At 40.8% G+C, this 281,992-nt stretch overlaps 1 protein-coding gene and 2 long non-coding RNA genes across 5 annotated transcripts in view; 1 reads left to right on the top strand and 2 right to left on the bottom strand.

Moving 5' to 3' along the window:
* Positions 1–110,749: 110,749 nt before the first annotated feature.
* On the bottom strand, positions 110,750–172,233 carry LOC140706826 (uncharacterized). Of its 3 annotated transcripts, XR_012086703.2 has the most exons (4): positions 172,131–172,233; positions 130,339–130,469; positions 115,412–115,480; positions 110,750–113,161 (listed from the first exon to the last, which is right to left on the bottom strand). It is a non-coding gene; the product is annotated as an uncharacterized LOC140706826 (long non-coding RNA). The 3 variants fall into 3 exon arrangements; XR_013544230.1 differs by lacking the exons at positions 130,339–130,469; positions 172,131–172,233 and adding an exon at positions 124,975–125,059; XR_012086704.2 differs by lacking the exons at positions 130,339–130,469; positions 172,131–172,233 and adding an exon at positions 118,686–120,542.
* Positions 112,544–258,071, top strand: MYO10 (myosin X). The gene is given in 42 exon segments (XM_078391709.1): positions 112,544–112,582; positions 112,584–112,607; positions 112,913–113,011; positions 152,109–152,267; positions 167,218–167,405; positions 175,819–175,953; positions 178,227–178,351; positions 178,779–178,792; positions 178,888–178,972; positions 180,636–180,739; positions 181,628–181,757; positions 182,147–182,265; positions 183,904–184,050; positions 184,182–184,282; positions 184,501–184,567; positions 186,193–186,285; positions 187,597–187,665; positions 187,862–187,944; positions 190,522–190,630; positions 190,993–191,073; positions 223,750–223,874; positions 224,026–224,140; positions 224,876–224,982; positions 226,516–226,728; positions 226,985–227,024; positions 227,673–228,572; positions 229,732–229,855; positions 230,454–230,697; positions 232,146–232,241; positions 236,249–236,342; positions 237,794–237,849; positions 239,141–239,283; positions 240,433–240,627; positions 241,069–241,226; positions 242,114–242,237; positions 243,063–243,360; positions 246,130–246,337; positions 248,327–248,463; positions 251,052–251,172; positions 253,962–254,417; positions 255,677–255,868; positions 256,993–258,071. Coding segments are annotated over 42 exon segments (6,228 nt in total). The 3' UTR covers positions 257,104–258,071.
* Positions 258,072–277,250: 19,179 nt separating this feature from the next.
* Positions 277,251–281,992, bottom strand: part of LOC144588608 (uncharacterized) — a 5,841-nt gene continuing 1,099 nt past the window's right edge. The window contains exon 2 of the long non-coding RNA XR_013544229.1: positions 277,251–277,867. This is a non-coding gene — a long non-coding RNA (uncharacterized LOC144588608). The remainder of the gene's footprint in view (positions 277,868–281,992) is intronic.

Below are 281,992 nucleotides of genomic sequence, written 5' to 3'. Positions count from 1 at the left end.
CCAGGTGCTAAGCCCAGGGCCCTATGCCTGTCCCCCATGCCTTCCCTTGCAAGGGTACTCTCTTCCTTCCTCCCAGTCTGACAGTCCAAAATTTCATTCTCTAGAAATTCGCAGAGGGGAAGACAGTGAGCAGAAAAATCAGTGGGCTGAAACCAGTGTAGCGGAGCGGCCTAGGGTGAATAGGGGAACCCCCAAGCTAGGAAGTACTTCTCAGATGCCCTTTTTAGAGCCTGCTGTCGCCTGCCATAAACCACAGGATTTACCATTGACTGATGCAGCAGAAGTTGAGGGGTGGCAAGGAAACCCACCAGCTCATGCAGCTGCAGGTACTAAAGCCACAGCAACCTCTGAGGGACAGGAAAAGGCAGGATGGACAGTGCTGACCGCAAGGCGAGACAATGCCCCTGAGTCAGAATTCTACAAGGCAACCAGGGGAAGCCCCAAGCAACCCATAACTGGTCAGCCACCTTTTTTTAGACTCAGAGTTCAGGTGCCACAATCAGCAGGAATTGCCGTGCCTTACTGAGGTACAAAAAGAGAGCCACCAGTTTGTGGAGCTGCTCCCCAGGCCTCAGTGCCTGGCTCATACCATGGTAGAGTCTCTGGATAAGGAACAAGGACTGTTGCAGTTGCTAATGGGACAGAGTGAGAAAGGAAATGAGATAAAAAGCTATTGGGTAGAGAAGCTATTGGGCAAATCAGAAGACGAGCTACCAGAGACCTGGGCCTAGATAGTAATAGAATCATTCAATAGTGAAACTGGAAGGGGCCTATAAGGCCATCAAGTCCAACCCCTGCTCGATGCAGGAATACAAATCAAAAAATATATGCCAGGTGGTTGTCTAGGTTTCTCTTGAATGCCTCCAGTGTTGGAGCACTCTCCACCTCTCTAGGTAATTGGTTCCACTGTCTTACTGCTCTAACAGTTAGGAAGTTTTTCCTGATATTCAGTCGAAATCTAGCTTCCTGCAACTTGAGCCCATTGTTGCATGTCCTGCTCTCTGGGATGATCAAGAACAGATCCTGCCCCTCCTCTGTATGACAGGCCTTTCAAGTTTTTGGAAAGTGTTATCAGATCACCCCTGTCTCTTCTTTTCTCAAGACTAAACATGCCAGTTCTTTCAGTCTTTCCTCATAAGGCTTGGTTTCCAGCCCCCTAGTTAAAGAAGATCCTTGGTTCAGAGAATGAGTACAGATAAAAGCACCTAAAGAGGTGAAAGAACAAGAATGGCATAGTAAAACCCCTCACAAACCACCATACCGGGGAGAAACAGAAGAGTGGGGAAAATGGAAGAAGGGAAAACAGAGAGAGAGAGAGAGAGAGCTCCAAAATATATGGAAACAAGAATGGTCTGTTTACTCTGAAATATATTCTGGACAAAGAAGCTTCTCTCTCAAATCCCACAGGGCCTCAGGCAAGAAGGTATGGGAGACCTATGGGGCTGGGTCTATTATACCTAAAACCTCCTGTGTTAGAAGGAGGTACCTTTACTTCTATGCCCTTCCATGTGCTCACAAACTTATATAGAAAACAGTTTCCATTAGATCAGTGGTTCTTAACCTTGGGTTACTCAGGTGTTTTCGAACTGCAACTCCCAGAAACCCCAGCCAGCACAGCTGGTGGTGAAGGTTTCTGGGAGTTGCAGTCCAACAACACCTGAGTAACCCAAGGTTAAGAACCACTGCATTAGATGTAGAACCTGGAAAATAACAAACTATCAAAGTAAATCAAGAGAGAGAATTAATGTTGAAGAAGACCAATTGCCCATAATAACTGTTGAACCAAAGAAAGCGTTGTCATCTGATTTATCCACTCAGAGAGAGGACAAGAAAGAGGTGAAAGATCCAGAAAAGGATTACACATCTGTATTTGGTTCTGTTTGCCAATAGATGTGATACCATCCACTATGCATTTTGTAGTACTACCTCTTCAGCAAAACACATTCCCTTTTGTCAAAAGACCATGGATATGGCAAAGCCAGGTTCCTGAAAGACAGAGAAATTGCAGCCACTGGTGTCTCTGCACTTAACATGGTTTTCCAGAGGACTCACAGATATGCAAAGGAGAATTTGGCTGCATATTTCTGGATATAATGTCTTGAGCTATTTTTAAATTTCCAGAAGGGAGGTTCACAAATATTGTCTTTGGCCCTGGCTCTTTTAAAAGTTACCACCCATTCCATTCTGTTGGGCCATTTATAGATTTTGGATATTAGCTGATTAATTAAGAACCTTTAATGGAAACATCCCATGCAGAATATAAAAATAATGTATTTATTGTTATTGTAAAACCGTATTCCTAGCAAATTAAAACAGTAGGCTTCTGTCCAGGCCTGAAAAATTATCTGTTTGTCCCAAGGCATGCTGCCTACCAGTTTCTTCATCCTTCCCTTTGCTGTGACTTGAATTTCCCTTTGTATTTAATCTGGAATCAACAGGATGCTGCATCATTATTATTATCCCCTTCCTGGTAGCGGTTTCCTTTGATTGCTAAGGACTTTTCTAGTGCCATAAGAATTTGTCATTCCAGTTCTGCAGCCCTTCCTTTATTTGTTACTTTGCTTTTAACAATATGCCTATTCACCCCGTATATGGTAATATAAATTTAGTCTTCAAAGCTGTTTACAGACATACACAGTTCTAAATCAATCCACTTGTGAGCAAGGCTCTCATTCTTTGTCTGAGGAGATGAGTCCAACTGAATCACCTCGCAGCCAGTGATTCTAAATTCACCCCATTTCCTGATGAATTTTGTGACCTTATTCTTTATTTAATCTTATTTATGTATTTATAAGATGTCTGTATCATTCAACTTAGAGAAAGCCACTTCTCTGGACAGTTTACGGAAATATGTTAGTGTCGCCAATTCACCAAAAATTGGCAAACCGTAGTAGGCATCCTTCAGTCTCGAGAGACTATGCTAACGTGCTCCATATGGAGGTCTTGGAACAGTGTCTTGTGTGGCAGAGAAGGCCAATTCGACAATGACAATCTCTTCCACATTGAAGACAAATACAATCTGTCCCCTGTCCAGCTCCCTGGTTTAGCTGGTTTCGGGACTGCCTCTTTGCCTCGGCCTGCTGTACAAGTGTCTCTTCAAATTGGGAGAGGCCATGATGCACCGCCTGCCTCCAGGCTGAACACTCAGACGTCAAGGTTTCCCATCTGTTGAGGTCCATTCCTAAGGCCTTCAGATCCCGCTTGCAGATGTCCTTGTATTGCAGCAGTGGTCTCCCTCAGGGGTGGCTTCCTTGCATTAATTCTCCATACAGGAGATCTTTTGGAATCCGACCATCAGCCATTCTCACAACGTGCCCAAGCCAACGTAGACGGCGCTGTTTCATTAATGTATACATGCTGAAAATTCCAGCTTGTTCTAGGACTGCTCTGTTTGGAACTTTGTCCTGCCAGGTGATGCCAAAAATGCGTTGGAGACAATGCATATGGAAGGTGTTCAACTTCCTCTCCTGCCGTGCACAAAGGGTCCAGGACTCACTGCAGTACAGGAGTGTGCTCAGGACACAGGCTCTATAGACCTGGATTTTGGTGTATGTCGTCAACTTCTTATTAAGGCATACTCTCTTTGTGAGTCTAGAGAACATGGTAGCTGCTTTCCCAATGTGTTTATCCAGCTCGACATCTAGAGAGAGTGTGTCAGAGATTGTTGAGCCAAGGTACACAGATCCATGAACAACCTCCAATTCTTGCATGGAGATAGTAATAGATGGAGTCCATGCCCTGGCACATTACTTGTGTTTTCTTCAGGCTGATAGTTAGTCCAAAGTCTTGGCAGGCCTTGCTAAAACGATTTATGAGTTGTTGGAGGTCTTCAGCAGAGTGGGCAGCAATGGCTGCATCATCGGCAAAGAGGAAGTCCTGTGTGCATTTCAGTTGGACTTTGGTCTTTGCTCTCAATCTAGTGAAATTAAATAGCTTTCCATCTGATCTACTCCAGAGATAGACACCTTCTGCTGCAGTTCCAAAGGCCTGCTTCAGCATGACAGCAAAGAAGATCCCAAACAGGGTCAGCGTGAGGACACAGCCTTGTTTTACTCCGCTTCGGATGTCAAAGGGATCTGATGTTGAGCCATCAAAAACTACAGTGTCCTTCATATCCTCATGAAAGGACCTGATGATATTAAGGAGTTGAGGTGGACATCCAATCTTGGGAAGTATTTTAAAAAGTCCGTCCCTGCTAACCAAGTCAAAGGCCTTTGTGATATCTATGAAGGCCACAAAGAGTGGCTGTTGTTGTTCCCTGCATTTCTCCTGCAACTGTCTGAGGGAAAATACCATGTCGGTGATGGATCTATTAGCTTGAAATCCACACTGTGATTCTGGATAGACTCTGTCTGCAAGCACCTGGAATCTCTTCAGCACAACACAGGCCAGCAGCTTCCCTACAATGCTGAGAAGAGAGATGCCATGGTAGTTTTTGCAGTCACCCCATCGCCTTTGTTCTTATACAATGTGATGATGTTTGCGTCCTTCATGTCCTGTGGTACTCCACCTTCCATCCAGCAAAGACAAAAGACTTCGTACAGCTTGGTGGTGGTGATCTCTTTACAGCACTTCAAAACTTCAACGGGGATGTTGTCTTTTCCAGGTGCCTTGCCAGAGGCAAGGGAATCCAAGGCCGCTTTTATTTCTGCTAAAGTTGGTTCACTGTCCAGCTCTTCCAAGACAAGCAGGCACTCAATGTTATTTAATGCCTCTTCAGTTACTACATTCTCTCTGGAATATAGCTCAGAGTAGTGCTGCACCCAGCGTTCCATCTGCTGTGCTCGGTCCTGGATGATCACGCCTGTAGCAGACTTCAAGGGAGCAGATTTCTTCTGTATTGGACCTAAAGCCTGCTTGATACCGTCATACATTCCTTTGATGTTACCTGTGTCCGCTGCTATCTGTATCTGAGAGCACAGCTGAAGCCAATAATCATTGGAACATCTCCTGGCAGTCTGTTGGACTTGGCTACGAGCAGCTCGAAGAGCCTGCAAGTTGTACTCAATAGGACAGGCTTTGTATGCTGCTAGAGCTCTCCTCTTATCCTCAATGGCTGGAATCAACTCCTCCGAATGGGCTTTGAACCAGTCGGCCATCTTTTTGGTCTTCTTGCCAAATGTGGACAAGGCAGTGTTATAAACAGTGTTTTTTAAATGTTCCCATCATTCAGGTGCATTTGCATCAGCCGAGCCTGGAACGGTTTCCTGAAGCGCTTGGGCAAATTCCTCCACTTTTCTTTGATTGCGAATCTTGTCAATGTCAATACGTGGTTTTCCTTCCTTTTTAGTGTGATGCAATTTCTTTGTTCGCAGTTTTATTCTACTACACACCAGGGAGTGATCAGTATCACAATCAGCACTCTGGTAACTGCATGTGATCGTAATACTAGGAAGGCTAGGATGTCTAGTGAGGATCAAATCAAGCTGATGCCAATGCTTCGATCTTGGATGTCTCCAGGAAACTCTGTGTTGAGGCTTTGTATTAAAGAACGTGTTGGTGACACAAAGACCATAATAACAGGAAAACTTCAGCAAGTGTTGGCCATTTTCATTCATCTTCCCAATGCCAAAACAGCCTAGACAGGTGGGCCAAGAGTTGTGATCAGCACCAACTCCAGCGTTAAAGTCTCCGAGAATGAACAGCGGCTCTCTCTCAGGGACTTTTTTGATAGTAGCCGCCAAATCGTCATAGAATTTGTCTTTGACTTCTGTTGTGGATGACAGTGTTGGTGCATATGCACTGATGAGGGTGACCAGTCCCACTGATGAGTGGAGCTGCAGAGACAGGATTCTTTCACTCCCCACAGTAGGTGGAACAATGGATCTCAGCAGAGTATTTTTGACCGCAAAGCCAACACCATATTCCCTGGTCTGGTTCAATGGTTTTCCCTGCCAGAAGAATGAGAAGTTTTTTTCTTTGACAGATCCCATGTCTGGCAATCTCATCTCTTGCAGGGCAACAATGTCCATCCGCAGTCTACTCAGTTCAATGTCGATGACAGCTGTCTTGCGCACGTCGTCTATTTCCTGCAGGTTGTCAGAAAAGCCGGAAAAGCCTGGCTTTTCTGGCAAACCGTATGGTGACATGTAATATAGCACATTGATTATTGTTCATGAATTAATCTCAGGGGAGCATGTTATTAAAAGTCTCTCTCTGTAACTCACCAGGATCCTCAAAATCTGTAGGGAGGAGCCTGCCATACCTCTAACAGAAGTCCATTCCACAGGAAAGGGGTCACCACCAAGAAGACTTGCTTCCTAGTAGACTTTCTTCTTACCTCTCTCAGTGTGGCTACTCTCAATAGTGAGGCTTGGGAGAACTGAGTGACAATGGGTAACTCTTCTTTGAGAGAGATTGCCTGACCGGTATCAAGGTCCTAAACCATTAAGGGCTTTGTGTGTCAAAATCAGCACCTTGAATCTGGCATGGAAAGCAACGCAAGCAAGCCAGGATTGAGGAGACATGGTGAAATTTTCTTCCTCCAGAAATCAGTCTAGCTGCCACATTCTGGACCAGCTGAAATTTCCATACCATCTGCAAGGGCAGCCCCACACAGAGAGCATTTACGTATGTCTAAGAGAATCAGCTTAGACAGGGATAAATGCTGCGACACTTGTTAGGAGAATTATTCTCAAAAGGGGACCAAGACCTATCATTAAGTAAGTTTATGAGTGGGGATAAGTGGGCATCCTATACCCTTTGGAGAGCACAATGTCTAAACAGCCTTCTCAGAGTTCAAAAAATTTACTTCTCAGGGACAGCAAATCCAGTTGCTAATTATTTTCAGCCAAAGAATGAGAATTCAGAGGCATCTCGTGTTGCCCACCAGGCTTCCACACTGTTTCACAGGGTGTTTCCCAGTAAAAAATCAATCGCTTGGGCCTATACAAGAAATAGTACTTTGTTTTCACCAATTTCCAACTCCTCGTTATCTCTGTCCCTCCTGTTCTGTCTCCTTATAGGTGTGTTGAGTGTGAATGTCCCTAGAAAATGAAAATCCTTAAGTGCCAAAAACGATGCCATAGCAGGAGCTTTGCGCATGTCCAACAATCCTCAAATCAGACTGCTTTGCTTATTTTTGATCTTTGAGAAAGAAGGCTTTGTCTGCAAACATCATAGCTTGGTCACAAGTGGTGCCTGAAGCTCATCTTGGAAACATGGAAGCTTTGTTCAGGTGCTCAAAAATGGATTTATTTGAAAGCGTGAGCCAGGAGGAAGAAGCAGTCTGCTCCCACTTGTTGCTGTCTCTACGCAGAGAAAGAGAAGCTGTCTGAAGGGGAAAGCTTCTGCTATGCACAGGTCTGTCCACACAGTTGGAGATCCTCAAAAATCAACATTCCTGGTTGCATTGAGAGGATTTTCTCTCAACAGGCTGTCTCCTCTTCATCCTGTCCTTCTTGTCACAACAGCAACAGACAAGAGGCGGAGCTACACACCTCTTTCCTTCCCCCCCCCACATATGCCTGAACAGGGTTTATAAGATTTCAGCTTCTAAGAGGTCATCAGTAATGTACAGTGTTGCCCTCCTCTGCTAATTCAACTCTGCTCCCTAATTCCACATTGAGTCATTCATTTTAAGTGCTCAGTGCTTCACAAAATAAGGTGGGGAAGATTGTTGCCAGAGACAGGCCAATCACAAGCGCCTTATGAGCTATGCCTGAACTTTTGGGAGCGTCAGTATGGCTTAAAATGGAAGGGTATTGGGGATATCAGAGGAATTGGACAAATCATCTCAAAACTTTCATCAACAACACAGGCAAAATTTCCAAAGTTTCATCAGTATTTCATTAGCTGCCATTATATTCCATTTTTGTCCTTCTATTCCTTTTGCATGGCAGGACAAAGTTCCAAATAGAGTAGTCCTAGAATGAGCTGGAATTTTTAGCATGTATACATTAGGCTTGGGCATGTTGTGAGAATGGCTGGTGGTCAGATTCCAAAGGATCTCCTGTATGGAGAATTAGTGCAGGGAAATCATCCCAGAGGGAGACCACAGCTGCAATACAAGGATATCTGCAAGCAGGATCTGAAGGCCTTAGGAATAGACCTCAACAGATGGGAAACCTTGACATCTGAGTGTTCAGTCTGGAGGCAGGCGGTGCATCACAGCCTCTCCCAGTTTGAAGAGACCCTTGTCCAGCAGGCTGAGGCAAAGAGGCAGTCCTGAAACCAGAAAAATCAGGGAGTTGGATGGGGGCAGATTGTATTTGTCTTCAGTGTGGAAGGGACTGTCACTCTCAAATTGGCCTCCTTAGCCACACTAGACGCTGTCCCAAGTCCTCCATACAGAGCACGTTACCATAGTCTCTCGAGCCTGAAGGATGCCTAATCTAATCTCTAATTCCTTCTGGTCCTCCCAATTACAATCCCCCACCCATTAGAGTTCACCTAGAAGTTTAACTGTTTTATACAGTATTCAGATTGGACCATGGTTTTCATCTTCCTACGTATATTTTACTCTGCTTATCTTTGCTGGGATGTCTTTATCATCTCCCAATGTCTATTTAAATGACCATTCTTAAACTCATGATCAATGTCTGTATCTTTTGCATCACTATATCCTTACATCACCCTTCCAACCAAGTATGTCATATCCATCTGCCCCAGGAAGTGAGAATCCATAGCACTTCTGTTGCTGCCTTTGTAGGTTCAGGAAAGCTTATGCCAAATAAAATAATTTCTTTCTTTGCTGCAACAAAACAAGGCTACCCACTTACCACCTAGTATACTAATAATCTATAATCTCAGAGCTGGGAGGGGCCCTATGAATCATCAAATCCAGCCCCTTTCAAGGAAGCACAGTGGGGAATTGAACTCCCAACCTCTGGCTTTGCAGCCAGAGACCTAAACCATTGCTTTCTAGGAAACGATAGAGGCCATGGTCTCAAAGGACAGAGAATGGGAAAGGTTTAAGTAACAGGGAAGAAAAGTGGGACAAAGCCAACATGTTTGGGAAGCAGATTTTGACATACAGCCTGCTCAAGATACATACCAAAAGCCATGTTTCCAGTACACATTTTACCACTCATCTATTGCACTTCTGTTGCTGCCTCTGTAGGTAGTGCTTCATAATGGTGCTGTATGTGAATTATGAAACTAACAAGGACTGCAGTGGTGTGCAAGGAACAGCAAAACAAATAAATGGGAACAACCCAGGCTAGAAAAACACCTGAGCCCTTGCTTAAACATCCACTTCGGAGCAAAAAACTCCAAGTGAAAACATTCCCATTATCTTCCTCCTGTACTTCTACATTTTAGTTAATGTATCCCTCCAGCACAAGTGGAATAAATGAAAACAATTTCATTGAATGAAATCACTGAATTAAGTAAGAAGGTCCTTTTTCTTTGGCACTTAATTAAGGACTTCAACATTACATACCCATCCAGCACATCTGAAAGTTGGAAACTGTTAATATTTGAAATCTATTGCTTCTTGGTGTGCTATCCAAAGTCATTTGGAACAGCATATCGCTCCCATTGCATCATTGTAGTATAGAACAAATCCTACAGTTGAGCTTGTTTACTTAAAAGTATTTAACTGGTTCCAAGCTTCAGTGGTTTCATTAGAGAGACATGTCTCTTTTATGACTATGTAAAGAGGAACACCATTAGCCTGACTTGCACAGGTATTATTGAAATGTATTTGGGAAACCTGCATGATTGTCAGGTCAGGGATTCTGATGTCCGAACATCTCCCTAAGAGCTGTACAGAACTTTGTACACCTTTAGGGAAAAATCAGGAGCCTGTTTTCATCTCAGCTGGCATTTATCCTAATTAAGGATTAATTTAGAATGAATTCAGACAATTGTTTCCAATCAATATCAAAATTCTCCTGAGTATCAAGGTATAAGTCTTTTCATTGTTGCAATAATTTCAGGCAACATCAGCCTGTCTAATTTTACAAGCTTTATTTCTTCATTGCTTCTACTGTGTGTTCCATAAGCAGAAAAATATTTCCCAAATATTGAAAACATCTAAAAGTCTTAAAACTATGAAAAAAACTTAGGCACAAATGCTTAAAAATATAAGAAAACTAAGCTTAAATTGCAGGCAATACAGTAGCATAAAATATTATAAAGATATCAGAAAGTATGTTTTAAGTTACGTTCTAAAATTGCAAAAGCTTATATTCTAAGAAGGCATATTTAATAACATCAAAGTTATCATTGTTAAAAATCTATGAAAGTAAACTATATTACTTAGCATTCTCAGTGCTCAGTGCTTATCTAACTGAAGCAGTTTGACTCTACAGAGGAAAATCTATGTGGATTGTGTTGTTGACTTCTGGAAATGAAACCTGCTGCTGCACTGCTACATGATTGTTGTTGGTTTCCTATGTGTGTGGCATGGCTTGGAGTTGCGTTCTAGTGTTGAATGCTTAATTCATGTGTATGTATGTCTTATCTCCCTATATTTATAATTCTTTCAGTTATTTACCTTTCCATTCAGACTATAAACAATCCTTTTCCCAGGGGCCTCAAGCACCAAGAAAAACATTTTAATAGAAAATTCTATTTTTGTTGCACCTACTGTAACTTTAAAGGCTTGTAACTTAGAATCTGGCAAGTTACGACTATGACAGTAATGTCATTATTTTAATTATAATTTTGCAAGGCTTGGAGGAATAAAGGCCTGTCATACCACGGTGTTGTAAAACCAAAATATTGTAACATCAAGGTATTGGATCTAAAAAGAGTGCAAGCTCTAAGACCTGCATGCACCACCTTCATATTTATACATTGCAACAGAAGCATGTTCAGCTATCAGGATTGTTATGATATAGTGACCTTGCTTGGCTAGAGAGCTGGCTAATTGTTTTGCATTGACAATAGTAAACAATTGTTCAAGGCTCAATTTTAAAAGCACTTTCATTTTCAGGGCTACTTCAATATCCTCCTTTATTTTAACACTGTATATAAACAAAATTTTGTTTAAGAATATGCATGGAACTGCTGTATATAAAACCACTAATCTTGCAACAGCAGTTAGCAACTAGCTGATCACAAGGTAATTCTGGATGACAAGAAGAAGCATTTAGCCTCATATTTGCCAACCTTCCATTATGATACCCTATTACCCATACGAGGGACCTGCAATAAAATGTTGTAGTGTGGAGCACCCCAATCAGTGCTCTCATCAGTCAGCTAGCCACACTGTCTTCTGTAATGTGCTATTCCACCATCACCACCACGCTACAACCACTCAGCTTTTCATGCTTTTTTCCCCCTCCCTAAGTGACATTCAGTATTCTGTGACCAGTGAGTGTGCTCTGATCTCAATTATGCTGTTTTGGGAAGTGTTTGTCCCTTCAGATCATCTTTTTACATTTCTCCTCTTTGTAGTTGCTCCTGAGTAATGCTGATGCCTCCCACCTGTTTGCCAGAGGCCCCATTTTGTCTTTGATCCTGTTGGCACTTGCTACCTGACTGTTATTTGAAGGAGTGATATGCTTCACTGAAACTAAGCTGTCCTTTGGTGAATTGAGCATTATTGTGAGACTGTATGAGAAAGCTGTACATCAGTTCAGCTGAAGTCAACAAATCTGCTCTGTAATAAGTGGCTTAAGTTATGCTGGTATTTCTATTTGCCAAACATTGACTGAATCTCAAAACACACATTTTACCGAATGCACTCTGCATGTTTTGTTTTCTTCCTCCTTCCTTTTCTTTTCTAAGCCCTCGTGGATTATGAATATTGAGTTTGGGTTTACAATAATTACTTAATATGAAAAATGGTTTTACTTGGTTGAAAAGGCATCTATGCCTGATAAGAGACTTTCCTTGTGAGGGATTCTATTCATAATGAAATCAAGGAAACAGAGTGTTTAAACAGCTTGTTATTTGCAAATGCTACCTTTTTATTTTCTAATGACAAGGTTTATTTTCCTTTTATGGAGATTTAAATCAGCCCTAAAACAAAATACAAGGGATGTTTGCTAAGAGAGAAGGAAATCTCTTGATGTACTGAGTGCGGCTAAAGCCACTGTGTGAAATTCTTAAGAGAGAATTTTATATGAAGGCAGATATAGCATTTGAAGAGGATGGGTTTCAGGATACTGCCACTTTCTTCAAACTACACATATATTTTCTTGCCCTAGAGCAAGGATCAGAGGTCAGGCCTTGGCCTGGCTCCAGTCCTGCCTGGAGGACCGTCCTCAGAGAGTGCAGCTTGGGGAGATGTTGTCCACCCCATGGACTCTCAACTGTAGAGTCTCACAGGGTTTAATCATCTCCCCAATGCTGTTTAATATCTACGTGAGGCCGCTGGGGAAGGTCATCAAGGGTTTTGGAGCCTTGTGCTATTAATATGCAGATGACACCCAGCTCTATATCTCCTTTCACCCTTCTGCAGTGGATGCTCTCCCATCCCTTGAGTGCTACGTGGACACCATGCTGGGATGGATGAAGGACAATAGACTGAGGCTGAACCCAGACAAGACAGAAATCCTGCTGGTGGGGGCCCCTAGTATCCACAGTCTGGGTGCCTCCCTTTCTTTTGGGGCAGTTTCTCTTGCCGCAAAGGATGAGGTGTGCAGCTTGGGCATACTTCAATGGAATCTAAGATAGCATCTGTGGTCTGCACCACCTATTTCTATCTAAGGCGGATCGCTCAGCTGTGTCCCTACCTTGACACTGTGTCCCTCACCATGCTGGTCCATGCACTAGTGGTCTTGAGATTAGACTAATGCAATACTCCTTATGTGGGGCTGCCCTTGGTGCTGTCCAGAACTCGGCCACCAGACTACTAAGTGGGGCGAGAAGGCATTAACATACCTCCCCCACCCTGGTCACTCTGCATTGGTTACCTGCTTGTTTCTGTGCCAACATCAAAGTAATGGTGTTAACATACAAAGTCCTAAATGGTTTGGGACCTCATTATCTCCTTCCAACCAGATCTGCCCATCCTGTGAGATCTTCCCAGGCTGGACGGCTGAGAGTTTTGACCCAGAGAGGCCCGAAAAATAGTAACCAGAAACTGGGCCTTCTCAGCAGTAGCCCCACAATTATGCAATGCTTCCCGCCTGATATTCGCTTACCACCTTCATTGGGAACCTTTAAGCAATTATTTAAAACATTTCTATTTGGACAGGCCTTCCTGGACTCTATAACATTTGATACAATAGCACTAAAATAACCAGAATTCGCTAATATTCAACCTCCACCATGCTTTATTTATTTTATTTTAATGTTCTATTGATATTGTTTTCACGTGTCGATACTGTATTGTTTATTTTATTTTATTCTCTGCTTTTGCATTGTTTGTCTTTATACTTTGCTTTATGGTATTATGTAAACCGCCCAGAGTGGCCGGGGTTGCCAAATGGGTGGTATAGAAATTAAATAAATAAAATAAATTATAAAATAAAGAAAATAAGATGGAATTTTATATGAGGGCATACGTGGCATTTTAAGAGGATGGGTTTCAGGATGCTGCCACCTTCTTCCAACTACACACATTTTCCTGCCCTTGAGCAAGGATCTGTAGGTCTTCCATGCAATTGTATTTGAACTGGGGAAACTATTGCCTTGAATCTCTGATGTAAACAAAAGAGATACAGGTATGTACAATTCCCAGAGCAATTTAACAATTACATCTAAAATTTTGGATGGAGGGACTGGTAAAGGAAGAACAAAATTGCTCTTAAAATAGATTGAGGCAAAAAAAATCCATCTGGATCACAAGGGGGCACTTACTATTGATGTGCTTCATTAGTGTGAGATATAAATCAATGCAATCATGGTTGACTTGCCTAGTTACTGACAATTTTGAGTTTACATCATAGACTGGCAAAGAATTTGGGGCAGCTACTTTTTGAGTGATGTATTGGTCTTCACCTTCACACCCTGTAAGGTAAAGTCATGTGTCAGCTAAATGATAGAGTACTGATAAATCAGACAGTGATATTTCAGAACAACATAAGTTATTGTCCATTGGTAGTTTTTCTAAGTATGTTCTAGGTGTGTTAGAGTGTCCACCAGGAAAAGGCAGCTTTTTCATTCCTTTTAGAAGAGTAGGATCCTGTGACAGCTGAAAATCTTCAGCCGGACACTCCATAAAGCTACTGGACAAACTGATATATTTGTTGTATTAGGCAGCTTGTGTAGAATGTGAACAGATGAAATATGTATTTCTAAATGTGCAGTGGATACAATCTAGGATCTCCCAGCCAACTATATCACTTCCTTGTCTCTAAGCAGTGGAAGACCTACATTTATTTTCTTGCTTTAGATGTGTATAGTAGCAGACATACTAGTATGACTTATTAAGAAGCTAATGGCATATACCAAGATCCAGGTCTATAGAACCTGTGTCCTGAGTACACTCCTGTACTGCAGTGAGTCCTGGACCCTGTGCACAGCAGGAGAGGAAGTTGAACATGTTCCATGTGCGTTGTCTCTGACACATTTTTGGTATCACCTGGCAGGACAAAGTTCCAAATAGAGTAGTCCTAGAATGAGCTGGAATTTTTAGCATGTATACATTACTGAAACAGTGGCATCTACGTTGGCTTGGACATGTTGTGAGAATGGCTGACAGTCAGATTCTAAAAGATCTCCTGTATGGAGAATTAGTGCAGGGAAAGTGCCCCAGAGGGAGACCACAGCTGTGATACAAGGATGTCTGCAAGAGGGATCTGAAGACCTTAGGAATGGACCTCAACAGATGGGAAACTTTGACATTTGAGCGTTCAGCCTGGAGGCAGGCGGTGCAGCATGGCCTCTCCCAATTTGAAGAGACACTTGTTCAGCAGGCCAGGGCAAAGAGGCAGTCCCGAAACCAGAAAAATCAGGGAGCTGGACAGGGGACAGATTGTATTTGTTTTCATTGTGGAAGAAATTGTCACTCTCAAATTGGCCTTCTCAGCCACACTAGACACTGTTCCAAGACCTCTATTCAGAGCACATTACTATAGTCTCTAGAGACTGAAGGATGACTACCATCCATGAACCCACTGTTGACTGTACCATCAGAAGTGGGAAAGGAGGTCTGAAATAACATTCAGCGCAAGCCTCTTCTGTTTCCCACAACCACAAAGCTCAATTTTAATTAAGCAAACATTTGGTTAATTTAAGGGACCACAGTACCCAGAATCTCTGACAGAGCAGGATTTGGAATTTGTATTCTAAAGACAGTAATGCTTTGAAAGTGTGGAATGATGTTTTTGCCCATAGTTAAAGATCTAGCTAGGGCAACAAGATGTTGCCATTCTACCTCTTTCTCTCTATTCTCTGCAATGTTTATTTGCAGAAATAATGGGAATATTTGGTTTATGGAATAGAATGCCCTTGGAACTAGGAAAGAATTCAAATCTGCTAATCTGCAGACAATGTAAGATTTAAACCATCGTTTTTTCCTCTTTTAAATATTGTCATGAAAATGTGTTTTCCAGTCTTTCCTGGTGACACTTATTTCATCAAGAATTGGGGAAACGGTGCAATTATATCATAGCATGCACGGTGTTAAACGACTCAAGCATGTAGATGTAAACGCATGTTGCCACTGGAAGCAGCAAATTTGCACCTTCCTCTGCTCCATCCCTCCACCTCAAGCTCCAGGTCTGATTTGTGCTGGTTCTGTGCAAATGTTTTAATGTATAGATTGTTGTGCACATTTTTCAAAGAGCTACACCAGTTGAAGCATGCTCTCACTGACAAGCATAGGGTTGTGCACCTTTCACAAACACAAACCATGCTTCTTCCATATTTTTCAAATGCATATATTGTGGAACATTTTTCTTTTCTTTTTGTAGAGCCCATCATGATCCCCACAATGGGAATGTTTTTAACCCTGGTAAATAAAAACATTCCCATTGTTTTTAGGAGTAACTTTTGCAGGAACATAAGACTATAGTTAAGATATGATTCTTCACTGCATGCAAGCAGAGATCCAATATAAGATCTAAAATCATTCTGTTCATTCATTGTCATATTAGGAACTGCTTTAAGAAAAGCAGAACCCGGCTGTTTAGCATCAATGGTTTCCTGGAGCGTGATCTTGTGCTTTATATTTAATTATAATGCATATCAGGCAGGGGTGTTTTCCCCCCACCTGATATTACTTCCTATTAAGAGACACAAGCTGTAAACCACCTTGAAAAATATAAAATCTTCTGTTTTTCCTCTCCTACTGGAGCTATTCTGACTTTGGATGTGGCAGCTTTAAACAAGGATGTTGTGTTTCATCCACATCAGTCTCTAAAATATTCCTACCGAGAAGGTCTTCTCCTTTCTGCACTACTTTTCCCAGTTACTTCACTTTGAATGATTCGCTGTAACAATCTGTACGTTTCATTTCTCATTATGTGATCAAAGTATCTTCACTTTTTGTATTTCATCTGATTCCTTGGTCTTCATTCACTTGTGAAAATACTTATATTCGTATCCACAAACCATTTATTGGCAGGAAACACACTGATTTCAGGGTTATGAAAAGGTACTTGTATCCTAACTGGAACATATCCAGTAGCAAAATCACACTATTTAGAGCTATGTCATATGAAATTAGCAATTGCCATCATACAGGCACTGAAGAGAAACATTGCATACAGTGAAATCTTCAATATGATAATATATAATATAATACAATCTTAGAACTGCAGAATTAGAAAAGAGCCTATAGATCGAACCAAGCCCCTGTCAGAGAGACAATGTGGGGAACTCCCAACCTTTGACTCTGATGATCACCTAAAAGTGAATTTGTGATAAAAATCCTAAATCTAGAAAAAAAAAAAACTATTTCATCTATCAGCTGTAGATCTATAGATGGACAGATAAAAATGAAGTCCTATCCAATCTCTAGTAAAACTAGAAAAATATAAAAAGCCTCCTTTAAAAAAAAAACATTTCATGAACATGCATGCTGACCTTTAAAAAAAAATCAAGTCCTAAAGCATTTACAATTAGACAACTAGACTCCAGAGGAAAAGAAGATTTCCAGACAAGCTTTGCTCCTCTGAAACACTCTGAGGCTCACAAGAGGTCTACTGGAGTTTGGCCTTGTGTAAGCAATTATGCCTGGCACTCAAAAATGCAGCAGGTCGGGGGGGAGAAATTAGACACATTCTTGACCTTGCACTTTTAAAAATACTGCATTCAGTTCATTTTACAATTAGGGCTCTCTGGGGATTTTTTTAAAAAGGCCTGACCAGATGTCCATTCCTAAAGATGAGTAGGATGGCTGAGGTTTCACAGACTCTTACTTGATATTTTATACTTGCAGGTATAAATCCTTGACTAGGAAACACCATCCATTCCAAAAAGTTAGGGGCATCTATCAATCCTTTCAGGGCCAAGACACCCACATTTGTTAAAGGAGAGCAGACCTATTTACATACATACTGCATGACACTGATTACTAACAGGATGTATTAAGTGGACCTCAATCCAGAAAAGGCTCATCACTTTTGAATCCCTTTAAAAGGAATGGAACATATTGTTTAAGTGATATATTTATTTATGACTTTTCTCCAGTGAGTTGAAGGCAGTGGATATGGTTCCCTTCCTCCCTACTTTTAACCTCACAATAACTCTGAGAAGCAGGTCATGCTAAGAGACCTGAGGACAAATCAACTTCAGGAATCAACTGAGCTTCATGGCACAGTGGGCCTTTTGCACCTGGATCTCCAGAATCCCAATCCAACACAATGGCCATTGAACTACATTGGATACAACAACTCAGTGCTTTCTTTCAATGGGATGGAGTAAAAAATGGTCAACTTTTACTGGCTCAGCACGTAAAGGTAGCTTAATGAGGCAGAATCATAAAATAATTGAGTTGGAAGGCCATTGAATCCACACACACACACACACTCAATGCAGGAATCCAAATCAAAGCAGATCTGACAGTCTTCGTCTTGGCCTTAAGAGCCACTTGTTTCGCCAAAAAGTGACTGATCCCATTTGCTCTTGGTGGAGATGAAAAGAGGTGGAAAAGAGGTGTGGATGTGGAGCAAGCCAACTGCCTGCATTTTTGGAACCTCACAGGACTCTCATGAAGGCTGCCTGCACTTCAAATTTTACCACTGTGTCTATTCATAGTAATGTAATTGCTTTTACTTCAGAATGTTTGGAATTTAATTCAATGAGGGAGCAGGATACAATTTCTCTACAAGATCTTTAGTTTCCTTCCCTCCTATTAGTAGATTTTCCAGAGTTTTCAGGTAATGAGGCATGGACTTATCCTGATGGCAGCTTCTCTCTCAGGGCAAATACCTAAGACATATGGTATCTCTCAGATACTAAATACCAGCTTTGAGGAGGTAGAATATACCAAGACTTCAGCATGAGAGAGAGCTCTATGCATTGCACTCAGAGTGCTGATTGCCCCTCACCGCTGCTTTAAGAAAGATCATGAAATGTAATCATGAATTTACATATGGCCCAGTTTGGCCCTATGTAATCAAAAGTTTGTTAGTATTGTGTGCAGTTCTGGATGTCTTTGGAGAGAAGAATGGCGTATAAATAAATATAAAATGAAATGAAATAGCATACTGTTTTAAAAATTTGAAGTCCATCAGTACTCTTGAACCTCCCAGCACCTCCAGAGATCAATTACAACAGAGAACTCATTTGCATGCATTGCCTCCAGAACTAGTTAGGGCCTGCCTGGAACATCTCAGTCAGCTGAAGCAGGTGGTCAGAACCTCTTACTATACTATTAGGTGCTGAGCCAAGGATTTCTGAGTTGAGTCCCAGTTTCATAACTCTAGAGTTCTGACCTGAATTAGTAAACAGGTGATACAGATGTGTATGAGTCCCAGATTTGAAAAATGTTTGCTTTTGTCTGGTCCTTATGGAATCCATATTGATAAAACCAAATCTAGCTTTTCATGTTAAGGATGATCAAGGCATTCATTAATAATCATCTCAAAGTGGTGGCACTGATTAATAATGAAAGCTCAGGAAAGAACAACATTTCTAAGGTCAAAGCCAGATATATATTGGACACATGTTAATGCTTAACAACATGTACTGTGCTAATGTGATAATTACTGCAAGTTTGTGCAAATTTTCACAGAAGGTTTGAAGGAACTCATGACCAAAAACAGCCATTCAAAGGTTACAGTCTTCACATTCAAAGTGACGTGTTGAAGGCTATTCTGGATAGACTTAAAAGTCTTATCCTTACGCCCTCCCCACCTCATACATGGTAGAACTACTACCCTGAGAAGTTACAAAGAATGGAGGTCATCAATTCACCCGTGTTAAGTTTACTTCTTGTAGAGCTGAAGTATTCAAGACAGAGGTGGGATAAGGTAACCGAAAGGATATCTAAGACATTTGGGATCAGAATGTTCACCTCCTCCATTTTTCCTAGTGTGTTTTGCATCAATAGGTTCAATTCATTTTAGCTTGACTGCTATGATTTTTGTCTCACTTTTCAAGCAAGTACAGCCTTTAATACCAAAAGCTGATATGTTCTATATTTATATAATTTTTAAAATAAAGTATTTTATAAAATGTTTTTGGTGATCTCATTCCTGATTAGGGGCACCTAGTGTGGTGTAGAGTGACAGACTAGAACTCTGGAGACCAGGGTTCAAATTGCCACTCAGTCATGGAAACTCACTAGGGGAGCGAACTGGTAAAACCACTCCTTAAACATCTCACTTACCTTGAAAACCCTATTAGGATTACTATAAATTGTTTCTGACTTGACACCTAGCAAAAACAATGATTCCTGAGGTGGTCACCAGAACCATATTGGTGATTTATGCTTATATAAGTTAAATAGCATAGAATACCATGGTGAATTTCTGCTGACTAAACTAGGTGGTGATTGTATTTAGGAGACATGCTTGTGATTATGCAACAGCTTCACACCTAGTAATGCAAGCAGTACCATACTTGTTAGCAGCAATTTGTCACAGTATGTGTTGCAATTTAATCTACACATATATAAATCACTAACAGGACTCATGCAGAGATAAATATATTATTGAACATGCTTAGTAACACTTCATTTTGCTGAAGACTTGGAGTAAAACAAATACTAGGCAAACAAACATGAAACCAGAACTTACAAATAGCTGCCTAGAGTGGTCTTAATTGACTAGATAGGCGAGATATAAATAAAATAAATAAATAAAATAACACTGCTGTAACACTACACACTTCCTTGGCTTTTGGCCTTATCCATTAGCTTGTTAAAAAGGTTCTTGGAAAAGAATGGAGCAAAACAGGAGCTGGATTTGCATCCAATGTGGGTAAGCTGTGAGTAAATAAAAAGAAATTTGGGATGGATGGTTTATATACATGAACATTGTAAAAACTGAAGGGTTCATTCAGGGACTTCTAGTGGAAGGATTCTACTTGCAAAATGTCCCGCTGGCTGGTTTAAGGTAGGGTGGGACTCTTTCCTTTTCCTGCTGACCTCAGCTGCCCAGTTCCATGGTGTAGCGTTTCTGGGGGCTGCTAGAAGGAGGAAGGGAGCAGAACTGACTACTTCTTCCCACTGAGTTTCATATACTTGAATTGTGGTTCAAACAAAACTCAAAAAAAGTTACTTTTTTGGACTAGGGTTCCCAGAATCCCCAAGACCAGTTTTGGAATTTGTAGTTGCCAAATTAATGTTTGTAGGTTTTAGATCCAACCCCAATATTTGAGATCCTTGGGGTATGGAGCAGCCAGCAGCACAGCTACCATTCCTTCACTCTTTTCTGGAACTGATGCAGTTGAGATTCCAGAAGAAAGAGTTAATAGCAATCGATAGTGTTCCAACAGTCCTAATAGTATCTCCTTCCTTTGTCTGTAATTGCTCTTTTTAAGCACTAGACCTTTTATCAACAGAAAGAGGAAACAAAGACTTCCTTCCTTTAACTGACCTGGTTTCAACCAGGATCTGAGATTAACTTCTAAAAAAAAAACCTTCTCAGTCACATCCACTTCATGTCTTTAAAAATAGTTTGGTGAAAACAGCTTCCTACAATATTAGAGGAAATATTCAGCAAAAAGTTAACACATGTTCATGTTCACATACGCAGGTGGCAGTGCTGAGGACAAACATTGCTTCATTCTCATAGAAGCTTCAGAAAGATTTCCGGACTTTGGCTACCAGTACTGTTATTGCCACTGGATCCACTTCACTAGCAACTCCAATCTTGTGGTCCGGACACAAATCACTTTGTACATTTGCTCAGGAACCAGCTCTTGCCATTACACTTCAATCTCATACAAATTAATTAATTAGGCAAATAATTTAGGATGTATGAAAATCCAGTGCACAATCCTGGTAAGGTAAAGGTAAAGGTTCCTCTTGACATTTAGTCCAGTCGTGTCCGACTCTAGGGGGCAGTGTTCATCCCCGTTTCCAAGCCATACAGCCAGTGTTTGTCCAAAGACAGTTTTCGTGGTCACGTGGCCAGCACGACTAGACACGGAACACAGTTTCCTTCCCAGCGTGCTGGTACCTATTTATCTACTTGCACTTATATGCTTTCAAACTGCTAGGTTGGCAGGAGCTGGGAGAAGCGACGGAAGCTCACTCCGTTGTGTGGATTTGATCTTGTGACTACTGGTCTTCTGACCTTGCAGCACAGAGGCTTCTGCGATTTAACCCGCAGTGCCACCACATCCCTGGTAAAGGTAAAGGTTCCCCTTGACAATTTTTGTCCAGTCATGTCCGACTCTAGGGGGCGGCGCTCATCCCGCTCTTCAAGCCATAGAGCCAGCATTTGTCTGAAGACAATCTTTCCGTGGTCACATGGCCAGTGTGATTTAGACACGGAACGCTGTTTACCTTCCCACCGAGGTGGTCCCTATTTATCTACTCGCATTTGCATGCTTTCGAACCGCTAGGCTGGCGGGAGCTGGGACAAGCGACGGGTGCTCATTCCGTTGCGTGGATTCGATCTTACGACTGCCGGATCTTCTGACCCTGCAGCACAGGCTTCTGCGGTTTAGCCCACAGCGCCACCACGTCCTTGGTACCAGACCTTAAAAGGCACTGCTCTACTTTTCAATATAAGAGCATCAACCAGACCAGGCCATGGTGACACATGCCTTCATTATGTCTAGCACTAGATCATTGCAATACTTTTTGCCTTACAAAAAACATTGAATAATTTTCCAAAGCAGCAATTGTCCCACCAGGCAACAATAAGAATGCTGGCAGATAGGTGCTCCTTTTAAAGGAATACATTATATCACCAATCTTGTAAGAATTGCCCTGAGTACAGTTTGACTTAAGGCACAATTCAGAATGTTGATGTTAACCCTGAAAATCCTAACTGGCTCAAGCATAGGATACCTTAGGGCTGCCTCTTCCCACAATTCCTTGCTTAAGCTTGAAGGTCAGATATTTATTATATTTGCATTATTTATATTATTTATTATTCATATTATTTAAATGTTATGACATTTTGTTATTTTATTCATATGCTTTTAAACAGTGGAAGCCACATGAATGATCTGAAACCAGTGGGGTAGGGAGAGACCTAATTTCTAAAATGAATAAAATAAAATGCAACCTATGAAACAGAACCTCAATTGTAGGCTAGAGATGAGAAGATGCCCTCAGCTTAGAAACCTCATGTGCATCAGAAAAGCTGGAAGCTTTGGTTGTGCCCAGAGTGTGAGGAAATTACTTTTTGGACCACATATCTGCTAAGCTATAGTAAAATGCCCCAGTGACCCAGGCTGTTTTTGAAAATGAGACGAAAAGGTTTGATGGCCAACGTTCAGATCTTGATAAAGGATTTCCAAAGGGCAGCCTTCCTCTGTATTTAAAGGAACAAAACAGACACACTTTATCCAGACAAGATAATGCAGATGTTTATGTAGTATTGTTATTTTTCTTGGAAATATGGGGGTGGGGAGGCAAATTCAGTAACACAGATCTAAGGTGGTGGAAGGCACTTGCAAAGAGAAACTAAGACGTCAAATTGATGCTTATAACAATGTTTCCACACACAAAAATGGCTAGATTTCTTTCAAGCTCATGGTATTAATTCCACTTTTACAAAGTGATTATTTAGTCCAAACACAATCAAATGTTGGCTAATGTTAAATTTTGTCAGTCTGGTGGAACAAATCAGTTTTTTATTATTGTCCATATTTTCTTTATGACTAGCGACTAGTAATGGGCATATAATAATAACTATGTCCCTTCAGGTCAATTCTGACTTATGATGACCCTATCTCAGGATTTTTCAGATGGAGAATACTCAGAAGTGGTTTCCCATTCTCTTTTTCTTGGGGCATCCTGGGATTGTGCAGTTTGGCCAAGGCCATACAGGCTGGTTCTATTCATAGGAGGCCCTGTAATTGCTGCAGACTAGTAATTGGTATAATCTGGACCAATTACGTGGTTATTTCTGCATTCTTCTTGCTACTTGTGCACTATTTTCTAGTCATTTAAAGGGACAGTGTACTTGCACCAATAGATACTTAGTTCTTGAGGCCAAGGGTGGCTTTGAGGGAGTGGATGAGGATTTTCCCAGGACCACAGCAAGAGGAGGGATAAACTTCATGTGTTCCCTGATCCTGACTTCCCTGACTGCAACGTGAAAGAAGGAAAAACTGACACATTAATGCATTTTCATGCATTACTTTGACCTTTAGAAAAAAGTCTACTTCGGCCTTTAGAAAAAGCATAACAAGATTACCTGTACCTTCTGCTATTGTAGCAAAAAATGATTCAATGTCAGATGCAGAGTTCGATGTCTGATAAGAAGAGTGAGATGTCTTGTTCTGACTCTTATCTTACCCTTTGCCTTCCACATATCTCAATATTGGTTGGATGGTGTGCATATGTGCATATTCAATGTGCTCCATCATTTTAGAGCACGGTTTTCTTCTTCTTTTCACATTTTATACATCTCAGCAGTCCTGAGCCGCCTCTGCTAACACTACTTTTTCAGCTATTACCTCTCTCCTCACACTGGATTACTGATTGTGAATACTGCCACATGTTTCTTGGTGGATTTCTTTACCTTAGATTTAGAGAGAATAAAAAGGGGGAAAGAAAGAGGTTAAATAAAAATAAATCAATAAAGGAAACACACAAGTGGCTTGGCCCCTACACCAGCTTCCAGTCTGTTTTCAGGACCAGTTCCAGGCTGGTATACGTAAATCTTTTAAAGCATAAAGCCCTGAACGTCTTAGGATCAGGTTACCTGAAGGAGCATTTCCTTCCATATATTCCTGCCTGGGCTCAGAGATAATCTACTGATATCCTCTGAGTGAAGACATCTCATTCTTCTGGGCTTTTTTAGAGCGTACTTTAGTTTTTTTTTCAGCATTTCAAAACACTGCTGTTACAATTGGTTTCTAGTTTTGTTTCAGCTGTACATGTGCTGTTTTGTTCCGATTTTTATTCTGTTTGCCATTCTTACTTACAGCTTTACTTGGGAGGTGGTGATATCACTAAACCAAGATAGAGGTTTTATAATCATCTCTAATTAACTAGTACTGGACACAAGCACTGAAAATATTACCATACATTAGTGCTAAGCAGTGCTAACATGAAGAATTTACTAAAAGAAAACCTCAGCATTACACACTGGAATGTCCAAGGACCCCAATTCATGGTTCATTTCAATACACTTTGCACTCTCCACACATTTAAAGAAGATAAAGTTATCATAGGAGGTGATCTGAACAGACTAAACGACAAATTAAAAACCAGCGGTCCAGGACACTGGAACAAAGGCAAAGGCAAACGAAATCAATTGGAGATGGATTGGGCAATAATACTTGATGCAATTTTTGCTAATCATCAGAATCTCCCATTGGGATAATGGACTGATTCGTTTTTAGAAATTTCAGTCTAAAACAATTAACTGGAGAACATAAAACCCTCCTTCGTCATTCTCTCACACCCAGAGAGCTGCATCAGGCCACTCAAAATTGGACCCCAGGGCCAGATGGATTTCCAGAGAGATTTCATAAACTATTCAAGCGACAATTGTTTCATCCTCCAGTTGTCTTTACTGAACTCGATTTTGAGAGATAACCCTAGTTAAGAAACGGTCTGAGTGATTTTTAGTCACAAGCCAGATAAAAGTGCTGAAGATCTGCGCTCATCCCATCCCATCAGGCTGTTAAACCGTGCTGCAGGAATACTTATAAAGATCCTGGCAAATGAATTAAGCTGTATTGCTGATGACTATACTGGGACTGAACGATATGGTTTCCTTATGGAAAGCCACATGAAAGATCCAGAGCATAAATGTCTACCATTATAGCACCAGCAGCAACGTTAAACAAATAGTAGTGACCTCATTTGATTTGATCCAAGCAATGGGTAAGATTAAACTGAGTTTTCTTTTATAAACATGGGAGTCTCCTTCTACACAGTACTAAGAAGCCTCTTTTTGGTGGCACATTCTGTCTTAGCCATCTTGTCTGTGCTGCCATTTGTGCATTTCCAGTTATTTGTGGGGAAAAACATTCCTGAAAACTGGGAAATGCAAGCAGCAGGGTCACATCACAGGCTGAATGGTACAGACACAACAGAAGGGCTTCTGGTTGGCAGCAGTTGGCAGAACTGGATATCCTGTTTTGATTTTACTTTCCCCCCCCCCCTTCTTTTTTCCCTAGTCATTAGGAGAAAGCCCTAGTGCTAAACCATAGGGAAGAGAGGGAGGGAAGGAGGCACTTCCTAGTCCATGTACCTGAAATTAGGGATGCTGTGGCCACAAGCTTTGGATCATATGAATATGATCAGTGGTGTTGCAACAGGAAAAGAAAGGTAAGGTAAGGTAAGAGCACACAGTTTCTTCATTGCCACCAACTAAGAAGGTACCTTAAGTTTTTCTTTATCTTTATCTTCTTTATCTTTTCCCATTTCTATTCATGAGGCATGAATGTTGGGAAGGAGCCAAGGGGGTGCCACTCACAATGGTCCCAGCAGTCAAAGAAAAAGAAACGTGATCACAAGAGCCTCGCCTTTGATAATATCAGATAGCCAGAAGGGGCTTACATCCAAATTATATAGACTCCTAAATTATATTATTTTCAGGGCTACTTCAGGTGCTACTGTAGATTCACCTGGGAAGAAAGTACAAATATACCCATTAATTATGTCATCTGAAATTCCTAGAACAAATTTCCCTGTCTCTATTTTCACCCAAATTAAGGAACATAGCTATAAATGATTATAAAGCTTGTACCTTATTCATGGGTGAATGAATCAAATTGATCAGATGGTTTCTCCAGATGTTGGAAAGGATGTCAGGAAACTGGATCTTATCTCCATAAGTGGTGGGCATGTTCAAAAAGTGTGCTCTTTGGGGAATCAGTATTTAAATATACTGAAGATGTAACAATCCAGAAAGTTCTCTGGTACAATCATTAAGTCTTTTATCTTTCTTTAATAAAAGAGAATGTGCCTCTGTTACCCCAAACACTCATCAATACTGTGCATAGCAGCCACACAGGTAATTGCAAAGTCCTAGAAAGCACTAGAAAATTTAACTGTTTCATGGTGATACACAACCAGAACCACTGTTCGCACATATTGACAAGAGTGAACAAATCTGTATTCTGAGGGCAAAACCCAAGCAATGGATTGTTACGACTCATGGTTCCCCCTCATCAGCTGCATCAACACAAGCAGTGGAATTCCATGGCTACTGGCAACACGCACAGACTTGTTTAATAAATATTCTTTAATAGGACGCAAACGATGTTTCTCATATAATTTTGATTTTCGCCCCATGTATTGATGTTGTTATTTGCTATATTGTTACTTTGTTGTTTTATGTTCTTTGTTGCAAACCACCCAGAGTGGCCTTGGCTGCCAGATGGGCGGTATATAAATCAAATAAATAAATCAAATAATTAATAAATATAATCCGCTCTGATCCTAATGTTAGTTGGTTATTTGTTATCAGATACTGTTAAAATTCAGTTTCAAAAATAAAGGTGGATACTTTGAGTTTTAATACTTGCAATAAGATGCTCATAGAATAATGGTTCTTGAGGTGAGCTTGTTACTTTGAGACGATAACTCCCAGAAACTCCCAAGCCAGCATGGCCATTGGAGGATTCTAGGATCTGGAGTCCAAAAACCTATTTTTTTCTGTTATTAAGTTACACAAAATGACAGACAGACAGACAGACAGAAAGACAGATTGACTGATTGATTGATTGATTGATTACAAATGTTGTGCATTTCAAAGGGCATTGGGACCTCCCAGCAATGCAAAAACCACCCTGTTTAAGACAGAAAAGTTTGTAGGTATTACAAGACATAGCTCACATTTTGCTGCCTCCAAAATTGGGTTACTTGCAGCAACTTGAACATTTGCATCTAATCTTTCATGAGCAATTACGTATGTGTCGCTCAGTTACAGCACAACCACAATTGATCAACCTTTCTGTTGGAGTTTTATTTGTAATTTTGCATGCTATCTCTAGCTTGAATGACTGGGAGGGACTTTGTTGGGCTGGGGTGATTATCCAGCTTGAACCAATCATTCCTTTCAGCCTTTGAATTCAAAAAGAGTCCTATTTCTCTGCCGAGTGTTCTTTCCCTCTCTTTGGAAATTAGGTTATTTGCAGTGCCTTGAGCAATTGGAGCCAATGTGTCATCATGAGCAAGTTGTTTGTTTGCTATTGATCTCTTCAGTGGGTTGCTAAATATATGTGCAATAAAGAAAGCAGCATGCTCAAGTCTGTAATTTCAAGCAACTATAAGTAAAGAAATGGTTTTTATTCTTTCTCCTACAAGTGTCTCAGAGTGAGAGACCTTAAGTGCCAGTTAATGAGAAGGAAGTGGACTCTGGGGAACTTAAAGACCTCTGTTGGTCTCTCTGTTTCTACTGTGTAACAAAAAGGGAATTCGATCAGAAATTCAAAACTCTGCAACACTTTCTGTCTATCCTTCTTGATAAGGGTATGCCCTTTGTTCCTTCTCTTCTAGCAGTCCTCATTTCCCTCTTCTTCCAACTGCCACTTAGATGCCAACTTCCATGTTATTTGTCTGTGCTCAGAACAAATGTTTGCTGCTCGTCAGTCTTTAGCACACTTTCGTTCTTTTCCTTTTTAAAAAGTACTTTTCTGCCTCAGCCTACAGCATCTTGAGGTCCTACCCATCTTCATCCTTTTATTCCTGAAGTTCTGCTGGCTCGTTTCATGGTGATTTTGCTAGAATTCGGGAAGCAATTCACAATTCACTCCACAATGGGTGCCACCTAAAGAACTAAAAGTGACAACAACATTGACAGCAGCAACGGCAGCAATAATGGTATTTACACAAACTGAAAGAGAGATGGAAGATGGAGTTCCTACAGATTACATTGTGACATACTTCTACTGTACAGCAGAACAATACAAATCTCCATCAACATTATCCAGAAAAACAATACCACTTGTCATTACTGACGTGGAGCATTACTGTAAAAAAAGCGTAACCTAAAAGCTAGAAATGTTTTTTTTTTCCCTGGGAATCAAGTCACGGACACAATTAAGGGTGGGTGGGGTCTGAGGCTAGCTGCTTTTTTCAAAAGACGGAAAAGCCCTAACGAGCGGTGATAACGTTTCCCACAGGCTTGGGCCTCATTGTTTCAAAGTTATGTTACGGGTATACTGTTTCAAGAAAATAATGGGATTTCAAGAGTATTGAGTCTGCATTGTTTTTAGTAATGCACACATACCTCATCACATAGCACCATTGCTGTAACAAAGCTTTGTTGCACAGAGCCTTGTAAACGGGAGTTTCGGATTGACTGTCTGAGCAGATCAACACTCAGCGTCCTGCCACAAATTTTCAGCAAATGAAATTAAAGTAGAACTGTTTTGAAGTAGCCATAAAATAGCGAGTGGCAGGCTAGAAAATGGGAAAATCAATCTGTATACAGTACATGTATATTTATGTATTCAATAGTTAATGTCTATGTGCTGTGTTTCTTCCAGTGATCTCAAGATGGATATACATAGTTCTCCTCCTGCACACTTTATTTTTAACAACTCTGTGAAGTACTCTAACCTCTTTTAGTAAAAAATCTATAGCACTAATATAGAAACATTAATCAGAACAATTCCCTTGTTTGTTCCCCACTGCCCAAAGTCTCCTACAAATTCCACAAGTCTCAGCAAGAGGCTAAGCCTTCTGGGCACCCCTTTTAGGAAGCACTGTCCTGATATTTCACACATTCATGGAATACAGTTTCAGCATCCACCCTGCTGTATAATCCTCAGGGAACAGTGAGAGTTCTGAAAGGTGGAATGAACACAATACTAGGTACGTTAAAGTAAAAGTTTTAGCCAACTTATTGCCATTGGCATTTAAAAAATAGTCTGAGGGTGTGATCAGATGGGCTTTGTTCATGCAGTTTGATCCAGGTTGAGGATGACCTGGTTCACTTCTTTTCCTGGGAACCACATGACATTATGAGCCATTGCAAACCAGCCTGCCTGATACTGCTTACCTGTACTTTTTGTTAGAGTTAACTTACTGGGCTGCTTTTAATAGGTTTGGCAGGAAAGGACCTTTCTGGGCTCAGGTTACTGTCAATCAACCCAGCAGTAACCAATTGTTTCTTCTCTGCCTTGGATTTCAGAGAGAGCCATGCCCTCTACCTAAGTGTCTTTTCCCTTCTCTTTTAATCTGCTGGCAATTAGCAATTATGTGAGTGTAATCTGCAGGAGCCTGCTAGAAGCAGGCTATGTAACCTGTTGAGGTCTGTTGCTATAAGCAGTCATTTTTATACAGTACAGTGGTGCCTTGCATTACGACGTTAATTCGTTCCAGTGAAATCACTGTAGAACGAAAATATTGCAAAGCGATTTTTAAAAGCCCATAGAAACGCATTAAAACCCGGTTAATGCATTCCTATGGGCTGGAAACTCACTGTCCAGCGAAGATCCTCCATAGTGCGGCCATTTTCACTGCCTGTGCAGCGAGGAATCTGTCCCAGAAAACAGCGGGTGGCCGTTTTGTTTACCCAGCGGCCATTTTGAAACGGCCAATCAGCTGTTAAAAAATCATTACTTTGCAAGAATTGGTTCCCGAAGCAGGGAACCGATCATCGCAAAGCAAAATTCCCCCATAGGGAACATCGTTTTGCGATCGCTTTTGTGATTGCAAAAGCATTGATGTCAAGCGGTTTCGTCGTTAAATGGAGCGCCCGTCTTGCGGGGCACCACTCTATGTTGTTTTTTATCTGTTCAACTGTGAGTAAATAAAAGGTTTTATTTTCACCAGAGCACAGAGTGCTGTTCTCTGAAGATGCCGGCCACAGAGACTGGCGAAATGTCAGGAAGAACAACCTTCAGAACTTGGCCAAAGAGCCCGAAAAACCCACAACAACCATTAGATCCCAGCCATGAAAGCCTTCGCGAATACAAAAGGTTTTATTCTTTTTATCTTACCAATGTATCAGAGTGAGTTGTTGGGAAATGGACCGCTTCCTTTCTGCTCACCCCCAGAGGGGAACCAAAAGGAAGTTTTGCATTTATTTTTAATTGTTGCTAACACATTAGCAAGGCTTTGAAAGAAATTTTAATGGCCTTTCAAAGAAGCACTGATGTGTTCTGTTGGTTAGCAAAAATTACAAAGAAATTGACAATTTGTCTCCTTCCCCCTCCATAGGTGAGAGGAAAAGAAGCTTCCTATTCCCCATTTTAAAGGAAAGGGGGGGAATCGTCCTCCTGTCTCCTCCTCTGTGCTTTGTCTAAGCCATTTAAGGATCTCGGAAAAATGGAAAACTTCCTTTCCCTTGAAAGGAAAAGAAGATCAATCTTGATAATGTTAAACAGGGTTGCTTGAGGTACACAGTGGCCAGTCCTTGCATGTGGATGGAAGGATCATCCCAAGTGACGTATCACACCTCAGAGCAACTCTGCTTATCCTCTGAATTATCCCAGGCCAGGTGGTCTAGTTGCACCCCGAGACTTACTCCTGCTCCAACTCAGAATTCTGCTTCTTTTACCTGGGTTTTTAAAAATACCTCAATAGCCAGAACACAAGTAACAAGTAACAATAACCAGAACACATCCCCTGAACAAATGAAAATTAAAATTAAAAGGGGTATACAGAGTGAACACCACAGTGGCTCAATGTGCTTTGAATCTGCTACTAGGTTCCAGGCTTCAGATTAATAAAATAGGAGATGTTCCTTCCTTCCTTCTGTCTGTGAGTCTGTGTTGGTGGAAAGGAAGGCGCCAGATTGCTGGCCAACTCTGCCTATTCATCACTTGATTACTCAACATTTGATGACAGGCAGCTGAATTAATGAAGTGCCTCTGTTGAAAAGTATTGGGCTTGAGCTGACAAGGGCAAGATGACCATGGTATCTGGAGTGGCGATGGTTCTGTGATGGCTCATTCACACATTGCATGTCAGCACTCGATTGGGTAGTAGTCAGCAGGGAATTAATTCCCGCCTTCATCAAAGAAGCACAAGAATCTGCTGCAATCCGATGTTTTAACTCAACCAACGCGAAACTGCCTGTGGTAGGTCTGTGTTGCACAAACCAGGATAGCAGCAGATGCCAAACCGGCAGCTTTTACTTACATTCAAATATATATTCCAAACTCTGAGAACAAAAACTGGACATTTTAGGCAGCACTGTATGTAGGCTAAAACATGGTATCTGCTTGCAACCTTTCCACTATAATCCTGAAGTAAGACTTTTTATGCTGACTAATAGCTTCCTTGAATTTAAAGCAGTCTGTGAATCCTGACACAGGAAGAAGACTTATGCCACAGAGCCTGTTTTATCACAAGACCACATGAGTTGTGTTTAATCATTCATTCCAGCCTATCTGGAAGATTTACCATCTCCTTTAAAAACCCTGCAAGGAATGGTAAGATTTGAAGACTTGAGCTATTTCTCCCATGGGATTCATCAGCTCTTGGAAGATATGATATCTTTACCAGATATTTTGAAAAGTTGGCTCTACTGCTAAAACACCTGGGGTTCACTTTATCTGGGACATTTCCATGCCAAAAGTGGTGCTTCCATTTGGCTCACAGCACAGTTTCTTCTGCAAAGCAAGAAAATTTAATTCCCTGTCTATCTCACAGAAAGATTCAGTAAAATTAGATTGCATTACATACGTATATTTACTAAAGTTCATTTCTAAGCCTGTGATCCTGCATTTGCCCAATAAAACTTTCAATTGAAAACAGTGGCATGTGCTTAACCACACAAGCATCCTGCATACTGAATTTAGTTTTCAGCTACCAAATATTGTGTGTGTGTGGGGGGGGGGAGTTAGCCCTTGAAAAACCTGCAAAATCCTTTTAACCTTTAAGCACCAGGATGCTTTAGTCACCAAGGGGCTAGCTGCAGAATTAACACTAGATTAGGTCTGTGATTTAGGCCTTCTGCAGCATTGTCACCTGTACAATTGTAAGCAGTTGCTCCATATTGCAGCCACTTTCAGCGTAGAATTATAAACAAAAAATGCCCATGACAAAAACAGGCCACAACCATTTTAATGCTTTTTGCCTTTGGGATACTTCTTTATCCCAGTGAATGTTCCATAGTGTTCTTCACCAAACCATTATGTAGAAGAAAAGGAATTATATAGTTTGGAATGGCATTGGAATCTTCCGTGGTGTGAGGAAATATAAAATGTTTACATGCAACTCCAATCATGTGTTTAATCCCAACTGCAATCCTAATCCTAAAACTTAATACACTGGGATTCTCATTGTAGTCAAAAATACTCCACAACTCACTCAATGAAGTGTTGTACATTGTCTCATCTTGCCTTTTGTTTCAAGAAGTGGGGCAGAAGAAAAGTGTAAGCTTGCCACAATAAACTGATCACACTGTCTCCATGTATCTTCATAAATATTGCCTACTTTCATCCTTGGGGGATAAAAGTCTCATGTGAAAGTACTCTTGGTCTCAACCAATCTTATGCAAGTTTCCCTTCCTGGACTGCAAACCAATTTGCTGAGCAACCAAACATTCAAGGCTCATCCAGACAAAGTAAAACAAGCAAAAACACTACTGTGGGCTTTGTTCAACACTTATTTCTAAATCAGTGTAAGAAATCAGGACCATCTTTTGAAACAGCTCACAAATATTGAAGAAGTGGTTTAAAAATAATCTTCTATGCCAGATTTTTGTTCTTCCTTTAAGTAGTATTACCATCAAAAGCTTTCTCTCTGAGCCCTTTTCAGTGGAGGCTCACCCCACTGCTAATCCACTTTGGAAATCAGCTATATTTCACTATTTTTTTTCAAAAAAAAAGGTGATGGGATTCTTTAAAGAATTATCTATTGAGATGGGTTAAAAAAATATAGGTGAGCACTATCACTGAAAATGTGGTACCCAGGAGATTCTTGCCAACTGAAGCCCACAACAATAAAAAACATATCTACAGGAAGTGTTAAGAAAACACAGAAAGCCACATTTTTGTCACTGTTGGTACTGATTTAAGCCTTGCAACATCCGGATGGCAGGAAAAATATCCATACCACCAGTAATGAAACACAGAAAGGAAAACAAATGCTTTGTGGGGCTGAGCCCTCAGTCAGTTCTAAGCCGAGACTGGTTTTCCCATTGGATGCAGTAAGGCATCTGCCTCAGGCGGAGGAGAGTGAAGGGTGGAGAGGAGTGAACGTCTGCCGGAAAATATAGTTCTGGGTGCCATCCATCCTGTCCCATGGCTTCAGTTAGCCTACTTTTCTCTGGCATGGTAGAAAATGATGTCCTGTCAGTGGTATTGGTGTAAGATTCAACAACTAATCCAGTCATCTTCTGTAAAAGGAGTCGTGGGTGCCATCATATCCTTTGTTTAAAAATGGAACATGTCATGGGCCAGGCCTGTCGGAACTGTTTTCTGCCTCAAGGACATGATGATATAGCTACAACTCCAAATAAAGTATTTGGAAAAGAGTAAACAAGGATGAATGTCTACCAATAGTTCCTAACACACTGAAGTGCTAGCTTGCTCTCATCCTGGAAATGTGACTTTGTAAGAACTACCTCAGAAGCAGCTGAAGCGGAAGCATATCATGAGTAATAACTCCCCAATGCGTTGGCTTCCTGGCTACATTTTGACATAAAAACTGGCAAGGATCAAGGTATTGTGCTGTGGAAATCTGCTACACTTCCAAGCCACTTGGAACTACAGCACATTTGAGGGATGGACTCTAGGCCCTTTGCATACATCTTGCTGTCAACACATCTCCATGGATGGAGAATATATACATAATATTTAAAAACTTTTTTTGGTTTAAATTTTTCATATATTCTTTTTTTCCAAATCCACAGTGATGAAATATGGAGAAATATGACTGTGTGGGATGGTTCTCCTTTGTAGTGGTTGATTCAGCTACTGGGGTGTAATGGAATGTTTATCAACATTCAAACAATTTAAAACAGACGTCATTACAGTGCCATTAAATAAGCATAGATATTAGAAAGGTTTCAGATTATAAGTACAGAATCTGTGTTAGCAAGGCGTTAGCACATGGCTTGATTATGCAACTGATGTATGTATCACCAGTTATTTTACACAAAAACTATGCTGCTGTTTTATGTTATGGTTGTTGAAATAATGAATTCTTAAATATATCGGTGCAGTAAGATATATTCAGTAGCATATACAATATGTATGTATACAGATATAAACTAAAGTATTATGTAAATTATAAATGTAAATATTAATAACCAGGTCACAATCACATGGGAAGATTCCAATGTTTTTTTATCACAGGAAATGCATGACAGGGTCGCCACTGGTGAAAGGACTTTAATTTTCAATTAAAGAAAAGCCATATGAAAGTGTGTGTGTGTGTGTGTGTGTGTGTGTGTGTGTGTGTGTGTGTGTGTGCGTGCGTGCGTGCGTTGTTGTTGTTGTGGTGGTGGTGGTGGTATTTTATCTGTTTTATTACAATGAAAGAGGGAGACATAAATGCTAACATTTTAGCATTTCTTTCACCGGGTGCCTGTCAAATTACCAAGAAGATTTTCCATCCAATTGTGTTACAACTTACAAGAGCTGCCGTCAATAGAACTGTATGTAGAACAGCGTTGTACACACCATGGATCTGCTCGACACCATGGGTATGAGTTCCATGTTGACATCATCCATCTTGTGCTACCTTTTGCCTGGCTATGCCTTTGGGGCCTTTTCTTTTTCTTTTTTCTTAATTTTTGTATATTATTTTTGCCACCTGCCTGCTGCTACACTGAACTGAGATTAATTAATCTACTCCAAAAGCAAGCAACAGTCCATGAAAAAGAACAGAGCCCCCCCCCACAAAAAAAAACGGTTTTATAAAAAATCAGTCAAATAGAAATCACATAGACACGCACAAATATGAAGAGATGGAGAGATTGAATAGCAAAATAACAAACACACCAGCCCCTCAATAGGAATTTGAAAACAAAATCCCAAGGAGACACACTACCATGGGCAGCAAATATAAAGCAAAGAAATGAGGGTGGGGAACAAAATCAAGGAAAAAAGGCAGAAGGTGGAAGGATCCATGGAGGCACTGGCTGGCACTGGATTCTAACCTGTCCTGGCCCTTCTGCAGATTCACAGTTCCCACCCCACCTACCCCTGCGCAGTCTGATTTGCTGCTGGCAGCAGCACTCGCTACCCTATCAGGTGAAAAACTTTGCATGTGATAAAGAAAGGGTTAAAGAAACAATAAATTGAAAGTGGAAACATGAGAGAACACAAGACATTCAAGTACCCACTTTTATTTATACAAATCATTCATGTTTAAGAACTGCTTTGGGGGAATTGATGAAAGCACACCAAAATGAAAAAAAAGACAACATCTTCTAAGTTTGTTCCCCCCCCCCCAAATACACACGCTTTTGTGCAGACACAAAAGGCCCATTCCTTGCTCCACTCTACATATGACACCATCTCCAGGTATGATCTCCTTATGAGAAAACTAAAGACTGAATCATAAAAAGGTTAACTAGCTTTGTCTAATGGTTAGATTACTAATTGCAACTAACTGGAAATCCAAAGACCACCTCATGCTCTCACAGTGGCTGTTAAGAGATTGACACGTGGCTCTGTGGAAAAGCTGAACTTCCAGGTTCACTCACTGAGAAGCACTAAAATTAGAAACATATTTTTGGACACTTGGTTCCCTTTATTTCTTATGTCTTTGGATCATTCCATTTCATGGCCAGTGTCACATGTGAGTCTCTGGACTGACTAATGTAACTTAATTTTCATTTTGTTTCTGAGATGGACTCATCTACTCTCAGCATTCCGATTGCTAGTTGGTTAGTGTGTTGTGGTTTAATACTGTAGTCCTTATTCCTTCCTTTCATCTTTGCTTAAATTCCATTAATGTGTTTACTTAGTGATGAGGGAATGTTGTGATACTTATCACTGGTCTTTTTCCTCTTAATAAAAATCATTATTTTAACAGGAAATGTTGATAAAATATTATCATTGAACCAGGATCTTCGTTCAGTGAGGTGCTGCCCTCATATTTTTTAAATTTTTTAATTAACTAAAACATAAACATAAACATGAAATACACAAATCAAAATACAATTTAACTCTGTTCCCCACCACCATAGATGGGACCTCTTGATATAATCTTCTTCTTCCTCCATCTATATTCTTCCTCTTCTTTTATTGTTCTCTTCTCCAGAACTGCATTGATTCTTGATTTGGAGCTTTCCCTTTTCCTCTTATTAATACATATTCCAAGAATCTGCCCCATATTTTATAAACAAAAATATTCTTTTTTAACTCTCGTTTCTTAACCTTTAGATTGCAAGTTAATTTATTATTTGTATTCGCAAAGGCTTTCACAGCTAGGATCTAATGGTTGTTGTGGGTTTTTCAGGCTCTTTGGCCATGTTCTCAAGGTTGTTCTTCCTAATGTTTCACCAGTCTCTGTGCTACTCCTGTCCTCTGAAGATGCCGGCCACAGAGACTGGCGAAACATTAGGAAGAACAACCTTCAGAACACGGCCAAAGAGCCTGAAAAACCCACAACAACTAATTTATTATTTATATGCCCTCATATTTTTTTATAGGTACCACCTATACAACAAGAGCTTTTAGGTCATGATGACCTATAAGTCCAGGCCCACTCACTGGGACACTACTAATACTGATACAAACTTGAGGTTTCTGTGGCTTTGTTTCAAGGTTACTGAAGGCCTAAGGAAACAGGCAGTGCATGGAAATAACAGCAGATGGACACAGTCCGGAGGTTAATGAAGACTACAAAGTGTTGATAAATTGAACTGATGACCTGGAAAACAGGCTCAGATCGAGCTGTTAGATTAGCAGAAGGTTGCTGAAGGCATGATAGCTGCTATAATCATACTATTATTATTTGTCAAAATAGATTAATGGGTTCCATGGATGAGTGCTCCAAGATGCTTTTTGTTTGCTTGTTCCAACTGATTGGACACAGCAACTGTCCATTATCTGCCACTGTTCCCAGGTGGTACAGTGTGGGCTCAGTTTCAAGCAATGGGAACATGTTTGTTCTCTAACTGGGCAGAACTTGAACCACTGGGCACAGGTACAATCAAGAGAAATGCTGGAATGACACAAATTGGCTTTCAGGAAATATCAATATAAAAGAGCTCAAGAGTGTCCCTGCAGATGGAGAATCTTGGATTTTAAAAAATTACAATTAATATTTTAATTCTATTTTAAAATTTATAATAAACAGTAAATTAATCCATCTCATTAAACTTGTCCAAGAAAATATACATATCTCCAGTCAAATATATGTTAAACAATGCATAACAAAATCGAAGTATTCCGAGTACAATAGGGAAAACCCATCCATATTGAGAGGGTTACTTGCTTGAATGTCCTATGGTAGGGTTGGGGGAGCCCTGACAACAACTAACTTGTATCTATCCATGTTTGCCAATGGAAAAATAAATTTTAAAGCCAAACGGAAGTCACTTCAGAAGTCTATTTACATACTTGTGTTGGCATCTGCAGACTCCCCTCCAATCGGCCAATTTCAGAGTTGTGTTGCATTCTTCCAGCAGCAGCCATGCAATTGCTTGAGCTATGACATCAGGGGCCAATCTAAGAGCCTTTGGGACTCAAACTCAAGAATACACCTATGACCAAGTCAGACTACACCACAGTGCCAAACATCTAACAATAAAAAACAAACCAGTGGTATCAAATGCACTGTCAAGGCCTCTAAAGACTTTTGTTGTTTAGTCGTTAAGTCGTGTCCAACTCTTCATGACCCCATGGACCACAATTCAATCTTACGACTGCTAGTCTTCTGACCCTGCAGCACAGAGGCTTATGTGGTTTAACCCGCAGTGCACCACATCCTTCAAATATTTATATATGCCATCAAAATATAGATATCAAATACAGAGATCATAGTTGCTTGGTGGGAAATCAGTGAGTGTCTTTGATACGCACTGCACTGCACTGTAAAGGATTCTTAAAAGTAATAAGGCTGTATCATTAGAGACCAAAGCCAAGATAATTTATATTATGACACTCACAATTACTAAGAACAGATGTGAAAGGAGGTTAATGAAGAAAGCTGACAAGGAAAAAAATCAATTCATTCAAAAGGTGGTGCTTAAAGACAGCTTATGGATCTCATATAGAGCACCAGAGAGATAAATACTGTAAGTGGGTGGTAGATGGCTGGACAACACTGTGAGTTAGACACATGGCTGCAATGCCAAAGGTCAGGATATCAATTCCCCACTGGACCTCCTGGAAGAAGAGCTGGATCCTGTAGCTTGGGCAAGCCACGTGGTCTCAGGGCATCTCTAGAAGAAATGAATGGTAAACTATTTCTAAGCATTTTAGACTTAGGAAAACCCTGGAAAGAGTCAATGTCTGAATTGACTTGATGGCTTATAATTATTATTATTAAATAAAATTAAGCCTGAACTCTACCTAGAAGCTAAATGACTATACTGAGACTGTGGTACTTTGGGCAGATGATGAGAAGATAAGATTCATAAGAAAAGGAAATAATGCTAGGAAAATAATGAAGGCAGCAGGAAAAGAGGAAGACTGAACATAATGGGGCTTGACTCAAGAAAGGAAGCCAAGGCCATTAGTTTGCGAGATCTGAGCAGGGCTGTTTCTAAAAGCAAACCATGGAGGTAATTAATTGTCATAAGTGACTTAATGATGCACAGCAGCAGCAATGTATTCTGATACTGATATATAACTGAACAATGTACCCCCAGTCAATTATACGAGGCGGGAAAATGTGACAAATAGCAGATTAAGTTAATTGAATTGATTTATTTTATTTTATATTTTATTTTTTGTAAAATCTGCTGTATTTTATTCAGTTGAACTCTTTTTGTACATTTTTTCCATGTCCAAATCCTTCAGGCATAACTGAAAAAGGCCATACCCGGACACGTAGTTAAAGACGTTTAACCTAGTGAAATAATTGGGTCAGAATTGCTTTAACTATCTACTTAATTGTTGACTTTTTGTTTACCTTCTGAACACACACAGCACCTTTACAAATATAGAACTGCTTGAGACTATGCATGTTTATATTTTTATTTTTATTACAAAAGCCTGAATACCTCCTGCTTGAAAAAAAAAAACCTCCTGCAGGTTTTTTTCCTTTTCTTTCATACCTTGCACAAGCTGGCCAGAGGCTGGTAAAAGGTACATAAGCTGTAAACACCAACATTGATAGGTTGGTAGATTTTTGATCAATTAGCAAATCACATCTCATACCTCACAACAGCAGTTCCCTCTTCTTCTTCTTCTTCTTCTTCTTCTTCTTCTTCTTCTTCTTCTTCTTCTTCTTCTTCTTCTTCTTCGTAGTAGTAGTAGTAGTAGTAGTAGTAGTAGTAGTAGTAGTAGTAGTAGTAGTATTTTGTTTGTTTAACTTTAGAGCTAGTACATCAACAATGAGGGATCCCTCAGCCCATGCTTTTTTTCTCCCTTTACTGGTATGTCTCAGTTCATAAAACACATTGGTAGAATTAATGGTTGACGTTGTGTGCTGTATCATCCTTGGGTATTGTGTATGGATACTATTTCCAAAAAAATACATCAATACATTCTCCTTTTGAGATGAGCATGAGCTAAATGAGTTGCTGTATGCTAGATAGTCTTTATTTATTGCCAAGTTAAACTCTGCTTATTTGCATTTTTAAGCCACATCAGTAACTTTTAGGGGTAAGTAATAAGGCATAATCATGCAATCTTCAATTGCCGGTTTTGTAAGGTCAACATAAAGGCTCAGCAACAGGGAATCCTGTGGGAATACTTTGTTACAATCACATGAAACCAGTGATGCATCTGCTGCTGATTTTCCCATTGTGTATGTAGTTAAACGTAATATACATGCTCTCTGACAGCAGAGAATTATGGGTAAGCTTACCCAAATTTGGACAATAATCTCTTTGTTGGTCTGTTCTGTAACTGAGAACTATCCAGTCTCCATGTTGTTTCCTGCTGGCATTGGTCTATTTTTTAAAAATCAATTCAGCCTTTGTTAATTTTCTTTTAGAAATTATAAGAAAGTACTAAGAATGGGATGGTTCTGTGAATAGATTGGATGCAGAAGCCTTTGGAAGGGAAAGGGCAATGGAGAGAGAAAAAAATGCCTGAGGCTTCATGTCACACATTTGAGGGTTAGGGGAATTTAAGGTCACATAAAATACCAGGCTGTGATTTCTGTTAAGAGTTTTCTTTTCTTTCATTCTGTGTTTAACTGTATTCTGTATCAGGGCACAGAAATGAATTAGTGTTACGTTGATTCTCTTTTTATAGGGAGTGTGCCATTTTGTTCTCAATGGCAGAGGTGGGTTGTTTGATGTGCTTGTAAATCGTGTATAGTTGCGATTTCTCTGTCCATTCTCTGAGGGAGGTCTCAGTGGTGGATTCACTCAGGACCTCTTTGTCATACTGGTACACTTCTCCCTTCAACAATCACAGAGCAAGGGGTATTCAAAATCTGTGTAGTTCAAAATCCATGTACCCCTAACCATAGCTACAAAGCATAAAAATCACTTGCACTCACATTCTCACACACATACAAAGAAAGAGAGTACAGTTAAAGATGTTATGTTTGGGGGCAAGTAGACCACTTTGATGCCTTCAGTGTTGAATTCATGGGGTTCTGGGTAGCTAGAGGTATAGCATGTACTGAATATTTGTTTCTCTGTTTGAAAAAAAATCCATGTATAATCAAAGCCAGACTACTCAGACTTGTACAATTCAAGGGAGACGTGTAGAGTGGTCCTGCTGGCTGAGGATTCAGGGAGTTGTGGTTCAAAAAACTGACTTTCCCTAACTCTTTTCCTCAGTCAAAATGAAGGAGCAGGCCTTTTGCTTGATTGTTTAGTGGTCTAATACAATCACCTGCTTCTGCATTTGTTTTGTATCTGGAGATCACACAGCCTTTTCCTAATTTTTCCTGACTCTCACTCTATATGTATTTGATGTCAGATTTGAAATTCCTGACTTACGATGTTGAATTCAGAATATTTTGCTCCAAAAGAAGGAAGTGCTCTTCTGCCCACCACAAGTCTATCTTCCAGACTCTGCCTAGGAGCCTGCTTGTCAGAATGCTAGTACTGTACCTTTACACAATAAAAGTTTAGTTTAACATAGGAGTATTGTGAAACCAGGGCTAACAGGCAGAACTTTGTTTTTTGGTCTGCAATTGGACACACAATATCCAGTTGCAGGGAGCAAATCATAAAGTTGGAAATTGATTGATGTGCAGTTGGAGAAATGGCAACAGACAATAGGTTATGACTACCTTTTTATTGAGAGCTTAAACAATAGTTAGTGACATATAACACAGTTTGTATAAGGATTAGGAAGTGCCTGGTTTCTACACTTGAATCTAGTGGCCCAAACATTGTATTCGCGAAGGCTACAATGTTTTGGGCCCAGAACTTCCATTAGTTTTACAAAAGACCAGTTCCTAATTCGATGATGTAGACCACTGGTTCTTAACCTTGGGTTACTCAGGAGTTTTGGACTGCAACTCCCAGAAGCCTTCACCACCAGCTGTGCTGACTGGGGTTTCTGGGAGTTGCAGTTCAAAAGCATATGAGTAACAAAGGTTAAGAACCACTGATGTAGACAATCCAGCAACCTGCATTTTGGCAGTCTTCTATGGAAAGATGGTTATAGAGACTGTAATGATGAGCATTTCTACTTCCACATTTATCATTACACCACCAGTTTTTAGAATTCACTTTGTTGTTTTGCTGTTGTTTGTTCTTACTTTTGAGGGGTGTGTTTTTTTTAATGCACACTATTCTTATCTCCATAGGGACGAAGAGTGGAATTATAATGTTAAAGACAGACAGACAAACAATTTAATAAGCACATTTCATTTTTTGCCTTAAGAGCATTTTAAACAAAATTTTACTACTTTTTCATTAAGGTGATTGTGCTAGCAGTCGAGTCCAAGGGCCAGATTGTCATCTGACAAATGAAATGATCCTTTGGCCAATTGGTGGGTGAATGAAATACAAAATCCGGGGTAATCCCTCCATGTATATCCGCCCTTTCCTCCAACATGTGTCCCTTTCCCCCACTTTATCCTCTGTAGGAAATAGGTCAGACAGAGAGTGATGCAGGTCAAAAGAAGTGAGAGTGGTTGCATTCTGCCTGTTTAACATAATGCATACCTTGATTTTCTGTTGGGTATAAGGCACACAACCCTCCTGCAAGTCAGCCTTCCTCAGCTTGGCTCCACTGAGCTGTAACAGATTGAAATGGTCATCACTGCCCATATTTGTTGGAAAGGGTGGGAACTGTAACCCAACCGATGTGAAGGGGATGAGTGTTCAATAGAAGGATGCATCTAACAACATTTGCGTTGGCTTCTGCATGTGCTTCAAGCTAATGCATGAAGCTTCATTTTGCTTTCCCCCCCCTTTTTTTTTTAAGGCAGATTGTTTCTCAGTGGCATTCAAAACTAGGTCATTAATTAGATCACACTTACTGTTGACAATATGGTCAAAAACTGGGTGACTGCAGCCTGTCCTTGGAGTAACCATAAAAGGATACCTCTGTTTATGGGGTGGTGGGGCGGGATGTGTAATTGGCCTGGGTGAAAGTCTGAAATAATTCTAAACAGCTGTCATAATGACTAGCCCCAAGGTAAGAGACTAATATACGTGCTGTAGACATCCTTTCTCAACCATGACCTTCCGGCATAGCAGAGGCATTGAACCAGTCCCACGACCTATTAATCTGCCTTTGGTTTTAACTTTAAGGGGCCCTGAGCAGCACAGACTAACTGCTCCCTCCTCTTTTCTTTTCTTTTTTAAAGTCCATTCTGTGTAATGTGACTGTCAATTAGTTGGGCACAGTCCACAAGCAAAATAGTGCAAATGAATATAAATTGGTGTTAGGGAAGCTACATATGTTGGCATGGCATGGATTAGGGAGATTAAAGGAATCCCACTAATCCATACCAGCACATGTTACTCCCACTAAAGAAGAAAGCCAGATGGATTCCCCCTTGACACATCAGAGGCTGATATACTAAGATGACAGCAGCTGCACCAATCCAAATAATACTTCTAGAGGTAAAATGGATTATTTCCTGTTCCCAGGTCCCCCTCTGCCCACGTCTGATGATGCTCCAGGCTGATGCAGGATTTGGCTAATTTGGCGGATAATTTTAGTGGAAATACTACACCTTCTTAAGCACAGGAATTGTGCAAGCAAACCCCATCATTTTGAAAGTCCATTCAAGAACTATGTTCAGCTCATGACAAAAGAGAGCTGAATGGGTGAGGCCATGATTACTTTTCAGAAATATTCCCAGCCACAAATGCACCAGTCATTCTTTGAGTCAGTGTAGTCTTAACCACTAACAGTACTGGAATAATAGCATGTGCAATACATATTTAGGAGGCATTCACATAATAACTGCACTCATTTTAAATTTACTGTAAATTTCATTTTATACTTAACTTTAAGGGCCCCATAATCTATTTCCTGGCCAGCTTTTTGGAAGGAAGACCTCACCTTTTTCATTTCCGAGAGCTGAAACTTCAAAAACCAAACCAAATGAAAAAGGAAACAAAATAAAACCCAATACAGTCAAAATAGAATAATCTACAATCAACTTAGGGAAACTGACCATTTCCAGACGTCTGCTTGGCACTTCTCTGAAACTGCCCTCCCTCTAATTACCAAGCATTTTCTCAACACCAAATCCAGTACAGTACTATATTTCTATCCCCATAGCTAATTTGTTTGATTCCCTTCATACTCTAGGTTTCCATGACTATAGTAGTGCTTTCTTCCTCTACTGTGCTATGTCCACTTTGAAAAGAGATTTTGAGTGAATCCTGGAACAGGAAGAAGGAGTTATTTGCACTGTTTCAGGGAAAAGAAAGAGAGCTATGATTTGTCTGTCTGTCAATTTTTACCCCACCCATCTAGTGGCCAGGCCACTACTCTGGATGACTTACAATAAGAACATCAACAACATAAACTAAGATTCAATAATAAACAACAAATAAGACATTAAACAAGGGAAGCTGCCAAACCTAACCTGCAAAGGGCTTCTTAACTTTTTTCCCTTTAAAAGCCTCCAGCACCCAGGGAAGGAAAGTTGTAGCTTAATTACTGGTGTACTATTTAAGTTCTTAGTGGAGCTCAGACCTTTTAGTTTAATTTAAATTTTTTAAAGAAAAAAAAAGGTTAGAGTGCCTACCTCTTGCCACTACAATCCACCTCTCTCCATGAACCTATCTAAGAGTTTTCTCCAAATGAGTCCCAAACTTCTGCACATTTTAATACCTGTGACTAGATTACTTGATGAAGACGTAACAATTGTGGTTCATTGCTACTTTTTCATTGAGTACAGAGCATTTGAGCTCAGATAGGATGGAAGTAGCTTTGAGTTTACTGTTGAGTTTTGTATGATCTAAGAGGAAGAACCATTTTATTCATTCATTCATTCATTCATTTGTTTATTTTAGCTTTCTAGCTCACTGCAAAAGTACTGCTGCATCTCTTGATGGGCCCCTCTTGATAGAGATGGTATTCTATCCCCATAGAGATGGGGATACAGTATTCGTATTCATGAACAAATATGAATATTGCCATCCCAGCTGGAGTGGCCAGCCGAGTAGGGAGGCAGCGGAGCTCCTGGTACTCCCAGGGTCTGGACCCTCATTAGGTCCTGCTGGGATGACAATATTCATATTTGTTTACAAATGTGAATATCGCCATCTCTAGTCTCAAGACACTATGAAAACTGCTTGAATTTAACACTAAGTCTCTTTTTGGCCATCTCTCTTATTTACACTTATGTAATATCTTGTCTGATGCAGAGAGCAGTGTTCTTGAAAGCTTGCACACTTTTTTCTGCTTTTGTAGTTGTCCTAATATAAGTATCACCCCAGTATGTATTTTGGAATTTGGTTTATTGACAAATTCAGGGTTTGGTTTTTTGTTTTTCATTTCTCAAGACATTTTCTTCCCATCTGGCAGTAAAGCCTGTTGCTTAGTGTAATAAGTTACACTAGAGTAGGCCCATAGAATCAGTGGAGATGACAAGCCACCTCCTCCCTTACATTCCTTTGATTCAAATGGGCCTCCTTTAGTTGTGACTCATTTTATAATAAACAGAGTTGGATTCCCCACTGTGTCTCTTAAGAGAAGACTGTTCCGTCTTGGGCTAGCTGCATAGTCCCAGGGTAGATCCTGAAGAAGGGAATGGTAAACTTCTGAATACTGACGACCTAGAAAACCCTGAAAAGGGTTGCCATAAAGAAAAATTATTAATTACGGTTGTGACCCAGCCCCACAGCCCCTTCCATGATGACACCAACAGCAGTTGCAGAAACAAGCTCTTTTATAGAGCAACAAAACTTTTAAGGAGCCAGCAGGGCCATTAACTTAAAACATGTAACTCTGGATGCCAGGGAATTAACTTCACCCCACTAGTCATCAGGGCATTGCCCCTGTAAAGTCCTCACAGGGAGAAGTGGAGCCCCGCCTCCTCTACCAGGTTGAGGACCCTTTGCAGATGGGCCGGGCATGGGGGTCCCACAGCAGAGGTGCTGGATACATGCCATCAAGTGTCCCTGGAAGTGGGCAGCAAAGCCTCCTTCCCCAGCCACTCACCCTAAGTCTCCACCGGCTCATAGTTATAATCCCCTCATTCAGCCCATCTGAACTCCACACAGACCTGGCATAGTGGGGTGGATGGTGGGGAGGAGAAGAATGCTGACCTTCATGGAACCCAAAGAGAGGCTGGCAAGGGGGCTTCTCCACCGATGCTGCTTGCCCCAGTGCTTCTTGTGCTGGTGGCAAGTCTGCCATTGTGGTTTGCCTGACCCAGGAGGCTTCTCTGGTGGCACAAGCAGCTATACCCTAATAGCCAGTTTTGGGATCATGTCTGCAGACTGTCTCCCAGCCAGCCTTTGATTTCTGCAGAAGCAAAGGCACTTCCTGGGCCTTGTATATGCCTGTCTATGGCATCTGCCTAGCGGTTCTCCTCTCCTGTCTCCTGCTCATCCTTAAATCTGAGTTCTCCAATGGCCATACCTGTGGCCTTGAAAGCATCATCCACCTCTTCCTCACCAACCCGCCATCCACAGGTGAGCTGCGGATAGGGAATCCAGCTATGGCTCTCCGAGAGGTGGAGAGTACACTCTTGAGGCCGAGGGGACCTTTGCTGGTCCCACAATGGTTCATTGGCTCTGACCCTGCTCACTTCTGGCATTCCATCCCCACCACCATGGCTAATTATCGCCAAGGTTCCTCAACCTAGTTTTCCATCTCTACATTTAACGTTAAGTACAGATTGTTGGGCTACAGTAAAAGAATCCCACAAAAGTTGGCAAGGGAAAGGAAATGTAAGCAAAACACTGTTTTCTATAGGCTGAGCTACAGTTTGCAGGCAACTTGCCACCAGAAGGAGGGAATTCTTTAACATAGGAGAGTGTCACAGCCATTCTTTTCAACTCATGTGACCTGCAAAGCAGCTTGCTATGTTTTATGATTGCTTTTGAAGACCTAGTCTTAGCTTCATTGCAGGATTTGTTTCTCAGGCAGGAAACTGTGCCTGAATCACATCCCTAGCATCCTAACATGAATTCAGCTATGATGGTGAGTTATGTGTAACATACAGTTTGGCCCTGATCACAAATAAAGACCCGACATGTCATTTATTTATTTGTTTGTTTATTGGACTTAACTGCCATGCAGTGATTGTGCCATCTTTAGCTGGTGACAGGAACAGATGCAGGAACAGAGTTATGATTGCTTGGGGAAACAACTGAATTATCTGAACTTTAAAATCTGGTTATGGGTTTAACCAAGTGATAATCAAGGAAGGGCAAGAACACAAAAAATGTACAACTCAAGGAGTAATTGGCAGTAAAGCAGGACGTCAGCTGTTTGACTTTCCTCCCAGCAAATTACTAACCAATGGCCTATCCCATAATCTCTCAGCATTATGGGAATAATTGTACAAGGTCACTATAGAAAGTAATTAGACACTGGGAAATTTACACCATGGTGTTAACAGCCAAAGACTGCAAATCAGAGTTGAGTTAAAATGACAAACCATTCTCTGTATATTCTGTCATCTAAAGACAAGAAACACAAATGGGGAAAGACAACACACACACACACACACAGAGAGAGAGAAAGAGAGAGAGAGAGAGAGAGAACAGATCAGAAGCTGGAACTAGGTCATGCATCTTCTAGCAAACACCATGACCTGTTTTCAGGAATAGCTAGACATGATTAAATGGTTTCCAAACATTTGGATGTAGGATAATCAACATCCCCTATGTTGTTTAACATTTATGTAAAGTCATTGGAGGGGGGGGGGGTCATCAGGAGTTTTTCATCAGTATGCTGATGACACACAACTCCATCTTTCTGTTACCATTTCTGTGTGATGCCATCCAGACGCTTAAGCACTGCTTGGCTTCAGTACCAGAAGGGACTAGAGCTAACAGGCTCAAAATGAACCCGGATGGACAAAGGTTTTGCTCTTGAAAAGCTCTGAAAGATTTGGGGGGAATCATACCTAGGCTGAATGGCTTTGCCCCCCCCCTTTTGAGACCAAGTTTGTAATTTGGGCATTCCTCTAGACCCGGTTGTTTCTGGGGAATCCCAGATTGCAGCCTTATCCAGATCAGCCTTTAACCAACTTAGGCTAATAGCCCAACTCCACCCCTACCTAGGTGGAGCTCCCTCAGGACCTTGGTGTAGGCGCTGGTCATGTCCTGGGTCAACTACTGCAATGCTCTCTATGTGGGGCTTTCCTTGAGGCTGATCTTGAGACTACAGTGGATCCAGAATGCAGCGGCCAGACTGATGGTTGGTGCAAGCAAGTTTGACCATTTCATCCTGGCTCTGGCTTGCCTCTACTGATTACCATTTGTGTCCTGGATGAGATTCAAGGTTTTTGACACTTACATCCAAAGCTCTCCATGGTTTGGAACCATGTTACTTGTCAGAGCGTCTTTCCCTTACATCATTTGCCCGACCACTAGATCATCATAGGAACATTCCTTTGGATGGCCACCCTAAAGGAGGCCTATAAATTATATACTAGAAATAGGGCCTTTTTTGTGGTGGCCCCCAAACTTGTGGAATCAGCTTCTAGAGAAGCTTCTCCTGGCTCCCTCCCTCTGGACATTCAGGAGGAAAATCAAGATGTGGTTTTCAGGGAGGCATTCTACACGTTTTTGCCCACCATTTTGTTGTTCTATAGTTTTAGTACCATATGATTTTATTAGTTAGTTGCTATTTTGGTTTTAATCAGTTTTAGTTTTACTTTGGTTTATTACTGTAAACCTTCCAGAGTAGTGCTTTGGCACTAATGAGGAGCGGTATACAAATTTAAGAAACAAACAAACGAACGAACGAACAAACAAACGAATGAATGATCAGTTTCAGTTATAACCTTCCCCATTCTGGTGTCCTCCATACATTTTGAACTAAAACTTTCATCGCTCCAATCAATGGCTGTGCTTGCTAAGGCTGATGGAGTTTTAGTTGGGGAAGGAGAAGACATGCTTCTCATGATTCAAGATGAGGTGTCTTCTATTTATAAAGCTTCAGGCTTTGTTCAGATAAAAGAAAGAAGGCACTTATCACACATTTCTTCTTGGTTTACATTCCGTTGGTTTCACTCACAGCATCCTGGAGCATATATTTCAAGGATCCAGTGGACCACTTCCCATTTAAATTGGCTGCTCAGAGTGGTCGATTTGATCAGATGAGCGGGATATAAATAAATAAATAAATAAATAAATAAATAAATAAATAAATAAATAAATAAATAGATAGATAAATAAATAAATAAATAAATACATTAAGACACATTTAGGTGCTGAATAATATTGTGTGGCAATAATCTACAATTGCAATTTTAACAGGCCCTGTTTTAAACTAGCACTCTTTGCCAGCCACAAATCAATCCCATTAAACAGGTATTTAAAAAAGAAAGAGTGTCTAGACAAAGAGGTTATCATGGGGTGTAACTACTGCTGAAGTGTATCACTGCAAGACAAGTAAATGATTGTACGAGTGATTGTTCCATCTGCATGTAGGAAATTAGATGTCTGAAAATGGCCATTCTAGTTTTCTCTCTGGCAATGGTGTGGTTTGTTGTTGTTGTTGTTGTTGTTGTTGTTGTTTTTTGGTAGCCAGAAACTTTCAGTCATATGAGTTCTCACTTGCAGACCTCATATGACTGAAGTGATAAAGTCCATACATCAGCTGATCTAGCCCAAGGCCCTAAGAGGTCTCGCACATTTTTAACACAAAATATTAGTTCAATGTCTTTTGCTTTTTATATTAAGCTATTGCTGGATTCTAAAAAGTGACACTTCAGAAATAAGTTGTAAGTCATCAATTCAAGGAACTTGCCAAGGGAACTACAGTGGTGCCTTGAGTTGCGAACTTTATTCGTTCCGGATGATGGTTGTAACTCAAGTTGGTCATAACTCAAAGCACCATTTCCCATAGGAATACACTGAAAAGCAATTAATCAATTCCAGCCGTTTTTTGGTTGTATCTCAAAGCATTAGTTCCCATAGGATCTAATGCAAAAGCAGTTAATCCGGCCACTAGGGGGAGACTTTTTTAACCTAAAATGACCTCTAAGGTTAAAAAAGGGCAGGAAAGGAGGGAGGGAGGGAACAATGGGGAAAAGAGGCCTTTTTTCCAGTTGTAACTCAAAGTGCCAGTTGCAAGTCAAAGCAAAATGTTGTGACCAGAGCTGGTTGTAACTCAAACTGGTTGCAAGTCAAGACGGCTGTAAGTCAAGGCACCACTGTGCATGGTTGTGAGAGACTACATTTGAGACTTACCAGCTGCTATTTAATTAATAATAGCATTTCTATCTCGGCTGCAGTCCAGCGTACAGCTAGGTATGGTTAGGTCAACCAGCCTAATGCACCATCAGTACTCACACACATTCACTGATCTTGCTCCTTCATATTGGCTTGCTTTGGCCAGTGAACCACTGGCTCTGTGGACTAGATTACACTGGACCACCATAGTTGCCACATAGCTGTACAACATACTGTCCACTTAAAGGATGCTGACATCCAATTTCTAATCTGTCTCATTTCCTCCTTTCCAACAGATTTTCTATTGGTTGTTCTGGGTTTTTCGGGCTCTTTGGCCGTGTTCTGAAGGTTGTTCTTCCTTTGACCTTAAAAACCCAGAACAACCATTAGATCCCGGCCGTGAAAGCCTTCACAAATAGATTTTCTATTATTTTAGATTAACAGGAGTTGTTGTTCTTCCCTTCTTGTTCTTTGATCATCTGCTATTAAAGTTACAAATCCTGAAGGCAATTTGCATTATAGCTTCTGATGAACAACTTGAGGCTCAGTGGCGACTGTAAAGCCTTGAAAAGGTCAGTCAGTCAGTCAGATGTGAGCAAAATGTGAAATCTTGCAATGAAGACATTTACAAGAGTTATATAACATCAGTAAAAACCCTCAGTAAATAATCTGTTTTAAGTATATCCCACACACAGAAAGAAGCCAGAAGCATATTCAACAGTAAGTTGTAGCCGAATTCAGGCTCTATTGAATGCAGGGATGTGATAAAAATTTCAAATCATGTATTTTATTCTTTCCCACCTTTGAGTTTTAAAATTAACTTCAGAATGTGATATCTGAATCAGCCATGGGATTTTGGTATTTCACTACCTGGAATAACTTCCTAAACTCTTCTCTTCTGCTTCTCTTGAGTGGACAAATGTCTTCACATAAAAATGCATGTCTTCCTGTGTCTAAGGACAACATTCCTCATCTGGCACTGATAACAAATTCTTCTGGGATCTCAAAAGGAGACACTAACCTTGGCACTGAATTAGCATAATATCCTTTGTCCTTAGAAGAGATTCAGAAACTACAGCTGGCACAGGATGTTGTAGTAAGTCCGCTGAGTGAATGCATACAGCACTGCACTGGAAGAACTATACTAGTTGCATATTTGGTACCAGGTCAGATTCAGCATCTTATTATTGAAAAGTAAAGCCCACACAGTGTCCCCTCTTACTGGGAGAAGGAAGAGGAGGGGAGGGCAGCCTAGCCTGGCCAGTTAGGCAAGTAGTGCCTTGGTCTCTAGGGGCATAGACACTATGCAGAGGTGTGCCCCCCAGAATTGCCTGTGTGCAGATGAAGTTTTTGACCACCTTTCTCCATAAAACCTAGGCCCTGAGAATTCTTGTGGTTGAGCCAAGGAGCAGCTGAGGTATATAGTTGGACAGTGGATTCAAAGAGACTGGTGGTAGGGGCCAGCTCTGGCAACAGAGTGGGTGAAGATGGCATCTCTGCTGTTGACCTCAGCATTCTTCTTCCTGAGCTAAACACCTCAGTTTGACTAATGGCCAGCCAATACCTGAACCCTAAACAATTTGGGGAAAACTATTGTTTGCTTCTATGCAGACCAGTTAGATCACTACACTTCTTGGAAGAGTAGACTGGGTGTTCATGCCATCTGCTACAGAGCTTCATTTGATAGCAATATGTCAACAGGCCTTCTCTGTGGTGGCACCCACCATCTGGAATGGCTTCTCCTCCATGGTACCTCAGCCACCAACAAACATGTGCTTTCACATTATATTAAAGCAAATTTGTTCATCCTAACTTTGTCCAACCCAAAACTGATTTTTGGTTGATTTGTCCAACCAAAAACTGATTAAAACTTTGTTTTATTGGACCTTATTGCAATTTGGAATATTGTTGTGTTTTGTGGTTTCACAATTTGTTGCAATCTCCTTTTACATAAAAAAAAATGAAATGTGATATATAAATATTTTAAACATACAAAATAAAGTAGTTGCAGCTTCTTCACTGTTTCACAGTGTGAATGCAAATCTCATCCACTCAGCAACTATAACATGGAACGTGCAATAGACAAGTAGTGATTTATGATCTTTGTCATCTGGTGAGACCACATGCAAATAAACATAAGCCTAATTGCTAGGCTGTTTCAAAACATGATCCAACAATAACAAAGCTATTGCTACAAAATCTTTATGGGGACGTTTTAGGAAAACATTAAAAACATCTGTATTCTAAAATGCCTGATCAGGGATACTGGCTTATGAGGGGAGAGTGGGGCAAGTTTAGAATGGCAGCTATGCTAAAAGTAAAACACTTCACATGTGGCAAATTAATGTCTCCTCTGAGAAACCTTCTGCAGGGAGGATGGCAGGTTATACTGCTTGCAGGTTGTCTCATGTTATCTTCACAGTAAATCCATGACACACGTTGTTGGGACAGCCTTCCAGATATCCTGAACAAAAAAGAAATCGCCATTGTGCCTTGTCAGGCTGTACTGGGACAGGATGATGGGAATTATAGTCCATCATATCTGGAAGGTGGCACGTTGGGACAGATTGATTTAGATGCAAAGATGCTGATTGACCTAGGGCTATTCAGTGACTTTCACTGTTGACCATGAATTTGAACTCTGGCTGTCTACTCTAAGTACATTGCTCTCCCCTCAGAGTGTGCTAACTCCCAGGAACACAATGCATCAGGAGTATCTACTAATCTTCAGAGTCACCTCTATCACTAACCAAAATTCACTTGTGTTGATAACCTTACTAGGATTCTGAGAATTATACTGTAGTCCAAAAAGGTAATGTTTCCACACTCTGAGAAGGATATAAAAGACAACATGATTATATTTACATAGCAGGAAGGATCCTGTGGTAACCTATCTAAGAGACCTGACTGAGCAACTCTCCTTTCTCTTAGCAGGGCAGGTATGGCCTTCCATGATTCAGTCAAAACTTTTTCAGTTCAGTCTGTATAGCAAACCCATGCTACTTTATTGCCTATTTGAATATTTTATTTCATGAATGAAAAAGGTTCTTGAAGTTACACTGTCTTCTATTGCTTCTTGGTGTTAAGGCAGCCGAGTTAAAAGATCCTTTCACACAGTGAATCCTCTTAACCAAATCCACACAACAAAGCTAGGCCATGCCACACCCTCTTTGCAGCTCTCTTCTGAAACCCAAGTCTAATATTCTGGTCCTTATCAACTTACTAGGATATTGGGATACCACACCTCTGGTATGTATCTGTGTCCCTATAACATATTAAAATGGGTGGGTGATCTCAGGCTACATGTACCCCACTTCAGCATCAGATTATAGCCAAGACTGAACCTGCTGCTGGGTTTAAATACACACACCAATGAGGGGCTTCTATATTTAGGGGAAAAAGTAGTTTTACACAATTATTAGACTAATACACATTTTAGTCATGATCTTAAACCTGATACACTGTTGGCCCTCAGCATTTCTTAATGTTGTTCCAACTCAGCTTTTAATTAACCCTTGCTGAGGTTCCTGACCCTATCTCATCTGAAATGATATCCCACTGAGAAAGATGCATTCACTATATCTGACAGGGCCAGCCCTATCACTAGGCAAATTAAGGCAGTCTCCTCAGGCAAAGATGCTGTGGGATGAGAAATAGACAGAGATGTGTTTGGCAAGCAGCCTCCTTGTCCCTCCTCTGTAAGCCTCCTGCCCTCTGGGGCAGTGAAGAATGCCATACCGTTGCCAGTGCTGGAATTAGATTCAGCTGTCTATCTGGCTGGTTGGCTTTTATAGATGAAATGGGGTGGGTGGGGGAATTTCATCATTATCTTGTCTTTTACCTTGGTCAGCATAAACTCTTGGGTTGGCCCTGTCGGCTGAAATTATTTTCTATCTGGATTAGTGCTCCTATAAACTGTGATTATTTCCATTTATTTTTCTTTTATCAAATACATACTGCTTTTCTATAATCAGGCCAGCCCTCCAGAAAGTTGACCCAAGTACTAGATTAATCTAGTATTAGTAAGAAGATTTTACTTGTGTTTAAGCATTTCTAAATGTTGGCACACAGATGGTGTACAGTACAGTTTCATCACACTTTAAAGATTATTAGAAAGGAAAAAGAGGATAGACTGCCCACACATCCAGGTGTATTATGGGATAATTCCATACACTTTCAGTTACATGGTGTGTAGACCATAGTGCAAGTTCCCTGATGCCATATGGTCATGGTTAAACTGAAGATTAAAATAAATCCTCACAAATTCTTCTGCAAAACAGCAGAGTAGCCATCTTCATATTAACCCATATTGCACATGACATTTGGAATAATTTTGGCACAATTTCCTTTTCTTGGCCAAATCCTACTGACACAGTATACCTGTGGAGCCTTTAAACCCTATGAACAGAAGCTCTGTCATTCTAGGCAAGGCTGTAGGGGCAATAGAAGACCATTTGTTGCCTGAGGGACAGATGGCCTATCCCTTTTCTGTGTGTAGTTGCAAATAGAGCTGGTGGTTGAACATTTCTTCAAAACTAGTGAGAGGACATAATCCACTGTGCTTGAGGACAGTCATCTTGCTTAAATTTTTCAAAAGATGCTGCATGATAGAAATAGGAATAAGAGAATTCTCCTGATCCTAGCCCTGAACAATATTACAGTTTATTCTTATGTGCTGGATTCATTTTTGTGCAATAAGAGAGATAGATTTTAAATGAATAAGTGTTTTCTTTTTTTCAGTTTGTGCTTGAGCATATAGTTTGTTCTTTACATTATTTTGCTCCTTTCCTCATCCTGACCTTGTTTTTGTTTTTGGACCTTTTCCATTTGTTTTCATGCTACCCTTTTCTTTTTCTCTGTCTTTCCCCTCCCCTCCTTCTTTCTGCTGCAAAATGCTTCAGGAAACAGGTCTTCATAGGCTTTGAGGGCTGCATTTGATATTTGTGCAGGGTCAGGCAGAGTAGCTTAGAATAAACTTTAAACCACTGATAGCTGGTGGTTGGGCTGGAAAGAACAAGCAACATACCAAACCAACTGACAAGCAGGAAGCTTGGACTGTGACCCCAGCATTGCTCTATAGACAGCCAAGGGTTCGAGGAATTCCAGAGAGGAATGTGTGTGCCATTGCCCTACCATGTGCTAGGGGAGGAAGGCAATGTTCAAGGATTACAGAGACTACATTCTGACCCACAAGTGTGAGCTTCAGTGGGGCTGGAATGCCTCCCACAGCTTCTAGGCTTGGTTGAGGGTGGCCAAATTTTATGAGGAGAATTTATTAAAGAAGATAGGCAGAACTACTCTCAAATATAAGAAATGGAAGCCTGACTATCCATACGTGGCTACGTGGATTCTCTCTTATAATGTACCAGCTAAGACTTCTCTAGCCTGAGAGCTTTTGTGGTAAGGACAGGCCAAGGTATTCTGCCATCTGATGGGACTGGCAGTGAATCTTATTTTAACATAACAGCAAGAAAAGTTAGAGAGAACAACAGAAGGTTACATGCCTTTCCACATCCCCAGCACCTTCTGCTTGAAGTGGTTCTTTCATTACCTCATGTCAGCGCCAGCCCTGTTAATATGTATTATGTTGGGCAGGAAAAGAGCTCTTTTTAAAAATCCGCATTTAAAAATCCTCCATTAGCTAAGTTCATTACTCATTCACTGGAGCACAGGGACTGATTTCAAAATCAGTCACTGGACAACTATCAAAGATATTTCATGTTTTTAAAAGGGCCCTGTCTGCACAGTTTCAGTGCTTGGATAAGAAATCACATACCTTGGCTGGAATCATTTGCAAATGTTGTTCTTTAACCAGCTGGCTGGAATAAGGTGATTAACACTGCAATTCAATAGGTTTACTCAGACATACTACACAGAGAAAGAAATTCAAATTCACTCCCTATTGAAGTTTCACTGGGGAATTAGAGTTTCCCCATGTCTGTTCATGTTAACTGGCCACACAGGGAGGAGGAAATTGGTCGAACAGCCCTGTTTGCAGCTTGTTAATGTAGTTCTCCTATAGCCCTGCATGAGGTGCAATTACAGGAAAACTATCTTAATAAATTGTAAACAAGGATTAAGTGGCAATTTTCCCCCTTTGCTTCCTCCTTTCATTTTCTATCTTGCTCTTACGTACTTACGTACGTACATACTTACTTATGTCTTTCCTTTCCTTTCTTTTCTTTGTGTGTATGTGTGTAGGTGTTTTAAATACCAAGCTGATAAAAAAAAAGAGAGAATGGTATTATTTGCCCCTCCCTGCTCAATCAAGTCAACTACAGAACACACTTTTCTGCCTTGATTCAAGCAATCACACCACAATCAATGCAAATGGGTTTGCTATGGAAAAAGCAAAAACCCCAGCAACAGGGAAAAAGCTACAGACTGAGGTTCGGGTGATGACTCTGGGCTGATTTGCACCTGCTTTTGTACTCAAGTTAATAAATGCAAGTCAAACCATACCAATCCTGTACACTTCCCAGTTTTTGTTTTGTTTTTGTAGCCTTGCTGAGACAGATTACAAGGCAGAGATTGGGAGATTATTTTAAGAATAGAAAAACTTGTCAAAACTCATTCACGATTGAGCAGTGCTAGGATTATGCTCTTGATACAATTACATATACTCATTCTTCTTAAAAGTAACTTTCCAAGTGCTGCTTGCAGCCAAATATGTATTGCAGCCCCACTGTTAACTTTGCAAAAATTCCAATTCTAATTCAATTCTTTTTCAAGAAACCCTTCCACTTTCAGAGGTTTAGGAATATGGGATACTGGGCTTCTGTACTGCAATTCAAACTGCCAGAAATGGCCCAATATTGATGCACAATGTTGTGCCCATGAGAAAGAAAGAATGTCAAACTTTACATGGCAAAGGGCAGCCTTAATATTGACAATAATAATGGCAGCAGACAAGATGGTCTACAGCAATGGTTCCCAACATTGGGTAACCCAGGTGTTCTTGGGCTGCAGCTCCCAGAAGTGTTCACCACTAGCTGTGCTGGCTGTAGTTTCTGGAAGCTGCAGTCCAAGAACACTTGGGTTACCCAAGATTGGAAGCCACTAGCTTACAGTATACCCTCTTGTGCTCACTACTATTCACCAAGTGACACCAAGCAAGGCAAAATCCAGAAGCTGACTCCTTTTTTCATCGGTTAACCCAAACACAAAGCAATTGTCAGGGCTGTGTTTTAACAAGTGTGAATGGTGTGTGTGTGTGTTTGTGTGTGTGTGTGTGTATGTGTGTATATATCTATCTTTAATAGTATATATGGTAGTTATATATATATATACACACAGTGGTGCCTCGCGTTCCTATGGCTTTAAAACTCACAGTTAAGCGATGTTCCTCCATAGCGCCGCCATTTTCGCACCCTCGGTAAGCGAGGGCAGGGCGCAAAAATGTGGCACGGACCTTCCGGCGGCCATTTTGGAACCGCCGATCAGCTGTTCTCCCCCGCTTCGTTATGTGATATTCGCTAAGCGAATCGCTTAGCGAATATCGCAAAGCGAAAAAACGCCATGGGGCCATCGCTGAGCGAATGCTCCAGCGATGGCCCAGAGCCCCTTGTTAAGCGATTTCATCGCTCAGCGAGGCGCTCGTTAAGCGAGGCAGCACTGTGTATATATATATATATATGTATATATATGTATGTATATATATGTATATGTATATATAAAACTACCATATATACTATTAAAGATAGTCATTTTCTCACTATAGAAATACAATACTTTATGTATTTCTTCCATTGAGTAAACAGATGTAAAACACATCTGCAAGTAGGCAATATTTATTGTCATCCTGTTGCCACTTTTGAGCCCTTCCCACCTTAGTTTAAGCATTCCCTGAAAGCAATGATGTGGCAACACTGAAGTCTGTACAGTATTTTAAACATTTTGCTCTATTCCTTCATTATCTCTGTACCCGATCTGTCTTTACTGTCTGCATAGCAGCTGGTCTGTTGCTTTGTTCCCGTACCTATCCTGTTACAAAGAGCTCTCCAGGTGTGATGTCATTGCCAGCGGGGACCACACCTGTTGCAACTGTTGTTGTTTTTGTTTTCCTCTTGGGAGAGCATTTTTATTTCTTTGTTCCTAAACTCCAAAGCTATGCCATTGTTTTGTTTTGGATTGAAAGTAGAACACGTGTTTCCTTCTCCTTCTCTTTCCTCTGGGATCAGCTACACCACAGCTGGCAAAAAGTCACTAATATTACACAGCCCACTCCTCATGGAATGTGCCACCTTTTAGGTTGCCTCTACAGAAAGAAAGGTAAATCTATGTTTGAAATTCCAAGAAACATGCGGTCAAGGAGACTTTAAGCTCGAGTTTCCTGAACCGCCATCCCCAATGGGAAACTGATCTTGATGTGGAATGGAGTTGTAAAAGCAGCTTGTGACATGGCATGGTTGTGATAACACTGTGAAATCCCCTGATGCTGAAAGGGTCTGCTCTGGTAGAATTACAGTATCTACTTCCATCCCTCTACATTTTAAGCACCCATATTGCTGTGGTTTTATTAATTTTCAGTACAGTACTCGTTTTAAAGAGGAGTGATGCAGTTTGTTTTGACTTCGTGTTTTTCTATATTATTATGCGTTGCTATGGAATTTACTATATACCCCTTTATGAGGAACATTTTGCCCTGAAAGATAATTTTTAAAACTTTTACTAAACAAATGGCACAAATTCCACAGAGTTAGGACAAGCCCCTTGCACCAATCTAAGTGGATCTTATGTCTAGAAGAGGGACAAACAAAGAGCATATGTAGACCATATGCATCCCTCTGCATTCCCAGCATATACTAAAAAAAATGCCCTCACCCTGGAAGTACATGGCAACATGTACTTCCAGAGCCACCCAGCTTAATTTTAAAGGAGAACTTCAAAAAAGCTTTTTTGTGTGCCTTCTAGGGTATGTAGGAGGCAATTTTGACATGCACTGAGGGAATCCAAGCACTTGTGCCCTGAAATATGTTTACATATCCAATAAAATAAAATAAAATAAAATAAAATAAAATAAAATAAAATAAAATAAAATAATAAAATAAAATAAAATAAAGGGCCACCAGGGGATTTTATAACAAGATACTTTAATATTTTTGGCTGGGTTATTACAGCAGTTGGTACAATCCTCTCAAGTCTAGGGATGAGCATTTACAGCCCAACCTCTGAGGATCACCCAACTTTACTCTAGATGTGAGGAAATTTGGGGGAAGGGTAAAAATAAATTCAGGGGTGCATTGGTATGGGGGCTGTGAAACCTCCCAGACCTTGTAGCCCACTAAAGTCTAGAGGTGGGGTTCACAGCCTCCACATCTTTAGAAAAAGTCTGCATTTGCTTGGAAGTAAACATCTGGTTGAGGAAATACATTGGACATTTCCATTAGCCACATAGTTTAACACATTACATAAATTTAATTAACAAGCTGCCTTAGGTTCTTTTTTAGGGAAAAGGTGGGGTAAATTATTTTAAACAAACAAACAAACAAACAAACAAACAGGAAAGCAGAAGGCAGGAGAGGATATAAAGCACAGGATTGTAGAAGAAATGTTGGTAACTTTAGTTGCTACCAACGAAAATATGAAAAACAAGAAGAAAGAAAAGCAAGGTATTTCAGGAGGTTATTTGAATATTAATTACCATGACAACTACTTTACTGTTTAGACTTGCATTAGCATATACATTATAGTTATCCACAGTATACCTTGTGAGGTAGCTGGGCTGAGAAATGCCCACCTGAATCTCCACAGCTGCTTTTGCTGCTTTCATATTCATTTTAATGGAAAGAAAATAGACATAAATCTATCTCCTTCATATGTGCTGGCCTTATTTTTTCTAGGAAAATGCAGCCTGTGAGCAGATTGCAGTGTTAGTTGGGTTCAGTCAAGATTGCAATGACTGGCTGATGGCTCCCTAGAGAGGTTATACCTAAGCAAGAATATGAACTGAAGTTACCAACATGCAAATCAAATACCTCATTGGGTGCAAAACAGTGCATGTTAGTAATTCTGACCGTGCCATGCTCATTAGGCATACACATACCACCACACACACAAACAGAGACAAGGCCAGCTCAAGACCTATTTCTGCCAGTGGCACCCTCTCTCTCATGCATCTAAGTTAAGGCACATACTGTAGGCCAGAATACTACTGGGGACTTACACCAGTGTTAATGTAATTGTGTAAACCACAGCAGCAAACTGCTGCTAATTAACAAGATGCCACTCGCATTCTTGGCCATGTGCCAGTTTTGCAAGCTATGCACGTAACCAAGAATGCAAGTAGCAATTTGTTAATTATGTTAGCATATATCCCCAATTGGATTACGGTTACAGAATCTAAAGCCAGCTAAATTATTTTGACACACAAGGCAGCAGATCCTACAAGAACCTTCCCCTTCCCTTGAAGTATTTATTTGCTCATTTGTTTGGTTTGTACCCTGCCTTTCTTGTAGAAACTGTGACCCAAGGTGATGTACAGTATATTTTAAAGAGTAAATAAGTAAAAATAAGACATGATAAATGTTAACACACAATGAAATCAGTTTTAATATTAGAACAGAATAAACTTTAACACTTTTCCAAAACCTTTTAGTTAAAACAATTACCGTTAACAACAGAAAAGTGCAGCACATCCTTAAAAATCCTTATCCTTATCAGTTAGTTAGTTGCCAAAGGCCTGTTTAAACAAAAAGGTTTCAGTCTGCTGGGGGAAAGACATCAAGAAGCAAGGTGTTCCATAGTGTGGGAGCAGCCACTGAAAAGGTCTTCTTCTGCATCCTCAGCAAGCAGATCTCTGGAGGTGGCAGGACTAACAAGAGGGTCTTTGCCACTGATTGCAAAGCTCTGGCATGGCCTTTCAGACAGCCTGGATTCAAGCTGTGTAGGGCTTTAAAGGTCACAGGCAGCATTTTGAACTCAGCCTGGAACTGGATCAGTAACCAATGAAGCTGCTGCAGCAGGGGAATTATACACTCTCTATAACTGACAAAAATTATAGGGCAATATATACAAATCAAACACTTAAGATGCAGCCGTCCTTTCATGACACTCAAAGTGGGCAGCCTGAAGTGACCACCTCAATCTTTGCCTATTGGTAAGGCTGGGCCTGCCCACTCTCACTAAAAACAATTCTTTTACAGTGGACCCTCTACTTATGGAATTAATCAAGATTGGAACGGTGGCTGCAGGTCGAAAAGTCTGTAGGTCGAGTCTCCATTGACCTACAATGCATTGAAAACTGATTAATCCCATAACCGGCCGTTTTTGTTCTATTTTTGTTCCATTTTGTGTTTTTTTCTGGTCTGTAGGTCGATTCTCCGGCTGCAAGTTGAATCTGAATTTTGCGGCCAGAGAAGTCTGTAACTCGAAAATGCTGTAAGTCGAGCCGTCTGTAAGTTGAGGGTCCACTGTATTTGCTTCAGTTTGCTTATATCTTTACTTAACAGTGGTGTATAAGTTCACATTGAATTATTTCAGTCTGAAACACAGGGGTGTGCTCACAAGTCAAACTGGTTCCAGCAGGATTATTTTCCTTTAAAATGTGCAGCCTGCACAGAACTAGATTATAAAGAACTGAAACAAAAATGAAATTAAATGACAATCAGTGGTCAGGAGTCCCAAGCTGTTCCCTCCCTCCATCATTTATCTTGTGTGTTTCTTTTAATCCCTTTTTATTGCCCTCTGGAGTGATTTTTTAACTGCTCTTTGAGACTGCCATGTGAAATCAATTTCTAGTGACCTTCTGGGTGCAAAGTAGGACTGTAAAACAAGGGTGGGCAGGCTACGTACAAGTTGATTGTTTTGTCTACCTTTAAAATAAAAATGAAAACACTAAAATCTATCAGTTGGGGCCAAGTGCAAAAGATATGCACATAGAAGAGGGCAGATTCTAAGCCCAAGAATTTTCTTTCGCTATTATACTTGAAAAACACTCCCAATCCATTGACAGAAAAAGTCTGCTCTAATTATCACATACTTTCTTCATTTCAGTTGCCTAGATAATTTAACTAAATATGCAGGGGGAGAATCATTTTGCAGATCCTGTTGATAAAAAATTGGGAGTCAGAAACCCTGATACTGTACTTCTATAGCAGATCACTCTGAGAAATGTTGGTACCAGTGCTACATAAGCTCTCCCGCTGCCTGGGGCTAGAAGAGAAGCACTGCAACCATGTACCCTATGCTGCCCCCTAGCCCCACAATACTCACCAGGAGTGGAAGCAGGGAGAGCAATGCTGATACTGGCGCCTTTCTCTGCACTGCTATGCCTCCGTAACCCAGAAGTTCTTTAATCAGTTCTAGGAATAATGTCTCGACCCCAAGCATTCTCAGCAAGGAAACAGAGAGTAGTGGCAATGGCAGTGACTGGCTCAGGTATCAGAGGCTCTGCCACTTCCCCCAGAGTTCCACTGTCTGAGGTAACTACCCCCATTTGGCTAAAAATCAAGCCGTCCCTGATCATTAGATGCTTTAACTAGTTCCCATCTGTCACTGCTGGTTGAACATGTAGTGGCATCTGATGATATAACAGACATTCCCATTTTAGATTGTAGGCCAAGTGTGTGCAACCTCCAGGGGTCTGACAGGTGCACATGCGCACCACCAGAATTTGGTTAAACTGCAGAAGCCTCTGAACTGCAAGGTCAGAAGACCAGCAGCCGTAAGATCGAATCCACGCAATGGAGTGAGCTCCCGTTGCTTGTCCCAGCTCCTGCCAACCTAGCAGTTTGAAAGTACGCAGATGTGAGTAGATAAATAGGTACCACCTCGGTGGGAAGGTAATAGTGTTCTGTGTCTAGTTGTGCTGGTCATGTGACTACGGAAACTGTCTACAGACAAACACTGACTCTACAGCTTGGAAATGGGGATGAGCACCACCCCCTAGAGTTGGACACGACTGAACATTTGTCAAGGGGAACCTTTACCTTTATCTTACCCACTCCTGTTTCTCCCCCATCTTTCAAAATAGATTCCCCCCCCTCTGAAAAATTTCCTTCCAAATGACTACAATAATAATGATTATTATAAATACATTGTGGACGCTGGGTGCCCAGGGATCTTAGGGACTGAAAAATATTCCCAGAGGGCACAACAGTACTTCTTAGGGCAATGTGAGAAAAATTTGGGAATGGTTGGAAAGAGGTTGAGTAGCTACTGTTTGCATTTGGGGCACTGAGGGATGCACACAACCTGTAGGCCACACTTTTTTTGCTCCACCCTAGGATGTAATTTTTGAATGCTAACTCTCTGTAGACACCCCACTACTGAGCAGAAAATTAGCACAATAGAAAGTGCTACCTCTTTATTTTCCTTCTTTTTACATGGAGAACATTCAAAACCATATTTCCTACCAGCAGTCTAAAGTGGTATCATCCCCTTTTTTATCATCTTATTCTTTCATCTTATTCATAGTCATATTTCAATACAATCCAGTTTTGATTGGATAAATGAAAAAACAGGAGAAAATACAATAGTTATACTGTGGCAAATGTTTGTTGGTTCCATATAATGTTGCTTGCTATGAAATTCAGGAAAAGAAAATTAAAGCCAACTGTAAAATCAAATGAGGCATATTGCTACATTTCTGACTGCTTCAATATGCTCTGGTATTGGCAGACAGCAGTGCAGACTGGCTGATATGTTTTATACATATTTGAAGTGTATCTGCTTTTGGATGTTGTTTAAAACAGCTAATAAAATGACATATACAATGAAAATGCTTTATCCAGATGAGGTACTAAAAACAATTTACTGCACTCATCTAGTAAAACTGTTGGGGTTTTGGTTCAATATGGTTGACCGTTGACACAAAAAGGAGGAAAAATTGAGTCTTGACATGCAGCAAGCACCTCTAAATATAATTTCAGACAGGCTTATCCTATTGCTCATGAAATAAAAGTTCATCATAAGATGTGATTTCAATAAGCCTAAGACTTTTGAACTCCTGTAAGCAATTCTTTTAAACCCACTCATTCCTGCAGCAGTAACATAAAATCACACCTTTTAAAAAGATAATTTATAGAACCTGAATCTCTTTTATCTATACTGGGTATGTTCACTCCAGCATTACATTTCAAGTGGTATGCTTGAGCCTTCAAATATACTTGTTATTGCATTTCTTGAATCCTAAAATATATGAAAAGCAACTGTTACAAAAGAACACAACTGATCATATGCTAAATAAGATGAATGGAACATGTGATGCACTCCAGAATTATCACCACACAACAATGCATAACAGAATTTCTGGGCAGCTGTCATCAGAGTACCTCTCCTCTCGACTGAGTAACCAAATTCAGTTCCCACACACTTTGCATTAAGCTGGAAGAATTCCATGACATATGATTTATTGTTCAGTTAGGGCTAAAACTCAGGACTTCGCCCACCCCCCCCCCAAATTATGCAATGATCCAATTATGAAAAAATGGTAGATTCAACTTATAACTTCAAATCTATGTTGACTGTAGAAATAAATAATGGCAGGCATGCACCTAGACCAGCCTGCACTTGTCTAAGGTATCTGGCTTCAGAGTCAAAGGTTGGGAGTTTGATTCTCCCCTGTGCCTCCTTGACAGAAGCTCAACTTGATGATCCATAGGGTCCTTTCCTGCTCTGCAGTTCTAAGATTAATGTTATTATTTAAAAGGTTGTGTGGTTGCCACACATACAAGCTGTTCTGTCGACTACTTGAGAGACTGAGGCTCTTACAACACCTCAGGTAATTAACACCTCAAGTAATTGGCAGGAAGTCTGAGTCAGAGCCACTTAATGAGTCTCATCCAGAGTGGCAGGATGGTCACAATATACCTTGTTTTCCCTGACCTTTGAAAGAAATTCTCTGCCCTGACATATTGCAAAATGTGAATGAATCTCTTCCTGGAACAATGACATGCTTTTCACATAGGAGGCAAAATCCAAAGCAAATACAAAAACACATGGCATCTTAAAGACTATTACAACTATGACGTTTTAATGTGAGCTTCAGTGGACATGTCCACCCTCAGACTGCTTTTCGCAGTCGCCATACCTTGATTATAACTTTTCTCAATTTGTGGTGACCTCCGCTGGCAGTGACTGCAAGCTGTACATTTCCTACACACTTCTGTACAGGGAGGAGAAAATAAAGCAGATGTGTGCAGGAGCTATAGCTGCCTTTCACTCAACAGAGAAAAGCTGGAAAGTACTGCAAGCATTGAAGAACCCAAGAGTGAAATTGGTCTGAGGGTGCCCGGCTGCATCTTGGGCAGTTGCCTTCCATACTAGGAAAACCTTCAACATGGGATCTAACGGAGGAAGACACCGGGAAGCTTCCAAACATTAAGAGCCCTCCTGGATCACGCCAAAGACTGGCCGCCAACCAGCTGCCTCAGAGAAGGTGCGTCTCCCCTGCCTCCTCGTCTGTCCTCTGAACATCCCGTTATTAGATTTACCGCCTAGTAGTTCTAATAATTATTAGAGTTATTAGAATTACTATTGGAATTAACCACCAGGCGGGCAGGTAGGTAGGCGTTTCGCAGCATGGCGGGAGGGAAGAGCAGGTAGAGAAAAAAGCGCGGCTGCCTTCGCAGCGCAAAACTGCCTCGCGAGCCCGCCTTCTGCAGTCAAAACGTGGGGGGGGGGAGGAGCAGAGAGAGAAAAGGTGTGCAGCGGGGGGGAGGAGACCCAGCCTCGCGCGCCTCCTGGGTCAAGATTCCAAAGAGGAGCTTGTCCCGGGATTGGTTCAAGCGCGCTCTTTAGGGCGGGGATTTGCAAATCTGAGAGGGAGCCCGCCGTGGCCCGACCGAGCCCTTGAGGAGGAGGAGCAGCAGCAGCAGCAACAGCAGGGAGGCTGGCGAAGTGGCGTTCGTGGCCGGATAGGTGAGCGCGCGCGCCTCCGTTTGCGCGCGCCTCCTCCCCAGCGGGTCGCCGGCAGGCGCTGCAGAGAGAGAGAGAGAAAGAGGGAGAAGTGAGGGAAGTCCACGGCTTTGGGAAACCGCAGCGTGCCGGGTTTAATCGCTGGACTTCCCCGCGCCCTCCCCCTTCTCCCCGCTTGGCCCGGCGTGGATCTCGCGGCCGGCTTTTAGTCTCGAGCTGCCCAAGTCCCCCGGCTTTGGTGCGGGCTCGCGAGGGCGGGCAGCCATGTGGCACCGGGATCCCTCCTCGTGCCGGTGCCGCCGCCGCCGCCACCGCCGCTGCTGCCTGCTCCGGCTGTGAAGAGTCCGGGGCGGAGAGACAAAAGGCGGGCGCTGCGCGTCTGAATGACCGCGCGGGTGGCCGCTTGGCCGGAGGGGAGCGAGGGCAAGCGCCGGAGGAAGAGGCCGAGGGGATGGCAGCCGTGGCAGAGGAGGCGTGACGGACTGCAGCCCCTCAGCCTGGTGTGGAATAAGAATCGCCCGCTTGGCGACAGACACATGGTCGCTCGCTGAAGGCGCCCTGCTCGGGACCGGACGCCTCCGAGCCTCGCCGCAATGGAGCACTTCGCCGAGGTGAGTAGCGCAGGCGGGGGAGGCGATCGGGCCAGTGCTGCCGGCTAGGTGTGTGTGTGTGTGGGGGGGCGATCACCCTGGACCTGAGCGTTTTACCTGGAAGTAATTCCCCTGACGAGCTGTATCCCCTACGGAGGCTCCGGTCCTGGACATTGCGCCGAAGTGTCAGCTCTTGCAGGGAATCGAGCCCCCCCCCCCCGCGGAAAGCGTCGTGGTTTTCTCCCGAGCAAACGTGCTGGGAAAATGAGCCTGCCGTTGCTCTTTCGCCCTCCCTTCGGGTCGAAAGAAGGCATGCTCGAAGAGGACCGGTTGAAAGGGTCGCTTTTCAGTTTTTGCCGGTGGCTTGGCCCAAAGTTTGTTCTCTCGATGCGCGATCCGGTTCTGGTGGAAGAAGCCCTTAGGAAAGTTGGAAGCGCGGGCTTGACTCTCGCCTTGGGTGTGAATGAATAAATGAACTTTCCCTGCTAAACATGCCCCCTCGAAATTAAAATCGGAGTTCGGTGAAAACTTACTCTCAAGTATAGGCAAGCGGAGGGAGGGCTGGAGCTTAATCTGGATCTTGCCGTGGGTGAGAGAAGTGTATGTAGTTTTGTGTGTGTGCTTTTTTAGAGATGCGAAAAGAGACCGGAGGGGATGAAATACCTGATTCCCCCCTCCTCCTCTGTAGGTGAATCTGGGACGGATCTGCCTCGGGTGGATGCATGCAGTCCACAAGGTATTAAAACCGGTAGGAAATGGAGTGTTGCCTGTAGTGGGATGTGGATTAAGGCGCTCGCTTTAATCCACATTAGGCGTTTTGTCTGTGTGTCTTTCCGCGTTGACCCTTTCATCCAGGATGTACGGAGCGGAGGTGAGCTCCCTTTTGTGTGCCTTCGCCTTGCTGGCGTGACTCGCTCGTTCCTTTGTGCGGCGGCGGGTTGCATTTAGGTCAGCAAACCGGGAAGGCAGATTCTCCCACCACCACCCGCCGCCCCCCCGACTTGGCCCACTGAACACATCTGGGAGCGGAGTGCCAGAAAAAGGAGAGGGGGGGGAGAGAGAAAAGAAAGCCACCGCTTTTTGCAAGACTGCCCTTGTGCAGAAAAGTCGGCTGAAAAGTTTGTTTTAAAACAGGGACCTTGGCTAGGCGCCTGGTTCCTCGCAGAGCGATCTGGAATTTCCTTTCGAAAAACTCGCTGGACTTCCGGCGGGCGGCGGCGGGGGGGGGGAAGGCGGGCGAGGGGGGGGGCAGGCCGCCGCAGGGCTTCGGGGGGGGCGCTTCTTTGCCCAGAGAGCAGAAGGAAAGAGCAGATGGGGGGGTGGAGTGGGGGGGAAGAGAGGGAGGATTTATTTAATTTTGGTCCATTTCCTCTTTTGTCTTCGGCTCTCCCCTCCGTAATGTTGCCCAGATGTTGTTCCCCTTTTGGCATGGCAACTTAACGACCAACCATGCTGGAACAATCGGATCCCCGAAGTCTGAAATTCAGATCGCATCTTGTTAGTGGCCGCTCAGATCAAAAGCATTTCCGAAATGGTGCGTAGTATTCGTTACGTGATTATTCCTTGGAAAGGACGCCAAGAAAGGTTGGGCGTGGAAATAAAGCCGTTTGGGTTTCTTGGCTACAGACATCGGGGGCTGTGGGTTAGCTTTTTAAAAAAGACATGATCCACACAGAATGAAGTTAAGTGAGGAATATCTCCTTTTAAAACTCCTAGTTGATTGTGCACAAGTGATCTTCAGGTACTTTGGGTTCACAAATGTGTCACGCCAGAAGTACCTTCTAGGTTTATTCTCCCAGAGAAAGCGTTGTCGTTTAGTCGTGTCCGACTCTTCATGACCCCATGGACCAGAGCACACCAAGCCCTCCTGTCTTCCACTGCCTCCCGGAGTTGGGTCAAATTCATGTTGGTAGCTTTGATGACACTGTCCAACCATCTCATCCTCTGTCGTCCCCTTCTCCTCTTGCCTTCACACTTTCCCAACATCAGGGTCATTTCCAGTTAGTCTTCTCTTCTCATGAGATGGCCAAAATACTGGAGCCTCATCTTCAAGATCTGTCCTTCCAGTGAGCACTCAGGGTTGATTTCCTTTAGAAAGCAGTGCTACCTAAAAATGCCCACTTTTGCCTATCTTTCCCTCATAGCACACTTTTACAAGGAATGATGTTGAAAGTAAAATGATCATTCCTTTTGTGTTAAGTGTTTATTAAAATGTAATAAAAATTAAAATACAGGGTATATATAAAGTAAGGTTGGGTTTGCATTTGTGTGATTTTACTCCTGAAGGTGGCCTTTTTTTAAGGCTTTTACTTGCAAGGCTAGTGGTCTCATGAAAGTGGTAATACACTAAATCTTTTTCATTCATTGGGTCCATCATCGTAGGAATTAAAAGCTGCCTTTCATCTCTTAGAATCTCTTTAACTGTAAAACCTGAAACCTACTCGATCACAATGACCTTGAGATGGATTCAGATCAGTAACTTCTCACCTTGTACGGGATCAGGTGTAAAACATAGGATGATCATTTCTCTAAGCTGGTAACCTTGTATTGCACTCTGTCAAGGTAGAGATAGGCATGTTTGATTAAACATTAGCCTTTCGTTTCTAGTTACCTACTAGAGCCTTGGAGAAGTTGATATTCTTGAGCAATGCCTCAGCAGGTGATTAAGCAGTCAGTAACTGTAGCATGTGACATTTTGTCATTCTTTCCAGTGCAATTTTCAGTTTTATGATTTTTCGGAGATTAAGACCAAGGGCACACACAGACATCATGCCGAAGTGGGATTTGGGCTTTTGGGGGAGGGAAGATTAAATGAATTTATCTGTCCAAAAAGTTATGCATTGCTCTGGTGATCTTCTTTCATCCTGGAATTAAAGTCTCATTTCACAAATATGTAAATTTAGAGTAAGAGATAAATGGTTTTGTGAACAACCTACGTACATGGCTGGTGGTGAGGAAAAGTGGTACTACAACCCTTCCTGATATTGCCATTGGTGAAAAATCATTATTTAAATCAATTTCACTTTTAAAAATAATTGGTTTTTATCCACCCTGCAGAGAAGTTGTCTTGCAGGACTGGATGTCTTGCTGTCAATGGAACTGTAAAAAATTTTGGGGATATGAGAGTTAATTTTGTAAAAAATGAGCCAGAATACTGGAGAATGAAGATTTTTGAAATTATTCCCCACTTCCCTAATGTATTCATTTGTGGGAAGATATTTGTTTGAAATAAGAGACAGCAGGAATTTAAAAATAAGGAAATAAGCAATTGCTTTGAACTGATAGTGAGACATAAGTTATAATTAAGGGGAAATATAATTTAAAAGATTTTTAGCAATAGGAAACATATTTAAGGTGTTGGTTTTCCAAGGGAGGTTGGACAGAGCTTTCTTAGGTAGATTTTGGATACCAGAGAAATCTATCTTGGTGTAGGAGACAGACTCATGATACTGTCCTTTTTTAAAAAACAAATTGATATATATGTTGAATTTTCAATATTTTTATTTTGCTTTACAATTAATATCTTCCACAACTCTGTAAATGTTGTTGGTTTTTTAGTTAGGAATTTACATGTCCTGGTAACTTAAATTTAGCTTACTTTAATCTGTGAACTGAACCACACCTTCAGAAGTATGATTTGACATGACCTGAAAAATGATCTATTTTATTTAGACGTTTGCTTGCATTAAATATACTCTGCCTGCGGAAGATTTGGAAGGACTGGGTTTGAGTCTTTCACCTTGACATGCTAGGTTTCCATTACTGTATAGAGGTGCAAATGATGTCCTGTCTGGAATGTTGATATCAGTACAAGAGGGTTGTACACTATATATGTAATTTGGTTCTTTATGTAGAAATGTAGAGCTATGCGGTTCTAGTTTTAGATACTCTCAGATGCCTTTCTTGCTCATTCAGTTACTATGGAACAAACTTGATTTCTTGAATAAGAGGAATTTCCCAGTGCTGAAAATTATTTGGACAAGCAACTCTGTTTGTGTGGTTAGGCTGTTAAAAAGATAAAGAAAACAGTGGCTTCATGGTATTGGATTTGGTATTTGCAGGTCTGGGAATCTTGCAAGCCCTGTCATCCATCAATTTACTGCATGACCTTGAACGAATTGCCTAATTTTTCTATTTCTTTTTTTTTCCTCCTGGGAAGGTCATGTATCCTCTCTCTTTGCAGTGCAAGATATTTGGTGTCTGTTGCTACATGTTTATTATTAGCACATATTCTTAAAAATTGTCCATGAGGTGTACATGTTTTTCAGGTGTGTTGTATCTTGAAATGAAGGATATTAAATAAAAGCAGTTTGAATTGCTGGAAGACTTACAGAAGTGTAATGACTGCTTAGCACACTTCTAGTTGATAAGGAGGATGAATCACAGTAGCCTAAGGTGGTAGGAAACATCACTGTTGGCTCAGAGTTTCATCCCCACCCTCTTTGCTGATGCCGTATTGCAAAACTTCTCAACACAACATACTAGTTTTTAACCAATTCCCTGTCAGAACCCCTTTCTTTTTGCATTCTATGGCATACTCTCATGTTTTGTCGCATCCACCCTTTACATATTGTCCTATTATCTCCCTCATCTCTATCCTTGAGTGCTGGGCTTGGCAGAAACAGTTTACAAAGTTTTCATTCTCCCAGCAGGTTTACACATCTCTTTACACAAAAAGTGTATTTTAAAAAATAAGTTTCCAGAAACAGTTCATAGTTGGCTCATGGATCTTTGGTTGTGATGCATGTCCGGGTTAAATCTTAGGGAGCTTCACAACGATTTTGCCGTGTGTTATTAAACTGAGTATATGGACACTCTTTTGCAGGTTTAAAAGACTGGATTATATTTCCTTCTTCTTTTAGTCACACAATTAACCATTTCCCATCTAAAGGAACCTCTTCATATTCATACAACCCTTGCCACTCCCATGAGAAAAGACAGCAGCGTGGCCTAAAATGGCAATTAGTGTAAATACAGCAAGGTTTTCTGTGGAAACTCTAGAAAGCAAGTCAATTACAGTACCAGTGTGGTAGCAGTTTCTTTCAAAGGCACATATGCTAAAATGTTTAGTGCTTTGTTAGTTAATAAATAAACATGAAATCATTTTGAATGTTGCCTTTTTAGTACGCCCCATTGCAGTCATCTTACAACAACCAGGTAAGAGGCAGGCCATCATTTTCATTCCCATGTCACTCATATACAAATGAAGGACTGAGGCTGAGAGAATAATGACTTGCATGAGGCGATCTGTGGCTGAGTTCTGAAGCAAACTGTTTATGGCTCACAGCTCATGTTCTTCGCTACTTTCCTACACCACATTTCTCTGTTGTGTGTTTATCTTCCCATTCAATGTGTGTGAGCCCTGGCCTGCATACATCTGCTCGACACAAATCAGTCAAGGGAAAACATTTTCCCTGGTGATTCTGGTGAGTTAAGTTTATGCCCAGGCTTCTAACTCTTTCAATGAAATCAGAAAACTTAAAAGTACATGTTTTTGGCTGAATTCTACTTGTAGTTCTTTGCAAGGGCCAGGATCCTGTTGAGGTGAACAATTTATGCAGTAGACATAGCATTATGTTTAGAGTTTCAGGGATATATCTAGTATATCTGTAAATATAAGGCAAATTTGTGTAATAGGAAACACCACTTGCACATCGGCACTGTGTACAAAAATGGAAGATCCAATGTTACAATGCCTAATATGATCCCAATTTAGGTGTTCATCCTTATTAAGGTTTAGGGTGAGTAATTCTGCACATTCTCCCAGTAGATGTAGTATGTCCAAACTCAGAAGGTTCTCTTGTAACTTTGAGTCACGTGAAAAGAAGGATTTCATCTGGTATGGCTTTTCCCAATAATGAAGCAAAGGAGGGAATAAAAACTGCAGCTCATAGCATTCTCCTTTTGGTGGTCCACCAGTTCTCACCTGGGCCCCCTCTTTTCACATACAGGGTTGTTTATTTGTGTGATATAATACTCACTGATACCTCTTGGTGCACTAATGGAAATCACTCACCTGAGGCAAAGTTTGGTAACCTTTCAACATAAATGTTAATTTGTTGCTTTTGAATATGGCTTTGATGTCAGCTAAGATCTTTTAGGCCTTCCAACATGTTGATATTAATTTGATCTCTCTCCTCTCCTCTCTCTCTCTCTCTGTTCGTGTGTGTGTGTTTTCATATGGAGATCTTGCTTTTAATCTGTATCCAAAGTTCCACTACCAAATATAAACATTTTCCTTCCTCAAACAGACATGCAAAGATATTGAACTTTTGGGGGGGGGGGAAACAGCAGTGCCCAAACGGCAGAAGCATAATTGCTCTCAGGTGTGTCCTTTCCTAGGTCTTGTGTGCTGACGAAAAAAGCAGCTTTAGCTGGCTCTTGGCTGCCTCATACCAAGTTTTGGAATCCTATTCAGAGTGGATTTGATTTAAATCAAATTGATTTAGATCATAATTTAAACTTTTTAAAAAGCTGATTTTTTGACAGTTTAGCCCTCAGCCTGGTTCCTGATTCAGACTTTGGGAACGAGTCACCAGTTTTTTTTCTGTAAGTCACCCCAGTGAATTCTGTGGGGCTTTCAGCAGTATTATTCTGAACAAGGAATGAATCATATTCTCTTGCTGAAGAAGTGAAAAATCTGGGGTGTTCCTTCCACAATTGAGTTACTGTTTTGTGGCAGCCAATACAGCTTTTCTTAATTCCTTTCAGCAACTGCAATCGTTATGGCCATATGTGAGAGTCTTTGGCCACATATTTAATTTTTTTCCTTTAGTGATTTATAACTCTCCTTTAAAAAATTGCCCTAGGCATAACAACTAATATAAGAAGCTCTGTCTTAAGGAACATTTTACAGGTCTGCTTATTTGAAACCATACCTGATTTCAGGAAAATGGCTAAAGAAAGTTATAATCTGAAAAGGAGCTGCTTTTCCCAATAAGGATATAGTTCTACAACTCATTTCATTAGCATGCTCTTCTTTTCTAGGCTGGCATAAGCTGGTGGAGAAACAAAAAAGTTCAAGCAGAATATATCAGAGAGATATAAGGTTAGAGTGACTCCTGTATTTCTACTGTGTTCCAAATGGCACAGGTATTAGCATAAGGTACAGTGGTGCCCCGCATAACGGGTGCCCCGTTTAACGAAGAATCCGCATAGCGATTTGTTTTTTGCAATCACAAAAGCGATTGCATTGCGATCTTTGTAATGGAAAAAATCGCTTTGCGACGATCGGTAAGCTGTTTCGCTTACCGATTTTTGCATAGCGATGTTTTTTCTAACAGCTGATCGGTGGTTCCAAAATGGCTGCCGGGAAAAAAATGGCCACCCGCTGTGTTTTCACACCCTTTCCTTGCTTACCGGGCAGCGAAAATGGCATCTGTATGGAGGAGTTTCGCATAACAGTGAGGTTTTTGCACATAGGAACGCATTAAATGTGTTTTAATGCATTCCTATGGGCTTTTTTGTTCCGCATAGCGACGAATCCGTATAGCGATGATTTTTCCGGAACAGATTATCATTGCTATGCGGGGCACCACTTTATTAGCATATGCAGCTAATGAGAAGCACAAACCTGTAGTGATACCAGAGGGGAGGGGGTAAGAGAATGTGGAAACTGCTTGATGCTCCAAAAAGTCTCAGATACCTGGTCACCCCAGTTTCTGAAAACAAGATGTTGTATGGTGAGCCTTTTGTGTTTTGCTGGCAATTTGAAATGCAATGTTAGCTCTGGAGCCTGATGGTGGAAAAGGGAATGAGATTGTTGTTTTCTGTTTATAAACCTTATAAACCGCGAAACACCCCCCCCCCCAAGTTAATAAGGAAAGCATCTGACTATGTAGGAGTTTCATGTTTGGAGTAGAAGGGAGAAGACCTTCATATATACATCACCATCCTATTTCAGAGTTGATAGCTGTTTTAAGCAAAATGTCTCAGCTAATGGGGTTTCTATTCGAGAGAAGATTTTGGAAAAAGCTGATGCAGTGAAAATGGCTGTTCCTTTCCTTGTGCAACTCTGTGGACCCATTATATAACATGGGTGAGATTTCTGGTACGTGCTGGACGCCTGCTGAACAGTCCTTCTTTGCTTTGACCCCCAATCCCCTTCCCCACTTAATGGGAATGGATAGATTCCACTTCAGGAATAGTGTCATGGATTACAGTAACCACATACACGTATTACTCATGTCTGCACATGACATTCACAAGCATGATTACCTCAGTTAAAATAACTTTTTTTCTGGGACACACCTTCAGTGGCAGGTATATGTTAGTGAAGAATGACTGAAGTTTCTCTGTTAAACACTCTGAAACCAGCCTCTTATCCTTTGAAGATTTCCTCCCTTTGATGGTAGACAGATACTATAATCACTTGTGGGGTGACTCTCTGAGGGCATTTACATAAGTCAGATACACTTCCAGGTGGGGAGAAAGAGCACATCTATCTTGGTTATCTTTCAGCTGTCAAATAGAAGACTTTGAAATGTACTTAAGATGGAGCCTCGCCATGTACAGTACATAGCAATAATGAACTGCAGGAACACCTGGTGTAGGGATTGTAAGGGAAGATGATCACAAAGCTTGCTTTCCATGTGCTCTGTTATTGGTAATGAGTTCTGAGAGGTCATAACCACCATGTAAAGACATTTTTTCTTCCTAGCATCCAGTACAACTTCTGGGTGTGTACAGATGTGATTGTGAACAGGATTTTGTGAGAGTTAGGTTCGCCTAAACCTCTGAACTGATTCTTCAAGTGACATAAATAAATATAAAGTATAAATATGTGACATAAATAAGTATCAGATTTTTATTCTTATTTTCAGTTGTTCATCATAGCATTCTGTTATCTCCCCTCCACCCAAGCATCTTGTACATTTATATGATTTATTTTTATGTTTATATGACTTGTGCCATCTGCCATCTTCCACAAACATAATCGCCAGAATCTTCTTGTAGATTAAATGGGCAACTATACAAGAGACCCTAGTTGTGTAGCTAGCCAGCAGTCCACTTCCAGTCATAAAAATGATTGTGTGCCTGGTCATGCACTAGGCAGCAAATGAAACAGAGAAACCACATGTGTCGTTACTGTTATATGCATGGTTTTCCTAAACAGAATTTGAACCAGAGAATGCACTAACTGATTGCTCAAACCATCTGTATCCAGACACAACCACTAAGTAATATTTTTAGTTTCTCTTTCCTATTCAAAGATGTCTCTTATCATTTAGTACTTAGAATTGCTTTCTTTTCATTGGCATCCCTAACAAAATTCCTAACATTTCAGTAGCAATTTCAGTAAAATCTGTTAATTGTGCTATAAAATGATAGTTTATATTGGTCCCCCCCCCCCCAGATTACAAGGTTATATGATCTAATGTGATCAAAATTAGTAGCTTGTGTAACTCTTTCATTAATGTGCACTTTTTCAAACTAAAAATTCTGCCATGGACTTAATCCAGTAACAACTTAATCACTTTTTAATAGGGACAATACAAAATACAGATCATTTGCAAGATGATTTTTTTTCAAAAAAGGGTAATATGATATATTCATAGAATAATATTTAAACAGTCTAGGAAAAAGCAATGTTGCAAGATTAGGGAGTTCAGCCCAGGACAGAGTACAGTCATTCTGGATTGTGGTTTTGTGATGAGTTCCAGGTTCACATAATTTTAATAGGTTTTTGTGCTGTGTAACCAAATTTACTTGTTTTCATTTTGAACTCAAGAATGTGTTTATCTAAAAGAACATGCAAATGTCATCTTGACATGATATATCTCCTGGTTTATGGCGTGCCTTACTTGGAGTAAGGTGAGGAATGGAGAAGAGATTTCATTTACTTCTGTCTGCAGATCAGGTGTACAGAGTAGCAAAGCACTTAGCAGATAATTCCTGAACTGTACTAGTTCAATGCTGTAGATATGTGAAGGAGCAATGAAATGCTTGAATACTGCGGTGGTAATGGTGGTCAAGGAGTGTCTCTCTAGTAGACCTTTGTAAGATTTGAGTGGTATTAGCATGCAGAGAACTCTGTCCCATACCCCATCCCCAGTGCATTGGAGAAGCATTTAAACTTGTCCAGTCTTTATTCATCTGTTTGACAACTCTTTAGTTGTTGTTAGTATAAGCAGTCTAGGTAGACTGCTTATACTATCAACAGCTAAAGAGTAATCAACAGTACATTCCCTGTGATGAGTGTTCCTCCCCACAACATTTCTAAGACTCCTCTGATGTTATATGGCCTCATTATCAATATCCCTACTCTTCCTCTGCATGATTGAGTAAGGCTAGTGGATGTGTGAAAGCTTATCACATGATGTCACTGCAGTGAATCGTCCTGGGGACCTTAAGGATTGCCTGGTATATGCCATAGTTCAGTGGTTCCCAACCTTGGGTAATCCAGGTGTTCTTGGATTGTATCTCCCAGAAGTCTTTGCCACTAGTTGTTCTCCCTGGGGTTTCTGGGAGTTGCAGTCCAAGAACTCCTGGGTTGCCCAAGTTAGGGAACCACTGCCATAGTTAATGGCATCTATGTGGAGGCCATTGTGTCTTCTACTTCTTTGTCCATTTCGACTCCCCCCCCCCCCGTTTTCATCTCTCTTTTGGAGGGCAAACAAATACAAGGGTATCTAAATGTGCTTATGTGAAAGAAAGAAAAACCAGGCCATCTGTAGAAAGTCTAAGAAATTTTTCTTGCAGATTTTGTAACCATTTCTAAAAGCTGGTATTTCCTGTTTTCCTCCCCAAGTGTGCACCAGAAAAATGCTATTTAAGTACGTTCTTTGTGCTTGAAAATATTAGAATCACATTGTGCCATGAGAAGCCTCTCCCTCCCTTTCATATAAACAAGTCAAAGATTATATTTGTGTGATCTTAATAGGGCAGCTTTTCCAGCTGTGATTTTTCCCCCCTCAAAGTTTTCTGTTTCTCATAATTTTTGTTTCAAACAACAGAAAGGGCAGATGACTTTCCATTTGTCTATAGTGGGAGCCAGCAGATAAGGATGGCAGCTTTTAAAGCTTTTTTTTAATCAATTGCTTTTCAAAAACATACTTGGGAGAAAATGACAGGTCAGTTTTACTCATGAGGCTGCTCTTGGGAGTGCTACGGAGACTGCAATGGGTCCAGAATGCGGGGGCCAAACGTCTGAGTGGGGTTAGAAAATAACAACGTATCTCCCCACCCGGACCACCTTACACTGGCTACCTGTTCGCTTCCGTACCAGTTTCAAGGTGATGGTATTAACCTTTAAGGCGTGAAATGGTTTGGAAGCTCAAAATCTTCCGTCCTATAACATTGTTGCAGACAGGGCGGCTGAGAGCTCTGGCCCTGAGAGAGGCTCAGAAAACAAACAACCACTAGAAATCGGGCCTTCTCGGTGGTAGCACCACAACTATGGAACTCTCTTCTGCCTGAAGTCTGCCTGGCTCCTTCACTGGGCACATTCAAAAAGCTACTAAAAACCTGGCTATTTCGACAGGCCTTCCCTGAACAAACAGCATTCTGATACGATAGTGCACGATAATATGACTTCTATCATACTGCACTGCTCCATGTTTTATATTTTTCTACGCTTTTAACTATATTGTAATTTTATGCTCACTGCACTTTATGATTTTCTCCCCTACAGTCATGGCCAAAAATATTGGCACCCTTGCAATTCTGTCAGAAAATGCAACCAGAAAATTTCTCAGAAGATTTTTGTAGTTGCAAATGTTGTGGTACTCATATGTTCATTTCTTTGGTTTGCGTTGGAACAACACAAAAATACAGAGAAGAAAAGTCACATCTGATACAATCCCACAGAGAAACCCAAAAATCCACTGGCCAAAATTATTGGCACCCCTAACTTAATATTTGGCCACACCCCCTTTGGAAAAAATAACTGAAACTAATCGCTTCCTGTAACCGTGACATCCAGTGCCAGAAACAGCAAAGCAACCTCAAAACATCTTTGAACCTCCAGCATGCTTGACTGTAGGGACTGTGTTCTTTTCTTTGAATGCCTCATTTCTTTTTCTGTAAACAGTGCCATGAAGTCCTTGACCAAAAAGCTCTACTTTTGTCTCATCTGTCCACAGTACGTTCTTCCAGAAGGATTGTGGTTTTGTCACATATGTTTTGGCGTACTCCAGTCTTGCTTTTTTTATGCCTTTATGTCAGCAGTGGTGTCCTCCTGGGTCTCCTACCATAGTGTCCCTTTTCATTTGGATGGTGATGGATAGTGCGAGCTGACACTGTGGTACCCTATGTCTGCAGATCAGCTTGAATTTGTTGGGAAGTTAATCTGGGTTCTATATGCACCATTTGAACAACCCTTTGTTGTAATTTTTCAGTAATTTTGCTCTTCCGTCCAGGTCCAGGGAGGTTAGCTACAGTGCCATGGGCTGTAAACCTCTTAAATATATTGCACACAGTGGACACAGGAACATTAAGATATCTGGAGATGGACTTGTAGCCTTGATATTGTCGATGTTTTTCCACAATTTTTTCTCTCAAATCCACAGACATCTCTTTACACTTCATTCTTTTCTTCATGCTCAGTGTCACACACAACACAAAGGTTGAGTCAACGTTTCTCCATCTTAACTGGTTGAAAGTATGATTACTACATTGCTCACACCTCTTACTTGCAACAGGTATGTCTAAATATAAATTAAAGGAGTGTCGTCATCGTTTAGTCGTTTAGTTGTGTCTGACTCTTCGTGACCCCATGGACCAGAGCACGCCAGGCCCTCCTATCTTCCACTGCCTCCCGTAGTTGTGTCAATCCCTTCATGGATTGCTGCCTTGTCGTGGCGAAGGGGCTTGAGTAACTCAGAGAAGCTATGGGCTATGCTGTGCAGGGACACCCAAGACAGACAGGACATAGTGGAGAGTTCTGACTAAACGCAATCCACCTGGAGTAGGAACTGGCAATGCCACTCCAGTATCTTTGCCAAGAACGCCCCATGATCAGAAACAAAGGAGCATCACATGCTTGAAAAGCAGTTATTTCTTACAATTTAGATAGGATGCCAATAATTTTGGCCAATGCATTTTAGGTTTCTGTGTGGGATAGTATCAGATATGACTTTTCTTCTCTGTCTTTTTGTGTTGTTCCAATGCAAACCAAAGAAATGAACATGTGAGTACCACAACATTTGCAACTGCAAAAAATTTCTGAGAAATTTTCTGGTTTCATTTTCTGACAGAATTGCAATGGTGCCAATATTTTTGGCCATGACTGTATGTATTGATGTTGTTATTTGCTATTTTGCTTCTTTGTTGTTTTATGTTACTTCTTGTAAACCGCCCAAAGTGGCCTTGGCTGCCAAATGGGTGGTGTATAAATCAAATAAATAAATAATAAAATAAAATAAAATAAAATAGGAAATATGGTTGTGGAGTGTCCAGGACTTTGTCATATACCCGTGCTGCAGTTAGAATGGAGGGTATCACAAACTTATTTCTAAAACACCCAAAAAGTCATAGTTGAGAGAAAAGTGATGTCAAAGCAGACGTAGCACTAGTACTGGGTAGTACTGGGTAGCTAAGAAGCTGAACAGACATATGACCAAAGCAGTGTTTTGTGTAGGGTTGACTACTGCACAGGAGTTTTTACTTGCCTTAGAGATGAAACGGTTCTGAGGAACTGTAATTTCATTTTGTTAAATGAATGCACACATTTCATGGTTTGTGGGAAAGAGCATTACAGTCACAATAAACAAAAATATGTTTTTGGGAAACACTTCTCTCTGAATGACTGCTTTGGAGCTGTAGAAAAAGGTCTCTTCCTTGCATGTTTAATTCACAGTTATCCTGTTAGCTTATCATGTAGAAGCTACTTTGGACGTATCCAGGAAATTTACTTTCTTGCCACCTACATAGTGGAAAATGCTGGAAACGTCCATCTCTCTGTGATCCTTGTGGAACTGTCAAGGTCCCATTTCCCATTGGGATCCTTTTATGATTTGTTTGTTCATTTTATAGGCTACCTTTCTTCCAATAAGGGGCTCAAGGTGGCCGACTGTTCTTGTTTAGCTAAACCAGTTGTTCCCAATCTTGGGTCTCCATGTGTTCTTGGATTGCAACTCCCAGAAGCCTTCACTGCTAGCTGGGCTGGCAAGGATTTCTTGGAGTTGTAGTCCAAGAACATTTGGGGGCCAAAAGTTGGTAACCACTAAATTGAACAGTGCTTTAAAATGTATGGGCGATCCTACTTGAGTTCAGGAACATTTTTGGTCAAGGTTAGGACTTCATTCTTATCTTCAAGGTGCTGATTGGTCAGGCTGTTTTTCACACCTTGTCTTTTTCTTAATATCATAGTGTCTAAAAATAGCCCTGCAGGAGTTGTCAACAATTGTGTTATTCAGAATATTGTTCAGAATGTTTCTCCAATAAAGTTAGGATCCACTGAAAATTATTACAATACTGTAGCTCACTTTGACTAATGATTTCATGGTGGTGGGGTATGTGTATGCATGTGTTTGTGCCTACGTGGAATGCATTTTGCTTTATTTTTACATGACTGGTGTCTTAATTCCGACTTTTGTTGCATGTAACATGTGGAGCAGTGGCATTTTTTGTGCCCATTCTTGAAGAAATACTTGGGTAATTTACAAGAAAATTAATAGTACTCTCTTACAGGAAGAAACAATTTCTTTGCATTGCTGGTGCACAGATAGTTTTTTGTGGAGCACATGAAGATTGCTTTTGGGATTTGGTGGATACCATTGTGGGGGGGGGCGGTTAGAATTCTCGCCCATGAATTATAGGCCTTAGAAGAAACCTCTGATAATTTCTTGAGTGAAAGTTAATAGCCTGTGCTGTTATATTATCAAAATCATGGGGAAGGTTTTGTTGGCCTGTTTGATAATCTGTTGCTAATGAAAACAGCCTCTGTCTTTACTTTTAACATTTATACACATATATGAGGTATGGAAATAGAATTTCACCCTGCAATTGCAAGTGTTCTTGTGTGTTAAAAGGATATTATATTAATGTGTTCCAGTCAGCCTGAATTCTTGATTTGCCCTCTCAACCACCAGGCTTGTAGTGGTCTCATTAGCTATTCTCTGCTGCTGAGTAATAGATTTCTCATTAGATTTCTCATTAGATTTTGTAAGTAGTCCTAGAGCCATAACAGTGCAGTGATGAAATCTGGTGGTTTTCTGAACATGCACCATTCCCATGATTTCCAGCTATGGATGTAATAGCTGGGGATGCTGGAAAGAGTAGACCAACAACATCTGGAGGGCAACGATTTGGGAAAGGATTCTCAAAGGAAAATGGTCATTATTTTCAAACAGTTCCCAGTCTTTTTTAGTTTTCAAGTAAGCATTTCAAAAAAGAGAATCTCCCTAAAGGAAATGTTCATGTTTAAACATGTTAGATATATATCAGCAAAACCTGAACTAGAATTTAGGGCATGAAAGAATCATGCATGTCTAGTTGTATAGATGTTTTGTGTGTAGGTGGTGGCAGATAATATTTTGAGCAGCCCTGTCCATGCACAGTCTGTTCCTTGGTAGGATTTGGCCTTATAGAAATAAAACAGGAAGGCTTGGAATAGAGTGCTGGGGATGAAGAAGAACCACAAGCAGAGGATTTGCACTGAACCGGTTACAGTAGGATTTATTAACTGTAAGACGCATTTGTTTCATTGTGTTGTCTACTGAATTGACTGTCCAAAAGGTTCTACTGTGTAGCTCAGAAGCATGTGCCAGATAGGAAGTGGACAGCAAGCAGACATGACACATAGATGGTCCCTTTCCATCTCACAAGCTTCTTCTTTTATTTCTCATCAGAGATCAGAAATCCAGATGGCTATTGCATGGAACTTTATTTTGGCTTGCAGCCAAGAAAACTGTTGTGTGGAACTGGGCTCCAATTTGTAGTCAAGAAAGCTGCTGAATTAAACCGAACTCTGGTTTGCAGGCTCCTGGCCTGAAAATAATTGCCCATCCTTGCTCAGAAATACTGCCTTTTACTGCTTGCAGTGCGTTATGTGTCAAGGATTTAGAGTTTTGCAGTGACTCTTTTTAGTCTTACGGTGATGATAGATAATGAAATTGCGGGGAAAATATGGCTAGAGCTAGGTTTTCACAGAGGATCTGAGGTCACACAGAGATATGCTGGGAAGCAGAAGAAAGTGGGGAATCTCCCCTTGAAATTGTAAACCTGAAAGTTATGAGCATCTGTCTCTAACGCTTGCAATTTGTTCTCGTATAAAATTGCAAGGTAAGCTGATATGCAGGAAGATTAAGAGAAGAAGTATAACAGGTTTATTAAGTTTGAAATAGAGTGTTGGCGAATGCCTTGCTGAAGAACATCTACCTGGAGACAGACATTGGGGGATGTTATATACAGATGATGTGCTGACTGGTGTGGACAAGTGGGGACAAAGAATCATCTTCTTGGAATTTTCTTTACAACATGTACTGAAGTGTTCAACTCTTGTTCCTTAACAATGACTGGAAGTATGGTGACATATACAACGCTGCATTGGTCAGGCACTCCTGGAAGTAGACAATTCTGCAGTGGCATCTCAACACTGGGAAATAATTAACTTGAATTGCACCCATAGCAGAGAAGCAGCAAAAAGTTACACTGCCAGTGGTGGCTGATCACAGGAAACAAAATGAATGAAGAACCAAGAATACTTTTGTAGTCTCAGTTGCTGAGTGCTTCAGGCTCTCAGGAGGCATCCATTATTTAGCTAATGTGTTTCTTATGGTGCTTCAGCGTAATGAGTTATGCAGAGGCTGGCCCTGCCGTTAGGCAGAAAGAGGTAGATGATAGAAGAACAGATCCCCGTCTATTCTGTCTGCACTCCCAGATATTCTGCTGTCTTGCAGGACAGAGCTGTTGGTACTATACAGCCTACTTTGTATCTCCTGGCCTGCTGTCCTTTAGTGTGATAGAAGAAGCTGTCTCATCGCCAGTGTTGAAAGAAAGCTTAGCTGCCACTCCAGTTAACGCCTGTAAGTGGAATGGAGTAGCGCTGTCTTGCGCTTTGCTTCTTACAACAAAATAGCTTGAGCCTAGGTCAAAGTACACAAGTCTCTGTGTAACTACTGTAGTATTGCCTGTGGCAGGATATCTGCTGAATGGTTACTGGAGAGACATCTCAAGCAGTACACTTTTAAAAGAGAGAAAGGACAGAACAGGACACTTTTGATCTACTGATCTTGCAGACACCCACATTTCTTAATAGAGAGGTTATTTTGCTGACACCCCCCCTCACTTACTTGGTGTCATCCAAATTATTTTCACAATAGGCTTGTTTCAACAAAGTGGTTTCATTTTTTACTTTGCAACTTTTCCTTACCTTTTCTTTTTTAAACTTTCACTGCCGTTTTTCTGTCTAAGAGCAGCGGCCACTGCTTATGTTTGAACCTGCTGAGCAGCATCTTTGTTTGTTGGCCTATGTAGAGAATGCAGAGGCCTTCATGGAACAAAGCTTCAAGGCCCTCTGAGCTGGAAAACATTTTGGCGGGAAGCCCCATACTTCAGTGTTTTAAAAGCATGCTTTTTAGCCTGATGGGCCCAATTTCGGTTCCTAGCAGCTTTTGTTAAAAAGATCAGCTAGCAAGAGCAGCACCTATGCCTGCTACAATAGAGCAGAGCTTGGGGAAGTTACTCATTTGGACTGTAATTCCCCAGTATCCCCTATACCACAGTGGTCCCCAACCTTCGGCCTCCAGATATTCTTGGACTTCAAGTCCCAGAAATCCTGGCCAGCAGAGGGGGTGGTGAAGGCTTCTGGGGGTTGTAGTCCAAGAACATCTGGAGGCCCAAGTTTGGGGACCACTGCCCTATAGAGTATGACTGCTGGTTGGAGAATCCTGGGAATTGTTGTCTAAAGATGAATATTTCCATGCTATAAATTGGATATGGTAAGAAACATATAATGGCAAGATAGCTACCATTATACCTATTTCAGATTTACATTTGTTAATGTAAATTACCAAATGCTTCCTATGCAAAGAGAATGCCATTAGTAAGAAATTTGCCATGGAAAACTTACAAATAGAAGTTATAATGGGGGGTAGTGTTACTGTCCTATGTATATACCAATGGTCGCTAGTAGTATTGGTTGTGGGAATGCTCCTTGGATTCACCTTCCTCACCTGGCTCCCCCTTTCTCCTCTTCCCTCACTAAATGCTTATTTTGTTTCCTGTCTGTTGCTGGTTGGCTTTATACCCCAGCTGCTCCCAGTTAATTCCCTGTCTACGCACAGGCATAGATTTAATGGGGTGTTAATTGTAAAGTATGAATATTTTCTTGTCTTATGGGTTCGTCTTGTCTACAGCAAAGTATTCAAGCACCCAAGTACGGAAGAGGTTTGTTTAAAAGCATACCACAGTTTGGCATGGGTGAGCTTAATTGTTGGTTTGCACTTATGAAGCAATGATACTGGATTCAGAATAAATATCTGTAAAATGCAATTGCAGTTACCTTTGTTTCTTGGGAAATGAATGCAGGATTGTTCTTTCACTTGTCAACCTTGCCTTTCATTTGAACGTAAGCAAATAAATGAGTTATAACCCTAAGTGTTTCTGCAAATAAACTCTCCCACAACAGTGTTTACTTCATACTGAGTTGGTGGTGACAACTTTACTTTACTACTGAATTGCTTTACTACTGAAGTTCCTTATGCAATAGTCTGTTGCAGTATGTGGGTGTAGATATTTATATACTTTCATGGATGTTCAGTGTATAAGCAAAGTGAAGTATCTAGCAATTCCTATAATCCAAACACTTGAAAATTGATGAGGAAATTGCATTTGTGATAAAGACTTTTCTGGTTTAGAGAAGTTACTTTTGGGGAGTGTAACACCCAGGATCTTATAGCCAGCATGGAAGTTAAATCTAAAAAAGTAACTTGTATGTAGTCTCAGAACCATGTTAGTGCAGGGTGCTGGCTATTCTACTGAAGCTGCTGTTTTACTGAACCTTGGTTGATTATCACCTGGAGAAGAAATGGACGACACATTGTCCTGTGTTTTGTGTTTTCTTCCAATGGCTTGATGGACAAAGTTGCACTCAGCCAGGGATGGGCATTCCAGACATCCTCCAAGGATTTATTTATTTAATTTATTATTTACAGTATTTAATTAAGATATTTACCCCCATTTTTCTCCTTTGAAAAGAACCGAAGCAGTTTACATAATTAAAAGACAGTATTTAACACTAACAATGATGAGTATACAAATATGAAAGGATCAGAGGAAAAGGATAGTAAGATCTTTTGATACTCCCTGTGATCTTGAAGGATTACTCTTTGAGACATCTTGGGTCACAAACATTTCTTAACTTGCGTTGCCCTTTTGCAGACAAACTCAAGGCTTCTTCATTTTCTTGTCTTTGATGAGGCCTGTTTATGACAATGTGTTCTGCATACTTAACTTCAATCTCATAGAATGTGAGTAATCACCCTAGGTTTTTTTAAAAAAAAACTGGTATTTTTTGCTGGTGTTGTGAACACTGTTGCTTCATGTCCACTGTTTCCCAAGGATCAGCATGGGAGTGAAACAGATGCATGCATACTAACCATTCTTAAATGTTATCTGTATGCCTCTTAAGACATGGGCTGTAAGGTATGCTTGTGCAAAAAGGTAATGTTGGAAGTGACCTCTCACCTCCCCTTTGTTGTTACTATAATTGAAATGGATTTTGCTGACACTTTTGTATCATAAAGGAAGAAGACAGGAAGCCTGCATTACAATTGGCATTCTGTACTGGCTACATAAGGGCCTCTTTGTTATGAATGGCTGTACTGATTTTTGCACAGCTTTTTGAGATATTTCAGTCCACTTGTCTTTGATGCCTCTTTCATCATGTTGACATTAAATCCTCTTTTGTGGCAGCAGCATGCCCCTGAAACACTGGATAGTTTTCCTCAACCAACAGTTGGACCTCCCACCTTCTCTCGTGTCCTAGTCAGTGTCTTATGTGATGCGTACCATAATGAATTAAAGTATTCCTTTTGCTTATATGGTAACCTCTTTGTTCAAGCCCTTAATGTTTTATTGGGTAGCTCTTTATTTACCAGTTTTCTGTCTATAAGCATCTAGCTGAAAATACAATGTTACAAAAACTGTACCTATTAGGAAGAATACAGGAGCATAAAACTGCAAGGTGGACATTGTTTTGGGAGGCAAAAAATGAACGTGGTGCTTAGATTGTCTTAAGCCAAGTGTACAAACAACATCTTGTCTTGCCCAGCAGTCTGAACTGAAGAACAATGGGTATCATGTCTTGCTTGGTTTCCTGGAATATTTGTTTTTTTTTTCTTGGACTTAGCAAATTCATAACATTTTTGATCAAAGAGTTCTGGAGAACTTGTCTTCTTTGCAAGTTTTTGGTGTCCAAGTAAAAGTATTATCCAACTCAGAATGTTGTTCCTATGGATGGATTTCTAGTTACTTTTTTTCTAATTTAGCTTTGCAACTTCAGTAGGCAAGCATAACCGCTGTGTGGTGTTGTTCCATGATGAGGGATGTGAAAGCCTTGTATAACATGTAATAATTCTTATACTGAGAAACAAATGACTTTAGCCGAATATCTTTTCATGCCAAAGGCTACTCATAAAACATGGCTGTCCTGACATTTAATGCCTCTTTGTCCATCACCAGAAGCAAAACCTAATCGTTATTTTTAAGTGTAATTCATAATGCAGAATGAAACTTGGTGTAATTCTTCAAGAACAAACATGCTGCAGAGAGGACTGGTCTATCGTAAAACGTTTTCCATTTAGTTTCTCTTGGCTAGGACAGGGGTGGGGTTTGGGGGTGGTTGTAAATATTTGTGTGGAAACCTACCTCACAGGCATGCTGCATGCATATAGAACCTTTGTTGTGGTTGCAAGCTGTTGCAAGTGCCTGGTCTTTGTGAATCTCCTGGCAACATGCCAGATTGTGGGTGTAAAGAAATAATACAAATGACTCAGCTGTCTGAAATCAGCTATGTAGAAGTGATGAGCCTACATTTTGCCTGATTTTTTAAATCTAATTCCCCCCCTCCTTTCTCCAATCTTTTGTGTATCAGAAATTACTTTCATACATGTAGGAGAAATGACTCCTCATTCTAGATTGGTGCTTTAAAGCTTTGCCCTCTCTCCAGCTTCTCATATACACAAGTGTGTGTGGAGAATTTCAGAAAGCTATTTATTCACACCTTGTATTTTTGTAGGGTTAGGGTTCAGCTTCATATACCCTGGCCTGGACAGCAGTGTTTTTTTGGCCTCACAGTCCCTGAGTCCAATCTAGTAAGAGACCCACAATAATAAATACTGTACAATGTATGACTTACTAGCAGCATTCAGACAGGAACAACCAAGAACAAGCCATGCACCTCTTCCTCTTTTGTGAGATCGGAAACTGCAGTTTCTGTTTTAGATTAACCATCAGAATAGTATGCCTCCTTAATTCTTTTTCTCAGTAACATTAATATCCTGACTTTCTTTCAATGAGCTGAAGGTGCTGTGTGTGGCTGCTCTTCTCTCCACTTGATCTTCACAATAAATTGTGAAATAGGCACAGTGAAAGAGAGAGAGAGAGAGTGATTAATCCAAGGTTGCCCAATGAATTTCATGACTCTGTGGGGGACTTGGGTCTGGATTACTAAGCTCCGGCAAGCAATTTAACACTTTACCATAGTACTGGCTCATAGTCTTGACTGAAACTGTGAAACATCTGTTTAGCTTTTTCTAGACCTAGTGCCTAAAAATAGGAGCCCAACGTATGTGTTTTGTTCTAGTTTTTAGGCAACCTAGCAAGTAAGTCTATGAAAAGTATTGGTTCCCAGATATTTTTTCTACTTTGCCTGTCTGTCATCTATATTAGCTACTTGCACCAGGTTTACTGAAGGGCTATAATGTGTGTGTGTATATATATATTTGATGCCACCTAGTAATGCAAACTGTACTGTTAGTTTACCAAAAATTCCTATGAAAACCATAACATGCAAAATGGAAATAAAACAAGACCCAATAAAACCAGCAGCACTGGAATGTTGCTGTAACAGATGTAAAAATTATGGAAAAATATCTTCAGATTTGAAAACCTGGGAAGATTTTGTTTGTTCATTTTTAAAGTTTTGCCTGGTGCTGAGAAGCCAGAAACATAGACACCAGCCTGTACTGGAAGCCAATACGCTGATGAAATATGATTGTTCTTTCTTCCTATCCTATTTTAGACAAAGTGGAGTTTCTGTACCATTTTCAGAAGCAACCATAGATGTATAACATATACAAAAAGGAGCAATGTAACCATTGGTTCTTACAGTTTACAAAACTTTCCTTTTGCTGTTGCCTAGAAACAATCCTTATTCATCTACATCTAGAGTAATGGCTATTTACAAGTCAAAGGTAATGAATGTCTCCTGTGTTGGATTATCTTATTCAGTTTTCAAGTTACAATACACAGAATTTTCAAGGCTGAATGCAAATGTAGCTTCTTTCTTTATGTTAGACACCCCACAATACAATTAATAAGTATCTCAATTTTCACCCAATAACAGGCAACATCAAGAGTGTTTGGACCAGCTAGCATCAAATCTTCCATGATACCTGTTGAGGGGCATAGGATACGCTGAGTAGATGACAAGGTGCCTGTTCTTTTCTGCACTTGCTAAGAACTGTGTTGGCACACAAGGCCCATTTTCATCTTGGCTCTGCTAGCTCCACTCCTTAGCTGATTAAGTGGCTTCCAAGCAACCCGGCTCTCCGTGTGACCAGGGGCTAGACTTTCCTCGTGTTCCACCCATTTTAAGATGTGGCTAGTTCTTTCCATATTATCCTGGCATTCTCTGCTGTTCTTTCAAGATCCACAGACATTCTGAAAAACACTTCTTCATTGCTTAAGCTGAACGGATCTTGTAAGGTCATTGGTTTCCAATTGCTTGTTTCTTTCAAGTTTAAGTTCTGGTTTCCTATGGCGATGTTTGGATCTGCCATTAATGAAGAGCTGATGGGCTGTTTGGTTTGCTGAAATGTTTGCAGAAGTAGGGCTTTTAGTTGAGTCATCGTTAAGCTGCTTTAATAATTTCCAGGCCTTTTGACTTTTTTTTAAAGGACACATTTATTCCATGAGTTTTGTCCAGTTATCCCTTTTAGTTTCTGAGACCAAAGAAATTAGTTTCTGTCCAATCAAAAATGATTTCTTCACTCAAAGGGTTTCCTTCAAATTGTGAAGGATGATTATTCATTTGGGAGGACCATTTCCAAAGTTAAGACTTATGGAGGACGTTTGTTCTGCATCCTTGGCGCATGGACAGTTGGGATGATATTTTCACTGACTTGATGAATTGTTCATAGACCTGTGGGAATGGACAACTCTTCTGTATAATTTCCATCCAATGCTATACTGAAATTCAGAATTGATACAGACTGATTTCACATGCTGTTGGCCTACTAGCAAATACCAAGCCCACTAGCATACACCAAGTTCATCTTATAGCTGTGTTGCTGCCTTCTACTGTTGAATGATGGGGAAAGTTTGCTGTTCTGAATAAGACCCAGTTGGAAGGTTTCTGCCCATTTCAACATGGCCTCTATGTTATCAAGTGGGATGATATTTTCACTGACTTGATGAACTGTTCATAGGCCTCTGGGAATGAACAAGTGAAGTCTAATGAACTATTTTTTTCGCTTGTAAAAATTGTCATAGATTTTAAAGGAAAAAGTCAATTTGGTGTTTTACAAACAGAGAATATTGTGCACTTGCTCAGATCCACTGTTATCTCTACATCTCTGTAGCAGTAGCAAACAATATTTCTGGTGAATCAATGAATTCAATTAATTTATGACTTTCAAACCTTATGAAGCAGCCCTCAAAGCACCTGGGGGTACCAAAAATCACATCGAAGCTTTCCTTGACTTCTCTACAAGCCATGCAGGTCTGGTCAAGTTTGAGTCTGAGTTATACATCCACAAGTAGCCCCCCCCCCCCCCCGGAAAGTTTTCCCCAGGCACCTAGAGACATCAAAATCAGAGAGAAGCTTCAATGGATGCTCCTCTACAGTCCCACCAGGTTTGGTGAAGATTAAGTTTCAGGCATTCAAGTTATATACCCACAATTTGGGTCCCCCCCCAAGAAAGTGCCCTTTAGCAGCTGGCTTGGGAAACCCAATCTTTATCACACTTGGAGGGATTATAGAGGAGACTCATGGGAAGCTTCTTTGTGATTTTGGTGTCTCTAGGTGCCTGGGGGGAATTTTCTGGAGGGGCTCTTTTTGGAAGTATAACTTGGGCATCTGAACACCAGTCTTCACCAAAAGTGGTGAGATTGTAGAGGAAAGTCAGGGGGAACGTCCCTGCAATTTTGGTGTCTCTGGGTTCCTTGGATACCATTCTATAGCCAAACAAATCGATGAATCAAAAATAGCTAAAATTCACTGATTTGTGATTATTTGGCAGCATTGATTTGTATGAATACGAATTGACTAATTAGCAATTTTTGAATGAATTTTGTGACCCATTTTTTAATTCATGCCCATCTCTAGTCATTACCCGTATGGTAATAAAATTCAGGGGAATATTCTAATTCTCCTGGCTAGTTCTGATATTGCACTATTGAAATAATTATGAAAAGAAAAAATAATACTTCCCTTCAAGAATACAGTACTTCCCTTACTACTTACAATGGATGAGAATGTCACAAAGCCCAAACATTGCAGTTAAAATGCCTCTTAAAATGTCTTAAGCAGCCCTTAAAAGGTAATTTTTGAAAGTTCCGACCTGTTATTTGTTATACCTAAGTAGAGCTCTACATCTGGTAAAGTAACTTTATAACATTATTACTAATTACCAAAAGCAGCTGGCTACACACATGTAACTAATTAAGCCCAAGCTCAGAGCATCCTTTTTTCCCACCTCCTGTTTGACTTTTCTGAGAGGAAAAACAGCAATAAAACAAAAGCAGTGGCTTGTATCTGCATGTACTTTTCTCAGCAGGCAGTACCGTTTATTTGCCGTGAAGTGGTGTTTCCACTGGCTCTTTATACAGCATGCTTCACACCCCTAAGTCACAGACCTGGTGTTAATATTGAATGTGTCAGTTCTAATATTGGCTGGAATTTCCTGCAGCCATACCAAAATTGAATTGCGAAAGGGACTCTACCCTGCTCAACAGCTGTGTGTCATTTTCTGCCCCCTCTCCTAAATACTCCTCTGCTATAACATGGACTGCTGCGCCTCACATTTGTGCTGTTCTCTTATAGACATTTTTCTTGGCTGGTACTTAATATGGCTCACTGTGGTGATTTGGGGTGGGTGGTGAGTGGGATTTGTATACTGACCAGCTTCAATATTTAGGCTATTAGACCCCATGGTACATATGATATTTTGGCATATGTACCATGACTGTGCCATGGTTCTGTTGCGCACAGCCAAGCTTGGCAGCCGAACTGTGTTTTGTAATTTGCTTGAATTTGAATCGAAGTGCCCCCCCACCCCACCCCCAGACTGGAATGTGGAAGGTCATGGGATAAAGTGGAGGGTGGCAATGTTTTGCTTTACAAACAGCTTTCCTTGTCATACCGGAGAGGAGGCCTAAGGACCCATATGATTTCTAACAGTTTCTCAGAGCTTTTAATGATTCAGTGTTGAGGGTCAGGCTTGTTACCAGTTAGGCAATGTACTTATTGATATGTTTCCAAAAATGTGTATTTAATTTTATTTTATTTTAGTAGTTGATCTTGTTTTGCATGTCAGTTGTGTTTTCACACACACACATTTTGGGGAGAAGAGTAGGATATAAGGGCAACCAGTAAATGAATGCCTCAACGGCTCTGGCCTCAGTTACCTCAGATGTACAGGAAGTTTTGCTTTGTATATTACAGATATGGCATGATTCCAGATACTTTTCCATCACTGGGAGCATTTTTATCACATGGGTAACTTGAGTCTTTTGGTAGTTCTCATACTAGGGTTCATTAGCCTGGAGAGAGAAGGAAGAAACTGTTTTATGTATATGAAGCCAGATTGTTTATCCAGAATTACCTACTCTAACTCTTGAGCATAGCATTTGTGCCACAGATTGAACTTCAAGACCTTCTGTAGGCAAAGATTGCCCCCCAAAGATGGCACATGGTATGTTCCTGAAGGGAATACTAGCATAAGAAAGTAGCTATGTAGGGGTGTCGCTCTCCTTTTGTGAGTCCTTTCTTTGCCTGGGAGGTGCATGTTGGGAGGGGAAGAATTTAAGGATGTTCTGAGAGTAAAGGTGACTTGCCTTTCTGGTGGTATGTATGTATGTATGTATGTATGTATGGATGGATGGATGGATGGATGGATGGATGGATGGATGGATGGAAGGAAGGAAGGAAGGAAGGAAGGAAGGAAGGAAGGAAGGAAGGAAGGAAGGAAGGAAGGAAGCTTTTTAGATTAAGAGAGAAATTTGACCACTTCATAGTATCTGTATGTATATTTTAAAAAAACTACTCATACGAACATCTGCCCCCTCCTGAGTTTTGGAAAGGTTTTTGGGGAGCCCAAAGGTTGTTTGATCAGCCATAAGTGTTGTGGTTGCCCAAAGAATAATGAACATTTTTTTCATTACCAATGTTAAAAAAACAAGTTGCAGGAGAATTATTTTGTCAGAGTGGCCACACTTCATCAGAAATGTTAAATCAGCCTGAAGCAATATTATGGGACTCTTTAGGGGGAGAATTTGTTGGTACAGTATAGGAGCAAGGAAACAACAACATAGGGGAGTAATTATCTCCCACTATTTAAGATCCCCTAATTGCATGGGAAAGAGTGAGGAGCAGTAGAATTGATGAAAATCTAGAGTTGTTGAGAGGGGCATGATTTCTTAGGAAATTTGAAAAATATTATTGCAAAGGTCATGGGTTTATAGGCTGGCAGGTTGCAGTAGCTAACAGGAAATCTGTCTGAATGTATTACTCGCAGCTGAAGTTAACAATCAGAAGGGATTTTTATTATTAAATGAAAAGACAGTGTGTCATGGTACCACACAGACTGATAAAACCTTTAATCTGATCCTGAACCAGAAAGCAGTTATCCAGGATTAGCTAAATAAAAACGGTTTAAAGCATTAATATCTGACAAAATCTGCAGTTAGCCCGGGCAACAACAGTGGAATATTTTCCAGAGAGCCGTGGGAAGTAGAACAACTTGGAAGCAACTGTAAAGATGTCCAAATTTAATGCAAATAAATTTAGTTAATAAGATTGCATATGCAGAATATTCTGTATGTGTTGCAGTTAAGTACAGAGGAAGGTATCACAGTCATCTGCCTTGCTTTCGGTAGTCCTAGTAGGGCTGAGGCCCATGCTTTGGAAATCCTCCATTTGTGAATGTTCACAGAACTGACGGTACCCAGAATCATTTACATGTGTTATAAGGTATCTCATTCTAACATACAGTACATAATAAAAATATTAAAAGATTTTTGTGGAAACAGGTAGAATATTTGTGAAAGAGTTCTGGAAGCTGGGTTTATTATGGATGTCGACTTAATCAGAAACAGTAAGATCCCCTCCCCCCAAAAATCAACCCAGTTATATGTGTATACTTTATTTGCAGTGTGCACATGCAGATAATGTTCAAATAACATGCATGCAAAGACTTAGCATGTCAGCTGCATTTATCAGCTGCATAATGTATTTCTATGCATAATGCCTACTGCCACGAACACTGGGGTTTTAAGGCTGCATCTTTTGTGAAAAAGATTTGTCTTTTCTTTCTGAAAATTGCAAACTAACTGTGCTCATGTTTTGTAATGTGCTACCCATGGGTCCTTTAAATATGAAACTGAGAAACTAGACTAGGAGAAAAATGCCTCTCCAGAATGTCTAGGCTGGCAAAAGACTTTTACTTGTACGCACAGCCACGTTGCACCTTTCTCTTTGGTGTAAGCAGTCAGAAAGTGTCTAATTAACCAAAGGCTGAACTTCTCTTGCTTAATTACGCATGCAGAAAACAATGTAACATTCAGCCACTTCAGACTCGTAATGACTGAGTTCTTGCTGAGATAATGCATAATGAAGCAACAGGATTTCAGCCACAGTTTCTTTTGCCCAAATCCAAGTTGTTGTTTCAAGTTTTAGAAAAAGCTGCAATATTAACCATAGTTTGATGTCAAGTAATATTGTGATTTGTTCTGAAACTAATAATACTAACTTCCCAGTTTGGACCAAAGAAGAAACTATGGTTGATTTGATTTGATTGCTGAAATTTTCTTAAACGAGCAAAAATCATTCATATATTTGCTTTCTTTGTGAAAGGCAATCTCCCCTGCTTTCTCAGGCTCTCTGGAACATGCCTGTTCTTGCACTGGTTGGCTACACAGTTGTTCACACAACAGGATGCCTGCTGGAGTGGGAAGGGATTCTTATGCAGTTAGCTTTCTGCTCTGCATTGTGGCAGTAGGATACTGTCTAATGAGTTTATAGCAACTGCTGTGTTGTTATGTATCTTGTAAATTTATCCTTAGGAGATGACCACCAGTGTGAAGTTAACATTCAGTGATGGTAGTCAACATTTGCAATAGAATCTCAAAGCAAGCAACAAGCAAGCAGATTTGACACAGAGTTCCTGCTCCAGTCCTCTGAAGATGCCGGCCACAGAGACTGGCGAAACGTTAGGAAGAACAACCTTCAGAACATGGCCAAAGAACCCGAAAAACCCACAACAACCATCAGATTTGACACAGTTCACCTCTTAACCCTTGTTAAGACTGGTCCCTGATTATCATTAGCCATGATTAGTGCGAGTGCCAGTGTAATTTGGAGCCATACTGAATGACAAAAGGGGAAAATATAAAGAGAATTTGTACTTAAGAAGAGAGGGGTTAGTGGAAAGGAGCACCAAATCCTGCCAGCTGTTCTGATCTCTTAACCGTGGTTAAGGGATTGACCGCATTACATCTGTTTCCTGTATCCATCTGTGGGGAGAGAGTAATATGTGTAAATGGGTCAGGAGGTTTCTCTTGGTTATCCTATTTTGCAGTTTCATAGTTACAGAAAAATAAAATGCCATATGCTAATATTGTGCTAGATTAATGCTGCCACCTCCCTTCAGATGAAAGTATTTGGATGCGACAGGAAGAAGAGTGGAGCAAATGTAGACTTTTTAAAAATAGGTTTTGTGGTTGGGTGGGGGGAGATGAATGTAGTATTACAAGCGATGTTTTAATCTTAGTACTGACGTGCATGTTGGAATGTCTGTGAACCAGTAAGGAAATTTTCCTGAGGCACAGATAGTTTTTTTTAAGTTAATGAAGGTGACCCAAGTGTCTTCATTTAGGGACCACATTTGTGGCATTGGAAATGCTGTATCGTTATACTGATGAATCACATGTCAGAAACAAAGACTTCCAGATTTTGTAACTTGTTTTTAATTTGACTCAAAGGAAGAACTAGAGAAAGAGAAAATTGTACATCAATAACTCCCTTGTGGATCTACAAGTAATTTCTTATGGGGCACAAAAGATATAGTGAGATTCACTATTAAGAATCTTCAGAATTAAAATAGGAAATGTTGTTGCTAAGATCCAAACACATATATATTATTTAGAAAGAATTGCAGATCACATCACATTACTTATTAATTTATGTTTGAAAGTACTGGATTGTCAATGCCAATCCTGTTCTCTTGCCAGAATGTAACTTTTATGAGGACCATTTCCTCTATATTAAGTGATGAAATTTAAAATCTATTTTGAATAGAAGGTATCAAATTAAAATGTTCGCATGTGTGATTCCCGTAAATTGCTCTCATTTCCTCTCCCCCTTGGCCCACCATCACAGAAATACCAGCTACAGAGCCTGTTCTGTTACTGGGCAGAAAATGTGGATTGCCTCTGACAATAAGATACTATTTTACCATTTAAAGCAGGTTGCTTTTTTTGTTCATTATACTGTACTGCACTGGTCCCCAACCTTGGGCCTCCAGATGTTCTTGAACCACAACTCCCAGCAGCCTTCACCACCACCTCTGCTGGCAAGGATTTCTGGGAGTTGAAGTCCAAGAACCTCTGGAGGCCCAAGGTTGGGGACCACTGCTTGTACTGTGTTTCCCTGAAAATGAGACAGGGTCTTATACTGTATTAGTTTTTGCTTCAAAAATGCAGTATGGATTATTTTCAGGGGATGTTTTATTTTTTTCATGGACAACAATCTACATTTATTCAAATACAGTCATGTCATCTTCTGGTTGCTGCACAATGGTAGAGAGCAAGGTTTCACTTAAATGGGGCTTATTTTGGGGTTAGGTCTTATTTTCAGGAAAACAGGGTAACATTTCTGGAGGTTTGTCCTTTTGGGTTTTTCAGCACTGTCATCTAAATCTTGCAAGCTCTCTTAAATTGTTTGAATGATCCATGTTCCTCCGGATTTGTAGAGAGCTCTGTATGTATCGTATTTTTCTGTGTATAAAACAACACTTTTTCCTTAAATAATTTGAGGAAAAAATTGAGGGTCATTTTATACACGGAAGGCAGCTCTTTGCCGCTGCCTTTTGCGAAGGCACAGGGCTTAGCAAGAAGGAAGGGGAGTTGTTGGTCTCTCTACCTTTTTGCTAAGCTCCGTGTCTTCTCAAAAGGCAAGGAAAAGTGGCAGTCACTTTGACAGCCGCTTGCCTTGCCTTTTGCCAGTGTCAGCTTAGTTAAATAGAGCAATTGCCCCTAACTTTCGTGTTTTAAAGAAGTGCAGGTTATGTTCTGAAGAGCTTTAGGAGCATTTTTAAGAAACCAAAGAAGATAATTCTAACTTGTGCACCTAAGTTCATTAACTTAATAACTGAACTTCAAAGAATCATTACATTAACGACCATTCAGGCATTAATTAGTTAAGATTAAGGCCCAATTTTAGGCAGATCTATGCCACATAGTTTGGGATTTAGGTGGGTGGGAATGTGTTAAAAACTTGATGCAAGCCTCTTTTAAGATCTTTTGCTTTTTCCTGAACATCGTTTTTGTTAGCAGCCAAACTACCAAGTTATGACTGTGACTTTGTTTTTAAACTATGGCTTGCAAATGCAGTTCAACATTATGGTGTGTAATCTTGCTTTGGAAAGAGAAGCACTAAATATAGTTTGCTGACTGAGATAAAGTGGCAGATTTTGGTTAGGAAAAAAGCAGGAAGTGAAGAAGGAAACCTACGTTTATAATGCCTGAACCAAGACTTACAAGTCTCCCCGTTTCATTTTGCAAGTAACAGAAACATAAAAGTCTGTTTTGTGGATATTTTTAGCCTCTTAAGATTTTTCTTTCTTTCTGTTGACAGACTTGTGTAAATTGGACTGAAGAATTTCTGTCTTTGACTGGAGCAGTTGTTGACACATTCAAGTTTAATTAGGAGTGTGTGTTTATTCTCATAAGGAACTGGGGTTTTTAAAGCAGGAAATTTGTGTTTTGCTTCCTAATGTGGAGCACACAAAGGCTGAAAAGGGCTTAGTGATAACATTGTGGGGTTGGAGGGAAAGGCAACAGCTGTAGTTGACAGCCAGACTCCCTTAGTGAGCCAAGAAAACTTGACATATTTCCAGGTCCTGATTTTACATTTTGTGAGACTGACCAGACAGGAGTTCAAGTAGAAAAGCCGGGATGAAACAGAATAGCCCAAATACTTCTTTTAATTTAGTAAATGTTTAGGGTTATTGAGGCCTGTGGCTGGAAAATTGGGTAGAGAGGCTAATTTCAAGCAATTTTTACCATTAAATGTTGAAGAACATCAGTCCTGAGTTCTGTTGTTTTCTTTCGGAAAACTGAAATTTTAGATTTAGGGGAAAAAAGCAGTTGATTTTACTCTTCTTGATGACAGAGAGAACTACCGGACTTCATCCAGTTTCTAATAAGGATGTCCAAAACAACAGGAATAAATCAAATGTAGTTGTGCAAAATTAAAATGTTGCAGAGTTGTATAATGGGAATTGATGCAGGTGAATTGTTAGTGTAAAGGTAGTATGTTTTATAGATTTAAATATTGAATTGAACTGAGTGATGGGCAGAGTTAGGAGTTTTATTTCTATAACAAGAGCTGCTAGATTGAGGTCAAGCCACCTGCCAAACTAGGTAAAAGGGAAAACATTTGCCCCTGCGTAGATCTATGCAATGTCAGTGGTCTTTATTTTGTCTCCTCAGGAAACTGACATTTGAAACAACAGAGGAAAACATTCTGAACTAAAATAAAATTAGCAGATTGTTCAAACTCCTGTATAAGGAGAGAGGAAAAAATAGTCTACAGTTTTACTGAATTGCCAGTGGGTGAAGAGTTTATCTGTCCTTTTGTTTAAAAAACTTGCATGGCAAAAACCTTTGTTAGTTACTTCTGGAAAAATAGAGATCTAGGAGTCTGCCAGGATTTCATTGTGATGATGTTTTTTAGAGCATTACTTGTTTAAAAACTGCTTCATTTTTGTTATGAATTTGGCATAATTCCTTTCCTACCCCGAAGCACAAAGTAAAGGATGTCCGGCATTAGGGGAAGTAAACATCCTTATATCTCTCCCCATGATATTTAAAGAGGGATGATCATCTTCACGTACCACTGAATGTTTATTACTTTATATACACAAACACACCAGTCAACTTTATTTATAACATTTCATAACGAAAATGAAGCAGTTTTTAAACAAGTAATGCTCTAAAATATATAGATTTAATTGCCAAACCTCTAGCATTTCCAAATGGTTTCCAGTAATACTTCATAATATTCATGTCGATATTGTTGACACAATTGATTGTTAACTTGTGAACAGTTATCATTGAAAATGGATGAGCCAAAACCTTTATAGGATCAGGTACTTTGGCAATATAAGATTCCACTACAGATCTAACCATTTTGCCCCCCAAAGCTACCAGCTGTCTAATGTTTGACCTGTCTAATATTTGAAGCAGCAGGACAGTCATAATGGCGACCAAATGCATGTATGCAGTACCCATTGCTTTCATACATATGCTGCTGGATTCATCCTCGGTGCATTATGATGTATGAGTCTTTCTGCATAGGTCTTGGTCAGGATCAGGAAGTAGGGAATCTTTTCTAGTCAAGGGCTGCATTCCCTTCAGAGTACATTACAGTGGGGTCTTGACTTGAGAACTTAATCCGTATTGGAAGGCGGTTCTCAAGTCAAAAAGTTCTCAGGTCAAATCTGCATTTCCCATAGGAATGCATTGAAAACCATTTGATCCGTATCTGCTCTTTTCCGTCCATAGAAACTAATGGGAAGCTGCTATTCTGCCTTCGACCACTAGAGGGGGATATTTTGTTTCTTTTTTTCTTAGGTCAAGAAAGGTTCAGGGAAGGCAGGGAAAATACAGTCCAGGCAGTACAGTACCAGGCAGTCCAAAGACTGTCTCCCAATCCACTCTCTAAACGCTGGGAGGAGTGAGGAAGCAGACAGGCACCCTTTTCACTGGCCAACAGTTAACTGAAAGTTCAAATTTTGCACTTTCCCTGCCTCCCACTTGTTTTTTTTTCAGTTCTTAACTCAAATCTAAGTATGTAAGTCAAGTCAATATTTTCCTGTGAGAGCGGTTCTTGAGTCAAAATGTTCTTAACTCAAGCCGTTCTTAAGTCAAGAGCCCATTGTATTGTTAGGGGCCAAAGCCACTGACAGAGCAGGAGCAAAAGTTAGTCAATCCTTGTCCCTGCTGGGTTTGTCAGTTATCCACCCATCTCTGAGATTCTGCTGAATTCTAAGCAGTGGGTTCATTTTTTTAAAAAATGTGTGCTGCTACTCTCTTTAAAACAGAGAGGTTGACAGATGGAGAAGCAGGGAGGTAAGACAGGAGATTTAGAAATAATCTGTCACTTTTCCTCTTGGCCTGTATATATACTTCCCAATGCATAGTATTGTAAAGACCACCCAGTCTTGCAAGACACTCTATAGCATATAGGCCCAAATGTATTCAAAAGAAAACAGAGAGCCCATAGTTCTTTACATTTCCCTTTACAGAATCATAAAATAGTGGCACTGGAAAGCTGTCTAAGGCCATCGAGTCAAAATCCCTGCTCAATGCAGGAACCCAAATCAAAGTATATCTGGCAGAATAAATGGCCAGGAGAACAGATAGCCTTCACTTCCCCCTTAGACCGAAACACCTCTTATTGTCTTTTCTTCATTTTGGCATGTACATCCTTTATAAATAGCAGCAGCTCTCTTTTTTTCACGTATTTGGTGCAAAGCTCTGACTGGTCTATTTGCTTTTGTCTACATGTGGAAAAATGCTGACACGACTTTCTGCATGTTTTCTGCCTGTTGTATCTCTCTTCATGCATTTTTTGCATATACAGTGGTGCCTCACTAGACAATTGCCTTGCGGGACGAAAAATCCGCAAGACGATTGTTTTTTGCGATCACTATGGTGCCTTGCAAGACTTTTTTTGTATGACCGTGCTTCGCAAGACTTTTTTTTTGACCGATGCTTCGCAAGACTTTTTTTTTTAGACCAATGCTTCACAAGACATTTTTTTAAAGACCGATGCTTTGCAAAACTTTTTTTTGAGACCGATGCATAGGGAACCTCACAAGACGTTTTTTTCACAAGACGACGATTTTTGCTGAATGAATTAAAATTGTCTTGCGGGGCACCATTGTACAGAGATACAATAGGCTCCTTCCCTCCTTAAGTTCAAGAACTTGTTGAGAACAGAACAGATGGGCAGCTGAGGGGCCTAACGCTGAAGGAGGCCCAGAGGGAAAGAACAAGAAAGTGGGCCTTCTCGGCAGTGGCCTCTCACCTCTGGAAGAGTCTACCATCAAAAATTTGTCTGGCTCCCTTGCTGGGTGTTTTTAAGAGCAAAGTTAAGACCTGGCTCTTTAGGCAGGCCTTTCCTCCTGTCATTACTTAATTTATTTCTTGAATTGTATTAATGCTGTTGTTTTATTTTATACTGTTGTTATTTAGATTGTTGTTAGCCACCCAGAGTAGACTTTGGTCTCGATGGGCGAGGTATAAATAAAATAAAATAAAATAAAGTAAAGTAAATAAATAAATAAAAATATTCAAACTGCCTTTAACAACTGAGTCTCCTGTATGCTGTTAATACTAATATTTTATTATTTTATTATTTTCTCTTTTTTCTATGTTTTTTTTTAAAAATCACCATATTGTTATTGCCATGTATTGCTATGTGGTGTCTCCAGGATTTTTGAGTTTTAACGTAAACTGCTCAGAGTAGCGCATGCACTAATGGGGTGGTGTGTATATATGTATATATGTATTCATAAATACATACACGTACGCACATACATACATCATACATACATACATACATACATACATACATACATACATACATACATACATACATACATACATACATACATACATACATACATACATACATACATACATACATACATACATACATAAAGACACACACACATACACACATACATAAATATGCATACACACACATATTTATTGTGCCTCCTTTGTTTAGAGTCGTAATTGCCCCTCTTGAAATCGTTAGTCCTAACTAGAGCAAACTCACTGAATCACGCTGAATATGAGAGTTCCTTTGTATTGCTCTTTTTTTGTTTGGAAGAAGCAATGCACTGAGAGGACGAAAGGAGATAGACATCAGGCCAACATAGGTGCCTTTAGAAAATAGGTGTCAAATTGAGGGCAGTGAAACCCTAGAATGTTACATTTTTGTGTGAGCAAGAAAATGGATATGCACATAATTTTTTGCTCTGGTGAAAGTTCCAGCTTGAGTACCTACTTTTCTGCTTTTCTAGCTGTCTTTCATATTTTTTTGGCTCTCCTCCAACACCACATTTCAAATTTTACACTTGTTGAAAAATAGCCCTGACTGTTACTCTGTGTTTGGATGACAAATAGTTAACTAATGGAAAAAGGAGTCACCTTTTGGGATTTTCTCTTGCATGGTTTCAGATTTTGAATGGTACTGAGCAGAAGAGGGTATCCTTTAGACCATCTTGCTACTAGTGTTGTCAACATTCAGGTTGTCCTTTGCTATGTAAAGCTTAGCATCCTTTTTCCTGTTGGCAGTGTGGGCATGATATTATGAAGCAGTATTGGGCCATCTCGTGGCATTTTGAATCATGGGTACAGAAACACAGTATCCCAGCTTCATAAACTGGAGGGTTTTTAAAAGAATTGAATATGTGCACTTGCCTGACAGTAAAACCCATTAAAATAGATAATGAGGATTGTGCAGCACAAAGATGCACAAGAAGACAATTTATGTACATATTTTAACATATATTTTAATTTGTTTTAAAAAATAGATCTCTACAATCTATGCCACATCTCTTGTGTTGTCATGTATTGCACTGTAAACAGCTTAAATGTGAGAGCCAGAACTTAAAGCAGGCTAAATTATATTTAGAGTATTTGTTGTTGCTGTGTACCATCAATTTGCCCTTGATCTATGGCGACACCATGAATGGGTGATCACCAAAACATCCTGTCCTCAACAGCTCAGCTCAGCTCTTGTAAATTCAAGTCTGTGATTTCATTTAGGGAGTCAATCCATCTTGTACTTGGTCTTCCTCTTTTCCTGCCACCTTCCATTTTTCCTAGCATTATTATCTTTTCCAGAGAATCCTGTCTTATGATGTACCCAAAGTAGGACAGCCTCAGTTTTAGCATTTTTGCCTGCAGAGATCGTTCAGGCTTGGTTTCTTCTAGGACCCACTTGTTCAGCTTTCTGGTAGTCCAGGGCATCCACAAAGCTTTCCACCACGTGCCAAACAAATGATTTTTTTCTTGCCCAGCTTTCACATGTGTGCATGATGATTGATAGTGTGGGTCTTTTCTAGTTCCTTCATTGCTGCCCTTCTGAGTCTCAATCTTCTGATTTCTTGGCTACAGTCTATATTGGGAGTAATGATTGAACCAAGATATACGAAATATTTGACTACAGTATGGCTCCCTTATCTGCAGCATCAGTCTCCACTGTTTCACTTATCCATGGTCTAAAAATTAGAAATATTAAAAGAAAAGTCATTGAAATATATATTTCTAAAGATGAAGTTACCAGAATTGACCACCAGCTAGAGACAATGCTATGTATATCATTCACTATTAAAATAACATTTGCTATAATATGCATTTTTCATCATCTGCAGAGGGACTTGGAACTGATCCCCAATGGGATGTGCTGTATTTCAGTTTCTTCATTGTCAGTAATAAAGTTGTCAATATGTCGGGAGTTTTGGCAAAAGCTGTTTAACATCAGTCCAAACCAGCTGCCATGTTCTCTGCATAAAATATCACGTTAACAGGAATGGGGAAATGGTTCAGATTCTCAGATACCAGCATCAGATTAACAAGTGTCAAAAAACATAACCAATACATTCAAATGTTGGCAGTTGGACAACCTGGGTTTGCTTTTGTTTTTTATTTTGTTTTGTATTACTGTATACAATGGGGCCTTGACTTACGGATGTCCCTACTTACAAAAATTTCGAATTACGAAAAGCTCCGGCCACAAAATTTTGGTTCGACTTGTGGCTGGAGCTTCGACCTGCGAAAGGAAAAAGGCAGGGGGAAAGGGTGGGAAATTCAAAGCCACCCCCACTGCCCTCTGCCTCCCGTCCCTGCTGCCCTCTGCCTCCCGTGTCCGCTACCTCTACTGCTGCAGGAGGCAGTGGGGACGGGAGGCAAAGGGCAGCGGGGATGGCTTTGGGAGCCCGGCTTTCCGGGCTTCCAAAGCTGTTCTGACCGCTGCACCAGGTGCCAGCTTCCCGGGCTTCCAAAGCACCGGCACCCGGCTCAGCGGTCAGGGCAACTTTGGAAGTCCGGGAAGCCTCTGCAGCAAATGTTTGGATTTTTATTTTTTGCAGCCCCAGGGGCTTGCAGTGTTTTATTTTTATTTTTTGTTGATTTTTTCCCTTTGGTGGGAACAGATTAAATGGTTTTCAATGCATTCCTATGGAAAATGGTGCTTCGACTTAACGAAATTTTCGAGTTGCGGCCACCGTTCCAATTACAGATTAATTTCGCAAGTCGAGGCATCACTGTACTGTATTCAGTAATTGTGGCTTGTATTCTGTTCAGCAAGTTCAGTTTTTATGATTTAATCAACTCACGTATCAAATGGCAAAACTTTATTGTTTTGCAGCTGCATTGGTCACATGAACTTTCCTAAGAGACTGAAGAAGCAACCAAGCAAAAAAATAAGTCAGGTTTACAGTGTTGAAGGCGTAGGATGACGCTGTCCCTAAACACCAAAGTATTATATGTTGACAGGATCTAAGTACCACTCAGCAGCTATGCTGGCTAGGGAATTCTTGGAGCTCTGACTAAAAACTGTAGCTTTTCCAAGCTTTGATATCGATGTGGCCCCCTCTCCTCATAGTAGATGTTTGAGATATATGGGCCAGACTTCATAATGCTGAGTTATATTTTTTGTGCTATTCCTACTTTATGTGATTATAGCAAGAAATGAGGGGATTAACCGTCAGAGGAAGTGGATGCAAAAGTTATTTGTGACTAGTGATTTCACCTGGATTAGAAAAACCGTTAGGTCTGTTCCAGTGCGCCCTCTCTCTCTCATTTCTCCTTGACCCCAGTTTTAACTCTTTTTTTTGTCTCCTTCCACTTCTGTTCTTGCTGAGCCTCAGTATTCCCCGCAGTGCTAATTTCCACTCAGGTGGAAATAGTGCTCCCTATTTAGAAATCGGGTGGTATCAATCTCACACCCATGGTCACAGAATTGATCACCTTTGCAGGAGAAGTGTGGGAGCTCTTTCTCCTTTCCTGCTTGCAGCGTTTCAACCAACCCCACCCCATTAATCACTGGCCTGTTGATTTCCTGCAGGATTGCCTCCTAGCAATGCAAGTAGCTGGAACAAAAAAAAGGGAGGGAGTCTTGGCAATGCTCCCTGCAGTAGCTTTGGAAAAGGCAGGTGCAGCAGAAGATATGGCCTTAGTAGGCACGGTACATAGCATGCTTGCATGAGTCCAGACATAAGGTGGGGGAGCCCCATGGTTGCCGTCACCACCATTGCTGTGCTGGTGCATCTGGTGTCAGCAAGCCTGGAAAGAAACATCCAGTTGAGCAGGGAGACAAGATATGTTTTCTGCCTATATGGGGCATCACTTCCTACCTGGATTTAGGGGAAGAGACTCACCAAGCTCTTAAGTTCATTGATGTACTTAACAAATGAGTCTATCAAATCCCTGTGATGAGACAGTCCTAAAATTAGTGTACCAATAGGCCCAGTTAGAGCTATGGGTGAACTGATTTTGAGATCTAACCAACCAGTTACTTAAGTTGAAAAATTAGTTGTATCTGTGCCCCCCCCCCCAAAAAAATTCCTAGCTTTCAGGACAAACTTTTGAAAACATTTGTAAGATTGCTGTCTCATTTAACCATAGAACAGACATCAGTAAAGTGATTAATTGCTTGGTAGGAGAGAGCAGGGAAATATTAGATTTTCATTGAAAAACAGCAAAATTGACGTTTGGAACAAAAAGATATGTTATTTTTAATCCATAATCTGCACCTCCCTGTTGCAGAATACAAACATCAGTTTGGCCCACAGCTGAGGTTGCTGTCAAATTTAATTACTTCTTCCTGGTGATAGTTTGTCCATTCTTTGCCAAAAAGGCACTGGGAATAAAGGAATAGTTTCTGTCTTGTCTCTTTATAGTCCTGCAAGGCAATGAAACTCTCCTATGAATCATTGAGTATCTTTGACCCTGAAGACTGCAGAAGCTAGCATTTTGTCTTCACCAGCCCATGCAAACTATTGTTCACACACCAAAAGCGAATTCTCTGTGTGTACACTACCTCCTTGTTCCAGAACTACTTTTTTCCCCCTATGTCCCTTTCCTGGCATTAACAATGACTCTTGAATTACATGTGTAGGGACGTGCATCATGGTTAACTCTCATAATGTTCCATCATGTTTATAATTTCCAAACTATGGTTTCAACCATGTTTCACAAAAGCAACCATGTTTCATGTTAACCATGCTCTGTGACAAGGCACAATGGCTACTCGTAATATAAGCCCTACCCCCAAAATAAGCCCTGGTTAAGTGAAAACCTGCCCTCCACCATTGCGCAGCAACCAAAAGAAGATGACATGAATGTATATGAATAAATTAGATTGTTGTACATGAAAAAATATATAAAACATTCCCTGAAAATAGGGCGTAATGGGGTTTTTGGAGCAAAACGTAATATAAGGCCCAGTCTTATTTTTGGGGAAACACGGTATATGGCTAGTCAGTGATTGTTTAGCTGCTGCCAGCACCAGACTATGAACTGGAGTTGGTGGGCTTATGCCAGAGAGGTCAGATCAGGTGCCCTACCTTGCTTGGACGTGAGCCACCAGTGGCTTCTAGGAACAAAAGGGCATTGTGGAAGTCGCCTGTCAGTTGTGAAACAGGGATACATATTAAAATATGCCTTTTCATTCGTGGCTTTCCTGCTTTACCCTGCTAGCCATTGCAAGCACTGCACTTTGCTTCTTTGTAAAATTCTCATCTTGCCAATAGGAACTGTCATTTTTATTGCCTTGCTGCTGGTTTCATTCTTTCTTTTGTTAAGAAACACTTCTCAGATCAGTTGGGTTTCAGGATGACCTTTGCTTCTTTTTTCATTTCTTGTAGGGACATCCTGGGTTGTGAGGGGAGATAATCCAGATAATATTTCTCTTCTTTTCAACTTATTTTGATTAGAGTGGAAAATATTTCTAAAATGAGGGTCTTGCCATGTGCTCAACGCCTGTCTTTCTGGAAGCCCCTCCATTGTATAGCTGGGCAGTTTTGCCCCCAGTCTTTAATCCCTGCTCTTGTATTCTTTGTTATCCCTGGATCTGCAAGATGCTTTCTCCAAGAGTTTTGTTCCTTGACATTCTTTTGTATGTGCACAGCTGAGGAGTGTTTTTTTTTTTTTTTAAGAATGGAGCTCAGCATTGATACCTAAAGTGTGCAAAATGTAGTCCAGATCTATATTCACTGCTCTAGTCTTAAGGCATGAAGTGGAGTGGAAAGGGAGGAAATACCCCAATCCAGGATAATGTGACAGAAACTGATGAGGGAGTTGAGATGGAGTGCTAGTGAGGGGTGGAGGAAAAGAGAATGTGTGCAGAGGGGAGCTGTTCTCTTGACCCAGACATGCTTAGGAAATGGTAAGGATCCCAAGGTGCAAATAAGTCTCTAGTATGCATCATCTGCCTTTCCCCTTCCTTTCTCCTGCCTTAAATATGTTGCTTTGATCTTTTGCTGTCCCCTCACTTTTTCTCTCTTTTTTTGGTTGCAACTCAACACACCAATCCTGTCGAACTTTTGTCGCTATACTCTAAGGATTTCCCCCGCATATGCATTTGTCTCAAGTAATCTAGGTGTGACACAGTATGGAATAGTCTACTGTGTCATCGGGAAACAGAGCGTGCTGGTGAAACAAGCTTAGTATATGCCCTTGCAGACTGTTTAGTTAATTCAAATTGATAGGGTAAGTTAAAATACATGCAAGGATGCCTTTAGGGCAATTTCTCAAACAGTTGTTTCTGTTTACTTTCCTACATCTGTTTATGAATGTGCTGCAAAGTATGAGGCATTCTTGAGTTGGCTGGGCTTTCTGTCTAGAGTTAAACAGAGATTAGGCTTGGCTTGAAAACTTGTAGAATTTTCCAAGCAACACAGATTTTTTTTTTGTCTCTAAAAAGTTGGTTTGTCATAGCCAATCTGCAGAAGCTTGGCCTCCCTTATGTTTTGGACTTCATTTCCCAGAATCTGCAGCCAGCCTGGCCCACAATAAGAAATTGTGGGGCTTCTTTAAAACATTAGGAGGACTCAAATCTCCCCAGCCCCTTTAATAGCCCCCTTAAAATCAAGTGCTGTGGGCTGAGAAGTTCTTGGTCCAATATACTGTATCTGTGAACTTGTGACATGTCCATTAGTAAATCACTCACTGTTCTTTAGAGGCCCCTTCTCCCCCCCCCCCATATTAGTTTATTTCCAGAGTCATGGTGAAGGTTATTCTGTTCATGTTTGTGAATGTTTGGACACTCAAAGAAGAGTGTTCATTTGTGACATGCTGGCAGCCTAAAATGACCCATTCCCAATATTATCATCCTCATCCTCATCCTTCTCCAGACTGTTTGCCTGAATGAGATTCTTATTTCCTAAAGGTGACAAGGTAGTTAACAGATTAAAGGCTGGCCCTGGGTGGGCAAAGAGTCTTCTGGCCAAAGAGACATTTTCCATCATGCAAGATGAAGGAAGCCTTGAAGGGCTAGGGTTTGCCAGTGCTTCTTTTAAGGAACTATCAGGTCTCTTAGTTTCTTTCCAGTTCTCAGAACATTTGAAAATTCTCTCTCACGGGAGGGTGAGAAAATGTGCTGTTGACCTTGGCTCTTTGTGGTGGGCTATTCAGAAAGAGTCCAGCCATCAAAAAAAAAAGGGTGGGAAAAAGTATTTGTGAGCTTTCCCGTACACACCTCAGTGCAAGAGCCAGCTGTCCTCCAGGTGCATGTGTTTATGCCTCCTCCAAGCTGTGCTGCAGCTCAGCTCCTTGCGGCAAGTGTTATGATGGTTAATTTTTTTTAAAGAGCCACTTGGCAAAGAGAAGGGAAGCGGCTGTGTCTCCCAGGCAGCAGCTGTCTCCTGATAACTGAATTGGATGGAATTTGACAAGCAGCTGCAAGTGTCAGTCAGCTTTATCTCATGAACTACCGCTGCCTTTTGTAGCACCCTGTCAGCACTCAAAGCTGTTCAGACACAAAAGGAGAGTCTTGTGTGCATGGAAACAATAAGCAAGTCTGTGAGCAAATGTGCCGGTGTGGGTGCGCACACATGTGTGTATAAAAGTGTCTTTCTGGCCTGATGGCCTCTGTGGGACAAAAGCAACTGTACTGGAATCACAGATGTTGATTCTTTAGGGCTATTTACGTATATCAGGAAGGTATCATCCCATTTCTAGTAGTGATAATCAGTATAGTTGGGAACCTGTGAAAAGTTGAAAACAGTGGGACAGACTGACGGGGCAGCTTTCCTGCATTCTCTTCCCCCCTCCATAAACATTCTCCCTTCCTCTCCCCCCCCCCATTTTGTATATGTACATGTATGTATGTTGTGTGCCATCAAATGGAACCTGTCCCCTACACCACACTGGGTAATATAGACATGTAGATTCTTCACATATACCCACTATATTAAACATAATGATAATCCTGTACTGTCAACTCAGTTCTGATTTATGGTCGTTCTTTCCAGGATATTCTAGGTAGAGTATACTCGGAAAAGTTTTGCCATTCTCTTCTTTTGAAGGGTGCCCTGGAATTGTGCAGCTTGCCCAAGGCTACCCAGTCTGCCTCTTCTCCCAAGAGGCACAGTGTGGAATTAATCCCCTAACTCTGGCTCCACACCTAGATACCTAATCTGCATGCATAGCCATATTTACATACAGACAGTGGTAATTATCTTTCCAATGCACAAATCTCTCCTTATAGTTCTTCTGTGCCTTATATTCTTTCTGTTCCCATGACCTTTTCCTATGTCCTCCAGCTACTCTTACCTTTGTGTTTTGTAACCAACAGTAGGTGGGGACAGCTCAGCTCTCTCTTCATAGGCCTCTTCCCAACTTCACTGGACCCAGAAAACTCCTGGACTGGAGGACTAATACTGAACACCAGACATTCTCAAGACGTAGCAATGCCACTTGATCTCCGTAGTTCCAAAGGAAGCATTAAAGGAAAGGATCTAGTTCCTTTTGCCATTTTTAACACTGCAGTAAGCTGCGTACTCAGGCAATCCCATTCCTAAGGAAAATAGTGAAGTGTGTTTTGGTGGATGGACAATATAATCACAGTACTTGACATCAGATAAGTTATGGGAGATAGAATGGGGAAATCTTCCTTTTCTTTGTGTACAGGAAACCTACTTTTGCTTTGGATAGCTCTCAGTTCATTCATGCCGTTAGTGTCTGCTTGTGAACAGTGAAGTTTGTTTTTAAAAATGGATCCTCTTAGTCTTCTGTGTGTTACGGATATCTTTCTGTAATGTATATATTCCTGGGTTTGCCTCATAGTTAATCAGATCTTCTAAGATGTAACACGAGTCTGCATTGCTATTTTAAAACTTGCAATATTAACATCTAAAATCTAACTTGTAATGTATCTGTCTCTTCAAGAAATGATTGCTGTTGGAGAAAGAACAGAATCTCACAGATCTTTTATTACTTTTATTCATTCATAATTAGATGTAAACCTCCATTTCATTTTTTCTAAAGCTAAGAGAATTTTGTGGCCACCATTTAGAGACTATATGGTTATTTTCTGCTAATATTTCAGTTCTTATACGGGTGTTTTATAGCCTAGGCAATTATCATTATAATTGGTTATATGGGTTTCTGCATAAAATAGGTATACAGTAGCAAGCCAAAATGTTATACCTCGTCCAGAAGGAGGTGAGGTTCTAAAGGGGGCATAAAAAACCCACCCCACCCTGAAAACCACCTCTCCTGTCTTGGTTTCTGCTGCTTGCCACACCTGTTTGCAGCCATTGACCAAATAATCATCTGCTGTTTCAGTGCTATTTGTAAAATTAATTTTACAGGACTTCTGATGTCCCTTTCATTACCAGTAAGATTATACCCAGTCCAGGATTACAGTACAGGGTGAACATGATGATATCACAGAAAGCCATAGCCAAGCAACCTTCAAGGGCAAAGGGAAAAGTGCTTTGGTTTTAACTCTTGGCCAGGGGAACATGGACCACTGGAACCCTGTGCCTGGCCCCTTTTGAATGTACTGTAAATGATTGTCCTGGCACTCTCAAGACAAATCTCCTTATTCCACTAGTTTTCTCTGCTTCAGTTCTCTTGTTCTTCTTCTCCTTTTTTATGTCTTGTTTTTATGCATGCCTTTGTTTTGTATGCCAGCTAGCATCAACAGTGTGTACTGAGTTTTACTTAATATGGACCACTTAAGAAAAAAAAAGTCTGAAAATGCAGGCAGACCCAGTAATCAACAAAATAAATAAATTTTTTGCAGCAGGTTGCTTGAGTTCCTTGGAAGAAAATAAAGAAATATAATATAGGTAAATATCCTGAATGCCCCAGTTCTCTTTAAAACTGGCAAATTCAGACCGAGGATTTTAGAACACAGCTGATCTTGAAAAATCCTGTAAATCCAGTTCAGCAGTTATCGGTTAGCTCTGTACATAGAATGATGTGGACACTATTCAGGGTTGTCTGACATTAAGAAGTCAGTATGTTGACTTTTTTTTTAGGCTGGGGTATGATAACAAAGTATACACTCCCCCTGTCATCATTGCCTGCAAGTCACCATACACGTAAAATGTGCATTTGGACCAAGGGCACTCATATCTTAAATTATACACTAAAAGTCTGCCTTTCTAACAAGATAGCAAGCTTCTAAAAGGCTGAGTTACAAATGAATACTTCCATTTCTAGAATGATGTATAATCCTGTATACTTATTCAACATAGTCTCTGAATGTTTTCAGGATGGAACTGTAAGAACAAGAAACTTACTTTTACATTAAAAGTAAAGAAAGTTACTGCATGTAATTAAGTGTATACAGTGGATTCTGTAACATTCATTAGCAAGTAGCATATAGACAGTTCCTGTGGTTAGTTTTAGGTAGGTAGGTAGGTAGGTAGGTCGGTCGGTCGGTCGGTCGGTCGGTCGGTCGGTCGGTCGGTCGGTAGGTGCAGCTTGAAGTGAATACATATATGTATGTATGAATGAATACGTATACATTCCAAGCTGCATTCTTCAAGTAAGCATGGATAATATAAAATTACCCCACATATGGTGTACAGATCAAAGCTTTTCTTAGTTTTTCTGGTTTTGCTGCACCTCACGTGCTCCAGCCTCTCCGTTACATTTTCCTAGCCAGTGGTGAACAAGTTTACTGTTTGTCCTCCTGATGGGGGGAGTTGGGAGATCAAGATTTCTCCTTCTTAATGCACCTTAATGAAGCAGGAGACAGCTTTTATGAGGGCCTGCCAATTCCTTGGAGCTTGGAAAGAGGCCAACGCATTGTGCCGTAAATTTGAATGTCACTTACAATTTTATGTAACTTCAACTCATCTGCCATGTGACTTGGTGAATTAGATTCAGCTGTGCTTGTGGTTTAACAGACACTTTTTCAGAAGAAAAAATTCCATTTGAGATCCTTTTAGTTTTATAGTTTGAGTAGAAACAGCCAGATGATGATTTCTTCTATGTTTCAGTCACCTTCTGACAGAATCTGACTTTGGGTTATGTTTCCTACATGCATGAAACATGAATAGAAAGTTACATAAGATTGCTACACACTTGAGTAACTATTAAAATTTTTTGTTTTACGTGTTTTCTTTGTAGGGTGCACGAGTTTGGTTGCGAGAAAATGGCCAACATTATCCAAGTACTGTACTTTCTTGCGCAGAGGGAGTTGTAGTGTTCAGGACGGACTATGGTCAGGTAAATACTTCACTTCTGAATGCTTTTTGTCTCTGTCGCAGTTCCATGTCATGGTGAATATGTGTTTTGTTGCCAACATTTCCATCCAGAAGTCTGGTTTTCAGCAGTAGTTCCCACATTGGCTTTCTGTCAGAGAGCTGCTTGTTCTTTCTGAAAAATAAATAGATAAAATCTACTGTGAACTGAAAGGTATCATGGTAGATCTTGGCCAATCTGTCTCTGCATCATATTTTATTCATCATTTATTGGGAAGATAATTCTTCATCTCTGCATCAGGTGAGACTAGATCATCAGTTCATGGAATGCCTTAACCTGATGCTGCACCAGGAGGGCAGAGTGGGGATTGTGTCAGTGTTTACAGCACTGCCCCCCCCCCGATGCAATATTTTCCCTACCAGGGCTGATGGACTTTGTGGGTGACCTGGATTTCAACAAGAAAACCCCCAAGGACACTGCAGAAACCAATTGGATCTATCAGTCTTCCGGGACAGACTGTCCTGATAGGTCCATCCACCCCACAGAAGAGCACAGTTGTACATAGTTCAAATCTCAGCAGGTTATTATTTGACTATGACAAGACGGTACACTCAAGGTTTGCCATCTTCAGATTATCGTCCCTCTGCCTTGAGATTTTTTTAATAGCTTGTCTAATAGTCAGTCCTATAGTCGGAGATCAGTCCTCAGTGGGGCTTCTGGGTAAATAGGTTTGGGATTACAGTTTCAGCGGTGGTTATACAGTTTTTGTTATGTGCTGTCAAGTCAGAATCAGCTTGTAGCAACCCTAATAGGGCTTTCAGGGTAAGTGAGAGATTGAAGGAGTGGTTTTAACAGTTCCACTCCCCCAGCGACATTGAGTTCCACGACTGAGTCAGAATACAAACCCAGGCTTCCATCACTCTATCCACTTCACTACAGTGGGTATCCCAGTAGTACAATAGACATTTATCAGGGCATTTGTAGGTTTGCTGTAAAGGAGTGGTTTTCGAACAGTAGTGGGTTCCTGGAAACTTCCATTTGCATTGTATGCCAATGATTCTGAACTTTGCTTGGGTGTCTTAGACATTCACTTTCTGATATTTCTGCAGCTAATTCATTAATATGAATAATTATAATTACAATACTGTGTTTGCGGGAGCTTCCTCCCTAGTAAGTAAGCAGACATAGGACTGCAGCCTAAGGTTACCTAACAGATCAACTTACTGATGCATTTAATGTTTCTTATGTGCTGCAACTATCACTTGTGCTTTTTCTTGGAATGCTTGCTAGTTCAGTCCTTTGTGCTGACCAGTTTAGTTTCCACATTCTTATTGGACAGTGTTCGCTGATCTGTTGCTGAATTGCTTTGTAGTGTCTGGTTGAACTATGTCTGCATTGACCGAGAATATTTTTGCAATTCTTCTTTACCTGCTGCTTTGTTTCTGTCCTCGGTCACCTCAGCATTTCAGAAAGTACTCAGAATTACACGTTATGCCTACTAGAGCATGCGGTGGATTTGCTATCATTTCAACATTGTATTTTTATGATAAAATACTTAACAACTGATATTATATGCCACATTTCAAGTACAATCAAGCACAAACTCCAAATCAGTTTGTAAATACAAAGCACAGAAATGAAATAGGATTGGTTATTGAATAGTAAAGAAAATATCTAGTCACTATTCAGATATTTAGAAGACTTTTAGTGAATTTATTTATTTATTGGACTTATATACCGCCCCATAGCGCTACAAGCACTCTCCGGGCGGTTTACAATTTATATTTGATTCAAAAATATTTGATTCAAAAATCCACAGAGGGATTCCTGATAATTTTTGGGGAAAGATCTAATTAAAGTTTCATATTGAGATCTTACTTGGTAAACTAAAGGAACATGGCAGGTATTGGACTTTGTCACATCATAGAATAATGGAGTTGTAAGGAGCCTATACTCTAAGGCCATTGAGGCGATTCCCTGCTCATTGCAGGAATCCAAATCAAAGTTTGTTTGTTTGTTTGTTTGTTTGTGTATTTATTTATTTATTTATTTATTTATTTATTTATTTATTTATTTATTTATTTATTTATTTATTTATTTATTTATTTCAACTTCTATTTCACCACATAAGTGTGAATGCCCTTTGGGCGGTTCACAACCCATCAAGCATAATTACAAATCATATAATACAAAACCACAATATATCTGACAGATGACTGTCTAATTTTCTCTTGAATGCCTCTACTGTTGGAGCATTCACCACATCTTGAGGTAATTGGTTCTTCTTCGTGGTCTCTGAGAATGCATACTAATCGGTTTAATCTGCGCTTGCACAGAGGTCTCCAGAATATTCTAGAGCTTTATGATACGTTCGTCAAGGACCGCCCCCCCCAGTACATGTTGCCCGCCCATCCTGGCAATTACCTCAGTTCCTTTTTGCCGCCACTGATATCTCTCCTCTCGTCGAGCTCTGTTCATCATTGCTTCTTTAATCTGAGAAAAATTGGAAAAGATTTTTTGAGTGATTCTTTTCAGCTTCTATACAATCAAAGGAAAATTGTAAGAGATTTTTTGATCAATTTTTCTCTGTCACCCCGCCTCCATTTTTCCCTCGCTGCCATTTATGGCCCCTCTTCCCCCATTTAAAAGGTGCACCTCGTGCTCCAACAAAGTTCCACAGACGGTCACAATCTCTGTCTTTTTTGCCTGGGGGAATCTCACCAGCTTTCTATTTGTCAGTTCTGCAAGACCTTCGCTAAACAAGCCCTTAAACTCAGACAGCAGCGTCTCAGGTCATTCCTCTGGGAACGTTCCTTGCTACCAGCTCAGACTATGGAACTGTCCCAAACATCTTAGCCCCCCAAAAAATCTCCAGGTGCAACTACCACTCCTCCGACAGTTAAGTTGCTTTCTAAGACCAAACCGAAGTCGAAGTCTACATCTTCCAGTTCAACAAAAATCCACTCCGGTACCGAACCCCCCTTTGGTATCAAAACACTCCAAATAAAAAAAACAACAATGAAAAATTCCTCCATCGATTTTCGTCAATCCAGTCACAGGCCGATACTCCTCTTAAGTGCTCTTGACATCGAGCATATTGGTATTACCAGCCTGAGCTCAACTTCTATACAAACTCTAGGCATTCTTGACGTCGATACTACTACCCATCCAACTTCTCTGATTCTTCGCCTTCCCCTCACGAATCATGGCATCATGGTTACTACTACCGTTCTACGTCGAATGATGATTCCATGTCGCTCCATCCGGGAACGAAGTCTCACAAATCTCACAAGAGGACCCATTCTGAACCTCTCCAAGAGGAACTCATGGTACCAAAACGGTTCCAGACTTCCACTCCAACAGTACCACGCATTGCAGAACCCTCTGCTCCTTCTCAAACTCAAGCTCCCTTGATACAGGTGACCACCACATATGCTGGACCTCCTCCTTTACTTCCTGATACCACTCAATCTTGCCATAAGAAACATTCAAAACATCAATCTGTTTTCGTACTGGCCCAACACGTTCCTTCTAAACCTCAGCCTGCTCTTCCAGAACCCCCTGCTACTTCCATCCCACGGTACCATCTCACTTCTCCAACTTTGTCTTCACAATCATACTATTCTGATGCCTCTCACTCTTTACCGGTACAAAAATCCCCTCCTAATCTACCTATACCAGACTCTGATGTTGTTCAAGCCAATCCTCCTTCACCATCTGATGACTTTTCCTACTCCCAATTAGTTCTTCGAATTGCAAAAGCTATGGAACTAGACGTTCAGCAACCTGTTCAAACTCAACCAGATAAAGTGTATGAGAACATCAGTGAGGAACAGACTCCACCTCTAAGTATGAGCTTTTTCCTTTCATTACTAAAGCTCACTAAACAAGTCTGGTCTAAGCCCTTCTCTGTTCCTCAAATGTCTTGCAAAGTCAAGAATCTATACAAGACACATGGAGATGATAGTGCCTTCCTGTCCAAACATCCGCTTCCCAATTTGGTCATTGTTGATGCTACCCAGAACAGAGCATGAAACCTCTCTAAATAGCACACCGAATAACAAAGAAGGAAGAAAACTAGACATCGTTGGGCATATAATCTATTCCCTTGCCTGGTTTACCCTCCGCGCTGCCAATTATCTTGCGACCATGGGAGCTTATCATCATTATCTATGGAATAAAGCTCTCCCTTCACTTAAATCCGCTTCAGGCGAATACAAACCGTGTAACCTCGCTTATAAGGAGGCCATGGCCCTTGTAAGTCAGGAACATATTACCGTCAGACATGTTATCGAAGTGTCATCCAGGCATATGGCTGCTGCTATAGCCATTCGTAGACATGCCTGGTTATGATCAGCTGATATTTCAGATGATGCTCGTATGAGAATTGAAGACTTACCCTTCAATGGTACTGGACTATTCAGTGAAAAAAACTGATGACATACTGGACAACTTGCAGAAATTAAGAAAAACAGCATGATCATACAATACCCAAACATACTACAGACCACAGCGGTATCAGTGGCACCGCACTTACTCTTACCAACAATCCACATGGTTTACTGACAGGAATAAGTATACTTCACAGCCTGCCCCTTCCTTCCAACCTCAACACAGGGCACAACGTCAACAACCCAAACAGTTTTTTCATTGCTCAGAAAAGAAACAAAAGCAGAATCTTTGACTTCTCCATCCCCCAGATCCACTTTACTTACCTTTCTCCTTACACCACCACTTGTCTTTCAGCCTGTCTTCCATCTTTGGAATCCATCACCACTGATTCTTGGGTCCTCACCATCATCGCTACAGATTACGCCATATAATTCATTTTCCCATCTCCACCAAGGATCATTCTAACCTCACCGTCCATTGCTCTCAAACAAGAAATTCTATCTTTTCTCCTAAAGGACGCCATATCACCTGTCAGTCTTTCAGAAGACAATCCAGGGTTCTTTGACTGTTTTACCATCCCAAAATGAGATGGTGGTCTGCGGCCTATTCTTGACCTTCAGTACCTCAATTATTATATAATTCAGAGACATTTTTGCATGGTTATCTTAAAACGAATCCTACCCATTCTTTAGCAAAACGACTGGTTTGCAGTTATAGATTTAAGTGATGTGTATTTCCACATTACCATTCCCCAGGACCATCGCAGATTTCTCAGATTCACTGTAGGACCCCATGCCTATGAATTCAAAGCCCTTCCTTTTGGCCTCTTTACAACACCAAGGGTATTCACCAAATGTATGGCACCTGTAGTAGCCCACCTGTGTACTCTGGGAATCTCCATCTTCCCCTACATAGACAAGTGGCTAATAGCCTCCCCTTCACATTCTCAGGCTTTAAAAGATATCCAGTTGACCCTTTCTCACCTTGTGGATCTGGGCCTCAAGATCAACAGAGAAAAATCCATTCTTGCCCCTACACAAAGGATCACCTACATAGGTGTGGTCCTCGACTCTACAAGGGCAAGAGTTTTTCTTCCTCCAGAGAGAGCAGTCAAATTTCACATGCTCATTGAATAATTTCTTCCTCACTCATTCGTCACAGCACATTCGGTTCAACATCTTCTAGGCCTTATCACCTCCATGCCACGTTCCCGGGGGTTTCAAGAGCAAAGTCTGATAAGCCAGTCCTATGTCAGAAGTTCAGGGAATGCAGAGTCAATATCCAAATACAAAGCCAAATCACAAACCTTAATCCGAGGGTCAGAGTAGTCCAGGGTCAGAGTCCAAAGCCAAGGATCCAAAGAACAAGGTTCAAGGTAGTCAGGAGCATGGATGCGAGCCAGAGGTTTGACTTGTTGCTTTCACGGACTTCCAGCCGTCTGGGAGCTGCTTATATAGTAAAAACAGTCATTGAACTGCTGAAAGCCTTTTCATCCTGTCAGAACTCAGGGCTAGTTGATCGGATGTTTCTGCGGGCAGCCTTCAAGCGATCCTCTGACCTTTTCATCATAAGTCTTCCCCGAAGCCTGGCCCTCACCCTGTCTACTGGGGGAGGAGAATCTGGGGGCAATTCAGCTGTTTGTGTTTCTAATTGCTCAGCATTCTCCTCAGCTACAGTTAACCCCTCAGGTTCCGGATCTTTGGCTGAGCTCATGACACTCCACCACATTGACCATTCAGCACTCCAGGCTAAAGATGGGCTCCCTACAATCATGGTATCTGTCCCTCTTCGATCCTATGACAGATCCGTCTTCCAAGCTTCTCCAAGTCACCCCTGAGCTCTCTTCTCAGTTCCTCTGGTGGGACACTCCATCCAAGCTGTTCATCGGACGGTCCTTTGCTCCTCTCCAACTATTGGTTCAGATCACCACCGATGCAAGCCCTACTGGATGGGGGACACGTTGCAATGGCCTGCATATGCATGCTACCTGGTCCTGCGCCGAGCAAGCTCTTCATATAAACAATCTCAAGCTCTTAGCCATTTTCAAGGCCTTCCAAGCCTTCGAACCCATCATTCTCGGCAGTGTCGTTCAAGTCACAACCAACAATACCACCGCGTTGTTTTACATAAACAAACAAGGAGGCACCCATTCCCTTCTACTGCTATATCTCACTGTCCAGTTCTGGAAATGGTGTCTAGAACGTCACATTTTTCCCATAGGAGTATATATTGCTGCTCAAGACAATCTTGTAGCAGACACTCTCAGCAGACTACATACCCAGATGCACGAATGGACTCTAGACCAGTCTGTATTTCACCACCTTTGCAAGATCTGGGGTCAACCACGCACAGACATGTTTGCCGCGTCTCAAAACTCCAAATGCACCCTCTTCTATTCAAGGGCAGGCATGGGACATGGATTCCTTGGAGATGCACTGATGGCAGACTGGACCACACATCTCATCTATCTCCTCTCTCCCCCCCCCCAATTCCTCTCCTTCTCAGAGCAATAGCCAAGATCTGTCACGATCACTCCAACACAATCCTCATTGCCCCTTGGTGGCCAAGGCAACCATGGTTCACCGTGCTCCCCTCCATCCCTACAGATCACCTCCGACTGCCTCTCATTCCTCACCTCTTCTGAGAACATCAAGGCAGGACTCATCACCCCAATCTTGACACTCTCCATCTCACGGCGTGGAGGATTCACCTTCGGTAGATGCCATCTTAGCTAATGCCTGAAAGCCTGCCACTATTAATCTCTGTTTGTATAAATGTACTGTCTTCACAAGGTTTACTCTTCAACATCATATTCCAATCAATCCTACGACCCTGCAAGTTGTCCTTCAATTTCTCTCCTGTCTCTTTCACAAGCAACTCTCCCTTTCTACTCTCAAGGTTTACCTGTCTGCTATAATAGCTTATCAACCTCCAAATTCTGATGCTGCTCTGCTTTTTTGTCACCCCACATTGAAACTTCCTTCGGGGTGTCTCCAATATGTGTCCTTCTGCACCTGCACCATACCCACAATGGTCTCTTACCTGTTGTTCTTCACTGGCTTACCTGTGCTCCATTTGAGCCACTTGCTACCATCTCAGAGCATCTCCTTTCCCTTAAGACACTCTTCCTGGTTGTCTTTACTTCCGCTCTTAGACCCTTGGAGCTTGCTGCCCTCCGGGTCAATCCTCCCTTTCTTCAATTTCACCCGGACAAGATCACCCTTTTCCCTGATGTCTCCTTTCTGCCAAAGGTCCACCTCTCCCAACCTATTGTTTTACCTACCTTTTTCCCATCACCTACGACCTAGAGCGGTCTTTACACAGGTTGGACATTAGACGCGCATTTGCTTTCTATGTCTCACAGACTTCTTCCTTCTGTAAATCAAAACGACTTTTTGTAACACCACACCTCCCTCACAGAAGTTCTCATATTTCATCTCAAACTGTATCCTGTTGGCTCGTTGCAACTATAAAACTGGCGTACCAACTCGCCAAACAGCCTCTACCTGTTAGTATTAAGGCTCATTCTACCAGAGCTCTGGCTACCTCTGCAGCCTTTCTTCATGGAGTACCACTCCCAGACATTTGTAAGGCTACCCCATGGGCAATGCCGTCTGTTTGCCACCCATTATCACCTGTACCTGAGAGCCAAAAAAGATGCAGCATTTGGGAGAGCTGTACTTTCTTCTGTTCTCTTGTGACGTCCCTCCTCCGGTAAGTTAGATTGTTAATCACCCATTAGTGTGCATTCACAGAGACCATGAAGAAGAAAGAGAGGTTACTTACCTGTACAGTAACTCTGGTTCTTCGAATGGTCATCTGTGAATTCACACTTCTCACCTGTCCTCCCCTCTGTCTGTCATTCCTGTATCACCTTGATGCAGTGGTGGGGGGAGCTCTTTTTAGGAACTGAGGTAATTGCCAGAATGGGTGGACCACATGTACTAGGTGGGCGGTCCTTGACAAATGTATCATAAAGCTCTAGAATATTCCAGAGACCTCTGCGCAAGTGCAGATTAAACCCATTAGTGTGAATTCACAGATGACCACTCAAAGAACCAGAGTTACAGGTAAGTAACCTCTCTTTTCATTGTCATACTGTTCTTTTTTATTTTTTAAATTTAACTATAACATAAACATGATATACATAAACCAATATAGAAATTAACTGTGTTCCCCACAACCATAGTCGGGACCTCTTGCAATAATATTCTTCTTCCTCCATCTATATTCTTGTTCTTCTATTATTGTCCTCTTCTCTAGAACTGCAGTGATTCTTGATTTGGAGCTTTCCCTTTTCCTCTTGTTAACACATATTCCAAAAATCTGCTCAATATTTCATAAAAATTATTCTTTTTCAACTCTCCTTTCTTAAATTTTAAATTACAGGTTAGCTTATCATATAGATATATTCCATATTTCATTATATCATTCATCCATTCTAAATTCAGATTTTGATTTCCATTGCCTAGCTATTATTAATCTAGCTGCTGTTAATAAATTGTCATACTGTTCTAACACTTACAAACTTTTTCCTGATATTCAACAAAATCTGGCTTCCTGTAACATGAACCCTTTATGTGTCTTTCACTCTGGAATGATTGAGAACAGATCCTCCCCCTCCTTTGTATGGCAGCCTTTCATATATTTCATATTTGAGGAGTGCTCAAATATGAGCACTCAGTCTTATTTTCTCAAGGCTAAACATGCCCAGTTCTTTCAATCTTTCCTCATAGGGCTTGGTTTCCAGCTCCTTGATCTAGTGGATGACCACAAACGGATTAGAATCTGGTAACATCAAACTGCAGGATGCTTAATTACATATTCTGGTGGACTACAGGGTGGGGGGAGCTTCCAGATCAAAACACACTAAATGGAAGCAGCTGGTAATTAATATTTCTCTCTCTCTCTCTCTCTCTCTCTCTCTCTCTCTCTCTCTCTCTCTGTGTGTGTGTGTGTGTGTGTGTGTGTGTGTGTGTGTGTGTGTGTGTGTGTTTCCACTCTCCCTTTCTGATTTTTCAGTAAAGTGTCGACCAGGGAATTGATGTTCGTGATGTGTACTATATATTCAGAAACAATCAGGCTTAGTATTTCCTAAGCATTCATTCTTGACAGAGTTAATACTCAAAAGCAGATGGTAGCAATCAGCAAATCCTGTGTGAAGCAGAATTCTGAGGAAGCACCTTTTGAAGCAGGAGAATTTGGATTTATTTATTTTTTGACACATGTTAGTCAATCTCCTGTGGACCTTAGTTTGAGATTCCTTCTCTAATCCAATCCAATATTGTGGCAAACCCTCTTCTGCTTCCATGCAAGTATTCTGACTAAGAACTTCAATGAAATGTTGAAAAAATGCTGTAAGCTAGTAATGGTTGGGTATTTGTTCATGCACATTTGGTTGATATGCTGCTTTGTCTTCTGTTTAAAAACATTAGATACCTCCAGACAAGGATCAAACCATTGCATCCTGGGTCAACCATATACCATGATGAAGAAGGATTAGCAGCAGATGTTAACTGGTCATTGTTTGGAGAATCACTTTCATAGAACTATGGCCATGAACATATGTTGACCTTAATCAGTGAGACTGATCAACTTTTTGTTAACAGTATGTTCCAGACTTTGTGTAGTGCTTCAGAATAGCTTTTGGAGGATACATAAAGGCCTCTTCATCACTTATGGGGTCATGACCTCAGAAGGGGGTCATTGGGAATGAAGAGAACAAAGGAAACAGAGCTAAAAAGGCTACTCTTTCTTTCTTTCTATTTTTTTCCAAGAAATTTGGCTCTTTCAACTAAATTGATTCATTTTAGGTTGCGCAGAAACAATTGTACTTAATTCTCTGTCCTGCTAATTGGGCTTCTGTTCTGTCTTAATGGTTATTTGTAATCCTTGCAGAGACTGTTTTGTGAACTGAGCACACACAGGACACACAGATTACTTTGTTGCAACCACAATTTTCAGCTTAATCTTTTCACTCTTAGGAGTCATATTTTGATCTTGCAACATGGGACCATTTGTGGTTTTTAATAGTTTACCTCCCTCTCCTTGCCTTTGAACTTCCTTAAAGAAAACACATTAACTAAAACAGAAAGGAAATGGCCATAGTGGCATCAGTGACCCATCCCATGAGGAACAGTGAAATATAGGGTGTCAGTTGTTGGCAGTGATGGTTGTGGGATAGCATAAGGGTGTGAGCTTTTCCAGATGCTCTTTTTGTTTTGCTTAATGTGCTTCATTTTCAACTATCAAGTCTGCCCATTTTGCATGTAAAGTGATGGGAGGGACTCTTTTAAAGGGCATGTGGAAGATAAGGGAAGCTGGCTACCCACAACTATCACTCCTATTCCTGTGTGTTCTCTTTTCAAGGCATGGGGACCATTAAATAGTGTGGACAAGGAAAAGAAGGGGGTAATCTCAAGCAGCCCCACCAGAACTTTGTGATCACTGTCGTCAACAACTGTTGTGGGACTAAAATGCTGTTCTAAGATCTGTGGAGGGATAAAAAAATGAGAAATACAGCAAACGTCCATGTTTTCTGGAACTTTTTTGGTCAGGTGAAAACTCTTTGGGACAGGGACTTTTGTTCATATAATAGTGCCAGGTAAATTGATGATGACTCTACAGGCAGTAATTTATTTATTTATTTATTTATTTACAATATTTTTTAGCCGCACCATTGCCAGTGGCTTCTGGATGTTATATTTCAGTGGGACTTACTCCAAAGTAAGAGGGCGTAGGGTTTTGTAGGGCTTGAATACTTTTGTATTCTTAACATCAGCCTGGGTTGGCTTTCTAATATATTGCATTATATCTGGTATCCTTTGGGACTGCCAAAGGCATTCACTGTTTATAGAATTAAATAGTTAAAATGTCAGTCCTCTGTATAGGCTCCCCCCCCCCCCCGTGCTACTTAAGCCCATCTGTTCTTTTCTTGTGTTTTTCTTACATTTGTGCTAAAAAGGAGAGCAGAATTGCTTTTGTTTTAAGATTAGCGCACTTGTGTACAGACTGCAGTTTAAGTACTCCTTTGAAAGATGCAAGGCACACTCCATTTCGTACAAATTAGAGTACAGTATTCTGTTGTGTTCTTATCTGCTGTCTCCACCTCCCCCCCAGTTGCTGTGATTGTTGTCATCTGTTCAAATGTTACAAAAATTCCTATAGATGTTGGTTTGGGTAAATTGTCCAAGGCTTTGGGTACCACAGGGGCATATGGCTTGGCTTAAACTAAGCAAAATTGTAATGTTTCCTAGTTTGCATAAAGAAGAGTTTCTGGTGTTAGTCAAGAGAGCTGAATTGTAGCTTAGAAAAAAAAAACCCAAGGAAATGATGTGACTGTGTGGATACGTAATAATATGTAAGGTTCTGGACTTCTCGTGCAAATAGCTTCTTGATGCTAAATAGCTGAACAGGTGGACTTTTTGCTGAGACTGTTCTTTTACACACCTGTAACTGAAATTAGTGCAACATAATTTTGCATTAAAAATTCTTGGAATTACAGCACCAGAAAAGAATTATGATCATTTGCACACCTAGTAGTCTGCAGTTTAAAAAACCGGATGGTTGTTTAAAATCAATAGGTGATTGCTTACCTGTGCAGTTTGCAGCTCTGCTTTCAACTCCGACAGGAAATACAGTTGGTGAGGGCTGACAGAGGTGAAATCAAACAGAGTCAGTGCGAAACAGGAGGAAAGGTGATGAGCATGTTCAGAGGAACTCTGCTTTCCAGAAGTGCAAAATCAACTTGAAATGGAATCTAGAGAGAAGTCCCCCCCCCCCCGCCCCAGAAACAGCTGAAGGAAGATTAAACTGGCTCAGCAGTCAGAGTGACTTAGGAAGGAAAAGCATAAAACTCAAAGGTGGGAATGAGGTATCCTGCTTGAGTTCTTTGCAGCTCTAGAGAGTATGCTCAAGGAAGGCAGGAGTCAGTGGCAGGAACCCTGAGCAGGAGCACTCCTGGTAGGAGAACAGCAACATTTTGTTGCACACCTTTACATACTTCTCCCTGGCCTGCTTAGTCATGCCTCTGTTTCATTCCTTCCTCATTTCATTTCACACCTTTTACCTTTGGCCTGTTATTTTGTTTTTGCCTTCTGTGGTTCACATTCATGAGAAATGGATGAGAAGGAACTGAGGAATCCATGCTCTGCTATGAGCACTGATGTGTGTGATTGCTATTACAAGTTCTAGAATGTTCCAGATATGGTTCTGAGCAGGTACATAGCCATATGTGAATGTTGAATACTTACAGATATATTTACACGTAAGTTGCATTATTATGGTAGCATTCCACACGTTTGTATTTCCAGTCACCATGTAAGAGTGTGAAAGCTGGACAGCTAAGAAACCTGATGGGAAAAAATTGATTCATATGAAATACGGTGCTGGATGAGAGCTTTGTGGATACTGTGGACTGCCAGAAAGAAAAACAAGTGGGTCCTAAATGAAATCAAGCCTGAACTCTCTCGGGAGGCAAAAAAAATTTGGTGAAGCTGAGGCTGCCGAACTTTGGGCACATCCTGAAAAGGTAGGAATCTCTGGAAAAGACAATAAAAGGTGTCTGGCAGCAGGAAAAGAGGAAGACCGAATATGAAGACTCCCTCAAGGAACCGGCAGGCTTGAGTTTGTAAATGCTGAGCAGGGCAGCTTTTCTGTCTCCTCTCTTGCCATTTCCTTTTTGGTTATCCAACTGTTTTATTTCATGGGCGGTTTTGCCAATGCTAAATTGAACAATACAGATTTTGGATTAAACAAGCCTTATTTTTATGTAATGGTGTAATGATCCATTTGGACATTTCAGATGCCCATTGTGACAATTGCCATTCACAGGCTCCTTCCCACGGAAACTCTAGAAATGCACACAGTTGGATTGGTCTGTATTGACCAATGAGGGTCTTTCACAACACGAGTGGTTCTCAGTTGCCTGTGTCGGGATCAAATCATCCTCAAATACATTACATTATAACAGAGGTGGTTTCTACCAGTGAGAAAATCCATTTTTCTCTCAACTAGTCTGAGGAATGCTGGTAAACTGAGGGAAAAGGGAAGATAGAAACTGGGGTAGGTGATGACATCGTAGCTACTGCTACTCAAAAGGTCCCGGGGCTCTAACCCTTTAAGACCATGTTCCATTACAGTGGGGTCTTGACTTGAGAACTTAATCCGTATTGGAAGGCGGTTCTCAAGTCAAAAAGTTCTCAGGTCAAATCTGCATTTCCCATAGGAATGCCTTGAAAACCATTAGATCCATATCTGCTCTGTTCCGTCCATAGAAACTAATGGGAAGCTGCTATTCCGCCTTCGACCACTAGAGGGGGATATTTTGTTTCTTTTTTTTTTCTTGGGTCAAGAAAGGTTCAGGGAAGGCAGGGAAAATACAGTCCAGGCAGTCCAGTACCAGGCAGTCCGAAGACTGTCTCCCAATCCACTCTCTAAACGCTGGGAGGAGTGAGGAAGCAGACAGGCACCCTTTTCACTGGCCAACAGTTAACTGAAAGTTCAAATTTTGCACTTTCCCTGCCTCCCACGTGGTTTTTTTTAGTTCTTAACTCTAATCTAAGTATGTAAGTCAAGTCAGTATTTTCCTATGAGAGTGGTTTTTAAGTCAAAATGTTCTTAACTCAAGCCGTTCTTAAGTCAAGACCCCACTGTATACCATTGTTTATAAGAGAAAATGGGAATATAAGAATTGATTTGTCCTAGGTCTTGGACACTGTTTATTTCATTAATGCAGAACTCCTCAGTGTTCAAATAGACTTTATTCTTGCTGCAGAGTTTTGAATGTGTGATAATTTTTTTTCTTTTCGGTACCTCAGTAGAAGAGAGATCCACAGAAGAGAATAGCTTCAAGTTCCCCAGATTCCATCCCTCTCTTATTAACTGGCATTTCAAGTCTCAATAACTCACTCTGAGACATTTGTAGGAAAAAGAAGAAAACTGTTTTTTACTTACAATTGCTTGAAATTCTAGTCTTATGTAAACTACTTTCTTTATTGCACACATACTAGTAACCAGCTGAACAGCTTGGCAGCAACAAACAGCTGCCCCCAAATGAAGAATGAAAGGAATAGAACATTCAACAGAGAAACGAGCTCTTTTTGAATTTCTAAAGCTGGAAGGAATGATTTATTAGTGCTGGATAGATAATCACATCAGCCCAGAAGAGTTCCTCCTAGTTACTTACAACTACAGACAGCATGCGAGATAGTAAACGCTCAGCAGTTTCACCCTGTAATAATCCCACCTCCAAAAAGACAAAATGTGAAAAAGCAGTTACACAGTAATTTTTTTGTATGGCAATTGCAGACTATGATATGTTAATTGCATACATTTTTCTACAATGGCCTAGGCCTGCATTAAATAAAAAAAATGTGCCAGGGGAGGCTTTGCCCAATTTCCTTGCACTTACAGCAAACAGCTGCTCTCATAAGACCACCAGCACCTGTAATCATGTAAGAGTAGCTGATTCACAACAGGCAAGAATGTGTGGGTCCTTAATTGCTCACTGCAAATGTTTTGTGTGAGAAGTACTTAAAGGTGGTTGTTAAGGTGATCTGTAATTTGTACTTGGAGGCATCATTCATTAGTAGCAACATGAAAAGCATATACTGTATAGCTCTCTTTCTGTCTGTACTCGTGCCCTTCAAAATAAATCTATCTCAGGAAAACCACTAATATTAAATGTTACTTTATATGTGTTATTTTTATTTCTGAAAAAGCTACGAGCCTGAACTCTATAGAATTACAAAGCAAATAGCAGCTGTGGAAGAAGTTTTATGTGATCTTAATAACTAATCTTTTTACAAAACAAAAAACTCAGCTTGACAACTTTCAGATTAATTTTCTGAAACACATAGTGAGTTCTGAAGATGTATTCATTGCTTTAAAATAGCTTTGAAATTTTGGAAACAGTGTTTAACTGAGAAGTGAGTGTTTCGTCTTAAAGTGGCCAAAATGTTTATTTAAGGAAATGTTGGTAATGTGATCTTTTATTCATTATTAAATTACATACATCAGATTTATGAGCTGGAGAAAGAAAAATCCTCATAGATTCTCATTCAGTGCCATTACTGCTATTTTAATTTGCTAGCTAAGTTCTTTTTTATTGCTTTAATTAAAAGTACTTTTGTACAGTTTTTGTAGATTGGTGTCTTGGTGAAATAATTTTTTTAAAAGCCTGTATTAACAGGTTATGATTTTCTTTTCATTTTAACCCAGTTTTGCTCACAGATGGAAAGTATGATTTATGTGAGCTATTTATCAGAATCTAATATCATTAGTTACAAAACATCATAATCTGATACAATGGCTTTCATGTTTTATATTATTATATTTATTATGACCAGGGAGGGGAGGGCCAAAAGATATGTTAATTAGTGCCAAAAGTAAGTTAATATTATTTCTGTTCGTTTTGAAATGATGAGTGTTTATGATAAAGCACAGTAAAATGGAACATTTTGTATTAATCTCCATCTTCTGCTTACCATCTGTGTCAAATGTGGTGTTAAATGCTGTATAAGCCAGAGCAAAATTGGATTTCTGAAAATGTAATAGGATTTTGAGAACTGGCCTTGCCCTCACATCTTCATTCCGGATTCAGTGGATGGCAGGGATTTGGGTTAGGACAGATTGGGGGTAAAGTGTAGCTGCCTGGCTTTCTGTAGTATAACTGAGACTAAATGACTGGGTTAACAGAATTCTGGGATAATAGACTCCAGAAAATGTAAATTTGCACACTAACAGAAGTATATTCCAGCTGGGTTTGTAGAATATGTAAAAAAATCCCCATCCTACATAAGGGATATAATTAGAAGGGTCTGATAAATGAGTACAAATCCAGCCATCAGAAAATTGTAATGAATTACAGTATATGATTTCCATTGAAATAAGAGTAAATAACAAAAAAATGGGGGATTTGTAGAATTCTCAAGATGGATACCAGCAGTCTTTTCTGTGGTTTCTCTAGTCTTTTTTCGGCAAATACTAACCGCAAGGTCTGATGTGCTAGGCTGTAGTGTGAGGCATCACCCATGTCAAGCTTTCTGATAAACAAGAATGATGTTGACATTGTATCCCGTTATCTCAGTATTTTAAATGCCCTTAAGGTTGTTGGGATAAAATGATGCTGTATAGCTAGCCAGTCTGGGAATGTTCTTCTTCTTTTCACAGGGAAGTTTTATAATAGAGGAAGATAAGGTGATTTTTGTTAAGGCATAGGGGATAGTTTGCTGTGCCTGGCTTCTAGACACAGATAACTGTGCACCCATAATTCAAAATCCAGACGTCCTCATTCCCAGATGTGTCTACAGGAATGCAGAGCTTGAATTTTAGGCTCAGTATTGACAGATGCAGGAGTAAAGCTATTTTTTGGCTGTACCACTCAGACTGCAGGTAAGGTAAAGGTAAAGGTTCCCCTTGACAATTTTTGTCCAGTCGTGTTCGACTCTAGGGGTGGTGCTCATCCCCATTTCCAAGCCATAGAGCCAGCGTTTTGTCCGAAGACAATCTTCCGTGGTCACATGGCCAGTGCGACTTAGACACGTGGTGGAGGACAAATTTTGTGCTTCTCATGCAGGAACTTCACCGAAAAACTAATGTATCAGAATGAGGGTGTTTGAATGTTGTTAACCAGTAAATGTCACAGTGCCAGACCAAGATTGAGAAGACCCAAGTTCAAATGAAATACACTGAGTGACTTCAAGCCAGTCACTTCCTCCTTCACTGTGACTTGGTGAAGATAAAAATGTGAACCGAGGGAGGCAAGAGAACCAAAAAGGAACTGCATGGAAGAAATATGGAATGTTAAAAAATGAAATAAATAAATGTGCATTTTGTTAAGTTATAACGGTAGTAATAATAATAATTAGAGATGGGGGTATTCGTATTCATATAGGAATATCCCCGCACAAGTGGTGATAACAAGGGTCCAACTCCATGGGGCCGGATGGTTCACTCACCGATTTGCCACTACCGTGGACGCAGCGATTCTTCCAATGGCTTTGCAGCTTGCAATCAGCTAGCCACTCCTGGCTGGAGGCAGGAGGACAAACCTCACTGCAAGGCTGAAGAGTGGCCTGAGTACCCCCATCTATAATAATAATAATAATAATAACAACAACAACAACAGCAGCAGCAGCAGCAGCAGCAGCAGCAGCAGCAGCAGCAGCAGCAGCAGCAGCAGCAACAACAACAACAACAACAACAACAACAACAACAACAACAACAACAACAACAACAACCTGTGCTCCCGCCATGGGTGAAGGGAGGAAAGCAATGACAAACCTAAACAGCATCTTAAAAAGCAGAGACATCACCTTGCCGACCAAATTCCGCATCATCAAAGCTATGGTTTTTCCAGTAGCGATGTATGGAACTGAGAGCTTGACCGTAAAGAAAGCTGATCACTGAAGAATTGATGCTTTTGAATTGTGGTACTGGAGGAGACTCTTGAGAGTCTCCTGGACTGCAAAGAGAACAAACCTATCCATTCTGAAGGAAATCAACCCTGAGTGCTCACTGGAAGGACAGATCCTGAAGCTGAGGCTCCAATACTCTGGCCATCTCATGAGAAGAGAAGATTCCCTGGAAAAGACCCTGATGTTGGGAAAGTGTGAGGGCAAGAGGAGAAGGGGATGACAGAGGATGAGATGGTTGGATAGTGTCACCGAAGCTACCAACATGAATTTGACCCAACTCCAGGAGGCAGTGGAAGACAAGAGGGCCTGCCGTGCTCTGGTCCATGGGGTCACGAAGAGTCGGACATGACTTAATGACTAAACAACAACATAATGCTAGAAATTAAGATGATAGGATGAAAATAATGCTCATCCATTTCACAATTCAGAGATTTTGCTTGAGCAGCTGGAATAGTAAGCACTTTGCTTTGCAGCAAGAACTAGATAAATATTTAACGAGTTCCCACATACTAAAGTATTGTATTTTATATTTGGATTAATTCACTAGAGCAGTGGTGTCGAACTGTGGCCCTCCAGATGTTCTTGGACTTCAACTCCCAGAAGCCTTCACCACCACCTCTGCTGGCCAGGATTTCTGGGAGTTGAAGGCCAAGAACACTTGGAGGGCCACAGTTCGACACCACTGCACTAGAGGGTAGGCAATACTGGGAAGTATGTTTCTAGATTTGTGTTCTCTTGATTTCCAGAAGCTGAGTCAGAGCAAGGTAGCAAAAGCATGTTTATCAGTGGACAAATGTAAATCTTGGGTGTACTGATTGCACAGTAAGTTAAAGTAAGCAAGCATGGTTGTCATGAAGGATGAGTGAATGGTGGTGGCAGCTGTTCTCTGTTCTTGGGCCCACAGAGGAAGAGTAGACCTCTTCTTTCCTAGATCCGGTTGTTAGAGCATCACAGCTATACACAGGTGATGTTAAGGTAGCAAGGTCAGATGAAACTGCCCCAAGAAATGCTCTGTGCTTGAATTCTTTGAACAGAATAGCTGAAATCTTGTTTCTTAGTGCAGTAAGTTGCAACTAGAGTAGGCCAGTTGAATCTGTGGAGATGGTGGGTCAACTCCTCCATAAGTTCCATTGATTCAAATGGACTTCTCTAAGATTGCAACTTAACCATGCTAAGCAAAGGTTTTCCACCTTAGTATTCTGCATGGATATTACTGTCATGGAAGGACAACACTGTACCTCCTTGCTCATTCCTCACCTGAGGCCAAGGAAAGGCATGAACTCACCAAAAGCGGGTTTATTTTTCATGCAAAATGAAATAGTATTTACAGAGTGCAGGCAAATACACTCTTCCTCAACATTACTATGAGGATTTTAAGGCAAAAAGGGAAGAGAGATTGAAGCTATGCTTATTTTTACCCTCCCGTGTTAAAAAAAAAGGTACAATCCAAAATCAAATATATAGCTACAATCTAGTTTAAATTGAAGTAATCTGGGCTGAATAAAATGTCAATTAAAGTATCCTGTTTTAAGATTCCTGTTCTGACAAAGACGGGAAGAGATCATTTAAGTAGAATGTCTAGAAGAAGAAACATCTTGACAGGAAGAGCAGCCTGTTCAAAATAAAATAAAATACCAAGGTTTCTTAAGCACTAAATGGTAGCAATACATCTGTTACAGGTAATTAGTTCTGTATTTCCCATAACTGTCAACTGAGTCACATATGCAAAATGTTGCTGGAGTACATTACCAAAGACTTATTGCTGATTAATAGCATGTGGCTTATTTAAACTTCTGTTTCCAACATTTAGAACCATTTATTTGATTGATTTTCTTTTTTCTGGCAAATTTAATTAAAGAATATTAGAAATGAAGTTGAAGAAAATAGAATAGAATATAAATACCCCTGTCTCTAATTTGGACTGAAACTGGACATTATGGTATACATAATGGGGGGGGGGTTGCACATGTCTTGTACCATCTGGTTATGGCCATAGAATCAGATAAGCCTGTCATATTATCTGATATATTATAAAATTGTGAGATATTTGTGGAAATTGAGGGCACTCCACTTATTCATGAAATGGGTTTGCTGAAAATAGAAGGTTAAAAAAAAGGATTGGGAAACAGACCTAACTGGAAACCTGATAAAATTAATGCTTCCAATCTTTTACAAGTACTCTCTGACCCAGTATCCTAAATAATGCATTAATCCTTTCCTCTTATTGGATCCTGCCATTGCAGCTGTACTCTAAAGAGGATTTCTCAAGGTTAACCAAACCTTGGATGTCTGGCCCTCTCATAGCATTTTCCCCCAGTGTTGTCTAGGGCATCACTTGTTTTGTGTGTGCTTCAGAAATAATATGTTTTAAAGTCAAAATATTAAACAAAACTGTCGGTTTTCTAGCCTTCCACTACAGACAGCTGGAATGTTTTGACAACTTTTAGAGGGGAATTATAATACAGATTTTTCTTGGTTCAACAGGCCATCTAGATAGGGTTGCCATCCTTTCTTTTTCTTTCTTTCTTTCTTTTTTCTTTAGCTGACTCTGCAGGTATGTTTTAACAGTAGTTTGCTGTACAGAAATTAAATATTTTTTCCTAGCCTAGAGATCAAATGGAGAAAGCTTTGTTTGCAAAATCTCAAAGCAAATGTTTCTGCTCCTGTCTGCAGAGCATCAAGCCGACTCCGTTGCCTGGACCCTCAATAAAAGATTTAGCACAGAATACAGTATATTAAGTGAAAGGCATATTTTGCTGATGGTGTTTGTGGGGGGAAAAGGACTTTGAAACCATGCAGGTAATACTGGAGAGTGCTGGGCTCGATTTCGCCTTGCCTAATCTTGGATTTCAGTTGTAGGATTCTGTGACCATAAATATTTAGTGAAAGGTATTCTCTCTGGAACGATACAAAATATTTGGGCAGAGTCTTCAAGGAAATCTTTTACTTGTTCATGTTGTAAAATCACATTTCCTTTTGGGCAGTGGGAAAATGAGGGAAAGTATGTTAAGCATGATGCTGTTTAAAAGGGCGTCTTGGTAAGTATCTCACAACCTTTTGCTCTTGCATTAGCTGCTCAGAAGGGACAACCTGATTTTAATCAGTTTCTTCTAGCTTTAAAGTCTTCTCAGTAACAGGCTTGGATAATCTAACTATATTTCCTGTTGAACTTAAGTTTAACCTTTATTATTTCAAGGAATGCAGACGGGGGCTTTCAAGGGTTTTGGATTCCACAGATTTGTGGGGATAAAGGGTTCACAAATGGCATATACATATAGATAATATATTTGAACCAGAGGGATTTGCCATTGCTCTTTATGCCAGGTTTTCTCAAAACGCCTTTTTGTGGGGGACTAATAATGTCTCCATTTATTTGCAGCTACTTTCTGGACTGCATTCCTTGTGATCTTTGGAATTTTCCCAGTATGCTTTTGCTTGCTTTCAGCATCAAGTATGACCAGATTTTTCTTTTTATGCTGTGCTTTTCATATGCACACTAATCTCATATATTGGGGAACATATTTTAAACCTGGTCATATGGACTGCATAGTAAGTAAGTGATCAGATCCTGTGTTTCATTATTCCTGTAAACCTAGAGGTATACTTTATGAGGAGTCTGGAAGTGCCCTCTGCTGCTTTTCCCAACCCTGTAACCTGAGATCCTTTGATTTGCTGAGAGGAGTGATGTTATGGCCAGATCACTATTGGGCGGATGATCTACAAATACATATTCTAAGGTGACGGCTCATGTTTTAACAGGAATGAAGACAGGAAATGGTGTCCCGGTAGCTGGGAATCTCTCAGTCTCAAGAGTATTGGGTTAAGTGGAGGGATACCTGTCAGAGCTTGGGGAACGTAGAATCACATTATGAAAGTCTAAGGGAGAGCCTCAACCCCAACCCAACCCCCTCTCAGACAGGTTTCTGTGTGAACCTCACCAGAATTTGGGGTGCAGTTGTGCATGGTATGCACACTACTCTCTGAGAATCTATTGTCTTCTGCAAATATGTCTGTTTACCACCAATTACATGTTCCTTGTATATTTGCAAATGAGAGAAAATAAATAAGAGAACACAGTTCTTAGTGTTCACTCCTCCAAAGACAACTAAACACTGCAGCTCTGTCCATCGTTTTCATATTAGCATAGTGGCATTCACACAGCTTCCATAGTACCTTCATTTGTCTTTATAGCCATAAACAGAGACTAGTGGTTTTAAGTATGGAAGGGGGAGAAATAAGCTTTTGGAAACATTATTCCCAGCCTATTAAGCATGGTTAAAAAAGAGATGTGCTGTGAGGCTCAATAATTGCACTACTGGTTTAAAATAAACTTACCGTACCAAAACAATTTAAATGTTGGTTTTGAACCACACTCATGATTTAGAAAAGAACTTTTCTTTATTTGCAGTACAAGTTGTCAGCCATAGCATTACCCTACATTTCCATTGGCTTGAGAAGTGTGCTAGTGGTTGCTAATTGAGACCTTTGAAAAGCATGCCCATGACTAGATCTCGGTGTAGGAACCTTTGTGTAACTTCATACAGGCAAGTATGAACACTCATGCAGTCTGTTACTCTTTGTATGCAGGGCCAAATCAGCAGTAGTTATGTTGGGATGGGTGGGATTTTGGTATAATGCCCTGCTACTAACTTTGCAGTGTGGAGATAACAGCAGATATTTGACTGAAAACTGCAGCTTTTCCCCCCTTGTACTATTTTCTCCCTTTTATTGCAGCCCCTGTCAACATACTGCAACTCCACTGCAGTTTCTTTGAATTGGAGGGAACCTAGTGAAACTTTAAGCCTTCTATCTTTTACCAACTTACCTGGACATAAGTCTGAAGGTCTTCTGAATTGACAAGGTCAAGATTATGCTTTTACTCAGATGCAAAAATCTTACATTTAATGCAATCACCAAATACTGTTGCTCTTTTATTTTTTTAAAAAAGGAGATTTCACAAACTCTCTGTGCTGATTAATCCTTTCAAAAAGATTAATTTTCCCCCTATATGATCATTTTGATTCTAAGACTAAAAGCCTAGGGTGTGGTTTGTACTGCCTCTAGGCCTTAATCTGGTCTCAACCATCTGCCTCTTCGCAGGGGAAAAGTGCAATGTTGAGAGCAGCTTTATTCCAATCAGTCATCAGTTGCCTTGGCAGATGACCTACACCAGGAACTGGACAAGGAAAGGGTGTCCCTGTTGGTTCTGCTGGCTCTCTCAGCAGCTTTTGGATACCACTAACCATGGTATCCTTCTGGACTATCTCTCTGGGATGGGACACTGTTTTACAGTGGCTCCAGTTCCCCTGGAAAGTGATGCTAGGGGGAACACCTGTTTGCAGCCCTGGATGTTGGCCTGTGGCATCCCCCAGGGTTCTGTTTTGTCTCCTACATGAAACTACTGGAAAATATTTTCTTGAGTTTTGGAGTTTGGTGTCATCAATACACTGGTGACACTCAACTCTGTCTCTCCTTTCCATCTAATTTCTAGGAAACGGTCTTGGTGTTAAGCCAGTGCCTAATGCCAGTAATAGTCTTGATGAGGGCAAATAAACTGAAACTTAATCCAAACAAAACAGAAATGATCCTGATCAATCAGAATAGGGATACAACCTGTGGCAGACAGGGTTGCATTCCCTATGAAGCCCAGATGCACAGGTTTTGGCATTTGCACAATGAAAACTGATGGAGATGTCTGTTCTGGCCACAGTGACACATGCCTTAGTTACATCTTGCTTGGATTACTGTAATGCACTCTATATGAGTTGCCTTTGAAAATGGTTTGGAAATTTCAGTTGGTTTAAAATGCAGTGGCCAGACTACTGGATGAGGCCAGTTATAGGGAGCGTATAACATCCTTGCTACAGCAACTGCACTGGCTACTGGTCTGTTTCCAGACCCAATGTAAAGTACTGGTCATTATCTAAAAAGCCCTTTACAACTTGGGAACAGGTTATCTGAATGACTGTATCTCTCCATATGAGCTTTCTCAGCTCTTAAGTTCATCAGAGGAGGCCCTCCTCTTGGTCCCATTGCCAGCGTGGATGGGGACATGAGATTAAGTCTTCTCTGTGGTTGCTCCCACATTATGAAATGCTCTCCCTTAGGAGGCTAGGCTGACCCCTCCCTTTTATTCTTCCGCCAACACTTGAAGACCCACCTCTTCAGGCAGGCTTTTAACAATAGTAGCTGAGTCCCTGAATGCAGTTCTTTTAGTTACATTTTAAAAGTTTGAAATGTTTTAAATAATTCAGTGTATTTTAATTACTGTTGCAGTTTAATTGTTTTTAATGTATAATTTATTGTGTTTTTAATTCTACTTTTTCAACACTGTGATCCACCTTGAGTCCCCTTATTGGGAGAAAGGCAGCCTATAAATAAGACAGATACAGTGGTACTTCGACTTACGAACTTAATCTGTATTGGAATGGTGTTCGTAAATCAAAATGTTTGTAAGTCGAAGCACCGTTTCCCATTGAAATGCATGGGAATGGGATTAATCCGGTCCAGCATTTTTTAAAAAAAAATACTAAAAATAAAAATAAGCAGAGCAAGTCCCATGCTGGGACTGTAAGTAAGTAAGTAAGTAAGTAAGTAAGTAAGTAAGTAAGTAAGTAAGTAAGTAAGTAAGTAAGTAAGTAAGTAAGTAAGTAAGTAAGTAAGTAAGTAAGTAAGTAAGTAAATAAATAAATAAATAAATAAATAAATAAATAAATAAATAAATAACCCAAAACAAAATGACACAGCACAGAAAAATAACCCCAAAGTCCAAACCCACCCTCCAAAACCCACCCAGAATAGATTTTTTTAAAAAGGGAAAAAGCAGCACCTTACCTGTACGAAGCCTCCTGAGCTTCCACTGCTGCTGTGACTGCCGCCAGTGGGAGGCTTGAGCCTGGCCGGGTTTCTATGGCCGCTCACCTCCCAGCTTGCCTTCCACTTGCTCTGCGCCACCCTCCGTGGACCAATGGCAGGAAATTCAAATGGCGGAAGGTGGCAAGGAGCGAGCAGGAAGCGAGCCGGGAGGCGAGCAGCCGAAGAAACCCAGCCAGCTCAAGCCTCCCGGTGCTGGGCAACCGCTGCCTCCGCCGCCCCTGCCACTGCCACCAGAGCACCCAGGAGGCTCAAGCCTCCTGGCTCTGGGCTACACCCACTGCATCCCTTTCCCTAACTGCTGGGGCGAAAGAGCTACAAAGAAGCAGCCTCTTCGCCACCAACAATTAATAAATTCAAATTTCCCGCCCTTTCCCCCTGCCTTTTTGTGTTCATAAGTGGAAGCTCCATTCACAAGCTGAAGCAAACTTTTTGCAAATGGAGCAGTTCGTAAGTCAAAATGTTTGTAGGTAGGGATGTTCGTAAGTCGAGGTAATAAATTATCAGTAAGTAAAGATTGTGTAGAGGGCTAACTGTAATTATATAAATAACAGCTGTAGTTTTGAAATCCACATAGCATCACAGGAAATATGAAATTGGTTAAACTCAAGGTATGTGATCTAAGATTATAGAAACTATATTGATTTGCATTGGGCAGAACATCCTTGCTGGTCTGGATTTCTTTAATTGCCAGAATGAGTTGTCCTGAGGCAACTACTTGTATGTCATGAGGAATCAGGTGTGCAGATGAAGGAAGACTAGACACTATCTGGACACCAGTCTTTGCCTTGCATTAAGGAAAGGATTTCTGCTCTAGGACAGTGGTTCCCAATCTCGGGTCCTCAGATATTCTTGCACTACAACTCTCAGAAATCCTGGCCAGCACAGCTAGTGGTGAAGGCTTCTGAGGTTTTAGTCCAAGAACTTCTGGGGATCTAAGACTGTGAACCATTGTGCTACACAATGGTTGAAGGATCTGTTACTGCTAGCTACACTTGAACAAGTATGCAGATGCTAATTTCATGACAACATTTATTTGGACATCTGGAAGGTCTAAAATGATTTCTATACTTAATTAGAGATTTATATAGTGATGGTTACAACACTATATGCATTATAAGAGTGGTTTATCGTGTGTACTATGATTATGAATAATTTATACAGCTTTGAACTGTTGTTTGCTGCTGTTACATGTCCCCAAAGAGGTTCTGCTGGAAGCTTGTTGAGCAATTTACTGATCTTATTGAACTTCCCCACATTCTGCATACCATGTTGAAGCTGATCTCTTTTTTACTTTCCCCTACAAGCTGCCAAACAACTCCAGCCTTTCTTCCTAACCTTGGGAGAATGGGGTAGGAAGCATGAATAATCACACCACAATTGGCACAATCCTTTGCTGGCAGCCTCACATGTTGGAGCAAGGCTGGTCACTCATCAGGCTTGCTATAGAGCCCATTTTACCATGGACAGTGCAATGACTGAAAGATTATTCACATCTCTACATGAGTTACTGCTCTAGGTTTACCTCTCTGCAGTCAGACCGTGACACAGAAATGGCAGGCATAAACTCTTTGGAGATATGGTGATGCTTATAATTACATAGTCTAAAATAAACTTTCTGAGGTGCATATATGCAAGTGTCCTTGCAAATTAATTTAGAAAAATATGATTCCTCAATTGGAATTTGAAGAAATACTGATTTAGTATGCAGCTGTTGGTGTCAATGTACAGCAGCTCTTTGTGATGTTCTTGGTTGCTTCTTCCCATTAAAGAAAATCTGTCTTTTCCCCCTGATATTGGCAGGCTCCAAACTCAAATCTTTTGTCTTTGGGATTTATCACTACAGGTTGCTTGTGAGGTGGGGTGGGGACAAAACACACCCACATAGAAATACCAGTATGATGTTTGTTCATGTTAAGATAGAAATGCTTTTGAAAAATACAGTGCTTCTGTTATCTATGCGTATCAACAACATACTGCCTTCTATAGAAGTAAAATATGCAACCATGTTAAAAGTGTTTGCTTTCCTAGTGGAGTATCCTTCAAATGCCCTTCCTATCAGGACTTTCAAATACTTTTACTTGTAACTTAGACTAAGTGATGCAAGGGTGTGTATTTAAAGTGAATTATACACATTTATGCCACTGTACACAAGCTATAAAAATGGTTGAATTTCACAAGGAAGGACACATCAGCACAGGGAGTAGACTTGTTATTTTCACTGCCTTCTCCCAGATATTGTCTTGGAAGAATAAATGGAAGTAGGATTTGAATTCACACCAGCTCACGTTGCTTTCTCTTGCATTACATGAAGGACAGGGTATATTGCGAGTGGAAGAGGAGCAAGTTCCTAGTTTCTCCTATTAAAAAAAATCCAGGGTAGGAAGAACCTCCATCTGTACAGCTTCTGAACAGGATGATACAAACAGTTCTATGCAATCTCAACTTGGGAGGAATGTGTAGTTTCTCCTCCTCTAAAAGATTGTCTTCCAGTATTTATTAGCAGGAGGATGGACCTAGAGAAATTACATATGTGTGCACATGTAAGGGGTTGTGAGCACTGACTGCCCTGCCCCCTACCCCCACTCCAGAAACAATAAGATTCTTGAGTTTTATCACAGCCCACTCTCCAAAGTTATCTTGGGCTTCAGAAGTAGTCTACCATGAATCTTGGCTAGCTGATGTTTGCTAAACATAAGTGGAAAGCATGCTTTGACTCACTAAGTTCTGAATGTGGTGTTTGTTTGTTTGAACTCTGGCCAATAGCTTAAGAGTTTTATAAGTACTTTAGCACTTGCTTTGCACAGTGAAGCCAATTTTAGGATAGGATAGAGTATTTCCTCTTGTTTGCTTCTCTTCCCACCCAGAACTTCAAAGCATCCAGTCCTGTATCATGGTTAGACTGTTGGGCAAGAACTTGAGATTCCTGGGTCAAAGACACAATTCAGCTGGGACACTCACATGTTGACTTTGGAACAGTCACCAGCTTGAAGCCCCTTGCCTACCTCAGTTGTTGTTGTGAAGAGGAAATGGAGAAAAAACTGCAGTTTCTGCTTATACTTCTGTTCCTATTGTTGCAAAATCCTGTTAAGGATTTCTTCAAGTTAACTTTTTCCATTCATGTTATTTGACGTTCTTGTCCTGGGTTTGAATCCCTGCTCAGCCATGAAAACTCACAGGGAAGGTGGGTGGAACTGGTGAAACCACTCCTTAAATATCTCACATACCTTGAAACTCTTACTATGGTTGCTATATCTGTTCTGACATAATTTTTTTTTTGCTTGCAATAATATCAGTGACTTTTCATCTCCTAGAACTAGTAACCTATTTTACCCCTAACCTGCAATGTTGGATCTATCTTTTAATTTGCAACTGTCCCACCTTCCATCTGTCTTTTTGCTCATCTAGATATAGTCAATGGTTTTACTCACTTGATACTTACTAGCTGAAGATCAGTGTATTATACCTAAGGCGTCTTCCCACTGTGTATATAAAGCTTCTTACTTGAACCAAGTTAAATTACTTTTGAGTAGTACTGCATATAAAACACTGATGTGTCTTTCCTTAATTGCTTTGAACCAATTGAGTAATTAATGGTGCTCTGCAAATTTGGATTGTGAACTTTAAAAACCATCTCTTTTGGAAGGGTTGCTTGAGAATCGTAACCAATGGGAATCAACAAATGGATGATAAATGTATGTGTTATGTGCCAACCAAGTCACATCTGATTTATAACAACCGTAGTATGGTTTCACAATAGGTGCAATATTGAAGAAGAGGTTTTACCAGTGCCAGCCCTCCAGTGAATTTCCATGCCAAGCGGATATTTGCATCCTGGTCTCATGAGTCCTACACTGTTGTTTTGTCCATGACACCACACTGAGTACCTGCAGTGGTTGATAACAGACCTATGAAGACCTGTTGTTAATGACATGGTGGGGTTGGGGGAACCTGAACAGGGCGATTTATATACAGTATGTGTGTCTTTGTGCAACAATATAGCTGTTGCTGCTGCTGTTATTTCTTTAAAGGAGCCAGACTACTTGCTTCACCTGATTGCTTACTGCTGACTGCTGTGCCAGCCCAGATTTTGGTCACCAAGCTCAGTTTTGTGGAACTATTGGATGCCTAGTTTTTTTGTGTTGTGCATACAAATGTTGACCAAGAAACTGGTCACATTTGGTATTCGGTATAATACACAGTAAAGATTTCTGAGATCAGCTGAGACCATCTACCTGAGAAGTAGCTTTTCCATGTTGCTTCTCAATGAGTGGGTGGCCATAGAGCTGGTGAGATAGTTCTTCCACAAGGAGCTCCCCCCTCCTTTCTGGAAGTATTGAGGTTGGCCTGTTTAGAGTGGGCACGTGGGGGACACTGGATACTACAGGATGGATAGTTTTGTTCCTTTTTAAAAAATTTCAACTTTGGGAAAATCAGACTGTCCCAAGCAACCACCTATGGAGGACAGGATTTATGAGCTAGCCCCAATATATAAATTATTAATAGGGCCCACTTGTGTGTTTCGGAATCATGCCTAACTAGGACCAGAGAGGGGATTTTTTGGGGTGGGTGGACATATCCAGGTGTTGAAATTCCTGGAGAAATCTGCCTTGACCCTTCTCCATTCTTCTCACACCACAATACAAAATAGGGTTTAATTGTGAACTTGTGCTGACTGCTTTTACTACAGCTTTCATATTATATTTCTAGGTATTGCTGATGTGTTTCTTATTCAGAGTACAGTACTGATAGCAATTTATGTTTATTTTTAATCAGCTACTGTAGTCCTTTTCCTTTATTAGTGACCCTCAACATTTTGGAAATACAGAGATGTAAATGTTTCATTTAATTACTGTCTTGGTCAGCATATTTTTTTAGTAAAAGTATGTTTCATCTGCATCTTGGAACTGGAGAAACTTTAGAGCTAGCTTCTGTCTACTTTTTGCTTTGGATCATCAGGTGAGAATTCTGCCTCAGTAAATACCCTAGAATCTAATTAAAAAATTAAATAATTTGTATGTACTTATCTATTTAGGTTTAATTATACTGGTTATCATATAAATTTGTACTGACATCTCCAGCATGAGTGAGGCATTCTGGCCTCTTCTCGCTGATGTCATTTTTTCAGGAGCGGCAGATGTTCTTTAGCAGTCTGCATTCCTAAATTAAGCAAGCCATAAAATGTAATCAAAACCACACAGCTAAATCCTAAAAGATTTGATATTCAATGGGACCAGCATTTAATGAACAATGCAGTGTAATAAAATGCATCTCACAAATCATATACCAACCTACTCTCTTCTTCAGAAAGTTATTTTTAAGTCTTTTAAATTTATGTATTTCCTTCATTTATTCCATATGTAATGCTCACAGCAGACAAAAATCACATAACCAGCTATGTAAAATGGATTATAGTTTGGAAAAGGTATGAACAGGCTAGGGGGAACTCTGAGGCCCATCTTTGTCCCCATGACCCATTGTAGGCTGCGCCAGTACTCGGGCACAAAATGAAAATCACCAGAGGTCCACTTCTAGTTTTGTGAAACATGATGGGTTGTGTGCCTTGTTTGAACGAAGAGCTGCTGCTCCTGGATTTTATTCCTTTCTCCAAGTTCAAGTGCAGCGGTCTGATGGTCTGTGAGATGGCAGTAGGAAACCCAGTATCAACCTGCCAGCCATGGTAGAGTCTTTAGCCAAACCTCTGGATGCAGTGGTGTTCAGTGAAGCCATTTATAGGCATTGCATCCATTGGCAGGTGTCCGGCAAGGAATGGAGCACTACTAGTACAGACAGATGGAAGGTGGGAATAAGGAAGAGGCTATTTAAGGGCAGGGGAAGAGAAAGGGGAGGTGGAGCAAAAAGGAGGTCAGAGAGAAGTGGAAGAGGGAATGTTGGGGAGCAAGAGCAGTGAAAATGAGATGCATGCTGGCAATTCTCTCAGTGACTGCTCTAGACCTAACATTCAAATAGAGGATACTGGACATGCAAGATGGCCCTGTCTGGTAAGGATGAGGAAGTGATGGTGGAGGAGAGAGAAACCAGAGGAGAAAAAAGGAGGAAAAGTGTTATTTTGGTCTCTACAAAGTTTGGGAGCTTATAACTTTATCCTCTTTTGTTGCAATCACTTGCCTAGGCTGGCCAGTGGACTTGCCAATACTTACTTACCTTAAGACCATGATTTAGTGACTACTTATCTGTACCTTCTGGTGGTTCTGCCAAGACTTCTCTCCACACAATGCCATCAAGACTTATTTTTCCACAGCCTCATATCAAGAACCCAAATTTTATCATGACAGTGAAGCACTTAGGCAAACAGCGCACCTGTCCAGGTTTTTGGTTTTAATCCAGTGTCATGACAGTTTGTGAATTTGAGTGTCCCTCCACATGGAGGACATGGAACCTTTGATTGGAACCACATGAGTGATCAGCTATGAGCTATGTGTTGCCCATCCTTATTTATAGTGATTTAGGTGTATCATGAGCCCATCAACATTTACTTAATTGCTTAATTGTTTATTTAATTATCCATCCTTTTCCTCCTACAGGTGGTATCTAGAGCAGCTGACAGTATAGTAGCATACACAGTCTGATTTTGTGTTGAACTTTCATTATGATGAATAACTGCTTGCTCTTCCTTCCTTCCTTCCTTCCTTCCTTCCTTCCTTCCTTCCTTCCTTCCTTCCTTCCTTCCTTCCTTCCTTCCTTCCTTCCTTCCTTCCTTCCTTCCTTCCTTCCTTCCTTCCTTCCTTCCTTCCTTCCTTCCTTCCTTCCTCTTGGTGAGCTGGTCTGTTTTTTAAAATTTGATCTATTTTGCTTTGCAAGCAAATACAGTGGGGTCTTGACTTGAGAACTTAATCCGTATTGGAAGGCGGTTCTCAAGTCAAAACGTTCTCAGGTCAAATCTGCATTTCCCATAGGAATGCATTGAGAACCATTTGATCCGTATCTGCTCTTTTCCATCCATAGAAACTAATGGGAAGCTGCTATTCTGTCTTCGACCACTAGAGGGGGATATTTTGTTTCTTTTTTTCTTAGGTCAAGAAAGGTTCAGGGAAGGCAGGGAAAATACAGTCCAGGCAGTACCAGGCAGTCTGAAGACTGTCTCCCAATCCACTCTCTAAACGCTGGGAGGAGTGAGGAAGCAGACAGGCACCCTTTTCACTGGCCAACAGTTAACTGAAAGTTCAAATTTTGCACTTTCCCTGCCTCCCACGTGGTTTTTTTTTTTCAGTTCTTAACTCAAATCTAAGTATGTAAGCCAAGTCAATATTTTCCTATGAGAGTGGTTCTTAAGTCAAAATGTTCTTAACTCAAGCCGTTCTTAAGTCAAGACCCCACTGTAATAACCCTCAATCTTTCCCACTCTTACAAGCCATGGTTGCCATGGCCAGTCTTAACAGTGTACTTCCTTGAAATGCTGACAATGTGTCATCTGTAGATGACTGATAGTTGGTTTTCCATGGTTGAGATAAACCAGATAACAGCTGAGACAGAGGGAGAGAGCCATCACTGTCTAAACAGGGCAATCTGTTGAATTTAAAAGATGTGCCTAATGGCAAAATCTCCTACATTCTAGGAGAATTAAGCTCATATCCCACTACTTTGAAATTGTTGTTTTAATCTCAGGTCTGTATTTGCAGGAGAGAAGTACTGATATTTTGACACAAAGTGTTAAGGAAGTCCTTTTGGACCAATACATAATTTTAATTGAAGTGATAAACCTACATTTGGGCATCTGTTTACATAGTAAGAAATTGCATTGCAGAAGTTCTTCCATCCTGTATTGTTCCTTCCCCATGGCAGACTAACATCTCAGGGAAGTAACTGGATAGCTCAATGAGTTGAGTACCCAGCTATGGAGCCAGAAGATGTGAATTTGATTCCCCCCTGTGTTTCTCAGGGGAAGAGGCAACTTGTGTAGCCTTGGGCAAACTGCACAGTCTAGGGTGTCACTGAAAGAAAGGAACCGAGGCTGTAACCGAGGTGTGAAAATAGCACCCTTCTAAGTTCTAGATGTAGAAGAGGTAGCCATGTTACACTGTGCAAGCATTATAGGTAAAAACAAAATAAAAGTTAAAAAAAAAACACTTCTGAGTACTTTATGCCTAGAAAATGCTGGAAAGGGTCACTGTAAGTCAGAATCAACTTGATGGAACACAGTTATTAATTTTAGAACTCCATTTATGATGTAAGAGATTTCTAAAAGCAGGGACTGCATGTTATTTTCTTATATTTTGAATGGGAGGCATTCAATTATAGGAGCCTCTCCTTACAGTTCTGAAGTGGTAGAAGTCAGACAGATAGGTTTGCCATCACAGTGAAAACTAGTCATTAATTACTTGGGGTGGTCACTAACAAGACGCCTTGTGTTCTATAACAGTTTTACAGGACTATGCCTTGGCTCAGTTCACCAGACATAAAGTTTCCTGCTAGCCAAGCCTGATAGTGGTATCATTAAATAGCATTCTGGGAGCATGGCAGCATGATTTAATTACATAATCACACACCTTTTGCCTACAGAGAGCCTTTTGTTCCTTGCAGTACCATGACTATGGAGAGGTTTTGCCTTGTTCAATAGAATGAATGCCACAAGGAAAAGGACCCTTTATAAAATGAGGAAATAAAACAGCAGGTGAGGTAGAGAGGCTAATGGCTTTCTTCATTTCCCAAGGAGGCTGTAAAAAAAATAACCGAGGTGTGAAAATAGCACCCTTCTAAGTTCTAGATGTAGAAGAGGTAGCCATGTTAGTCTGTACAAGCATTATAGGTAAAAATAAAATAAAAATAGAAAACAAAAAAATAAAATATGCCATGACATTTTTGTTGTTTTTGTTTGTTTCTTACTTTTATTTAGTTTTCACCTACCCTGTTTCCTTGAAAAGAAGACAGGGTCTTATATTAATTTTTGCTCCAAAAATGCATTAGGGCTTATTTTCAGGGGATGTTTTATTTTTTTTTTTCATGTACAACAATCTACATTTATTCAAATACAGTCATGTCATCTTCTGGTTCAGCACAGTGGCGGAGTGCGAGGTTTCAATTAACTAGGGCATATTTTTGGGGTAGGGCTTTATATTACAAGCATCCTGAAAAATCCTAATAGGGCTTATTTTCAGGTCAGGTCTTATTTTCAGGGATACAGGGTATAATGCTTCTAAGTTCTGTGTCTCACAAGCCCTGCACTTCTGTGGCGTTCAGGTCTGTAGAAAGAACTTCTTGCTGTAGCATAGATGTGGTTTTGCTTATCAAAAGAGAGCACAGGTTACAAGGTTAAGGTAGGCTGCTTGTTGCAAAAACAAAGGACAGGGTGACATTACATAAATATGGATATATGTTTAGTGAAGTTACCTAAAAATCTTAATTTGCACAGGGATTGTGAGGAATTACGGGTTCTTCCTCCTGCTACCTATCAGGTGGGTTCACATGAAAAGCATTTTAAATAAAAGAGAGACAGGAAAATATTCTATTGACTGCCCTTTCAAGGATTCTTGAGAAATAATGCCTCCTGACAGACAGGGGATTGTGTGTTCCAGTGTGCCATCTGAACATAACATAGATAGATTACAGGCAAAAACAACAACATACATGTACATTTACTGGCATCCTAAAATTGCTTTTTGTGGCTCATTTTTAAGGAGTAAGAGCCCAGTTCAATCTCTTAGCTCTGCCTCTTGGTGTTGATTGGTTCTCGCCACCCACTGTGTATTTAATTAGAAAAGGCTGAAAAAATAGTAAAACAAGGGGTGGTGGTCATTGATGTGAGAACTGGACGCAGGAAGCAAAGAAAAATTGAAGAGGAAAATAAATCAGTGAAAAACTGAAGTCAGATGATACGGCGGCAGCAGATTTCTGCTGAAAATTGTGTACTTTTTTGTCCAAAAAAGAATTTTATTAATTAATAATCTCTAACATACAAGCAGCCATAAAACACTAAAAGAAAAAAAAGGCAAATAAAAAAAAGACAAAAGCGGAGAGACAAGAAGAAGGAAAAAAAACATACTACATATATAGGAAAGAAAAACCTAACTAACCCTTCTATTTGAAGTGCCCCCACCCCCCTTTGGAATCAAAGATTCCAGCCTCGTTAGCCCCTGTATTCTCCCTATATCCATTTACAGTATATATTAAATTAATTCATACATATATCATAGATTTCACCCTAAACTGTCTTCTTCTGGGCCCAAGAATATATTAGTCCCCAGCTTTGTTTAACATAGTCTCTTGGCTGTTCCCGTAGTGCTTCTGATAGAGTGTCCAACTCTGCCATGTCCCATAGCTTCTTTAGCAGCTCTTCCATCGTCGGAACCTCTTCTGTTTTCCATTTCTGGGCCCAGAGTAATCTAGCTGCTGTGAGTATATACATAAGACAATGCTTCAATTTATTATCATTTACTCCTGAAATGACATTCAATAATGCCATTTCAGGTTTTAGCTCTAACTTCTGCTGTGTAATTTCTTTTGCTAGATTCCATACCTGTGTCCAATAAATTTTGACCTTTTCACATGTCCACCACATATGATAGTAAGTTCCTACATTTTTTCTGCATTTCCAACATATGTTACTGTTACCCTCTGACATTTTTGCTAATCTTAGAGGTGTATAGTGCCATCGGTAAAACATTTTGACATTCTGATCTGGATGGCTGGGGAAAGGGGGAAGTCTTCTGTCGGTCCATCTTCCAGCAGCTCTTGGAGGAGCCAACTAGCTACACACAACATCCAGATGCTGGCTCTTGGAAAACTTGGTACATGCATCTTCCCTTCTTCACAGTCATGTTCCAAGTTGTGATGCCAGTATAGCATATACAGTAGTCTCTAATTTTTGAAGCAAAAGCTTCCGAGCTGTCCTTTCATTTTCTGGAATTGTGCAGCTGTACATCCAAACAAGTTTGACCTCACTATGCTAATTAGGGGGCTTTCCATCCAGTTCTGCAGGTCTTGGCTTTATTTCCATCCCCAGGTGACCGCAGTTTGGTGCCTTTGGTTCTTCAGAGGTTTATTGTAGGTCACAGTCATAATTTAGTATCCCTCTTCTGACTTGTTTGTTCTTTGCAGCCCATTGTAGTCTCTTTATGGCCAATTTGTGGGATGTTTAAAAGACTTCAGAAGTAAGACTTCACTGTTTTCAGTTATGGCAACAGCTGAACAAAGCTGCATGTATAGACAGGAAGAACCATGTACATGTGGTATACAGAGAAGATATTCTTTCTGCAGTTGCTACTAAACAAGCCATGTACTGTAGAATTAGAAAGTGACCCACCTCTTTTTAAAATAACAACCCCTCATTTCTCTCCAGTGTAGCAATGGGCAGTTGCGGTCCTCCAGATTTTTCCCTCAACAATTCCCAACCATCAGAGCCAGCACTGAAGAATTATGGGTGTTTCAGTTCTGTGACATTAGAAGGGTCCTCAGTTGTCTATGTCTATTCTAGTGCGTATGCAATAATGTGGATGAGAAGGAGTCCGTTTCTGAATAACTGTAACTTGTCCTAGTTTGGATGTTAATTTCTGTATGCAAAAGGGGGAAGTCAGAGCCCATGAGCCTGAATATTACTTCTTATACAGTACTAGCATATATATTAGGAAGGAGTGTGGTTTTAAAAGGGTTTATATCAGGATTAGAAAATATATAAACATTGTTTCTGTTGAACCAATGTCAAAAGTATATGTGCTTCCAGTGAAAGGCTTTGACGGCTTGTCTCTGTGCTTGGCACAATATCCAGATTTCCTTAAGCAACAGAATACAAGTTTTGAGTAGTGTGAGTACTTCAACTCCTCATTTTAAATTTTTAATTCCTATGGTTATTCCATGTTTTCTTACTGTTGGACAATGTTCCTAAATTTTTTTTAAAAATCCTGAACTCAACACTTTAAGCAACATGCCTGATACATTTTTAAATTAAAACTGGGTTTGTAACCCCCCCCCAAAAAAAAACACCTAAAAATCAGAACCTTGTAAGTAATCCTCTGTTTTTCCAAAAGGAATATACAGTTTATAACCCATGGTGGCAAATGCTGGATCACATTTCCCAAAAGGATCACAGATGGTTTGGTTATCACAAGTCTTCAATTAAAGGAAAGCTTTCTAATTCCAAATATTCCAGAAAGTTTTGGGGGTTTTCTTTTTCCCCCATGTTACTAAAACCTCCTCAGTGACTAATTTTTAAATTTCTAAAATATTGTGAGTGATAAAGTTACCAGTGAAAAAGTATGCCAAGTAGTGCTGGCTCTGCATTGAAAAATGACAACTTATATATAAACTTGCATATTTTGAAAACATATAGGAATATGCATTTAAAAACCTAATTGCGCTCCTTGCTTTAAGGTCACTGGAAATTCCTTGAAGTGGTGGTTCTCATTTATGGAAATTTATGTTTGGTCTGAATGTCATCAGAGTCTGGCGAACAACTCTGTGGAGCATGGTTGAACAGTGTAATTGAAAGGCAGCAGCTTTTGAAGCCAAAGAAACACTTCACCACATAATTCAGAAAAAGAAAATAGAAAAAGGCCATGTGGTCCTTAAAATAATGCAAAGGCAAGAGCAGGTGATACTTTTATTAGACCCCTAAAACCTTGAACAAACAGCTAGCTTTCAATAATAATTCATCTTCCTCAGGCTGTGCACCAGATTTTGTGATTAGTTCAGAAATATATATATACATGAGAGTCCCCAAAACCTATGGCAGATGTCTGTACCAGGTCTGCTTTTTGAGGTGTGTTCAAAAACTGGCTGCAAGCAGCTTTTGATGGGGATGGTTTCAAACTTTACCCCAGGTGCTATTCAGCTGAAAATTTCCTCCTAGCTCTTCAAACAAAGAGCCCACTACCATCACCACAGAGTGTATCTTTAGCCTATGAAACTTATATCCCAGGAAATTAAGATGACCACAAAAACTGGAAACAAATAAGAATGTTACAATGGCCATGTTTTAACTCCTGTATTTGTAGTTTACTTTGAGCTATCAGATGCAGAGTACGTAGTAACAATAAAGATTAGCCATTGTGGTCATAACTTGCTTAAGAACAGAAGAAATGTCAACAGAATGCTGAGGGAGGTGGTCCCTCCCCCCCCCCCCCCCCCGGTCTGATGGTGTAATTTGTGTACTTATGAAAAATACATGAATCTTTACTTTAGCATTTTATTACAGTCCGCTAGCAATGTCTAGCAATTTCATACCCCTGAAAGATGCCAGTAATTTCATAGCCACATCCAGATTTCTTTTCTTGCTCTTCCATCTGCAAACAGAATAAACTTCTGGCTGCCACAGGATGAGGGAGAGAAATGTAGGGGTGGGTAAGATGTAAGTACGTACTCTAATTATAGCGAAAGGAAAGAAAGGGGCTGCCTTCAAAAAGCATTCATACAGTTGGACTCACTTCTTCACTTTCCTCACACTGGCTTTTCAGTAAGTGTGATGGCCAGTGAAAGCCTTCTGCAATGTAATTGGTTCATAGTAGTGAGCACTCTCACTGGCAAAGGTCAGTACAGCTGACCATGGAACAAGCAAGTGTAAGACAGGCTTCAGCAGTGAAAGACAGTTTAAATGAATCATTATTTGCTATTTTTAAAGGAGTCCTCCAAGGGCTCTAAACTTGAATGAGACTACTCATGACATTACTTCTCTTCTGGAATTTTCTCCATGTTGAGGGAAGTTGCTTGGGTGGGTGTTTGAATCGACGGCCTACACTTAGAATAGAATTCTAGACATAAAATACTATTCAAATGTATGTATTTTAGGTTCCATTGTATTAGACCATGGATCTTCAAACTACGGCCTGCAGCCACATCTGGCCCGCCTTACTGTTTTACCCAGCCCATTCCCTTCAACCCATGTGTATGGGGGGGGGGAGGCAGGCATCCATGTGTGTCAGTAGGAGGGTATGGGTGTGTGTGTGGGCATGTGTGTGTCCGTGTGGGTGGGAGTGGGGGTGCGGGCGGGGGGTGCACGCATGTGTGGAACCATTCAAGTTCCTTCAGCCCTCAAAAATGAAAATATCCGGTGTGGCCCCCATCAAAAGTTTGGAAACCCCTGCATTAGACAAACATTCTGAACACAACAACTTCCTTGCTATTTATCCCAATCCAGATGGTGAGATCTGGCCTTTAACTGAAGTGATACCTACAAACACAATTTTAGATATGCTTGCAATTCATTTCTGATAGTGTACTTTGTAAGATATAGAAGTTCAGAACACTTTTGGTTGTGAAATAACTGTTGGCAAAAGATTAACAAAGTGCTCTTCTATAAAGGTAAGATTTCAGTTGGCAAAAGACTGATGTTCAAACATTCATGTATTTGGTGTATGGCAATGAAACTACATGTGGCTTCTTGTGTTATTCTGAACTCGAAGAGAAAGTCTCAAGATATAGACAAATATCTAAAATGTACAATTTTAAAAGAACCACCCATATTTAATGCACTGTCTTTTCTTTTTCAGGTATACACTTACAAACAAAGGTCAATTACACACCAAAAAGTAACAGCTATGCAGACTGCAGGCAAAGAAGGTTTAGAAGACATGGCAGCACTGATAGACCTCCATGAGGGCGCCATAATGCATAACCTATTCCTGCGATATCAGCAAAACAAAATTTATGTAAGTTTATTTCAAAGAAGAAAGCTTTGGGTAATGTTTTCAAGTCAGAAATTCTACAGATTTGGATGTTTTCCCTGCCAGAATATATATGAATTAATATTTAATCACATGAATGTTATCTTGTGAAGCTGTGAGGGGTTTATGCAAAATTTTTGCAAAGGTGCTTGTGTAAAATGTGTGATGTGATGTCAGAAACATTGTGTAGTTAAGGCATTGACTCTTTTAAATCACACTGGCTGAAATACTGTTGCTTAACACAGCACGTCCATTGAATGAGTGGGGATTGGGTGAAAACTCCTTTGTAAGTTCAATTGATTCAAATGGGCCTACTCTTATTGAGATTTACTACCACGAAGTAAGTCACAATTACAGTAAGCCCATTAAATCAATGAAATGTGTGGAGAAGTTGACTCTCCGGATCCCCACTGATGCAGTGGGCCTAGTCCAGTGTGACTCATTAAAATAAGTAGCAGACTTTCAACAATAATGTTGCAAGATATCAGAGGTCATCTAGGATAATGATCTGCCCAAAGATAGAGCTATTGTTTTCTTTGAATCAAAATCAATTTTTAATTACATTTTAGACCATCCTGCACTGTGCATGCACAAACTGTGCTTATGGATTGAAGTAAGGTTTCTCTTAGCTCTTTTATAAGAGTACTTGCAGCTGAAGGGTCCTTAGAAACAGTGAATCTAGGACTTGAGGCTATTCAGTTTACAATATTCTGGAAGAAAGAAGAGGCAGCGTAGAATACTGAAAGGTCTTAGAAAACTAGTCCGTCCAGTATTAATGGTTGTTGAATATGTACGTGTGATTAAAGGTTATGGGTTTGGTCCAAGATCATCATCATCTTAGAACTGGAGAGCTCTCTTCCTGCTCAGCTAGCTACTCCAGGCAAGGGGAGGAGGATAAGTCTCCCTACACAGCTGCCAAGTGGCCAGGCGAGCAGGAAGAGAGCAGTGCTCTGGGTGCGATTGGAAGGATGTGTGAGGCTGCCATTGCTGGATGCAAGAGTGGGGATATTCAGGGGCCAGACCGTCATTAACTTCAGCTGCATGGGGATATTCGTATACAAATACCCCCATCTCTACTTATAAATCATCAAGTCCAGCCCCTATCAAGGAAGCCCAGTGGGGAATCAGAGTACTAAGGCTACACAGCCAGATAGCTAACTAACTGAGCTATCTGCCTTTCATGGATGAAGGGGGATCAGCTCATCAATAATGGTTCTAGGGATTCATTCTCCCCCAGCATCATAGCTTACTCCATTCTGCAAGGTATGCTTACCTTCTCAGTAGCATCTTCAAGATGTTGGAGGGGCTTCCATGAAAGAAATGGGTGGGGACTCTGCTTCTGTGACACCAGCTGTGTGTTTAGATTTAAATCCAATGTTTAATTGTATAATGTATAATGTAATGTTTAAATGTATAATGTTTAAAAAGATATCTAAAATCATAGTTTCATATGAATCCATATTTTATGCACGCTGCTCTTCAGACATGCTAAAATTTAGTCAGTTAAGAATTTTTAATGCCTTCAGCTTTTTCTCGTTAAATCTAACATGTGCTAATTCGTTGTATGTTTACTGGTTTCAAAAGTAATATCAGGGAGGTGTTTGTTGTTCAGCTATCATGTCTTGAAATCTTTTCAAATATTCTGATAAAAATAAAATAAAGGCCAATATCCTCTTGCTTAGGTATGCTATTAGAAAGGAGGTGGTGTAACACTTGATGGGAAATTGCCTCTAATTAAGGATTCCCCACTTAGATTCCTTATTGTGCCTATATCAGGCATCCAAGCAGGGACTAATTAAATCAGGGGCAATGTGCCAGTATTATACCATTTGTTTTTTGTTAGCATAACTTCTAAAGAGGATTTGGACCAAAGTTTTGATTTTCCTTTGTTGATCCACCCACAAGCAGTAATAATATATTTGCTTCTGGTGTCTTTCTGGCTACTGGAAGACTGTCCCAGATACTGTACTAATAAAGAATCAAAGAAATTAACTAAGATACTGTAAACTTTTGTTTACTTAATTGAAAGTCATATAAACATATTCAGTAAAATTTCCATCTGCTTAGGTCAATGAGATGTTTGGTTTTTTTTTCCTAATCTATAATTCCCCAGAATTGCACATCTCTTGATGTGTTGGTCTGGTCTCCTTACCTTCTCCTCCAAGACTCTTTCTGAAATGTTATTCTTCTCCTGTTTCTAATCCATTTTTCTAAGGCTCGCTTGCTTAACTTTATATGATGTCCTTTCAGGTTTCTATTTTGACTATTTATTCATAATTCTGGACTCACAGAATTCAAATGTCATTATGATCCAGTGCTTTCAGCAGAGCCAGGTTGTGCAGTTGTGAGCCATGTTAAACATTCTTAGACAGTTGGAACATACATGAAAATGATGCCACATGGCATGTTCCTTTTCAAAGTTCTAGCCAGCTAGGCATACTCTTTTTCAGGAGACTCCATTTCATGTTCTCTCTCATTCAGCCCCCCCCCCTTTTCCAACAGTCATTAAATGACTGGTGAACATGCTTAGTCTATTTTGGTCTCTTTAGGAAGTTCCTGCGTGTGTGGTCTCCCCACCCCACCCCCTTTTGTTGTTGCATTTGTACAGTTGTTTCCCTGAGTTTGTTGATACCTCGGTCATACATTGGACAGCACTATTTTGGCTACCTAAGGATCCATCTGAGACAGTGGGTTTGCTTTTAATATGTTGCTCAAACAGTTGGCAGCAAGGGAGGTACTGAAAGCCTATTTGCTAAAACACTGTCGGAACTTTACATGCTTGTTTTTATTTAGTCCAAGGTTAAAGATAAAACCTTTGCTTGAATTTTAGCACGATGCATCTTTGAGATCTTACCGCTAAACAAGAGAGAACAGTGGCAACCTGTGTTCAGATCAATGTATTAGTCGTATATTTATTCCACCCCTAAAGTACTGTATACATAGGCCATTTGAATGGGACCTTTAAAGGTGGACTGCTGCAACCTACAATAAGATGCCCGCTTTCAACATACTCCAGTGAAGTCTGTGTTTGCAAACGTGGCCAATGAGACTGTTACTTGAGAGGCTTCATCTAAACCAAAGCAAACATGTGCATATAATGAGATGGCGAGTTGAAGGCTGTAATTTCTCAGCATTCGAAAGCCCAGTTCCAAAATTAGATGTGCCGGTGGTATGGTGGTTATGTGGCTTGTTTTATCAAAGAGAGGGGGGCATGTTGCTTGGCTCAGTTGAGATTATCCTTTCTGAGACTCTTTAGACTTACATGGGAAAGTTTGGAGAAGAGACCTTAAAACCATGCAAGTATACATATGTAATGTACCTAAAATCAAGGGCATTCAAATTATGGTGTGGGAGTTGGCTCTGGCTGTGCTTGCCTCCCACATGTCTCAGAAAGTCAATTTCTTTTGGCCAATATAAGCTGAAAGGAGGTCAAAGCAGAATGAAAGGGAGCTATTTAAGAACAGTGAGTGAGAGCTAAAAATAAAACCATTAAATAAATGTGTAAGCTCACACATGAATCCTCTGTGATGCAATGCTGAAAGCATCCCCATTTAACGCATTTGCCCTTTTGAGCATAACTGAAAAATTTGCTTTTCTTTCCCCTTTTTGTTTTCAAGAGAGCTCTGAAATAGCCAAATTTTTCTTTGCTATGGGCACTCTTTAATGGCTTTCTAAGGCATGTGGTAATGATTCATATCAATGATGATTTATTTATCTCAGCCATCGCTGACATGTTAAGAGTTTTCTCGTGTTCATGGTGTCCATTTGCTTGGAATTATCAGTGGGTTGGGATTCTTTTTGATTTACACCTACTTTCTCAGTTCATGTACAGAGGAAGAAGCTAAAGGAAGAACGAGGGCAGGGTATTTTTTTAAACTCCTTCATTGTCTCCAATAATGGTATTTCTGAGCAATAAATAACGCCAATTTTTGTACCTTTTATGTTGAGTAAGCTGATTCAACAAGTCACAAAGCAGCCAGCGATTTGAACATTGGAACCTCATTGTCACCTAAATTGTGTCCTAGAATCAGTTCCACAGCAATAAGAAAATTATTTCTTCAGGAACAGATTGAGATACAGATTGAGACTAATATGGAAACTCTGTTATCCCTGTGGCTCTTGCTTTGCATAGTGAATTTCCATTTTGTGGCAGGATCAGCTGGGGTTGTAGGAGGTTTCAGGGAGGCAGACTGGAAGAGAGTAAGAAGAAGCAAACAAATGAAAGGACCCAGGCAGAGGAGAGAGAGAGGGGGAGGGAGGGAGGGAGGGAGGGAGGGAGAGAAAGCAGGGGATCTAGACTGGAGGAACCAGGGACAAAAACATCAGCAGCAATGCCAGGTGCAAATAGGATATCTGTTTGTGGGTTCAGTACTGCCATAGGCAGAGGTAGGTAGGTAACTGCCTTAGAAACACGATGCTGCTGATGGATTGTTCTTCAGCTCCTAGCCACTTCCTTCTATTCGGAGACAGAGCTATATACGCCACACAGCATCCCTGGGGCCCGCAAAGCTAAACTTGTGGGTTTTTAAAATATCACAGCTGCTAATCCACCAGATTCTCTGCATGGACTAAGGGGTGGTGTCATCATTTTGCCCTTCATCTCGGGTAGTAAAATATCTTGGGCTTGCCCTGCATATTAGTGTTGACACTCATGAGCTGAGTTAGCTAAAGCCAATCTTTTATGATTAACTTTCCATACATATTCCTGCAATTTTTTGGTTACCTTGTTAGTTGGTCACAATTTTATTCAAACATTCTAGGCAGGAGCTATATTCTGGTTTTCTTGTTTTATATCTGAGAAACTGTCATGGAGCTTGAATTAGTCTAGCAAAATTTGAACAGTATATTGCACATTTTTTATCAGATTTAATTGGTCTCCCATTTGCTTTATTTCTTCGTTTTGGTTTAGTAAGCTCTTCTAATAACACTTGATCTGTCTAATTATAGCATACTTTTCTGTCTAGCCTTATTCTCGAGAGATTCACTGTAGGAATTAATACCTTCACATTTAATTATCAATGAAACAGTGAATTGTCTTGCTCTTTCCTGGATTCTAGCCTAATGCCGAAAAAGCTTTCGAAATTAAGGTCAGTAGGTCTGTTTGCCAATCTTTTACTTCAGTGTCTACATTCTAGGTGTTGGCTTAGTCCTTGTAAAACAAGAGGTGACCCAAAAGTTCTTAAATGTCTGTGGAGAGAACCTAACCCTATATTGGAAGAGTCAAAGTGTTGACTGTCTCACTGAAGCCCCCTACGTCCCTCTCTCCCCATGTCATGCAAAACATTTTGTGCTCCCTTAAAACCATTAAGTAATTTTTCTTCAGTTGCTCAAATTTGCTAGTTTTTTTTAATTGTATCTATAGCATTTCTAATCTGCCTCAGGTCTGTAGTTGTCTGGTTATTAGACAGGTAAATTAAAAATACCCAGTAAATACATTAAAATGTCAGATAAATTTCTGCTCCATAGTTACACCACTACAAGGGAAATAGCATAATGTGTAATGCTAGTTGCTGCTGAGTAATAAATTTTTGCTTGGATTCTTGGTTGTGCACCATGCCACATGAATGGCACACAGTGAGGAAGATGATTATTAAATTGTTAATTAGTAGCAATTTACACTATTTCCCTTCCCTCAACATAACTATGGAAGAGACCATTACAGTAAGGGAGGGAGGAATCTTTGAGAGCTGGTTTGGACAGTTATGGCCAGTAATTGAACTGCAACTCCCATAGTCCTTCACAATTTACTGTGCTGACTTCTTCATCCTTCTCAGAACAGAAGCTCTACATCCAAAGTATCTTTGTTCAAAAAATTTGAATCTTGCAGTTTGTTGACCCATGGTATCTGCTTTATGATCATTTGTCTCAACATCCACAACAGAGCACAGGGCAGCAGCCCATAGCATGAACTGGCATGTGATACTCTTTCATCACAATTTAATGAGGCCATACCTTAATAACTATAAATGCAACTGATAGTTTATCCTGCACTAAGGTGCAATTACAGTGTAATGTTGTTCCATTTTAATTACTAGAGAATGGAATTAATTATAAATAATTTGTTACTTGTTAACTAGTTACCTCCAAGTTTGAATTGTATTAGTTGTATATGAGGAATACACTCTCTGTAGTTAACTACCTCCCTACTCCTTTTTGCACTTTTGTTGAGAGATTTCTTTGCAACTTGCTGTGAAATGGGCTCATGGGAAAAGAAAAAATATTCCTTTTGTGCGAAATTACATTAACTTGTGTTTGTTTTTCAGAAGAAGGTTTTAAATAGGTTGCCTGCCCCATATTGTATGGTGAGGTTTGTGAGCTCTTGTGTAAACACAAAACATGATTACAGGGTTTGAAATTTCCATAACAGAAATGATCTGACTGGGTAGAAGGTTCTTGGAACATATAATCACATTGACATGTTAAAGTGTTGCTTTAAAAAAAAAAAGACATTTGGGCCTCAGACCTTTAACATGTAATTTAAGGACAGAATTGGACCCAGTCCCTTACAAATTAGCATGAGACAAACTGAAGTGCAGGCTGTGCTGACCACAGCTTCAGTAAGTCATGGCTGCTAGCATACTTGTGACTATTTAATTTTAGGGTAGAACAAAAAAAAAAAAAAAAACACTACAGGGCAAACTGCTCGTGTCTTCCTTTTTGCTGACTTCTGTTCTGCTGCTGATCTACTTGGCTTGTAAAGCCACAGGAAAAACAATGGGTTTATGGGAGCTGGGCAAAATAAAAAGCTCAAGAGGAAGGCACAATGCAATACACACTGCAACAGGGGCTGTTTTATCCATGCATCTGAACCTAGAATGAAAAAGTGAACTTCCCTGTTCAGATGCAGCTTGCCGTGTTACTGGTGTACCAGCTGTCATTTTAATGCCTGTTTTGTGAGTTTCCCAGAGGCCTAGGACAGAATCTAAACAAAACTTTTCAGAATTTTCCTGGGCCATGATATCACATCTTCTGAAATGTCTACTGTAACATACAGCACTGATGGTACCTGTCTGTCATGGGTTTGGAGGGAAAGTTCCATCCTATGGGGAGTGGAAGGCGGGACATCAGGGGGAGGAGCTGTACTGTATATATATTTGGAGCTTGTGTGGAGAGGGAGGAGTTGGAGTCTGTGTGTCAGACTGAGTACAACTGTGTGTCAGTTGGTACATACCTGATAGGTTCAGGTTTCTTTATAGGTAGCCAGAACTGATAGGTTCAGGGTCTGTGCTTTACTTTAAAGTGTTCTGTGTGAACCAAACTGTTGTATGTATGATTGAGACTAAGCCACGTTACAGTATCTTATTTACTTGATCTTTTTATTTACCCTGTTTGTTATTTAAATAAACCTTGTTCTTTTGTTTGTTAAAAATCCATTCCTGGTCTGTGTGACTTCTTATAGGGAATGGTTGGTGGCAGCTTAATTAAAGTGTGGTATACTCCAGTAGGTCTGGGGTTGTCACATTGATTGGTGTCCAGCATGCGGGATACGACTGGTCCAGTTGTCCAGTGGTCCAGCAAAGCCTTGGCAAGTGTGCCCAGAGCAAGGGGGGTCTAGTCAGGGAAAATCTGAGAGCGCGTAGGTAATCTTCTAGGCTTACCTCACGGGGAGGTACGCTAGTGGAAGAACGTGCCACCTCAGATTGGGGACTAGATTAGGGAGCTCTGAGGCAACCCTTTTTGGCGGGAAAGGGCTGAGGCAAAGCTGTGTGAAGTAACAGTGATCTAGCCTGTCTGCTGTGAGGCCTAGCAGAGGGGGTGGATTCTGCCTGGCAACAGTTGCAAGTTAGTGCTGAAGGAACAGCAGCAATCTATAGAAGGCTGTTTCTGAGGCAAAAGAAAAAAAATCGTCATTTTATTTTGAGGCTTGACTTTTGAAGGCAGCCTGTTCTGGGGGGGGGATTATGCCCTTGACTCGAAGCCAAATGGCAGAAATGGGGGAAGTAAGGGACCCACAGGTAGACCAAGGTTCTGAGGAGGAATTTGGCTCAGTGCAGGATGAGAGCACGGGAGAACAGAACCCAGAACTCAGAAAAATGGTCCTAGCCCAACAGCATGAACTGAGGATGAGGGAAATAGAAAGGGAAGAGAAACAAAGGCAATTTGAAATGGAGGAAAGGGAAAGAGAGAGGCAAAGACAATTTGAGTTAGAGAAAATGGCGTTTGAGCTGAAGAAGCTGGAGATAATGAATAGAAATAGTAATAACAATAATAATGAGGGGAACCCAGGGAATGGGGAAGACGGCCTGTCTAAAACTGACCTGAAGAAATTCCCTGTGTACCACAAGGGAGATTGCCCTGAGGTGTTCTTTTCCCTCGTGGAAAGAGCGTTTGTGGACTTCTTAGTAAGGGAAACTGAGAAGATGACCATTATGCGATCTTTAATCAGTGGCAGCCTGGCAGAAGTCTATGCAGAGATGCCAGTGGAACTGTTGAAAGATTTCGCTGAGTTTAAAAAACTGGTGTTTGCCAGACATGGGATAACTGCTGAACAGCTGAGGCAAAAATTCAGGTCACTCACCAAAAAACCAGAGCAGACTTTTACCCAAGTGGGGGCCCAACTGGTGAGGCTGCTAGAGAAATGGCTGTCTCAGGAGGGGACAGAGACCTTCCAGCAGCTCAAAGACCTGATAGCGCTGGAACAGTTTTATTCAGTCCTGCATGGGGAACTGAAGTTCCAGGTGAGGGAGAGGAAACCGAAATCTGTGACAGAGGCGGCAGAGATCGCAGATTTTATTTACCAAATAAGAAAGCCCTTAGGTGCTGAGGGGAAATCTGTAGGTAAACCCAAAGAAACCTACAGCAAGTACTCTCAGGGACCAGGGAAAAACCAGCAAGGGGGAGGGGCCCATGTTGAAGGGAAGCCCTCAGACATGAAACCACAAAGACCTCAGATTTTGGAGGGAAAACCAAAACCAGATGAGACTCCAAGTACAGCAGAAAATGTTATTTCTGTCAGGGAAAGGGCCATCTAATCTCAGAGTGTGAGAAATGGAAGCAGCTAAATCGAAATTTGCCTCATGATTTAAGTGGAACCAAGCCAAAAGCTGTGTTCTGTGTCCAGAAAGAGCAAAGCTCCTTGCCACTGAGGGAGCCTGTTGCCATGGCTACTCAATCTGGAACAGTTACATCTGCTGATCAGGCTGGGGAAAATGGTCCTCTTGTGGAGGTCAAGCGCTGCTTACTAGTGAGGACAGATTCGCAATTGTTTGAGACCGCAGGGGTGGACGTAGGAATACTTGACCATCAGTATAGGGGGCTAAGGGATACTTGTTCCCAGGTGACCCTGTGCCATCCAGATATTATTCCTAGGGAGTATATAATCCCAAATGAGAGCTTGAAGGTGGCAGGGATTGAGGGGCAGGTGATCTCACTGCCAGTAGCTGAGGTACCTGTGAGCTTTCAAGGCTGGAGGGGAGTTTGGCGGCTAGCGATTTCATCGACTCTGCCAGCAGCCGTGCTCGTGGGAAATGACCTGGCTGAACATGTGAAACGGGTGCTAGTGATTACACGCTCACAAGCTACCACGGGGACAGTTCAGGGGGGTACTGAAGAGCCCGAGGCGGAAGCAGATGAGGGGAGTTCCGAAGCTGTGGTAGAAACCTTAACCACAGACAGCAAATTTGGCCAAGAGCAAAAGGCAGACGCCACTCTCCAAAAGTGTTTTGAACAGGTGACAGACACCCAGTTAACACCTGAAACCACAGCGAGATTTCGTGAGAAAAAGGGAATTTTATATAGAGAGACCCTGATGAATATCTCAAAAGGGGGAGATGGGATCAGAAGTCAGCTAGTGGTACCTGAAAAGTATCGCCCCATGATCTTACAAAGGGGGCACTCTGACATGTTTGCTGCGCACTTAGGGGTGAACAAAACACAGCAGAGAATCACACAAAATTTTTACTGGCCTGAAATAGGGAAGCAGATCAAGGAGTTCTGTAAACAATGTGATGTGTGTCAGAGGCAGGGGAATAACCGTGACAGGACCAAAGCGAAGTTGTGCCCTTTGCCTGTGATTGACACCCCGTTTAAATGTATAGGAGTGGATATTGTGGGACCTTTGCCCAAGGCCACAAAGAGGGGGAACCGGTTCATTCTCACCATTGTGGACCATGCCACGAGGTACCCCGAAGCCATTCCCTTGACTAACATTGAAACTAACACAGTGGCAGATGCCTTGGTGGGGTATATGTCCAGGATGGGATTTGCCTCAGAAATAATCACAGATTTGGGCGCATCGTTTACATCAAAGCTCATGAAACGGTTATGGCAAATCTGTGGAATTAAACACAAGGAAACCACTGCCTATCACCCCGAAAGTAATGGGTTAACGGAGAAGTTCAATGGGACTCTGATGCGCATGATTAGGGCTTACTTGGCAGAGAATCCAAACAATTGGGACCAGAAGCTACAATCCCTTTTGTTTGCTTATCGATCAGTGCCACAAGCCAGTACCGGGTTCAGTCCGTTTGAACTGTTGTTTGGGAGAAGGGTGAAAGGTCCACTTGATTTAATCAAGCAAAATTGGGAACAGATCACCCAGGATGACCCACAAGATGTTGTGACATATATAGACTCTTTAATGAATGACCTAAAGAGAAACCTAGAGCTAGCAGCAGAGAACCTGCAAGCTCAGAAGGTTAGACAGAAGACCTAGGATGACCAGAAAACCAGGGAGAGGCACTTTAACCCAGGGGAGGAAGTGCTTTGGCCTAGGCCCTGCAAAGAGAACAAACTGCAGCTGGGTAGCCCAGAAATAAAATACTTGGGTCACATAGTAGGGGGAGGAGTGATCAAACCCCTAGAGGCCAAGATAGAAGCCGTTCGTGATTGGCCCAGACCCAACACCAAGAAAAAAGTCAAATCATTTCTTGGGTTGGTGGGCTACTACAGAAAGTTCATCCCGAGGTTTAGCGAGATGGCGACTCCGCTGACCGATCTGACGCGGAAGAAGACTGATGACCGCATCCCGTGGACCAGCGTCTGTGAGGAGGCGTTCCAGAGGTTGAAGGAGGCGCTCATCAATTATCCAGTGCTGCGTGCTCCAGACTTCGACCGGGAGTTCATCATCTACACCGATGCGTCTAACAGCGGGGTAGGAGCAGTTCTTTGCCAGGAGGATGAAAATGGTGACCAGCATCCAGTGTCCTACCTGAGTAGGAAACTCCAGAAAGGTGAGAGACATTTGGCAACCGTGGAAAAGGAGTGCCTGGCCATAGTATACGCGATTCAGAAGGCCAAACCTTACATCTGGGGAAGACATTTTGTTCTGTGCACTGACCACTCACCACTGCAGTGGTTAAAGACAAAACCCACAATAGTAAACTTATGAGGTGGGCTTTAAACCTGCAAGATTATGACTTTGAAGTGAAGGTGGTCAGAGGGTCAATGAACTGTGTTGCTGACGCATTGTCAAGAAGACCCGAAGAGTGAAGACGGCGAAGAAACATGGACTATGTATATTTTGGTGACCAAAAGTTAAATGTACTTGTTTATTAAACATGCTTGGTTTGTATTAATAAAGGTAACTTAATGTATTGTAAATGTTAATGTTTAAATGCCTAATTGATATGTTTAACCTAGAGTGTAAGTATGGGATTGTATGTTATTGTATAACTGTTTTTGTGTGTTGTGATCCTGGTTGTTTTTTTGGAGAAAAGCACTTTAGCTTTTCCCCTGCAAAACAACTTATAAAGAGGGGAGGTGTAACATACAGCACTGATGGTACCTGTCTGTCATGGGTTTGGAGGGAAAGTTCCATCCTATGGGGAGTGGAAGGCGGGACATCAAGGGGAGGAGCTGTACTGTATATATATTTGGAGCTTGTGTGGAGAGGGAGGAGTTGGAGTCTGTGTGTCAGACTGAGTACAACTGTGTGTCAGTTGGTACATACCTGATAGGTTCAGGTTTCTTTATAGGTAGCCAGAACTGATAGGTTCAGGGTCTGTGCTTTACTTTAAAGTGTTCTGTGTGAACCAAACTGTTGTATGTATGATTGAGACTAAGCCACGTTACAGTATCTTATTTACTTGATCTTTTTATTTACCCTGTTTGTTATTTAAATAAACCTTGTTCTTTTGTTTGTTAAAAATCCATTCCTGGTCTGTGTGACTTCTTATAGGGAATGGTTGGTGGCAGCTTAATTAAAGTGTGGTATACTCCAGTAGGTCTGGGGTTGTCACATCTACTTATCAATATATTTCTTTATATAGATGGTGGGAGTGGTGGCCTTTGCTGCACAGAACTAGTATGTCAGTTCTTTGGGTCTTTGCCAAAGTTCTGATATATAGACGAACCCTTCCTCTAATCCAGTGGCCCACTGAGTATGTGTTTTGAAACCTGAAGTTCAGTAGTGCCAAAATTAATATAAACTTCTTCCTATTATCTGTAGCACTTCAGAAGTACAGTCCCCCATTTTTTTTCAGCACATGTGGCAGACATTGGCTTTGAGTGCAGGTGTTTATTTGAAGTAAAAGTCTTGAAGAATTTGTGCAGTGAGGCAATTGTAAGATTATGTACAGAGTCTTCTATATAGTTAGCAAGCAAGAGAGCTGCCAGTGACATATTTCCCATATTTTCAAGCTATCTAAGTGGTTTGGGAGGCAGGTGATATTGTGGGTTCTTTCTGCAAGTCTGATTTTTTGACTGTGTAGTATTTAAGAATAAATGGGGAAAATAATGTGAAGGCATTCCTGACAATAATTTCCACATTGTTTGCACAGTTGTAAAAATAACATGCAAGTACTTCTTTCTCTTCAAATAAAGATCACGCACCGAAAAGTTTAGCTTTGGTTGTTTTTTTTTTCTTTTTCTTTTTTTCTTTATGTTTAAATTAGCCTACACTTATGCAACTTATGCTAAGCAACAAGATTTCAGCCATTGAAACAGATTACCTATGAGGCCAGCAAGCTGCAGGGAAGGAGGAAATCTTTAATTATTGAAAATTACCTCCTGCTGGTGACATCATCACTCTTCCACAGGCTTAACTTAATGAACAAGATTTCATGCAATAAATCTGCACTGCAGTTACAGACATAATCAGATCCTCTTTATTGTCCCATGTATATGTTTTGTGAAAAGAGGATGTTCTCAAAAACCGTTGAAGTCGCTGATGTCTTCCTAAGATTTTTATTTATTTATTTAGAATTCTGAACTACCGTATTTTTGCTCCATAAGACGCACTCTCCCCCTCCAAAAAAAGTGGGGGAGAAGTGTGTGCATCTTATGGAGCAAATACTGTAAAAAAAAGTTTAAAGTGACAGAAGAAGAAAGAGAGATGGAGCGGCATGAGACAGAGGAATGGATCGAGGAGGGGAAGTAGGAGAAGAGAGGGAGGAAACACGAGGGGGAGACAAGGGGGATAAATATTTTTTTACGAGAGAGGAGGGAGGACAGTTGGACGAAATGGAAAGAGTGGTATTAAGGAAAGACGTATGGGAGGAAAGTGATCCGGAGGAAGAAAAGGTGTTTAGAGTGCTGGAAAAAAAGTTGTTAAAACTGCCCGCCTGGATCCTCAAAGCTCCACCCCCTTGCCTTTTTCAAGGCAGCCGCGAGGTCCGTCCCACGTGGCCGCCCAATGGCCAGTCAAACAGTGAAGCTTTCCCTATGAAGGAGGAAGTCATGAGGGGTGAGCGACCTTATATGCCCTCCAGTTCACCCCTCCTCTTAAGCTGCTCTCACGAGACAGCCTCATGGTCTCACAATGCCATCCAGGGAAGCAGGGCAATGGCATGCCTCGCTGCTGGATCCCTGGCCCCACAGCGACATCATCGTTCTCACGAGAGAGGAGGGAGGACAGTTGAAAGAAATGGAAAGGATGTTAAGGAAAGACGTATGGGAGGAAAGTGATCCGGGGGAAGAAAAGGTGCTTAGAGTGCCAGAAAAGGAGGGGAAATCACACCACCACCTGACTCCCCCCTCCACGCACACACCCCTTCACACCCGATGGTGCCTCAAATGTAAGGTGTGTCTTATAGTCAAATGCATCTTATGGAGCGAAAAATGCGGTACACATCTCTGAAGGAAGGTACTGACAAATCCTTTCAGAACAACAGCTTTGTGTTCTGTGAAGTTCAGGCAATTGAGAGCATTTGTCATTACTTGTTTTGTTGTGACACATATACTGAAACCAGTGGGAAACTGAGTAATTGAAATTGAACAAGATGAATTTTGATCTTAGTTCAAAAAATTTCTCTCCTGTGCAGCCAAGATAAATTTCTTACATTGGGAGTCGCAAAATTTGCTATAACAGCACAAAGACTGAAACACTTTAAAATTTGTTGCAAAAAGGCAATCAGACTGATTGTATCAGCCCTGTTTGGATTCAGATCACTTCAACAGGGACAAAGTGATACTGGCTGTGGAAAGAAAGTCCCATATTGTGTCTTGAAGAAGTTGCTGAAGAGTTCTACATAAGGAAAAACCTAAAATGAGAGAACTGTGGTGGTAGCTGGACTTTGCTTCTTGGTAGCTTCTAGTGTGGAGCAGAGATACCAGTGGCACTTACATAGCGCTTTTGTGGAAGGGACACATTATTTTGCCACATATTATCTAATGGAAAGCAAGTTTTTGAAAGAGTTTTGGTTGATGGTTGTTGTGGGTTTTTCGGGCTTTTTGGCCGTGTTCTGAAGGTTGTTCTTCCTAACGTTTCGCCAGTCTCTGTGGCTGGCATCTTCAGAGTTTTGATTGAATCTGGGGGACAACTTTGTGTTTAATGCAGCTTCTTCCCTCTTCCATTCTACCCATTGAAATTCCAGTCCCTCATTCCTAAGCTTATTTCAGTCTAGTATGAGACTAGATATGGTATCCCATTCTGATTTTTTATGTACTGTAATACTGAACATATTTCTGCTAGGACATGCTATGTCATATCAAATGTGTTGTTGAATTTAGAATCTTTAAATCCTGTATACCTAAATCCCTCTATTTCTTTTTTCAGACTTACATTGGTTCTATTGTTGCCTCAGTTAACCCTTATAAAACCATTCCGGGCCTGTATGACCGCACCACAGTGGAGCGATATAGTCGGCATCACTTAGGAGAAATTTCACCTCATATTTTCGCTGTTGCCAATGAGTGCTACCGCTGCCTATGGAAACGTCATGACAACCAATGCGTTCTCATCAGGTATCTGAATACTGGTTTAATTATTCCTGCCTTTGTTGTAAAGTTTGCCTATTTGGGGGTTGGGCACAGAAAATGTGAGAAAGGAAAGGGGTGCTTTAATTCTTCATTCTCTTAATATTTGTGGACATGAGGCTTCACTATATGATCCCAAACTCTTTTATGGAAAAGTGGTCTCAGTGAATGTATGTCCTATGATAATTTAATAAAAATGCATACACATTTGCACTTCACATTCTTTGATTCTGGTGTATTTACATTGACCTCATTTCATCCTGAATATTCTTTTTTCCCCACTGGGTTGTGTCTTGCTGTCCTGAGGATTAATTTGTCGCCACCACTCTTGAATAAACACGTCCATCAAAAAAAGAGCTTTAGGAAGTTCATAAATTTAAAAATGCAACAATAATTAAAGCTCTTGAATGTGCTGGTTAGTTCAGTCTGCTTCACTGAGCTTTTTAGTTTGCTTTGTTGTTTTACTTAAAAGTGCTTTCATTTAATGAGGACAAAATAGTTTCCATCTTTATCCTTGCACTCCATTGGTATTTTAACTGGTGCCAGTTTGGTGACTGTATTAATGGAAAGCAGCACTAATATTGTAACACACTCCTCAAAGCATCTTTAGTCATACAAAAGATGAGTTTAGTACTTTGACATACATCCACCTCTAGTAAAAAGCAGGGTGGAGTGATACTACTGCATTCGTCCACTAGAGAAAATACTAATGCTACTAGGTATTAGTTTTTAGACTAACAATGATGACATGATTTGAAAGCCAGCAGCATCTTAGATTCAGAAATGTCATGTGCCCATGGTATTTCCAGTTTAGATACTGCTTTGCATATGTCAGACTCTAAATTTTTCAAAAGCACTTCCAAGAAAGAATGAAAACTTATGTGTGCAATTGACGGAATCACATGATACACTCCTTTAAATTGTAGGTGGGGAACTGCGTGTTGGACATTTTTTACTGACTCCCTCTAAATTCGTGGTTCCTAATCTCAGATCCTCAGATGTTCTTGGACTAAAACTCCCAGAAGCCTTCATGCTTGCTGTGCTGGCCAGGATTTCTGAGAATTGTAGTTAAGTACATCTGGGAACCCAAGACTGAGAACCACTGCTCTAAATAAAGATGATTCCTCAGCACAAAAACATGAGATGCAGCCTTCTGTTGCACACCCAAACTGAGCTGGTGGATTAGGCAGGGTGGGATAGCTGCTTCAGGCAGAGAGGCACTGGAATTTAGTTATACTGTATTTAAATTCTATTTTCAAATCCAGTCTAAATGTTTCCATCATAAACATTTTATTGCTATTTAATAACAGAAGATCATTCTGAAGTACAAACGATAACCTGTCCCACCAGAGTCCTCATCAAAGATTTATTAACATAATTTGACAAAAAAAAACCTGTTGTTTTGGGACCAAATTTTTTAAATAAATCTCATACTTTTCTTTGCACACCATAATGTAGCAAAGCAGAAGTGACAGATTCTGGCGGGGGAGGGAACAAAAATTTCTTTGTGGGAATTCATTGGGATCCAAAAATGCTCCACAAATTACATTCTATTTTTCTTTGATCTGATTTTATGTTACTTTTGTTTGACCTGTTTTGGTGGAACATACTTGTTTGGACATAAGGTAACAATTTGGTATTCTTGCTGGGGTCAGAAACTACCCCAGAACTCTGCAGGGTTTTTTTTTAAAAAAAATCCTTGTGTATGAAGGTTAAATGTTCTGCTCATTTTATATTTTCTACATGGGCATTGAAACTTCAGTATGAATAATATAAAAATAAATAATATAAATGCATTAATATAAATAATATGAATCCCACACCACTTGGGAATGATACCTGTGTTTAAACCACTTCTTTGATCAGTATATTGTTTAAGATAAAACTACTAGAGAGATTTAAAACAACCAAATACCTCCTGTGGAAAAAAAAAACACATAAATTTAATACACATGGACCATTTTCAGCACCCTGGAGCTGATGGCAAACTTGAATACAAAGTTTAAAATAAGATGAGATCCATTCGTCTGCACTTACAGGACTTCTGGAAAACTTTTTGAATGATTCTATTTGTTTCTCTGCATTGAGCTAACATGCCACTGAAGCCTCAGTGCCTGCTTCTTGTAACTTCTGGTGTGGGCAGTATTTAAAAATGAACAAACTGTGAATTGGGAGAGGAGGCATCCATCCAAAGTCACAGCAGTGAGGTTTTAAAAAAAAATTAATTGCCCGGACCAAATAAATTAAAGTTAAGCATGTTGGTACAAAGAAAAGGCGTAACAGAAGTGGGATAGGTTCCTGCCAGAAAGACATGGGTGTGGGACAAGATCCTTGGAATTGCCAAATATATATGTTTTCTCATCACAGACACAGCAGGAAATCTTTTCAACATTAGTCATTTTTTTTTGGCAATGACTGATTAAAGTTTCTGTGTTGCCTAATTTGTTGTGTGTCAGTTACAGTAGGTACTGTATATCTCAACAGTCTGTTGTGTTTGTTCTGTGACTACTACAACAGTAATTAATCATCGACTGTATTTTTGGCTGTTTGACTTTTAATCAAATGTGTATCTCTGTTCCTGATGTGTTTGATTATTTTTTATTTTTACTGTGCTGATGATAAAAAAAAGCCAGTGCATTATAGAGAATAGAGTGTTGGCCTGAGACTCAGCAAATCTGGTTTCAAATCTCCACTTGGCTGTCAGATGCACTGGCCAAAATCTGGTTGCTTATCATAGTAAATCACACTACAGTAGGACCAATATATCAATGGGGATTTGCTGAGTCAACTCCTCTGTAACCTCCATTGATTCCAGTGAACCTACTCTAACTGCGACTTACTGTAGCATAATAAGTCACAACTGGAGTTGGCATATTTACTGTATATCAATGGAGCTTGTGGAGCAAATAATTCACTAAATCCCCATTTATGGATTATGGCCAACGGGTAACCTTGAGCCAGTTATAGTTTCTCAGACTTGAGTTGTGTCATAGGGTTGTTGTGAGGATCAAAAAGAGAAGATGAGAGCCAGGTACATATCTGTGAGCTCAATGGGTGAAAGGGATATAAATATAACAAACAAATGTATAATGGCCAAATTCTTATTGGCATTGATGCACAGTTAATGTAACTTGTTGTGGCTAATAGTGGTTAATGGACAGAGTGCCAGAGTGCTTCTCATTTGGATGCCTTGACATCTACTGATTGTGCAACTGATGTTTGCCCTGGCATCGTGACAGGTTCAAATAGCCGTGACAGTTTATGCAAACTGTACACAAACACCAGTAGGATTCTGGCAAATAAATAAACACCTGCAATAAGGCCAGCATGAACTGCTAGATAGGTCAGTGGTTTAGGTCTCAGGCTGTGGAGCCAGAGTTTGGGAGTTTGATTCTCTACTGTTACTCTTTGACAGGAGCTGGAATTGATTATCCATATATGCCTTTCAGTTCTGCAGTACCAAGACTGTTGTTGTTGTTTCAATTATTATTCGAAAACACCAGGCGCAGTCAATCAAAATTATAAAAACATTGACTGGTATTATATAACAGATACAAGTTTTAACCAGAAACCTAAGTATCTGTGAAATACTGGCGCAGTATGTATGATGTTCCTAATATTGCCATTTTTGTAGCTCTGATGGTGTTATTTCTGAGATCTGCAGCTGCTTATAATACTGTGTGAAATGTCTTGATATTGTTCCCAAAGCCCCAATGACTACAGGGACCACTGAAGTGTATTTGCTGGCTCCCTCTAGTTGATTGCCAGGTCTCTGTATTTTGTTAGTTTTTCCAATTCTTTATTTTCAACTCTGGCATCATCATCATCATCATCATCATCATCATCATCATCATCATCATCATCATCATCATCAATAATAATAATAATAATAATAATAATAATAATAATAATAATAATAATAATAATAATAATAGAGGCTGCCTCTTCTAAACTGGGGAGGGAGTTTGGACACCTAAAATCCTGTTTGTGAGCTGATTCTTCTCATCTTTCTTTCCCTCTTGACTGTGGCAGAGATGTTGAAAGAATCTTTGGATTAATAAGAAGCTGGAAATAGGTGTGGTAAGGTATTTGAGGATATATGTGGCTGGGCAGTTAACTAGTAAAGAGGCATAACTCTTTATGCATGCAATGCACCTGTTACAAGAACTGCACTGGCTACCAGTCCGTTTCCAGGCCCAATTCATAGTGCTGGTCCATTATCTATAAAGCCCTATACAGCTGGGGTCCAGGCTACCTGAAGGACTTTATCTCCCTATATGCGCCTTCTCAGTGATCAGCAGAGGAAGCCCTCCTCTCGGTCCCATTGCCAGCACAAGCACAGCTGATGGGGACACGGGAGAGGGCCTTCTCTGTGGCAGCTCCCAGGCTATGGAACGCTCTCCCTCCAGAGATCAGGATGGCCCTTTCCCTTTTATCCTTCTGAAAAAAACTAAATACTTGATCTCTTTAGGCAGGCTGTTAACAATTACAACTGAATCCCTGAACCCCATTTCAGCAGAAATGTTAATATTTTTTATGTTTTAATCTTTTAATTGTATTTTAAATCATATATTGTTTAATTTATCTTTTAATATTAAATGTATTGTGTTTTTAAATTGTTTGAATTTTAATGTTGTTAGCCACCTTGGGTCCCATGTTGGGAGAAATGCAGTATATAAATAAAACTAATAAATAATACATAGATAAACTAACCCTTTCCCAGCATGCTGTTTTCTAGTCCTCAGACTTCCATCATCGTTTGTCACCTTTCACTGCTTTTTAAAAGGCTTCTTTGCCCTCAGAATGCTGATGCAGGCAGATGATAAGGGAAACAACGAGGAGGAGGATTAAGCACACTCCCATTCTCAGTTTAAATTCTGCTCTCTTTCAGTGTATGCTCCGCCTTTAAAATGGATTTATTTGGCATATCTGTATCCCAGTTTTGTTCCATCACGGACTGTTTTAAAACAGTGTACCCAACGTTTTCAACATTGTTTTCCATTTAGGCACTGACTGGAGCCAGAATCTGCTTGGTGTCCACAGAGACTTGTTGTGCTCTCACACCATGTGGGGTATAACTATACTGTACTTGTACTTTGCTACTCTGAGCTTAATGAAGCAAAGTAACACATTAGTGATGTGTTTTTAAGGCAGCAAATGCCCTCTAGTGGATTTTCTCATTACATACTGCTTGCTGTGGATTTAGAGTGGACTGATTTGGCACTCTGACGTAAAGTGACTGTTTATAATGGATCGTGAGATTATAATTATTTTACAAATTCTGTTTTCTTCAGACAGACAGACGGTTAGGAGAGTGGTCCGACCATATAAGGTTATGTGGTTCAAACAAATACGCATTTGTTCTGATGGTGACTAAGACATGAAATTGACCTGGTAAACCAAGAACGTCCTAGTTCCTTTCATGTCTCCACCATGAGTTATCGTGGTGCCCTTAGGCAAATCATTGTTCTGTCTCAGCTCTTATCTGCAGGATGGGACTTGCTTTAATACTGGGGGTATGATGCACATTTGTTGTGTCTTATTTTGCAGCCTTTCCCAAGCATCCTGTGCTGCCATAGGCTTTGCCATGTGGCTTCATGACAGTGAAGATTTGATAGCTTCTGTCTCTTTTTCTGGGCCTTTGTCTTCCATGGGGTGGCAAATCTGTAAAGAGACACCTTTCATATTTTCTATTTATCTCATCAGAAACTATTTTGCCTTCCTGGCATCTGGCCTACTTTTTGGACTTTCTGCTTTCTGTAGAACTGAAAAACACAACTTGTTTGAAACTTCTCAATGATCCAGTAAAGAGATTGCCTACCTAAAACTTTGCTTTTGTGAATGAGTCACACAGCAATTTTTAATCTCTTCTCCAATCTGGTGTACTCCAGACTGCAGCTCCCATCAGCCTCAGGCAATGTGGACAATAAGAGTTGTGATCCAACAAAAAAAAAAAAACAAAAAACTGCGGAGCCCCAGGTTTGGATAAGCTGATTAAATATGGATGGCTTACTCAGGATGTTTGAAATGCTTCAGAAATTCTAAAATGCTATACGAAGACTATATTAGGGCTGTACACATTTTGGCCATGCATGGCAGCAAACAGATGTGTGTCTTGTGTAACAGCTGCCTGAAAAAACTGGGAGAAATAAAGAAAAAGAGCTACAGTGTGTGGGTGCATGTGGATATCGCTCCCCGTGCTTTATTCCAGCACAATATGAACCAGTTGTCATTTTGGAAAAGGTGTTTTTTACTTCTGGGTGCTGCTAGCGCTTCTTAAAAGTAGTCGTTTTGTGGCAATGTATGCCAATGGCTTTCCCACCTGATCATTAGAACTGTATTTCTTGTTGGTGCTAGCAACTGTAGGTGCAGTGGGGAGTCTAAGAGTATGAATACACCAGTGTGAGGCAAATACTGAGTTTTAAACAAATCAAATTATTTCCCTGCTATTGGCTTTCAAAGGAGCTAAGATTATGAGGGAATGTAGTTAGGTATCTGGCTGCAGAGTCAGAGGTTTGGAGTTTGGTTCCCCACTTTGCTTCTCAGGAATAGAGTCTGCCTGTATAAGCCTTGGGCAAGTTGCACATTCCCACAGTGTCCTCCAGAAGAGAATGGTAAACTACTTCTGAGTATTCCCTACCTAGAAAACCCTGGAAAGGTTTACGGAACCTTTGGCAGAATTGACTTGACAGCTTACAACTATTATTATTAGCAAGAGGGAATTACTTGTTTGTGAGGTCATTGTGCCTACGGTGTGAAATTCATCTGATACTGGATCGTTGCCTTTCATTTGTTTGTCAGGCCTCAAAGCTTAGGAGAAACACAATGCGGCATCTTGTTTGAACAGCCATCCAACTTTCCTTGGAGAGATTTATTCCGGCAGACTAAGATAAAAGGATGAATTCGGTGAACTCATTCAAGCTTTATAGCTTATCTGTTATGCAAGATTTAGAACCTTGAGATTGAACTAGAAGGTGTTTGAAGTATGTTGCTTTGTTGCAGTGCACATGTTACAAAGGGTTGGAAGTTCATGTGTTTCACTGAAATTAATTTTCAACTTTTGAGGGAGGTGTTTGGTACTCTGCAACTGTGTGCAGTGACATGATGGGGAAGTGCGTTCTACAGGATATAATAGCATCAGGGCTGAGTGTCACTTGCTTAAGAAAAGGCTAAGGCTCTCATGCCCTGATATAGAAATCTTCACATTTGAAGGCCAAGGATATCACATGCTGAACTATTGTATTCCAACTGTTTGAGGAGCTAGAGATTGCATGTTTCTAAATGGATGACCTCTTCTGTTCTGGAGACAGAACTTGGAAAAATAAATTATTTGAACTATAGCTTCCCATATTGCCTCCAGTCAGCATAGACAGCTTTTTCAGACCCTGACCTACAGTATACATCCACACTGAGGGCTGATTTATGTTAGAAATGATTATGGGAGGAGCTATTCTTGCCCCAAATGCTGTTGATTTTACATGATTCAGCCTTGTCTGCTCTTGTGGCTAGGCCCTCTCTTAGCTTTGCTGCTGAACAGTAATGGGTCAAATATTTTGTAAGGAAACTGTTATAATGCCTCTTTGTTGTGAAATCATAGCATAACCATAAGGGTACATTTTAGCCAAGTCTTGGTCTTCTGTCACTCTGGGCAATTTGTTTTACTTATACTGGCCAAAACCCATTGCATAAATTATGCCTGTGTAATGGAGATGACATCGCCAGCAGAGGGAATTTGCTGCTAATTGAAGAGTTCTTGTTTCTGTTTTGAGGGTTGCATGATTCACATTCAGTCACGGTGTGCGAGTCATGTAAACTCTGGGAGCAAAAAACTCTTCAGTTAGCAGCAGTCTTCCCCTGCTGGAAACAGTCAAGGAGGGAGAAATTGCAGATAATTAAAGAGATTCTGCTTTCGTCTTCGGGCTCATGTGACTTGCATGCAGGACAGATTGCACATGAAGCAAACACTCTTTAATTAGTGGCAATCTCTCCTGGCTGGTGACATCATCTCCTTTATGTTAGCATAATACTATGTATATGGAACAGCAGTTGGACTACTGTTTTCCAAGTCATAATTGAGTTATTGCTAACTTATTCTTAACAGTAAATAGTAAATAACTAATTTCATGTGTTTTAAAATTTTAGTTATTTTTATTTTTGTGGTGGTTTTATTTTTTTATTTCGAAAAATAATTATTGGATTCCCCCCCCCAAAAAAAACTTAAACATCTTTTTTTTTAACAATACAAAAGCACATTACAGAGTACACAATGACTGCTATTCACAGACCAAAATACTTTTTTTCAGAAAGAAGTCATTTACCAGACTTTAGTATGTCGTCATAAATTTGCAAGGTATTTGGCACAGGGAGCTCACTGTAGTCTTGTTTCCCTTTTATTTTCCAGTGGAGAAAGTGGTGCGGGTAAAACAGAGAGCACAAAACTGATTCTCAAGTTTTTGTCAGCTGTGAGCCAACATTCACTGGAGCTATCTCATAAAGAGAAGACATCTAGTGTTGAACAAGCCATTTTGGAGAGCAGGTATTGTATCATTGCCTCCCCTCTGTTCTTTTCTAGAGGACAAGAAGGAAAAGAACTTGAACAGAAAATTACTCTGCTTAGCTATTAGAAAACAAAGCTATTGTAGAATCAAGAATAAATAAATACCACAAAAGGATATGAAGTTTTCTAAATTGTAGTTGTTATTTTAAATAAGCACCTTATTTCCTTATTCAGCACAGAGGTGCAGATGCCTAGATCTGCCAAATAAATCAAATCTTTTAAAACATAGAGAAATTGTTTTTATTTTTTCAACATTTTTACTTAGAATTCTAAAATATGACCTTGAATTGTAGTACAAGCTCTTCCGACCAGAAATGTTCCACTACAGCTCCCCAGCAAACATAACAATCAAGGCATCAAGTGTAATCCAAATTCTGTATTCTTACAAATCAAGGAAGGCAGCAAAATTTAGGTGATGAAATAGTACTATGTGATCTCCAGAATATCATAAATATGTGCCTAAAGGGTGCCCAGAATTGCATGAGAATGTAAGGGCAAGCCTGCTGAGTCCAACCGGAAGCCCATCTAGCTCAGGATACTGTTTCTGTAGTGGCCAAACTAACTGATTCTGAAAAGCCTAGAGGGAGGTCAGTAGCCTCTTATGCAATTATTGTCCTCCAGCTGGTATTCAGAACCCTTTGTGTATCCGTTGCAGAGACATTTGAATGAAAATATAATTTATGAATGCCACAAAATTGTTGCAGGCATTTATGATGCAGACATACACTTTAGGGAGGTAGGAATAGGTGTGGCACTCTTCTTGAATGTGCAGTGTGGAAAAATGGCTAGGATTATTTGTTGATAATAAACCAAAGTGTTATCCCTTTCCAGATCTGTAGGGTAAGGAGCAGTGCAAGAAAGAATCACATGCTGTTTTTCAGATATTGGGTTCTTATGTTAATATGTAAGCTTAAGTAAGTCATTTTTCTCTGAAAATTTGTGTTGTAGTTGCAGATGTCATAGATGAAGGAACATGGAAAAAGAGAGAGGTTAAAGACATGACAAACGTCAAGTAGATCCAACACCCTTGGACAATAGAAGAATAGCTGCTCACACTTATTGAAGTGCTGGTTAGCTCAGTGGTTTATGTATCTGGCTGTGGAGCCAGATGTCGAGAGATATATTCTCCACTATGCCTCCTGGGCAGGGGTTAGACTCAATGATACATAAGGTCCCTTCTAACTCTGCAGTTCTAGAATTATTAATGATAGCATTTCAATATTTGCTAGTCAGGGATGCATGAGTGCCCAAGATAAGGTTAGCATGAAAAGGTGAGGAAAAGGATATGGTCAGATTTTAGAGCCCAATAAAACTATAAGTGGAAAGAATGAAATCTTCTTTACTTTATTGCATGAGAGGTGATAAACTGCATCTCGCTGAAGCTTTGTTGACGTAGCAAGTTGTCTCCAGAGACATTCTTATTGTTAGTTCTGAATCTTCAGCCAAACGTGGGTTTTATTACAGTGAGTGATTAGGGTTAAGGTAGGTGTACAAGTTGTACTTAGAGTTTTGTTTTGTTTTTTGCACCAGGTTTTATTAAAACATGGCTTAATGTAAACTCTATGGCACTCACCAGTTAAGGATTTTTATCAATTTCCTTTCCAAGGGCAGGATACAGGGTGTCTACCTATACTAAAGATTTGTTCATAGTGTTGAATGGAAGGCTCATAATCCATTAATAAGAAGATAAGTAGGACAGAGAAGTAATGTTTTTACACACATCCTTAACCTGTTAAAAAGAGAGATGTCTGTATATCAGCAGAGGAGAAAATATTAGCATACTGTAGATATTGCTTTTTTTCAGGCATCACTATGTAGTCAAGAATTAGCAGCACTAAGCCTAAGATGCAGGATAAAACATTAGGGATGGGACATATGCATCCAATCTGCCTAGACCTCACTTGACATAAAACTAGCAACATTTTTTTGTTTCTAATCTTTTTATTTTACATTAAGATAATTTTGGGTCTATGCCGTTTGTTTGTTTTTTAAAAAAACACTCATGTAAAATTTGCTCTGCCAAGTAAAGTTTGCAGTCCTTGCAATCACTGTTTTTATAGTGATTTCTCTTTCTTTGACCTAGAACATTTATCTTGAAGAACAGGGAAGGCACTATGCAAGAAAGTGTTAATAAGTTATCTCTGTCTGATGTTTTAGCTATTGTAAACTGCACAGAGTAGTGCCTCAGCACTAATGGAAGTGGTGTACATGTTAAATAAATAAATAATAAAATCTATTTTACTTTTCCACAGCCCAATAATGGAAGCTTTTGGCAATGCAAAAACTGTTTACAACAACAACTCAAGTCGCTTCGGGAAGTTCATTCAGCTTAACTTCTGTCAGAAAGGCAACATTCAGGGAGGAAAAATTGTAGATTGTATCCTTTGTTTTCTCTGATGGCCTTTATATTATATTATGATTATAATATATTGTGCATATTTTTCTATGGTGAACAAAAATGGATATGCCCTATCTTTCTGCATATATTCCATGATTTCACATCTTTTGGGCCTGGACATGTGACACAGTTGCCAAAAATTTAGTTTGCCATAGTAGTGGTTTTTAATTGTACACAAATTGAGAACAAAATGATCAGATGGCAAAATTCTCACTCTCTGACATTCTAAAATATACCTTTAAGAAACTGATATATAAAACAGGTCTTATTTTTCTATATGTACATAAAATAAAAATGTTCCTAAATCATGCAGGCTAAGAAATTATTATACAGGACAATGTGATTTTCCACCTTATTCAGCTGAGACATTTTGTTCCTTGACCTGTCTACCTGCTACGTGCTAAAGATTTATTAGAAAAAGTAAGTCAATATTTTTTATTTCCTTTTTTAAAATTTGACTTTTTTGTAGATCTCAGTTATGCTATAAAGAACATATCATATGTTTTCTGTCATAGAATCGAGTAGTAAGGCAAAATCCAGGAGAGAGAAATTATCACATATTCTATGCCCTGCTGGCAGGGATCGAGGAAGAAAAGAAAGGTGAGACTGGAGCTGTTGCCTGATAGAGATGTAACGCCTCAACACACACATGCTTCTGGATTCCTACAGTTACATCTGCATAAACCAACTTACTGTAGTCTACCAGGGCAGGAAAGCCTTGGCCTTCCAGATGTTTTCACCTGTAACTGCCATCTGCTCCACCCATCATGACCAGATCATCTGGCAGACCCAAGTGTTTCTCACTCCTGGTATAGAGGAAAGGTTGTATGGTTTGTACCTAATGGTGTGTCCTAGCCAGATTAGCTTCCATTCTGTTCTATTCTTGTTTTTGGCAAAGGTATTGCCTCACTGAAGAGACAGTAACTTCAGTTTGATTCCCTGTTATAGAAGGCAGCTTCAACATCCTATCTGCATCCTTCTGCAGTCCCCTTCACCCTAGCCATTGAGCCGTCTTCAGTGTTTTCCTTTCATCTGTGTATCTGCCTGTTGCTCAGTCTCAATTCTGTTCTGTGATTCATTCCTAAGAGACTACTTACCCTCCATTTTAAAAAATGGATAGATAGTCCAATAAAGTTATCTGTGCAAGTGTGAATATAGACCCGCCCATCTGTGCACACATTTGGTACTTCTTTCAAGAAAAAACAGGAAAACCAAGCTTACCCGTATTTTTTGCTCCATAAGACGCACCTTTCCATAAGACGCACCAATTTTTTAGGAGAAGAAAACAGGAAAATATAATGTTTTCTTCGCTCCATAAGACGCAAAGACTTTTTTGTGGGAAAAAAGTGTGTCTTATGGTGCGAAAAATACGGTAATTTCTCCCCTACCCATTGTCTGCTGTCCTATTAATTATGAGAAATTGGAGCAGTAGAGATGGGCACAAACTGCTGGTTCAGTGGTTCATGCTGGTTCTTCTTCTTTATTTATTTATTTATTTATTTATTTATTTATTTATTTATTTATTTATTTATTTATTTATTTAGCCAAACAAATGTTTGATGCTTCCTAGCCCTGTCTTCTCGAGCGGGCACCCACTCAGATGCAGTGCCTCATCTTCCCCACACTGTCTCCTCCAGGCACTGCCTCATGAGTGGGTGCCTACTGGAACAGGCGGGGATGGGAAGCACCAAATGCCTCTTCAGCTGGAAAACGAACTGGCACAAACTGCTGAACTGGCAGTTCGTGCCCATCTCTATGGAACATAGGATAGTGGATAGCATGAAGTGTTTCACAGGGACAGTGAAAGCAGGATAGGATATATCTGTAGGTGTTGAAGGAAGCGAGGAGTGCTATAAATGTAGATATATTGTCTAAGCACCTACTTGATAAACGAGATGTGTGTCCAGTCCCAGTAAGGGCACACAAAGAGTTGTTTCTGGTGTCTAATCACAATGGCCAGGTTCTCTGCCTCTGGCATATTTGCTGAATCTGCGCCAGATAATTTTCTGTGGAGCACAACGAGATTTTAATGCTCAGTGTGGGTGCATTTGTGCAAACATTCTTTTTTCGTTATTGCTATTACCTGCTAAAATTATTTATTCCTGATCTTTAAACGGATAAGAAAATCCATAAACAAATTGAAAACTTGATGGGTAATGTTTTGTGCTACTTCTTTCGTGTAGTATTGCAAAACATTTCAGCAAATTCTCATTTCTGTATCTTAAACACAATCTCATGGTACTTCTCACCCTCCCCCCCCCAGATGCATTTTACCTATCTGTACCAGAGAACTATCACTACCTGAACCAGTCTGGATGTGTAGCGGACAAGACAATCAATGACAAAGAATCATTCAAAGAAGTCATTGTAAGTTTGGCAAATCCCTTCTTTCTAGCATGGATGGGGAATCTTTGTCCACAGGCACCAAACCTCCAAGAACGTAGACTCAGGAAAAGCGAATAGGTACCTGCAGTCCCTTATTGGCTCCAAGGTGGAAGTGTTCCTTTTTGCCCATGATTTAATACTGTGTTTCAGAGAAGTAGGGCAGGGTCAGGACAACAACTGGCTTTGCAATTTAAAAAACGCAAGAAAAGTCAATAGCAGAGAATCTGAAAGCAAGAGAGAGAGAGAGAGAGAGAGAGAGAGAGAGAGAGAGAGAGAGAGAGAGAGAGAGAGAGAGAGGAGGGGCAATGCTGAGGAGCATTGGTTCTGGGCTCCAGTTGACTTTTTCTGTGATGGCTCAATGGCCCTCCTTACATTCCAACAACCTTGCTTTATAAATAAATAACACATGCCTCAAATAATTTTGAGATACTAATCACTTTGTTGCTGAGGCTGCCAGAAGCAAGGACTTAGTCCTGTAAACAACCAACTGTAACCACAGCAGTACTGAGAGACCGTTTGTGCCATAATCAGAATTACATGGTAAAAGCTCCCCCACCCCACTCTTGTTCTTCTCTTCCTCTAAATCTTCTTCATCTGCCCAGCCACCTCTAATGTGACTGGCAAGAAATAAGGTCAGGCTACAGGCCGCTAATGCCATGCCTTTCCAGTCTACTAGACTGGAAAACTAGTAGGTTATCCCCTTACACTCCCAATCTGTTAAAATCACAACTACCTGTATGAGAACAGATATTATCGTCCTGACAACAGGAGATAGCCCTGGAGAGATTGGAAGGTCTCTTTGCACAGCTAGAAATGATTGATTGTGTAAAACAGCTGAAAGCCTGAATCATAATGTGTGTTTGCTTCCAGATGGCAATGGAAGTGATGCAGTTTACCACTGAAGAAGTGCGAGATGTTCTCCGGCTGCTTGCTGGCATTTTGCACCTTGGCAACATTGAATTTATTACTGCTGGAGGAGCACAGGTGTCCTTCAAAACAGGTGAAAAGGATGACTACTTCCTGTGTATAATATTAATTTATTAATTTATTAGGAACATCTCTCTCTTACTTTTCTGGTTCAAAATAAGACAATTTGCACAGTAGATTTAAATGCAACAGTTGCATTCTTCTTCAAGCCCCAAATCTACTTTGGTATTTATTGACTTAGAAAATAAATCCGGATCATAAGCTTTAATATAGTGTTGAGTAAAAAAAAAATCAGTTATCCAAAGGGAAATGAACATTTCTGTGTGATTCAGTTATCTATAGGTAATCATTTCTACAAAGTTAGTTGTAGGTTTTATCTGTCATCCCAAGTGATATTGCTGTACTTGCCAGTATCTGTTTCTATTGCTTTATTTTATTTATCATCTCTAATTTTTACACTAGCTCTGGGTAGATCCGCAGAGTTACTTGGGCTGGACTCAACGCAATTAACTGAAGCATTGACACAGAGGTCAATGATACTCAGGGGAGAAGAAATTTTAACACCTCTCAGTGTACAACAGGTAAACTGTGGTTTATTTTGAACATATTCAGTAGCTGTGTCATCTGTAGATGTCTGAAGGTACTTGGCTTCATCATTGTGCTACAGCTTTCTGACCTGTAGAAGGCTTTGTGAATACTGGAAACCCAATATGACCAGAGAAGCCAGTGCCCCCCCTTCTTAATTTTTTTATTTTTTTAAATTTTATTTTAATTTTTAATTTTTATTTTTTTTTTAATTTTTTTGCTTTGGGGTATAGGCTCTACTTAAGAGATCCCTAGAATAACATGGCTCACATCACTAAACAAATTGACTTACAGTGTCTCCTTAATGTGGCCTATGAGGTTAGTGATCATTCAGCTAACAATGTAAGGAAGTGAACCCAAAAAGTGTTGAGACACCAGCATAGTTACTAGAATGCTAAAATACTTGAAGTAATTTTCAAAGAAAGAGTCATATTAGTCTATGTAAACATATCAGACAAAAAACTTAATAAATTAAGAGAGAGAGAGAGAGACAGAGACAGAAACATTGAGACATTTTAATGACTCATATATTAATGTGAGCTTTCATGGATCAAAGCCAATTCCTCAGACATAAGAGCGAAACTATGTAATGTCATATTTATTTTGCTTGATATATATGAAGTGAGGTTTCAGTTCAGTGTTGGAAATAGGCTGGTGGCCAAAAGAGCAGAGATCCGCATGCATCTGTGGGGAAATACAACTCTGTCATGTATGGAAGAAGGTTATTCTCCTCATGGGAGAAATAGAAGTATACCGTATTTTTCTGTGTATGCTATGTTACTTTTTCCTAAAGTCATTACAGTAAAAATTGAGGACCATCTTATACACGGAAGTAAGCTGAGAACACTGAGAGAACAAAAGGGCCCATACTTTGGATATGTAAACAGGCTTGTTTAAATAATGAGGCTTAGCTTCTTAGAGTCAGGAGGCTTCGCTTCTTCCAATCACGAGCCATATGGAACTGATGTCAGCTGATGCTGAACAAACCAATTGGAACACACTTCATTCAAGGTGGAGCTTCAACAGGGACTCAAAATGTCCGAGCCTTCTGAGCCCAGAGGCTGAATCCTCAAAGCTAGGTTTTCTTAACTGGGGGGTTAGAAAAGTGTGTGGGGGGGAGGTTCTTATAAACAGAAAAATATGGTACATTTTCCCTTTTTTTGAAGGAGCCTTGAAATTGTTGAATGTAATGTCAGAGGTGTTTATTTATACAGTAAGATAGTTCTAAATCGGAAGAGGAAAAGGCACTTCCCATCTTATTGAAAACCGTGTTCTATTTTACATGGCTTTCCAGATAATTCTTTTGTATTAGCCATCAATCCTGGCTTTAAATGTTCATGGTATTAGTTCATCTTCTGATTTCTGTTATGCCTCTACATTTCTATATAGAGTTTAGTGAACTACAACAAGATACTTCCAAGTTCATGTTGAAAGAACACATTGTTTTAGCACTACATTTGAAAGGAGATGGCAGTCTGTTTTGTGGAAGGCAGTGAAACATGAATATGTGTGTACATATAATGATATGCTTGTCATGCTCTGTGCCTTGTACTTTCTTTTTTAATTGCAGGAAAGTCACTGTGTCAGAAATCTGTTTCATGGTGAAAACTTATCTCTGTATTACTTTTCAACAGGCAATAGATAGCAGAGATTCAGTAGCTATGGCACTTTATTCCCAATGTTTTACCTGGATTATTAAAAAAATAAACAGCCGAATAAAAGGCAAAGATGACTTCAAGTCCATTGGAATTTTAGACATCTTTGGGTTTGAGAATTTTGAGGTATGTTCTAAACATTTTGTTCATTTCACATGTTTCCATGTATTAAAATTTATCAGCTTACTCCTGTGTGATTTAGAATTGTCTGTTTCTAAGCGAGTTATTTTTCCTGTTTGTCTCTTTTATTTCTCTAGGTTAATCGTTTTGAGCAGTTCAATATTAACTATGCAAATGAAAAACTTCAGGAATATTTCAACAAGCACATTTTTTCCTTGGAGCAGTTGGAGTACAGCAGGTAAGACCTGCAAAAGGTCTTCCCCACTCCCTGGCATAGATGTTAAAAAGTGGAGACATTTGTTTGTTTTCAGTGTTGATGTTAAATGTCATGTAAGACATTTTAGAGCACCGTAAGCTTCATTTTTATCATTATTTTCAGATAACTTTTCTAGAGGTCAAGATATTAGTATCTGCTTTTACTAACCATAATAAATTTTGTCTCTTTGGTTCTATTAGAGAAGGACTTCTGTGGGAAGACATCGATTGGATAGATAATGGGGAGTGTTTAGATCTTATTGAAAAGGTAATATATATGTGATTCTGCATGGTGCACAATATTTATGCAGGAATCAGTGGTTTGAAAAAACATTGTACTTGAATAACACCCCAGTTACCTCCTGGATAATAATGTCAATAAGCAGTAATCAAATTTGTAGTTTAAATAAGGCTGTATTCGGGCTGAAACTGAGGAATTCATGTGCGCAAACCATGACCAAGTTATTTGTATTAGATATTATCAAAAATAATTATGAAGTAAGGTGTAAATGATTCATCTTATCATAGCTGGATGCCCTAGCTAACATAAGTAGATTGCATGTGCAGGCATAACCAAGCTGTACAGATCATTTTTCAGCAGTTAACTAAATCTTATGGATTACTCATGTTATAAATTCCAGCCATCTCCAGTTTTAGAAAACAAAACTGCAGTACTGTACTGGGAGGAGCAAGTTATCATGAATGAAACAGTTGATGTCAATAAGCTGGGTATTATACTATTCAGTGTGCAAGAAAGAAGATAATAATTTTAAAAAGTTGGAATTCTATGAACAAGCAACCTCAAAAGTACAGAAAGTTCAAAAATTGCAAAGTACCACATATTAAGGCAAGAAATTAAAAGAATATGGAAACAAAGTCATCCTCTTTCCCATAATGATTTCAGCACCCAGAGTTATTCCAAAATCTTTGGTTACCAATATAATACAATAGTTGCTAATTTGCTTTGTGAAATTCAAACAATGATTTTACTAACAGTCTGTCTTAGCTAGAAATTTTTAGGGCTTGACTCCTGAGTTTTAGATTTGACCCTTGAATCCTCCCCCTGTGTCAGCAGTACTGAGAAATTAGACATATGTTTATGATTATGATGATGTGAGAGCCGTGTGTATTTTGCATGCTACAGGAATTGCGAAGTCAAAACTAACTCATAAAAAATTGTGATTTGTTCATGTCATAACTGTCAACTTCAGACATCCAAGTAGTTCTTGTCTTGCCTTTTGTTGCCACAAAAGAACGTATTTCTGCATCAGTGTTATCTTCTTCCCAGTGCATTGTAACTTAAGGTTGCCTGAACAATCACAATCAGACAGCATTCACAGCCTACACTGAGACTGCTGCTTGCCTGTTCATATTCTTTTAGCTCTTGCCCATCAACAAGTGAGGTCTGTCACTTAATTATAATCTGCCCTGTGATTTTATTTCTTCCAGTGCCATTGTAGCTGATTTCAAGATGCTGTTCTCCCTATGCTTCCCCCTACCCTTCGTTTTTAAATAGATATTTTAAATTAATATTTGACTTTAAGCAAATTCTATTCAGGTTCAATCCCTTTACAGTGTACAGCCCATCCAGAATGCCAAGGTCTCTTCTCATTCAGCATGTGCTGTTTGTTTCAAAAAGATTGTCTGTACCGAAAGTATACAAGCAGCAGCCTGATTTGGTGGAACTGCCAGAGTAGGTTGATGCATTTCTAGCAGATGTGGAGCTGTTGCTAAAAATGGCTACATACAGATGCTTCCAAGAACTGTGTGACATGACATGTTCAGACAGACACGCATGCGCGTGCACACATGCACATGCACAAAAAAGAGGCAGTACCAAACAATTCATGCTTCCTTAATGTTGTTTTATTTTCTTGTGCCTTAATTGTCTAGAAACTTGGTTTATTAGCACTTATCAATGAAGAAAGCCATTTCCCTCAAGCTACTGACAGCACCCTGTTGGCAAAGTTACACATTCAGCATGCTGTAAGTAATACTGTTGTCTTTTGTTTATGGGTAGAGGAGAATTTTGTTTTGTCAACTTTTTTAAGTGAACTTACATAATTTACTGGTTATCCACTATTTAGATTGTAACATAGGTATGTATAAGTTTGTGCATTTTTTCGTACTTTGCAATGCAGTTGTCAATTTTTTAAAAATGAATGCAATAATGTATATATTAGAATGTATCTTATTCATGATGTTGTTGTCTTTAAAAAACTGTGATTTCATCGGTATGGATAGGCTGTCTACCAATGCAGATAATATCTATTTCAGATAGTTGTGTTAATAGTTGCTGTGGACTATCAAGACGGCATTGATCCATTCTGTCTTGATATCCCTTCTAAATTGCACTGAGGAGCTGTTACTTTGAACATGCATGAAAGGGAAAAGTTATAAAACGGCTCAATGTTGTTGTTTTCAATGTAGTTTTACAAACTAGTTTTAAGATGTGAGCAAACTGTTATTTGTATATATTTTATACTTACTATTATTTAAACTGGTATTACTACATCATAATTAGGTATTATCATGTAATTTTTAGTCTTTTACAGAGCCCTTTCCTGTAAGTATCACTGTTGCTCTGGTGAATTTGTCACCTGGTTACCAGCATTCTGGTGATGAGCCTTTCTGTTCTTTCTGTTCTTGTCTATGAGTCCAGCCCAGGTTGTAGCAAAAATTAGGAATCCATTCAAACTTGAGAGGGAAAGAAAAAGATCCAACTAAGAGAGAGGCACAGAGCCAGGCAGAAAGGCAACACAGGATGAAGAGGTCCAGGACCTCACCCCCCCCCCCCCGAGGAATGAGTGCAACAAAGAAAGAACACTCCCAACCCTGGCTTTTTTTACAGCTTCAAAATTCCCACTCCTCATTCCTGGATATTCTGATTGGCTGCTGACAGCAGCCCTCCTGTCTCTATTGGATGAAAAACATCCTAGGCAATTTGACAGCCAAATAGTGAAGGAAAGGTTACATGAAAGAGGAAAACATGAAAAAATGAATTGTTCATGTGTCTCTTTCTTTAGTATGAATCATATGTGATTAAAGACTCTTGGGGTGCAATATGTGTGTGTATGTGACCATGAAAAACCCATCCTTAGGATGGTGGAGCACCTGTGATAAAAGACTGCTTATCCATTGTGTTTCAAAGCAATGCTTAAATGAGAAAAGTTTAACTACTCCTTGTTAAGTGTAGTTGGCTTTTTTCTGAAACTGATTTTCCAGTGAGTTCTGCAAAGCAATACACCAAATTTGCAACCTTAAAAAGATTTTCTTTTTATTTCCCTATGTAAACAGAACAATCCTTTTTATGTGAAACCAAGAGTTGCTGTCCACAACTTTGGAGTGAAACACTACGCTGGGGAGGTAATTTTGCTTTTCTGTATTTACTGAAATTCTTCCCAAATACTGTTTCAGCAACAGTTCAGTTTTGCCCTTCAGCTGCTTACAAATTGACAGAAGCATTCAGCTTCTCCTCTGCTCTTTACAGCAATACTTCTGACTTGCTGTTAATAAGAGGGCTTTTTAAAAACTAGACTCTGCTTTGACTATTTCCCAATAGGTCCAGTATGATGTCAGAGGAATCTTGGAGAAAAACAGGGACACTTTCAGAGACGACCTCTTGAACCTCTTACGGGAAAGCAGGTATCTCACTATTTCATGGGGAACTTGGTCATGTAAGATGCCAGAATTAGGAGGTGCCAGGCATTATGTGCACAAAGTAGCTCTGTGGCCTGCAGTTTTAAGCAGAAACCCCCCCCCCCGTCTGTATATTCTGATACATTGGGGAATGCTGTGTTTACTGTGAAGCACCAGAAGGTTATGTGGATCTGTCACAGTGCTGCAGTCTGGTACAGTGGTGCCTCGCATAGCGACGATAATCGGTGCAGCAAAAATCGCTGCAAAGCGATCTCATCGCTATGCAATATTAAAAAGCCCATAGGAGTGCATTGAAACCCCTTCAATGCGTCCCTATGGGCTTCAGACTCACCTTTAAGCGAAAATCCTCCATACGGCGGCCATTTTTGCTGCCTGGTAAGTGAGGAATCTGTCCCAGAAAACAGTGGGCGGCCATTTTTTTTACCCTGCGGCCATTTTGGAACCGCCGATCAGCTGTTAAAAATCATCGCTTTGAGATGAGCGGTAAGCGAAACAGGGTACCGATCATCGCAAAACGATTTTTCCCCATAGGGAACATCGCAAAGCGATCGCAAAAGCAATCGCAAAAAGTTAATCGCTATGCAATTTTGTCGTTAAACAGGGCACCCATTAAGCGATGCACCACTGTATAGTGTTGTATTTTACTTGATCAGGTAGAGTGCCAGTTTGTTGCCTGTCCTAAACTGTGGAATGGTAGTAGCTCTGTGACTGGTATGACCATCTATTCATGTTGGGAATCTGTGCTGAAGGTCAGTGGGACAGGCTTCTTTGTCCCCGGATTCTCCTTAATGTGAGCAAACTCTCTTAAAGTGACTGTGTGAGCTCACAGGCTGTGACATGCTTAGCAGATGGGAGAGGCAACACACAAGTCGTTTTGCCTTGGGGAAGCAAGTAACCTGACTTCTGTGGAGACTGAAAGAGCTCTTTCTTAACTATAAAGTGATCAAGGTTGAGGAATTCCAAGTGCAATGTTGTGTAATTACAGTCCAAACAAATTACAGACCTAGAACAAGTTGATAATCAGTTTCCATTTATTGGGGAATGTGTAAACTTAAAATGTCTGCATTTTTTTACAGAATGCTTTGTAAAAGTTCATCAGGTAGAATCTGAATGTCTTGTGTTCCAGCAGTAATACTTAACTATAAACAGTATTCAGTAGAAAGAACCAGAAACAAGAGGATCCCCCCCCTCAAAAAAAAACCTTGGCAGATTGTTCGTATTGCTTACAAATAGCGGTCCGCTCAGGACCCAAAAGCAGAGATATTTGAATGTCATGTGTCTTTTTTGTGCTGAAGTAGCTTCTGGAAGGACAGACAAATGTCACAACAATTTAAAAAAGCAAAACTCATAAAGAATCCACTCAATCTGTATCTTACATAATTTGAATATTTTGCAGTAATATTAATTCATAACATAGAACAGTCACGAATGAAGCTGTTGGTGCCTAAGACGGCTGCATTTATTTGTCTTGTATTGGAAATAAACAAATCCTTAGTAATGGTATTAGAAACTATCATATGCAATTTAAACTTTTTTAAAAACATCTTTCATTCTCTCCCCCAAATCTGAGTGACATCTCTAATAAAGGGCTGGGCACCTTCCACCAAACTGTCAGTCCTCTCCCTAGCCACTATGGGTCATGCTTCTCTCTCTTGCCACTGCATGTTGCTGAAATTATTTTGGCAGAAGGAAATAAGTCCCCCATACACACACACACTTCAAAACAAGATGTGCAGAAAGTGTTCACAGGCTGTGCTTAGTCTTCCAGAAATGTGATTTTTGTGTTATACTGTTTCTACCATGGTATCTCCCATTTATTTATTTAAAGACATAATCCCATCCTGAGTGCTGCTCCTGCTCTAGAAGAGCAGGATATAGAATTCCTACAATAAATAAATGTTATGTTATGTGCCGTTAGCTTGGAACCAGGTTATAATGAACCTAACAGGGTGTTCCAGGTAACAGAAATATTTTAATTAATGGTTTTACCAGTATCACACCTCCATTTTCCATGGCTGAGTGGGTATTCAAGCCTATGTCTCGTGAGTTATAGACCGTCACTTTTCCACAGCACCGCACTGGGCAGCATCCCAATAAATAAATACAAACGCATAAACCACCTGCCTACATGTTGACTTACGTTCATTCTTAAAATGAACTAAGAGCAGAGTGTGTGAGATTATCCTGTTTTATCATCACAGTAACCCAGTGAGATAGTTTGAGAGAAAATGGCTGGCCTAACATCGACCAGTATCTTTCATGGTTCAATGGGAATTTGAAGCCAGTTTTCCTTGGCCCAGATTCTACTTTCTGTTCCATAAATCACATGGGTACTCATATAATCACACAAATAACACTCTCTGTAAGGATATGATAATTCAGCACCCTTTTTCCCCCTGAGAAAATTATTGTAATGGTTACAGCTTGACGGTTTGCTGATCATCACAGTTTTCGATTGGCAACTACATTGAAAAGCATTGAAAACAAACTACAAGCACATCTCTCAAGGTGTGTCTCCTGTAGAGCCTTTGTGTTCACGTTAGTTTTAATTTGTTTTTTTAGCCTCGATTTCATATATGACCTCTTTGAACACATTTCAAGCCGCAGCAGTCAAGACACTTTGAAATGTGGGAGCAAACATCGGAGACCCACAGTCAGCCTACAGTTCAAGGTTAGTTCCTTTGTCCAATTATCTTTTCTAGACTTATGTTCTGGGACTGCTTAGCATTTTAGATCCAATATCAAAGTTTTGAACATGGATATAATTGCTTTTGAGAAATAATTTTATTGTTGGGAGGAGGTGGCTTGATTTCCAGCCCTCTAAAAAATAAGTATTGAGTCTGTTCTAAGACTTTTTTGAATTGGCCTTGCATCTTATTTCAAAAATAACTTGCTATCAGACATGCCCTGTAGGAAAAGTACGTTGGCATATGTTGCAGATCTTGCCACTAGGTGCTGCTACAGTGACTACTAACAGTGATTTACAGCATGAGTTACAAGTTTTATTTTCCTTTTTTTCCCCTCCTGTTTTAGGATTCACTGCATTCCTTAATGGCAACACTAAGCACCTCTAACCCTTTCTTTGTTCGCTGTATCAAGCCAAATATGCAGAAGGTAAGATTTAAGAGTGTTTTTTGCTTTGCCTCGTTTTGCCACAGGTCTAGAGACTGATAGCCTGCTTCTACTGGACATGTCTTTTCATGCTCATTGCTATCTTTGGAACTGTAGTAGAAAAGTTCTGGTCTTACTATTTAAAACAGTAAATAATTTTACAGATCAGCAACTTTCAGGCATCTAATCCCTTATGACACAGTTTTAATGAAATCTTGTACTGTATTAAAGAACTTACAAAAGAGCAGCAGGAAAAGCTTTTTGTTTACTGCTTGTTGATTTTGCAAGACAGACCCTTTCAGGGTGCAATGCTGTATGGGGCTGGTCCTGAGGTGGACAAGATGCTTCACTCCCACCCATATACTGAGGCTGCGAAGGCTGGCAGTTGAATCCTGCCTCAAATATTGGCAAAGGGGTATGATCCTCCATCACATCTGAGGGCAACATCTTGTGGAGTGCAGAACAGGCTGTGTGACACATATAGTTTTGCCTCCCAGAAAGGAGAATGAATTAGGCAACCAGCTGGCTGATATCCTTTGATTTGTAATCCTGCATTGTGCAGAGGGTTAGACTCGACCGGCCTTTTAGGCCCCTTCCAATGTCATGATTCTAGGGATTTAGGCAAAAGAATTGCAGACAGACAACTATCTGATGCCACTCTACCTAATGATAGGGCTAGCCCTGAACCTATCAATAGTTAACTTACCAGTAAATCCCATAAGACTTACCGTCAGATACGTGCATTTATTATTGCAGCTCTAAGGTAGTAAGCAGTCAGCTCTTCATGGTTATTAAAATAGGCTTTTAACAAGCCACTTTCTGATAACTACTCTTTCATTTGTTAGCTGTTGATTTTCTAGCTGAGGACCCCCTTGATAAGTTTCTGGAAACCTCCAAATGCCCTTCAATGCAGTACGAAAACCACAGGCTTGGATTCCGATATGGTATTTCTAGGGAATGATTCCTTTTCAGAAATTGTATGCCTAAAACAGAAGTGTTTAATATTGGTCATTGATTATGTTCCTTAGATCCAGGTCAGTAAACTGAAGCAAACACTTCTGTGTGGAAACCATTCTGAGTAGAAACAGACTGGAACTTTTGCTATCGATTGTTCTTGTTATCTTAGTTTGTGCAAATACTTGTAGTGTCCCCAATTAAGGTCCTTATTGCATTGTAAGGCCAGTATTTACAGTTTTAGAGTATAACATTCTTTTGGTGTAATGTTCATGCTGGCAGAAGCTCCACCACCATGATGTGGGAACACTCAAAGGGAGAAAGAGGGGAAAGAAAAAGGCATTTGGGCAAGGAAATCTTTAAATCCCTCCTGCCACAGTGGTCCTGGGGACTGTCAAAGGCAGGTTATTTGGGGCCATTGTGAAAAGAGAGTATGGTACTGACACAGCCATCTGAGAAGCAGCTACACTGTGTCAGTTGACCTGCAGCACTTCGACAAAAGTCCAGTTGCACACACAACATACAGTTGCAAGTGGAGAAGTAAGACCTAAATCTGTGTTCAAGTATATTTCAGTAATCACCCATCAGTACATCCATCTGTCTCTCATTCTTCATTTTATCAGTACTTTAGGTGTGAAGTCTTACAGTGAGTCTGTCTCTGGTTCACAGGCTGTTTTAGATAAATGAGGCCATTTGGACTCATTACATACGTAAAAATATATGTTTTGCAGGTAGTGAGAGCAGGCTTTGGGTTCACACCTCTCTTAGATGCTTCATGTACAAGTATGGAAGAGTGAGATCTAAATACATTATTGGCACCTTCTCCTCTGCACAGTGCCAGGTGGGATCTGTGTGCCCAAATGCCTACCATGCTCACCCTCCCAGCTTTTAATAGCCAAAAACAAAGCAGCTGTTTTCATACTAAGATTCAGAAACTAAGCCTTTGTTTTCTGTTATATGCATGCTTCCTTTAATAGTATCTGTCCTGTTCTCTTCACAACATGATTCAAAGGGAGGGTTATAAAAACCTTTGTGAAAATTAGTAAACTCAACTGTTAATGCAGACTGCTGGTATTAAAATAGAAACCTTCCCATAGTAATAACAGTTGAAAACAAATTAAATTCTTGATGAGATTAAACCAGTTAGCTGTTCACCTGAAAGGTTTGTGGGAAGGTGCCACTGAAGTCTAATTCTGCCCTTAAAAAAGACGTGTTGGACAAACAGGCTCTAAAAGTTTCCTTTTCCTTCAACTATAATATAATCTTTGATTCTTAAGGGACAAATGTTAGGAAGCAGTATGCCCATGGAGTAATAGGTACCCATCGCTGATATCTCTGTGGTGGTGGATAAATGAGCACGATTTTTTTAACCTAGGGTCAAGTGTACAGTTGTGCAGCTGCTGGGGGAGTAGACACAAGGCTCATGCCTGCATCCCAGCATATTTTTGTTCAGCTGTGAACCAACCCAAAGGATAGAAATAACACATGTTTCTCTGTGTATCGGTCTGTGCCAGATCAAGCTGCCTTGGCCGCAGGAGAAGCTGTCCCTGTGTGCATGGCTTGGCAGAGAGGTGATGACAGGTGCAAAGTTTAATAGAATAGGAATCATGGTGAGATGAACAATTCATGTTAGCTGTACACTGATTCAGAAGGAAATATAGGTAGTGCTCAATTAGAAATAAAATAGTTGTTGTTTAAGTTAACCTGGGTGATTTAATTCTAGGTGTTATGCTTCTTTTTCATATTGGTGTATGTCAAGGTTAAAAAAATGGGGGGGGGGCAGGGAGGAGAAGCTTGAGTAATTGTCTAGACAGGACCTGACTGACTACATTGCTACCCTTGTCTTGCATAACCAGCTTATCAAGTGTATCTGATGACTAGCTTCTAACTTTCAAGACTGGCACCTGAGTTCAGCCAAAGCTTTTATGAGGAACTAGATTCTTACACATGTGAGAGGTCACTCAGGGACAGAGCAAGTAGAAAATATGAGAATCTGGCTCACCTTTCTTCAAAGGAAGTAGTTTAAGCAAGAATCGCGATACGTGCTCAGTACTGCACTGTTCCTGCTTTGTAGTCTTGACATCTGATCAACACTTTAAATTTACTGGAAAAGCTCACTGCCACCCAACAAAAATGTGTTATATCATGTTTTTTTTTTTCCTTTAGAAGGGGTGACAAGTAAACCAAAACCTCAAGAGTGCCATGAGAGTGCTGCCAAGAATAACATTCTCATTGTGGTTGTATCTATGTACAGAATAAGGCTGAATAACTGTTTACTGTCCTGCGACAGTGACCCTGGAGCTCAACCATCCCCATCCCGGCATTCCTTCTCTGGTACATCCATGAGGATAAAAACATGAAGCTTTTGCTACTATTTTAGCTTAACCAGTTTTGTGTTACATCCAAAGTCTCAGCTATAGTGAATCTTAGCTTGTTTGTTGAAACAAGTCACCTTCATAACCCGCAGATTTGAACTAGGACTGTACCGTTTGGGGGAAATGGGATATCAGAAACATTACTTTCTTGGACTACAGTTTTGGCCTAATTCAACCAGACACAAGTGGGGTGGGGGACACATTTTCCTGACTACAATTCTTGGAATTTCCCAGTTAGCCATGCGGGCTGGGAGATTCTGGAGTTGTAGATCAAACAACAATAGCAGCAGCAGCTGCTTTTCTAATCTCTGGTTGAAGCAAACTAGATAGTCTTCAGTCTCTGAAACCACAAAAAGCTGTGGCTAGTCTGAAGTGAAAGCAAGCACTGTTAAATCCCTCTTCACAACTGCAAGAAGAGACAAGTAGAGAAGAGGAGCATGTGAGCTAAAAGCTTACTGTGGCTTATCCTCAGTACTCTAAATCTAAACCACATCTTAGGATAAGGTACAAATGAGACCAGTGAGAGGAATCACCTCCCCGGTGATCATCACATGCATTTCCCCAACCCAGAGACACTGGCATGAAGCAGGAATCAGAGATACCGAACATGATTAACATTACAACTCAGGGTAAGTGATGGATATAGAGGAGTTAGGGCCCCACTTAATGCACAGATGCTATTTGCTACATTTAGGTAGAGTCTTAACACCGGAGGAAGGTTTTTTAATGCTTATAGATAACCTATACAAAAAGGTTGTTTAAAATAATGAAAACACCTTGATAGCCTTTATTAGGGGTTCAGTGAAATTCAGAAGTACATATGAGGAGATAGCCTTTCAGCCTCTGAATTCCGTTGATATAAAAGGGTGGCGTGAGTAGTGCTTTTTAAAAGCTATCTAGAATCCTATTCAGAAACATGGAGCCTGCTGTTTAAAATGACAGAGCTTTCATATGTGCAAAAGGGTAATGAATACCCATTTGTAAGACACTGAAGCAGTACAACTACTTATGCAACAAACCCATGCATGAATAGCAGACATGAAGAGAATACAGGCATTCATGTTCAAGCTGAACTTTATTTTTGTTTTTTAAAAAATGGATGTGCGATATCAAAGAAAAGTAATACTGTGCTCATTGTTTTTAATCTGATAATGTATTGGCATATCATAATATGGTTTCCCTCAGTGGAGCACCCACAGGGTATGTCAAATGAATGGTATGTTTGCCACAAAATATTTCAACAGGCACATCACAAGTTGTGTTTATGCAGGGGAGCTGTCAGTATATGTTCTTCCTCTTGCCTAGTATGGAATATGCTCTCTTAGGCACACTCTTACAGTAGTTGCTACAGAAAGATTCTGCCTGCCTGCCTCTCAGTTTTGTCAATTCCAAACCCACCCCATACATTTCCATAGCAGAGTGGAGATTCTAACCAAGTTCTCCCGAGTCCCAGTCCATAACTATCCACTACACCACACTGGGTTCCTATAATGTAGCAATTTGGTAATTTTAAAAGCATGCCATTTCATTTTGCCCCACCATAATATTTTCTGTCTAGTCCCAGTCATTCCTTTAAGTATAGCTTCTGGGCATGAAATTTCTTTACCTCGCTGGAGTGATGTAAATACTATGCAGAGTCCACCGTAACCATGGGTAAGGCATTTGGAACACAGCCTCTCTCCTGCCATCTGTCCCTCTACACAAGTTCTATAGTGCTAACTTAACCATAGTTAACAGACACATCAGCATGTGTCATAACTACTACATTAGGTGTTAGTGAGTGAGATCCCCTTTAATCAGAATGCAACATTACACTCTGGTTTCAGATCCTCAACTGCATTTAGAGTTAATCATGTCATTCCTCTTAACCATAGAGCAAACTCAGCTTTTAATTGTAGAATACGGGGGGGGGGAGGGAGCATGTATTCCCAAGCAAGAGGTCATCAAACTACTGTTAAACAGATCCAGTCTCTATTACTTATTGATCCTAGAACCCTTGCATGCTCCAGGCCATTCTTGAGACCCCTGCTGTAACTACTGTAACTTCACATATCTGATTAAATGGATAAAGTCTGTGAAAAACGTATACCAGATAAAAATAAATGGATAGCCTTTAAAGTGTCACAAGACTTTTCATCGCTTTTCAGCTCAAGTTTGTTTTTGAAATTGTAGACCAATGTGAATTACACTGGCAATGTTTGCGGGGTAACAGGAAGAAGGGGAAAAATATGTGTGCCCTCCTTTCCCAGTCCAGAGCAAATAATCAAGTGGTGGGGGGACTGTTTTGTCACCACTGAAGAAGCAGTCATCACGTCAGCAGCACATGTAAGGTACTGTGCTATCTTACCAGTGCCAAATTCAGCAAATTATAAAATGTGAACCTCGAACAACTGAAGCAGAAGGATCAGCGAATACCTTGCTTCTGTTTATGGTGTTCACTTATCTGTGTTTCCACAATTTGGTGGGATGCCACTGCTGGACTTCAAGAGAGGAAGCAGGAAATTCTTCTCCATGAGTGTGGCATAATAATCTCACAGATTTTAAGAGAAATACTATGAGTCACTTGAGCAGACCTAGCATCCAATTTACATCAGAAAAGCACTAAATAAACCATGACCCTTTCAAGAAGTAGGTATGTCTTGAAAGCAGTTAGCTTTCATGTGAGTGGAGGAAAGCAGCAGAAAGACTAAGCTACATTTTTGTAGACTGATAAAGTTTTCTGTAGTAAATCTTCAAGTGCAATTATCTAAGCAAGTAATTTGACCTTAATTGAAACCAGTGCTCATGATAATTACACACCAAAGGAATTGTGGAGGGAAGGCATCAATATATCTAATTTTTTAAGAATGAGGTTTTGAAAGTTAATGAATTTGCTACTTGTCATCAGTTGTGATGTGTCTGTGTATTCATATTGTCTACAGCTTTATACAGTACTAGCATTGGCTGCACTTAGCTGTTTAGATTGTTTTTGGACTACACCTTTCAGACACCCCAGCCAGCACGACTGAATGGCAGTGTTTCTATACAGCCCAACCTAAAGTTAAGAACCACTGATTTACAAAGTATAGGGAAAAAAACCCTATATATATATAGTGGCACCCTAAAGATGAACAGATTTATTTCAGTATGAGCTTTTGTGGATTACAAGCCACCTTTAGAGATACAGTTGTTATTTTTGCTGTATACACCAAAACACAAAGGAGTTGATTCTGTTATCCCTTTCAAATGCACTTTGAAAGTGATAAAAGAGTCACTTATACAGAACCCTTTATAAGTTTTGCCTGAAAAAAAAACTTAATTAAAAACTGCAGTGTTTCCTTCAGCTTCACTTTCTATACTAATGTCGTTGATCAGTTCCTGCCATATTCACCATTTCCATGAGATAGTCATATCCTTGAAGACTGTTGGTTTCTGGTCTCCCATGGATAATTTAGTTTGAGAAATATTTTCAAAATATGCATTTTGAACAAAACCAGCGAATTGGGATGATTTGCATGGGACCTCCCCCAAATACCTTTGCAGGCATTGTTATATCCACCATGTTGCAGCAAGAATGGGGTCTATTGGAACCATGGAGATATTGAGGCAGTTAATTTGTTTAAACACTAACAGCAACAAATTTGTTTCCCCATTTCTAAAGTTTAACACCAACAAATTAATTTTCACAGCTGATATTCTAAGCTCTATATATAACAAACAGATGTTGCTTATGTAGCTAATTCTCCACATTTGGGAGGCAGGGTGGAATTTTGACGTCCAAGGTCAGTAAGAAATAATTCAAGAAGTTCTGACATTTGTTGTTTATAATTCCATTACTATTAAACTCTTTATTCTGCTATTCCCCTCAAGAATTCATGATACCTGTATATTATATCCCTGTAATATCCATAGATCTGTCCCTGTTGCTGTCCCTGTAGGATCCCTATGAAGTAGGTTAAGCTAGGAGATCATGACAGAAATAAGCTTGTTCCAGTAGCTGCACAGTAGATATTTGAACTCTGCTGTCTTACTCCTGGGGTATAACCACTGGGCAACATTGGCTTCTTGGATTCTGAGACACTGCTCATGCAAAGTTTTGCTACATTTCCTAAAATCTATCCAGGCATAACAGATGATTGTGATGGAAATGCAAAAGTATGATCAAATTCCTCAGGTATGGCAGAATTCCTCCATCAGCGCATGGCAGTCACTGAGAAGGCCTTACTGTTGCGCTGTGGGTCATTGCACCCCATATTGCACTGGTACTCAACAGAGGGGAGTGATTATATAAAATTTACTCCTATGATGTCGGTTCTCTTCCTGTCCATAGCAAACAGATGACAGTTGGTGTTATTGCCCAGCAGGTTTGCTCAGGTTGGGTAGAGTTAGACAGCATTGTTTGTGGCAATATAATTACTAGAACTCAAAAGAGATATAAATTTGGCTCTGCTTCTTCTGGCATCACCTTCGTTGCCCTGTGGGAAGTGGGAGAGAGTGCCATGGGAAGTGAGAAAAGCCAAGGTTGAAATACTGAAGTAAAGGGTAGCCATTTGGTCAATACAAAATAAAATACAAATGCAAAAATAGATAATATCTTTATGAACAACTAAACATCATCAACAATACATAAGCTTTCATGGATCAAAAGCTTGTGTATTGTATGATGATTTTTTTTAGTGGTCTTTAAAGGTATCGCCCATTTTTGCATTCGTATTTTATTAGGGTTGAAACAGAGCACTTGCCTTTGCAAGGCTCCTCGCTTTCAAGCAAACTCTGTGTTTTAGTGCCTGTATCCTATATCTCCCAGCTGGCAAAAGTAAGTTGCCCCAGAGTTCCAGAATTGTGGCTCAACTTTTTTCCCCTTCATTCTTCTTGTTGACATGGTAACTAGCCTGGGAGATATGTAGGCTCTTGATGAATAGCTGCTAATAAAACTCTACTGGAGGGCAACTTACTCTCCTCCCAGTGAAAAAATGTAGAACTCCTCACTCTGGCCTAGACATTGTTTCATACCATCTTGCTTGTTTTATCTCCTAAGGTCTCTAAAGAATCTGTTGGCTTTAAATGCTGTTTACATTCTCAGCACTTATAAAGAAATATTTGTTCTCATGTATTCCTGGTTAGGGAATATCTAACAGTGGCTGCTGCTCAGCCAACACTGGCTAGGCATGACTTCCTCTGAGTAGCAGCAGGAATGAATTAAAACAAGCCGAGCCAAAGATATCACATGAAAGACTCAGCAAACTGAAGAAAGCCCTGTTCTGTGTGTTAAGGTTTTAGTGCCGCTGTGTGCACATATGTTCAATGGGTGCAGCTGTTGCTGCTAGAGATGTAGGCTTTTGCAGTCAATTAAAAACTGAAAGAGGGAACAGCTTCGAAAAGGTAAGAGAGCTCCTCCATATAGTTAGAGAAAAGTTGTAAATGTTTATCTCTGGAGCTAAAACTGTGGTGGAAAGATGGAAAATGTTTGAAACAGCGTATTTGCTTGCAATGAAAGTGTTGATTCATTGTGTATGGATATTTGTAAATGCTGGGGAGCATGGGTTCTAAGGCATGCACTTTTTCCCATCTGAGAATGCTCCCATTTTGCCCTGAGTTTATTCTTTGGAAGAAACAGAGGGAAGGCAAATAAACACCCCCATGTTTCCCTTAAATGTCATGCACAATTATCTAGGTTGTTTGTTTTTTTTACTGAAACTCTCACCCTAAATTGCATGAACAAAAACAAATGGGGCTTCATGAAAACATTGATTCCTTTATGCAGAGTTTGGAAAAGGGTTCTGTGAAGGAGAAAGAATGAAGATTATCTCCATTATTTGGCACATGTGTGCGTGTTTATAGGTGAATGCTTTGCTTGCTTGCAGTAAGGCTCTAGAGAAGGAGGGAGCAGTATGAGTAAGCAAAAAAACAAAAAACCCACAAGCACTGAAGGGGTTTATCTTCTGAATAGGTCTCTTTTATATTGGCTCCCCCAAGTTAGAATCGATCTTCCATTCCGTCTGGCTAAACTTGATGGTGCACATTTGTTGAGTCTGAGATTCTGTGCCCACTAGCAGACAGGGCAGGTTTTGTTAAAAGAAGAAAAATAAATAAATAAATAACAAGGAAGTCCTGAATTTGCTTGGCCTTATACAAAGACAGAAAGTTATTTGCTTATTTATTTTTCCAGTCCAGTGGCATCTTCCACATTTAATTGAAAATTCAAAAATATATAAAATGGAAGCAGGACATGCTGCTTCATCACAACCATGCTTGTTTTGTAACAGTAGCATTTTCTTCAGCAAAAATATATTTGGTGTAAGGTATAAGAATGTGTATCATAGCTAAAATTAGGTGGAGAAAATGGGAGCATGTTTCTCTGGAATTTCAAGAGTTTTGTCACTGTAAAAGGAGACCATGTCAAATGTATACTGGATCTCCTTAAAAATATTGTGAAATTCCCAAAGACTATATTTCAAATTATTTGTTAGGAACATGCAAGAGGGCCTTATATTAGATGAGCATTATCCTCATTTCTAAGCAGAAATATTTAAATGGTATGAAATAGGACCTAATACAATCTACCCGGTGTTACTGTCACTATTGGTGCTAAATGACAGGTATCCTCCTAGAAAACAACACACAGTTATACAATGAAGTGCAGATTATTTCTAGATGTACAGTAATTACTTTTTGGATTTTCCTTAATGTAGTCAAGAGATAATGCTTTGCATTATTTTGTTTGGACTGACAGTTTCCACAGGAGTAGCCATGTTACTTTGTTTCAACATGTTGATAAAATTAAAGGGAAAGAAACATCACGGAGGTCTAGGGCTGTGCACATTAAAATTTTTCATATTTATTTTGGGATTTCTTGAGGGGGTGTCTCCTTTGGTTTGCTGGGGGGGTGCGAGACCTTTCACTTTACACAAAAGCAAAAGCCCAGTTTGGTCTTTCTGTTTGGATTTTACCATTCATGTTTTTGTGGTAGTTGAATAAAACTATTCCAAAATAGCAGCAGCAAGACAATAGAGAATTAATCTATTCCTAAAGCAGGCAGCAGTACAGATGAGATACAGTGGTGCCTAGCATTGCGGCGTTAATTCGTTCCGCAAAAATCTCTGTTGAACGAAAATGTCGCTATGCGATATTAAAAAGCCCATAGAAACACATTAAAACCTGATTAATGCGTTCCTAGGGGCTTAAAACTCACTGTTCAGTGAAGATCCTCCATAGCGTGGCCATTTTTGGTGCCTTTTAAGCGAGGAATCCGTCCTAGAAAACAGCAGGCGGCCATTTTGTTTACCCGGCAGCCATTTTGAACCTGCCGATCAGCTGTGCGAAAATGGTCGCTTTGCGATGATCGGTTCCCGAAGCAGGGAGCCGATCATCGCAAAGCGAAATTCCCCCATAGGGAACATCGCAAAGCGGTCGCTTTTGCGATTGCAAAAAGTTCATCACAAAGTTATTTCGTCGCTAAATGGAGCGCTCGCTAAGCGAGGCACCACTGTATTTAAAAGCATTGTCATCAGGCCAGTAGGAAGCAGGAACATAATTGTTTTATCAGATTATGCCTCAGGGAACTGGGTCTTGCTGTGTTGACATCCCCTGTGGACTTCCCTCCTGTTTGTTCTGTTTATTATTTGCTACATCTATATCCTAACTTTTCCTCCAGTAAGTTCAAGACATTATGGTTGGCCTAGCATGCAGTACATTTTGTAGCCGAGTGGTAATTTGAATCCAGATTTCCAGCCTTCTGATCATGAAGCACAGAGCTATTAGTGACTGAGCTGCCAGTATCAGATAATTAATGGCCAAGTGTAGCAGAAGGATTTTCTCAAGAGATTTGGCAACCAAGGCTAGTTTGAGAGATTGGCTCCAACCTTTGCTCACCTCTCTAGCTGTGAAATTTCTTATAGATACGTTAGGGTAGGGCAGGGGTTGGGAAAATGCGGCCCTCCAGATGTTGCTGAACTGCAACTCCAATAATTCAGAGCCCACACAGCCATTAATGAGAAGATCTGGGCCTAGCCCACACAGTGAGGAATGTTGGGATTTGCAGTTCAGGAACATATGGAGGGCAGCGCTTTGCCCAGGTCTGGGGTAGGGTGAGGATAGTTTTGCCTTCAGTCGTTGCATAGGTAGACTGCACCGAAGCATGTTCTTCAAGTCAAGAGTTAATAATATGACTTTGCCTTGTGGTAGGTTATCAGAAAGAGTATTTTCGAGGAATGCAGAAGTACACTGCCAACAAGTAGAAGAGTCAGATAAACATTGATGATCTCATAGGAACTCTGACAATGATGTATTTGTGTTAAGCTGTCCAGGAGTGTTTAATACGTTACTGTTAATTCCCCTTCCTGATTGTGAAATTGCTTTGCTCTGAAATCATGCATTGAGAGCCAATTTTATTTTAATTATTTAAAAAAAACCTTTTTGACAAATTATGGGAATTGAAGAAAAATTATTAGGACCCTGGATTGTTTAAACAAATCATCTTTAAATCTTCATTTCTTCCTTGCTTAGCTCACATTTTCTATTCAGCTCCCCTATTTCCCCGAAAATAAGACCTAATCTGAAAATAAGTATGATTTTTCAGGATGCTGGTAATATAAGCCCTACCCCAAAAATAAGCCCCAGTTAAGTGAAGCCCCGCCCTCCACTATTGTGCAGCAACCAGAAGAAGATGACATGACTGTAATTGAATAAATGTAGATTTCTGTACATGAAAAGAAAATAAGACATCCCCTGAAAATAAGCCCTAATGCGGTTTTTGGAGCAAAAATTAATATAAGACCCTGTCTTATTTTCGGGGAAACAGGGTATCATCTGATACTGAATATCATGTAGTTGCATCTTGTACTAGTTTAAACTAACCCCATAAACTGTCTCCCTAAAAATGCAGTTTATGAGCATGTAGTATGTGTGTATGTAGAGTTACTAGTATTGGCCAAAGTCCTATTATGCAGTTTCATTTTACTGGTAAATTTTACCAGAGAATTGCTGTAACTTAAGAAATTTCCATAGGTGTTATCTGTTGCACACCGAGTCGTGATTTCAGCCATTATATCTTTTTTTTCCTGCTAAGGCTTCAGTGGCCTTCAAAAGTACATGGCTAAATGAAATGCAACAAGTACAGATTTTTCCACCTTTGCGTCTTTATGTTGAGAAAAAGCTGTATCTGTTACATTCCCAGTTGTGGTGCAATGTTTAAGCAACAGCAACTTTCTCTTATGCAGAGATGGCAAAACCACACCCATTATCCGTCTGCTGTTCATGAAGCATTTAAAGGCAGGTGAGCCTTTTCAGTAGACAAAAAAGATAGCAGTCGTCCATATCTGGACACATTAAAAGTGTCATTGTAAGGAAGCTGAGATTGGTCAGAGATTTCCATGACGAATGCACTATACCAGAGGTCATCAACCCCCGGTCCGCGGCCCGGTTGCAGTCCGTAGCCTGAGCCGAACCAGGCCGATAAGACAGACCTCCTGCCCCCCCGCATGCACTCCCCCACCCACAGCTGCTTTGCGTATGTGCATGCGTGCAAGCGCCGGCATGAGCACGCCCCCACCCCTTCACGCATGCGCCTGAATGCCTGAAGGAGGCGGGGCACCCCCATGTGCAGGTGTGCACTTTCTCTGTTGGGCGCATGCGTGAAGGGGTGGGGGAGCGCTCACGCCAGCGCTGGTGGGCACACGGATGCTCCCCCACCGCTTCACGCATGCGCCCAACAGAGAAAATGCACACCTGCGCGTGGGGGTGCCCCGCCTCCTTCAGAGGCTCGGCCGGTCCACAGTCCCAAAAAGATTGGGGACCGCTCCTCTATACAATTGACTTTTAGAATGTCTCAGAAATTACCTAGAGACCATGGTTTACCTTTACATTGGGAAATAGAAGCTGTAGCGTGGTACATTTCAACTAGAGCTTGGATTCTGTCATTTAACTTCTCGAAGCTTTGATTTAACTAGCTGTGCATAATGTGATCTGATCTTTACAGTGACTGAAAGTACTCACTAAGCATACGTTCATTCCATTAATGGATTTATTATTTTTTTCCCAGCTTATCATGCCCAAAAAGGAGATGGTGGGAGGAAGGACTATGATGGGAAAATAAGTAGCTATAATTTTGGTGTGTCTTAAGTGATTTGGATGAACATTAATGTTTAATAATAGAATTATCTTAACAGATAAACAAAGCCGGCAGAAGTTCTTTGCTGTTAAGATTGCATGCTTAACTATTTCCCAATTTAAAAAGCACATAACAAGCAATTATGCTTTAATGCCTGATTGTCATTAGCAGATCTCCAGGCCTAATGGCCTGATAGAGATGTAAAGCAAATGGTTGAAAGAATTTCTGCACTTTGAGAGAACCACTGATAAGTGCCAACGCTTGTTTAGTATCAGCTTTCATAGATGAATAGCTGCCCCAGATTCAGCTGAAAAGACAAGGGTACTCATGGAGTATGTGCCAGCCACCTCAATTTGTGCTTATTTCAGCTAAAAAAAAAAGCTGGCTATGCTCCTATGTAATTGTAGACAAGAGGTATTGCTTGGAAGGGCCCTGACAGAAAAGCCAGTGAATTTTATTTGCCTGCACAGAACGAAGTACATTAAAAGTCCATGCCTGTGCATATTTTACTTGGATGTTGCTTTGAATTTGGTAGGTTCCCCACACTCCCCGAGATGTGTGTATTTTTACAACCTTAAGTGCAAAGAGGCAGATATGCACTTAAATCATTCTTGCTGAAACACTAGGCCTTAAAATTGCTTAAATGTGAAGACCCTGTTTCCCCAAAAATAAGACCTAACCTGAAAATAACCCCTAGTATGGTTTTTCATGGTGCTTGTAATATAAGCCCTACCCCAAAAATAAGCTCCAGTTAAGTGAAACTCTGCCCTCCACCATTGTGCAGCATTGTGCAGCAACTAGAAGATGACATAACTGTAAAATAAAACATCCCCTGAAAATAAACCCTAATGCATTTTTGGAGCAAAAATTAATATAAGACCCTGTCTTGTTTTTTGGAAAACACGGTAACAGAGTGTGTCATAATGTGATGCCAGTTCAGGTAGCAGATAACAGCACCTCTGCTAAAAGCTATCTACTCAAAGTTTCATTTCCCAGCAGTTTGTTAGTGGTCTATATTTGTTCAGCAGTTACCTTTAAACAGGAACTCTCTCCCACAAGAGGCCAGGCTGGCCCCACCTTTGCTGTCCTTCCACAAGCTGCCAAAGACCTTTCTCTTCAGGCAAGCTCTCCTGGAGTGCCTGGCTGCCTGAGTGCCTGACAGTGACTTGCTGCCTGAGTTGGGTTTTTTAATACACTGCTGTGCGTTACTGCCTTGAATGTGTTTTTGGTATTGCTTTGTTTACCTTTTTTTTTTTTAGTGTGGTATTTGCTTGATTCTTTTTAGTATTTGTATACTTACTGTTTTTAAATATTGTCTGCTAAAGAGGTAAGCCACCTTGGGTCCTTTTTAAGGAGAAAGCCAGGATAAAAATATTCAAAGTAAATAATAAATATGTTTCACTGAAGGACAATTAAGATGAAGTCCTGTCCATTCATTCCTAAACTGGGAGCTAAATTTCAGCCATGTCTCTGCTGAGTTAGCTGTGTTGCTTAGCAATAAAATAAAAAGAAATCTGTCCATCTTTTAGCATTTGCTGTGGGGAAGGAATGAAAGCACAGAAATCTTATTACTTCTTGCGTTCCTCAACCATTCTCTAAAAATGTTGACACGGAAGATGCAAGGCAAGCCTTTGTTGTTCCTGTTGCACATAGTTTGGTCTTGAAAAAAGATGATGGCCAGGTGCAGACAAAGTGGTTTCCCTGCAAACAATTGTTTGCAAATGAGGATGTCTATTTCAAGAGAATGTCCTTTCTCTTCTTTCTCCCACCTGCAAAGTCCTCCCTTCCTTTCCAGGTTTGCCTTAGTGGAGGCTTGGCCTTCTTTCGGTGCAGATCCTAAGCATGCTTAATTCCTGCCTGCTCCAGGATTCGAAATCAGGGTTTGTAAATCCTAGTTAAAAGTGAAGCTGCTTAGTATTAAATTCAGTTGACAGCAATGCTAATGCACCACTTAACCATACAAGGAAGAGAGGAAAGAGTTCATGCTGAGGAAGGCCTCATGCATTCCTAATTGATCTGGTAGCTTCTTTCAAGCCATTAGGCTACAAGGAGCATCAGACAGGCCTTTTACTAAGTAGGGTATTGAAAAATGTCATTAACATGACAAGGATCATCAGCATCTTCCCCTACAAATGTGGTCCTTCACTCGGAGCAAGAGAATTAATATAAACAATACAAAGGTACAAAGGTAATTCTAAAATCACGGTAAATCAGTGTCTCTAAACTATTCCCTTCTTTCTGTAAGAATGCCACCAGATTGTTTAGCCAAGAAGGAAGTCATGTGAGTGTGAAGCTTTATGTTATAACACCAGCAGGTGACGCTATCATTTGATCTGCTTCCTCAACATGCATAAAAGAACTAGAAGGACTTTGAGAGATTAGGGTGGATCTTAAGATCCCTGAATGACAATTAGGTTGTGCCAGTGGCAGGGTCACTGGGTTTTTCAGCCCCCACTCACAGAGTCACATTTTGAAATAAAAGGAGCTCTGTGAATTTACGAAGGGGTTGGGAATAAATTTGGCCTTTAACTGTTGCCTGACCTGTGGTTTCCCAGCAACACAAAGACTTCTAGTAGGATATTTTGAAAGGTACCTAATTTGCACATATCAAACATTAGCAGTAAGCTAAAACTGACTAATTTCCTCTTACAACCTCTTGGCAAGTTTTATTAATAAGCAACAGAGAAAACTCATAATTGTATTTAATCTCTCTCCCTTCTTTTCCAAAACTTGATGGAATTATCAGGATCTTTCCCTGCTGAAGAAAAGTACACTAGAGTCAGTCTGCTTCTGCAGCTGCATTGTGGCTTGTCTAGCCCCATTGTTCATAGATGTTCATTAGACATCTTGCAGAGCTGGTTACACAAAAAAGCATGCTTGTCTTTCATAGAATATCATATTTTAAAAAGTACAGCCATTTGTAACTATCAAAGTAGGACTGGCATTTGAGTGAAATCAGTGTACAGTTGCGTAACACATCTGGTAGGCAGCAGATACCTCCCAACTCTTTATGTCATATATGTGTTTAGACTAGGTCTGTCCAACATGTGACCTGCCACACTCCATGGTTTCCTGATGGATGTCTTTTACCAGGAGAAGAACACAGGGTGTGTGTGGCAACTGTATTGATTCATTTGGAAGCATTGCCTTCATATCCTAGCGGACTGGAAGATGAAATTGGAAGATGAAAAGATGGTGGCTCCACTCTCTTTTCTAGGGCCAGTACCATAGGACCCCATTTAGGGATTGTTGTTCAAACCTCTACACTTACGTTATGGGCCCTTGTGTTCAGAAAATTCCATTTTATCTCACATGGTTGGCTAAGGTGTTATTAAGCTGCTTTAATGTTAGGTGTCATATTCCCCGCCTGTCCCTTGGTTGTTTCACCAAACACAGGGCACAAGCTATGTGTCTTTCAGCTGCCACCAGTTGATTACATCAACATTATGTATTATTAAGGGACGTGGTGGCGCTGCGGGCTAAACCGCAGAAGCCTGTGCTGCAGGGTCAGAAGACCAAGCAGTCGTAAGATCGAATCCACGCGATGGAGTGAGCTCCTGTCGCTTGTCCCAACTCCTGCCAACCTAGCGGTTCGAAAGCATGCAAATGCAAGTAGATCAATAGGGACCACTTCGGTGGGAAGGTAACAGCGTTCCGTGTCTAAGTCGCACTGGCCATGTGACCACGGAAAGATTGTCTTCGGACAAACGCTGGCTCTATGGCTTGGAAACGGGGATGAGCACCACCCCCTAGAGTCGAACACGACTGGACAAAAAAATTGTCAAGGGGAACCTTTACCTTTATGTATTATTAATAATAGAGGTCCAGGCCATGTGTCATTTTAAATAGAACCAAATAGAAGTTGTTTCTTAATACAGGTGATGAAGGTACAATCAATGTCTTTAACTGTTAACCAAACATCCCACTTCATCCACCCTCAACTGCCAGTCTTCTCTCTACTCCAAACTCGCAATTCCTCAAAACCTCTCTTCAACTCTCCCTCAAAACTCCAATCTAATCTCCTCCTCCTCCTGCAGAGAATCTTATATCTCGTGACTCCGCCTCTCCAGCACACTCATTGGTCCGTGCAGTTAACATACGAATATTCATGACCTGGGCGGACACCACATTAGGAATGTGTCTCATCAGGATTGACTCTTCACTGAAACCCTGGTTCTCTTCCCAGCCCAATTCGCAGGGCTGGTTCTGTCTTTTTAAACTTCTTCAGTGCATGAAGAAGTTTTAAAAGAAAAGACTTTTCTTCATGAGGACCACCTGCTCCCTTATAAATCTGTCCAAATGTTAAGTTTTTGTACTGAGGCCCTCTTTAGACTGACCTGGCATTAGAGCTCATTTCTATCTATGGCATCCTCTGTCTGGAATAACTTCCCCAGTCAGCCCAGCTCCCACTGTTTTTTAACTAGTGAGTTAAATGGTTTCTTCCCCCTTCCCCCAGCCCTTCTGGGGCATTTGAAGTGTACATATTTTAAATGCTCCATTTGTTAATTTTTCCCTATTTCATTGTTTTTGCTGTTCAGTTGATTCTTAATTTTATTGTATCCCTTCATTAATCTAATCCAGGCATTATGTTAAAATAGTAGATGCAGCACATCAGTGAGTACACCACCACCAGATTGGATAGCTCTAATCAGTGTTATGTGTACTACATAGTTCCAGTTGTAGGCATTTGCATGTCAAGCATTCGTGTCAAGAACTTTATTGGAGCTGCCATGTGATTTGCAGTTCTGTGCTGTTGGAATTTCAACTTGAATTTCATCTGAGTGACTACCGCTATGTATTTGAAATCGTATTCCATAACCATAGGGGCAGGGTTGCTTAGGAGCAGACCTATGCAGTGTGGGCAGTGCTAGCCCAGTGGCTTTGCAGCATAACCTTGTCTATGCTTGAGTGTTGTATTTATTCTTTGGACAACATCTGAGTGGACCTATTGTTATTGGCAGTTGTTTCTTGCTATGTTTTCACCTTAAAGAAACTAACTACAGTATAATGTGGAATGTGTCTGCATGGGCTCTACATGCATCAGCAATGTGGAATGCTGCAGACAGAAAATGTTCTTTTTCCTTTACCAAATCTGTGGCAGGTGGTAGCTTCTGAGAATATGTTTATATTATTTCATTTTTGTGAAATGGATTCCTGCTGCACAACTAAGAAATGTGAGCTCAGGGAAGTGTCTTAATGGGAGTTTCTTGTTGATGCTGCCAACTGTAGCCTTCCTTGGCTTTAGCTAACATTAGCTGTTTTCTTTCCTACCAACCTGAACAGGCACTGTATGGCACTGCTTTTGCCTCTGATTAGCAAATTTTGGAATATGTGATTCTGTAAAGTGTGGTCCTCAACTGTCCTGCTAGTTAGCCATGCTCTTATTCTACATTTTCAGATGATAATACTGTAATATTTTGGCCGTAACACACTGATAAAAAAATCTGGCCACAGAAGTTTCCAAATTTATTTATTTATTTATTTTATTTTATTTTATTTTATTTTATTTTATTTTATTTTATTTTATTTTATTTATATCCCGCCTATCTGGTTGTGTGAGGACCACTCTAGGCGGCTAACAACATAAAAGAAATACAATAATATACACAAAACCATTTTACATATAGTGGATCTCTTTCGAGTTGAAGACAAATTAGTGGACTCGTTTAATCCTCATCCACTGGGATGGAACATTTCAATCTTCCAGATTCACTTATTGTAAGACATCTGCCAGATTAGACAGAATGTAGTCCTTCTAAGACGCCTGCACAATAGTAAACAATGGCCCTGAATTTCAGCCCCTTGCCATTTACAGTGTTCATTCTGTAATCAAACAACATTTGGGAGTAAAAAGGGCAGCAGAGGCAGTGGGGAGCCTCTCAAGCCCAATAAATCCATTGTTTTTGGCCATGGGATAACCTATTTGTCCTAGGCTAAATGCTGTTTTGGGACAAAAAAATGCCCCTGGCCTTTTGGATACAGAGAAGCTGAGGTGAACAGCTCTCAGTGGCGCAAACAGTGGCCTTCCAGTTGCCTCACCAGAACCATTTCATTGCTAGGGTAGAATAATGCCTTTTGGGGAGGAAAACTGTGAAAGTCCACCTCCCCCCCCCCAACGAACATATACCCCACATATGTTTTCTGGCTCCGGATGTTTGGATACTGTGAAGCACCTTGTTCCAGAACAAAAACACAGACTTTGTGGTGGGCATTTTTTCTAAATTTCTTCCCTTGAAATTCTCATGGGGGTCAGAAAATATACCACAATGCATGTGACGTTTAGGAGTTTGGGGGAGGTATTCTAGTGTTTGCAGGTATGAGAATAAACAATTAGAATTTTGTGGTGTTGTTTATTGCTGTGCAGGTAACAATATCCCAGAAGAGCAGTATTGTGTAGATAATGTCTCTGTGCTTTCCACAAGAATAATTAAATCTGGGGGACTGGAATGACCTCTCCTTGTGCTTGAGGGTTGAAAGGTAAATGAGTAGTAACATTTCTTAATGAATATTTAACAGATCTACAGCTTACTGTGTCTAGACTACATACATAAAAAGCAAATGTACACAAAAGTGAGGATTATGTTTGAAGCAAGTGGATATCAGAGAGAGGTTAGACTGAGGCAAGATTTTGACAGTTAAAAAAGAGATTGTTCTGAAAACCTGTCCATATGTTTCAGCGAATCCCCCATTGCTAAGAGACCTAGCTGCCACAAAGCCTGTGACATTAGTTTGTATAGAATGCAAGGAAGAGTGCATCTGTTATGGGCATTATGTGTTAGCAGTGGCACAGTCATTGTGCAGACACGTGGCACAGACCTCCTGGCCGTTGCCATAAACAATGATGGGCCTGCCTTTTGGTCATTTGGAGTGAGGTGAGAGAGGACATCTGTCTCTTAATTAACGTTTCACAGCATGTCTTTGTCAAATGGCAGCTCTGTGACTATCCAGAAGCCAGATTGATTTTTCTTCAGCGGAAGACCACTGACTGACAACCATGTGGCAAAAAGGGGAGAAGCCAGATTGAGGCTTAGGCAACAGGGACTATAGACTTTAATACGGATGACCTGGGAAGAAATGAGAACATAATTTTCACAGGTGGAGAGGAGGGTCTATCAGGGTTTCCAGCTGGGGTTTGGGCTTGCAGTCCTGCCAACAATTTTAGTAAAACTTGTTTGCCCTAAAGCTAAAGAAAAGTCTTAAATCTTGACTTTATCTTCCTGCCCCCATGACTCTCTGTTGCTTTTTCCCCCTGTAGGTGGCAAAAGCAAGCCCTGGCTTTTTTACATACACACTACAAAAAGATTAGCCAAACACCTGTACAGTGGAATTGTATATTTAATGTATGAATAAATCTTTTTTAGCTTTGTTTATTTATTTCCCTGGTAGATGCAGTATATCCCACCTTTCTTCCAGTGAGCTCAACACAACATACATTTTGCTCCTCTCAATGTTTCTTTTCCCCACAACAATACTATGAGATGAGACCACCTAATGTCACCCGGTAAATTTTAAGAATGAGTGGGGATTTAAACACAGATCTCCCCATCTTTGTGTTAGCAGTATGGAGACAGTATGATGCAATCACCTTTGTGCTGTGTATATATTCTTTTTCTTCACTCCCCTTTCTAACTTGCTCAGACCCATATGAAATATGTACAGATGTACGTAGTGTATGCCTGTATCTGCCCACCTGAGAAGACAGTTACATGGAACCCTGTTTTATCACTGCATTGAAATGCAGTGATGTTATTGTTCAGCACAACAAATCAACATTCTACAAGGCAATTCCAAAATGAGGCCAGCCTGAACAAAACATTATAACTTTGACTTTGAACCAACACCAAATTTGGCACAGATGTAGCAGTTTGCACTTCCTCTTTGACAAATTTGGGGACATTTGGGCAAAGGGGTAAAGTGCATGATTTTCAAAAAGTAAAATTGCCCGACCCCCCAATGTAGAAGCAAACAACTCTTCGTCCAGTCCTGAGCCCATTCCGTAAATATTTCTGAAACCAGACTCCTGGCACAAGTTTTTGAAGGGGAAATCAGCTCCAAGTCTGGGCTATCTGAACATTTGACTCTCTCAAGATTCAGTTAGCTGACACTCAGGAGGGTATTTACAGGATACCCTCTTGTGCTCACTACGATTCCCATTTGTCCAAAAAGAGCCCTGACAATTGCTTTGTGTTTGGGTGAGAAGTACTTAACTGATTAAAAAAGGAGCCATCTTCTGGGATTTCCATTGCTTGGTGGCATTTTGTGAATGGTAGTGAGCATAAGAGGATATCCTTTAGTAGACCATCTTCACTTACTGCTATGGTGTTGTCAGTATTCACACTGCCCTTTGCTGTGTTAAGCCTGGCATCCTTTTTCTTGCTGGCAACATAGGCATGATGTTGTGGAGTAACATTGGGCCATTTCCTGGTGTTTTGAATCATGGGTACAGAAGCACAATACCCCACGTTCATAAACCAGAAGGTTTTTTAAAAAGGAATTGAATTCATCTCTGAGAGAGCTGCATGTAGGGTGGATTAGATTATATCTTTTTCTAAAGCTGCAACCAGTCTCTTTCCTTTGAATCAAAGGTTACTCTTGAAGAGAAAGTAGCAACCTACCCCTAACCTCAATACTTCTTTATGTTTAATATTACCCTGTTTCTCCGAAAATAAGACCTAACCTGAAAATAAACCCTACCATAATTTTTTTCAGGATGCTCATCATATAAGCCCTTCCCCCAAAATAAAATGAAACCAGTCAGAATCCTACTGATGATTTACATCTGCATAAGTGAAATCACGTAGGTTGCAGCAGTGAATTGCTGCTAGCTGATGAGATGCTAGCATTAGTCATTAAGTAGAGATGACTTCCACTGTCAAATGATTACACAGACTTTAGATTTAGGCATCCTTCAGTCTTGAGAGCCTATGGTAACGTGCTTTGAATAGAGGACTAGGAACAGCGTCTAGTGTGGCTGAGAAAGCCAATTCGAGAGTGACAATCCCTTCCACACTGAAGACAAATACAATCTGTCCCCTGTCCAGCTGCCTGATTTTGCTGGTTTTGGGACTGCCTCTTTGCCTCGGCCTGCTGGACAAGGGTCTCTTCAAAATGGGAGAGGCCATGCTGCACCGTCTGCCTCCAGGCTGAACGCTCAAATGTCAAGGTTTCCCATCTGTTGAGGTCCATTTCTAAGGCCTTCAGATCCCGCTTCCAGGGATTACTTAAGCTGCCAGTAAGATTCCAGCCACTAGCATCAGTGACTGCACTAAATCAAAAACAGGAGTTTTAAATATTCCTATTTGGCATCTTCCCATGGAAACATCTTTCTGCCTCTACAGGTAGCCTTCTGCTGACAGGAGAAGGTTGTATTTACCATTTCAGAGAACATCCACGGTCCCTTGTTTGTAGAAGGAGTTTTCCCCTCCTTATTTTTTCAGCTAAGGCTTTTCCCTCTCTGCTGGTTTTATGTAATTATGCAGCGTTCTCTCTCTCTCTCTCTCTCTCTCTCTCTCTCTCTCTCTCTCTCTCTCTCTCTCTCTCTCTCTCTCTCTCTTTTTTTGTAGGGTTTATATAATATTTCACTGTGCTTTTATTTTCTTATTGTTTTAGTTTGTTCTCTTTGTTTTTAAATATCAAGAGCCTTTTAAAAAGTAAATCATAGATGTGAAATCCCTGCCCTACGAAGGGATGAAGAGCTTTTAGTGCAAGGTTTATGGTTATTAAATGCTAACATGTCCTAACCTGCCATGAAATTAGTTGTCCTTGGGGCTGTGATCTGTTAAAAATCCATGGTTTATTATAAACAGCCTTAGTATTGCTTCACATTTTATGGTTACAAATAACTTATCCCATATTGCTGAGGCACTATTTAAATTAATTTGCATGTGAACTGAAATTTATCTACTTTAGACTAATAATTAAGAAGGCAAGGTTTTCAATTAATGTCACTTTCTTAGTGTGGTCTTTGAGCTAGTCCGTCCTGTCTAGACTCGGTTTTTTACATGTACTCCCTGTGTGCCAAACCCTTGTTCCATCCTCTTTTTATCATTCTCCTTCACAATTCATACTACCTTTTGTTAGGTAGCCTGAAAGATTAGCGATTCATAACCACCACTATGGTTTCTGTATTCTTGTGGCTAAAATCCATAAATATACACCATATATGATGGTTCACACATCAGCTAATGCTAGAGTTGCACATTAAGACATCTGTCTTCTGTGTGTTTTTAATTCCTTTGATGAGTTTATTCAGCGAAATAAGTCACCAGCCTTGTAAAGGCCTTTAATATCATAAGAGCTACACAGTCTTTGAGATTGCCTCTTCCTTGTGTGTGCACTTCTCGATCAATTAGGAGGCATATCAAGTGCCACTATCATCCATCATCCTAGAATGAGCAAGGAATAGAACCCTTCAGATTGCTGTGGAATAGCATTCCAGCAGAGGGGATTCTTCACAGCTCATCTCTGATGGAGTTCAGAGAAGAGTTAGAAAGCCTACCAAGGCACTCTGGGGTTAGTTATTTGAGTGCTGTGCTTAGTGGGTAGCTTATGTTGTGTGTTATTTTGTTTGTTTTTATTATTTTACCAGAAATTGTTGTTGATTTGAATAATTGAGAGTTTTCTTAGGCGTGGGCTGAGTCGGGATATAGATACCTAAATGAATGGGAGGGGGAAATGATTGAAATGTCAATATGTCTGACCTTATGATTTTCTCCAAGGGTCACTGTTGTAACAGCATCTTAAGATTTCAGCCAACTCAAGGCAATTCAGAGCAGATAGCTACCAGCTTAAGAGATCATGAATCTGTATCATAGAAACTCCTAAGCACTCAAAACCTTGAGCTACAAAGCTGTCTAGAAAATGTTGAGTAACAACACTACATTGGAAGTTGCACAAGTAAATGTCGTTTGTTTAAAGTTACCTAAAGCTGTAATCCTATACACACTTACCTGGGAGTAATTTCCACATAATTCAATGACAACTACTTCTAAGTAGAGTATGCAAGGCTGCACTGTGCAGAATTTAATCTCCCAACTCCTCCCATCGTTGGCTCATGTTAGCCTTTATTTGCAGTTAATTAAGAAATGATTGAAATTGGGTACAGTTTATACCACTGCTTGAGACTTGAACTAGATTCATTAACTATACATAGGTGGCAGAAACGGGGTGATAATTTCAATTATTTGTTTTATTTACTAATAAATAATATTTGTACTAATTATTTACTAATAATTATTTATTTACTAAAATTTACTAATAAATTTAATAATTTTATTTATTAGTAAATAATTTCAGTGGATTGATGTACGAAATGTTTGTGCAGTGATCTGCTGTCATGGTGGGTTAAACTAATTGAACCCAAGTTTGTAGGAAGGTTGACTAAAATAAAACAATTCAGGTTTGTTTGAACTAAGCTTCAGCTTCCAGGCTGACCATGTTTTCCTTCAATAAGAGGGAACAGATGACAAAGGCATTAGATTGGTGCTTCCTGTTTCCATTTGGACGGTGATCAGCACCTCTCATACTCATTCTCTACAGAGATGTGGCAGAGAACATTTCCCTGCACCTTCCAAACAAATTATGGCTTTCAAGTGAGACAAAAGTGAGCCATGTGCCACTCCACTCTTCTCCTTGACTCTATGGAATACATGTAGTTAAGTCTCCATCTCCTACTGTTTGTGTTGGATCTCTTCTACACATACAGTAGGACCATGGCATCTGGAGAGAATCAGTTCCAAGCCCCCCTCCCCCCCCCCGCTTAGATGTGGGAAGGTGCAGATGTAGAAACCCTATATGTAGCATAGTCTCTGTTTCCCTCTAGTGGCCAATTATAGTAATAGAGAGGTGTGTTTCTAGGGTTTTTTTATTTAACGTTTTCAGGCAGTAGACAAGTAAAACTGCGGGTTCTGATCCTGCTGATACAGCGGTCCTACAGTACAAGCAAAATGAGTTGTCCAAATCATTACTTTTCTGAATGGATCATGCCATTTCAGAGTATAGGTGGAAGATGCCAAATTCATCCCTATAAGTGCAAATTCTAGCTATCAAGAATAAATATTCTAAGTCAGTGCACTTACTACTACATTAACTTGTCTTTTCACAGGAAGCCTTCAAATAAGAGAGCATTAAAATGCAAGTTGCACCTCTAGCCTAAAGTGAATCAGTACATTCTACCACTCCATTCCCACATATGTCTTCATGAAAGGAAAGGAGTAGACCTTCTTTCTTCCACCTGTCCATATTGGTAGTGGATGAGCCTGTTCCCATCACTTACTTATTTCTCCTTGCCACATACTCATTGAAGTGAAGATTCTCGGAAGACAGTAGCCAGAAAAAAACAAACACACAAGACAAGACCCCAAAAAAACCTGTTGTGGGAATAGGTTTCTGGCCACAAATAGCTGGCTGCTGTTGCTGAAACAGAACTTTATTAATTCTGTGAGTGTCAGTTTTCACCTAAGCTGAGGCCAGACACCTTTTTCTGAAAACCAGTATAAACTGCAGAGGATTTGGTCACTCAATGAAAAGGAGAGAAGTAATGTGCAAATGTTTTTCATAAAAAAAGGATTATTTGTTGCATTTCTTTTGTTATGCCCTTTTTGCAAAATAAAATCCTGGTAACATGTTCCACATTACTTTTAAGATCTGCAAATATTCATGCCAACATTCACTTGTATTTGAAACAAAAAAAATCAGTAGAATTTGAATTGAACATTGCATCCAGTGCCATTTTTCTTTGAACACAAGTAGGGAGCATCTCCCCTCCCAAGCCTGCCTTGCTTTCTTTGTCTCTTCTTTTTATTATTTTATTTTATTATTTTTCAGCAGAACAAATCAACATTCTACAAAGCAGTTCTGAAAATGGGGAAACAGAACAAAAACTTATAATTTTGAATCTATGCTTCAGATCAGCCCCAACTTTGTCACAGGTACAGGAAACATTCTGCTCTTGTTCTGAGCAAAATTGTGGGGAATCTGGACAAAGGGGTTTCAAGTTATAATTTTTTTAATATGTTACTGTTTCCCTCATTCAGAAATAGGTGACCCCAAACAACCCCATATTTAAAACTAATTATATAGATTGAAAATACAAGTCTTGTTTATCTTGAAAGAAAATGGTTGGCCCCACTATTATTATTTAGAAAGAATCAAGGCTGCAGGGGCTGAAATATTGATCCTCAAAAAAGGCCTTTCAAAAGGGAAGAACATCCACTGTGTTATAACACTGAGCATGCATGGTACAGATGTGCCAGCAAGAGCTTCACAAATTAAAACATTGTATACATACATAAATGGAAAGGAGAGTTCCAGGACAACTAAAGGTCAGACAAACATGATGTGCATCAATACTTCCAAATATATCATTACCCTGCTCCATCCACAAGCTATCCTTGCTAGAATAGCTTTAAAATAATGGTTCACATATTCATATTCATTGCATGATGAGTACAACAGCAAGTGATTAGTTCTATACAGTGGTTCCTCGCTTGACAAGGATACAGTGGACCCTCAACTTACAGACGCCTTGACTTACAGACTTTTTGAGTTACAGACTTCTCTGGCCACAAAATTTAGGTTCGACTTGCAGCCAGAGAATCGACCTACAGACCAGAAAAAACCAAAATGGAACAAAAATGGAACAAAAACGGCTGGTTACGGGATTAATAGGTTTTCAATGCATTGTAGGTCAATGGAGACTCGACCTACAGACTTTTCGACCTGCAGCCACCATTCCAATACGGATTAATTCTGTAAGTAGAGGGTCCACTGTAATCCATTCCAGGGAAATCGCTGTAGAGAGAAATCCTCATCAAGCGAAATAAAAAAGCCCATTGAAATGCATTGAAAACCGTTCAATGTGTTCCAGTGGGCAAAATACCTCAGCATCCAGTGAAGATCCTCCATAGGGCGGCCATTTTCTGCTCCATGTATAGCAAGGAATCTGTCCCAAAACACAGCAGGGAGCCATTTTACACAGCGGGCAGCCATTTTGAAGGCCCGACGATCAGCTGTTTTGATCGTCGTTAAGTGAAAAACCAGTTCCCGAAGCAGGGAACCGGTTATTGTAAAGCAGTTTTTTCCTATGTAAACATCGTTTTGCGATCACTATAGCGATTGCAAAAAACCCCATTGTACAGCAAAAAAACGTCATGCGGGGTAACCGTCTAGCAAGGCACAACTGTATATGAATGAGCTCAAATGCCAGTCACAACTTCCAGACACAGCATCTTTCAACAGAGTCAGATATTCTTCTGCAAAACACAGAATAATAGGAAATTAAGTGGTTTGTACACAGAACAGGATTTAACAGTTAATTCAGTATGCTACATTATCTAAGGTTGGTTTGATGGTAATGAATAATAAGAGTTTGAATGTCTAACTTCTTGAAACATATCCAAGTAATACATCGGTTTGAGTCAAGGCATAGAGATGAAGGGGAATCATCAACTCATTGATGAATGCCTTCAGTTTTTCTGAGAAACCAGAAATGAGCTGCACCTCAGTGGTAAATCTTTCTTCCTGTTGGAAGATGCATCCTTCGGGTTTAATTGGTTGAGGGCCAGCCCTGTCCTTCTGCTATCCCATTGTTTCTTTTCCTCTCTATCTCCTCCCCCTCCATGCTGGAAGAAGAGAAGCAGATTCTTCTTGCCAGAGATCTCTATATGCCCTTTCCTCTCCTCTGAGACTGTTCCAATGCATTTATTTTTGCACACATTTTTCAAATGGATGCATGCCACTAGTTTCTGAAGCACATCTATCTGTGTTTTAGTAATGTGCACAGAATTGTTAAATCAGCATATGGCGTTGAATGCCTCCCCTGCCCCCACCACTATTTTGCATAGAGGACAAGCTTGGAAACCTGTAGACTTCCAAATAATAATTGCATTTGTCTTCTTGTTCAGTCTAGGAGATACGGATAGGTAAATCTCTTTTTAAAAGAACTTGACGAAGCAACACATTCCCTTGTCAGAAATGATCACTGACAAAGTACTTTGAAATTAGTCCAGGGAGCATCAGTTGTTTATACCTGAGCTAGAAGCTTGTGTGCTTCCTCTTCCCACTTGTCATTTTCACTTTGTAGCTTAGAAGTTACTATGGTTTGTCAGGATATTCAAATCAGTTAGCCATAGGGTTAGCACTTGCCCTCCAGACCACAGCTACAAGTAGCCAATTCAAACTACAGCTGCCAATTCTGGTTTAAAGAGCAAATGCTGACCCTAGTTAACCAATCTGAATAAGATGGCATTGTTTTGTCCTGTATTACTCATGGGAGACTGAGAGAATGGCATGGTGGAGTTTGAGTTGAATGTCTCCTGATTCTTCCCCCAGACTCTTAAGTGTTATAGAAATTAAGAGCAGTGGAAAGTTGGAAAGTACTGTACAGAAAGGCAATCTAAGTCTATGCCCTTCCTCAAGCCAGGAACACCACTTCAAAACAATTGACACAACCCAGATGCTACATACCTTAAGTAGGAGCAGGGTAGTAAAATGTGAATAGGCAAAGAACTGCTGATTACCCAAGGAAGCAAGATGAATCATTATGCAATAAAGATAGATAAGTGCCGCTCTCTCTCTCTATGCTGTTCTACAATTGGCTAGTAGCTGTGGCAGTTATAATAATAAGAGTGTGCCATCAAGTCAGTTCTGACTTATGGAGACCCTTTTCAGGGTTTTCCAGGAAGAAAGTACACAAAGTACACAAAAGTGGTTTACCATTCCCTTCTGGGGGAGCTGTAGAACTGTGCATCTTGCTCAAAGCCACGTAGGCTGGCTATACTCACAGGAGGCACAGTGGAGAATTGAACTCCCAACTTCTGGCTGCACAGGCAGATACTTAACTCACTGAATTATCCAGCCACCCTTATATCCCATCCCCCAAAAATACATTCTAATGGGGTGGGAATAAATTTGTACACACTGAAGATCCCTGAGCTGAAATCCACAAGGTAGGTTTCATATATTCCTCTCTTTCTACCCCATGATAATTTTTTCTTTCATCAAGCTGATAGAAGAATGCAACAACTCTCATAGCATTTTTTGTCCCCCTCATCATCTGATTTCCAACCTGCATTTATTAAAGCTCAATAAAGGAAGTTATGACCTTGAGTTTGCCAGAGCTGAGCGGAGCTCTAGGACTTTCTGGAGGTCACTGATTCACAGGATTGCCATAAGTTGGAATTAACTTGACTGCACATAACAGCAACAAATGTATTTGTCAAGACATTGTAGTCATCGGTTCTGGTGATCCAGACAGCTTTTTTAAGTGAGTCAGTTTCAGTGTGCAAATCCCCTTCTCTGAGATGCACAGAGTTCACTCACTACAGCAGAGAGCACAAGAAGCTGTTGCTTGCCTGCCTCTCATTTGCATGCTTTTCTGTGTGGCTCCCCCCAGTCAGATCCCAAAGCCACACCACACTGATTATCTTCAGAAAGGGAGGGGTTGCCATGGCAACTGAGCACTTTTTAAAGCACCGGGAATACTGTTCATTATTGTTCAGTGTCTTTAGCAGTCCAGGGAAAAGGTCAGTGTGGCGGTTCCTTTCCATATGAGTTTTGTCCGCCGCACTAAAGGCAAAGTCTGAAATGTGCCCGCAATGCCTGTAAAATGGTGAGTGACAACGAAACATTGAGCTGTTGTAGGAACTGTGCACTTTCGTTCTCGGCTTGCATTTATTGTCTCGGGAGGTGGATGGGGGAAAGTATTCAGATGGGGAAGAAACTTTGTGCATGGAGGAAGAGTCTGACTTGCTGTTGTAAATGGAAATGTTGCATCTTAGAGTAAGCTTTGTAAAATCTGTATTTTGTTTCATTTCCCACCAATATAATATAAATGTTCTGCTGTCTGATCATTTTGTCACTGCTAAACAAAATGATTTCTGTGCCTTTGGATCAGATTTCTTTTCACCCCTTCTCTGCAGTATTTAAACTATTGCAGTCCTGAAACTATTCAGAGAAAAGGAGCATAAGCACGAGGGTGGGGATGGCTGAGAGAACTTAATACTGTTTGATTTAAAAACAAAAGTTGCTACAGATAGATATTACAGTATAATGAGGAAGAAGTAACTTGAATCTGGTCTGTTTCTGTGTATTCCTCTTGACTGTTTTGAATAATTGTGTCCCCACCTTGCTTGCAGAAAATCTGTGCTGCACATCAAAAACATTTTATTTTTATTGTATCATGGCGGGGGTCATATTCATCAGGCAGAACAAAGATACTAAGTTCCATTGGCTAAAAGAACAGCTCCTGTGATTAAAGTTACGTATGTGTAACTTGACTCCAGGTGGCTTTTGTGAAAAAAAAAACGGAGGATGCTTTCATGAAATGGGTCAGTTTGGGGTTATACAGAGGAGGAAGATCAGGTTAATGTAGAGGGCAGCCTGATTCCATCCTTTGCAGTGCTAGACCTTTTCATCAACTCAAATCTCAGATTCAGTATACATTTTTGAAGGCCTTATAAGTAAACGTGAAATAGAAATAAAAAGTTTAAAAAGACAAAAATGTGGTGGCACCTTAAAGACTAACTTTTATATATATATTTAATGTGAAGTTTTGTGGACGAGTTCACTTCATCAGACATAAGACTAGAGATTTAACATGACAAATATTCATCCATGGTATCAGAATAAAGATATCAAATACAGATATCGTGGTTGGTTGGTTGGTAAGAAAGTTAGTTGGTGTTTAACATTGTGATGATAGCGCCTTTGATATGCAGGACTTTTGAAAGCCTGCAGCCTACCTAATTGTGCTCACTTGAGGACAACATATTTCCTGAGTTTGAAGAGCTCTGGTTTATCATATGCCACCACTGCTCTGGTCTCCCAAGACGGATTGCTTGAATCTAGGGTCCTTGGAACACTTGTGCTTAATCTGAGGACTGAATATGATAGTTTAACAATCCAGTTTTTATTCCTCCCCACCCCAACATCCTTCAGGATTTATGACATGCAACACAAGCTTTAGAAGTCTCCCTCCTGTGCTCTGTCTCATATGAACTTACGTATACTTATATCAGAAGATATTTTAGAAACCTTGAATTGATGTGTAACTATAATAAACAACAGAATACTAATTATTTTTCAGCTATAATTTTCAAGCGTATTCATGATAAGTAAATGTGGTCCCTAGCCAAAAGAAAAGAAAGATGAGGAAAGATAGTAATGCCTGGTTGTGAAAATGCCTTTTCTAAATGCTTACTCACTAGATCAGTATAATTGAGAGTATTTTTAATTGTCTGTGTTCTAGTGTTGCATTCCTGAGATAAGTATCTATTGGAGGGGCTGTTTATATTACTGTAGATCATGTTCCATCACAGTCTTTAAAAGAAAAAGAATGAGATATGTTTTTCTATAAGTAAAACAATTCTCAGTTATCCGTAGAAAAGTTAAATCCATATTTTATACTGGTGGTATTTGCCCTGTAAGTAGGATTTTATGACTTCTTGGGAATACAAATCAAGATATTTTGGTTTTTTTTCCCCAAGGCTCACAGCAATTCATTTTGAGATGCCATTCTGTCACTGACAAGGCACCCTTATGCTCCATCTTCCAGTCAACAATTTGGAATTGTTAAATAGTAATGAACGCAAATGAGATGGAATTGTTATTGGATTAAGCGTGGCTAAAGGCCTCAAAGTGGGATTTACCTCTCTAATTGTCCCTTTTGACTTATTCCATTTAGAAACAGTTTCCATCTTTGCTTAATTAGTCCTGTTTCTGCTTCTTTAAAAAGAGAGAGAGAGAGAGAGAGGAGGATACTTTTCTTGTTACTTAACCCTCTTCCCTGGATTTCACTTGTTACATTTACATTTTAGTTGTTTTTCCATTTTGGCTGCTTTAAAGGCACAAGAGCAAAGCCAACCCTCTCCCTGCAACTTGGTAACTTCATTCCATTGTCTCTTCAACACACCTCCAATAGTCTTTAGAATGTTTATCATTTTACATGTTGTACTTCTTCAGAGAGACCCAAGAACTGCACTTACTTACTTTTACATCTGAAAGATCACATTTGTGAAATTTGGTTGTTTCCCCACATACCCCCCCCCCCACAAAACTACTTGACAGCAGAGGCTGATACTTTCCCCTTCTCTGTGGCTGACATTTTGAAGGGAATTTATCAGCTTTTACGGATGTCTCTTTATAAGAGCAACACAATCATATGTTTTGGAGTTCTGCGTCTCTGACTCACCCTAAGTTGCACATTCACTACCATCACTTCAATATCAAACATAACTGACCAGGCTGTGTTTTATTGTTTTTCAGATGCCCGACCAGTTTGATCAAAATGTGGTGCTGAACCAGCTGCGTTACTCTGGTATGCTTGAGACAGTGCGAATACGAAGGGCTGGTTTTCCAGTGCGGAGGCCATTCCAAGATTTCCATAAAAGGTAACCCTCCTTGCTTATGAAATTATAGCAAGGAGAAGCCTATCGAGGCGTCTAAGATTATAGGAGTGGATAATGGTTTAAGTGGAGGCAATTTTTCATTTTTAAAGGAGATCACTCTCGTCATTTTTTGTTTGTTTGTTTGTTTCTACAGATACAGAGTCCTGATGAGAAACTTAACCCTCCCTGAAGATATAAAAGGAAAATGTTCTGCCCTCCTTCAACTGTATGACAGCACAAACACTGAATGGCAGCTTGGAAAATCTAAGGTGAATTTTAAAAAATGAATATTCTTATTGCAAAACTAGGAGTTAGTGAAACTTCCAGCTATGCTGTTATTTGTGTATATAGGAAAAGGTAGTATTTTTGACATTGCTATGAGCCCACCATCTACACTCCACATCTGTTCAATGTTCCCTGCATCCATGATATTGGTCCTGCCTCCTGCAGTGCAGGGTTAAAACTAGTGTCAAAAGAGTAAAAAAAAAAAAAAGGGGGGGGGACTTGCTTTCCAGATGTTTTTACACCATCATTGGGTGGTGGTTCATTTGTATTTTGCTATGCCCTGATTTCCTCTAGTGCTGATCTGCACACTTTGTGGGTGGGTATCATTTGATGGTGTTTCCTTATGGGCCTATTCTGTTGATCCATACACTTCCTTTATGTTCATAAACCTTGGACTACACTAGCATTTCTTCACAGGGCTATATGACAGTTGCCAAGGCCTTTTTTCCATATCCTAATTTATGTGTTTGCGGACCTCCTTTGGCATACCTTACAGGTGAAACTAAAATTTGACCTCGCATGTGGGGTCAACTTTTCTTATTGCAGTAGACTTCCGAGCAAGCATTAGTTCTTTAAAAGCTCTAACCAACTCTAGAAGCTCTCCAGAAGGATAGAGAAGAGAACAATGCAGGACAAGAAAACTTTTTACAGTTGATTTTCTCACTCTTCTCTCAGATATTACTTCTTTCACGAAATCTTGTTTTTGCACTTTTTTCAAGGTGTTTATTCGTGAATCTTTGGAGCAGCAGCTGGAAAAACAACGAGAGATAGAAGTTGACAAAGCAGCAATGATCATCCGGGCCTATGTCTTGGGCTACATGGCACGGTAAATAATTAGCAAATAGTTTTACTATGAGACCTCTAGACTATCTAAGACAGTCTTGTCTACTGTTAGCTAATAACATATCTGAAGCCTGCTTTTATGTGGGATCCCAGGCTTTCATAGCATTCCTGCCTAAGACAAAAGATTATCAGTGGTCTGAACTAGACTCACATACTTGTTACCAGAGCATTGCTTTCTAATTCTGAAAAGTGTAACAAAAGAAGTGGAGTAGACTCTACACAGTTGTATCAGTTTGATTCCACTTTAAGTGATATGGCTTTGACCTGTGGAATCCTGGGGTTTGTAGTTTGGTGAGCTGCTGAGAATGCTATGCTACATAGTTCTAGTGCACTCCCCTGAACTATAGCTGAGAATTCTGGGTACCTCCCCAAACTACAGATCTCAAGATTCCATAGGCCAAAGTCATGACGGTGAAAATGGAAACAAACTGCTATGACTTGGTTGTCTAGAAACACTCTATCTCCATTTTGAAATCTGAAAACATTTTCATTATTCTGTGAGATAATTTACAGGTTATTTTTGTCACATAGAGCCCAAGACAACTTGATGAACTAGTAGACATATCATGTAAAACAGTCTTCACATGATAGTGCATCCTGTGTGTCAGAATGAGAGGCTGGTGTTATCTGTCAGCATCACAAAGGAACACCACAGTTTTGACATGCAGAGGTTTTACATCACTTGGAAGCACAATATGGTGGCTGGGTGGCACATTAGAGAAAAGCTGTTATGGGAGGCTTGCTTTTGTAGCATTCCCTAGGCAACACGTAGGTGGTTCTTAGTTATGCCATCTGATGCTTGCTCACTGTTTGCATATCACTAATTTAGGTGTAATCCCAGATTACTTTATTTATTCTGTTAAGAGAAAAAAATCGAAGAGTTGTATATTTGTAGCAGGAGAAGGAAGAGTCAATCTAGCAGACCAAACCATTTAAACTGATTTTTTTTCAGAAATAAAAGAACAATGGAACTAGGTGCTTGAATTATGACACATTATTTGCTTACTTCATGTCATGCATTATGTACTGGAGTCTGAGTAGTAGATCCCATCTGTTTACTTCCCACATAAGTCAATAAAGGGTTGTTCAATAGCTGTTTGTGCAGTGAGGTCATTTCTTTTCATGTGTATATTAGCCCTACCTATATATCTTCACCTCTTACAAATCTCTTACAAGAACAAAAATGATATCTTCAAAGACAAAGGCCGCTGTTTCTCTTTTATTTCTTTATGTCAGTGCTGTATATATCAAACAATCTTAATGAATTTCAAACAGAGAAGGCAGTGGTGTATAAAAGCAAGTTTGCTTAGTCTTGGTGCCTTTTTCATTTTACAAGAGTATGAATTTAACCTTTCTAGCAGATCAGTACTAACATGAGCTACAATCAAGCCATGTTTGCAGGAGCCAACAGTGCTACCTACAAGCCTTCCCTTACCACTTCAAATCTTTAATTTATTTAAGTCGTATTGATAATTCCAGTAACCTTCTTCACATAGACATGTCTGTCTTTTTTCAGAAAACACTACCGAAGGGTGCGTTACTGTGTGGTTGTCATACAGAAGAACTATAGAGCTTTCTACCTAAGGAGGAGATACTTACTCATGAGGAAAGCAGCCATCACTTTCCAGAAACAGCTGCGAGGCCAGATGGCCCGTTGTGTTTACAGGCGGCTACTAGAGGAGAAACAACGGCAAGAAGAGGAGAAGATGAGGAAGGAGGAGGAAGAAAGGTATGAATTGCATTTTTGCTTGCTGATATCTGTTGAGCAATGTGATGTTTGCTCAAGGTAGTGGCAATACACTTTGGAATTGTGTGCATGCGTAATTGAGCACAGTAAGCAAAATTCTATCATGAAAAGTCAATAATTGTAATTTTATACCCACAGAAATTTGCTCATAGTTTTGGGAAACCATATCCTGAAAAACTGAATTCCTACCTTATTGTCTTTTAGTTCTTTTCTAACATTTCTTTATTACTGTTTTTAGAAAGCGACAAGAGGAGGAAGCACAGCGTCTTGCTCAGCAGGTGCACTGTTTTAATTTTTCTTTCCACTTTGTGTATGTGTGTGTGTGTGTGTGTGTGTGTGAGAGAGAGAGAGAGAGAGAGAGAATAAATCTCAGGGTGATAACATTTGATCTGTGGAACATACGGTGATGCTAAAGTACCACTAATTACAAAAAGCTGGCCAGTGAATTTAATAATGTTGTTTGCATCTGATCTGTTTGTTCTGCACTGTCCTGCTGCTTTTGGGAAATGGGTGCAAGGTTTTAAGGAAGCGTGGGGCAGACAAAAATGGCAACCTTACCCTGATTTCCCTCCTTCCTTCTCCACAAAATGTTCTAGTGTCACTGTCCAGTGATTTGTCACTTCCAAAAGCAGGAGCCAATGACAGAGATGAGGGGACAGGGCCATGTAGATGCGCTGATATTGGGATAAAAATTATGTAAGAAGGGAGGGTTCAACACAAGACTGCTATTTTGAGCAGCTTGCCTGTATAATTATTATACATTAACTCTTGACAACATGTCAACATTTTGCTGTGTGCTGGTCAGCATAGTGATACAACTGTGCCTTATGCAAAGAGAAAAAAGAGTTCTTCATAGTGAATGTTGTGTAAGGATTAAGTAGTTGAGCAGGGTCTGGAACAAGGCATCTTGTATGTCATCAATGCAGGCTGAGAAGAAGCGGCAGCAGGAACTGGCAGCTATTCAGGAAGCTCAAAAGGAAGAAGAGCTAAAGCGACAGCTGGAGAAACAGAAAGAGAACAAGCAGATAGAAGAAATCCTGCGCTTGGAAAAAGAGATTGAAGACTTGCAGCGTATGAAGGAGCAGCAAGAACTGTCATTGACAGAGGCATCCTTGCAGAGGCTGCAACAGCTCCGAGATGAGGAGCTGAAACGGCTGGAGGATGAAGCCTGTCGAGCAGCGCAAGAGTTCTTGGAATCCCTGAACTTTGATGAAATTGATGAATGTGTCCGAAACATTGAAAGGACACTCTCCGTTGGCAGCGGTTTCTGTGCTGAACTTGACGAATTGGCTGGGAAGACAGGCAGTGAAAAACCCAATTTTAACTTCAGTCAGCCATACCCTGAGGAAGAGGTAGATGAGGGCTTTGAAGCAGACGATGATGCTTTCAAGGATTCACCTAACCCAAGTGAGCACGGCCATTCTGATCAAAGGACAAGTGGTATTAGGACAAGCGATGAGTCGTCAGAAGAGGATCCATACATGAATGATACAGTAGTGCCAACAAGTCCTGCCACTGGAAACAGTACGCTAATTCCTTCTAGCCATGATTCCCTCAGTCTCCACAACTCTTCAAGTGGTGAATCCACCTATTGCATGCCAGAAAACATTTCATGCAGGCCTCCAACTTCCACAGACCTAATCTCTCCTGATGGGGACTATGATTATGACCAAGATGACTATGAAGATGGTGCTATCACTTCCGGAAGCAGCGTGACTTTTTCTAATTCTCACAGTAGTCAATGGTCACCTGACTACCGTTGCTCTGTGGGAACATACAACAGTTCTGGAGCGTACCGATTTAGTTCTGAGGGAGCTCAGTCTTCTGTGAGTATTGTTTTCCTTACCGTTATACACATTTTGAGGGAAAAACAATGCTAAAATTTTGTAGTTTGAAAGGAACACTGTGACAATTAATGTAACATAATTATCTTTATCAAGGATGGTTCTTAATTGCCAGTCCAGGTATTAAATATGATTTCCACAAAATTCTTTTCCTGTTTCCTAAGGGCAGATTTCTCATCATTTCTCATTCTTCAGTATTCCAAATACAATTTGAGTTAATTGTAAGATTCAAATATAAAATTAATATATTTTTTTCTTAATGCTTCTTTTATGGCTGCCATTTGAATGGGCTACTCTGGGGCATCACACTACAGATGAAATCAAACTCTTCTCAAATGTTACAGGAGAAAAGCACTGTCGGCCTTAAGTGACACAGAACAGAAACTATGAGGAAATCTATTAGCAAAAGAAAGGAAGTCCTGAAGGGTTCAGGTTCAGTGAAACAAGCATTTCCTAATGCATAATATTTACTATTTAAAAAAACAGATTAGGAGTTTTCTGCTGTAACTTGGCAGGTAATTTCTGCCCATACCTACAAACACATATAGAAAGTACCCCTGTTTCATTTTAGATAACTATCCTTTTGTACCATGAAGGGAAATTTCTCCTGGAAGAGGGAGTGTATTACAATAGCTAATCAGCAATGAGGCTGATAGTGAATTGGCTGTGTATTAAGAAAAAAAAAAGCATGAAATTGATTTTATTTACCATGAATGAAGCAACAGAGGGCTATCAGAATAACATACTCTGGGAAATAAAGGTGAAATAACCTTGATAGCAAAGGAGTGATTATAAATAGAAGCATCGTATGTTACATGTGATTTATACTTTTAAAAATGTTTGTATTCTGGGGTGGGTGGGGGGATGTACGTTTATGAGGCAGTGGCAATGAAATTTTCAGGCATTTTCCCCATCCCATCTTCCTCACTTCCTGGTATTCCTTTGAGCAATGGGCAGCAGTCTTCAAGCTCACATACTTTCTCCTCTACTCCCTTCAGTTTAAAAGAGAGATCAGATAAGCATATGAAACTCTATGAAGGTCCCAGAGGAAGATGCCATGTGAATGTGAAGAAATTGCTCTAGGTTATGCTTTTTTTAAAATGTTAACTTCTCAATATTATGTTCCATTTTGATCTTCCAGTTTGAAGACAGTGAAGAAGACTTTGACTCAAGGTTTGATACAGATGATGAACTTTCTTATCGCAGAGATTCTGTCTACAGCTGTGTCAGCCTGCCCTATTTTCATAGCTTTTTGTACATGAAAGGTACGGAACAGTCCAGAAGAATTTAAAGGCCCAAAATGAGATTGTTTTCTTCCTCAGACGTCATGTATTGGTGCTCTTCTTCTTTACTGATGATGGAAAACAGTCAGGAATCTGTCAGATATATTTTAGAATGATGACTAGGTCTCATCCCAGTAGTCATGGTGTTGGAAGTTATCTCAGTTTTACCAGTTTTATCTATCTGCATTTTTCATAATATCTATCCTAATTATTAAGAAAAGAAAGCACGTCTGGATACTCCAGGATTGCCTAGAAATTTAAAGAGAAATTAAAAAATAAACATGTCAAAGGAAAGGATTATTTCAGACTTTTGGACAAGATTAAAGATAACACTTTTCAAAAGGTGTTTCTAAATGCCTGAATATGCAATAGATAGAAGAATCACAAGAAGATGCTAGGCATTTAGCAGAAGATGATTAGCAAGTTCCTTTATGAAATAAAGTAGTAATAATCTCCAAGTATACCTGAAAGACAGTTGTCAGGTTTTGTAGAAGCATTCACCACAACGCAGAGCTTTGAACATGTTTTTAAACAAGGCCACTTTTTAAAATCTATTTTTTTCCTTCCCACATCCTGACAGGGGGCTTGATAAATACCTGGAAGCGGCGTTGGTGTGTCTTGAAAGATGAAACCTTCTTATGGTTCCGTTCAAAGCAGGAAGCACTCAAGCAAGGCTGGCTGCATAAAAAAGGTGGTGGGTCATCTACGTTGTCCAGAAGAAACTGGAAGAAACGCTGGTTTGTCCTCAGGCAATCCAGGCTGATGTACTTTGAAAATGATAGTGAAGAAAAACTCAAAGGGACACTTGAAATCCGAACAGCCAAGTAAGTGAAATAGATATAAGGTATGCTTGTGCATATACCAGCCACCTTCAGCATCCTTAGGAATAAAATCCCTTAAGCTGCCAATCAACATCCTTCCTCAAGTGTCCAAACCAAGGATGAATGAATCTCTTAGGCTTAGTTTTGCTCAAGGTATTGTTCCTTCCAATGCTAACTTTTTTCTGTCCTATATCTGCAATAAGGCAATTTTTTAAAAAAATTCTGCATGAAAATGTTTACATTTTTATGAATATTTTTTCAAAAATCTGTATATTTTGTATACATTTTTCAACTTACCCATGTTTGTATTCATTATGCATCTTCACAAATTTCAGATCCAAACTAAGGCTGTGACTACATTGCCAAATAATATGGGAAATGCTCCAGGATTGAGAGGGTCGGATTTGTTCTGTTGACTAGACAATGAAAAATCAAAGCACATGAGCCCAGAGTTCTTCCCCCCATCCTTAGATTTTTCCTCTGCCACTGGGGCTTCTATGTTTGGAACTGAATGCATCCATGTTGGTTCAAGTGATGTGATCATTGAACCGATACAGGTTCATGACTGAATGGCTTTTCCAGCTTCCTAGTTTAAGATGGGGAGAGAGGAGGTGAAGGGGCACTTGCTGGGGTGTCAGTTCCCTTCAACGCTGCACTTCTTGTCTCCAAACGGATTGTTCTGAAGGCTTGGTGCCAGCACTGGTGCATCAGGACACACAGGAGACCAGAAAGAGAGAAATGAGGAAATCAGCAGAGATGAGAAAACCTTGTTTGCAGCTTGTTAGGGTAACTATACTGCTGTTGTGCCTCCTGCAAATCTGGATAGCTATAGTAGAGCTGCTTTAACGAGGTGTAAAAAGTGCTGATTGGCAATGTACTCCTTCCTTTTTGCTGACTTTTGTGTGATGGGCTCAAACACGTTCATTCAGGGGAAACTCAACTTCTTAGGAGTAAATTCATAGTGGATCACGTCACATTTTTCCTGCTGTATAGTCACACCGTAAGTAAGTTGAACTTGGTTCCTGATTATCTCAGCTGCACAGAGGTCATGACTAATTTGTCTCATTAATTCTAGTCATATCTAAAGTCAACTGACCTAGTCTGGATCCAGCTCTTGAGTTTTTGGAATGAAACTTACATCTCTCCAGGTCACTGTGAGCTCCATGACCATTTTAAATCATCTGCTTCAAACCACACACGTAAATTGGGTCACAGTAGATGCAATTCCAATAGCTGAACAAAATTAAGATAAAAATGAAGCAGGTCAATAAGAAGTCTTCATAGACATAACTAATGGGCACATTCCTGCATGGGAGCAAAGTAGAAAGGAAATTGTTTCTGGGCATTTAAATTAGACTCCAGAGGTTCAATATTACAAATGATTGCTTTTAAATCCCCAGGATCTTGTCAATATGAATGCATTGTATTTCTGTCTTCCCTTTCCATTTCAGAGATATCATTGATAACACTAGCAAGGAAAACGGGATTGACATTGTCATGGCTGATAGGACCTATCATTTGATTGCTGAGTCACCAGAGGATGCAAGGTAGGAACTTTAGTTTCTCTAGCTTAATTTTAATTTTTTGCACATATCAACTCCAGTACTAGCAGTAACGTTATTTTAGCATTCTTCACCAAACAAAGCAGGGAGTGAGGTTTTAGATGTAGCCTAGCTGGCTATATTTTAAGGCTCTCAAAAACATGGCCATCAGTGAAATGTCTTGTAAAGAGCAAGAATAATGTAATGTTCAATTTCCTTGATGAGCATCAGATTAAACAGTTTCGTTCATTCTCATATTTTATTTGCACATCAGAATCAAGCATTTTTATAGCACATGAGTACCGGGCTGTTGTAATTCACATTAAAAAGAACACTCAATAACTGAACAGTATATCAAGTAGAACAAAGTTTAAGTGCTTCCCATATGTGCTGATTTAACATCAGCTTAAATTTTTCAGGATCTAACACTAAGGGTGTGCTAATATCATTTATGGTCAAAGAGGAAGCTAAACTATTCTGAAGTAAACTGAACTTTTCAACCTTTGGACTTTTTTCCTCTCTCCAAATTTTTATTCACACTGTTGAACATTTCTTTTCATTGATTAGAAGTGGATCAGTGACCACCTTTGAGATTTAAAAAAATTATATTTCCAGTTGATTAGAAATAAAATACCAAGTGATCATACCCCAAAATAGATCTGTTGAAGTGTCAACTAAGTTTACTATAGTTTAAGGTGACTTTTGCCCTTTGTCACATATTTTAATCTTTTTTTCCAAAACATAAAGATAATTGTGTGCATTTGTTGTGTACACAATACCTATGCTCCAGGTTTACCTCTTACCATTTTCTTTACAGTATTTATCTTTCCATGAAACACTGTCCTCCTGACAGACCTCGGTTATAATGGGAGCTTTTTATCTTCCAGATGTACCAAAATAAAAACATCTTATGCTGTAAACCAGATACTTGAACTGTTTGGGCTGTCCAGTTCATTCTGAATCTACTCTTGCCTGTTTTTACAACTCAGAAAGATTCTGAGAATTGAAGGAACTCACTTACAGAGAATCATGTTTATTGTCCCCTTTACTTTTAATTGCCTTTGTTGTTATTTTTTTATCAGTAAGAACAGTGGTCTGCATTTAAGTTTCACTGTAGGTTCCTTAATACCAGTTTTGATCATGGCCAAAACCATCCTGCTGGATTGGATTGAGATGGGATGACTGACTATTGCTGAGAATTTCTTAAAATTGACCTGTTTTAGGTTGAGGGTTGTTTGTTTACTTTTGTTTTTAAGAAAAGAAGTATCATTATAACTAAATCAGCAAACTAAGAGCAGGATAGTTTGTGGTAATCTAAAAGCAACCATTTCCAAAACCCAGTTCACAGGAATGTAGAGTTCATCGCAGCTTGAGTACACCAGTGAGTAAGTCCTGTTGAGTCAACAGCTCTGCTCTGGTTGGGGTTAGCCATTGTCATGGTAGCTGGCAAGGGACGAGCAACTGGTACGCTGCCTAGGGGGTCCAAATGCAGATCCCTGGGATGCTGTTTTCATGGAAAACCAGGAAGGGAAGTCTTAGCAGGGGGGCTTGGCATGACAAGTCTCAAACATTTGCTGGGAATGAGAAATTTTGCAAGTACTCTGTCACATCCCTAAACAGTAGCGTTTTGTTCAGCTCCTGAGGCTGGAAAATATGCCAAAATAGTTAGTCATTATCTTTTTTCACCTTTGCCCAAGGATTAACATAAAGCAGTCTAAACAGAAATGCCAGTTGGAAGTTAATATTTAGCTGGTTCAGATTGGGGTATAGCTGTTCTCTGTGCAGTGAATCAGGAGCCACTTTCATGGCTTTACATGTTGGACAGAGCCCGTCTCTTCTGATCATTAGAAATCCATCACACTTTAAAGATTAAGTGCATTTGGTGAAGAGAAACATCGGGAGTGACCTTGGGCAAATCACTTTCTCTGTCACCCTAATGAAACACTCAGGTAGAGCCTGGAAAGTTACTGTTAAGAAGAATGAATACAATAGCATGCTGAAGCGACCTATAACTGAATGATGCCCTGGGAGCTCAAGCTCTACACCCAGGGTTGTTGCAGGGGAAAGATGATCTCTGTGTAAGCAGCTCAAGCTTACCTTTCACTGAAGGATGAAAGCCCTCCTCTTTACATTTCAAATCACCATGGACAGAGAGGAGCACGCTGGCCCCCTCTGTTTCCATAGTCATTATTCTCCTACATGTGGAGAGCAACAAATCAGGCGAGAGCTGTGGAGGGGAAGACAGTCACCGTCCTTCAATGTTGATTATGAATTATTTCTTATCCCTCAGCAAATTATTGAGTCCTTGTAGTTAATTTTCACCTTAGTACATGCATAGAGATTAAAAAAGAAATTCTGGACGTTTTAATTGATGAACCAGGTTTTTCAGATGCCATAGATGAGTATTAATTTTGTAAAGATAGCTACACAACAGTCAGACTCCCGTAGTGTTTGCGTAGATTTGTGTACCTTGCCACAGCAAACTACACTAATTGGCAAGGTGCCACCATACGTCTCAGTCATGTACCCAGTGGTGAAATCAAGATACAATCTAGCAGCTCATCACTTAGCTGCAATAAGCTTCAGCAAGTTATGCAAAATTTATGCAGACACCAATAGAATATTCTGGACAATGGCATTCAACTGTGGAAAATGAACAAAATAGAACAGAAATTGGAAAGTACTTGATAGAAAAAAGGAGATTTTCCCCACATCATGATAGTTTATGAGGGCAATTACATTTTAAATGTTAGTGGCTAGTTAAATAATTGTCAGTTTTCAGCATCGTATAATGGGTGAAGACCGGTTGGCTTGTCTGTTATGTTTTGTTGGAAATGGTGTTCCTTTTGACAGGTGCTGACAAATGTTATAAATTCTTCCTTGTGCCTCCTTCCATGATTTTTCCTGTTGTGGAAATAGGGACAGATTTGTTTCTCTAGGAATTTTTCTGACTTAGCTTTCCACGTCATCTCTGGTCATTTTCTTGCTTTATCTTGTTTGTTACATTGCTTTATTACATTTATTGTATTTTGTAAATCATTTTGGGATTGTTCTTAAATGAACAGCACTGCCTCCATTTTCATAAATAAATAGATAGATAGATAGATAGATAGATAGATAGATAGATAGATAGATAGATAGATAGATAGATAGATAGATAGATAGATAGATAGATAGATAGATAGATAGATAGATAGATAGATAGATAGATAGATAGATAGATAGATAGATAGATAGATAGATAGATAGATAGATAGACTTATATTTTGCCAATATGTAGAAGAGTAATTGAATACTAAGAATGAATACAAAAAATTAGGGAATAATCAGAGTTTGTTGAACTGATAGCAAGAAAAAGCTGGCATCATTGTGGGAAGCTATAAAGATGCGGATACAGAAATGTTCTCTGTGTTTCTGAATCGTACATAAAATGCTGGTGTATGTTTTTGTTTTTTTGCTGCATATGATTGTTGCCCTAATAAAAAAAAGCAAACATATTGAAGATAGGTTCAAAGCGAGAGGAACTTAATACAGAGAATATGTTATTGTCGAAATCAGTGTTATGTCATTTCTGGTTTCTCTGTGGGAAACTTCAGGATATCAGTGGAAAGAAGGGTTTTGAATGGCAATGAAACGACCTCACCTTGTCATAATGGTAAGTCATTGTAGTGGCCAGGGATTTTGTTTACTCTGGAGTAAATGAAATTGTGGGAGTCTCAAAAGTAAATTGCAGGCAATTAATATGTATGGCCACAAGCCTGGCACACAACCAAGCACACAATTGACATTTTATTAATTAGCTGTGCCTTTTACACAATTTTCCTTACTTCAGAGTGGAATTCCATTAAGATTCTGGCTGGGGTCACAGTGGCATAAAACAGAAGAGTGGTTATTTAAATTCTAATATGCCTTATTAATTAACTAGCTTAACAGACATCCTTTATCTCAAGATAATAAGAAAGACATGCCATAGTATAAGATCTTTTTATGCTAATTCTTCTCTCTTTCTGCAGTCAGTGGTTCAGCGTCTTGAGTCAAGTTCATGCTTCTACAGAACAGGAAATCAGAGAGATGCATGATGAGCAGGCAAACCCACAGAATGCTGTGGTAAGGAAGGATTTAAAGGCACATCACCTCAGAAGTTTGTTTTTGTAGGATCAGAAGGTCTTGGATGTCATTTATATAGTACCAGTATTACTGTAGTAACATGTTGAGTAGATCCCACTGGCCAGGCTTTCCAGAGCAGAGATAATCTAGCTGTGAGGTGGGTTGAACTAGTTAATGTTCTGCCTTTACATGCAGTAAACTTTCTGTACAAGACAAATCTTGACCATTTTGCAAAATGCAGTAATACAGTATACCGCAACGTGGGTGAATTTAATCCTCTAGCCACCATTGCAATTATTGCATGGAATGCAGGGGTTCTCTCTATATATGCAAATGAATGAGATGGATGGACTGCAAGTTCTTGTTGCAGAAGTCTACAGAAGCAGTCTGAAACACAGGCAGATTCCTAAGGAGATCAGTCGGGGGAGGGGGAGCCATTTGCACAGCATACCAAATAACATAACCATTGGTGGGCTCAGAAGGTTCTTCTGTCTAGATCTGCCATCTAATTGGTGTAGAGCAGTGGTTCCCAACCTTGAGTAAGCCAGGTATTCTTGGACTGCAATTCCCAGAAGCCTTGGCCACCAGCTTTGCTGGCCAGGGTTTCTAGAAGTTGCAGTCGAAGAAAACCTGGCTTCCCAAGGTTGGGAACCCACTGGTATAGGGGATAAAGCCAACATCATGATACAGCAATACATTCTAGTACAATAGAACTTTCTATCCCTCCCCTCCTCCTTACAGCTCTCTCCATCACCTAAGCAAAGCTTCAGTGTTTTGCACCCCTCTGAACCAGGTTTCTGAGGTGTATGGGAGAGAATACAATGGGGGGGGAGTTCACCTTCCCCAGTTCCACTGACAGAAATAGTTCATTAGCATATACGCCACATTAGAAGCTGGTAAGCATTTTCCCCCTGCATAAGAAGTTTGCAATAGAGAACTTGTGCCTTACCAAAGGAAGTTATGAAGTGATTGTATTCTATCTGCACATGCTTTTCCTTGTCAAAAGTGACTGGCTATTCATATCAGTTCCTCCCTGTAAGGCTGGAATAACAATTTGGTTAACATTTTGATGCAAACTCAGCAAGTTTGCACTCTCTAGATTGGGACACAAACTGGAGTGCAGTTTCCATTGGAAATCCACCATTCCCCCAAACACCATTCCCCCAAAGTGCAGTCTTGAACAAAATGGGCAAAAGTGTATATATTCAGGAAAAACCTCCACAAAGTGCATATTCACAAATCAAGCTGGAAACAGGACAGAATGAAATCTGATAGAAACGACAGAGAAGTGCAAGTGAACTTGCCTCTCATGAAGCTCATATTTTGAAACTGAATCCATTAACTTTTCTTCTCTAAATCATTTTTAATAAGCATTTGTTTCTAATGTTTGCCCCCCCTTGGGTTCCATAAGCCAAAAAATATTCCTTATTTTTGTTCCTTGTTTCCCACAGGGCACACTGGATGTGGGGCTGATTGATTCTGTCTGTGCATCTGACAGTCCAGATCGGTAAAGTTCTGAAATACTTAATTTTGGTTAAATATTTGGTTTTGAAACTGACTGAAATCTTGTTGCTGAAGTGTAGCAAGTTGCACTAGAATAGACCTATTAAATCAGTAGAGATTTGGTGAGTCAACTCCTCCATAAATCCCACAGATTCAAATGGACCTACTCTATTGTGACTTCCTTTAGTGTAATCTCACAGCTAGAGTGGGCCCACTTAACTAAATGGACCTTATGGGGGAGTTGACTGACTAAAGCCCCACTGATTCATTGGAGTGACTGTAGTGCAACGTAGTATGCTAAGCAAAAGAATTTTAGCCACTGTGTGTTTCAGCAATGTGCTTTTCTTTCTGATCCTGTTTAACTTGAGAAAGTGATGAAGAAAAGGAAACAAGAACTGTTAATAATTCTATTCCTGTCCTTGCCCCTCATGGATAGAACATCCCTGTTGCATGTTCAGAACATACATCTTTCAGTTTTGATCATTCCCCAGTATTGAACCAGTATTGGTTCAACCTCCTTTTCAGTGAGAGAGACACAAGCAAGTAGAAAGGAACAGAAGCCTGTTTGCAGCTCTGGTACTACTTACTTTACATTTCTGAAGGAATAAAAACTCTGCTAGATAGCTCAGTGGCTTAGGTATCTGGCTGTGGAGCCAGAGGTTGGGAGTTCAATTCCCCACTGTGCCTCCTTGGCAGGGGCTGGACTTCATAATCCATAGGGTCCCTTTCAGCTCTGCGATTATAAGATTGTTGTTGTTGTTGACTCATATATAATTTGATTTCCCAAAAATGGGGGGGGGGAATCATTTAGAAGCCTGATATTATTCTAAGGTGTACTCTCAAAAGTTAGGAATTTAGACTCCCTTCCCCCAACCCCCTTTTGCTCAAAATGTTGCCAGGGGAAGGGGAATTGATATAGCCTTCTTCTGTCTTGTGCAGCTGGCCACGCTGAGAGATCCTAAGAGTTTTAGTTCCAGGTTCTAGTTGGGAATCCTTCTCCACTGGCCTTTATAATGGCTCTGGCATATTTCTTATGTGCATAAAAACATTGACAGGGACAAGCTCTTCGTTAAACGTTTATGGAACTTAACCTTTAAGTGGCTAAGTTCTTGAATGTCAAGATTTTAAAAACAAACCAGTTAAGGAAAAATGGTAAAGGAAGTGATTCATCATTTGTCTAAATATACAGTACAAACAAGGGGGAAGTAGTTAAAAATGACAGACTCACTTTGTTATGGTCCCAAATAGTGTCCATGTTTACTATACAGGTATTTTCCTTTATATTTCCTGCACAGACCCAATTCATTTGTGATTATCACTGCTAACCGTGTTCTTCACTGCAACGCGGACACTCCAGAGGAGATGCATCACTGGATCACCCTTCTGCAGAGATCAAAAGGGGATACTCGAGTAGAGGGGCAGGAGTTCATCGTAAGGGGTAAGAACACCTTGCAGAAGAAGTCTCCTGGGAAGGTGGGGAAATTCCTGAGTAAATTCTGGTGTTGATACTTACTTGCAAAAACTGTTGCATTGATCAACCAAACCCTCACAACCCTTGGCTTAAAACTGCAATGACTGGTAGCATTTCAGTTTGTAGGGAGGTTTCCTGTAGTTGATAAAGTTAGATCTATTAGTATTGTAAGTATTCTGGCGAAGTTTTATACCAATCTACTTACAGTATCATCAAAGCTTGTGACACCAGATTAACTGGCAGGAAGTCACTCTGAAAAAGACCTGTATATTCTAAATTAGATCATTCTGCCATGTTAAACTGAGAGCCCGTGTTTTAGTGGGAATGAGCATTATGCTAGGGGCCAGTGAGGTGTGATGGATGGTGTTGGACTAGGACTCAGGAGACCTAATTTCAGATTCCACTTAGCCATGCCAACTCTCTAGGGAGTGACAGTGGTACACTGCTACTTAAACATCTTGCATAGCTCAGAAACCTTATTTGGTTGCCATAAGTTGGAAGCAATATAATGGCGTGTAACAACAACATACAGAGAGTGGACTGGTTGGTTTGCCTGAATTTGTCAAGGGTGCTATTTGTCCTCGTTTCCTTTCCTCAGTGCACAAGAATCTGGAAGTTGCAGCTGTTTTTTGCTCTTCTGATAAAAGTTAAATCCTACTGCCAGCTTTCCTTGTGTTCCCCCCATCCTCAGAATGCACATTAACAACAACCAACTGCAGAGAGATAAACCGCAGGTGGAGGAATACATGTACATACAGGCACACCATTTAAAAAAATCACTCTCACTCTTTCCATAAAACTGGGATAGATTAGGATTTAAGCCAATGGATCTGCCCATGCTTCATCTGATTGTTAACATCTTACTGAGTGAATGTGTAAGATGTTAAAGAGCCAACATATTTATCTCATGTTTGTTATGTGACAGAGATACTTGAGTCTGAAATAAAACCAACCTTTTGAAAGCTGAGTAAATGGTGTTTGAGAGTTAGATAGAGTTATAAATATCAGCTTGTTGGATGTACAATTGAGGAAAGTCACATCAGCAGAAGTTGATAGCAGTTTGGTCAGTTCCAGGAGGGTTTCAATTCAGGAAGTGTCGTTTCTTCTCCTGACTAGGATGGCTGCACAAGGAGGTTAAGAACACTCCCAAGATGACTTTGTTAAAACTGAAGAAGCGCTGGTTTGTCCTGACACACAATTCCTTGGATTATTACAAGAGCTCAGAAAAGAATGCCCTCAAATTGGGCACCCTGGTGCTAAACAGCCTGTGCTCTGCCGTACCCCCTGATGAGAAAATCTTCAAAGAGACAGGTAACTGACTTACCATAATCTATTTTTTTTCTCTTGATCCAATTGACATGACCTTCAGTAATATCCTTATGGATCTTCAACTTATTTTGGAATTTGGAAACGTGTCTAATGTTGTAAATTCACCTCAAAGGCATCTCCGAAAAGGAAATGACAGGATGTAACTTCCTATAAAACTGTTTGTTTACAATTTCCATGCTGTTTTCTAGCCAGTTATGTTTCATAAGTAAGACAGGATCTATAGGACTGCTCTAAGAAGACAGTAATAATCCCTGTGTATCAAATGTTGTGACAGGTCTCCAGTTCATAACAGATCTGATTTATTAGTTGCACCCCTTTGGTTAATTCAGAATTGTTGATAGGACTTGGGATAGCTCTGCTTCAGGTAGCTGGTCTAAACTAAAGGGACATGACATAGTATTCTCTTATTTACTGTCACCTTAGGTTACTGGAATGTAACTGTGTATGGACGCAAGCACTGTTACCGCCTCTATACCAAGCTGCTCAATGAAGCTACCCGCTGGTCAAGTGCCATCCAGAATGTAATAGACACAAAAGCACCCATTGACACCCCCACCCAGCAGCTTATTCAAGACATAAAGGTAGGGTGATCATCTTGGAGAAAATCATATAGAGAACAGAATCCATCCTATTTTTTTTTCTGCAGCAAAGGAAGGGAGTAAACCCTGCCTTGGGAAAGAGCAGGATAGGAACGAAATGGAATAATTAAAAAAGTAGAATGTTGTAAAGTGCTCAGAAATGGAGGTGGTGACCCATTATCCTCTGCCCTCGTCATGTTAGTCTTGCTCGTGTTACCAGAGAAGTTCAGTTGCTTCTGCCCCCAGCTATCCCCACAATTCTGTTTTTCAAATGCAATGCATACTCTCTTTAGCATTAAAGTGAGAGGAGAGTCTGGTTACCTTTTTTACTTAAAGGTCAGAAACAGTTTTCCCATCTCTGAACGCATTTTCACCACTGGAGAGCCTGCTTATTGGAATACTTTGTTTCACCTTTCTCTGTTTTCAATGGAAGGTTTTTGGGAGCATGGAACAAAGCCTTTTCAGTGGTGGTGACAATACTTTTGTTTTTCAAGCCAATTGTTGATGCTTTATCTCACTTTGGATGGTTGTACCTATTCATCCTATTGTTGCAAACGTTTCAGATTCTATTCATTCATTCATTCATTCATTCATTCATTCATTCATTCATTCATTCATTCATTCTATTTATTATTCTCTTTGTTTCATTATTTTGAAACTATTGTAGCTTCATTGTATATGTTTTTATCTGTATTATAAGCTACATTTGTAATCTTCAGAACAAATAAATAAGTGTGAATATTCTCAAGCAGAATTTAATTGTGAGACAGTTCTCCATTCCTATTGGAGAAATATTTTGGTTTAGTGCCTGACCCTTCAGAGGTATTCAATGGTGGGTTACTACTCATCCATCAACTGTAAATAACCCTGCCTTCTTCTATATTTACCAGGAGAACTGCCTGAACCCTGAAGTTGTTGAACAGATCTACAAAAGAAACCCTATTCTTCGTTACACACAACATCCACTTCATTCTCCACTATTGCCACTTCCATATGGAGACATTAACCTGAATGGTAAATCTAGAGCCCCACTCTCCTAATCCTGCAAAAACATCTACCTGTAAGGACTTTCACTATGTCTGTTGTTACCAAGATAAAAGGACTCTGCTTCCGTCATCTTCCTAAAGTCTCTTTTGCAGTCTTTTCATTAGTGTGCTGCTGTACTTGAACAGCAGAAGTTGATGGCTGAGCTCAGCTCAGAATAGCACCAGTTTGTGCTCCAGGTTTCTGTCTCTTTCCCCACACACACTCTCCACTCCCTATTCCAGTGCTCTGGGCAGGAGGAGCAATTATACACGTTGGTTTCCAAGTGCTTGGGAAGTAATGCCACAAAGAAATTGTTGGGTAACACCCAGGAAGGCTGAGGTAGCAAGAAGCATAGCACAGAAGTTAGGAGTTGGAAAGAACGGTCTTTGACATACTAACCCAGGAAGATGTGGGAACTTGGTGGTGGGGGACAAGGGGGAAAATGAAGACAGTTATGCAGTGTGGTTATTGGTACAATTAAATTTAAAACACACAAACATATAATTATTACATTTTGAATTCTGATTTGTCCAGACATACTTGGTGAAATCCTGTTGCTCAGCATAGTAAGTCACACTAAACTAGGCCCATTGAATCTTTCAGGATCTGATAAATCAGCTCTTTTGTAAGTTCCAAGTGAGCTTGCTCTAGTTGCAACTTATTTTAGTTGGCTCACCAGATCTCCATTGATTGAATGGGCCTACTCTAGTGTGACTTACTTCACTAAGCAACAGGACCTCAGCCTGTTGATTCAGACACAGTATTAGTTTGACAGCTGGATAATTTGAGATACTTCTATGTTTCTATCTGCAGTGCTAAAAGACAAAGGCTACACGACTCTCCAGGATGAAGCAATCAAAATATTCAATTCTCTGCAGCAGTTGGAGTCTGTGTCTGATCCCATTCCTATAATTCAGGGTATCCTTCAGACAGGACATGATTTACGGCCTCTGCGGGATGAGTTGTACTGTCAGCTCATCAAACAAACCAGCAAAGTGCCTAATCCAGGGAGTGTTGGCAATTTGTATAGTTGGCAGATCCTTACATGCATGAGCTGCATGTTTCTGCCAAGCCGTGGCATTCTCAAGTACCTGAAGTTCCACTTGAAAAGGTAAGCAGAATGTCTGAAATACAGTAGAATACCTTTGTTTATTCCCCCCCCCCCCGTGCACATTTTCAATAAGGAAGAGACATTACTTTATCTTTTAGCAATACAACTTCTATTTCTCAAAATATTCTTTTTGCCATGCTATCTCATCTTTGCATGTAACAGGAAATAAACAGGAGTGCCGTAATTGGCCCCATGGAGGGAGACCAAAGATGGGGAATGTGTTGCCTCCCTCCACTGTGCCCTTTTCCAAAAGCTACTCTTTGAGTTTGGGGTGACAACTTTAGTAAATGGGTTCTAGCAGCTATTCTCAACAGGGGCTATATGACAAACACACCCCGGGGGGCCTTGGCACATTTGAAGGGAGCCACAGACTGGAAACAGTTCTTCACACACCACCTTATAAAGTTTGTTATGCGACTTATAAAATCCTGATTCAGCCTATATTTTTTTCTAACTTTTTAAAATTTTATTTCTATGACACATACATACAAACAGCAAACAAAGACATCTAAGACAATCAAAAACATATAAAACCAACAAAACGTATATGCGGGGAGGTATTTCCCATTCAAACTTATCCATTATATAATTCTGACTAGAACAGCTCTTATGCCCTACTCCCATACTGAATCGTACTATATCATAATAATTTTTATAAATTCTTTTACCTCCATCCCCCTCTATTCAATTATCACCATAAGCATTTCTGATTTCGTCTTTCTTATCCACCAATAAGAACCAAACATGGCCAATACAATCATCAAAATAACCATTTCTAAAAACATAAAGATATCATATTAGTCTTATCTACATAGTCACTATTATAATTCACGCATATTTAATATCTCTGTGTAGTTGCCTTATAAACAATAGCATCTAATAATATCTTAATCATTAACATTTCTAAATTCATAATTAAATGTATTTGACTACCATTACTATCTAAGTGTGGCCAGAATTGCTTATAGGCATGTTACTCATATTACTTTATCTATAAACATATATTTCTCAAACCAAAAATTTCTATTGTTATATTCAGCAAGTAACTTTCTTCCTTTTTATTTGTGCTTTCCAGCTCCAGTACTATAGATCCAAAATTAGCCTCTTGCCTCCTTTTTGCCAGTTTTAAAATGCCATCTATAAGATCTCTTTAAGGCATTTTCTCTGTGGTTTACTAATTTCATCCCAATATAATCAGTGCCCTGTCTTTGGAGTATAGTGTATCTATCCAACCTCTGATCATAAATTTCTGTCCCCAGGTTCATCCATTTCGCCCCCTTTACCTTCTTTCCCATGAAGACAATCTCAATATGTTTTTCTCTCTCATTCCCCTACCCCTCCCTTTCCTCCTTTTTGAGCATTTGCTTTCTAAAAAGAACAGTAACTCTCTCTCTGACAATAGGAGTTCTTAAGTCCTTTCAATGGGTTCAGTTGGTTTTTCTTCCATCTCCTCCTTCACGAACAATCCACAAAGTGTCTCCTTGATTTCTGCCTTGGCTTCTGAAATCTGGGCCTTGATTTGATTTATAATGTTCAATTGGAATTCCTGAAAACAACTCTAAAATCAACCTCCATTATGGATTTCAATGATGAGTCTCACACTCTATCTCCAGTCTGTAAACTATAAAAGTCAAACAGGCTAATTGCTCAAATTTCCCTCAGGATTTATTAGCCAGCCCAAACTCAGAGTCCTACAGAGAGCATTCTAATTGTAAATCCAGCCGTAATAAAAATGTTATTTTATTTGTAATCCACCTTTGCAACTTGATGCAGAGTCACATATGGTAAATTGTTCAGAGTTATTTAAAGTTCTCTAGTTTATGAAAAGCCAGTTCTCGGGGAGGAGGGGTTGAGGGAGAAAAGACAAAGTTAGTTTCAGCAGTGATGCAGTTAAAAAAAAACACCAGCGTTACAGGGATTACCAAAGTTCCATGCTGCTTTGAGATCTTCTTCCTTGATCAGCCTCCAAAAAAATAAAAAATAAAAAATCTGATCTATTACTTGCTGTCGCTTAGTGCAGTTCATTAATCTCTGTTCATGCAGTTAGATCATAAATCTTCATATCACCCCCTTCACCGGGCATCTACTCACCATTAAGATGGCGACCTTCACGAAACAGTTGCGTGCAGGAAGGGAAATTCTTTCAAAAGACAAACCGCCATCTGAAATTCGGCGTTTCCAAACTCCACTTGCTGCAAGTCCACTCTCATGTGGGAAACTTGCCCGCCATCTCCTGGGGGGGGGTGTCTGCTGTCTCGGAGTAAACCCAGGGGTTCCCAGAACCCTGAAATCTCCCTGTTCTCGCTACCCGTTGCTCCGCCTCTCATCCATCCTATATTTCATGTTGTGTTTATGGCTGAGACCGAAACAAGGTTGAGAATGGCTGCTCTAGAGAGAAAGGTGGAAGCAAAGTGGTTGGAGAAGAGGAGGGGAGGAGAACAGGAAGTCAGCCCCCCCTTTTTCCTCAACACTCTTGACTCTCTACTCTGTGTAACTTCTTGGACAAATCAGTTTTATTTCTGAATGAAAAAAGGACTGAAACCAAATTGTAAGTGATTAGCCCAAAGTTTTCATTAAAATTAATGGACAAAAACAGTTTTATATGTGAACCTTTGCTTAGAATATTTTTAATGGACATGAACATTGTCTTCTGAAGGCTAAATTAAGGGCTGCATCACCTATGTTAAAATTCTCTCATTGTGGCCTTTTCAGTGTCTCTCAGAACTTGACACAACTAGAAGAAATTGAATTCAGAGTTTGTTCCCACAGGGTACATGACCAGTTTCCAGGCACAGAAATGGAAAAGTATGCCCTTTTCATTTATGAATCATTGAAAAAGACCAAAAGCAGAGAGTTTGTGCCATCACGGGATGAAATTGAAGCCTTGATCAAGAGACAGGAGATGACATCTACAGTCTACTGCCATGGTGGTGGCTCCTGTAAGATCACCATTAACTCCCACACAACAGCAGGCGAGGTGAGATGAGGATACAATGGGGCAGGGCTTTATGATGTATGGGGGACGTGCTTCCATAACCAGCTTTGCAAGATGCATTTGTGCTTCAGCTGTAGGAAAATTTGCAGAACATGTGGCAATGTACTATTTCAAAAGAGGTGATATTTGGCAAGTAAAGCCCAAAAGCCCAGTCAATTCCCCACATTCCCTGTGAAGTAGAAATGTACATTTTCAGGCACAGCAATGCATGTGTTTTCCAATGTGTCCCTTTGATAACAGAGTCTATGCGCCAGGCTTGGGTTGATGTTGGTTAGCGTGACTCGACATCCTAACTTTTTGTCCAGATAGTTAGACAGTGGCCTTCCAGTCTGTGAATTTTTAACAGCTGTACACTTTTTGTCATTTTTCCCCAAACAAAAGCATTTAGTGTTGCCAAATGTTCCAGTAGTGCCACAAAAGAAAGACAAAAAGCTTGAATCTGAAGAGTCACAGTGGAGAAAAATATAATTACGTATCTGGGACAGTGATTTGCTTTGGAACACTGGCTAGTTTGTACTTGTGCTTTTATTGATTCTATTACATGCTGTTTCATGATAGCAGAGTTCTACTAAGTGGATGATGATGATGATTGCTATCATTATTTTCTACTATTATTTTTTCCTTCTGTACCCATGGTCCCATTATTAGTAACTTACATGCAGTTATACAACATTCTTGAGAACAAAAGTAGATTTTCAATTACAGTGGTGCCCCGCACAGCGACGTTAATCCGTTCCAGGATTAACGTCGCTGTACGAAAACATCGCTAAACGGAAAGAAAAACCCCATAGGAACGAATCAAACCCTGTTTAATTCGTTCCTATGGGGCAAAAACTCACCGTTCAGCGAGGATCCTCCATAGGGGCGGCCATTTTCGCCGCCTCGGTAAGCGAGGAATCCGTCCTGAAAACAGCGGCGGCCATTTTGCAACCGCCGATCAGCTGGCATTTCCCCCCAGCTGGCCGGCGGGTGTTTCAAAAGTAGCCAGAAGCAGGAGAGGGGGAGCCAAGCGCCAGGCCCTTTCCCTCTCCCTGCCGCCGCCGCTGCCGCCCTGGGAGGAACAAGCCGGCCGGTTGCCGGCTTGAAGAGGAAGAGGAGGAGGTGAAGGGGGAGGAGGAGCCAAGCACCCGGCAGCGCTGGGTCTTTTTCTTCCCCCTTCCCCCTCCACAGCCCGGGAAGGGACAAGGCAGCCGGCTGCCGGCTGGAAGAGAAGGAGCTGAAGGGGGAGGAGGAGCCAAGCACCCGGCAGCGCTGGGTCTTTTTCTTCCCCCTTCCCCCTCCACAGCCCGGGAAGGGACAAGGCAGCCGGCTGCCGGCTGGAAGAGAAGGAGCTGAAGGGGGAGGAGGAGCCAAGCACCCGGCAGCGCTGGGTCTTTTTCTTCCCCCTTCCCCCTCCACAGCCCGGGAAGGGACAAGGCAGCCGGCTGCCGGCTGGAAGAGAAGGAGCTGAAGGGGGAGGAGGAGCCAAGTGCCCGCCCGCGCCGGGTCTCTTTTTCTTCCCCCTTCCCCCTCCACGGCCCGGGAGGAGCGAGCCCGGCCTTCGGATGAGCCGCCGCCGCCGCCTCCTCAGAGGAAGAGGTCTCCCCGCTCAAGCTCCCACCTGCATTTTCCCCCAGCTGACCGGCGGGAGCTTGAGAAGGACCGCAGGGGGAGCCCTCTCCCGCAGTCCTTCTGATGCCCCCGCCGGTCAGCTGGGGGAAAATGGTGCCTATGGGGAAAAATCGCTAAGCGATTTTTCCCCATAGGTAACATCGTAATACGATCGCTTTTGCGATCGCAAAATCCGCATCGGTATGCGGATTCTTCGTTAAACGGGGCACCCGTTAAGCGAGGCACCACTGTATTTGTGCTACAGATGGCAGTTGTACGTGTGCCCAATTCTTACCTTGCCTCCATTGTCTGTTAATTGATGTTGCTACTCTGTAAAGTCCAACTATTCTTGTGTTGTCTCATTTTCTTTTTATCTACTAGGTTGTTGAAAAGTTAATTCGAGGGCTGGCCATGGAAGATAGCAGAAATATGTTTGCCCTGTTTGAGTACAATGGCACTACAGAAAAAGCCATTGAAAGCAGAACGGTTGTGGCTGATATCTTGGCAAAGTTTGAAAAGTGAGTGTGCCTCTCCTAATGAGTAAGCAATTAAAATAGCTAACAGCAGGTTTTCTGAATTTCTCTTTCTTGAATCAATGGCATTTCCCCTCCTCCCCTTTAAAAAAAGGATTAATGAGGTGTTTTGCAGCGTGAGGGCAATTTCATCACTCTTCATTGTGAGACTGGTGTTCTGTTCCCCTGAAATTTCCTCTCATGCCTTTCCATCAATAACCCTGCCTGTTTGGACCTTCTCCACTTTAAGCCTTTCTTTTAAGATTTTCCACATCTACTGTAAATGTACCAATCACGGGTTCAAACTTGTAATTAGAGTTTAGGAAAACCCAACTTTCCAGTAGCTTCTAGGAGATCCCCAGTGCTGGCCTGTTGAAACCAGAATCCAGCTGGCTACAGTGTCTCTAGCAAAATCTATTAAAGCCTCCAGAGAATTTTCTCTGTCATATTCTCCACCTGCTGGGATGGTCCATTCATCTTGGAATCTACATTTTACATTTCAGTCCCTTCTAAGTATATTACATTTCTTGTATGTTTTTTTTAATATCCTAAGCTAGTGATTTGGGACCCCCAAATATTATTGGACATATCCTCCTAGAAGCCCTCATCAGCATAGGAAATGGTCAGGGATTGTGGGTGTTAATAGTCCAGCAACGACTGAAGACCAAGCTTGGGAATAACTGTTCTGAAGCAAGTGCAACCTATTTATTTGCTCACTGGGTTTCTCTCTGAACCTACATTTGCAGTGCTGGCATCATCGTTCCTTCGATGGGAACCCCAGTAGCTAAAAAATTTTATGTTTTTTCTTTCAACAGCAAACAACTCAAAAAGGCAGTTTCCTGTCAACCTGATTACAGTGGGCCCTCGACTTATGAACTTAATCCATTCTGGGAGGACGTTCGTACCTCGGAAAGTTCATAAGTCGACATATCATTTCCCATTGAAATGCATGGGAATGGAATTAATCCGTTCCAGCATTTCAAAAAATAAAAATAAAAATACAAAAATAAAAATAAAAAGAGCAAGTCCCACGTTGGGACTGCAAAAAAACACACACATACAAACAACAGAAACATAACCCCCCAGTCCAAACCCACCCTCCAAAACCCACACAGAAAAGTTTTTTTAAAACTTACCAGTCCGAAGCCTCCCGGCCCTCCGCTGGCTCTGCTGCCTTTGGAGCTTTCAAAGGGCTTCCTCCGATGTCGGGGAAAGCTCTTTGAAACCTCTGAAGGAACCAATCGCGGCGGCGAGGACCCCCAGGGAGGTCTCCCATGGTGGTGTGCAAGCCCTGGGAGACCTCCTTGGGGGTCCCTGCCGCCGCGATGGGCGGCTTCAGAGCTCTCTGAAGCCAAAAAGGCAGGGAGAAAGCACGGGAAGTTTGAACTTCCTGCGCTTTCTCCCTGTCTTTTTGGCTTCGGAAGCAAGCCGGCAGGCCAGGGAGGAATCGGCTCCCTCCTTCCACCCGATGGTGAGTCCCCTTTGCGCTGGCTGAGCTCAGCCCAGTGTGAAGAGGACTCAGCATCAGGTGAAAGGAGGGAGCCAATTTCTCCCCGGCCTGCCGGCTTGCTTCTGAAGCCAGAAAGGCAGGGAGAAAGCGTGGGAAGTTCAAACTCCCCACGCTTTCTCCCTGCCTTTTTGGCTTCGGAGGTTTCAGAAGGCTTCCTCTGATGTTGGAGGAAGCCTTTTGAAAGCTCCAAAGACAGGGAGGAAGGGCAGGAAATTCGAATTTCCCACCCTTTCTCCCTGCCTTTTGGGTTCATAACCCGATCTGCGTTCGCAAGTAGGGTTTACTACTTGCAATGAGATCAGGTTTGTAACCCGAAATGTTCACAACTAGGGCCGTTCATAAGTCGAGGGCCCACTGTAGTCCAGATTTTTTTAAATTTGGTTTATTGTTCAGATTAGTGTATTTGTGCCCACTGCCCATGCAGCCATACATCCCATCAGTTTCCAGCAGTCTCCCGTTACATCTGAGCCCAAATCCCATATTCCCTGATAAATCAGGAAGAGAAAACCAACTTGAATTCCTGGCTTAAGACTCTGGCTTGATGACATTGACAACCTAGGGGGTCCAAGGTCACATGACTGGAGTTTTTGTTCTTTATTAGTTTAGCCTCTCCTGCTGATGAGAGGTGGTCACTGGGCAGAGTGTACTGGCAACACAGAGAATCAGTAAGAAGCCAGAATTCTGAGTTATCTTTATATTCAAAACATGGCAGCTGGCTTAGTAATTTGAATGTTAGCGAATCCTTTATTTCACAGAGCACAGAAAATATTGGCTGTAGTATAAAATATTTCTTTTATTGTTATTATATTATTATTATTTATTTAATTTATATCCCGCCTATCTAGTCGTGGTGGACTACTCTAGGCGGCCAACAACAGAGATAAAATACAATAACATAAAACAGCATAATTACAACAACAATTAAAAATAGGGAAACAATAAAGGAGAGAAGAAAATCAAAAGTAATCTGGAGAGAAGGCCTGCCGAAACATCCAAGTCTTTAATAGGTTCTTAAAGGTGCCCAGAAGGTGTTAAGAAAATTTTATTCTTTAAGCTCAATATACTCTGTATATAACACTTTCAGGCTTGGAGCTGCTTCAGAGGGAAATAACACAACATGGAAATTTTACTTCAAGCTCTACTGCTTCCTGGATACCGAACATGTGCCAAAAGATAGTGTGGAATTTGCATTCATGTTTGAGCAGGTAAAAAGAATAAGATTTAATGTCAAGATCTATGGTATGTGGAACAATCCAGAAGGATGCTCTCCTGGCACTAGTTCATTTGAATAAGGTGGTCTTGTGGAGCAGTTCTGAGTAGCATCAGCAATAAAAATATTTCTCATTCATATTTCTACTTTTGGAAACTGCTTTCAAAGACAGAAACAGTGGTGATTATTCATAATAGGGATTCTACTGTTTAGCTAGGCCTAGCTTTGCTTAGGCTTTCTGTTCCTGTCCCAGTGCTAGCTGGGAGTTTTCTTTCTGAACAGGAAACCAGCCAGAGGTAGGCCTAACTAAGCCCCATAGCCTTCTAGCTTAGGCCTTTTCTCCCAGGTGAGTGAAATCAGATAGAATTCCCAGAACAGGGTATTACAGGATTTATAATCCAATAAACCTGAAAATCCCATTGCTAGTATCTGCTTTTCTTTGACACATATCAAATTGCATTTTGACCCATCATTTGCCTTGATCACTGAGTTATATTGACTGAAATCCTGTTAGTAGCATAAACCAAAGCATAATGTCCCATTTGTTCCTCCCTGATAAACAAGAGTGCTGCGATTCTCAGATGTGCATTCGTGCACACACGAAGCCTGGCTGTGTACCTGCCCCCAAGAATTATGGCAGCAGTGTTTTGTTTAGTAGGAGGAAGGGATGGAAAGTTATGCTCTGGCTTACTCTGCAAACAGGATTATATACTTTTTGGTATTCCTATGCCATGTTTTTATACTTGCTGTATTTGCTTTGTTTTTCTGTGTCTGTCTTAAATATGAATGTTTATCAGCCACATCAAAAACCTGTAGAGCTTGGGGTACACAAAATGGACATCAAAATCTGTGACTTCATTATTTCCAGTATCTCACCAGTGATCATGGGTGCAGGAAACTGTAGTTTAAGATCCTGGTTATTAAACAGTTGCAGCAGGGAAACCCCTGCTACAGTTGTTTAAGCAGATCACGTTTCAAACACTGAAACTCATTTAAGGGAGATGCTAGGCTGGCCGTCATGCTGTTTTCCTTCCACTACAAGTAGCAGATAGTAGAGGCAGGTTTTTGACAGTTGACTGGCTGCTAGAAAAGTAACCAGCATGAATGAGTGTTCTGCTTCCCTGTCCATGTATTTTCTATGATGTTTTTAATTCATTAGTTCTTTAATGTAATCATTTATTTAATTGGATTTTAACATTGAAATAGTTTATATTACATATATCTTGCTGTGAGCAACCTATCTTGCATCCCAGTTTTGTATGGAAATGAATGTAAATGAAAACAAAGTAAATACAGAAACATGTGTATAAATAAAAAAGAGGTTGGAAAAATAAATGGAAGATGCTATTAATATGTCTCATCCCCTTGTAAAACATCTAAGTTGTTGATCATCACGGCATATTCTGGAAGTGAATTCCACAGTTTTAAAGAAGCACTCTTGTCCCTGTGTGTTTTTTTTAGGTTATCCATAAGTAAACTAAAAATATGACATACCTCTTATGCTTGCTATAACCATTAATTGGAACTATTAGCAGCAGTAGCGGCTCATTATTGTTTCAGTTATTCCTTTGGCTCCTCCATTACTGATTGTTAGGAGCACCATCCAAACAACTGTGCATGAGTAAATGCAGAAGCGCCAAGTGCCACCACTCTTGGAAGAAAGGACAAGCATATAATAGTTTAGGATGTAATCGACTAGAAACATGGTTGAGGTACTCTCCTCACTAGCCAGTAACCTCACATGGCAGCTTCATCTTGCAAGCAGACAGGTGTTTCTTTTGCAATTACAGTGGTGCCTTGCAAGACGAATTTAATTCGTTCCGCGGTTAATGCCGTCTTGCAAAAAATTTGTCTTGCGAAGCGCACAAATAAAAACAAAGTCAAATTGAGTTGAGGGTTTATTAAGTGCTCTTTAGAGCCATACATAATGTGCAGATGATTTCAAAAATTTCAATCAAAAAACTAACTTTTTAAACATCATAGAAAAACATTTAAAAATCAGCAAACATGAGGCAGGAACATCTGCCTTCACTGAAACTGAACAGAACCAGTTACTAACAGTCCTTGGATATTGAAAAACTCTTCAGAAAGTGCATTTTCAAGACATGTAAACATGCAGAAACCAACAGTACAGAAACTTTTTACATTTCACATTTTATAGTGAACAAGTGAGGCTGAAGTCTTCTAACAGAAAACATCTTGCAAAGCATGGCCATAGGAACATTCGTCTTGCGAGTCATCAATCCTATCGCCAAACCCATTCATCTTGTGAGTTTTTCATCCCATGAGGCATTCACCTTGCAAGGCACCACTGTATATCTGCAGTTCTCTACAGAGAAGCTGGTTACCTGCAGAAGCAGCTGCTTGGCTGCCCTCCGGTGGCTTTCATCAACACTTGCATAGGCACAAGTGAACAAAGCTAGGAGGGTTGTAAGTACATACTATAGTTCCCATTGAGTATTTTTGTGGGAGGAACAGCAAACAGTAAGCCCCAAATCAGTAATAACTACTTCCAATACTGATTTGTACATCACGTCCTGCTGTTCAAAGCACATCACACTCATCAACCAGTGAGCCTTACTACAACCCAGCGATGCAAATATTATCTTTGACTTGTGGGGGCAGCAGTGGGAATCAGATAGGGGCTGAGAGGCTTACCTAAAACTGCCTGGTGAATACATGGCAAGTGGCAGGATTGAAATTGGAGTCAGTCGGTGCTGAAACTTAAGATCCAGAATGTTGCAGTGTATCTCATTGTGAAAGGATTGCTTTTCTTCCCCATAGGCACATGAAGCAGTGATTCGAGGACATTATCCAGCTCCCGAAGAAACCCTCCAGATCCTGGCTGCCTTGCGGCTCCAGTACCTACAGGGAGATTACACTTCATCCAATATCACCGTGCCAGAAATAGAAGAAGTCTATCCATTGCAGAGGCTCAGATCTCGCATTATGCAGTCCACTAAAACATTTACCCCAACAGAGAGGCTAGAGAAGAAGCGGACCAACTTTCTGGAAGGAACTCTCAGGAGGAGTTTCCGCAGTACTTCCATCAGCAGGCAGAAGATGGAAGAGGACCAGATGCTGGATATGTGGGTGAAAGAGGAGATCTCTGCAGCCAGAACCAGTGTGATTGACAAGTGGAAAAAAATGCAGGGAATGGGCCAGGAACAAGCAATGGCAAAGTACATGAGCTTGATTAAAGAGTGGCCTGGCTATGGGTCAACCCTCTTTGATGTAGAGGTGAGTGTACCAACATTCTTCTGGCATTTTCAACAGCACAATCTTTCACAAAAAAATGCAGCTAAACAGAGCTTTCTAGTCTGTGGGATGTAAATTAGATTTTATGATACTCTTCCAAACGTTTGCAAGTCTGTGCACCATCTCTTTGTAAACTGCTTTGCCAGCATGGATGGGAGAGGTAATAAAGTTATGATAACATTTCATCTGAGACGGATTGAGAAGCAGCCCCCAAATGCCCCTTAAATCTTCACAGTTGTTTAGAGAAATATTGCTTACACCAGTGGTCCCCAGCCTTGGGCCTCCAGATGTTCTTGGACTAGAACTCCCAGAAGCCTTCACCACCACCTCTGCTGGCCAGGATTTCTGGGAGGTGAAGTCAAAGAACATCTGGAGGCCCAAGATTGGGGAGCACTGGCTTACACCACTTTAAGGAGCTGTTAGGTCTTTGTGGCATCAGCAGCTATTACAGTAATGTATGCCTGTCCCAGGGAAGCAGCATAGAGAACTACATCTAAAAGGCCTCCAGACTAAATCTTTTCATATCAAAAGTATCTTCACAGACATTGGGACCAACCTGCCCTTCCCCACTTACTCGGCTAAAGTCCAGCTTAGTGGCCCTCTTTCCTGATACATCTAAACTGTTTAGTGTAACCATTCTGTCTAAGCATTAGCATCTAATTTTCTGGAGTGATTCAGGCCTGGAACATTTGCATGTACATATCTTGTTGAGATTCCCCAATCTAGGAATTTATAAGAATCTAATAAGAAGAGTCAAATGACTTTAATTGCATATCATCTTTTCTTAAGCAGTAGTAGCACAGTGAGGGGTACAAAAAGTGAATTAGGAAGCACACTGCAGGCTGAACAGTGCTCTAGAAGTAATTATTTGTAACTGCATTTGGGTAACCATAGAAGTATTCAATAATCATTTGTGCTACCGTTTCCCCAAAAATAAGAACTGACTTGAAAATAAGCCCTAATATGATTTTTCAGGATGCTCATAATATGAGCCCTACCTCCAAAATAAGCCCCAGTTAAGTGAGACCCTGCCTTCCACTATTGTGCAGCAACCAGAAGATGACATGACTGGATTTGAATAAATGTAGATTGTTGTACATGAAAAAATAAAATAAAACTTCTCCTAAAAATAAGCCCTAATTTTTGGAGCAAAAATTAAAATATGACCCTGTCTTATTTTCGGGGAAACACAGTAGTTTGTTTCCATTCTCTTTATGATATTCTGTTTTTTGCTTCCCTAGTGTAAAGAAGGGGGCTTCCCTCAAGAACTTTGGTTGGGTGTCAGTGCTGATGCTGTTTCGGTCTACAAGCGTGGAGAAGGCCGGCCGCTGGAAGTGTTTCAGTATGAACATATTCTCTCCTTTGGTGCTCCCCTGGCGAATGTCTACAAGATTGTGGTTGATGAAAGAGAGCTGCTTTTTGCAACCAGTGAGGTGAGAAAGGATTGCCACCGGCCCCTTCTGCTTTGTTGCTCTCTTCAGATCCCTTTACTTATTGGCCAATCGGTATGAAAAGAAAAAGCATAACCACTCTGCCAGTGTTCAGGATCTTCCATGCTTCTGTTGCCTGCACAATTTCACAAAAGGTCTTAGGCTGAAACTTCAGCCTTGTGCATACCTACTTGAGAATAGGTCTCATAGATCTCAGTGGGAAGTGCCAAGAAGTGTGCATAGGACTGAGCTGTTAAAGAAGACGTAGGACAGCTTATTCCAGTGGCCAGGCTCCTGACAGTTAGTTACAAAAGCATAAGTGCTGTGACATAAACCACAGCAGCAAACTGGCACTAGTTCATGAATTGCTACTTCTATACCCTGTTCACACAACAGTTCATGCAGCTAGTGCATAATGAAGAATACAATTGCCATCTTGTTAACCAGTTTTAATTCACTTCTGCTGCTCATGCCACTGCACTTAACACTGGCATAACTATTCCACTGGGTTTGGACCAATCCTTGTTTCAGGATAAGCTTGTGTGCCCTTGCTCTTCCACAAACAGCTCTTGAGTTATATACTGTAATAGGACTGTACTACACTGTTTTCCTTTACTGTAAAAAGGATACTCAAATTTGTTTTAGTTTGGTTTGGGTTTTTTTCCCCTCATTTTTTAAAACTGGACAGTGTTAGAAAAACTGTACACTGGTAGAATATGTAGGAAGATTTGCTGTATAATTAATGTGCAGAATTTCCTTGGTGAAGAATACTATGGCCCTGCCATCTTTTAATTATTATTTTGAGAACATATGCATACAATTTCATACATTCTTGTCACGTAAATTTTGTTAAGTGCAGTTTTACAATTAGATGGGGTTGTCCTTGTCCCTGTTCTGCTGGCTTCAGTGAAAATGAAAAGACTGGTTCAGTTCAACAAAATGTAAAATGTAACTTAAAGCCACATAACCATCAACAGAACCCAGAGCCAGTCGGAAAAATACAGTGTGACTTTTCCTGGACTTGGACCCCATTAGTCTACAATTGGAAAAACCTCATATAGGTGTACTCTTCGTTAAAAAAGAGAGAGTCATTAACTTATTTTGCACTGCTTTTATTGTCTTGGTAGGTGGTTGACATTGCCAAACTCATGAAAGCCTATATCAGCATGATTGTGAAAAAACGTTACAGCACCTCTCGATCAGTGAGTAGTCATGGAAGTCAAGGCAGCTCCAGGTGAAGCAAATAAATCTGCTGAGGAAACATATCACTGCCAACCTATTGTTTCTCCCAAAACAGTGACCAGAGACATCTCTCAAGCCACAAATAAATTCATGATCCTAGGAGAACCTTCAAGCAATACTTGTTGTGCCACAAGCTTAGCAATATAACATCTCCTTGCTTTGTCCTGTACTAAACTTTATCAGATAGCATCCTTTCAAGCCTTCCAAAGTTGTTACCTCTCATAACATACTGTATGCCTTAACTTTTAATACACTGCTATCTAAGCAGGAGAAGTGCCTTAGAATGTTTTTAAACAAACTTACATTGATCTACAGTACATTGTATTATTACAGAACTTTAATCAACCACTTAGAACATTAAGGAAGAGCCCGTTCAGCCATCTTGCACTAACCAATTGACTGGTTCATGCATGAGGTGGGAAAGAAGCACCTTCGTGGGAATGCTGCAGGCGGCCTTCCTTGTGGACTTTAATCACAATGTTGTGTTCTCCTTCCTCGCCCCCATCTTCCTTTCATATGTGTGCATGCATATACGGCCAGGGTCATCTTTCTCTAATTTTATTCCATGTCTCAAAACCTTTTGAAATTAAAAGGGAATAATAATGTGCAATGGTGTAAACAGTCTTTATGTACATTTTAATAGTCCAGAGCTATGGTTGTCTCGATTGTAGAGTTTCTTATAAGCCAGTTTTATTTACAAATTTGAGGGGCGGTTTCACAACAATTTTTTTTGTTTTTTCTTCTAGAAAAGATCTCTTTTCCACCTTTTGTTACATATGTATGTAACATGTCTGCATTTCTGTACCTGCTGTATTATAGATAACACGTTTAGTTGAAAGAAACTGTATTTATAGAGTGCCCTTAATATGGAAATGCCATTATCAGCACAATAGTCAATCATTTGTCTTCAATTTATAAAGTTACGTGGTTTTTAAAAATATATTAAACATTTCTTTTGAAAATGTGTACAGTATTTAAAAGGTTTGTACGATGCTAGTTGGAGCTTGTATATGAAACAAGTAAATCAGATAGAAAATTATGAATTGGATTTAATGGAGGATATGCTGTGTCTTCTTAACATTTAACTGCTCTAGATTCATAAGAAAAGGAAATAATGGCATCAAACAGTAGAAAAACTGTCCTAGGACTTCAGTTCTGCACTGAAAACTTGTAATATAGACTAAGTAATTGGATTACTAGTCTTAAAGGGGTAGGGTGAGGGAAAAACCCTACAAACAGTAAACCCAGTTTTCATATGGTTGGGTTTTAACATACTGTGGTGATCCCCCTTGTTGCCCCTTTATTTCCTTTGGGCTCCACAAAGGTAAACACGCCTTTTTCCTTCTTTTCACTGCCACCAGGTATTTCTCCTAATACCACTACAATTCCCACACACAGGAGCTGCTCATATAACTTAGGAATCAGGGGTTTGATCAAATATTCTTTTATTAATGAACAAAATCATAAGGAGAATCAAATATATAACTGTTTCAGGTGTGCATATATATGATCATGTATTCAATCACTGGTGTTTCTCATGTTAGGCTTATATGTTCATTCCTGCTTGTCCACTATGTTTTACTCTTTCAATTTCCTTTCTTAACCCCTTTTTAGCTATTCCTAAACCCTAGCACCCTCTCCACATCTTCTTGTCCCTACTTCTCTCTATCCCTTTCTGATTCCAACTGTCTCTACTCATTCCAACTGTCATTCTGACTCCGCCCCTCCTGCTCTATCCTCTGATTGACATGCAGGAATGACGTCATCTTTTGGGTTCCGCTACACATATAGTCAATGCAATTCTTGCCTTGTGAGTCTGTCTAATAAGGTGATGCAATATTTATACCCAAACTGCAGTTCAGTCAATCTGCTGATAGAATCTAGGTCTGTAACAGATGCACAGAAAGCAAAAACTGACGCTTCACAATCCCAGAATTCACAAACAACTGAAGTTTCCATGGTGAACCTTGCCAGAAATTGATCATTTTAAACTTCAGACACAGAAATATATATGGGATCCCACAGATTTGCTAGGATACCAGTGGATTCACTATGGCATTTCCCATGCTGAAAAACACAGTACTGTACTGAATTTCTTTAGTGCATGCTTTCCCCCCCCCATGGGGATCCTGTCCTTCCCAGCTGTCAGGAGTAAGCAGGCTCACCCTTAGTTCCTCCAACAGGTGATTTCCTAGTGTCTAAAGACATACAGTCCTGCCATAAATTATTAGAGTTATCGCTTTTACACTGATTTTTAAACATTTGACAGGTATTAAATGTGATGGTATTATTCCATTGTAATACTGAACAGCTTGACTTTGCTCTATTTGAATTTGAGATTTGACATATGTGCAGCAGAATATAAACGTACCAGCAGGGAACAAAACTTTTCATTTTATGAAAACAAGTTAAACCTAGTTAAAGGTGCAAGGATATAAAAACACTAAAATGGCTCTTAACACGCCTGGAAGAATAATATTCTCCATCTGGTGTGGAAAAGATCATAACACAGGCATCAGATGAGCCCTCCTGGGAACAGTATTTCACAGATGGACGCCCTACTGGGAAAGCCTTTTTTTTTTGTAGCCACCTATCTTGCCCCATATGGTAGGAGCAGGTTGAAGCAAGGGTCAAGTGTGGTGAGTATGGTATGAGACACTCCAGATAACCTAAGCTATTAACTGCTTTTTCAACCCTTTCAAATGCTTTATTATGAAAATTAGGATAAAAGACAATTACTTTGTTTTGTGTTGTTACAAAAAGATGGGAGGAGGGGCTAATTTTCCAAGAGTTGTTGGATTTCTATTCCTATCCACCCTAGGCAGTGTTGAGAAGAATGTGTGGGGTTTAGGCCAAAATCTGGAGAACCAGCCATTTCCCATTCCTAAGTGTGGAATTGGAGCTAGTTTCACTTCTAACCCATAGGCAGTTCAGTGTTGCCATCTGAAAATGAAGTAATAATGACTTTGAGGACTAATGACATGAGGGATTTAAAGCTTGAGGGATTATAAAAAGGAGTGCCTTTCACAATTGTCCCCACTTTCAGCCAAGTTTCCTTTCTCCAACAACATTTGCCCTGTTCTTCATCCAACAGGCCCCATGCTTTATTTAAGTTCCCAAAATTGGATAATTCAGGTATTCTTGGACTACGAGTCTCGAAAGCTGTCACCACTAGCTGTTGCTGGCCAGGGTTTCTGAGAGTTGCAGTCCAAGAACACCTAGGTCCACTAAGGCTGGGAAACTGCTCTATCCCCAAGGAGCTGGGGCTTTTTAGCATGGCAACCCATTGTCCTGTTAGGTCAAGAATCTTGCCTGTTACATCACATTAGGCTTTGGTTTCCATGGCGATGGAAAAATATAAAGGCTGCTGCAGAGTCCTGTAGGCTCATTTTAAAAGCAGCACTTGATGGGTTGTGACTGAACCCACGGAGGGGCTGCCAAGCTCACTAACAGACTGGAAGTATGGAAGGAAAAGCAGGTTGTCATGCTCACCTTCAGGTAAGGAGCGGCCAGTGTATGAATCTCGTTGCATTTTTTTAAAAAAAATACATGTGCTTTTGTGAAGAAGAGCTCAGGAAGGCCAAACAAGACTTGAAAAAGGGAATTGATAAAGGTTGAAACTACTGTTTATTAAGGGGAAGGAATTGGTGTCGTTTAATTCAGCCTTAGTAACTGAGGAGTCAGTTAAAATTTAAAAAGAGAAGCCTCCAGGGAGGAAAAACTGGATTTTCTAAGAAACTTAAAACTTTGAATGATACCTTGGTTTGAAACTGGCCAATTTTTTAAGGAATATACAGGGTTCTTAAGAGACAATGGGAATTCCCCTCTTTATTTTTGACAGATGAACGCCCTGAGGTATTACTTCAAGGAAATAGTGTCATACTATGGATCAGTCTAGTTGAGTAACTGCCACCCACCTCTTGTAACTGTCAGTTCTGAATATTCTTCTGTTTATTTCCTAATCGTGGACTCTTTTTAAGAAATTAAATAACAAACCCCAAGGGTATGATGTGAATTAAACTCAACAATTGTTGGCTTTGACTGTTACATACAGCACTGATGTTACCTGTCTGTCATGGGTTTGGAGGGAAAGTTCCATCCTATGGGGAGTGGAAGGCGGGACATCAGGAGGAGGGGCTGTACTGTATAAATATGTGATGCCTGTGTGGTGAGAGGGGAGATACTGTGAGACACTGGGATGTGACGAAGCAGCAGCTGGGAAGAAGAAGCTGTTGTGGGAGTCTGTGTGTCAGACAGGGTACTTCTGTGTGTCAGAGTACCAACCTGATAGGTTCAGGTGTCTGTTGGTTAGCCAGAACTGATAGGTTCAGGGTCTGTGCTTTAAGTTAAGGGTTCTGGGTGAACCAAACTGTGTGTATGTATGAGTGAGAGTAAGCCACGTTACTTTATCCTATTCACCTGATTGTTTATTTTTCCCTGTGTGTATTTAAATAAACCTTATTCTTTTTATTGTTTAAAAATCCATCCCTGGTCTGTGTGACTTCTTACAGGGAATGGTTGGTGGCAGCTTAGTGTAACTGTGTGACATATCCCAGTAGGTCTGGGGTTGTCACATTGATTGGTGTCCAGCGTGTGGGATACGACTGGTCCAGTTGTCCAGTGGTCCAGCAAAGCCTTGGCAAGTGTGCCCAGAGCAAGGGGGGTCTAGTCAGGGACAGTCTGAGGCGCGTAGGTAATCTTCTAGGTGTACCTCACGGGGAGGTGCGCTAGTAGAAGAACGTGCCAACTGGGGAGACTTAGATTAAGGTGCTCTGAGGCAGCCTAGTTTTGGCGGGAAAAAGCTGAGGCAAAACTGCGTAGTAACAGTGAGCTAGCTTGCCAGCTGAGAGGCCCAGCAGAGGGGGGTAGGCTCTGACTCGCTACTGTTGCAAGTTTAGTGCTGAAGAACAGCAGCAATCTCTAGGGAGAGCTGGTTCTGAGGCAAGAAGGAAAAAAGTGGTCGTTTTATTTTGAGGCTTGACTTTTTAAAGCAGCCTGTCCTGAGGGGGGATTATGCCCTTGACTCGAAGCCAGATGGCCGAAATGAGTGAAGTGAAGGACCCCCAGATTGACCAAGGTTCTGAGGATGAATTTGGCTCAGTGCAGGGTGACAGCACAGGAGAGCAGAACCCAGAACTCAGAAAATTGCTCATAGTCCAACAGCATGAACTGAGGATGAGGCAATTTGAAATGGAGGAAAGGGAAAGAGAAGAAAGATTAGAGAGAGAGAAAATTGCTCTGGAAAAAGAACGGATGGCGTTTGAATTAAGGAGATTGGAACTGATGAACCAGAACAATAATAACAATAGGGATTCTGAGGGAGGCCAATTGTCTAAGGCTGACCTGAAGAAATTCCCTGTGTACCACAAGGGAGATTGTCCTGAGGTGTTCTTTTCCTTAGTGGAAAGAGCGTTTGTGGACTTCTCAGTGAGGGAAACTGAGAAGATGACCATCATGCGATCTTTAATCAGTGGTAGCCTGGCTGAGGTTTATGCCGAGATGCCTGAGGAACTGATGAAAGATTTTGCAGAGTTTAAAAAACTGGTGTTTGCCAGACATGGGATAAATGCAGAGCAGCTGAGACAAAGATTCAGGTCCCTCACCAAGAAACCAGAGCAGACTTTTACCCAAGTGGGGGCCCAATTGGTGAGGCTGCTTGAGAAATGGCTATCGCAGGAGGGAACGGAGACCTATGAGCAGCTTAAAGATTTGATAGCACTGGAACAGTTCTATTCAGTCCTGCATGGGGAATTGAAATTCCAGGTGAGGGAAAGGAAACCGAAATCTGTGGCAGCAGCCGCAGAGATCGCAGATTTTATTTCCCAAATAAGAAAGCCCTTGGGTGAGGGGAAATCTGTAGGTAAACCCAAAGAAACCTACAGCAAGTACTCTCAGGGACCAGGGAAAAGCCAGCAAGGGGGAGGGGCCCATGGTGAAGGGAAGCCCTCAGACAGGAAACTAAGACCTCAGGTTTTGGAGGGAAAACCAAAACAAGATGAGAGAGAATCAAAATACACCAGAAAATGTTATTTCTGTCAGGGAAAGGGTCATCTAATCTCAGAGTGTGAGAAATTAAAGCAGCTAAAAGGAATGGTGCCTCAGGAGTCTAGTGGGACCAAGCCAAAAGCTGTGTTCTGTGTCCAGAAAGAGCAAGGCTCAGTGTCACTGAGGGAGCCTGTTGCCATGACTACTCAGTCTGGAACAGCTACCTCTGCTGATCAGGCTGAGGAAAATGGTCCTCTTGTGGAGGTAAAGCGCTGCTTGCTGATAAAAACAGATTCTCAGTTGTTTGAGACAGCAGGGGTGGACGTAGGAATACTTGACCGTCAGTATAGGGGGCTGCGGGACACTTGTTCCCAGGTAACCCTGTGCCATCCAGATATTATTCCTAGGGAGTTTATAATCCCAAATGAGAGCATGAAGGTGGCAGGGATTGAGGGGCAGGTAATCTCTCTGCCAGTAGCAGAGGTACCTGTCAACTTTCAAGGCTGGAGGGGAGATTGGCGGCTAGCGATTTCATCGACTCTGCCAGCAGCCGTGCTCGTGGGAAATGACCTGGCTGAACATGTGAAACGGGTGCTAGTGATTACACGTTCACAAGCCACCACAGGGACAGTTCAGGGGGGTAATGATGAGCCAGAGACGGAAGCAGAGGGGAGTTCAGAAGCTGTGGTGGAAACCTTAACCACAGACAGCAGATTTGGACAGGAGCAAAAGGCAGACGCCACTCTCCAAAAGTGTTTTGAACAGGTGACTGACGCCCAGCTAACACCTGAGACCCCAGTGAGATTTCTGGAGAAAAAGGGGATTTTATATAGAGAAACCCTGAGGAATATCTCAAAAGGGGGAGATGGGATCAGAAGTCAGCTGGTGGTACCTGAAAAGTATCGCCCCATGATCTTACAAAGGGGTCACTCTGACATGTTTGCTGCACACTTAGGAGTGAACAAAACACAGCAGAGAATCACACAGAATTTCTACTGGCCTGACATAGGGAAGCAGATCAGGGAGTTCTGTAAACAATGTGATGTGTGTCAAAGGCAGGGGAATAACCGCGATAGGACCAAAGCAAAGTTGTGCCCTTTGCCTGTGATTGACACTCCGTTCAAATGCATAGGGGTGGATATTGTGGGACCTTTGCCCAAGGCCACAAAGAGGGGGAACAGGTTCATTCTAACAATTGTGGACCATGCCACAAGGTATCCTGAAGCCATACCCTTGACTAACATCGAAACTAACACAGTGGCCGATGCGTTGGTGGGGTATATGTCCAGGATGGGATTTGCCTCAGAGATAATCACAGATTTGGGCGCATCGTTCACATCAAAGCTCATGAAACGCTTATGGCAAATCTGTGGAATTAAGCACAAGGAAACCACTGCCTATCATCCTGAAAGTAATGGGTTAACTGAGAAGTTCAATGGGACTCTAATGCGCATGATTAGGGCTTACTTGGCAGAGAATCCAAACAATTGGGACCAGAAGCTGCAATCCCTTTTGTTTGCTTATCGATCAGTGCCACAAGCCAGTACCGGGTTCAGTCCATTTGAACTTTTATTTGGGAGAAGGGTGAAAGGGCCCCTTGATTTGATCAAACAAAATTGGGAGCAGATCACCCAGGATGACCCACAAGACGTTGTGACTTACATAGACACCTTGATGAATGACCTAAGGAGAAATCTAGAGCTGGCAGCAGAAAACCTGCAAGCTCAGAAGGTCAGACAGAAAACATGGTATGACCACAAAGCTAGAGAGAGACACTTTGACCCAGGGGAGGAAGTGCTTTGGCTTAGGCCCTGCAGAGAGAATAAACTGCAGCTCAAATGGGCAGGACCATATAGGGTCATTTCCAAGATGTCAGACCTGAACTACCTAATAGAGCAGGAGGAGAACCAAGCAAGGAGGGTGGTTCATGTGAATGCCCTAAAACCCTACTACAGAGGGGAACAGAGGGTTTTATTCGCGATAAAAGCAGCTGAGAGTGAGGAAGCTGAATTACCCTTCTGGGAGGGTAGAGGGGAAGTAAAATACAACCCAGAGGAGGTAAAGATCAGTCCTGCACTCACCCAAGACCAGCAGCAAGAACTAAAAATGCTGCTTAGTAAATATCAACAGGTGTTTTCCAACAAGCCGGGGATAGTGAAGGGAGTGATGCATCGGATCCACACAGGGGATGCACCCCCGCAGGCAGTATCCCCATACCGAGTAACGGGACCCTATAGGGACAAGGTGCGGAAGGAGCTGGACGAGATGCTGAGGGAGAACATAATCGTCCCCTCTTCTAGTCCTTGGTCCTCTCCGATAGTCCTTGTGGACAAGCCTGATGGGAGCATTAGGTTTTGTGTTGATTACAGGAAATTAAACCGTGTAACCACTCCTGATGCCTACCCAATGCCCAGGCTAGACAACCTGATTGAAACCATAGGGGGTTGTTGGTTCATCTCATCATTGGACCTGGTAAAGGGATATTGGCAATTAAGAATTGATCCCAGGGATCAAGAAAAGACTGCCTTTTGCAGCCCTTTTGGTCTCTATGAGTTTCGAGTCCTGAGCTTTGGTCTCAGAAATGCACCAGCCACATTCCAAAGGCTGATGGACCAGACCTTGGCAGGGCTCAGTGACTTTACAGTGGCCTACATTGACGACATAGGGATCTTCAGTAATACCTGGGAAGATCACCTGATACACCTGGAGTTAGTGCTGCAGAGGTTAAGTGCAGCAGGGCTAACAGTAAAGGCCAGCAAGTGTCAGCTGGGTAGCCCAGAAATAAAATACTTGGGTCACATGGTAGGGGGAGGAGTGATAAAACCCCTGGAGGCCAAAATAGAAGCTGTTCGTGATTGGCCTAGACCCAACACCAAGAAAAAAGTCAAATCATTTCTTGGGTTGGTGGGCTACTACAGAAAGTTCATCCCGAGGTTTAGCGAGATTGCGGCTCCGCTGACCGATCTGACGAGGAAGAAGGCTGATGACCGCATCCCGTGGACCAGCGACTGTGAGGCGGCGTTCCAGAGGTTGAAGGAGGCGTTAATCAACTATCCTGTCCTGCGTGCTCCAGACTTCGACCGGGAGTTCATCATCTACACCGATGCGTCTAACAGCGGGGTAGGAGCAGTTCTGTGCCAGGAGGATGAGAATGGTGACCAGCATCCAGTGTCCTACCTGAGTAGGAAACTTCAAAAAGGTGAGAGACATTTGGCAACCGTGGAGAAGGAGTGTTTGGCCATAGTCTACGCGATCCAGAAGGCCAAGCCTTACATCTGGGGAAGACATTTTGTTTTGTGCACTGACCATTCACCACTGCAATGGTTAAAGACAATGAAAACCCACAATAGCAAACTTATGAGGTGGGCTTTAAATCTACAGGACTATGACTTTGAGGTGAAGGTGGTCAGAGGGTCAGTGAACTGTGTTGCTGACGCCTTATCAAGAAGACCTGAAGAATGAAGACGGCGAAAGAACATGGACTATGTGTATATAATGATGACAAAAGGTTAAATGTACCTGGTTTTGAATTTGGTTTGTATGAATAAAGGTAAATTGATGTAATGTATATGGTAAATGTTTAAATGCCTAATTGCTATGGTTAACTTAGAGTGTAAGGATAAGTAAGTATTATATGGTATGTATAACTGTTGTTGTGTATTTTATTCAGGTTGTTTTTTGGTGAAAAGCACCTTAGCTTTCCCCCTACAAAACAACTTATAAAGAGGGGAGGTGTTACATACAGCACTGATGTTACCTGTCTGTCATGGGTTTGGAGGGAAAGTTCCATCCTATGGGGAGTGGAAGGCGGGACATCAGGAGGAGGGGCTGTACTGTATAAATATGTGATGCCTGTGTGGTGAGAGGGGAGATACTGTGAGACACTGGGATGTGACGAAGCAGCAGCTGGGAAGAAGAAGCTGTTGTGGGAGTCTGTGTGTCAGACAGGGTACTTCTGTGTGTCAGAGTACCAACCTGATAGGTTCAGGTGTCTGTTGGTTAGCCAGAACTGATAGGTTCAGGGTCTGTGCTTTAAGTTAAGGGTTCTGGGTGAACCAAACTGTGTGTATGTATGAGTGAGAGTAAGCCACGTTACTTTATCCTATTCACCTGATTGTTTATTTTTCCCTGTGTGTATTTAAATAAACCTTATTCTTTTTATTGTTTAAAAATCCATCCCTGGTCTGTGTGACTTCTTACAGGGAATGGTTGGTGGCAGCTTAGTGTAACTGTGTGACATATCCCAGTAGGTCTGGGGTTGTCACATATGGTATGTATAACTGTTTTTGTGTATTTTATTCAGGTTGTTTTTTTGGTGAAAAGCACGTTAGCTTTCCCCCTACAAAACAACTTATAAAGAGGGGAGGTGTTACATACAGCACTGATGTTACCTGTCTGTCATGGGTTTGGAGGGAAAGTTCCATCCTATGGGGAGTGGAAGGCGGGACATCAGGAGGAGGGGCTGTACTGTATATAAATGTGATGCCTGTGTGGTGAAGTGAGAGATGCTGAGAGACACTGGAATGTGACGAAGCAGCAGCTGGGAAGAAGAAGCTGTTTCTCTCTTTCCCTTTCCTCCATTTTTTCTCTCTATCTAATCTTTCTTCTCTTTCCAATCTCTCTCTCTCTAATTCAAATTGTAATCAACACAAAACCTAATGCTCCCATCAGGCTTGTCCACAAGGACTATCGGAGAGGACCAAGGACTAGAAGAGGGGACGATTATGTTCTCCCTAAGCATCTCGTCCAGCTCCTTCCGCACCTTGTCCCTATAGGGTCCCGTTACTCGGTATGGGGATACTGCCTGCGGGGGTGCATCCCCTGTGTGGATCCGATGCATCACTCCCTTCACTATCCCCGGCTTGTTGGAAAACACCTGTTGATATTTACTAAGCAGCATTTTTAGTTCTTGCTGCTGGTCTTGGGTGAGTGCAGGACTGATCTTTACCTCCTCTGGGGATACTGCCTGCGGGGGTGCATCCCCGGTGTGGATCCGATGCATCACTCCCTTCACTATCCCCGGCTTGTTGGAAAACACCTGTTGATATTTACTAAGCAGCATTTTTAGTTCTTGCTGCTGGGCTTGGGTGAGTGCAGGACTGATCTTTACCTCCTCTGGGTTGTATTTTACTTCCCCTCTACCCTCCCAGAAGGGTAATTCAGCTTCCTCACTCTCAGCTGCTTTTATAGCAAATAGAACCCTCTGTTCCCCTCTGTAGTAGGGTTTTAGGGCATTCACATGAACCACCCTCCTTGCTTGGTTCTCCTCCTGCTCTATTAGGTAGTTCAGGTCTGACATCTTGGAAATGACCCTATATGGTCCTGCCCATTTGAGCTGCAGTTTATTCTCTCTGCAGAATTGTTGGCTTTGACCACCCCCATTTCCTATCCTCTCACAGCATCAATGTTTCCAGATAAGAGTTTCTTCATGTGTCTGAACCACAACTGATATTTATTAAAACAAGCCAGTCATAAACCACAAAAATGTTTTAAAGATAAGTATAGCTGAAACCAGGTACAGTTTGGACAGATTCGGGCAGAGCAGCCAACAGTTATTTCAAGCCAGGAAACAAGGTACTTCCACTATCTTCATGACCCCCTTTGAAGCAGAACAAGATTGTACTCTGCAGCATAAAACAAGGTTTCCAAGAAGCTGGCTGTCATAATCAAAAATAGGATTTGAAGGGTTGGGGTTTCTTTAGAGTGAGATCACAGTTTGGTGTTCCCTCAGCCGGTAGAAGAAAAAATAGGAACAGAAATACCAAGGGAAGTGGGAGTGCATGGAAGCTAAGACAACTGAGGTACAGTACAGTATATGTTTCTTTCTTATGGCATGAATGTCAAGCGTAGGTTTCTGAACAGATCTTCTCCCTTTGTTTTGTTTGTTTGGCTGTTAGTTGGCTTGTTGATTTGTTTTGTTTTGCTGTTGAGTCAGTTTAGAAGTGGTTGAAAGACCAAGTAGCTGGCTGGATGGCTCAGACATTTAGGTATCTGACTGTACAACCAGAGGTTGGGAGTTCAATTCCCCACTGTGCCCCCTGTGAGTACAGGCAACCTGTGTGGCCTTGGGCAAGCTGCACAGTCACAGGATACCCTCAGAAGAAGGGAAGAGTAAACCACTTCTGAGTGCTGTTTACCTGGAAACCCCAAAAAAGGTCACTATAAGTCAAAACTGACTTATTATTTAAGACCAAATGCAAAATCAGTTCACATACTGCAAATGACCACCCATACCATTCCTAGAATTCCAGAAAGATTTCAACAATTAATTGGGATTAAGGTGAAGTATGAGTGGTTCTGGAGGAGGCTCTTGAGAGTCCCCTTGACTGCAAGGAGAACAATCCTATCCATTCTAGAGGAAATCAACCCTGAGTGCTCATTGGAAGGACAGATCCTGAAGCTGAGGCTCCAATACTTTGGCCATTTCATGAGAAGAGAAGACTCCCTGGAAAAGACCCTGATGTTGGGAAAGTGTGAAGGCAAGAGGAGAAGGGGACGACAGAGGACGAGATGGCTGGACAGTGTCATCGAAGCTACCAACATGAATTTGACCCAATTCCGGGAGGCAGTGGAAGACAGGAGGGCCTGGGATGCTCTGGTCCATGGGGTCACGAAGAGTCGGACACGACTTTACAACTAAACAACAAAGAGTAATCACACTCATGATTTAAAAATTACAAAAGTCTGCTATTTCACAGACTTCTGAGGGGATGAAATATTAATATCATTACTGTACTACTCAAAATTCTTATTGAGTGATACCATGTTATGTAAGAAAAGCCCTAGCATTGGAAAATGAACCTGAGATTTAACATAAGTATGATTATTGTTTTTTAATGGTGACTAGAATTAATGACAAAACAATCAGGTGTCAAGAAGACCAAGTGGACCTGCAAGACACTGCCATCATATGATTTGAAATCCTACAAAATGCACAAAATTTTTGCTGCATTGTATATTTGTGTGTGCCTTTTATGCTGTCAAGTTGAAACCATCTTATATCAACCCTAATAGGACTTTAAATGTGAGATATTTTTAAGGAATGGTTTTGCCAGTTCTGCTCCCCCAGTGAGTTTCCGTGGCTGAGCAGGGATTTCAGTCCTATTCTCCAGAGTCCTAATCCATCACTCTATCCACTACACCACACTGGGAAGCTCAAACCACACTAGGAAACTATATTTATATTTAGGAAACCTAAACAAAATCACCTGAATGTAATGCAAGTCACCATGCCACAAGAATTTACACTGTAAGGGATTCTCAGAATATCTTTCAACTCCCCAAAAATAGTAACAAACATACCAATGCATTTCCAGATGTATAGTTCTTGTCAAAGAAATACTTTGTGTCAATTGTGCTTACATATAAAACCAGTGGGGACTGCTGCCTTTTAAGACTGATTGGATGAAATGTGCAGCAGCCAATGGTGGGCAGAGTCCAGGTGACAGGCAAAGCTAGGGGTCACAAAAATGGCTCCATTTCACATATGGTCCGGTGGGCCAGATAGGCGGGGTATAAATTAAATAAATAAATAAATAAATAATATCCAGGCACATGCATACACATGCATTCATTCAGAAACTCTCACTTGCACCTCATTTGCTCTCTCACTCCACAACCCCACCATTTCACCACTGAATCAAAAATGTTCCCACCTTCCCTTTCTGGCTGGTTTCATAGTTGTCCTCAAAAAGTATTCCTGGTAGACATTTTTTGTAAAAAGAAGCTGTAGTTCTTCTGTGTCATCAAGTTAGAACCAACTATTAACCCTAATAGTGGTTTTACCAGTTCCATGGCTGAGCAAAGATTCAAAACCTGATCTCCTGAGTCCCACTCTATCCACTACAACATAAGGAAATCATGCCAAAGAAGAAGAAGCTACAACTTAGTAAAAGCACAGATACATCTGTTTCGAACAGTATCTGTACAGACAAATAACACTGGCTCCTCATTAGCTATTACAATACTCACATATAACCATCATGTATTAACAATTAATTCATTTCTCAGTAGCTAATTCAAATAATTCATTATAATGACTTTCATATACAGATTCAAGTGAAAACTAAAATATAATTATATGTTATAATTCAGCCACTTCTCATTTACTGTCAGTCAAAGATTACACTGAGAACACACACCACATATTTTATGCTAACGATCGTAATGCAGCTTACCTCCCGGACTTAACCTTACTATTATATCATAATTTGTCTTTTGTACAGAAATATTAAACCTCACTACTGCTATTATTTTATTCAAATTACTCCAAGAAATTCCTATTCTTGTACTTAAGTGAAATGGTGAAACACAGACTTCACCTTATGATTCCTTAACATCAATAAATTAATTCTACCACTTGTTTATCTTACGAGAGAGCTGTAGAAGGGTGGATCCGGCCACCTGAAAATCCTTATTTTGGGATAACAATCCAAAATTAAAAGTCTGTGTAAAAATAGCTTTGAATTTTTAAAATTCAATTAAAAATTCAATTAAATAATCAGAGGATGCATGCTTATAATAATCCTGAATATAATTTAACTTCAGATGCCACGAGACTGTTTACAATAACATTATAATCTTAATTGGATAGGCAATATGAAATAATTAATTACAGTAATATCACAAATTGAAAAGGCAGAGGAATCCTCATTGGGTAAAAACAGGGAATAGTATATTTTGTGCCATGTATTTTATTTCCCTAGAATAATTAAGAGCAGGATAGACTGTATTGAACAATTAACTAATGTGCTACAATTCGTAATAATTGGACCCTTCAGCCAGGGCACCCGAAGAAAGTAGGATGTGAAACAGGAAATTACTGGATAATTTTCATGGGTTTGTTGCACAATCCAAAATTAAGAGTGGGAACATGCCACCTATCTGGCACAACTGGTACTGCAGGCAAAAAAAATTGCAAGGGTGTACAGCAAGGACATGAAAACATTGTAATTTGTCCCTCACTTTGGAAGGTTGTTGGCATGGTTGAGTCCAATGTATTTTCCAGTCACTACGCAATGAAGTGTCAATCTCAACCCAGTCCAGCCTTTTTCGGTGGTGATTTTAACTTTTTGGTTCACTGGCAGGGGCTACCGGGTTTTTTAAGGAGTGGTTGGGATTGCATAATTTTGTTGTCTCAAGGTCAAACATTTTTTAAAGGTGCTGTATTAGAAGCTGCACTGTATCAATTAAGTGCAGCATCACATCTGTTAACATAAGCTCTGCACTTTACAAATATTAACGTCAGTCCTCACTTGCAAGGAAACAAGGCAGAAGAAAAGAAAGGCAGAGAAAAGTGAAGAAGAGCGAGGTACAAATGACAGAAGAGGGTGTGAATTGCAGCAGTTTGAGAGATGTGAGGTCTCTTGCCTTGAAACTAACTGGGGCAGGTGAATGTCTCAGTGTGAACAGAAACATTGATCTAAATTTTATTTAAATAATCTCTTCATCTCAAATGAGCCCAATCCAATCTGGGACAGCTGCCCTATCTAGGGGCACCTCAAGATGCACAATCCCAAGGCTGTCGTATCTGCATGCCAAATTTCAGAACCAGGCTCCTGTTGTTTATGCAGTCTTATAAGGCAACTGCGCATGCCGTGGGAGACGTTTGGCTGGTCAACACATGCACGACCGTCTGGCTGAGCAAGCAATTGATGGTGTGACCAAGGGACAGTGAAGCACAAAACCCACTTGTGTTGTTGCCCTTATGTCATGCAGGTGTCCCACTTTCATAGTCCTGGAACTATGGCGGAGACAGACAAACACTGAGACAGACACACGCTGAGTCATAAGCGCACACACATTTTCATTATTAAAGCTGATAAAGAACAAAAACAGCATCTATAGCAAATGGGACTTAAGTGACTGCAAGGCTAAAATCCAACAAAATAGAAAAGGTTTGAATTATAATCCTGGATGGTCCTGGGTAAGCCTGCCAGCTTGGCTTGTATTACAGAGACCCGGTTGGATGAAGTGGAGAGGGGGGCTCTCTGTGGAGCACCAAGAAAGACCTGGAGAATCGGGAGGTGGAATTAAAGTGGTCTAGCAGCGTGATTCTATCTTCTGCACCAGACATTCCATTTCCACATTTTCTGGGTATTCATTATTTATTTATTTATTTAACTTATATGCTGCCCACTCTACCCAAAGGTCTCTGGGCAACTTACAAGAATTAAAATACAATTAAAATAGATACTCTAAAAATTGGCATCAGGACCCACAGTTGATATTATTTCAATTAAAAGCCTTCTGGAACAGGAAGGTTTTGACCTGGCGCCAAAATGTCATCAATGTCTCTGCCAGATTTATTTATTTATTTATTTATTTATTTATTTATTTATTTATTTATTTATTTATATATTTGATTTATATCCCGCCCATCTGGTATATTTATACCACTCTGAGCGGCTAACAACAACATATATACATTAATCCATAAACATCAGCTATTAACAAAACATACCAAAAAAATAATAAAAGATAGGTAAATAAGGGAGAAAAATTAAATTAAATTAAATTAAATTAAATGCTGGCAGGAGGGAAGGCCTGGACGAAAAGCCATGTTTTAAGTTGAGTTTTAAATGTACCCAGTGTAGCGGCCGCGTGGATCTCAGGAGGGAGATTGTTCCAAAGGTGAGGCGCCACCGCCGAGAAGGCCCGGTTTCGTGTCTTTTCCCTCCGGGCCTCCCTCGGCGTCAGGCTCCTCAGCCTCACCCCCTGGCTCGCGCGGGTGATCCGGGTAGATCTTGGTAGGAGAAGGTGTTCCGCCAAGTATCGAGGTCCCAAACCGTTTAGGGCCTTATAAGTGAGCATTAAAACTTTGAAGTCGATACGGAAGCAAATGGGCAGCCAATGCAGTCTGGCCAGTGTAGGAGTAATGTGATGGTATTTTCTCCCTCCCTTAAGGAGTCTGGCTGCTGCGTTCTGCACCATTTGAAGTTTCCGTATCAACCTCAAAGGCAGCCCCACGTACAGCGCGTTGCAGTGGTCTAATCTTGAGATTATGAGCGCATGCACTAAGGTGGTGAGAGCCCCCGTGTTGAGGTAGGGCCGCAGCCGGGCGATCCGCCAGAGATGGAAATAAGCGGAGCGGACAACCAACGCCACCTGCGTTTCCATGGTGAGCGTTGGGTCCAGATGTACACCCAAGCTGTGTACCCCACTCGCTGGAGCCAGGGCTGCCCCCCCAAACAAGAGAGAGCCACCCAAGCCACCAATCATGGGGGCGCCCACCTTCAGAACTTCCGTCTTGTCCGGGTTCAGCCTCAAGCCGTTCTCCTGCATCCATTCCAGTACAGTCCCCAGGCAGCGCTGAAGGGACAGGACGGCATCACCTGCAGTTGTTAAGAAGGAGATGTAGAGCTGGGTGTCATCAGCGTACTGGTATGAATCTCAGTTGGGAGGGCATTCCATAGTCTAGGGGCAGCTGCCCAAAGGACCCTTTGTCTACAAGCTGTCCCTCTTACCTTCTTGAGGGACAGCTCTTTCAAAAGGGCCCCCTGGCTAGATCTTAACTGCCGGGTAGGCTCATATGGAAGGAAGCGGTCCTTCAGGTATCCAGGGCCCAAGCTGTTTAGGGCTTTATATATCATAACAAGCACTTTGAATTGGGCCCAGGTAGCAACTGGTAGCCAATGTAACTTAAACAGAATCTGCTTGATGTGTTCCCTAGCAGCCCCATCATTCACCAGCCGCACAGCTCGATTCTGGACCAATTGGAGTCGCCATACCGTTTTCAAAGGCAGGTCCACATAGAGCACATTGCAGTAATCTATACAAGATGTTACCAGTGCATGTGTAACTGTCATGAGACTCCGCTCGTCCAGGTAGGGCCATAGCTGGTATAATTTCCACAGCTGAAGGAAGGCGCCCCTGGCCACCGAGTCCACCTGGGCTTCCAGAGTTAGACTGGGGTCCAGGAGCACCCCCAAGCTGCGGACCCTGTCCCTTAGGGGGAGTGTAAGCCCATTCAGGGCAGGGAAATGGCCTTCCACCCTGTCCGGCGAAGCACCCACTAACAGCACTTCCATCTTGTCTGGATTGAGTTTCAATTTATTAACCCTCATCCAGTCCATCATCAGGTCCAGAGACGAGTTCAGTACAGAAACCGCTTCACCTGGACTGGTGGAAAACGAGAGGTAGAGCTGAGTGTTGTCAACATTCGCATGAATGCTTTTGCCAAATAAAATCTGCTGACCTTTAAGGCACTACAAGACTTTTGCTGGTTCTCCTGCAACAGACTGCATGACTACGTCCCCACCCCAAAGTAAGGAGAAGCTTCTTGAGGAATAAATATGTAAATATGTAAGAAAATAGTAAGGGTAAAATTAGCCTCTAAACAGCAGTTGCAAACCACAGCAGCTCAGTTAATCAAGTTTTGTTCATCAGTCAAAATTGTAGGGTTAACATTTGATTAAAAGTGGGGAGCTAGAAAACGGACTTACTTCTCTGTAAGCAACTGTAATATTATCCTCCAACATGGAATTTCTGAATAATTCATTTACTTAACATGAATCTGGTATGCATGTTATGTATGAATAACTCATATATCCCTGCCTGTGCCTTGAGACTGTCATCTGGGCCCTGTTCTCTGCCATGCCAGAAAGAGGTGTTAGGTTAGTGAAGATCAAGTACAAAACATTTTCTGTAGAAGCCCTCTCTGGGAATACCCGGAGAAAAAAGTGTATAAAAAAGTAACAATGCCCGACCTAATATTTTTAGGAAGGAAATTAGAGAAATAGTGGAAAGGTAACAAGAGTTTACATTCTGACCCTTTCTAACCAATCAAAAGCTAACAAATCACTGGATCTGGATGGTATCTGTCCTAGAGTTCTTAAAGAACTAAAATATATTACTAACTTTCTAACAAAAATATGTAAGATGTCCCGAAACATGGCCCAAAGGACTTTTGAAGGTGGGCAATGTAAGGCTAGTTTTATAAAAAGGAATCCAGAGGAAATTCAGGAAATTACATGCCAGTAAGCTTACTGTTTGTTTTGGATCAATTGGAAGAAACCATTATTAAAAAAAATTATTGAGCATACAGGAGAAGCCCTGCTGAAAAATATGCAACATGGCTTTTGTAAAGGCCAAGTCATTTCTGGCTAGCTTTTTATAGTTTTTCAAAAGTGTAAATAAACTTGCAAGCAGGAACGAACCAGTAGATGTTTAACAGGACTTCCAAAAGACTTGTGACAAAGTGTGTTACTAAAAACTCACAAGCAGATTTAACAGCCATGAGACAAGAAGGTTGTTTCATGCCCGGGTAATGGATTGTAGAACTGAAAGCAGAAAGTAGGAATACAGTTAAAGGGTCAGTTGTCCCAGTGGAGGGATGTAAACACATTCCTGCCTTGTGGGATCCTCAAAGATCTACACCAGGGCTGGTCAGGGCTGTAGCCATCGTAACATAGAAGGAGAAGAGAAGCAGTCCTGCCTGCCACTCTCCCATCTTGGCTGCTGCAGCACTTGTAGGTGTTTACCAAGGTGTAGGAAGCAGCTACTACCACCTGTGGCTGATTGGCTCTGGTGCTGGAGCCTGTTGTTTCGCTCCTCCTCTTCCTTAAAGGTAAAGGTTCCCCTTGACATTTAGTCCAGTCGTGTCCGACTCTAGGGGGCGGTGCTCATCTCCGTTTCCAAGCCATAGAGCCAGCGTTTGTCCAAAGACGGTTTCCGTGGCGACGTGGCCAGCGCGACTAGACACGGAACATCGTTACCTTCCCACCGAGGTGGTACCTATTTATCTACTCGCATTTTTACATGCTTTCAAACGGTTAGGTTGGCAGGAGCTGGGACAAGCAACGGGAGCTCACTCCGTCACGTGGATTCAATCTTATGACTGCTGGTCTTCTGACCTTGCAGCACACAAAGGCTTCTGCGGTTTAGCCCGCAGCGCCACCACGTCCCTCTTCCTTACCCCATTCCTTTTCCTGGCTGCTCCCTACCCAATCCCTTGTGCTGCTGATAATGGGAACAAACGGGGAGAAGGTCGATCACTAGTTTTTTCTGTTGCTTTGCTAGAAGATATGTTGGACGTTAAAACTATGTCACACTGAAGCAGCTCCACAGTATTAGGAAACAAAATGCTGTTACTCTCATGCAAAGGGCAATATAAATAATGTTTTGTATTTGCATATATTCTGAAACAGAAGCAGCACACTTTGCTTTATGTAAACACATGCACAATTAAGATCTGATTTATTTAAAATATGTTTCTTGATGTATTTTCCTGGAATAAATGCATTTTAAAATAAAGTACCCCAAGTGAAAATAACATGATTTCTGAGGGTGCAACCACACAGCTGAATAAAACCAGGTTAAGTGTCCTCTTTTGTTTGTTTGTTTGGAACTGAGAGTAATTGCTCTGCACATACTATATGTTTATAGTGAATTATTCCTGGGTGCTGCTGTACTTTTGTCCACAAGTACACTCTTAATTATGCTAACACAAGAGCAGCTGCACTTTGGCACTTGAAACATTCTTAGGTTCTACAGGGCTATTTGCTTACTTAGACACCTATTGATGAACCTTGCAAACGCAATTTCACAAAATGAGTATATTCTCATTCACAGTTATATAACAGACAACATGAGCAGTTACGATTTGTGCACCCCAGTCCTCAGCAAAAGCACCAATACAGAAGTTGCTTGCAGAATTGCAAAGTTCAAATGTCCCTTTAAATTCAAATTAAGCCAAAAATCCAAGATATCTTCCTCAACTGTGTTGGGTATCCGTAACATAGAAGAATCAGCTCCACGTGCAGAATCTTCAAAACTCTGGAATAAAATATAAATTCAATTGCATATACATGAATTCACTATGTGGATTCACTCATCCAATGCAAAAATACAGGAATTATACCTAGACCAAATTGGCAAGAGCCTGAGCAGTTTAAGTGGCAACAGCAGCTCTGGCCTCTTTAGCTCTCCCACTCCTACTGATTCAAATCTCTTATTCATAGCCCTGCTGTGCACACTCACTGCATGAAAGAAGCAATATAACATCTATTGTGTTCTCCAAAGACGTTTAACATAAAATATTTTCTTTCTGTGATGGTTTCCACATGAAGCCAAATGTGACACAGGCTCAGGATACTTCTCAGCCAGCCTATGTCTGCCTCCATTTCTCCAGTGTGTATAGGAATCCTTGCTTGCAGGCCTGTCTCCTTATCTCCTATCAAACCCCAGTTCTGCCTATCACCTGTTTCTGCCACAACTGGTTGCTGTGTTTTCCATCACATCAACCACTATGGCTATAACCACCACTGCTTTCATAATTGAGACCAAGGTCACAGCTATGTCAAATAATATATTACAGTGTGTATCATATTCTATGAACATCTGGTTTAGTACAGAGGTCTCCAACCCCCAGACCACACGTGTCAAAAGCAAGGCCCGCGGGCCAAATCCGGCCCCCCAGACCTCGACTGATGGCCCGCGGAGCCGCCGCCAGCCTTGCAGCCTCCCCCCCCTTTTTTTAAATGAATTTACTCCGTGCCTGCACGGAGTAAATTCATTGAAAAAATGGCTCAAGTTAACAAGGCTACGTCCTCCTTCCGATTGGCTGTGGCGCTGTCACTCCTTTCCTCTCCCTCCGCCCCCCCGCTCCCCCTCCCTCCCTCCCTCCCTCCCGTGCCTGTTCCTCGCTCGCTCTCGGCCTGAGGCGAGAGCCGTTCCCAAGGCCGCGCGAGGAGGGGGCTCCGCGCCGCCTCTGTCGCCCCGAGGGGAAGGGAAGGGAAGGGGAGCGGTGGGAGTTCCTGGCCGGGCTCCGAGGCGGAGGGAGGAGATGCTGGGGGGACGCGGGAGACAGCGGCCAGCGCGGCCCTGAGGAGAGGGAGAGAAGAGGGAACGCGGAGCGATGCGCCGGCCCGGTTGGGTAACATCGGAGGCAGCCGTTCGACCCAGCCGCGGAGAGAAGGGAGGGAGGGCTGGCTGGTTGCTCGCTTCCCTTCCCTTCCCTGACGTTCCGTTCTCTCTCTTGCTCGATTGGAATGCCTGAGGATTTGAAAGGACCGAAGAATGCGCTTTTTTTGCGAGATCCAAGCAGAGTTGCATATACTAAATAACTCTCTCTCTCTCTCTCTCTCTCTCTCTCTCACACACACACACACACACACAGACCCCGGCACTTTCCCTTCCTTCACACACACATACGCATTCTTTTCCTTCCTGTAACTCTCTCTGTCTCTCTCTCTCTCTCTTTCTCTCTCACACACACAGAACCCGGCACTTTCTCTTCCTTCACACACACACACACACACACACACAAACACACACACACACACACACACACACACACACACACACGTTCTCTTCCTTCCTGTATCTCTCTCACACACAGAAACACACACACACACACAGAGACCCCGGCATTTTCTCTTCCTTCACACACACACACACACACACACACACACACACACACACACACACACACACACACACACGTACGTTCTCTTCCTGTATCTCTCTTTCTCACTCACACACACACACACAGGCACTTTCTCTACCTTCACACACACACACACACACACAGAGACACACACAGAGACACACACACAGACACAGACACAGACACAGACACAGACACACACATTCTCTTCCTTCCTTTTCCCACCAAGTCGGATGGGGTCCTTGCAAGGCCATCAGTACAGATACAACCGGCCCTTTGATAGGGACCAAACTGCTGATGCGGCCCCCGATGAATTTGAGTTGGACACCCCTGCCCCAGACCATGACCCGGTGCCGATCCGTGACTTGACCTGGACTGGGCCGCGGAGACAGACCTTCCCCCCAGCCCTCACTCCCCCCAGCCACTTTGCGCCTGCACCCACGCCTCTCCCCCACCCCTTAGCGCATGCACACGAGTGCCCCTGAGGACCCTGCGCACATGTGCACGAGCACCCTCTCACTCCTTTGTGCATGCACATAAGGGTGCCTGCGCCCGCATGAGCGCCCTCCCACTCCTTTGTGCATGTGCACAAGGGCGCCTGCACTGGCATGAGCACCCTCCTGCTCCTTCGTGCATGTGCAAGAGCACGCCCACTTCTTCGCACATGCGCATGAGCACGGGGTGCCCTGCGGGGAGGTCCGCAGGGTTAAAAAGGTTGGGGACCACTGGTTTAGTACAAACAACTTTTCTTATATTATTGATGCCTATTGTGCATTCTTGATCTTTTTCAACCAAGAAAATGATCTTGTTAACATTGTTTCTCAATCTTTTTAGCCTGTGCCCCATTTTGATAGTCATAAAATAGCTCCTTCAAACCTCACTACTCCAATAATTTTCTTAGATATCTGAAGTAGCAAAATAAAAAATAAATAAAGATTGAAGTGTTGGTAAATTTAAGGAAATATCTCTCCACTTTTAGAAATATTTATTAACTACAATATAACTCTGGGGTAAGAAAACATGAGTGTACTAGTGTATATCATAGGATAATATAAGAGGCAGCATGTTAAGAATACAGTATATTAATTTCTCTGATTTTGAAAAAGAAACATTACAATATTATTTTTTAAACTAGGCATATCTCCTCTTAAATCCTAATGAGAGAGCATACCCCATTGATTGCGAATCATCACATTAGACTCAGAAACAGCTGCAATATTTTTTCAACAGCAGGAAAAAACAAATAGAATCTTATCTTGGGTGATGATGCAACATAGTTCTTGATACCATTATTTTTTTTTTATCTCAGTAATTTTGTCTGATATAAGCATGGAAATGCTTTATACTCCTGAGGAGGTAAATATTTACATTATGAGCATATACTTTCATTAGAAGCTTTACATCAGGTTGAGCAAGTGGAGTCAGTCCGGCTAAGGGACAATTTTTCTCCCCTGGTACTTTTGACTGTTCGATTCTATGATCAGAAGCCCTACTCAGGTCTTTCAAACTAGGAGCCAGGGCTTCTTATATTATCAGTAAATCTCATTTGAGGTCTTATTCTCCTATTGCCTTTCACTTGTCTGAGACATAGTTTTCTCTCAGTAAATCTGATCTTCTCATAATATGTCAAGAATACAGTAGCATCAGCTTAGTTATTCCAACTTCCAAAACGATTTTGAAAAACATTGAAATTAAATATTAATAACTTTAATACATATTTTATATACTGTATTTATAATTTTATTACATTGAAAATCTTATGATGAAACAGTCCAAAATGAAACAAGAGATAGTACTGGAAGATGAGACTTCCAGGTTGGAAAGCACTCAGTCAACAAAGGGCAAATATGAATAGTGCTGTTGCTAATGACACAACTAGATTAAAGCTGAAAGAACATCTAGTAGCTGAAATGCACAGAAGTGAAAAGAAAGTTCAACGCTGCACAACACATACAATTGGAATATGGAAAGTGAGAAGTATAAATCCAAAGAAGCTTCAAACTGTAGACCAAGAAATGGAACATACTAACATTGCAGTGCTTGGCATCAGTGAACCGAAGTGGACTGGAGTGGGATATTTTCAGTCACACAACTTCAAGTGACAAGCTCAGAAGAAATGGCTTCTAGTACTGAGGCAAGATCCAGCAGAGGCAGTTAGGAGCCATCATGCAAAGACTCCAGGGAAAACCAAACAATATAAACATAATTCAAGTTTATGCCTCAACCAAAAGAAGTCTACGATCAAGTCTTATGATCATACACTAAAACAAGACATGCTTATAATCCTAGGTGACTGGACTGGAAAAGGAGGAAACAAAGCGGAACCAAATGTTGTTGGAAAATTTGGTCTAGGGATCAGAAATGAAGCAAAAGAATGACTCAGAGCTATGCAAAGCTACCAATCTGTTTACTTCAAGCAACCAAACATGACTGTACACATGAACAATAGAGAAATCAAATAGACTATGTAACTGAAAGTAGAAATGCAGCAGTTGTATTTTCCCTGCCAAAAC

Source organism: Pogona vitticeps, chromosome 4 (assembly GCF_051106095.1).
Source record: "Pogona vitticeps strain Pit_001003342236 chromosome 4, PviZW2.1, whole genome shotgun sequence".
NCBI classification, from domain to species: domain Eukaryota; kingdom Metazoa; phylum Chordata; class Lepidosauria; order Squamata; family Agamidae; genus Pogona; species Pogona vitticeps.
This window is presented reverse-complemented; position numbering and strand designations above follow the sequence as displayed.